This window comes from Bos taurus, chromosome 27, assembly GCF_002263795.3.
Source record: "Bos taurus isolate L1 Dominette 01449 registration number 42190680 breed Hereford chromosome 27, ARS-UCD2.0, whole genome shotgun sequence".
In the NCBI taxonomy this organism is placed as follows: domain Eukaryota; kingdom Metazoa; phylum Chordata; class Mammalia; order Artiodactyla; family Bovidae; genus Bos; species Bos taurus.
The window spans coordinates 33804734-34026710 of record NC_037354.1 but is presented as its reverse complement, the minus strand read 5'-3'; the positions used below and the strand labels follow the sequence as shown (position 1 = coordinate 34026710).

At 45.5% G+C, this 221977-nt stretch overlaps 1 protein-coding gene and 4 non-coding genes across 17 annotated transcripts; 2 read left to right on the top strand and 3 right to left on the bottom strand.

Moving 5' to 3' along the window:
* Positions 1-4971: 4971 nt before the first annotated feature.
* On the top strand, positions 4972-5044 carry TRNAG-CCC (transfer RNA glycine (anticodon CCC)). The gene has a single exon. It is a non-coding gene; the product is annotated as a tRNA-Gly (tRNA).
* A 10888-nt stretch (positions 5045-15932) lies between these two features.
* On the bottom strand, positions 15933-146449 carry TACC1 (transforming acidic coiled-coil containing protein 1). 13 transcript variants are annotated; one of them, XM_059882360.1, is made up of 14 exons: positions 146358-146449; positions 130646-136650; positions 80978-81093; positions 51465-52389; positions 47880-47940; positions 45449-45656; positions 42982-43034; positions 31534-31659; positions 29734-29810; positions 28334-28377; positions 26933-27093; positions 25559-25665; positions 21960-22080; positions 15933-20736 (listed from the first exon to the last, which is right to left on the bottom strand). In XM_059882360.1, exons 2-14 carry the CDS (start codon positions 130696-130698, stop codon positions 20668-20670), a joined length of 2121 nt encoding a protein of 706 aa, XP_059738343.1. In that variant the 5' UTR covers positions 130699-136650; positions 146358-146449; the 3' UTR covers positions 15933-20667. The 13 variants fall into 13 exon arrangements, with proteins under 13 accessions (XP_059738343.1, XP_059738347.1, XP_059738348.1 ...); XM_059882364.1 differs by lacking the exons at positions 130646-136650; positions 146358-146449 and adding exons at positions 49154-49189; positions 82125-82384; XM_059882365.1 differs by lacking the exons at positions 130646-136650; positions 146358-146449 and adding exons at positions 49154-49189; positions 82125-82384 and having other exon boundaries at positions 45536-45656.
* On the bottom strand, positions 54545-54617 carry TRNAG-CCC (transfer RNA glycine (anticodon CCC)). The gene has a single exon. It is a non-coding gene; the product is annotated as a tRNA-Gly (tRNA).
* A 35205-nt stretch (positions 146450-181654) lies between the features above and the next one.
* Positions 181655-181727, bottom strand: TRNAG-UCC (transfer RNA glycine (anticodon UCC)). Its single transcript has one exon. It is a non-coding gene; the product is annotated as a tRNA-Gly (tRNA).
* Positions 181728-185171: 3444 nt separating this feature from the next.
* On the top strand, positions 185172-185244 carry TRNAG-UCC (transfer RNA glycine (anticodon UCC)). The gene has a single exon. It is a non-coding gene; the product is annotated as a tRNA-Gly (tRNA).
* Positions 185245-221977: the final 36733 nt, after the last annotated feature.

Below are 221977 nucleotides of genomic sequence, written 5' to 3'. Positions count from 1 at the left end.
CTTTAGGATGGACTGGTTGGATCTCCTTGCTGTCCAAGGGACTCTCAATAGTCTTCTCCAACACCACAGTTTAAAAGCATCAGTTCTTCAGTGCTCAGCTTTCTTTTTGGTCCAACTCTCACATCCGTACATGACTACTAGAAAAACCATAGCCTTGACTAGATGGACCTTTGTTGGCAAAGTAATGTCTCTGCTTTTTAATATGCTATCTAGGTTGGTCATAACTTTCCTTCCAAGGAGCAAGTGTCTTTTAACTTCATGGCTGCAAACACCATCTGCAGGGGGTTTGGAGCCCCAAAAAATAAAGTCTGTCACTGTTTCCACTGTTTCCCCATCTATTTGCCATGAAGTGATGGGACCAGATGCCATGATCTTAGTTTTCTGAATGTGGAGTTTTAAGCCAACTTTTTCACTCTTCTCTTTCACTTTTATCAAGAGGCTCTTTAGTTCTTCACTTTCTGCCATAAGGGTGGTATCATCTGCATATCTGAGGTTATTGATATTTGTTCTGGCTATCTTGATTCCAGCTGGTGCTTCATCCAGCCCAGCATTTCTCATGATGTACTCTGCATGTAAGTTAAATAAGCAGGATGACAATATACAGCCTTGAGGTACTCCTTTTTCTATTTGGAACCAGTCTGTCGTAGTGATGCTTTCTAAGGCCCACTTGACTTCACATTTCAGGATGTCTGGCTCTAGGTGAGTGATCACACCATTGTGATTATCTGGGTCGAGAAGATCTTTTTCGTACAGTTCTTCTGTGTATTCTTGCCACCTCTTCTTAATGTCTTCTGCTTCTGTTATGTCCATACCATTTCTAGCTTTTATTGTGCCCATCTTTGCATGAAATGGTGCAGTAGTTTGAGTATTCTTTGGCATTGCCTTTCTTTGGGATTGGAATGAAAACTGACCTTTTCCAAGTAATTTCTTCCTAATGAATACTAAGGACACTAAACGTTGAAAGTGTTTTGAAAATATAGATTAGAGTGTATTTGTGGTCATCTTTCAATATAGAGATTTTTTTTTTTTTTTGAAAGTCCTTTGCAGGAATCCCTCTGAAGGAGGGAATTGTTTTTGTTTGGGAAAATACCTTGAAGAGACATTTAGGTTTTAAACGATGGGACAGAGCCTGAAAAGACAAATCAGTGGAGGAATTATCGAATCATTGTGCATAATAAAGAGGCAGGAATGGGGTGCTTTTGTTTGTTATTGTTGTTGGAAATAGTAGAGCCAGAGTTGGAATGGTGGTGTGTGGTCTGTGCAAATGGCTGTAAGCAGGGACTCCAGAGTTCAGTCACTGAGCCCTCTGTTTATGAAACTCACAGTGATGTGTTTAGTAATAAAGCAACTTTAGATGTAAGAGAATTGGTACTTGGCTTCCATCCTCTACCCAACTCCCATGCTCAACCAGGACTGGGCCAAGATTCTTTCTTTTTAATTGTGGTAAAATATATATAACATAGCATTTACTATTTTAACCATTTTTTAAAAAGACTTTTTTGATGGGACTATTTTAAAAATCTTTATTGATTTTCTTACAGTTTTGCTTCTGTTTTGTGTTTTGGTTTTTAGGCCACAAGGCATGTGGGATTTTAGCTCCCCAACCAGGCATTCACACCCCTTCCTTGGAAGACAAAGTCTTAACTACTGGACCACCTGGGAAGTCCTTATTGTAACTATTTTAAAGTGGGAAGTTCACTAGCCTTGAGTACTTCCACGTTGGGCTGGGCTCAGGTTCTTACTTTCTCTGGGGGAAGGTTTGACACAATCTCCGAAGACAGAAGCATACTTTCATCTCCTGTGTTCTCCCTGCCCGTGGCCCTGGTACCATCTAACTAGAAGGTTCCTGAAGTTGCTGCTTCCATCCTGGAGAATGAGGTAACCCCAGGATGGGCGATTGACCCCATCCACAGGTAAGCCAGGGTGATCAGTCGCCACTGAGTGGATGGTACCCGGTCATAGGATGAAATCAGAGGACACAACTTGACCTTGGGAACCATGGCCAATGGGTGGGACAAGCTCACCCCAGTCATTTCATGGATTAATGTATTTAGATGTAAGAGAATGGTACTTGGCTTCATCCTCTGACCAACTCCCATTCTCAACCAGACTTGGGGTAAGGTTCTTTTTTATAATTGTGGTACAAGATATGTAACATAACATTTACTATTTTAAACCATTTTTTAAAAGATTTTTTTGATGGGACCATTTTAAAACTCTTTATTGAATTTGTTACAGCATTGCTTCTGTATTCCTGCATCCTGTATCCAAATCCTGCATTTGAGGGACTGAAAATTTTGGATTCAGTGTATCTCTTATGGAGGAGTTTACTGTGTATATAATAAATGCATGGGTATATCTAGCACGTAAGCTCTCAGTAGATACCAGGCATGTCTAACATTCGTATTTAACATGGTGACCCAAGAATTAAAGAACAGATAAAACCAAGGAGAGGGTCTTGGAGTGCGGGAACGGGAAAACCAGACCCTTACCATCTTTCCCTCCCCCATGTTGTAACTACGAATGGATTTCAGGTCCTCCTGAGCAGTATAACCTGGCTCCCCTCCTACCTCATAGGGAGAAGGTATTTGCCTTACTCTTCCCCCCAGCCAGCATATATGCCTCATCCAATCAGCAAATGACCTGCAAGACCCCTATCCCACTCCTTGTACCCTGGATATAAAAGTGGACTGAGGACCCCTGTTCAACGTCGGTTCTCCCTTGAGCTGGCCTGCTGTTCTAACAGCGTCTCCCACTCTAATAAACTGTATTTCCCTCTCATTCTGTCTCATGTCTGGAAATTCTTTTTCAGCCCACGCACAGACCACGACATTTCATTCCTGTGATGTGAACTTGTTCTACGTCCACAGGATTTCTATGTCCTTATCTTTGTATCACGATTACTACTTTGGTGATGATTTCTTTAAAAATATTTTAAAGAGGACTTCACCGGTGGTCCAGGGTTAAGACTCTGTGCTCCCACCGCAGGGTTTGTGGGCTCAGCCCTGGTTGGGGAATTAAGATCCCACATGCAGTGACGTTGGGACCCCCTCCAAAAAAAGATGCTAAGGTACATATTTGAGTCAATGCAAATATAGAGACATAGAAACAGTCATTAGATGTAAAGATTAAGAATTCACTGGAGGAGGGACTGGTGGTTGCCAAGGAGCAGGGGGAAGGCGGAGGGATGGAGTGGGAAGTTGGGGTTAGCAGATAGAAGCTGTTATATATAGAACAGATAGACAGGCCCTACTGTACAGCACAGGAAGCTATATCCAATATTCTATGATAAGCCACAACCAAAAAGAATATAAAAAAGAATGCATATGTATGAATAACTGAATCACTTTGCTATACAGCAGTAATTAACACAGCGTTGTAAATCAACTGGACTTCAATTAAGACAAAGTAAAGAATTCCCTGGAGGAAGGAAGATGGATCGAAGCTCACCATAAGAAGGGAAACTGCTGTAGAGTTCTTGGTGGTCTGGGGAGGACACTGGATTTTCTATTAGCCAGGGATTGGAGATTGAAGTCCATCCTGCCCATAGCATCGTCCAGCATCAGGAAGAATCCCTAGGTGACAACTAACTCAGGCATCAAGTCGTCCCTCCAGTAGGAGAGAAGGAAGTGCTCTGTGGGGGCTGTGCAAATCCCAGGTGATCTGCCCAAGGGAGCAGGTGGTGTAGCCCAGCATTGCTCTCCACAGGCATGGAGTTCACACGCTGCACCAGCCCATCTGGGTTCCACCCCTGACTCTGCCACAGGCCGGCGTGGATCCTGGGGCAGGATGCCTTTCTCTAGATTCCTCATCTATGAAACAGGGATGATAATAATCCATCAAGTCTGGAAATGCATGGATGTCCTCAAGGGCATCTCCAATCTATAAAAAATATATTGTTATGGACACATGGTCGTACTAACTTTTTTAAAAGATCTTTGTTAATTTGCCCATGCCGGGTCTTCCATCTTCGTTGAGGCACGTGGGGTCTTTAATTGAAGCACATAGGGGTCTACTGTGCTGACGGGGGATCGAATCTGGGCCCTCTGCATTGGGAGAATGGAGTCTCAGCCACTGGACCACCAGGGAAGCCCCTTGTCATACTGACTTCTGTCAGAACAAGACTGTGAAAGAGTAAGCAGGTAAAAACAGATTCGTAAGTGCTCCGATCCACTCCCCAGCTCTGTCATCTCCACCTTTCACCATCCGGTTCCTTCCAACTCTGTAAAGCCTGTTGAAAGCTGATACTAATGAGTCGTGCAATAGACTATTGCCTTGTGGCTACACCTGCTTTGCATCTACTCCTAAGTTTAGTGCGGAATTCTTATTCTCTCTATATGTCTAGGCTGTTTTGAGTTCTCCTTTGAGCCTTTTGTGACATTTGACTGTTTCCCTCATTAATTAATGAGTTGAATAAAGTCTTTGAAATGTGTTCATTTTATATATCCATATGACCGTCATGGTTAGCCAAGAAAAGTATAGGTCATAAAACTAGTTTACATCCATGTTTACTAAATGATTAGCTTCAGTTTTGGAAACTGTAGAAATCACAATTCTCGGATCCGTATATCAGAACAAGAAGGTTTTTGAATCCTTGTTATCTGCATTTTGATTGAGGATCACACAGTGGATTTCAAAAAGCTTTGTTTAGACTGTATATGTAGTTGTACGTGTGTGTGCAGTCACTCAGTCATGTCCAACTTTTTTCGACCCCATGGACTGTAGCCTACCAGGCTCCTCTGTCTTGGTAGGCTACCAGGCAAGAATTTTTCAGGCAAGAATACTGAAGCAGGTTGCCATTTCCTATTCCAGGGGATAATCCCGACACAGGAATTGAACCCAAATCTCTCTGTCTCCTGCACTGACATGCAAATTCTTTACCACTGTGCCACCTGGGAAGTCATGTATGTACTTAATAAATATTAGTAACCTGCACTGGTTTTTCATCTGTTAAAAAATAACAGGGGGACGTCTCTGGTGGTCCAATGGCTAGGACTCTGCACTCCCAATGCAGGGGGCCTGGGTTCGATCCCTGGTCAGGGAACTAGACCCCACATGTCACAACTAAGACCGGGCACATCCAAACCACTATTTTTTTTAATTAAAAAACAAAACAAAAACAAAGCCACCTCTTGGAGGACTTTTATAAAAATCCTTTTCATACTTCACAGGGTTATTGTGAAGATGAAGCGGGTTAGTGCATACATGATCCTTGGTAGCGCTTGGCACATGGGAAGCACCATGAAGTACTGATTGCTGCAATTATCTAGACCACAGCGCTCAGTACCCTATGATACAACTGTTAATGTCCATCTCCCTCTGCAATGTAAGGTCCTTTGGGATAGGAACTGCAGCACAAAGAACAATAAAACAAAAGCCAAGAAAGAACCTGGTAGACAGCCAACAGATTAACTGAATAGTGTAACAGAGGTTGGCAAATTTTTTTCATAAAGGACCAGAGAGTAACCTAGACTTTGCTGGTCACAAGGTCTCTGTCCAATGACTTACCTCTGCTGTGCGGGTGGGGAAGCCACAAGGATGTTACATAAATGAATGGGGGCGGCTGTTACAGTAAAACTTTACGGATGCTGAAATTTGAATTTAATATAATTTTACACAACATGAAATATTATTCATCTTCTGATTTTTTTCTGACCATTTAAACATGTAAAAGCCACTCTTAGCTTGAGGGCTGTATAAAAACAGGCAGTAGGCCGGACTTGGCCATCGGCCATGGTTTGCTGAGCCCCGAATTAGATGCTAGGTCCATCAAAGCCAAGAATTTTGTCTTCTTCATATAGCCTTTCATCCAGTCCTTCTAGTGGAATAGATGTTCAGATAGTTGTGGGATTAGGCAACACGTGGACAAAGGCAAAAGGGAGACATTTTAGGAGAGTAACTTACTGAATCGTTTCAGAAAGATTCAACCTGTAGTTTGACAGGAGGATGCAAGCGTGGCCAGGGCCTGGCCCTCGGGTGGGTGGGAAGGAGTGGTCCCACGCGCATCAGCCGAGTTTCTGTCATCATCACGTTTAACTGAAACCTTCAGTGACACTGATGCTTCTACCAGCCTGCCCGTTGGCTGCCTCGAAACCTTTTCAGAACAAAATGGAATTATAAATAATTCTGAAGAGTCTAGGCTGGTCAGAAAACGAGACCTGAATCACATCGCAGTATCCCTTCTCCAGACAAGCTGGAAAACCTGTTGGACTTATTCTGTCGACACCGGTCAGTTTCATAGACCTGAACTGGGAATTTTCTAGAACTAGGAAACTGGCATCTTAGTGACCAAACACACAGAGGCCCATGAGTGTGATCCACCTACAAGACTGAAGAGGCTCTGGTGGGAGCTCCAGAGGCCGCAGGCCTCACCTCCAGGTGACCATGCCTCTCGCCTCCTCGCTCTCCAACCCCCTCCCAGGTGTCGTCTCCTGGACCAACAGAAGCATTTGCCTCCAGCCTCCCTGAAGACCACAGCCCCTAAGCACTGTCACTGAAGTCATCGCCACAAAGGCATGGCCGTAGTTTTGCTTTGTGTTGTGTTAGTTGCTCAGTCGTGTCCGACTGTGCGATCCCATGGGCTGTAGCCTGCCAGACTCCTCTCTCCATGGGATGCTCTAGGCAAGAATACTGGAGTGGGTTGCTATGTCCTTCTCCAGGGGTCTTCCCAACCCAGGCATCAAACTCCGTCTTCCACATCTCAGGCAGATTCTTTACTGTCTGAGCCATCGTAATTCCATTTCATTTTTTGTGCCTCCAATTTCAGTTAGGGCTCAGGCAAAGGTTATTGTGGAGGGCGAGCTTCCAAACAGGAATCCCATAAAAAGCAATATTTCTTAAGGCAGACCTATGACCAGATCAATTAGAAGAACATCTATGTCCAGAGAAACTCTCTGGAATATGAAAGAAACCAGGACAGAAACTGGAAAAGAGCTCAAGCTTTAAAGACACATTTATTTTTAAGATAATTAAATTTAAAAATGTTTAATTATTAAAAAATAAATTTAAAAAATTAAAAATTGAAGTGTTAATTTGCAATGTTTCAGGTGTACAGCAAAGCGATTCAGTTATATATATGTGCGTGTGTGTGTTTCCATTTAAAGCCATGGTTTTTCCAGTAGTCATGTACGGATGTGAGAGTTGGACTATAAAGAAGGCTGAGTGCCGAAGAATTAATGCTTTCAATTTGTGATGCTGGATAAGACTCTTGAGAGTCCCTCGGACTGCAAGGGGATCAAACCAGTCAATCCTAGAGGAAATCAACCCTGAATGTTCGTTGGAAAGACTGATGCTGAAGTTGAAGCTCCAATACTTTGGCCAACTGATGCGAAGACCCAACTCATTGGAAAAGACCCTGATGCTGGGAAAGATTGAAGGCAAAAGGAGAAAGGGGCGGTGGAGGTGGAGATGGTTAGATCAAATCACTGACTCGACAATGGACAAGTTTGAGCAAACTCCAGGAGATAGTGATGGACAGGGAAGCCTGGCATGCCGCAGTCCTTGGGGTCTCACAACTTAGCAATTGAGCAACAACAACATATTCTTTTTCAGATTCTTTCCTATTATAGGTGATTACAAGATATTGAGTATAGTTCCCTGGGCTATTCAGGGAACTAAATAAGTAGGTCCTTGTTTATCTATTCGCTATACAGTAGTATATATGTGTTAATCCCAAACTCCTAACTTATCCCTCCTCCTTTTCCCCCTTGGTAACCATAAGTTTGTCTGTGAGTCTCTTTCTGCTTTGTAAATAAGTTAATCCATATCATTTTTTGTAGGTTCCGCAGATAAATGATAACATATGGTATTTGCCTTCCTTTGTAAAGACACATTTAAAATGATAGAATGCCTAAACACTTACACGGTTTTAAAAAGAACATAGAGTCACAGACCAAGTCTCAACTCCTGGTATTTTATAGGTGAGGAAGGAGGGCCAGACAGTGACTGTCCAGAGCCCCACGGTCAGGCCAGGCCTTCAGCCAAGCTCTCTTTTTCCACTTGACTCTGGCTCTTAGCATAGAAGATGCAGACAGGGAACAAAGGGGGCCTTTCTTTCATCTAAGATGAATTATCATCACATAATGGTTTAAAAATTTTAAGGTAGGAGTTCCCTGCTGGTCTAGTGGTCGAGTGTCTGCTTGCTAATGAGGGGGACACGGGTTTGATCCCTGCTCTTGGAAGATCCCACGTGCCTCGGGGCGACTAAGCGCATGGGCCTCAACTTCTGGGCCCATGCCCCAGACCCTACGCTCCCAAGAGAAGCCACCGCAATGAGAAGCCCGAGCACCACAACTAGAGAGGAGCCCCCGACTGCCACAACTAGAGAAAGCCCTTGAGCGGCAAGGAAGACCCAGCACAGCCATACATAATAAATAAAAACAAAAAAAATTTTTTTTAATTTAAGGTACTACATCTTACTGGGAAAGAGATTACCCAAGATACCACCACCCAGCGACAACTGCAGTGATGTTTGTGTCTAAGACGGGGCGATGAGCTCCCGGTCCATCCTTATCCCTTTGTGCAGCTCACCACACAAGCACAATCATGTTTGTAAAAAGGTGGGCAGCCTCGGCTTGCCACTTCCCTGTCCATCTGCAATTATTGCAAAATAAATTTAAATATTTAGGGAAGCCTGCAGTTATTGCCTGGAAAATCCCATGGGTGGAGGAGCCTGGTAGGCTGCAGTCCATGGAGTCGCAAAGAGTCAGACACGACTGAGCGACTTCACTTTCCCTTTTCACTTTCATGCATTGGAGAAGGAAATGGCAACCCACTCCAGTGTTCTTGCCTGGAGAATCCCAGGGATGGGGGAGCCTGGTGGGCTGCCATCTATGGGGTCCCACAGGGTCAGACACGACTGAAGCGACTTAGCAGCAGCAGCAGCAGTTATTTCAACAAATATTCCAACCGACCAATTATTTTCCCACACCTCTGGAATTCTCTGATTTCTACCCGCTTGACATTGGGGTGAACCTTCCTGCTTTTTTCTTACATTTATGTCTTCAGTTCAAACGCTCAGATTCAACTTCAAATTTTATCACCCTTTTGCAAATATATGGGCCCCTCGGGACGTAGTCACTGACCTCAGACACGTGGATTAACGGTTTGTGGTTACCAGGGTGAGGGATGGCTTATGTGGTCATAGAAAATCACCCCCATCTTGTGAAGACTTACATCAGATCTCAGTGGCTGCAGCTACAACTGCTCATCATTTGGAACTGAACTGTAAAAAGAGAGTTAAGTACAATCGAGGAGAATTCTTGCTTATAACAGAGGAAGTATGTGCATATTTGCTAAGCTGTGTTCGAGTCTTAGTGACCCCGTGAACTACAGACCACCAGGCCCCTCTGTCCATGGGACTCTCCAAGCAAGAATACTGGAGTGGGTAGCCATTCCCTTCTCCAAGAGATCTTCCCCACCCAGGGACTGAATCCAGGTCTCCTGCATGGCAGGCGGATTCCTTACTGTCTGAGCCACCAAGGAAGCCCCTATAACAAAAGGAGGTTTCAGATGTGGGTTGGGTTCAATTTTTTAAAGCAATGATCGCAAAACAGAAGTGGGGCTTCTGAACCCAAGTAACTCTCCCTCCACTGCCAGAGAGGGGGAGGAGGGGTTTGGGGAAGGAAAAAAGACTTATGCTTTTATTTTTTAACACACTTCATTTTTTAGAGCAGTTTTAGGTTCAGAGGATTTTCTTCTTCATATACTTGCCTGTTAGCTTCCTGTTTCCTTCTTTAGAACCCTCTCAGCTATCTTATTTTTCTTGCCTCATTGCTTTATAGTGATAAATAGAAATGATAAAAATGAACATCTGTACCCTATTCTTATTCCATATTTTACCACTAAGCATAATAATAGCTATAAGTTTTTCATAGATAACTTTTTAAAACATTTAAATATATTAAAAAAAATTTTTTTACAATGCTGTGTTGGTTTCTGCCATGTAATACGCAAATCAGCATTAGAAAGAAATGGTTGTAATGTCCTCTTTCCTAAATGCAGCTTCATGTGCTAAAGTTTTGATTTCTTTAAGTTACTATAAACTGTGGTTGCTGGTTACTAACTCTATAGTTTACTTTTAAAAGATGGATAATGTGAACGGAAGTTATTTTTTCTTCCCATGAAACCCTGAGTCCACAACCCCTTTTGCCCCAATACCCTAAAGTCAGTGGCTTTCAAACTTTTTCTTTGGCCTTATAAGGCCCCCAAGCTAAGACATTAAAAAAAATTGCAAGCCAGTACACACGTGTGCATGTTTAAGTGAAATAAAAGCCTCACGAAACAATGTTTGCCTTCACTCTTTACTCTTACAAAAGCAGTTTTCTGCAGTTTTCTAACCCATATCGTCTTAAGTGGGTTTTGACCTGCCAGTTTAAAAACCACGGTCCGAAAGGCTGACTGTAAGCTGTGAGACTGGGGCCCCCCAGTGACCAGGCTCACACATCTGCATTAGAAACTGATGCAGCAAATAAAATCACGTTTTTTATTATTTTCTTTTTTTCTTCCTTCCTTCCTTCCTCCCTCCATCCCTCCTTCTTTCGTTTCTTTCTTGCCTCACGGTGAAGCTTATGGAATCTTAGTTCCCCAACTATGGGTTGAACCCGGGCCCTTGATGGTGATAGCACGGAGTCCTAACCCGTGGACCACCAAGGAATTCCCCAACGTATTTTTGCCTAAAACTGATGTTACCAAGATCAATTGAAAGGGAGAAAGAAAAATAATGTCAGGGGAAAAAAAAATCAGGATTTCATAAAAGACACATTTCCAGTGCCAGTTTTCCAGTGAAGTAGAAGGCACATCATGGTATGTCACCACAAGGTCTGGACTGGTCTGTCTGGGGATGCAGAGACTTTAGTAAAATACTGCGAGTATGCCTGAATGCACCAAATTCGCTCATTGTGCTGTAAGTTTTGGTATCTAGCACCAAAATGCCTTTTTGAACCTACAGAGTGTCTTGTGGTTGAATATTTGTGATTATGAGCTTGCATATTTTAAGACCTGGACACATTTAGTCAGCTTATTCTCAGAAATGCAGACAAGACAGGCTGGCCTCCTTCACGGGGCGTGCAACTGAGCTGCTGGGTCTGCGGGCACGTTAGTGGGGGAACGTTGGGCAGTGGGTCCAGCAGCTGTAGTTCAGGCGGGAGGACAAGAGCACAGCCGTTCTGGAAAAGGACCAGGGAACGGCGTGGGGCAAAACAGGTCTTGGAAACTTAAAACAAAGATTCTGAGGCCTGAGTCCAGAGAAAAAGAAAACCAGCTAGAAGGAATAAAAGATTCACTTTATCTCTGTTACACTCACGAGTATACCTAGTTGCCACAAGACAAGAAGCTCCACTATAAATTTTAACCTTCTCTCTGTTCTGGTGCTTTATTGCAGAAAATGGTCATGTATTTCTCTCCCCTAAGAGAAGCCTTTCCTGTTCCTGACAGCCACCAAAAGAGCCACTTGAAGTTGAAGAAGTATGAAGATTTCTAGAAATTATCAGTAATCATAAGGCAAACCCAGTCAAGAACCTGCCTGCAATGCCGGAGACTCAGGTTTGACCCCTGGGTGGGGAAGATCCCCTGGAGGAGGGCATGGCAACCCACTCCAGTGTTCTTGCCTGGAGAATCCCAGGGACAGAGGAGCCTGGCGGGCTGCAGTCCATGGGGCGCAAAGAGTCGGACACGACTGAGCGACTAACACTTTCACTTCTGCTCCTTCTACTCCAGGAGCTGGCACTTTTTTCCACCTTCAGTCTTGGGCACAAACTATCTATTTTATTAAAAAGCACAGCTGTCTAATTAAAAGCTTTTCTTGCCTGAGTCTTGGGGAAGCGATACCCATTTCTATGGTATTGCTGTCTGAGGATCTGGAAAGGGCCCAGTAACATGACACTTTCACTCTTGGGGGAGGCCTCAGAGGATAGAACCCAGCTTGTCCATCCTGCGGACAAAGCTGAGCCAGGGAGCTGCAATGGCCAGAGAACACAAGGGCATGGGCTTGGTCGTTCACCTGGGACTTGGGTCCAGGCCTCTTCCCTTCCCAGGTGATGTGGGCTGGCGTTCACGTCTCTGAACTGTAGCCACAGTGAACACGGCAAAAAGTCTGGTGGATCCACCATCTTATGGCAAGTCCACTACTCTCGGGGCATCTCACAACAGGCGTTTTCAGAATGATTTTCAAAGAAAACCTGCGGGACTGTGACCTTCTAGTTAGCACTCGAGGCAGACTTGTAAAATCACAGATCACAGGAAAGGGCCTGCTAGCATCCTTAGTGCAAAGGAGGGGTTAAGGGCCTGGTCAAGGTAGCTGACCAAAACCAGGACTAGAAAGCACATCTCAGCCTTCACGCTAAAGCTCTTTCTGCAAACAAAGAGGGCAGAAAGGAGAACCGGAGCTCTGATTTCCCTCCCGGTGCCTTCCCAAGACAACAATGAATTATGCATCTTTAGGTTTTGTGTTCTTATTAAACTTTGGTGAGATGATTATGCAGTGGCTTCTCTGACATTCACTGAAATACTCTCACTTGAGATGAGAAAACAGCAAGAAAATTCACTTGGTGAAGACAGAGTTGCTCCTGAGTCCTGGTGAGGAACGTTTTCCAAAGTGTGCCCGACACGACACGTAGTGTCCTGAAGAAAAGTGGGATTTGAGATCAAAGAGACCTGGGTTCACACGCCAGCTGTGCTCCTGGCTGATTGATGTGAAGGGCTTTTTAGTTTCTGGGGAAAGAATAGCTTCCATTAGCATACTGTTTATAGTGGAGTTTCATGGAAACTTCAAAACATTTCTGTTTAGGTGACTAGCCTCAGAGATTTTATTTTTCTCTATTTAATTTTTATGAAAGTGAAAGTCGCTCAGTTGTGTCCGACTCTGTGACCCCATGGAGTATACAATCCATGGCATTCTCCAGGCTAGAATACTGGAGTGGGCAGCCTTTCCCTTCCCCGGGGGATCTTCCCAACCCAGGGATTGAACCCAGGTCTCTCTCATTGCAGGAGGATTCTTTACCAACTGAGCCACAAGCGAAGCCCAAGAATACTAGACTGGGTAGCCTTTCCCTTCCCTGGGGGGGTCTTCCTGACCCAGGAATCAAACTGGGGTCTCCTGCACTGAAGGTGGATTCTTTACCAACTTAACCATCAGGGAAGCCAACCTTAATTTTTTTTTTTTTTTTTTAAATAGGACTTACAGTGTGTTGCTTCTTTTATGTGGGCAGAGATTCATTGACATCTACACACACCAGGGCTTCCCTTGTGGCTCAGATGGTAAAGAATCCGCCTGCAATGAGGGAGACCTGGGTTCGATCGCTGAGTTGGGAAGATCCCCTGGAGAAGGGAAAGGCTACCCACTCCACTATTCTTGCCTGGAGAATCCCCATGGACAGAGGAGCCTGGCAGCTACGGTTCATGGGGTCGCAAAGAAGTTTTTGGAGCTTATGTTCTAGTACAGGTTATTGAAGCATGTTGACTAGCATTCCTTTTACTCTTAAATACATTTGCTCGTGAACTATTTATATATGTTTTAGTGCATATAGGTTTCTCCCACCTCCTAATTTCTATTCCCCCCCCCCACTTTTCCCCATTGGTAAGCATACGTTTGTTTTCTATTTCTTTTTTGAAATGTAGCTCATTTTGTTGCGTTTTCGATTCCACCGCTGTGACATTACATGATGTCTATGTCTTTTTTATTTAGTATGATCATATATGGGTCCATTCGTGTTACCAGGGTGGACTTCACTCTTCTTCATGGCTCAGAGTCCATTTTCTCTCTGCATCACTTTTTCCTTATGCTCTCATCATTCCACGGACATTTGCATCACATCTGTGACTTGGTTATTTTAAGTACTGAGTGCTGTGGCGCCCACATCTTTTCAAATTATAGCTTTCTCTGGCAACCCACTCTAGTATTCTTCCTTGGGAAATCCCATGGACAAAGGAGCCTGGTGGGCTACAGTCCATAGGGTCGCAAGAGTTGGACACAACTTAACAACTAAACCAGCACCACTGCATATATATCCAGGCACAGAGTCGCCTGATCATCTGATAGCTTGACTTTTGGTGTCTTAAAGGAGCTCCATAGTGTTCTGCATGCAGCTGTATACCTTCTCATTTTCTTGGACAGTACAGGAGGTCATCCTTTCCCAAGACCTTCTCCAGCACTTATTCGTAGATGTTTAAATGATAACCACTTTGACTGGTGGGAAATGATACCCTGTTACAAGATTCAATCGCTTCTCTTTTAATCTTTTTAATTGATTTTATTTTTAACTGAAAGATAACTGCTTTGCAATATTGCATTGGTTTCTGCCATACAGCAACATAGATCACCCATAGGTATACATATGTCCCCTCCCTCTTGAACCTCCCTCCCACCTCCCACCGCTCCCCACCCCTCCAGGTTGTTAGAGCCCCGGTTTGAGAACCCCTGACTCACACAGCAAATTCCCAGTTAGCCTCAGAGATTTTTACCTGTTTCACTTTAACTCTGCAAATGCAGTATATGGTAAATGAATGAAGGTAGAAAAAAAAAAGTCTTTGGTTTTTGATTAGTCCTTAAATGCCTCGACTTAGAAACTGATACACATATACCACCATCCCAACCTGGGAGCACCTGGAGGCAGAACAAAGGACCAAGAGGCAGCGAATTCTGTTGCCCGTTTTGAGTAACAGCACTGACGCTCTGCAGTCCTGGTCACTGCACTGCTCTCTTTGGGACTCAGGGTCTCCCACAGTAAAGTGATTCCGTTGACTACATCAAGTTTTTCATACTTGACCACCAGCCACAGCAAGAAATTCTGTTTTCTCTTTTTTTTTTTGGCTGTACCACGTGAGTGGCAAGTGGAATTTCCTTGGCCAGGGATTGAACCTGTGCCCCTACAGTGGAAGGATGGAGTCTTAAATCCTGCACCACCAAGGAAGTCCTAAGAAAATAATTTTTCATCATGACCTGGCACACATTTGCTTATATCTGAAACTCCATGAACACTCACCCTTCTTTTGTGTAATGCACTCTACTTCCTACTGTATTCTATTTATTATGTATGTATTAATTTATTAAGTGCCATGCCACCTCGTTTGGTCATTTCTTTTAAAAAAAATGTATTTATTTGCTTGCACCAGGTCTTAGTGGAGGCGTGTGGGACCTTGTTCCCTGACCAGGGGTCGAACCCAGGCCCCCACACCCAAAGTGCAGAGTCCCAGACACTGGGAAGTCCTTCCTTTGGTCATTTTACAGGATTCCCTCTGGGCAGCTGAGGGGGCTCGTGAGTGAGAAATCTTCTTTTTAAGAGCTTCAGAGGCTGCCACATCTAAGAGAGTGACAGTGCTCTGGTTTTCCTTAGGATCCCCACCTAAGTTGTAGACGGAGCCTTAACTGACCTCTTAATTTATCTTTTCCTGTAAAAAACTCATGACATTTCCTGACAGTCCTCCCGCTCCTTGAAGCAGAGAGTTGGTCTGGTTAATACTGAAAATATTTTTTCCTGATATTAACCTAGGAAAAAACAGAAAACATCATCTCTCTTCTGCGGGCTGTGCTGCAGTGTTTACACGGTCGGGCTGACCCTGTGTCCTTCAAGAGCTGGAAAGCTTGGGGCGACTTAGGATTTTACAACTTGACATATGCTGGGGCAGACAGGCGGTCTGTAAGCAAAAGCAAGAAGTACCCAGTCAAATACTTCGTTTGCACAGATGCAAAGGCATGGAGATTTATATGGCAAGGTCCGAATTCCAAAATTCGTTTTTTAATTAACACACCCAACCAAATGCATAAAACCTCACAAAATGAGTGTAGTGGAAATGTCTTCTTTTCTATTTTTAGACTGAAATATGGAGGCTGTAAAAGCGAGGCTGTCATGAATCTTCATGTTTGGGGATAAAGTGACTTATAACCGTGAGGGCAGGGGCGGGTGGCGGCGGTAAGAAGTCTCTACACAAGCCACATCTAACAGTGGTAAACAGTTTTTATTCAGGCAATGAAACATGGAAAAAATATATTAGTAATCATTATAATAATTTCATTTGTGTGAGTATAACTTTTACAAATATTTACCTGACATATAAAAGGGAAATCACTTGTGCATATAAAATTTATGTTGATGATTATTTCACACAACACAATCCTGACAGCAGTAGTCAATGCAGCGTTAGATTCCTCCGGACGAGGCTCCTCACACACTTCATGGCACCCATGGGAACACAGTGGAAGCAGATGTGCAATTAATTAACATTTACTTGTTGGCACATTAGTAAGTACACAGGGGTGTCTACTGGCAAAGACACACTTGCTACAAGCGACACTGAGAAGTCTACAACCTCTGAGAAGAGAGAAACGCTGGGACCCTGTCTCACTGGGCAGGAGGGCCAAGCGTGAGGCTGAGAGTGTGAAACCTGCAGACCACCCCACACTGGCGGGGGTGGGGGTGGGAAAGGTGTGTGTGGGGTGGTTTCAGAGCTCACATTTTTATATGTCCCCTTGAAAATTATCCAGAGAGCATCACTTAACGGCGGGACAGGGAGATACTTGGTGGAGCATGTTTCAGATGCCGCTAAAAGGCAGAGGGGGAGTAAAGCGGCATTTTCCTGATTCTAAAGTGACAAATGGGTACTGGGAAGGTTCAGGCCACACCTCAGCGCCGAGCCTGGCCTTTGCCGCCTCATTCAGAGTGCTGGATGGACGACTGCCATGGCCAGCATCGCTCACCCCATCTCCACGGTACAACTATAACCAGAGGGTATGTACAGATATGTGTGTGTGTGTGTATATATATAGTAGCTGTAACCATATTATAGTTAAAAAGTCATTCCTTAGGAATCTTGTTAGTCCAAATCTAACTGCATGCTAAGAGGCACAGAAATGGGATTGCATTTGGATGAAAAAAAACTATGAAAAGTGCAATCTTTAGTCTCCAGAATGCTAGCTCTGGGCACTAGGGAGGGAGTCTTCCCCGGAAAGTGTCATTCATACGACCTTCCAGAGGAGATCCTTAGAGAGAGGGCTCTATTACGTCTATTCCTTTGCCTTTTCTACATGGGAGACTCCAGGTTTGAGGGACAGACTGCTTTCTTTACGTCACTAGGGTCTGGAGGCCAGTCAAACCTTTTTGTACAGAAGTCTCCTTGAAATACTTCTTCATGAAAAGCTTTGAAGAAGATGACCCTATAGACCTTTGGCTTGACATTCTGGGATTCCCAGACTGTTATTTGTTCTTTAATAAGGAAATAATAATCTGCCATCTTTTCAATTCTTCAGAATATATACATCTTTACTTTAAAATGCTTTGCCTGAATCACTGAATCCTTCCAACGTCTAGTTTCTCTCTCCCCAACAAGAGAATAAAATAAGAAACCACCCAAGTCCAAGAGCAAACTTGCACAGTCAACAAACTACAAAGAACACCAGGCGTGGATGATTCACGAGACAGCAATGAACCGCAGCAGAAGACCAAAAAGGGGAGGAAAAAAAGGGGCGCTTTAGGGATCTTACTCCACTAAAAAAGGACATGCTGGATCATTTCCAGTTAGTGCACTCAGACTCGCCACACTCCTGTTCCTCACAACTCGGTTTTGAGCTTCAGAGTCATCGAGTTCTCTGTTACCTGTCGGTACAATGACTGCTTCCCTCTGGCTGCACCGAGTCAGCCCAGGGATATCTGGGGCACTTCACTCTCCCAGCTTATAACCAGTCAGGATGAATCCAGGACCCAGCTAAAAAGCGTCTAGGTACTTGTGTGAGAGTTGCAGAAAGTGTGGGATGGGAAGAAGGGTAACTGGCCGGTAAGCAGATCTGACTTGAGCCATCCTCCAACACACAGAGTGAACCTCTGCTTGGACTCCATGCCACCTGGGAAGGCCGCTAGGCCCTCGGCGTTCTCACCGTCAGGCACCTCTGCACTTCCTAATCTGGGCTGGGCCTGAGGACGCTAGAAGCCATGAGCAAAGCGGGCTTCTCATTGTTTCCAGGAGCATCTCCAAATAAAGTAAATGTCATGAGGTCTGTCAATGACTTAGCCAACCAAGTGACAGACTGAGGAGTCTGGTTACATTAGATCCTCCAGTTAAAACACTTTTAGGTGAAGACTAGCTACACTTTGGCAAACTCAAAAATTAAAAAACAAAACCAAAACACGGCTCTGGATCAAGAGCCTCAAGCAGACCACTCACGCTCCCAAACCACTGTCCAGGCCTGCGGCCTTTTCTCACTTCCCTGTCATGTTTGTCACGGGATGAATTACTGCCCAATTCACAAGTAATCTGGCCCACTAGTGTTTTGAAGCAAAACTCTAGGCTACATTCTTATTCCCCAGAGTAGGTCTCTTTCCCTTATTTTTTTAAATAAACATACTTCATTCTGCTCAGTATATTCTCTTGATGTGACAGTTGTACACGCTACATTTTCCTTCCTGCAGGAAGACTGTCCATCCACTAAATCAGAAGGAAGACGATTTCCTTGTAATGGCCATGGGAGAGTGGCCAATGGCAAATGTTACTTAATGTGGGCCTTTTCACTTTCCTTGCGCAGTGACTTTACTCGGTAGGGTCTAGTTTCTCAGGGGTCTCTTCCCACCAGCATGCTCAGGAAGGATTGTCATCACCTCTGTTTCAACACACAGCTACTTTTTTCTCTTTCTACGCAAGCGAGAAGCCTAAAACAAGAGGACTGTGGGGTTCTAAGGGACTATGATAATAAGCCTTTCATGTGTCCAACAGAGCGATACGAAACAAGTAAACGTGGGTACGTCACCAAAACACAGCAGCAAACAGGTTTAGCAACGTTTCTTTCTGCAAAACTGTGAAGTGAGTTTCTCTAGTCATGAACGGTTGGAAGAGGGTATGGTCACGTTGCCTGAGATGCCTGCTCCTCCAGGGCCAAAGCTATAGCAGGGCACTCGCTTCAAACCACAGGGACTGCTTCCAGGGCCCGAACGATTGTCACACCACTTCTCCAAACACAGAGCATTTCTGCTGTTCTGGTTTGTTGTTGCTGTTTTTTTTTTTTTTGTACAAAATGTTAAGACAGTAGGCTTTAAAATACAGCCTAAGCACCAATTATGGGAAATGCATATCAGTAAAATGGGACTTCTGGCTTTAAAAGACATTACTGACCTCCCTGGGGCTAAAGATTGCACCATGTGAACAGTACATGGCTAAAGAAAAGGTCACCTTAAGAGAGCGAGGGGGTCTCCATGAGGCACACTTCACTGCTGAAGGTGGGCCATGCAGTAGTTTTACAGGAAAAGTACCACAACTTACGTGCACTGGAGATAACACACGTCACCATGAAGACGCTCCGGGTGTTCAGGTTAAGACAAAAGAGCGCTTTAAGATGCCTGCGTGGATTTGGTTTTGCCTATCGAACGGGAGGGGTTCACACAGGAAATTTCCATTCGGGAGTAAGGTTCTCCGCCACTCTGAATGGAGTCCAGGAACAGCTTGAGGAATCTGGTTTTGTGAGTAGGGGTCTACTCCCTCCACCAGTATTCAAATGGCTGTGGTTTAAAAATACTCAAAATGCACTGATTTGGGGGTGGCTCATGTGATTTTCCTGCCCGTTTGGTTGAAAATTCTAAATTCTACTATCTTTCAGCTTGAAAGGATTTTTTTTTTTTTTGGGAGGGGGTGGCCTTTGGGGAAAAAAATCTGAAGAATAATTCATCACACTTGGAAAAGTCCAACTGCTGCTTTACCTTACAGTTGCTAATGGGGTTCATTAAAGAAGGTCGTCTAAACCTTTTATAAGCAGATTTCCTTTGCATATTTCAAACAGAAAGACAACAGAGAGCAAATGTAGACTCTGTAGCAACAAACTGAAGTAGAGGGGACTGACGGCTCTAGGACTTGGCAAACCCCAGTTGTGAGGGAACGAAGTAGATCCCCTGGGTCTGAGCACTAACCCCAGAGGGGCAGCGGCACCCAAGCTGAGGGCCATCCAGACACGGGTGGGGGGAACAGGACGCTGTGGCCAAGAGTGCCCCCCACGTGACACCTGAGTCTGAGGTTATGAGCCATGCCACACACGGAGTCTACAGGCTTCACCTCTTCAACCCCCCCAAATTCTGCAATTGGGATTCTGAGCCAGGACTCTGTTTTCAAATAGGGTTTTACGATTCATGGAAATATGCCTTTCTGTAGAGAAGTTCTTATTTGACTATGCTTCTGGGGGGCGGGGGAGACAAACCAGCATCATGTATAAATATGCACGTATGTGTGTGAGAGAGTGAATGTGTCTATAAATAGGTACTCAACTGGAAGTAACAACAGGCCAAATCATCTCCTCAAACAAAACCACTAATATTGAAAATCAAATGTAAAAGATGTAATAAATAAACTTAAAAAAATCAGGTGGACAGGATATGGTCCCAAGTAATAGCCACCAAATCATAAACTGAACGCACGTGGGCCAAGTAAAGACGACTTTAAAACGAACCAAAGACAGAGAATCCTGCCCAGAGCCCATCGGAAGGATGGTCGGGCCACTCTTTCCACGTCTGCGTGATGAATCCTCCAGCGTTTTCTTGGGGCGGGCGTGTCGGCAGCAAAGCGGGACAGGCAGCAGTAGGCATGTGCTTTCATCAAGTGTTTTTTTCTCTGCAAAGGGGCAATTATTCCTGGATAAGGCAAGATAATCGTGGTCACGAGAGAAGCAGCCGAATGCAGATCTGCTGAGCTTACAGGGGAAACTCAGTCCGTCTTTCCCAGCTTGGCGATCAGCTCGTCGCAGATTTTCGTCAGTTCTTCGATTTCTTGGTTCTGAAAAACAAACAATGGGATGATGCACTGTATGTCCCAAGATGGAAGGATTATGGTGAAGTCGTCCTTAGACTGCCCATACCTCTCTAGGCACCTGACTTGATGGTTCTTCACTGTTCTGCATCAGAAACCCTTTTAAAGAAAGTTTTTTGTTAGTCGCCTCAGTCGTGTCCAACTTTTTGTGATGCCGTGGACTGTAGCCCGTCAGGCACCGCTGTCCACGGGGACTCTCCAGGCAAGAATACTGGACTGGGTTGCCATTCCCTTCTTCAGGGGATCTTCCTGACCCAGGGATCAAATCCCAGTCTCCTGCATTGCAGGCAATTTCTTTACTGTCTGAGCCATCTGGGAAGCCCTTTAAAGAAAGGAAGGCTCTATACCTTCTCCCCTAGGAAATGGTCATGTGTTCTCCAAGTTCTGCTTAGACTGAATAAGGGGCAAGTGTAATGACTGGCCCTCTAAAGTTTGTTTCTCAGATTTCCTTGTTATCACGAGAATTACTTGGGGGTATTTTTTAGAAATGCCAGATACCTGAGCCTCACTTGCTCCATCAGCATCTCCAGGGACCTGGAGAATGCCAAGGGCCATCGTCTCTGGGTTTATCAGACCCCTCAATAAAATCCCTGCCCTGGTAGAACAGATGCCACAGGCCTGAAAATATGTTTGGAAACACAGTAACAAAAACAGAAGAGGCACAAAGAACGAAGTCTAAGAATCACTGGGCAGCGTGGTTTTTGCTTATGTAGCCATTTCTAGACCGTGGCACCACTGACATCGGGGCAGGAGGGTCTTGATTGTGGGGTGTCCTGTGCACCTTGGGGTGTTTGGCACCATCTCTGGCCTCTACCCACGAGATGCCCACAGCATCTCCCAGTCCAGACAACCACATACACCTCCAGATTTTGCCTAATGGCTCCTGGAGGGCAAAACTGCAATGAAGCGGGACAATAGCTTCATGTGTTACAGAAAAAAAAGTAGAGAGAAAAAAGGCAGCCTCGGAGCCTAAACCTTTGGTCCGCTGAACTTCCATGAATGCAACTTTCCCTCTGCCCCGCCTGTGGCCAGGTCCCACTCATGCTCCCCTCCTTTGTCGCTACTCGAGTCAGTGGACTGAAGCGTCTGAGCAGAGAGACAAGGTTCCTTCATCCAGACCCAAGATGAGGGCGCCACGGCGGAGGAGGAAAACCAAAGGTCTCCTGGGCATGACATCCAACCCCTCGTACCTTCTGCTGAAGGGCCCTCTCCAGGGACTCCACCTTCATCTGTTCCTTGCGGAGCCCCGCGTGGAGAGCTGCGCTCTCAGCCTTGGCTTTTGTTCGAACCTGAGCAATCTCCTCATTGGCTCTGTTATGGAAAGAAGGGATAAAAAACACATGGTTTGTCATCGGTCACGGCGCAAGAGCCAGGATGCTAACAGCTGCCATTTGTGACACAGGACTAAGTCAACTGACTTCACCATAGAGGGAAGATAGGAATCAGTGAGCTACAGGATTCAATTTTAATTTATAAAAATTTAATTACACGTAACCGCTGAGATTTCCCTGGTGCAAACTACTGGCAGAATTCATCTCAAGGCACACGGTGCCCTTCAAAATTCACATGCCACCCAGGAGTGGAATCACAGGCCTACAACAACCTTAGTTTTTTTTTTAAAACCCAGTACAACAGTAAGCAGGATCTTTGTGGATTAACACAGCTGACAAGTCAGGATACTAACTGTTGGCATCTATGAAACACAGGCCTACAGGCAACTTTATTGAAGAGATGCAAAAGGAAAATTTAAAAACCACAGACGTCATCTGATAAAGTTAATTGATGAAAAGACGCTAAAAACTCACTGTAATCAGAGGTGTGCAAATTAAAACGATAAACTTTTAAAATGTATCAGCTTGGCAGAAATTAGCCAGGATGATCTTGGCCTGTGTTGGCCAAGATGCAAGGTGCTGACGGGGAAAGAAAACCCGCATAGCCCTCTCTGTGGATGCGGTGCGGCAGGAACTACCGCGTGCCTCCTGCCCAGGGAGTCCATCCTAGCAATCTCCCCGAGGACCACGCTCCCCAGCACCACGCTGAGGGCACAGGGCGTTCACTGCCACACTGTTTGCAACAGGAAAGGGGTGAAATGCCCGTCCACGAAAGGCATGAAATAGTCTACAAACTAATAATTAGATTGAGCAATATGTTCTAAAGCAAAAAAAAAGGGCCATAATATACGATTACATGAAAATAGAAACCTGTATGATACTGTATTACTTTTTTTAAAAAGCCCAAAGCCATTGGGTAGTATTTGTAAAGGCTCATAGAAAAGATTAGAAAGATGCAAAATAAACCTTTAATACCAATGCCTCTGGGGGTGGGGAGGGAAAAGGGGAACTTACAAGGCTTTACAAACAGGAAGGTGGCAGAATGTACAAGGATGTATTACTCTTTAGTTAAAAAATACAGTTGGGTACATCCTTCATAGATCCTTTATTCCCCAGGATAAATTGCAAATGCATCAGATTTAAGCATAAAAAAAATTAAGCCTTATTTAATAACCTATAACAGAAAAGAATCTGAAAAAGAATATACATATATATAACTGAATCACTTTGCCTGAAACTAACACAACACTGTAAATCAACTACACTTCAACTTTAGTCAAAACGAATTTTAAGCAATAAAAAGAAAACTAAGCCATTAAAAGTACTGGAAGGTAAACATGGGAAAATGTTTTACACTGAGCATGATGAAGATCTTTGTCACTATGACAGAAGATCCTATAGCTATAAAAGAAATGATTGAGAAATTACACTATTATATAAAAGTAAATTTTTGCATATCAAAAAACACTATGGGCAGAGCCAAAAGGTAACAAACTAGAAAAATTATTCACCACTCATATTACAACGGGCTGTCATCTGCAATATACTTATATTTAAAATACATAAGCTGACACTAGAAAACCAGGCAAAGAAGAGTCATTCACGGAAAAGCAAATATATGTATGCTGCTGCTGCTAAGTCGCTTCAGTCGTGTCCGACTCTGCGTGACCCCATAGACGGCAGCCCACCAGGCTCCCCCGTCCCTGGGATTCTCCAGGCAAGAGCACTGCAGTGGGTTGCCATTTCCTTCTCCAATGCACGAAAGTGAAGTCGCTCAGTTGTGTCCAACTCTTCCCAACCCCACGGACTGCAGCCTACCAGGCTCCTCCGCCCATGGGATTTTCCAGGCAAGAGTACTGGAGTGGGTTGCCACTGCCTAAATATATGTATGTGCTGCTGCTGCTAAAATATGTTCAATTTCACTCATAAAATACATATGAATCAAAACTACGTTGAATAAAAACGCTGTGTTGCTTGCCAAAATAAAAGAAAAAACTCAACTAAATTGAAATAACCATCTTCCGCTGGTTAGATGTATCGAAAACCTGAATCCTGATCTGTTGTTGAAGCTGCATGAGAAAAGAGCTGCTTGCACACACTGCAGGGTTGTAAAGTAGTAAAAGTCTAACGAGGGCAACTGGACAATATGATCATAGTTATAAATCCATAAATCCCTTTGCCCAGCAGTTCACATACAGGGATCTCACCTGCCTCCCAGACGATAATCGTCTGAGGTTACTTACTTTACTGCAGCACTGCTGTAGCAGAAGGTGCTGAATAACCTAAGTGTCCAACAGGCACGACTGGTTAAGTAAAGGATACGTTCCGTCAACGGAACACCAGATTAAAACATAAATAAATAAAGAGGCTCTTCGTGGGTTGACACAGAAAGATTTCCAAAACAAACTGCTGAGTGAATAAAGTGAGTACGCTACCGTCTGTATATTAAAAAAAAAAAAAAGGAGAGTCTCAGCACATTAAAAAAAAAAAAAAGGACTGTGACAGAGCCTCAGCCAGCTCGACGGTGGTGCAAACACAGTGCATCAAATCCACACTGTACACCTCAGGCTTGCACGACACCACTCACAGCCCAACACAGCTGGGCTGGGGGAAGAGGAGGGGGAGTATGTCTGGAAGGGTAAAAGGATGGTGATTTCCTGGGGTGAGGGAAGAGGTGGGAACTTCTCGGGGGGAGGACGGGGTGGGAGGGAGAGACTGTATCTTTTTATTCTTTTAAAAAATGTTTTCATTTTCTCTGGAGGGACAGCTGATTAACAATGTTGTGACAGTTTCAGGTGGACAGCAAAAGGGACTCAGCCATACTCCCCAAACGCCCCCCCATCCAGGCTGCCCCGTAACTTTGAGCAGAGTTCCCTGTGCGGTACAATAGGTCCCTGTTGGGTATCCGTTTTAAATAGTCATGTGTACACATCCATCCCAAACTCCCTAACTATCCCTTCCCCTCACCCTTACCCCCAGCGACCGTAAGTTTGTTCTCTAACTCTGTCTCTTTCTGTTCTGCAGGTAAGTTCATCTGTATCATTTCTTTTTAGATTCCACATATAAAGGATGTCATATGATATTCCTCCTTCTCTGTCTGATTTACTTTACTTAGTATTCTCTTTGTTCTTTTTAATGTTTGAACCAGAGGAAGATTTCACCTATTCAAAAAAAAAAAAAAAAGAAATGAGCTGATTTACAAAACAGAACCAGACTCATAGACTTAGAGAATGAACTTCTGGTCACCAGGGAGGAAGGGCGGAGGGGGAGGGACAGACTGGGAGTGTGGGACTGACAGGCACACAGTGCTTTATTTAAAATAAAATGTCTTTCCAGAAAAACAAAACGACCAAAAAGCACACACACACAAAAGCAAAACAGTAATTCTTTTTTTTCTTTCCTCTGTCAGTCTTCCTACAACAATATGAAAAATGAAATTCTTCCGCACAGGCTCTTACTTGTCTAGTTTTTCCTCGGCATGGATCTTCAGGGCCTGATACCGTTGCTCTTCTTGTTTAACTCTGGCTAAGTAATCCTGAGCACATTTTTTCAAGGCTTCTTCATTCTGTTACCAAGTGACAATTTAAAAGGAAGGAAACAGGTCATTTTGTTTCTCTTCTACTAGTAACCTGCCATGTGTCAAGAGCTTTCCTTTTTTAAAACATGAGAAAACCTAATTACATTCAGATGCCTTCAAATAAGATTCCATGGTACTTTGAAAAAGGCACAAATAATTCCCACTGAGGAAACTGTAGATAACATCATGCATTAACTTTCAAATCAGATAGTGAGTTACACTGACACACCTGCTTCTGAAGTGTGCATGCCTGTGTCAAGTCACTTCAGTCGTGTCTGACTGTGTGTGGTCCTGTGGACTGTGGCCTGCCAGGCTCCTCTGTCCACGGCATTCTCCAGGCAAGAATACTGGAGTGGGTGGCCATGCCCTTTCTCCAGAGGATCTTCCCCACCCAGGGATCGAACCTGCGTCTCTTATGTCTCCTGCACAGGCGGGCAGGTTCTTTTCCAGTAGCACCACCTGGCTTTAGGAAGGCCAAAGTTATTCAAAACTGAAGGGTGCAACTTCCCTGGTGGCGCAGGGGATAAGAATCCACCTGCCAGTGCAGGGGACATGGGTTCGATTCCAGGTCGGGGAAGATTCCACATGCCGGGGACCAACTGAGCCCGTGGGCCACAGCCTCTGAGCCCGAGCGCAGCAACTGCTGGAGCCCACACGCCTACAGCCCCATCTCCACAGGAAGAGGCCAGAGCACTGCAGCCAAGAGTGGCTTGCCGCAATTAAGAGAAGGCTCGAGCAAAGCCACAAAGACCCAGCACAGCCAAAAACAAACAGAAAAACTGAAGGGGAATCTGATTCCTGTTTTGGACACACTGGACAGTCATTTTATTTTAATATGAAAAAAAGAACGCTCACTGCTATAAATGTGTCTTTAGTGATGATGAGTGACCAAATTAAGTCAATATGCCCACTTACACCTAAATTTGAAACTTCATACTTCCTTCTTTGATACCTTCGGCTTGAATTTTTCAGTGCTATGGCTTGACTCCCTTTTACTTTTGACAAATTGGTGAATGATCAAAAAGAACATTTCTAGAACTCTCCTAAGGTCTGAGGGCCCCAGGTTCTTAGACGCTGTGCCACACTCTGGTCGTGTCCAGGGCTTGTTGCCCTGACTGAGAGGAAGGATTCAAACATGCCACCTAGGGTCCCTGATTCCCTGTTTCTGGGCCACCCACACTTTGGGCACATGGGTTTGACGACCCATCAGCAAGAAGACGCACCACCAAGGCGGCAGAAGGCAAAGGACAGGTACCTTCTTGAACCCTTCCAGGACGCCCTTCAGGTTCTCATATCTCCTGAACAGGTCAGAGAGGGACCTTTCCACCGAGTTGAGGTCGGCCAGGGCCTGCTCCTTCTCCATGGTCAGCTGCTGGAAGCTCTTCTGAGAGCTCATGCTTGTCCTCTGTTCATCTTCTGTGAGTCATGATCAGAGAACACACATTCACCCAACAGTTCACAGCTGCCCTCCTGAGCTGCGAGGCAATACTCTAGGGGGTTGGAGGGGGGCAACCCAGCAAGGAAGGTGACAAGTTTCCACCCTGACACTCTGGTGCGGGAGACAGGCAACAGGTGACGGGGAAAAGAACAAAGCAGGGCAAGAGGGTGGGGTGCCTTTTATATCAAATGGCCTCTGTCTGAGGAGAGATGCAAGCAGAGACCCAGAGGAGCTGAGGGCAGGAGCCATGCAGCTCCCAGGTGTCAGGTGGCATAAATTATCATCTCAGCACTTCAGTTAATGCAGAGAGACCTGAAGTGACTTGGGGAGTCAGTCCTTACGACAGCGGCTACAAGAGGTTCTAAATTCAATGCAGGAGGATGAAGCGCTGTCCTTTCTAATGGCCCTGATGGGTCTGAGGCAGGGAAAGCAGGACCTGCAGTGGAGTGAGGCCCAGAGACGTCCCACTGGAGGGGGCGGGGAAAGGGGTGGGAGGAAGGATGTGGAGAGGCCGCCCACCCTGGTGCTGGAAGTGTTCATCCTCTACAAGGAACCTAATCTTAATGGATCCTCAGTATTTGCAGATTCTGTATTTGTGAATTTGCCTGCTCACTGTAATTCCCATGTCGCCTCCAAGTCAAGACGTGCGGTGGGTTCCCGGCCATTCAGGGGCATGTGTGGGGCGGCAGAGAACTGGGCTGACCCGCCGAGCATGTTCTCGCCTAAGGCTGGACCAGGAGATGCTCTGCCATGTTGCATACTGCCAACAAGGACCCTATTTAGTCTACTTCGGGCCTTAATTTTGCATTTTTGTGCTTCCTGTTGGGGAATTTTAAATGGGCCCCAAGCCTGGTGCTGTGGAGCCGTCTTGTGTCCTAAAAGCTACAAGGCTGGAGGTGTCTTGGGGGAAAACACACGTGAGATGAGCTTCGTCCGGGTACGAGCTCAGTATTAATGAAACGACAATACATCTTAAATAAGGTTATGTATTGACAAAATTGTTGTGACCACAGGCTCACAGGCACCTGCTTTGCCTTCCTGAGGATCAATGGGTTAGAATTGCCTAATTCAGTGTTTGTGGCAATTTTATAAAAACAAGAACTGCATATAATGAGAATCAACTGTATCTCAGGGATGGACGAACTGAGAGATTTATATTTTAATTTGAAAATCATCTTTGGATCCTGAGGTTCATATTCTAGAGAAAAATTTCCTTACCAATCATTTGGGCAATGGTCTTCTCATACTCAGCCACAATTTTCCTTAAACAAACAGACAAAAAGTCTCATCAGAAGAGAATATCCAGACAAGGGAAGTTGGACAAATGCTGCCCTAAACAACAAAACACAGTAACATGTACTGACAAACTCACATAACCCAGCTACCTGCTTTGGGGTGCCCCCCTGCTTTTTTAGTATTTAATATAAGATTTGTTAATGCTCAGAAAGGCTTTTCTCAAGGTTCTGTTTAACAAGGCTTGCATTTTATTTGGGCTTCCCTGATAGCTCAGTTGGTAAAGAATCCACCAAAACAACTGCCTTCATTTTTCTTTGCACCTTTGTGAATGACGCCAAGGCAGTCCGTGAATTCTGCTTAGAGAAGTGACTCTTTTACAAAATGAGTTAACAATATCCTGGGGGCTCCTCCTAAGAGGCCCGATCTGAGTTCAGGCTTTCCTGGCCCCAAACCACTCTTACAGGCAGTGGGTCCCCTGTGATTCAGTTCCAGGTTTTATTTTATTTTCCTAATTCCAGAAGCATTTTAGTTATTCAAAGTTATTTAAAGATCATCCTGTCCTGTTCATGCGGGAAAAGTGCAATCTTTTCCTGACCCTCCAGTGACAGGTGCCCCTCCCTGACACCCTTGGTGAGAAAAACTCTGGTCCTCACTCTGACTAGGCATCCAAGTTCTCACGAAGGCAGCTGAAAGCTCCCCGAGATCAGGGGCTGTGCCTTCCTCCCCAACAAGCCGGCACAGGGACTGAGCAAGCACTCTAAACACCAAATAATACAAGAGCCACAAACTAAAGTGGACCCATTTAAAATGTTTCATCCAAGTGCCCACTGAACAGTCTGTAAATTATTTATGCCCCCCACTCTTTGATGCCATTTTTAGTTATTTCGCAGCTCCTAAGTGTAGGAGTGAATAGTAAAAGCAAAGAGAGTCCAAGTTAGTCAGTCAGCTTTGTTTCCTGTTAAAATGCTTTTTATGCTCGACCTTGTGGCTATGAAATTTGAAGCTACCATGTATAGTTCGTTTTAGGAAAGGATTATGGATTGTAATGCCTCCATAACTAAAGATGTCAATAAATCTTGTTACTCTGTATTTCGAATGGGTATTTTTGCACAAATTTGTCTTTTCAAAAGACAAGGATTCTGTGGGTTCTGCTTACTTGTCATGTTCTGAACAACACAAAATAAGATACCACATTTGAATACAGTAATTGGTCAGCAATCCTCAGGAAATGACCTTGCCCATCACAAATTAAGGTGCAAACAGCAAAACCCTCAAGTTCTCAAGAGCTGGTTCTATGTAAGCAAGTACTGTCATCCCTTCCTTTGCACTAAATCTAATAATACATAAAGGGACCCACCCCTCCCTCAAACCTCCAGTCTAACCTCATCTCCAAGACTTCTTGTCGGGTTTCTTCGTATTTTTTCTTCCATTCATTTGCTTCGATCTCTTTAGTGATTATCTAGATTATAATGCAGACAGAGCTTAGTTTTACCGGCTCAGTCTCTTTACAGTTTGAATTCAAGACTAGAGCCTGAAAACAACACACAGCCAATGTTCATCCCAAGATATTCAATCTACATTAGGAATAAAAAAACTTCAACCTCTGTGTGTATTGCACACAGACACTAGGGAAATGTTGTCAGCCACATAAGGATGCTGGAATGCAGTCACCAGGGTGAAGGGGAGGAGAACCTCTCCCAGGAAAGCCCCAGGTGGGAATTACCATCTCTGTAAACTCCATGTTGGTCCAGGGTCTGGCTCTTGGCCTAGAACCCTGCTGGGTCAGGACGACAACAGCTGAGCCACTCGTCTGGCAGACTCCTCTTAAAGGTAAGACGCCAGAGCCCCACTTTATTAGTAATTAGGCTGAGACATGAAACCATCACAGGATCAGAGTGGGGGGAGCTGGCCTGGCCAGGTAGTCTCTTTCTGCAGAGATTTCGGATTGAGTCAGAATAGAGCTCAGAAGGTCAGTGCCTCCAGGCAGAGGCACCCAACTCACGGTGGGCAAGATCCTGCTTGTTAGACCAAGATCCATATCCTACATTTGGCAGGCCCATGCTAGCTGGAAAGAAACACTCTAGATTCACGGTCTCAAACACCTCTTCCCCTGCACAGGGCTCAGATGGGAACCTATTGTTCTCCTGTGATTATACTTTCCTGTGCGTCTTTCTAATTGTGTACAATCTTTATTTTGGTGCCATGAAGCAGGATTTCAAGAACCAGAAGCCAGCCTCTCTGCTTCAGGGAGGAAGCAGGCACATCTTTGTTTTTTGGGCCCCTCTGTAGGGCACACAGGATCTTTTCTTAGTTCCCCCTGCAGGGGGAAAGTGTTAACCACTGGACCACCAGGGAAGTCCTAGCACATTTTTGCTTTGATGCATCTGGTCAGTGGTTATCTCATAATTTTAACTCTCAGAAGAAAGAAGACACTTTTCTCATTTACAACACTTTGTGAAGCCTCCTGACCACAGCGTTTTGACAACAGGACTAGCTGACACCACTAATTACCAAAATTATTGCTCTGTTTTAAAGGTTTGAAAGACCTAGGTCAGAGGTACTTAACCATGTTCATCACATTATAAAAATAAAATCACTACACCAAGGGAATTACCTTCTTTTAAAAAAGTGGAAGAAATCCAAGAAACATATAAACCAAACACATCAAACACAGCACAGAGGTGTAAGGGGAGGGTGGAAACGAATTAATGGTACCTAACAAGTGTCTTTCTATTTTCCAGATCACCCAGGAAAGGCCCAGCAGTGATCTATTTCAAACAGAAGACGTTCAATAAACACGACAGAGGAAGTTGAGAGTTAATTAGCAAGCTTATATTCCTACAAGTCTAGAATTTGAGGAACTTTTAGGCATGAGCCTATATCCTCTGTAAAATGAAGGGGTGCTGACTTAGTTACATATGTGGGTGAAGTTGGGAAAATTGTGTACTTAAAACTTCAAGGATAAGCGATAAAGAAGTGTCCTGAAGTTCTCAAGGACACTTCGAAGTGTCAGCTTTGCCCCTTGGACACCAGAAGACCAGGACTCCAGCTCCAGGGAGCCCTTTATATGAGCTCTCCAGCTGGTGAGCAAGAACTCAAGCCAGCAGAGATGGAACCTCCCCACTGGCACACAGGCTTGACAAAGAAATAAGCAACAGCGGACGTGGTGGGCAAGTCTTCACCTCTTCCCTTATCAGGGTGAGCACGGCCGTCTTATCTGATTCGCTGAGGCAGATGCCATCCAGGGGGCTCTCCACCCCGCAGGCCACGGACACGGGGGTCTTCTCCACCGGGGACTCCAGCAGTGCCTGTGGGGGGAGCGAGCGCAAGTAAGACATATGGGCCTCAGCTGCTTAACCCCAAATACCCTTCAGCGACTTCCTCCTGATGAGAACGATCACATCCTTTAAAAACAGGTTGGAAGGGGGGGAAAAAAGCCAGCCCGGGGGTGGGGTGGGGAGGAACCAGAGACACTGATGTATAGAACAGTCTTTTGGACTCTGTGGGAGAGAAGAGGGTGCGATGATTTGGGAGAATGGCATTGAAACATGTATAATATCATATATGAAACGAGTCGCCAGTCCAGGTTCGAAGCACGATACTAGATGCTTGGGGCTGGTGCACTGGGATGACCCAGAGGGATGGTATGGGGAGGGAGGATGGAGGGTTCAGGATGGGGAATACGTGTATACCTGTGGCGGATTCATGGTTGATATATGGCAAAACCAATACAATATTGTAAAGTTAAAAAATAAAATAAAATTAAAAAAAAAAAAGAAGAGAAAAAAAAAAACAAACCAACAAATCTAGCTACAGTACAATCTAAAGAAAAAACCATTCTTAAACAATGACCTTATGGTTGTGAGTGGGGGGACGGGGAAGGACAGGGGAAAGGGATGGTTAGGGAGTTGGGGATGGACAGGTACACACTGCTATATTTACAAATGGATGCCCAACAAGAAGGACATGCTGTACACAGCACAGGGAACTCTGCTCAATGTTATGTTGCAGCCTGGATGGGAGCGGGGTTTGGGGAGAATGTGTGTGTGAGTTGTTCAGTCATATCTGACTCTTTGCAACCCCGTGGAATGTAGCCCGCCAGGCTCCTCTGTCCGTGGGATTCTCCAGGCAAGAATACTGACTGGAGTGGGTTGCCATGCCCTCCTCGAGGGCATCTTCCTGACCCAGGGATCGAACCCGAGTGTCCTTCGTCTCCTGCACTGGCAGGCGGATTTTTTTACTTCTGAGCCACCAGAGGAGCCCCTGGGGGAGAATGGAGGCATGTGCAGGTGTGGCTGAGTCCCTTCAGTGTGCACCTGAAACTATCACAAGATTTTAACTGGCTACGCGCCAAGTGCAGGCGGCTGCGACGGGCGCACCAAGTGCGGCCGAGAGGAGCCACCCCACGTCTGAGGTCAGGGGCAGAAGCTGGGAGGACCCCGTGCCCGAAGGGCAGCAGCCAAGAGGAGTTACCCCATGTCCGAGGTCAGGGGCAGCGGCCGAGAGTACCAGAATGCGACGGCGCAGGAACGGCTGAGAGGAGCTACCCCGCGTCCGAGGTCGGGGGCGACAAGAGGAGTAACCCCACGTCCGAAGTCAGTGGCGCCTACGAGAGGAGTTACCCCACGTTGGAGGTGAGGGGCGGTGACGAGAGGAGTTACCCAGCGTCCGAGGTTAGGGGCGGCGGCCGGGAGGAGATACCCCACGCCCCATGCCCGAGGCCAGGGGCGACGGGCGGGAGGAGCTACCCCACGCCCCTAAGCCCGAGGCCAAGGGCGGCGGTGGGGAGGAGCAACCCCACGACTGAGGCCAGGGGCGGTGGCTGGGAGGACCAACCCCACGTCCAAGGAGCCCTGGCTGCGCGGGTGCAGGAGGGCCTAGAGGAGCTATCCCATGTTGAAGGTCAGGAAGGGCGGCAGTGAGGAGATACCCCTCGTCCAAGGTAAGGAGCAATGGCTGCGCTTTGCTGGAGCAGCCGTGAAGAGATACCCCACGCCCAAGGTAAGAGAAACCCAAGTAAGACAGTAGGTGTTGCAAGAGGGCATCAGAGGGCAAACACACTGAAACCGTACTCACAGAAAACTAGTCAATCTAATCACACGAGGACCACAGCCTTGTCTAACTCAGTGAAACTAAGCCATGCCCGTCGGGCAACCCAAGACGGGCGGGTCATGGTGGAGAGGTCTGACAGAATGTGGTCCACTGGAGAAGGGAATGGCAAACCACTTCAGTATCCTTGCCTTGAGAACCCCATGAACAGTATGAAAAGGCAAAATGATAGGATACTGAAAGAGGAACTCCCCAGGTCAGTAGGTGCCCAATATGCTACTGGAGATCAGTGGAGAAATAACTCCATAAAGAATGAAGGGATGGAACCAAAGCAAAAAGAATACCCAGCTGTGGATGTGACTGGTGATAGAAGCAAGGTCCGATGCTGTAAAGAGCAATATTGCATAGTGTTAGGTAGGTAGAATAGGGAAAAGGAGTCCAAAATGGTGGTGGCTAAAAGACAAGGAAGGTCTGAGGACCAGAGTGAAGACTTCAGGCAGGACAAACAGAACAAACAGCACTCCTGGCTAAGCCCAATTTGCATAGGGCAGGCCCAGGTGGAGGAAAAAACATAAAAGGAGGAGCCAAAGTGCTTTCTCACAGACTCTCTCTCCCGCGTGCATGCGCACGCTCTCTCTCTCTCTTTCTCCCTCCCCATGCACTCCTCCATTCCCTTCTCTTCGAGTCTTGGATTCTCCTGCTATCTTCTAAATAAAATGGAGCTGTAACACTGATTTGCCTAAGAGCTGTAGCACGGTTTGTCCAAGACCTGAGAGCTGTGACGTGCCGAGGGCTTTAATGTCTGTTGCTCCAAATCTTTGTTGTGACGAGACAAAGAACCAAGGAACATACACCTACGTGACAATAGGAACCTGGAATGTCAGGTCCATGAATCAAGGCAAATTGGAAGTGGTCAAACAAGAGATGGCAAGAGTGAATGTCGACATTCTAGGAATTAGCAAACTGAAATGGACTGGAATGGGTGAATTTAACTCAGATGACCATTGTATCTACTACTGCGGGCAGGAATCCCTCAGAAGAAATGGAGTGGCCATCATGGTCAACAAGAGAGTCCAAAAGGCAATACTTGGATGCAATCTCAAAAACGACAGAATGATCTCTGTTCATTTCCAAGGCAAACCATTCAATATCACAGTAATCCAAGTCTATGCCCCAACCAGTAACGCTGAAGAAGCTGAAGTTGAACGGTTCTATGAAAACCTACAAGACCTTTTAGAACTAACACCCAAAAAAGATGTCCTTTTCATTATAGGGGACTGGAATGCAAAAGTAGGAAGTCAAGAAACACCTGGAATAACAGGCAAATTTGGCCTTGGAATATGGAATGAAGCACGGCAAAGACTAATAGAGTTTTGCCAAGAAAATGCACTGGTCATAACAAACACCCTCTTCCAACAACACAAGAGAAGACTCTATACATGGACATCACCAGATGGTCAACACCAAAATCAGACTGATTATATTCTTTGCAGCCAAAGATGGAGAAGCTCTATACAGTCAGCAAAAACAAGACCAGGAGCTTACTGTGGCTCAGACCATGAACTCCTTATTGCCAAATTCAGACTTAAATTGAAGAAAGTAGGAAAAACCACTAGACCATTCAGGTATGACCTAAATCGAATCCCTTATGATTATACAGTGGAAGTGAGAAATAGATTTAAGGGCCTAGATCTGATAGACAGAGTGCCTGATGAACTATGGAATGAGGTTCGTGACATTGTACAGGAGACAGGGATCAAGACCATTCCCATAGAAAAGAAATGCAAAAAAGCAAAATGGCTGTCTGGGGAGGCCTTACAAATAGCTGTGAAAAGAAGAGAAGCGAAAAGCAAAGGAGAAAAGGAAAGATATAAACATCTGAATGCAGAGTTCCAAAGAATAGCAAGAAGAGATAAGAAAGCCTTCTTCAGCGATCAATGCAAAGAAATAGAGGAAAACAACAGAATGGGAAAGACTAGGGATCTCTTCAAGAAAATCAGAGATACCAAAGGAAAATTTCATGCAAAGATGAGCTCGATAAAGGACAGAAATGGTATGGACCTAACAGAAGCAGAAGATATTAAGAAGAGATGGCAAGAATACACAGAAGAACTGTACAAAAAAGATCTTCACGACCCAGATAATCACGATGGTGTGATCACTGACCTAGAGCCAGACATCCTGGAATGTGAAGTCAAGTGGGCCTTAGAAAGCATCACTACGAACAAAGCTAGTGGAGGTGATAGAATTCCAGTTGAGCTATTTCAAATCCTGAAAGATGATGCTGTGAAAGTGCTGCACTCAATATGCCAGCAAATTTGGAAAACTCAGCAGTGACCACAGGACTGGAAAAGGTCAGTTTTCATTCCAATCCCAAAGAAAGGCAATGCCAAAGAATGCTCAAACTACCGCACAATTGCACTCATCTCACACGCTAGTAAAGTAATGCTCAAAATTCTCCAAGCCAGGGTTCAGCAATATGTGAACCGTGAACTTCCTGATGTTCAAGCTGGTTTTAGAAAAGGCAGAGGAACCAGAGATCAAGTTGCCAACATCCGCTGGATCATGGAAAAAGCAAGAGAGTTCCAGCAAAACATCTATTTCTGCTTTACTGACTATGCCAAAACCTTTGACTGTGTGGATCACAAGAAACTGTGGAAAATTCTGAAAGAGATGGGAATACCAGACCACCTGACCTGCCTCTTGAGAAATTTGTATGCAGGTCAGGAAGCAACAGTTAGAACTGGACATGGAACAACAGACTGGTTCCAAATAGGAAAAGGAGTTCGTCAAGGCTGTATATTGTCACCCTGTTTATTTAACTTATATGCAGAGTACATCATGAGAAATGCTGGACTGGAAGAAACACAAGCTGGAACCAAGATTGCCGGGAGAAATATCAATAACCTCAGATACACAGATGACACCACCCTTAAGGCAGAAAGTGAAGAGGAACTAAAAAGCCTCTTGATGAAAGTGAAAGTGGAGAGTGAAAAAGTTGGCTTAAAGCTCAATATTCAGTAAACGAAGATCATGGCATCCGGTCCCACCACTTCATGGGAAATAGATGGGGAAACAGTGTCAGACTTTATTTTTCTGGGCTCCAAAATCACTGCAGATGGTGACTGCAGCCATGAAATTAAAAGACGCTTACTCCTTGGAAGGAAAGTTATGACCAACCTAGATAGCATATTCAAAAGCAGAGACATTACTTTGCCAACAAAGGTTCGTCTAGTTAAGGCTATAGTTTTTCCTATGGTCATGTATGGATGTGAGAGTTGGACTGTGAAGAAGGCTGAGTGCCGAAGAATTGATGCTTTTGAACTGTGGTGTTGGAGAAGACTCTTTCGGGTCCCTTGCACTGCAAGGAGATCCAACCAGTCCATTCTGAAGGAGATCAGCCCTGGGATTTCTTTGGAAGGAATGATACTAAAGCTGAAACTCCAGTACTTTGGCCACCTCATTCGAAGAGTTGACTCACTGGAAAAGACTCTGATGCTGGGAGGAATGGGGGCAGGAGGAGAAGGGGACGACAGAGGATGAGATGGCTGGATGGCATCACTGACTCGATGGACGTGAGTCTCAGTAAACTCCGGGAGGTGGTGATGGACACGGAGGCCTGGCGTGCTGTGATTCATGGGGTCGCAAAGAGTCAGACACGACTGAGCGACTGATTTCTGATCTGATCTGATGCCCCAATACAAAAATAAAAAGTAAAAATTTTTTTTAAAAAAGGAAAAAACATTCTAATGAGTATCAGGCAGGTCTTAGATTCTCTTTTAACAGGTGACTTAGAGAAGTTTTCTTCTCATTCAAAAAGGAGAAAGTGTAATTATCTCAGAGGTCAGTCACCAGACAGTCACGTGCAGAAGAAAGAAAAACACCCGCTGTTACTATCCTGCGAACCTGGGGATCTCTGGGGATGACATGGTCCATGGAAATAAATTTCAAAATGAGCGTCGACCTTTTTACATACTGCCTCCTGTGTACTATGCTTTAGCCACTTTGGATGGAAATGTTTCTAAAATGACTTTCAGGCCTAAGCAGGCAGAAATGGCGAAGATAAGTGAACGCTGACCCTCCCGGGTCGTCGGGAAGGGCAGAGGCCCCGAGCACTGGCATGCAGATCCAGCGGTGCCGTCAGGGGCACAGCGTGAGGGTCTGGGCTGCAGTTCCTCATTTCAGGCCTTCCTGCCGGAGGTTTTAGCTCCTTTTGCGAACATGTCACCTTCTGAGGTGCCAGCCTGACTTTTTACCATAAACATGCGTTCCTGGGAGCCACGTGCTGTTAGGATTTTGTTTTTCACAGGAATGTGGAATCTGTACCACTTTTCTTCCTAAAAAGCATTATTGAGGGTTATTTCCTCCCACCTATGTTAACTTTTTGTATAAACGGAGAAAAATCTGATCCAGTAACACCCAAAATGCCAGCCAAAGTGACCTGGGAATCTTTTTTTCTTTTTAAAAAAATTATTACATTTAGGGTTAGGATTCTGGAATAATCTTAATAATCTAAAATGTCAGGAAAAAAAAAATGTCAGCATGACTGACCAATTAGTTACTGATTATAATCGATCCAGTTCTCTGGTGTCTTGTTTGAATCAAATTTGAATAGGAAATCCAAGGTCAACTTAGACAAGGGGTTTGTAAACTTTTCAAGGTCATTATGGACTCATTCTCACTTTAGAAAACACTCAGACACACTCACACCGTTTCTGCATACAGCTTCACAGCCATCAGCCGAGGGCCTAACACAGAAACCCTGGGCTGAGGCCACAGATATGGGAAGCACAAAAGCCACAGGCTGGTAGTGCCCATTCCAGCAGCATTTGGGGGAGGGTGGCCCACCACCTGACAGAAGCCCAAGGTCCCCCAGAAAAACTCTTATCTTGGGAGAGACCTGTCACCAGAGCCAGAAGGCATTTGCGGTCTGCAATCTCTAACAAAACGGTCCCCGGTCACCCCAGCTCCTGTATGAGTTCTCCGCAGCCTCCCACCACCCTGAGTTAGGCTGGACCCAGTGACAGTCATATAAGAACAGAAGATGGTAAACGTCACAGGGTGTCACTGGTTTACAAACAGGCTTCAGGCTGTGAGAAGGTCTATGGAGAAGCCACGTGGGGAGGTTCTGCCATGTGAGAGGGCCTGGAAGTGGATCCACCCCAATCGAGCCCAGATGTGACGGCAGCCGGTGACAGACCCTAAGTCAGAGGCACCCAGCCAAGCCGCCCCAGGATTCCTGACCCCAAAATGAGGAAATCGAGAGCGTGTCACTTGATCACTAGCACACTGCACATCTGAGTCAGCCCCTTACCTCTTGTGCCACGCACTCCTTATCAAGAAACCTTCCCTCGGGGCCTTCCCTGGTAGGTCCAGTGGTTAAGAATCTACCTGGCAATGCTGGGGACTCAGGTTTGATCCCTGGTCAGGGAACTAAGATCCCACATGCCACAGATCAACTAAGCCTTCAAGCTGCAACTACTGAGCCCTCGAGTCACAGCTAGAGTCCAAGCACCAAAATGAAAGATCCCACGTGACACAACTAAGACCCAACGCAGCAAAAAACAAAACAAAACAGAAACTAAACGAAGAAACCTCCCCGCAGCAGTCTTGCTTCCCCTGTGTAACTCGCCTACTGGGTACTGCCTACACTTTTGGTTTCTTGTTACACTGCTGACTTTAAATTAGTACATTTTACATCAGTCTTTTGTCTTTCATTATTCAACTCAGAATCCCTGAGTCAAGTCAACTCTGGGAAACTGGCCCCCTGTGCCTTCCATGACCCTCATGTTAGCAAGAATTTGGGAAATAAGCCAAGTTTTCTTGGTAGGGAAAATATTTGTCTCTTCTGGAGTTCTGCATCCCAGTCATCTGAGAGGGGATAAATGAATTCGGCCTGCCTGCTTGTTTAACGACTTTGCTCTAACAGGTGAGCTATCTGGAAGGGGCAGCGTTCTGTGCTGGAAGATCAGACAGACCTTAGACAGGAGTGAACACACCCAGAGGCGTGGGCTCTCCCTGGCCACCCCCGCTGCCTGGCCACACGCCACAAGCCTAGTGGCTCAAAATGCAATGGCTCTTATGAGGAATTTATAGCTGTGGCCTATTTTAGCTGCCTTTCCCGGTCCTCTAGGATTTATTTAGCTTTTTTACATTCCTCAGGCCTTCATAATGTTTCTCAAACAATACAGAAAGCCTACAGAATCTACCATCATCAGAAATTGGCCCAGCCATCTCCTCCAGGGCTGGGCAACCTAGTATGTGTTTAATAAAGATGTTAAACCAATCAGATCATTTATCACTTACATCCTTCCGAAAGGGTCCTGCTTCACATCTCCTAGTCCTTATCCCCATCCCACAAAGCATCTACCCTTGAGGATCCATGAAGACCTGTCTACAGACAGTGGGGCCCAGGGATGTCTTGGCTGCAAGTTGACAGTGAGCACAGATGCTACAAAGTAACTCTCTGTACTTGTCCTAGCGACTGGAGAATCTGGGTTCCTCATCTGTAAGGCTCATCCCATTTGTCCTTGAACCTGTCAGAGCAGGGCCCGCCCTCCCCCCGCCCCTTCTAACAGAGACACACTGTGAACTCAACGTTTGAGAAGTTCAAGGTTTCTCTGAAAAAAATAATAAACTCAATCCTAAGTGAGAGATGCTGCAGACCAGCTGCTGAGAAGTGAGACGACTGTCCTCTGGCCTTAGTAATTTCACCCTGACCGTTCCCCAGAGCTGGACAGAGGATGCAACAGGAATGCCCTTGGGAGCAACACCCAGAGGCTCACAAAGGCAAAGGCCAGACTGAACAGATTTCCCTCTCTTCTTTTTAATTAACTGATCTCTTTTTGCTGCCCTGGGTCTTTGTTGCTGTGAGCAGGCTTTCTCAAGCTGCAGAGAGTGGGGACCACCCTTCGTTGCAGAGGATGGGCTTCTCACTGCGGTGACTTCTCTTGTTGCGGAGCATGGGCTCTAGGCGTGGGGGCTCAGTAGCATGGCACACGGGCTTAGTTGCTCCCGGGGGGATTCTTTTTTTTTTTTTTGTATTTGTGCTGCGGAAGCGAGCACCTGGGTGGACCACTGGACTGCCAGGGAAGCCAGGGAAGCCCTGAACAGGTTTCTTACGTGGCGTTTTGAACATCGCAAGTTCTTTATGCAGTGTTTATTAAACATCCTAAGGAAGCAGATTAATTTCAGCCAGTTCAGCTGGGATTACTATTCAAAAATCATGACCCAGGACGTGCTCTTTGCAGGGGGCGCTGCAGAGAAACCCCCTCAAATCCCAGAGGAGTGCTTCTGTCGAGAAACAACTGTCCTTTGTGACGACCCTGACCCCAGCGTGCGTGTCCTCCTCCTGCCTGGTGTCCACAGGCCCCTCCCCCGCCCCACGTCACACACTCTGCACCCTCCAGGGAAACACGTGGGTCACAGCCCAACAGTGAGCCATGAAAACAGTTCCTGGAGCAAACAATGTGCATTAAAAAATTGTAATGGAATAAAAAAAAAATCAGAATGAACCACTGGTAGAAACATGGAAACTGTCTTGTGCAATTTGTTTTGTAAAAATACAAATGGATGTGGAGACAGTTTCCTATGTATCTATTAGTTAAGATACAAAACATGGGAATTCCCGGCCGTCCAGCGGTGAGGACTCGATGCTGTCATTGCCGGGGACCCAGGTTCAATCACTGGTCAGGGAACTAAAATCCTGCAAGCCTACTGGAGTGGCCAAAAAAAGATGTAAACATGCAGTTTTACTGTGGATCAAGGTAAAGAATGTTTCCATGACAATATCACCTACTCCTTCAGCTTCAACCATCTTAAGGCCCCTCAGATCTATTAAAGCCAAGCCACACTTTTCCTGAGCTCGTGCTGAGTGCTTCTTACGGCCTACAGGAAATGTGAACCAAGAACTGGTCACACAGACGTCTCAAGGCCACACGTCTAACACTGAACTTGTACGATTCAGCTCTCCCTGTACTCCTGGTATACTGGCTCCTATGTTCAGCAGTGTTCACTGTGGTCCAGGCTGGGATACAACAGTGAGCACAGTCATGGCCCCACCTCATGGAGGAAGCCAAGGAGGAAGCCAAAGAGAGCCAAGGGGCAGGTCCACAGAACTGAACGAAACCCCGTCTGCTTGGGCACGTATGTGATGTGGGAAGGAGGCAGGGTTCGTGCAGAAAACCAAGTCAGCAGCAGTTGAGTCTGAGCTGAGCCTAGAGACAAGGAAAGCCAATGAAACAGTTTAAGCAAAAGGGAACAACTCCAGCTTACGGAAAAGGAGGACAGAAAAACCCTTGGAAGAGGGAAGTTTGTTAGGAAACTGCCACCATATTTTAAAAGGCTGGTGGTGGCCACAGGTTTGACAAAAGTGGGTGGATTTACACTTAATCAAAGTTAATTGCACCAATAACGGATACATGGACACACTGATAGCCACAAGGCCACTTCTGACGCACTTGAGATAAAAATGCATGAACTGAATTTCCTCAGGAGGAAAACACTGCTGCTGCTGCTAAGTCACTTCAGTCGTGTCCGACTCTGTGCGACCCCACAGACGGCAGCCCACCAGGCCCCACCGTCCCTGGGATTCTCCAGGCAAGAACACTGGAGTGGGTTGCCATTTCCTCCTCCAATCAGGAGGAAACACCAGACAAGCCCAAATCGCAAGAAAGTTGACAAAACAACTGACCAGCACTCTTCAAAAGAGTCAAGGTCAGGGAGGACAGAGACAGAGTGGGAGCTATGAAAGGAGATTAAAGGAGACTGAGAACACGGGAACAAATGCCTTGTGGGGTCCTGCCCTGGATTCTGCACCAGAAAAAGGACATTATCGGGGCAGCTGATAAGACCTGAATACGGTTTACAGAAGGGATAGCAATACTGCACCAGTGTTAATGAATTCTGATAACTGTCCTGTGGTCACAGAAAAGGTTAATGTTTGAGGAGCATGGATGGGTATAGGAGGTATAGGAGTTCTCTGTACTATTTTCGTAAGCCTAAAAGTTAAAAAAAACTGGTTTTAGCTCAGTTAGCTCAAATCCAGCCTTCCTGACACCTGCCATACAGTGGGTCAGCCCTGGGGACGCACCCTGTGCAATATTCACCACAGGGGAACCATTTCCACCTTGTACCTGTGGCCAGGAAAATAACAGAAGCCATGTGTAAGTTAAAAATTCTCAGAAGCCGCATTTAGAGAGTAAAAGGAAATAGGTGAAATTAATTTTAATAATATAGTTTCATTAACACAACAGATCCAAAATGTCAACATGTCAGCAATATAAAAAGCTATCGGCATTTCATTTTCCTTTCTTTTTGGTACTTCGGCTTCAAATGCTGGCTGTACTTTACACCTGGGGGACATCTGGGGACATTCAGCTACCGTCTGAGTGCTGGTGGTCTCGCTCAAGACACCTCAGACAGGCGCTAAGCTCCCCAGCTGAAGGAACTGAGCTTTATTTCTATTTCGTGCCCATCACCAAACACCGACGAGAATTTAACTACTGAGTTTACATGGGCTTCAAAACAAAGACTGAAAGCTCCCATGCCCACCCTGCACCCCCATGAGCCTGGGAACTCACGGGCACAGTGGATCCATCCTTCTCCATCTTCTGACATGGATCCTTCTCGGAGCCTAAAACACAGAGGGTCATTTTTATAGTCATCCCGAGAGGTGGGTGCCCTTCCTTCCCACTGAGAGACTCCAGGAAACCCCAGTGTAGGCCTGGAAGGACATCTGTGGACCCCTGAACCCCAGTATCTCAAGACCCTTAAAGGCACACTGCATTCTGTTGACCCCTGTGCTGTGTTCAAAGTCCAGAACGCCCAGAGGGAAAGAGGCACTCGGGGCCAGTCGGCCACGGGCAGAATCGTGTCCTCAAGTGGAGAGAACGGCAAGACTGCCCCCTTGTGTCCATTAAGAGTTTTGCAAATGAGCTATACTAACCACAGGATCATTTGGCAAAAAGGAAACCGTAACACTGAAAAGTATTTATTACCAAATTGAGGAGAGAATCTAAATTCCAGCCCTGAAGGGTACCCTCAATGGAATTAATGTAGCAGATCAAATTTTAAAAAAAGCTCTAAATTTTGATGCCTGGAAACGCAATATCCTCTCCACACCCTTCAAGCTGGTTTCCTCATTCTCACTCTACCACGGGAGTCAACATTTACAAAAAACCAACACTATGCTTTTTCTAATTAAAGGTATACGCATCTGCCGAAGAATTTTAAATATGGAAAAACACACAGAACGCTAAAGCTACAATCCTCCACCTACAATCACAAATTATTATTTTAGGGCACTGTCAAGAGTGAATTATTCAGAACACAAATGGGACCATTGGTATTCCACTTAAAAACTCGATACTCAAAAGCCCTAATTCCTCAAGACAACCCTGCCTCGAGTTCCCACTTGCCCAGGACTCATGGAAAACTGCTGGGCATTTTAGCCGTGCAGCAGGTTCCTTCCCATCCCTGTGAGAGATTCCCTGGGGCACCTCTGCCTATGTATCCATCAGGACCCAGCCCAAAGGTGACCCCTGGGAACAGCTCAAGCACTGTACACTCACACCCTCCCACCCCATGCCACCGGGCCTCTGCTCACTACTCAGTCATCAACAGGGTTAACAGGAGTAGCTGTTCTATTAGCAGAACCCCAGCTCTGTAAGCTTCTGCCAAAGCAATCTCCTCCTAGTGAGGAAGGGCGTAATTCAACAGATACGGACAAGGCCCCTACACCAGGGAAAACTTGAAGATGAATCATTCACAGTTCTTAACCTCAAAGAGTTATCGAAGATGACCTTCTGTAACTACTACAGGGAACAGGAACAGAAGAAGAAATGCAGTGGGAACCAACTGACTTTTCTGAGACAGACCTGCAAGGAAGGGCAGAATTTCTACAGGGTGAGGGTGCAGAAGAGTATTTCATACCTAAGAAATAAGCGTAGGCATGAGTCCTCGGGGTGAGCCTGAGTAACAGGTAAAGGGGCACAAGGGGAAAAGGCAAAAAGGGTCTTTGTGGAAAATGTCAAAGCAGAAAGAGGCCTGGGAAGAAATCTGGAACAGTCCTTGGAGTGCTTATTTTACAGACGGGAAACTGAGACCTGGATAGGGGTGGGGGTGGGGGTGGCTGGGGAGATAACTCTTGCAAAGTACAGATTTCCACCTGCTTCTCTGATTTGATAGATGATGATCTTTTAAAATCTGAGTATAAAAGCCCCACATTAAATTACGTTGCTGAAGACACTAAGTTTCCAATAATGGTTAATGAAGTCAGGAACATGGTGCCAAGCACTTTACAAATCAAGGTTAAGGCCACAGATACAATCTGGGACCTGGCAAAGGGCCTCGAATCTAGAATATTCTAAAGTGGAAAACAGCAAGAAGCTTCAGCACAGGGAACTACCTGTGCTGCCTGATATAAAACAGATAAACAATAAGGACCTACTATATGGCACAGGGAACTATATTCAATGTCTTGTAATAACCTATATTGGAAAAGAATCTGAAAAATAAATATACACACACATATATATTACATATATATATAATTGAGTCACTTTGTTGTATATCTGGAGGCAACACAGCATTGTAAATCAACTGCAATTTTTTAAAAGAACACTATCTAGTGAGGAGACATGAGTTACTATGCATAAAGCCCTCTAACCTGTGCCTACATGTGGAAGTAACTATATCTGTTAGTTACTACTATGTCTATACATGAAACAAGGAACTCAAAAATCACAACATGGTTGCAAATCACTACACTGGAAGCTGTGGCCAGACTGAAATAATTTAAAGAAATCAAGCAGTCTCACACACGGGCGTCTCCGCACACTCTGTCACACTTATCCACATGTTGCCTGGCATTCCACGGATGCCCCTTGGTGTCTCCTCTCCAGGCAAAGAAGCAAAGCACAGACCAGCAGTCTAACCTATCCTTCAGGGGGCCCGGTTCTCCAATCGCTCTAAGCTGCCTCCTTGCCCTAGGCTTCCAGGCATTTTTATGCTTATGTATGTAAGAAAGATGAAGATTTGCTTCCGTACCTGCTTCTGAGGATGAAAACGCATGATTTATGGCAGACACGGGAACATTGGAACATTCAAAGTACTCCAGGTCGTCCTCTGGCTCACCTTTCCCCTCGGCCCCAGTGGGTTTCTGAACCGATGATGTGGACGCCAGCTTCTCCTCATCAGTAGCATGACCGTCCCTGTTAGAAATGTCTGAGATCTGGGAGATCACTGCTCCTTCATCCTGGGAAAGGCAACAGAGGCGATGCTACATTTAGGAGGGAAACTAACGTGTCAGGAACGGCGAAGCAGCCACCATTCTACAAGATGCTCTCCACGGACCTGGTACCAACCAAGGAAGAAGCTGCAGCCTCTGAACCATGGAAGGTGTATTTTCTAGGGCTTACCCTCTGTGATTCAACTTCAGGGTTTGAAAAATTAGGTTTTTCTAGCCTAAATTATAAGAAGTTTAAGTGGCCCAAGGCAGTGGTTTTCATATTTTTTGCTCCAATAGTTACTAAATTTCTTGGGAAATTTTATGTAATCCATTGTATTTCCAGGTGTTATCTAAAACCTTTAAGTATGAGTTTAAACAGTCCCAAAGGATATAATATCTGCTATATATTATTTGCTTATTTATCTTTCCTTCCAGTTTTAGTCAGATATAACTGACATACAGTACTATATAACTTGAAGATGTACAGCATAATGACCTTACACACATCATGAAATTATTACAGTAAATTCAGAGAACATCTATCCTCTCATACAAATACAAAATAAAGGAAAAAATTTTTGTTCTATTTTAAATATTGATTTGCTTATTAATTCAATTTAGTTACTCTAGTGATCCGATACTTTATCATCTATTTAAAATTGAACATAAATATGCTCTTAATGGTCAGAAATTTACATCATTCCTTTTCCTCTCTAAATTTGTATTTCCTCTCTACTTCCATTAAGAAATTATCCCAAAGAAATGTATTTGCATGCCTGAAAGTCTTTTAAAGTTCTGCTATTATATTTATTTAAAAAAATTTTTTTCTACAAGCCTAAGTCTTTAAGTGTCAACATTTTTTTTCTTCTGGAGAGTTATTTCATTTACAAATGCACAATTTATTCTAAAAATATTAGTGTTTGGTAAATACAGTCAAACACAAAAGTAAATTTTTAAAAAATGGAAATTATAACATTTTGTTGCACCAATTTTAAAAGTAATTTTACAAAGTAATATGTGTTATTTTTCTGAAGTAAGTCCACGGTAAATTTTTCATGTGGATAATTTTCAAATTATCCTACTATATAGCACAGGGAACTCTGCTCATTGTTATGTGGCAGCATGGATGGGAGGGGAGTTTGGGGAAGAATGGATACATGTAATATGGATGGCTGAGTTCCTTTGCTGTCTACCTGAAACTATCACAACACTGTCAACTGGCTTAATCTAATATAAAATAAAAAGTTTAAAAACAAAGGCAAACAAACAAAAGGTAAATTTTTCATGGTTCTTTTTGCCTGCTCTTTAGCAGCATTTGAAAGTGGATAGTTCATACATTTGTAATAGATGAAAAATCAAATTGCAAATCTCTTTTTCTTTAATCTTAAACTATGTACCAAGTTTTTGGTCCTGTGTAAGTTGAACTTAAAATGCATTCTATTAATCAATGAATATATTTCTGTAATGGTTATACTGAAATAAAATTTTAAAAAGGAAAAAAAAGCACCTCACTGCAATCAAATGGGTCTGGGTTTGGGGGGGTTTTATTTGTGTTTCCCAATTAATTCATATAGTCAAGGATAAATATTTACTGCTAGAATGAAACAAAGGTCAGCATCAATTTTATTCCTGTTTTCCATTTTTATAATCAATTAGAAGCCGGAAGCCTTACTAAAATAAATAAGTGAAACAGAAGAAAGTTTGATAACAGAACCATCTCAATTCTTTGAACCCCTTTCCAAGTTATGTACCAAAAAATTCTATCATCAATAATTTTCTTTTTGATGGAGATATAAGTGACATATATCACTGTGTCAAAAGTTATTTTTAATCATCTATCAGCTGACAATTCAGGTTCTCCCATTTGGTGGAAAGCAATGAACTGGAAAACCATCTGACTTTTAAAAATATATTATCCAGTCATTGCAGTCAATCACCTTAAAATTTACACCAACATTTCAAGTCCCTCTTTGGTGCTCAGAGGTTCCATATCCAACTGTACAGCAATAAGACAGAGAATGGGTGAGAAGGAACGTTTCCCCCAAAAAAGTGGGAACAAAGTAACTGTGAAGGAACAGGGTTCCTTTGTCTTATAGGACCCTTTCTCAGATCCACTTAGGAAGTCAAGGGACTGGGAACTGGCTTCCTTAAAGCGGAGTACTCAGATCCCACTGGAAAAATCTTCGTTAGCCACCACCCTCATGGGGAACACTGGTCTAAGAGATAAGCTGATGAAAGGGACAGACTTACCTGAGAACACCCATCCAAAGCAAGAGACTGGGCTTCATATTTCTTCACCTTACAGCCACTCCTGGGGAAAAACAAACAGAACGCCAGGCTGGTTTGGCATCACACAGACAAGCTCCCAAGCCGTGAGATGGAGCAGATAGCGGTGTGTGCAGAAACCAGCCAAAGCGCACAGCCCCACACGAGTCACACCACCACACATCAGAGACGGGAACACCTTCCCGCCTCTGAATCCTCTCCCGAGAGACAGGGCAAGCGAAAACTGTAATTCAGTGATCCCCTCGCTTGTTTCTGCAGGATGCTAAACACCGACTCTCGGGCCCCTATGGTTTTTAACTGCAACAGCATTCCCAAGAGCAGCCCCAGCACCTGGAGACGGCGGGTCACGTGATCCGCGCTCACCTGGCTTTGACAGTCACCAGAAAAATTACCACGCCGGACCACATTCTTTAAAAATTCTTTATTGTGCTAAAAGCCACAGAAGTCCGGACCTGTGTGCTCACAGAGGGCCGTGGGTAACAGAAAATATGAAGATAAAAATATCTGAGCAATCTGTTACCACTCCTATTCAGTAGTAAAATAGAAAATGAACATCATGGCCAGAACTGGGGACACTCACACCGCCTGCTATGTTTAAACTTGCATGTGATTTGTGATCTGAAGACTAGTCCAGATTTCGTTCTGTCTTAATGAACCTAAAACTTCCAATACCACCACTCTGACCCCGCCCCCCATCACCAAATTGCAAGTTCTTCTTGTCTCGTGGGACAAAAACAAAGACCAGCATACATGGTACCAGAATATGGACCCTCCACCTCGTCAGTGCCTGATTTTCTTTCCTAATGCCTGAGTGTCACCATGCTACCAAACTCAAGCTGAGCTGACTCAGGAAAATGTATCCCCTGTGCTCCAAGGCGGCAGCCTTATCCTATCAAAAAAGTCAACTGTTCCTGACACTAAACAGCACAGCAGCTCCTCAAACCACCGCGGGGATGACCAGGCGGCCAAGCCAGCACACAGCATCACAGCGCCACACGGGGCGTGCCAAGCCAGGGACGCAAGCTCTCGCACCTAAGGTGGGAGGGCCTGTCTCCAAGCCTTTGAGTACAGATGGCAAGGCTAAGCTGACTCATGAAGTGGCAAATGAAATGCGAAAAGTCATCAGAAGATTCAACTCAGAAAGGGAAGCCAACATGCTGTGGAGGAGATGGTCCAGGAAGGGTGGGGGAGGAACTGCCAAGGATCCCGGGGGAGCCAGAAACAGCAGGAGTACTTACAACAGAAAACAGAGAAATTTCACTTGTTCAGTAGTCCTGATGCACCAACAAAATTAGAGACGGGAAAGAGACAGACAGATGAAGAAAAAAATCATGTAAAGCCTGGAATATTTATCTCTAGTCTGGCAGACGTAAAGGCTGCAAAGTTCTATGAGATGAGACAGAAATTATAAATGTCAGATTCGTCAATATGACCACTAGTGAGTGAATGACTCTCAGGAGGAAGAGAGTGGTGGAAACACTCAGAAATGCCACACAGTCAAATTTAAGGATGAAAAGTAAACTATCAAATAGTTGTAAATGTTAAAAAAATAACATTACTGCTGAGCATGTTTACTCTTAAATGTCTAGTCATCCAGATTAAAGACAATCAATGCATGAATAAAAATATAATTGAAAATATATCTCCTTAAACCTGTCAGTGTCTATCACTAAGAAACTCAAAGTGACTTTACCTAATTTATCTTATTTGCCTGACAAAATCCCAATCATAGGATGATCTGTTTTATTTTTTATTTCATTTTTATTATACAACAGTGACTTTATTTCCCTGTGCTATACATTAGGTCTTTGCTGTTTGTTTTATATATAGGAGTATGTATCTGTTAATCCCAAACTTCTAATTTATCCCTGTCCCCCTACCTTTCCTCTGTGGAAGATTGTTTTCTATGTCTGTCGGTCTACACCTGTTTTGTAAATAAATTCATTTGTATCATTTTTTCAGATTTCACATACTAAGTGATATCATATGATGTTTGTCTTCTTCTATCTGCAAAGTCAGTAAGATTTTGATAGACTTGGCCAAGATTTAAATATTATTTGAAATAAAAAAAAATTTTTAAGTTAGAAAAAAAAAAGATTAGTAAATAAACTTTAGCACACATTAAACTGTCTTTATACTGGATGTCTCTATATTACAGGAGAAGAACCTGAGATGTCAGCCGTATCATCTTTTAAGAAGTCACACAAGGACCCTGTTATCAGAACTTCAAACTCTGCTAGGTGCTACCTACTTCTACCTCTTTACTTCCACTCTTTTCTACAATAATGGAATTTGCTAAATAAAACCCCAGAGTTACACAACAGGTCGAGCATCTTTCTCCTGTGGAAAGAAGGAGACAAGAGTCTTGGTTGCGTAAGAGTTTTTTTTTTTTTTTAATACATAAGGTATTTTAGACCAAGAAGTTCATTCATCAAAAACAGATTGGGAGGAAAACGCTAGCAAGTGAGGGAAGTATGGCTGGGAGAGGGTAGGTACTTCTTGCTACCGAAAATAAGATGTAGGATAAACCTTCCTCCCTTTGGATTTAGTTTTATGCCACATGAATGCACGGGCTACACACCTTCAATAAGCAACTGAAAGAGAGGCTCCCAATGAGCCCTTATCAACCCTGAGAGGTAGGGTCACTGATATTTAGAGGACCCCATATTAGAAAGCACCTAGGCAAAGACCTGGCCATCGCATCCCCCAGGCCACAGGTAACCAGATACAGGTAACTAACCTGAGCCACAGAAGAGCACCCTGAGGACACCTGATTAGTAATATTTTTTGGCAACTGTGTAACTGCCCGTCTGGCTCAGCAACCACTTAACAATGAAAGAACAGAGCAAGAATGACAGATGACCTTTCATTCCCTTCAGACCTGGTGGGGATATTCTGAGGCTGCTGAAGATGTGAGTCAGATTCAGGCAACTGGTTAAAAGATTCTTGATTCTTTTTGGAAACTCACTTCCTTACTGATAAGAGCCAGAAGTCTGACCAGGAGACATAAGAATTCACAGTAACTCTGAGTGGTAGGTTTGTTTTCAATAGGAATCACAGCTTTCTGTTCAAGTGAAAAGACTTCTATACGCCCCTTCCCCCACGTTACTGACACTACACGGGCAACCTGCAGGCCTGGGAGCTTTGTTTCATCCAGAGAATCTGCAGAGGGTGGCTGGCACTGATCCTTGAGTTCTGTCTATGACACCCCGCAGCTCAGACAGGATTTCTGAAAACCATCAGATCTCTACCTGCCTAGCTCATGATATTCTTTTTTTTTTTTCTTTTTAAAAGCAGGAAAAAACATATCCAAGGTTAGGGGGGAAAGAACTCAGCAGAATAAGCTGAGGATTCGGAAGCAAGGCAGACATCTAAAAAGGAGACCTCTGGCATCTCTGATTCCACAGCAGAGTCAGGCACAACAGTGAAGGCTGCGTCAGAGGCTACAAGCTGTGTGTCTGCCCCGGGGGGCCTCCCCGCAAACCAAAAGCAGTGGCCAGACTCTCAGAGAGGACACAGAACACAACGCCCACGCCCGGCCCCACTCACGTTATTAAACGTGACTTGGCCTTCTTGGGTGATTCTAAGATTTCATTAACTTGATTACCGGCGGGAGAATCAAAGTCACCGCTGGCGAAAGTCATACTGGGTTTAAAGGGATCCGAGGACTCGTCAAAGAGGTCCGGGTCAAAGCGGTAGGAGCCCTGGGCGGAGAGCGGGGGCGAGTGCTGCCGCGCCAGGGGGCCGCCGCGGGGCCGCAGGGTGGGGCTCGCCCCGGGGCCCGGCTCCGGTGGCGCCTTGGCGCCATGAACCTGCGGCATGACTCTGCTGCCCGGTTTCCGGCCAGGCTTCCTCGGGAGGGCTCTCCTGGACTCCACGGTCTCCGTGTCTTCGGCGAAATCGAATTCGCATTGCAGTGGGGGGCTCCTCGCATCCTCCGGCTGCTCGGCCCCCGAGTCGTGGGCATCTCCGCCTGGTGTTTCCATCATCTCAGGGGCACATTTCTGGCTCCCGGCCTTCCCATCCTCCCCGACAGGACGCATATCCTCCAGGGCAGGGGTCGCTTCCGAGAGCTCGCTGCCCAGCGCCTTCTTCCGCAGGGGCACGGGCCGTGGCTTCCGCAAGCGGCTCCGGCCGGCCCCGGGCTCTGGACGAGGGCTGCCCGCCCCGGGGTCGGCTTCCAAGGCAGCGCCCGCGGTCATGGCCTCGTTGTCTTGCACGCCCACGGCCGGGCCGAGGAGCGCGGCTGTGCCGGGCGCCACGGGGACGTCCCCGCAGTTCCTGGATTCTATGGAAAACGGCCTCACGACGGAGATCTTGCTCGCGTCATGTTCGGGCTCTTCTCTGAAATCCTTGACTGGGCGAGACCCGCCAGCGGGCGGCGCTGCCTCCTGCCCTGAGGGTCGAGAAGCAGCCGCAGATGAACAGCTTCCAACCACTTCAGCCACCAGCTCTTCCTCCTCTTCTTGTGAGTCTGAAACAAAACACAAAAGCTGTGGGTCAACAAATGACCTTTCCGGCATTAGTGAATCTTCTCTACTAGCTGAAGCCACACAGACAGATGGCAGGCTCTCCCCATTTTGCTTTTACAAGCATCCCTAAGGTTCTGTATGGATGGTGGTGAGGCCTGAAAGGGGACACTGGTGCTACGCTCTAAAGGATGCCTGTGTATTACCCAAGTCATGATGATAATAATTTACTAGGACTTCCTTGGCGTTTGGTGGCTAAGACTATACACTTCCACAGCAGGGCACATGGTTCAGTCCCTGGAACTAAAGATACCCCATGCTATGCACTTCGGCCAAAAAAAAAAAAAAAAGTTATACAAATAACAATTATACCAAACAGAGCTATTTAAGAAAAGGTGAAGTAGATCATGGGCCCTCTGCAAAGCATATTAAAATGATGCTGAAATTCCACAGGTTTAAACAACTGGCTTGGAAGAAGCTTTGGACCCTGACAGCTCACAAACAGGGATCTCATCTGGCACAGACATGGTTCCCAGGCACTGCCTGAGAGGTTCAGGGTCTGGATTTTATGCAGCAAATGGATTTTAATCTCTGGAAGTTAAAAATAAGAATTCCTTCTTCCCCAGGATAGAATTTAAATAACTGGACTGTTTTAAAATTAAATGAAACACTCATCATGGTCTGCTCAGAATAACTTCTCTGTACATGTAAAAACCAAAAGAAGCAAATAAAAAAGCTAATTAGAAAAAGCAGAGATAGCAAAGTGGTTTCAGGAACAAACACTCCTTATTTTACTAAGACACAAATCATAAAACCAGTAAGTTTTACTTCTTTAGAAGCTTTGTCTCTCAGCTGGCCAGGAATTCTCTCAAATCATTTGTGAAAATGAAAGATCCTTTTTAATTGGGGTCACACCATCCTAAAGGAGATCAGCCCTGGGATTTCTTTGGAAGGAATGATGCTGAAGCTGAAACTCCAATACTTTGGCCACATCATGTGAAGAGTTGACTCACTGGAAAAGACCCTGATGCTGGGAGGGATTGGGGGCAGGAGGAGAAGGGGACAACAGAGGTTGAGATGGCTGGATGGCATCACCAACTAGATGGACATGAGTTTGGGTAAACTCCGGGAGTTGGTGATGGACAGGGAGACCTGGCATGCTGCGATTCATGGGGTCACAAAGAATAGGACACGGCTGAGCAACTGAACTGAACTGAACTGAAGGAGAAACACTGCTACCAACAAGTTGTGTAAATGAGGGTATTTCTTAAAAGCACAAATTAAGATAGTGCTTTCCTGACTTAGGTATCTGAAGTGACAATAGAATAGCAGCAAAAACTGAGTAAACTGGTTATTATCATAGTATCTCATGATTTAACAAAAACTCAGAAATGACCATCTAGTCATACTTCCTAATCATAATCCAGGATCAAAGAGCTGAGTATCACTGGGAGAGGTTTTGAAAGCACTCACACATCTTTTTACATGATTCCTTTATGGTTGCAACTGGGCAGTACATTTACAAACTTTTCTGCACAGATACTTCAGATATTCTACTAATGTTCAATATGTCTTGTTCTTAAAGATATATTTAACTGTTATTAATGCTGGTCAAGGCTATGGTTTTTCCTGTGGTCATGTATGGATGTGAGAGTTGGACTGTGAAGAAGGCTGAGCACCAAAGAATTGATGCTTTTGAACTGTGGCGTTGGAGAAGACTCTTGAGAGTCCCCTGGACTGCAAGGAGATTCAACCAGTCCATCCTAAAGGAGATCAGTCCTGGGTGTTCATTGGAAGGACTGATGCTAAAGCTGAAACTCCAGTACTTTGGCCACCTCATGTGAAGAGTTGACTCATTGGAAAAGACTCTGATGCTGGGAGGGATTGGGGGCAGGAGGAGAAGGGGACGACAGAGGATGAGATGGCTGGATGGCATCACTGACTCGATGGATGTGAGTCTGAGTGAACTCCAGGAGTTGGTGATGGACAGGGAGGCCTGGCATGCTGCAGTTCATGGGGTCGCAAAGAGTCAGACATGACTGAGCGACTGAACTGAACTGAACTGAACGCTGGAATTTTTAAAAAAAAATTTACTTTTATTGGCTAAATCGGGTCTTAGTTGTGACATGCAAACTCTTAGTTGCAGCAAGTGGGATCTAGTTCCTTGACCAGGGATTGAACCTGGGACCCCTGCACTGGGAGTGCAGAGTCTTCGCCACTGGACCACCAGGGAAGTCCCCAGTGCTGGAATTTTTAATAAAGCTCTCAATGCGTGGTATCTAGGATTGAACATACTTCAAAAGGATTTTCTTTTAAAAGACAAAGCCAATGTGGCAAAATCTTGGTTAACTGTTGAATCCAGGGCTGGGTAAATTGGAGTTTTCATTGTACTGTTTCCTCTATCGTATATGCTTGAAATCTTGCAAAATAAAAAATTTTAAAACTCAACTGCCTTACACACAGAATTTTAACAAAAATATTTTAAAGTGTACTGACAATTTAACTTGCGAGCATATAGATTCTCTATTCTTTTTCTACATATTTGAGCTGTGATGAGGGTGTTATTGTTTCTCTGTGCTGATGGGAGGTAGGTAGACAAGTAACAGTGAAAACATGCCATCAAAAACCCGGGGCTGCAAAAATCTACATGTGACAGTCTTGGTTAGAAGCCAGGCTGGGTTTGGGCATGCCTGCTCATACCCTAGCATCAGTCTGTTGAAAAAAATAAAATCTTTATTATCTCAAAGTACAGAAAGTGACTACTTATTTTACATGAGCCACAGAGAGTGTTTAAGCAGATTTACTTATAAATCAGATTTATGTTCTCAACAGCTCTAGCTGAAATGCAGGGAAGGGTTGGAAGGAGGTCAGAAAAGGAACAAACAGAACCACTAGTGTGTTATTCTGGGGCTTTGATTAGGGCGGTGCTAATGGAAGGGAAGAGACATGCAGAGCAACTGAGAAAATGAGGTGAGACGGAGAAGGTTGTAAGGCGCTGGATGTAGAGCTGAAGGAGGAGGAGGCATCAAAGACGGCATGTACGTTTTCAGCTCGTGAAACGGGATGCTGCTACTACTCAGTGAGACTCGGGGGTACCAGCCAAGGAGCTTGGGGCTGTTGGACAGGGGCTCGAGGTCGGCCCCTGGACACTGAGAGCTGTCTGGGACCCTGAAGCAGAGAAGCTGAGTAGGAAGTGAGTAAGTGAGCATAGAGAGATCTAAGCTGCAACGAATACAGGACATAACTCAAGTGATGATGTTCATGTCATTACCTTCAAAGTCACACTGGATGCTACACAACTGAAAGGTATCTCCCTTCTACACACTTTCATCTTTGAGCCTTAGCATATTTTATTCTAAATTTTTAGATAGAAGCTGATTATCTTTTTCTCTCAAAAGAAGATAAACCCAAAAAAGATTAAATAAAAACTTGAAGTGTATCTTTTGTAAATTAAAAGTAATGCTATTAATAATGATATCTGTATCTTTATTAATAACAATACGATGTCAGCTACATAGGAACACGTCCACACATCTTTAAGATGCTTACTGAAACATCTGTGACATGCTATCTGGAATTTGTTTTAAAAATAACTGAAGTAATAGAACAGAAGAAAAAGAGGATGAGGGGACGATGCGACCAAGTCTGAGAAAATCTGGACAATGATTTAACCCGGCAGGTAGGAACACAGAAGCTCCACTTTTCCATACAACATTGGGACCTGAGGACAATCAAAGAAAAACTCTTTTCTTACGTAACTTCTCTCCCAATCTCTCCTTGCCATTGAGACATTCTAAACATTTACGGTTGGTCTCTCTCACGGGAGCCCTGTCCTCTGTGTTCTTCCCCCACAGGCTGGAGATCAGTTGAGGGGAAGGGTGAGGCTGAGACAGGAGAGGACAGTGTCTCTAGCCCAGCGGCCCTGTCCCTTCTGGCAACATTTGGTCTTCATTTCCTGATTTCTTCACCATCAATCCCACACCTCCCAAAGATGGAGGGAAGACCTCTGGAGTCACCTTCTGAGTCTCTCCTAGCTTTGTACTTCTGCCCTAGTCTCCCCTATTAGCAAAGGCAGGGGCCTTCCCACTTCCCACCCCCCTACACTTGCCTCCACTCCTCCAGACCCCACCCTTCCCCATGTCTACCAGCCATGACGGATGAGGGATGAGGATGGATAAGCCTCTGCAACCTGGGGACACCTGGAGGGCTGCTGCATCCTAGAGCATGCCACCTGACAAGGGGGAGGGGAAGGCAGACAACACCCCTCACCTGAATTCAGCCCCCCAGTCTGAGCAGAAGACCGCCACCCCAGCATTTCTTGTCCAACTCTAGGCAGGTGCCAAGTGGGCAAACCTGCCCATCCAAAGTGCACTCCCTGCAGGCCCCAGCCTGGTCCAGCATCGTCAGTCACCAGGACAGAGCACCGCGGGGCAGGAGGGGGGGGGGGGGGGGCAGCTCACTGATTTAAGCCAGTGTGGGGAGTCTGTGAAAATGTAAAAGCAAAATCCAAGCTTCTCACCTAACTTGAAGTGATACATCTGAGTACGGTTTTATTTGCCTTTACGTTCTCCGTCAGCAAGCGTCCCAGTGCCAGCTGACCCTGCCTACCTGAGGCTGCCCTAAAACAGGACCTAAAGGGCAAGCACCGCACCACTAGTAACTGGAAGAAGTAAAACAGCCAAGGTGTCCTCAGGCTCCGGGTAGGTCTCCCACTGGTTAGCATGAGTTCTAACCTCGGTCTTCGGTCCTGGCTTTCATCTCAGAGCCCGTTATGTAACTAACTTCTATTCATCCTTCCATTTTTACACAAATCCTTCTCTCCTTCAGAACCTTCCTCCCAGGGGCGCTGAAAAGCTCTCTCCCTGGAATGAGTCTCATGCGTTTGGATGACTCTGACAAGCACGGCACTGCCTGGCGGCATGGTGAACAGACAGAGATGAGATCAGTGGATGATTTCAAAGCAAACACTGAGGAAATCCAAAAATAGACCGACATTTCCACTTCTGCCACGTCTGTTCTGTTAATCAAACTCTTCCTTTCAACAAGCACCCTCCCCAAGATCTAAAATGTGTGATGCATCCATGGGTGCTCTAACACAGATGCCTTTTATGCTTATTCAGGATGTAGGCTAGTCTCTTGTAAAAAGGGATCTTCCCTCCCACCCCCACCCCACCCCCACCCCCCCGCCTTTATAATACTTTTAAAAGAAAAGGCACAGAATGCCAAGATTCAAAAGGCTGAGGTAACAGCTTGACTTTCTGCTTTGCACTCTGGTACGATGAAAATATGGGCTTCCCTTGTGGCTCAGTGGTAAAGATCTGCCTGCAATGCAGCAGACACAGGTTCGATCCCTGGGTTGGGAAGATCCCCTAGAAGAGGGGCATGGCAACCCATCCAGTATTTTTGCCTGGAAAATCCCAGCTTTGCAGGCTGCAATCCATAGGACTGCAAAGAGTCGGACACGACTGAAGCGACTAAGCAGCAGTTGCAGCATGTTGAAAATATACTGGGTTCAAATACAAGTGTATGAAAAACCTTGAAAACCTCAAAAGAGGGGGAAATGCCATGCACAGAAAATATTTTTGAAACTCAGAAATGTATTCAGCTAGCATATACTGAGAACCTGCTCAGCTGGCTGCTTCCACATGGATAACCTCATTTAATAGGAAGTGAACCGCAACCACTCAGAAAACATTGTATGTTAACACTGCAGATTTGGCATTTTTCTCAAATATGCTTGACTCTTCCACCTCAGATTTTAACTTTCAGGTGAAACGCTGTCAGCAAGCTCCTTTTAGATTTGCCCATCACTACTACTGCTTCACGACTGAGCGACTGAACTGAACTGAACTTCTGCTTCAGCTAAAAGAGGTCTCGTTTATGGCTTTTTCTTTTGTGTGTGTGGACCATTTTTAAAGTATTGAATTTATTATAGGACTGCTTCTGTTTTAGTATTTTTGGTCCTGAGGCATGTCAGATCTTAGTTCCCTGACCAGGAATGGAACCTGCACCCCCAGCATTGGAAGGTGACATCTTAATCACTGGACTACCAGGGAAGTCCTCTCTTTTATGGGTTTTTAAGTATTGGACATGTGGGACTCCCCTGGTGGTCTACTGGTTAAGACTCTGCACTTCCACTGCAGGGGGCCCGGGTTCCATCCCTGGTTAGGGAACTTAAGATTCGGCATGCTTTGCAGCAGGGCCAAAAATCAAAACAAATACTGGACATGTAAAGTGATAAGTCCACCAAAATTTGAACAGGCCTCCTGTGTCAACACACACTCCGGCCTCCTTCTAACCTCAAAATTTAACCAGCATCTCACATCCAAGTCTAGGATGCAAGGTCTGACTCTGAGGCTAAAACAAAATCTCTGAACCAATACATGAAAATGAATGTCTGTGCAATAATTTAGGAAGAAAGAGTCTCAGATAAATGTTGAGGGTCCATGAAGCCCCAGAAACTCAGTGAAAAATTACATCAGAGCCTTCTCCAGGGAAGAAAATCCACAGCCTTCTCCAAAGCCTAGCCTCAGAAGCATGGAGCAGAAGCTTGTATTTCAGCAGCATGTTTAGAGCACCTCGAAGGGCTCCTCTCTTTACTTGAGAGTTACAACTTCAACTGCCTCCCCACCCCCCATCCACCCTGCCATCACCACACCAAGGTTTAAAGGACCTTTAGCTACTGGGGAAAATATCCTAACATCAAAGAACAAAGCTCACCACCTCCCAGAACATTCCAAGGGAATGCTGCGAGTGCTGTTTTAAGCAGTTTTAAGTGTGGAATGAACGTCTGAGAGGGAACACTCACCAAAACACAGATTTCAATAGTCTGTTTAAATAGGACTGAGTCACTGGCTCTGCATATGTTGACATTAAGATGGGAATGACGGGTGGGTGGCCAGGCCCGAAGGGGCACCGAACGTGTGGTGAGAGCTGGTGGGGGTAGTCCCGGCAGGGCACTGGTGTGCAAGGAAGGGGCGCTGGGACAGACCACCCCATGGGAAGTCAGGCCTCCGAGGAACAGACCTGGGTGAATACTTTTCTTCTCTGGAGAGTGGTTTGGAATTGGAGGGCAGAGTAAGGGCGGGAGGCAGCCAAAACCTGGCCTAAGTCCGCAGAGCCCTTCCCCACGCTCTGCTTAAAGGAGCCCCTCATCTCCACTATCTGCCAGTACCCAAGGAGCCTGCCCTCGGAGAAGGCAATGGCAGCCCACTCCAGTGTTCTTGCCTGGAAAATCCCATGGACGGAGGAGCCTGGTAGGCTGCAGTCCATGGGGTCGCTGGGAGTTGGACACGACTGAGCGACTTCACTTTCACTATTCACTTTCATGCATTGGAGAAGGAAATGGCAACCCACTCCAGTGTTCTTGCCTGGAGAATCCCAGGGATGGGGGAGCCTGGTGGCCTGCCGTCTCTGGGGTCACACAGAGTCAGACACGACTGAATAGACTTAGCAGCAGCAGCAGCAGCAAGGAGCCTGCCCTCAGGGGCCGCCACGCTGCCAGCCTGCAGGGACCCGGGGCCTGCACTGGCCCCGCAGCAGCCCCGTGTCTGAGGCCCCAGGAAGACAAGCGTGCACACCAGACGAGCAGGGGACGCTGGGGTCATGGCTGGACATCAGGAGATAGACTGCCTCCAGCAGGACTGGTCAGAGCAAGGCAACACGGTGGAGAAGAGGAGGGGCGAGTCAGGCACGGACTAGTGGGTTTGCTCCGGGACAGGGGAGTTTACAAATAAGACTCATGTAATCACAAGGGAAGTTAAGGGGAACACACAGAGATGGTGTGGGAATGGAGGAAACAAGTCAATATACTAACACAGCCCCAAAAGACATCAATTCTACCAAATGCAATATGTGACTTAGTTTGGATCCAATGTTAAAGACATTCTAAGGAGAACTGGGGAAGCCTGATTGAACATGGCCTGGGTTAGATGATATTAATTACGTTAACTTTACTGATATGATAACAGTCTTATGGTTAACAGGAAAAACATCTTTATGTTTAGAGATACACACTTAAATATTTAGAGAAAATGTCTCATCTTATAAATCCTTCAAAAAAAAGAAGCAAGCATGCTAAAATGTTGACTGTTGTAATGGGGTGATAAGTACATGGAGATGCATTATACTCTTCTATTATTACATGCCTACACTTTTCATAAGATTAAAAAAATAATATCTAGAAAAAACTTTCGAAGGATGTGTTTTTAAATAGTTCATCCCTTAAATTGGGACAATGGCTTATTTTTTTTTCTCTCTTATTTATCTGTTATTTTCTACTTTGTGTCTACAATTAATAGGACTTAAGATAATTTTCCACAGCTACATACAATAATACATATTTCCGGAGAGTTCAAGACAAGTTCCCTCCCTTTCCAAGCACCGTCTGCCTCCCACCCCCAGCACAACGCTGAGGAACAGAAGCCCGGATCCCTATGATCTCACCCCCGCCGGTGCCTGGATGCGGTGCCTGGATGCGCTTGACGGCTTTCTAAACCTGGTTTCAGAAAACGACCTCCAGACACAGCCTGTCACAGAAGGACGAGAAGCAATTTAAACACAGTGCTGGTGCACGATGCAATCAGACAAAACATTTCTCCAAGAACTGAAGCGGGAAGGATAATCACAGTCTGGCTATATCAGCAAGTGTAAAATTGGCAAGCAAACGGCAGGCGGTTTCAGGCAGAAACGGAACAGCACAGGCTGCGGGACGGAGCCGGAGGTGAGCCAGCTGTGCGACGGCGGAGGACGCGGGAGTGCCCGACGGCCGGACAGATGGAAGGCAGGCCCGAGGCACAAACAGATGCACCCAGCGCAGCTGTCTGCAAAGGCTCTCAGCGCGAGAGAGGGCGCCTGCCCTGCTTCCTCTCTCCTGTTCCTCCCTCCACACTCAGCAGCACCCGGCGCTTCTCCCCGCCCCTCGCCCACCCTCCATCCTAAAATACACACTCATTTGTTCAACTAATGACAGCAACACTGAAGTCACACTACATGGCAGGTAATTTTGCTTTTTTTTTTTTAACATTCATTCATTTACTTATTATTTATTTGGCTCTGCTGGGTCTCAGTTGAGGCATGTGACCTCTTAGATGTGGGATCTAGTTCCCTGACCCGGGATTGAACCTAGGCCCCCTGAATTGGGAGCAGAGTCTTAACCACTGGACAACCAGGGAAGTCCCACGTCAGGCAATTTTTGAGGGTCTCCAAATTCCTTTGTCGTTCTAATCACTGCTGTGATGAACATTTTTCTATACGTATCTTCATACTGGAAGACGTAGTATAAGAATGGCCTTTGTCCAACGTTCCTGGCACAGAGCTCCTAAAACCCTCGGAACTTTCCTGGATGACTGGAGTGTCATGCGACTGATAACAAGCCCCTTTTGATCACACCTGAGTTTAATGAGGTGTCTCAGGATGGAGGCCCCAGAAGGTGTCCAGATGGGGCCCGTCACCGGAAAGACCAAACTTGTGATGAGAAGGTGGGAACTTTCGAGAGGTGACGACTGATCAGGTTATAAGAAGCCTTAGACAGTGAGAGTCACAGGGCCCCCAGGCTGGTGAACCCACAGAGGTGCTGGCGAGGTGCCTGCCCCCCACCTGGCCCCTGCATCTCTGCCACTCACCTGTTTACAATCGCACCCTTTACAGTAAACCAGTAAGGGTATCTTCCTGAATTTTTTTTTTTTGAGTCCCTGTAGAGAATTCTAGGAGCTGAGAGGGGGTTGTGGGAGCCCCCTCCGAGCTGCAGCCAAGCAGAAGGAAGTGTGGGCAGCCTGGGGACCTGGGATGCACCTGACAACTCAGGTGAGGGCAGCCTTGGGGGACTGAGCGCTGAAATCTCCGGCGTCGATGCCAACTCGGCATTAGTGCCAGACCAGGACTGGACTGAAGGACACCCAGTCAGTGGGGCCACCCCTCAGGGAATTGGTGTTTGAAAAGACACCACATATTTGCTGTCAAAAAGAAAACCCCTCTCAACTACAAGTGCTACTTACATTTATTCACATATTTACATATACTAATAACCAACAGGTTGACCACGGGCAGTAGAGAAATATAGTCTTATCTAGTAGCAAGATGAAGGTTCTGTCTCCATGTGATGGAAAAAGCAGCTTGATTCACAATTACCCAAGGCTGAGGAACTTCACAAGGGAAACCAGGCAGACGCTGTAAAACGTCCAGCAGTGATAACCACCCCTGCATCCCACAGGAAAAAGAACAGAGGAAAAGTCTCCCCACGGCCCCGTTTACCTTTATCGCTACTAGCTGTCTGATTCCAGGTCAATGATTAAAACAAAACAACATATTGTGGTGCAACATTAAAAAATGTGTTTGAAGTAGTTAATGACATGGAAAGATGCTGGCTATATCTTATTAAAGAAACCGGTTTCTAGACAACACTGGGACCGGAACCTTGGCTTCACTTTCAGAATGACTTATCCACAGACTGTTTATTGTGTAACTATTTTCAGGCAACAAACCTTAGATAAGCACTAAATTATCCCCCAGTGTTTCAGATATATAAACAAATGACTAATATTAAGCCAATCCTCCCATTTCGAGGCCCAGAATCCTTCTTAAGCACAAAAATCTCTTCTTTCTCAAACCTAATCCCCTTCTACCCTTTCTCCTCTGTCTTCATCTCAACACAGAACTCTTGTTCCAAGTCCCGCCCCGCCTTCTCTTCCCAAGACAGAAGGGTGGGATGTATTATTGTCAAGGGCTGTTTTTGAAGGATCTCCCTCCTGACAAAAGTCTTCATAGTTAACACTACTATTTTAACTGTGCTGCGAGTTCCAGCGCTTTATTTCACATTCACAACAACCCTAAAGAGGTGCTCCTTAACCCCATCTTACAGGTGAGGGGACCACAGCTCAGAAAGGTTAGAACCAAGAGCGAGGGAGCAGGAGAGAGAAGAGGCGTGGAGCTGGGTCAAGGGTACAGGCGGGTCACGGCTCAACCATGCTACGCAGCCTCCGAATTAATTCTACAGCTGTCTTCAATCACTCAATTTCTCTTCACTCCTGAGATGACTCTTAGAAAACCCTAATAGGGCCACAAGCCCAAGAAGAGAGGTTTTGAGGTGGAGGCTCAACACTACAATAGGACACCGTCAAGTATATCGCTCTACAGGGCTACATCTATGAAGTGGGTGGGCACCTGAGTCAGGATGGAAGCAGGGGGCTGTCCGTGTCTAGGAACAAACCATCCATGTCATGCTTCTAAGTGTTCACAAGTCAGGGACGGAACCACGTGACCAAGCGGGGCTAGACATTCAAACAGGTAGGACTGGGGGCTTCCTTGGTAATCCAGTGGTTAGGACTCTGGTGCTTTCACTGCCCTGGGCCTGGGTTCAATCCCCGGTCGGGGAACTAAGATGCCACGTGGAACAGCCACAACGAAAACAAAAAGGTGGGACTATTCCTCCCTCACTGCAGGGGAGGTGATCCCACAGCTTCACACAACCCTCCGGGTTGCAACGTGTCTCATAACTGGCAAAGCTCAATCTGACAGCTGCGAGAACAGGACCCCTGGTTACCAAGGCCCTGGGGCCTGGATTTCTGAACTCTAGCCTGCAGGGTGGGTCTCTGTGATTCGGGATCAAAGGGTATATACACAGAAATAATACAAACTTGGAGGGTCTGGCGATGACAGAGAAGTTTGACAATTGTATTACTGACTGTGAGCCAAGCTGATTTGAGTCACAGCACTAAGAAATCCTACATAAAGATCCAAACCAGATGTTCAGTGTCAGCACTCCCTAATTAACTCAAACCCTTAGCTGCATCAGGACCTGAAGCCTTAAAATCAAATCATAAAATAATGTCTAAGATAATCATCTACCCAACCAACCACAGGCCCTGTGAACCTATGATGCTGCACCTGGCATGAAGTAACCACAGAATAAGTACGTGGGGCTTATAATCCCGTCAAGGAGACAAGAGCCACGCTCCAAGCCCCTTCAGAGGACAGTCAGGGATTGAGCTTAAGGAAGTTCCTACGACCTTCTCACGTGCTGGCCACCTCCCCTGTTCCTGCAGAGAAGATATCACCACTGCTCCACCTCTGGACTTGCCTTCCCTTTCTAAGTGGGTTATTTCCCCTATGAATCTGCCTCCATATTTAGCAAGAGAACTTTCCAGACTACAGTAATTCTTCATTTTTGAAAACCAACTAAGTTGTATTTTATTTTTTTTATTTTTATATTATTGGCTGTGCAATTTATAGAATTTTTAGTTCAATCCCGAGTATATAGGATTCTTAGTTCAATCCCGACTGGGGATTGAACCCGAACCCTCCACAGTGAAAGCACAGTCTTTACTGGACCTCCAGGAAGTAGCTAGGTTGTATTATAAAAGAACTTTTATTGCTGACAGAGCAGTAAGCTGGGAGAAGGTGAGGTGAATGAATGCAGTGCCTCTAAGATACAGGTTACAGGAAAAAGGAGGACATCTGGGGCTGAACCAAGCTGAACACTTGTCCTCAGGGAGGACAAGAAACAGCAGTTCTCGGGGCTGGGCAGGAGCTGAGTTCCTAATGCGGCACTGATGCCCTCCAACCCTGAAAGTGTACAAGCTATGTTCTGCTACCCCTCAAGAAGCAGGTAGACTGGCCCCCAACCACTGTAATTCCCCTCCACCCCAACCTTAGCTTATATTCCTTTGGTAACAAGGTCGACAATCTTACCCATGAAATGCAACTCACAAAGGGGGAATGTAGTAGAAATGTTAAGTTGCATAAACTGTGGACAGTGGTGCCCTGGAACTAAAAATTTACACAAATACACTACCTCACAGTCATATGGTCTTCAAGGCACTTCCATACGTACTGCTTAACCTGATCCTCAAACCAACCCTGTGAAACAGGCATGGCAGGGCTGATTAATTCTGTTTGAAAATAAGAAAATGACACTATGAATAACTGTATGTTAACAAATTTAGTAAGTTAGATATAAAAGACAAAAACTTAAAAAGACACAAATGACTGAAACTGGCTCAAGAGGAAATAGAAAAATCTGAATAGATCTAAGACAAATAAAGAAGAGTGAATTAGTAAATTAAAAACTCCCCATCATACACACAAAAAGATGTGAACCAGATTGGTGAATTTTACCAATCATTTAAAGAATAATTAACATCAATTGTTCACAAACATCCAAAGACTATAGGAAGAGTAAACACTTTCCAATTCATTCCATCATGCCAATATCACCCTGATGCCAAAACCATGCCAGTATCACTGAAAACACAAAACCAAAAAAACTACAGACTAATATTTCTTATTGAAAAGCAACACAAAAATCCTCAAAATACCAGCAAACCAAGTCCACCAACACATGAAAAGGCAAGATTTACTCCAGGAATGCAAGGGTGGTTTAACATCTGAAAATCATTTAGTGTAACATATCATAGCAATAGAATGGAAGACAAAACCCATATAATCATCTCAATATACATGGAAAAAGAATCTAACAAAATCCAATGTCCTTTCATAATTTAAAAAAAAAATTCAACAAATAAGGAATAAAAGGGAACTTCCTCTGACTTCCCTGGTGACCCAGTGATTGAGACTATGTGCTTCCGCTGCAAGGGGCATGGCTCGAGCCCTGGCTGGGGAAATTTCACATACTGCACAGTGTGGCAAAAAAAAAAAAAGGACTTCTTCAACTTGATAAAGGACATCTATGAAAATTCCACAGCTAATATCATATTTAACAGTAAAAGCTGAATGCTTTTACCCTAAGATCAAGAACAAGATAAGAGTAAGAATGTCAGCTCTCACCACTTCTAAAACTGTACTTGAAGTTCTAGCCAGGTTGATTAGGAAAGAGAAAGAAAAAAAAATGCATCCAGATTGGAAAGGAAAAGTAAAACCATCTGTATTTGCAGATGACACAACTTTGTATACAGAAAGTTCTGAGGAATCCACCAAAAATTATTATAACTAATAAACGAATTCATCAAGGTTTCAGGAAGGATCAATATGCAAATATCAACTGTATCTCTATACACCTGCAATGAAAAATCCAAAAACATAATTATGAAAACAATTCCATTTACAGCAACATCAAAAAAAAAATAAAATACTTTGAAATAAATTTAACAAAGGAAGTGTAAGATGTGTTCTATAAAAATTACAAAATACTAATTGAAGAAATCAGAGAAGATCTAAATAAATGGAAAGGCATTCCATGTGCATTTAATATTCTTAGGGTGACAATCTGCCCCAAATTTGACTATAGTTTGAACACAATCTCTATCAAAATTCCAGCAAATTTCTTTGCAAAATTAACAAGCTGATCTTAAGATTCATGTGGAAATGTAATAGACCTGGAATAGTTATAACAACCTTGAAAAAATATAACAAAGTTGGAAGACTGACACTTACTGATTTCAAAACTTACTATAAATCTACCATAATCGAAACACTGTGTTTAAGGAGACATACAGATCAATAAAACGGAATCAAAAGTTCAACTCTTACATCTCTTGTCAACTGATTTTTGTCAAGGGTGCAAAATTAAATAAAAAAGGGGGGAAAAAAGTCTTTTCAACATAGTGCTAGAGCACTGGATGTCCATATGCAAAATAATGAAGCTATATACCACTTCTTCACGATGTGAATAAAAACTAGCTCAAGACTGATCAAAGACCTAAATGTAAGTGTTCAAACTATTAAGTTTTAGGACGAAACACTCTAGTAAATCTACCGTGGTAAGGCAAAGCCTTTTTAAATGTGACACCAAAAGCAGGGGGAAAGATGACAAAAACGAAGTACATAAACTGAACTCCATCAACAGTAAAAACTTTTACACTTCAAATGCTATCACTGAAAAGAGTGAAAAGACAACCCACAGAATGGGGCAAAATATTTACAATCAGATACCTTATAGGGGACTTGTATTGAGACTACATAAAGTACTCTTTCCAACTCTCTAAGTAACCTAATTAAAAAATAGGCAAGGAATCTGGATAAACATTTTGCTAAAGAACATACACAAATAGCCAAAAAGTATGTGGAAAGCTGCCCAACATTATTAGTCATTAGGGAAACAAAAATCAAAAGCACCATGAGACAACATTTCACGTTTATAAAGGTGGATACAGTCAAATAGATAACAAGTGCTGACTAGGACGTGGAGAAGGCAATGGCACCCCACTCCAGTACTCTTGCCTGGAAAATCCCATGGATGGAGGAGCCTGGTAGGCTGCAGTCCACGGGGTCGCTAAGAGTCGGACACGACTGAGCGACTTCACTTTCACTTTTCACTTTCATGCATTGGAGAAGGAAATGGCAATCCACTCCGGTGTTATTGCCTGGGGAATCCCAGGGACGGGGGAGCCTGGTGGGCTACCGTCTATGGGGTCGCACAGAGTCCGACACGACTGACGCGACTTAGCAGCAGCAGCAGCAGCAGCAGGACGTGGAGAAACTGAAAACCCCCATGTACTCTTGGTAGGGATGTAAAAGGGTGCAGATAGTTTGGAAAACAGTTTGACAGCTCCTCAAAATTAGAAATATTTACCTTATGACCTAGCAATTGCACTACTAGGTATACAGCAAGAGAAATGAAAACCTTACACCCACATAAAAACTTGAACATGAATGTTCACAGCAAGATTATTCACAATAGCCAATAAGTGAAAACAACTCAAATGTCCATCAACTGATGAATGGGTAAATAAAATATGGTTTATCCAGAGAATCAAGTTTTAATCAAGAATTAAAAAAAAGAATGAACTACCAATATATATGCTATAACATGGATGAACTTTGAAAAACATTACGGTAAGTGAACAGAACCAATCAGAAAAGAGTACTACATATTGTATAATTTCAATTACATGAAATGTCCAGAATAAATAAATATATTGAGACATAAAACAGTAGATTATCAGGTGCCTAGGACTGGGGGTGGCAGAAAAATGGGGACATGACTGCTAATGGGTACAGTAATTCTTTGCGATAGGTGATAAAACATTCTTAAAATTAGGTTGATGTGCTAGTTGCACAATTCTGTTCATACACTATAAACCCTTTACATGGTGAACTGCATGCAGGTGAATTATATCTCAATAAAACTGCTTACAAAAGAGACAGAACAAAGAGACTCAGAGGGTAACAGGGTAGAAAGCATGTCCTGCAATTCCTACAACATGTTCTATTACACCACAGACTTACACTTCAGAAAATGCTTTAAATAGTCTGTTATGCGTGTCCCATACTTGAGAGAGCTGGTAGGGCTCAGCATCACATCAATTTGGGATTTCAAATTTTTCTTAAGGAAGCCTACCATGTGCTAGATAAATTCTATTTACAGAAAGAGGTGAAAAAAATGACATCACTCTTTTTTCCTGTAACAGATGTAGCCAAGTATAGGAAGCATCTTAGAGACACGACAATTGACACGCTCAAAAGGCTTTTGGTTTTGTTTTGGGGGTGGGGGTAGGGCTGTTTTTTTAAAAAAATTCTTTCATTTATTTCTTGCTAACATTTGCCTTCTCAGACCTCCCTCACACATTCCCTTGCTAAAACTACCTACTGGCTGCTAAACCGTCTAGGGACGCCAAGGAGGCCAAGGGGCCGGGGGAACAGAAGGCAGCCAGCTCCCTCCAGACTGAGGTCGGCAGGGATCTTACCACCGATTCCCTGTGTCCCCAAGCAGAAACTGAGCACCCAAGACAGAGCTGAGCACAGGATCACTGCTGAGCAGACGTCTGATACATACAGGACCCCCTGCCACCTGATAACCTTTCATATAGAAAAATGTATACAGAGTAAGCGGGCTACAGCCGCTCAGCGCTCCTACCCACAGGAGGAACACCTGTTCTACACTTGACCCTTTCCCTGTGAAGACCCCCTCCTTTCAGGGTCTTCACCCCACCCCTGCTCTCCCAAGTCTGAACCAAGGCGGGGCTTCAGAAGGGAGACAAGGGGGTCTGATCTGAGAAGGCTGTTAATAAGGTACACATTTGCATTTAGGCAAGTGTCCAAAATGTGACCTTTTTCTCCGTTTAATGTCTCTGAGATCCCAGGCCCTCGAATTCCCCCAAAGTTGAAATATACTTCATATATGCATGCTCTTAGCCACTCAGTCCAGGACATCAGCCTTAAAATGGAGTAGAAATGGACACACTATATTGTCCACAGACAGGATAACAGGACAAGAAGGCCTCTGCCAGGACTGCCGGGTAGACCCCAATGGTGCGGGCTCCAGGACTCACGTTCCTGACAACCACGGGGCCCCAGGTCACCCAGAGCCTGGGCGCGGCAAGAGGGGTCCAAGTGGATGAGTCAGGGCAGGAAAAAGCACAACAGCCTCTGAGGTACACTGCAATGTTAAGACGTCACTACTTAACAACAGAAAAACACCACCAACACACACAGACACCCATGCCCGAACCCAGACAACAAACTGTCTAAATCTCCTCCTCCCCGCAAAACCAAACAAAAATATCACCCAGGAGCTGGGGGGAGTGGGGGTGGAGATAATTAATTTATTTGCTTTTTGTAATAGTCAGGGCCAGGTGCTGGAAGCTTCTAACTCCTGAGAGAGGCTCACTCTAACATGCAAGACTCCACAGATAAAGAATAATCTGGAAAGCCATTTGATAAACTGGAAAAGCTTTGTGCTAAGGATGAAGCTTTTACTGTTGCAGCTAAGTCTTTTTAGTTGTGTCCGATTCTGTGTGACCCCATAGACGGCAGCCCACCAGGCTCTTCTGTCCCTGGGATTCTCCAGGCAAGAATACTGGAGTGGGCTGCCATTTCCTTCTCTAAGTACCTCAAATTTCCAAATGAGTGCTCAGTGCTGTTTTATTTAGAAAGAGACCCAAACCCTCCCCCTGAAGGCCAAGGTTACTGTAAGATAAGAGGGTGGGGCCCATAACCAGAAGGAGTCCTCCTTCCCAGCCCTGAACCCAAGCCTCCCTGGAAGCTGAGCCAATGAGGGGTGTGCCTTCTCTTTGCACTCAGGAGGTGCCCTGGGTTTTTGGAACCACCTGGATTTGTTTAAGGCTGCATTTCCAGTAGAGCCGAGACCCCTCCAAATGGACAGAAACCCCAGAAGGCCCCCCAGAGTCATCTGCTCCCCGTCCCCAGCAGGCAGCAGCAGGAGCAGAGGAGAAAGGGCGCATGTTAACAGACGGCTCCTCCTCGCAGAGACCTGAACCTCACTGCAGCTAAACCACCACAACGCGCACCTCCAGAACTCATTACGAGAGCGTTCACAACACCAACTGCCTCTCTCGCAAAGTAGCAACCGCCCACACTGAGCTGGGAAGCTGACGCAGGATAGACAGAGAGGGAGAATGTTCAACCGGAGAGGAGCCTCCAGATGCCTCTGCGGCAGGACGGGAACCCTGGCCGAAGCCACGTCGCTGCTCCTGTCCCTCTGCTCCTGTGCCTAAGAAGGGCAGCAGGGGGCTTCCCTGGCGGTCCAGTGTGTGAGACTTTGCCTTCCGTCGTGGGGGGGTGCTGGTTTAATCCCTGGTCAGAGAGCTAAGATCCCACATGCCCAACGGCCAGAAAACCAAAACATGAAACAGAAGCGATATTGTAAAAATTCCATAAAGACTCTTAAAATAGCCCACATCAAAAAAATTAAAAAAAAAAAAGAGGGACAGGAGGACCAGAGAGGCAGAGCAAAGCAAGAACTTGATGGCAGGCAGCCTCCAAGGCAACCCCCGGGAATCCCACCTCCTGGGATTCACACCCTTGGGCTTGGGTAACCAAAAGGATATTGTAGAAATAACAGAGTATGGCTTCTGAGGCTGTCATGAGAGACACCGCAGCTGCCTTACTGGAAGAATGCTCAGGCAACCCCACAGACAGAGCCCCACAGCACAGTAAGGAACTGAGATCTTCCACCCGCTGCCAGCACCAACGTGCCAGGTGTGGCTGAGGAGGGATCCTCCGGCCCTGGTCAACCTTCAGATGACTAGGGTTCCAGCCAACGCCGGGACTGCATTCTCACCAGGAATCCCAAGCCAGACCACCCAGCTGGGCTGCTCCCAAGTTGCAGACCTCTGAAAACAATGTGAGATAATAAACATCCAGTGGCTTGAGCTACTACCCAGTTTCAGAGTTATCTGCTATGCAGCTATCAGTTCAGTTCAGTCGCTCAGTCATGTCCGACTCTTTGTGACCCCATGAACTGCAGCACGCCAGGCCTCCCTGTCCATCACCGACTCCCGGAGTCCACCCAAACTCATGTCCATTGAGTCGGTGATGCCATCCATCCATGTCCTCCTCTGTGATCCCCTTTTCCACCTGCCCTCAATCTTTCCCAGCATCAGGGTCTTTTCAAATGAGTCAGCTCTTCGCATCAGGTAGCTAGAATATTGGAGTTTCAGCTTCAACGTCAGTCCTTTCAATGAACACCCAGGACTGATCTCCTTTAGGATGGACTGGTTGGATCTCCTTGCAGTCCAAGGGACTCTCAAGAGTCTTCTCCAACACCACAGTTTAAAAGCATCAATGCTTCGGTGCTCAGCTTTCTTTATAGTCCAACTCTCACATCCATATATGACCACTGGAAAAACCATAGCCTTGACTAGACAGCCCTTTGTTGGCAAAGTAATGTCTCTGCTTCTTAATATGCTGTCTAGGTTGGTCATAACTTTCCTTCCAAGGAGTAAGCTATGCAGCAATACCAGCCTCTTAAGAAGCTCCTCCTTCTACCCCAAAATGGGTGCAAAGTCCCAGGAGGCTGCACACGCCCCCGCGCACCTGCCTGTCCTCACCCACACACGACTCACGGGTGGAGAGGGAAGCAAAGTGAAAGCAAATGCTCCCGGTGCCTTTTTATTTCTCATGGATGAGCAGACGCTGAGCACAAAGGAAGCAAATGTTTTTAATCCAACAGCACTGCTTACCCAGTGATGCTTTTACTTTTTCCCTTCTGACTCGATGTTTAAATTGTACTGTAAGCTTCTGATGTTCAAAATTCCTAAAATACATTTTATCCTTCATACATCATATATGCTAAGTTAACGTGTGAAAAATGAAATCTCTTGCTAATTTTTTTTCAAATTACATCATTTTACAAGATACTAAAGAACATGCTTTCCCCCATCACATACTCTCTCCTGGCAACATTTTAAGAACTTTTCATTTCCTCTGATAAGTCATTTCCTAAGGCAGTGAAGAGAGAGAGATACATACATTCCCTGCAGAGAGAACCTGGGTGTGTGATCTTCAAAGCTGAATTTACAGGACTTCCCTGGTGGTCGAGTGGCTGAGACTCCACCCTCCCAACGCAGAGCTGGATCTTGGTCAGGGAACTGGATCCCATAGGCCGCAACTAAAGATCCCGCAGTCAAATAAACAAATCTTCCTTTTAAAAGTTGAATTTATGACCGCACTGTACTACTAGCAGTATAGGCTTCGTTTCCCCATTTTTAGACTGGAAATCACGTGTGGTCTATTTCGGAGCATCATTGTTATGAAACCAAGTAAGATGCTGAAAAAAACTGTATTCAATACATACAATAAATGCAGCTGGAACAGAAAGTTGGTGATCTGTTAGGTCGGAATTCTGCAGTAGGAAAGCTGGAGATCAATAATTTGCTGTCGTATTTCCAGCAATGACATAGGGAACAGGGACTGGCCAGGACAGTATCCAAATCAGCCAAACAGAACTGCCAGATCACATTTTTCCACTTGTGAATTAATGAGATAATCCATTTGGTTACTGTCCTCTTGCCAAGTCTGGCCATCATTAGTCTAGGCCCTGGGGATCTATCTGATTATGTTCGTGCAAGCCCATGAAATTAGGTTCATGTACGTGTGAAGGTGAGGGTGAGACCTTGAACTTACAAGCTGCAATCCCTTCCCAGGCCCAAAGTTAAACCATTACTAGACACTTCAGCGACCCCTAGTTATCAAATCCCTACAGAGACAGCTGTTTTGGGTGGATAAACCATGGTCTTCCTGTCACTCACCGGAGTTCAGAAGACTGTGACAAAATGGTATATTCTGCTAGGGCTTCCTATGAACAGTAAGTAGTATTACTGCTGCTGCTGCTGCTAAGTTGCTTCAGTCGTGTCCGACTCTGTGCAACCCCATAGACAGCAGCCCACCAGGACCCCCAGTCCCTGGGATTCTCCAGGCAAGAACACTGGAGTGGGTTGCCATTTCCTTCTCCAATGCATGAAAGTGAAAAGTGAAGGTGAAGTCGTTCAGTCATGTCCGACTCTGTGCGACCCCATGGACTGCAGCCCACCAGGCTCCTGAGTCCATGGGATTTTCCAGTCAAGAGTACTGGAGTGGGGTGTCATTGCCTTCTCCACTTGAAAAAGAAACTATGACTGCTCTTTAAATGTGGTGAAGGCTTCAGACCACATCCATTCTGTAGGTGGAGCACTGCTGTGTGAAGTCGCTCAGTCATGTCCAACTCTGTGCGACCCCATGGACTGTATGTAGCCCACCAGACTCCTCTGTCCTTGGGATTTCCCAGGCAAGAATACTGGAGTGGGTTGCCAGGGGATCTTCCTGACCCAGGGACAGAACCCAAGTCTCTTGTGTTTCCTGCATTAGCAAGCAGGTTCTTTACCACTGTGCCACCTGGGAATTAAGTGGTAGCAATGCAATTTAGCAGGGCTGCCCTCTCAGTACACCAGAGAAAACACCTCCACCGTCGGAAGCTCTCAAAGGAAGCTATACTGCTTTATTTGGGGCTCAAGTGAGCTCTAAATTGGGAAATGCAGGTCTGAGGTGAGTATAATCATCACGATATTTAAGAAGGTCTTGAATTTGCTATTCACCTTAAAAGAATAATAACTACTTTGACAGTTACTAAAATATTCATTTCCAGCATGCAGACTTTGCCCCTGCCCCCAAGTTTTTTATTTAGTACTCTCTGAATCTCTGCTGGAAAAATGATATTCTTCCCCAAAGTATCTCCTTGGGTGGAGCACCACACAGAGGAAGAGGTGCTCCTTACACGGCTCCTTTATTGTTGCTGTTGTTTAGTCACTCAGTCGTGTCCAACTCTTTGTGACCCCATGGACTGAAGCCCACCAGGTCCCTCTGTCCATGGGATTCTCCAGGCAAGAATACAGGAGTGGGTTGCCATTTCCTTCTCCAGGGGGATCTTCTCAACCCAGGGACTGAACCTGTGTCTCTGTGTTTCCTAAACTGACAAGCAGATTCTTTACTGCTGAGCCACCAGGGATGCCCACATGGCTCCTTTACATTATTATAAAATAAAGCAACAAAGTCACATGGCCTCATCCCATTTACTACTAGTGGGAATTTCCAAGCTGAGAACTACATTCAACAGGGTGAGGGGGTGGGGGATGGAACTGTATCATGCTGCAGAGCTTTTTAAGCGCATTTCATAGTAATATGAAGTGTAATATACAAACTTAAACTGTGAAAGAGCCAATAAAATAAGAGCATTAACCTGGAATGTTGTTGAAGAAGCCACTGGGGTGAACTGTCAGGTAACACGAAGGGTCCTTACCGGTCGCATTGTGTGTGTGTATTAGTCACTCAGTCGGGTCTAACTCTTTGCGACCCCATGGACTGTAGCTCGACACGCTCCTCTGTTCACAAATTTGTCCAGGCAAGAATACTGGAGTGGGTAGCCATTCCCTTCTCCAGGGGATCTTCCTGACCCAGCAACTGAACCCAGGTCTCTTGTATTGTAGGCAGATTCTTTACCATCTGAACCACCAGGGAGGCTCATTAGTCCCATTACCTCTAGGATATTCTAATAAAGCAATCCCTGCAGCAGGAGCCTGGAAAGGTGTCAAACTAAGTCCCTAGGAGAACCACACTCACAGATTCGACTAGAACACTTCAATGTTTGCATATTTGCTTATACAAGTAGCCCAAAGCCTTAGGATCAAACATCTAAGGCTCAGATTTTAATAAGACTTCCCTTCTAAGTCTTACATAGGTACAATCTAAACCAACCAACCATACAACCTATACCAAAAATACACCATAGCAACAGTCAAATTACAAATTCTCAAACACCCAAAGTTACATTAGAAACAAAAGTGAAAAGTCTCTGTGTTTGTACTTATATTAAATGATTGCCAAATTCTCCCCATTCTTCCCTGATTTCCTTTTTGCTCATATCTTTTAGAGAATCGAAAATTAAGTATGAGCCAGACAGAAACGTCATTTTGCGAGGGAGACCAACAGCCAGCCCAAACAGTCTCTCCTTGATGCCGCCCCTGGCCATTCAGACCCACAGGAGCGGCACCAGTGCCCACGGCTCACTTGCTAATTAATCCGCTACAGCCTTGTAGCTTTTTTTAAAACTAAAGTTCAATTATAAAGGTCAAATTATAAAGTACTTAAACTTTATCATTTTACCAAAATCATTGCAAGTGTGGATCAAGGTCGGCAAACTTCCTGTAAAGAGCCAGATAGTAAATATTTCAGGCATTTGCCTCTGTTCTGAGTTTTCAATCTGCTATCTTACTGCAAAAGCAGCCAGACTACACCTAAATGCACGGCTGCATTCCAAAATGAAACTTTACTTATGGGCCCTGCAATTTGAACTTCATGTACTTTTCACACAAAGTATTGTTTTCCGCCATTTAAAAATGTAGCAACAGTTCTCAGCTCTCCAGCAGAACAGTAACAGGTAACGGCAGGCCTATGAGCTATTGTTGGCTGATGCCTGATTTACAATGACCCCAACTATGTCAACAAACAAGTCAGCGGTCCCCACAGGCCTCCGGCAGTAATACCTATGGGCTGACCCTGTTTATCTCTCTCCTGTTCTGGAGAACTACCTTATGTGTTTGGTGTATCTAGTCCTCTAATCAACACATCAAACAGGGTAAATGTTCCAAGGGCATAGAGAGCTCCAGTGTGAATTAAAATTCCCTCTCTCAAAGAAAGGTAACAATTTGTAAACAAAGGCGTGTGTGTTTGTGTGTGCCGGCTGGGGGAGGCTTCAATTAACAGAGGACAGCAGAGGCCAGCCACTGCAGCTTTCACTTTTATAATCTAAACACGGGACAAAACCGCAGTCCATCAGCACTGGAAACAAACAAACAAAAAAAACGATGAACTTGACTGTACCTCTCGAACGTCCTTTCCTAGGTGATGTCTCCTTACTGATACATCTCCCAGCAAAGAGAAAGAACAGTAACATCAGCAACTTAAACACCCTTTGCAGAGCTTATAGATCATCCTGCCAGAAGACAGAGTCTTACATGATCTACACGGGCTGCTCCCCTGCGTCAAAGACTAACCATATTCTTAGGGGCTTCCCACGTGGTGCAGTGGTAAAGAATCTGCCGGTCAAGGCAGGAGATGCCGGTTTGATCCCCGGATGGGGAAGATCCCCTGAAGGAAGAAATGGTAACCTGCTCCTGTATTATTCTTGCCTGGAGAATCCCAAGGACAGAGGAGCCTGGTGGGCTGCAGTCCACAGGATCGAAAGAATCAGACACAACTGAGCAAAAGTGAGAATGCACACCACCTTACCAGGAGTCAAACAATCAACAGTTTTTAGAAAGAGAACCTTCCAGGCTGAGAAGTTAGACTTCAACATTTAAACTCCAGGAATTTTTGCCCACTGATATCTTCCCTGGTCAGACCTGTGCTCTGGCTGTATTTTTACACTCACTGTGTATGCATAACAAGGCCATCCACAGAACTCTGGACAAGGACTAGTGGGGAGAAGAAGCCCCAGAGGGCAGGATACTGCCAGGTTGATGAGGAATCATCCTGTTATTTAAAGACACTAAATGGCAAGACTTCTTCATATGCAGTGCTTTTTTTCCCCAGTTTGTACCGCCTGCCACTTTCATGGTCCACAATCTTGAGCTACTCCACTGAGCTTTCTTGATCCACGTTCAGCTGCATCTGACTCTTTGTGACCCCATGGATTGTAGCCCACCAGGCTCCTCTGTCCATGGGATTTTCCAGGCAACAATACTCAAGTGGGTTGCCATTTCCTCCTCCAAGGGATCTTCCCAACCCAGAGACGGAACCCACATCTCCCACGTCTCCTGCATTACAGGCGGATTCTTTACCGCTGAGCCATCGGGAAAGCCCTTTCTTGGTCCTTGACTCTAAAAAGAAATTCTAGAGAGACCGAGAAAAGAGACTATGAGCCGTAAGTGACCAAAACTTGTAAAAATGAGTCAGTGGCACAGGAAGGACCAAACAATTGGGTCTGTGTGGTTCTGGGGGCCTGGGCCACACTGGCCTCCAATTAATTAGCAAAGAATCTGTCAGGATGAATCAGACCACCAGCTGACAGGATGGTGAGGAAGCAGGCGGCCCAGGCTGAGCAATTCAAAGAGGCTTTCAAACTATCTTGTGAGCTTTTTTTAAATTTGAGGGGAAGGCCACAGAATAGCTCTCTCAGGCTTTCAAATCTCCCTTCAGATCTGCCAATCTTGAGAGAAGAAAGGGGAAGCTATGAAGCGGCATCTTCTGTCATGGAGACCGATACCCAACCAAGTGGCACACAGAAGTCCTCTAACACGCAAACCTGCCTGTTCCCATGCGGTCTCTGCCTGAACTCATGGTAAAAAAGTGGCCCAGGGCCAGCTGAGGGGATTTTCAGCAGGGCAGCCCAGAATGGAGCTCACCATTTATTGATTTAATAAAAAAAATTTTTTTTGCCACACCACGTGGCATGCGGGATCTTAGTTCCCTGACCAGGGGTCAAACCCGCGTCCCCTGCATTGGAAGCATGGAGTCTTAACCACTGGACTGCCAGGGAAATCCCTGGAGCTCACCATTGAAAGCAAAACCAAATCACAAAAAGCTGGTAACATTTCCCCAGTAAGTCCAGCTCCATCACGAAATCCAGCACAGACTTCCTGTGACCTCCCCAGGTGACCTTTGAGGAAATTGCTAAGCAAGGAAATATAATAACCGTTGGGAGAATAAATTCATGACCCGATCAAAAATTAGGTAACAGGGTAACTGAAAGCTGGCTCTACTTTGTCACTGCAGGTGACAGTGACACTCACTGGAATAGAGAAAACACAGGAAAAGGACATCCATCCTGGAGTCCCTTCTCCAGACAGCAGCCAGCTATCCTTTGAAAAAGGAAGCGAGAGCACTGTCCCTCTGTTCAAAGCCCTGCTGTGGGTTGGACTATATTCCCCCCAAAAGATAAGCTCAAGTCCTAACTGCCCACACCTGGGAATGTGGTCTTATCTGGACATAATAGTTGAGCCCTGAACAATGTGGGGGTTAGGGGTGTCTACCCCCAACCACTCAGCACAGTTGAAAACACTCCATACCCACGTTTCTCTATCCTTGGATTCAATCCACCGTGGACCATGTAGTACTCTAGGACAGTGGTCCCCAACTTTTTTGGCATCAGGGACCCATTTCATGGAAGACAATTCTTCCACGGACCGGGGTAGGGGATGGAGAATGGTTTCAGGGTGACCCAATTGCATTACATTTACCGTACACTTTATTTCTATTATTATTACATTAGATCCACCTCAGATAATCAGGTAGTAGATCCTGGAGGCTGGGGACCCCTGCTCTAGAACATACTTAGTGAAAAAAAATCTGTGTCAACTGGACCCACACAGTTCAAATCCATGTCACTCAAGGCTCAATTGTAGTTATCTCTGCTGCTGCTAAGTCGCTTCAGTCGTGTCCGACTCTGTGCAACCCCATAGACGGCAGCCCACCAGGCTTCCCTGTCCCTGGGATTCTCCAGGCAAGAACACTGGAGTGGGTTGCCATTTCCTTCTCCAATGCATGAAAGTGAAAAGTGAAAGTAAAGTCGCTCAGTCGTGTCCGACTCTAGCGACCCCATGGACTGCAGCCTACCAGGCTCCTCCATCCATGGGATTTTCCAGGCAAGAGTACTGGAGTGGGGTGCCGTTGCCTTCTCCGAGTTATCTCTGCAGATGTAATCAAGGTAAGAAGAGGTCGACTTAGATTGGAGTGGTCCCTAAACCCACTGACTGGCGTCCTCCTCAGAAAGCCACATGAAGAGACAGAGATATGCAGGGAGAAGCTGACCAGGTAAGATGGGAGCTCTGCTGCCACGGACCAAGGAACACCAAGAATTGCTGGCAACCACCAGAAACCGGAAGAAACAGGGAAGAATTTGTCCCTAGAACCTTTGGAAGGGGTCTGGCCCTGCCAACAGCTTGATTTCAGACTTCTAGCCTTCAGAACAGAGAGGGAACCAATTTCCATTGTTTTAAGCTGCCCAGTTGGTGGCATTTTTAAAAGGCAGCCCTTCGGATCTCACTCAGAAGGAAAAATGAACGCCTTGTGACAACAGGACCCAGACAGCCCCTACCTGGCTGACTCCAGCTCCCTGCCTGGCCGCTGCTGCAGCCACCCAGGCCTCTTCCCTGACTTCCAACATGCTGCCCCCTGGGCACTTCCCTCCCCACCCCTCTGCCTCAGGCTGGTGCTGTCTCAGACCTTCCCAGGAGCCATGCTCTCTGTTAGAAGAGTTCTCCTCAGGAAACTGCACAGATGTCCCCTCAATCCTCTTTCAGGACTCTGCTGAAGTCCCCTAATCAGTCAGGTTCCCCACCCCCATCAGCCTTCAGCACCTCCTACCAACCCTCCCCCTACTCTGTTCCCCCTTCCCCTGCTTCATTTTTCTCTGTTGTTGTACTTAGGCCAAAGCTGACAGGTGTGCGTGTGCATGCTAAGTCACTTCAATCGTGTCTGACTCTTTGTGACCCCAGGACTATAGCGCGCCAGGCTCTTCTGTCCATGGGATTCTCCAGGCAAGAATACTGGAGTGGGCTGCCAGGCTCTCCTCCAGGGGATCTTTCCAACCCAGGGATAGAACTTGTGTCTCCTGCATTGCAGAAAGGTTCTTTACCGCTGAGCCACCAGGGAAGCCAAGCTGACAGGTAGGTACATTCTGCTTAACCTCTGAAAGGCCCGTCTCCCTCCATGACACTGGCCTGCAGAGATGGCGACTGTTTTCACTGCTGAATCACAGCCACTCTGAATAGCTAACTGCCTGCGATCAGGCCAGGTGAGATTTTACTCAGAATTGGCTGTTGGACAAAAACGGTTTCCGCTAATCGAGAGGAACAGCAGCAGCCTCTGCAGATGAAATGCGGGCTCAAGGTTGGGCTCTGAGGGCAGCAGGGTGTCTCCATGCCAGGCTTTCTTGGGTGGACTGGAGCTCACCACCATCCCTGGTGGAAGCGGGGGCGGTGAAGAACTTTGACACTGCCTCTTAAGATTCCTCCTTGTCTAAAAAAATTCAACTCCTACCTATAATCTTTGTCTCCAGCCACACCCTGGAGAAAATGCGCAGGCCTGAGAAACGCGTGAAGCCAAATCTAAACACACCTCCATCCCAACATCACCATACATTTTGTTTTTCAGGGCCCAGCAGGAATGTTCTGATAATGATAATTTCATACTGCAAAATGTACAACCTACTTAGGGAAGAAAGATTCTGGCTTCCACACTTGGAAAAATACAAACAAACCATTTCAAATATGCCAGGAGCTTTCAAACAGCTCCTGCTGAGTAAGGAGACAACCCCCCACCTTTTAAAATGGCCCTGCATTAACACTTTTCCTTCTCTTATTTACATTTTCAAAACTTTAAACGACAGCAGCAAAAAAAGGCAGAACAAGGGAAGTCTTTCCTTACCTTGGGTCTTGGCCCCCGAGCCTGCCAGTCCGAGGTGCGACTCACAGGATTCCTTGAGAGGGGATCGGATGGGCGTTTCAGTTTCAGGGGTCTCAAAATTACCTTCAGAATCCGAGCTGCCAAGGGGGAAAAATGAGGAATTACCACTTTCAACGGTATTTCCGACACCCCTTTACAGGCTACATCTCCACAAGGTCCAGTATTTTTTGCTAACTTTGCACCCCGCGCAGGGGTCGTCAGTGTGGACTGGCCCGGGATTGGGGGGAGGCGGGGTGCAGTGCTGTAGCAGCGACCTCCTCCGGCTTCCGTCTCCCTGAAACCTCCTCCATCCTCCGGGGCCTTTCTCCAGCAACGTTTATTTCTGAGGTCATCCATCCCTCTGACAGCCCCCCAAAAGCCCCTTCAACAGACTCCTTTTCTCACAAAAGCCCTTTGCCAAAGGCTTAAAAATTCAGATCGCCCCTCTCAGCCTAAAATCAAGAAGCCAGCTTTCGCCACGATGCCCTTTTTCTGGAGTTAGGCCTCTCTCTACCTGTTTGCAAGGCACCCGGCCAGAGGCCGAGGACGCTGTCACCTGCCTCCCGCAATCACACGGGTTGACAGCTCAGGAGAGACAACCATTTCTCCCCCAGCGGCCAGGGGGGCTGGCATCACGCGACCTTCTTCACCAAGGCTGCATTTTCGGGGAAACAGGGGAGTCCCAGGAGGGCCTGGGAGCGACTTCTTCCCCGTACGGAGGGCCCCAAGTGCCAGCGGTTGTAATCCACGACAGGGCGTGCGTGTGTGTGTGTGTGTGTGCGTGTGTTTGTGCAGGGGCGGGCGCTGGGGTCTCGAAGCTTAGAGAAAGGGACCGAGGCACACGGGGATGCGCAGAGACTGCAGATTTTGGGTTAGGTTCAGAAAGCTCACACTGTAACGAGGGAAGGAAAACACCCGGCGGGAGGGCACAACGTCCTGAACTTCCGACTGCACAGCGGGGGCCTGGTTACGGGCAGGGACGGCAGCACTGCCATGAACACGGTTAACGCGGGTGGCGACCACACACACACACACACACACATACACACGCGCGCGCGCGCACACAAAATGAGCCGCGGATGGATGGATGGCAGCACGTCCGAATCTCGGCAGCAACGCGTGTACTTGCCTGAAACTCAAGGATTTGGTCTCGGCTTGCGAGTCCTCGTCCTCGGGGTCGCCCTCGGGCCCTCCGGCCTCGTCCTCTCCGGCGCCCCCGCCGCGCACCGCGGACCACGTCCATCTCGCCCACTGCACGGGCGACAGGATCTGCCAGGGGCTGAACGCCATGCGCGCGGCTCCTGCGGCCCCGGCTCCTGGGAGGAGGGGAGCGGGGACGGGAGAGCGCTTTTTTCTCCCTTTCAAGATGGAGGGACCCGGTGACAGGCGCCCGGACGCGCTTCCAGCGGAGGCGCGGATGTGGTTTCACGGGCGCCGTCGGGGGCGCGGGCGCAGCGCTTCCTCTCAGCCGGCCGGCCGCGCGCCGCTCCCTCCTCGTCCTCCTTCCCGAACGTGCGGCCGCGGCGCCGAAGCCCCTCCTGGGGCCTCCTCGGGGCGGGGTGAGGGGAGCCCGGGTCTGCAGCTCGGCCTCGGCTGCCCGGCGGCTAGGCGTCTGCGTTCCGAGGGGCCCGGTTGCCGGCTCCCGCCTCCCGGCCAGCCGGCCGCGCCTCAGCTGCCGCGGAGCCGCGCCCCGGGAGCCGCCCCCCTCGGGCCGTACCACCCGCGCGCGCGGCGAGGGGCGCCGGCGGAGGCGGGGCCTCGGAAGCGCGCGGCACAGCGGCCGGGCCCCCCCCGCCTTCGCGCCGCGGTGGTCGCGCCCGCGCTGCGGGGGAAGGGGCTTGGCGGCTGCGACTCCGGAGGCGGCGACGGGCCGAGAACCCGGGCGCTGTCAACGGTTCTGCCGGCTTCCCGTTTTTCCGAGTCGGCGCACGCTGGGTGTCCCTCCTTCCCTGTTTTTCATCTTGCTACTGCGACTTAATGGCGTTGGTGATACAGGCTCACAGAGAAGTTCAGCCTCTTATTGTTAAAAAAACCCCAAAAAACAACTTTTGAGGCCGCTGTTAACGGTGTTTTCCCTTCTCTGATAGAACGGCGTGGAAAATGTCAGCCTTTTCGCCCTCATCTGACCTCACCACGTCAGATCCCTCAGCGGTGGTACAAGAGTAGCCAAGGGCTGGAATTTTTCGATGCTTTTTTCGCTCCCCAGTCCGCACAGGTGGACGCGCCGTGGCCAGGTCTTGGGTATAGGGTGCTAAATGACACTGAAATTATAGCCTTATCCGTCTCCCATTCTCTCTTTTTTTTTTTTTTTTTGAGGCTTTCTTTTCATAACTTCTGATTCGGTTTCTGACTCTGCTGCTTCGAAAGTCGGTCAACAGGCCTGGTGATTTCAGCCTTCAAAGTAAAAAAAAAAAAACTGTATGTTTGAAGGGAGAGGGAAGTAAGTAGTAGAGTTGTCCTCGGATTTTCTTGATTTTCATTCCAGGAATTCAGTTTAGGGACGGCGCCTCTCAGAGTCACCAATGCACCAAGCAAGACTGCCTCAACTTCATGATCTCCGTGCCTGGATAAAGGCATTTCTTATCCTACTCTTAATTTTCAGAGTTGCAGGTTCCCAAAGAAAGAGCAGCTCCAGAATTAAGAGCAAAGGCTGACACTGCCAGACAGCAGTCTTCCCCTGAAAGGGGTTGGCATAACATACTGTTGATGAATCATGACTGCCTTACACATTTTGATAACAAGAACAAAAGCAAAAACGATGCAAGATAAGGCCTGGCGGGTGGGTCTTAACCATAACAGAAGGGCAGGGGTTTGCCTGAAGTCTAGACAAGAGGGCTGGGGTGTCTGGATACTTTACAATTCATCCAGCTCCCAGAGATAAACACAACAGTTTCGATCATTCTGGAGACTACAAAGAAATAAGCAGGAGTTGTTTTTTTAGGTCTACATGAAATATGCCACAACAGTCTCCCACTGTTTGTATTTTTAGGTTTATGGCTCACCACACAACCCTTCAGATTATAAGGTTCCCCAGGTTCCTGGATCTGACACAAGCGTTTTGTTGCTTGGAAATGATATTGTCCACATATATCAGTGGGCTTCCCTGATGGCTCAGTGGGTAAAGAATCTGCCTGCAATGCAGGAGACATAGGAGACATGGGTTCGATCCCTGGGTCAGGAAGATCCCCTGGCAGGGGAAATGGCAACCCACTCCAGTATTCTTGCCTGTAAAATCCCATGGACAGAGGAGCCTAGGGGGCTACAGTCCAGAGAGTCACAGAGAGTCGGACAGGACTGAGCAACTAAGCGTGCGCACACATATACATCAGTAATTGTCATATACTAGGTCCTGTTCATTCTTACTCCTGAATGTTCTCGAATCCTTTCAGTTCAGTTCAGTCGCTGAGTCGTGTTTGACTCTGCGACCCCATGAACCGCAGCACGCCAGGCCTCCTTGTCCATCACCAACTCCCAGAGTCCACCCAAACCCATGTCCATTGAGTTGGTGATGCCATCCAGCTATCTCATCCTCTGTCATCCCCTTCTCCTCCTGCCCTCAATCTTTCCCATCATCAGGGTCTTTTCAAATGAGTCAGCTTTTCTCATCAGGGGGCCAAAGTATTGGAGTCTCAGCTTCAACATCAGTCCGTCCAATGAACACCCAAGACTGATCTCCTTTAGGATGGACATTCCTCTGCAATTCCATTATGATTCCTGCAGTCCCCATTTTTCGTAGATCCTCTGTAAATGTCTCCCAACCGCTTCTACCTCTGAGGGTTTTTCCAGCCCAGGTCAGCCTTGCCTGGCTGATCTGTGACTCCTACTCTAGCCTTGCTATTCCTGCTCTCCTCTGCTCCAGCCCTTTATAGTCGTAGCCATAGTCCCTACAGAATTTGTTCTGAACCTTTACTATGTCCAAGAATCATTTGTGGCTCTTCTTTAAAAATCCAAATCCAGGGGAGATCCTCGGTGGTCCCCCAGCTAAGACTTCAAGCTCTAGGTGCAGGGCAGCTGAGGTTCGATCCCTGGTCGTGGAACTAGATCGCACATGCCGCAACTGAGACCCAGTGCAGACAAATAAACATTAAAAAAAAAAAGCACTTGGACTGAAAAAAAATTTTTTTAATCCAAATCCAAACTGCCCCAGCAGGTTCTAGAAATCTGTATTTTGACCGAGTGTCCTGGGGAATTTATTCCACAGGATAAATTTGGGAATGATGACTAGCTTGAGTTGACTAAATGTTGCTTCTGGAACAATTTCCCTTTAGCCTACAGTGTTTTACACACTCTTCCCCCTACCCCCACCCTGACCTCAAGCCCTCAGACCTTGAAGGTCCAAAGATACCAGCGCAGGTGTCTCCTCTGGGAATTCTCCCTGCTTTCTACCATCTCTATACCCTAAACATTGATAGAGACTCTCAGTGTGGCTCAGTGGTAAAGCATCTGCCTGCTATTGTAGGAGACATGGGTTCAATCCCTGGGTTGGGAAGATCCCCCAGAGGAGGGCATGGTAATCCACTCCAGTATTCTTGCCTAGAGAATCCCATTGACAGAGAAGCCTGGTGGGCTACAGTCCATGGGGTCGCAAAAGAGTCGGGCACTACTGAGCGACTAAACAACTATTAATAGTTATCACCAGGGCAAGAGGCATACATCAGGATGTCCCAGGACATAAGGTCATCCTACACACTACACATAACATGTTTGTTTACATGTCTTTCCCACGTCTGAACCATAAGCTTCTAAACAGTAGGGGCCACATCGTAGTTATGATTTATTTTCGTTTGCCCAGAGATCAGTACCGGACCACACTGTCAGTAGGGTGTTGAATTAATGTGCAGAAAAGGAATATTCCAGTTTACAAAGAGACCTTCTAAGTTTGGCTACGGTGCCAGAAATTCCTAAAGCCTGACTCTTCCTGGCAAAATCAAGATTTTGAACCAGCCTACAACAGAAACCAGACAAGTGATGGCCCCAGCAAGACAAAAGCTTATACAGAAATTTCTTGAAATTGGAGAAACAAAAGCTCAGGTTTCTGAAAGTCTTTGCAAACTCCTGGACTTAATGGGAACAGCAATAAAGTAAGTATTCAATAGCTTGAATTAATTTTTTTGTCTAAAAGAACAAATAATGAGGCTGATACATCAGTTTTCCTATAACTCTGGAAAGAACGGGCAGTGTTTGACCAAGAAGGTAAATCAAATCACTTTGCTGCTACACCCTTAGCTTCAAGGACTAGATGTCTGCAAATGGAATGTCTTTGTCTTGGAAATGACCGGAAGCACAGGAAGGGCCCATCTGTTCTCTTCCTTCCTCTGCTTCTTGCCCTTCACAGAAACTTTGGGTCAATACTCCATGAAAATCTAAAATGAAACTCCTTGAAACATCCATAGTGGTGGCCGGGGCAGACACACACACCTTGCCACTAATGAATGCCCCAAGGTGGTGGTGGTTTAGTCCTTCAGTCAGGTCGCCCACCAGGCTCCTCAGTCCATGGGATTTTCCAGGCAAGAATACTGGAGTGGGTTGCCGTGCCCTCCTCCGGGGGATCGTCCCGATCCAGGTCTCCCGCATTGCAGGTGATTCTTTACTGACTAAATCACCAGGGAAGCCCATTAAGGACTAGATCTCAACTCATACTGAACTTGATCGTGCAGTAGGGCAAGCAAACACAACTCCCTTCCTAGATAATGTGTCGGACATGACTTAGCAAAGTAAACAATAACAACAAGTCTTTCACTCGAGAAGTATCGGAGCTGCGAGCAATCCACGCACAATGGGAACCCTTTTACAACAGAAGGAAGGAAAAACAGCTACTGTGGACAAAACCTTTTCCGACAGCCAGTGAAACGAGAAGGCCGTGTGTATGAGATGATGTCCTAGGAGAGGACGAGGGTGGCCCAGGGTGGCAACAGGGAAATCACAGAGTTGAGGTCACCACCAAGAGAAGAGAAAACGCAGGCCGGTGGGCAGGCAAACCCATCAACTTATCTGTATTTCCTAACAATTTACAAATTCGGTGAGCAAAAGAAACACCTAACTTCAAGATGAAATGCCAAACTGAGGATTCCCAGGTGGCGCTAGAGGTAAAGAACCTGCCTGCCAATGCAGGAGATGGGGGAGACACGGCTCGATCCCTGGGTCGGGAAGATCCCCTGGAGGAGGACGCGGCAACCCACTCCAGTATTCTTGCCTGGAGAATCCCATGGACAGAGGAGCCTGGCGGGCTGCAGTCCATGGGGTCACACAGGGTTGGATGCGACTGAGCACACGCATGCCAGATTGGTGAATGTCATCAAACCGGAGGAGTGGCTCTAAAGGGCTGAGAAAAGGCACTGGCCCATATGACTTGAAACAGCTGATGGCAACCAAGTATAGATGACTCAGTAGATCCTTGACAGACCATCTCCCCTCCCCATCCTGCTTTTGAGAGCCACCTTGTTCACGGAACACACGACACAGTGGGGTGTTCCCTGTGCGTGCTCACTCCACCAGCCCCACCACTGGATGGTCTCGTCTCACCCCGCGCACTGAGCTAAACCCCCTCAACCCTTCTCTTTTGTCTTCTCGAATACAGAAGAGCAGAAGGTCTCTAAGATGCAATGACAACCGTACCTTACATAATCAAGTTTCCTCTGATCCCTACAACATTCTCCGGGAGTGGGGCAGGTTTTCTCATCCTCAATTTGCTGATGAGGTGACTGAAGCGGAAAAGGCAGTCACCGGCCTAAAACTGTGACACGGGGCTGACTCGGGAGCCTGGTCTCCTACCTTTCAGTACTCCTCTTGAAGAACGCAGAAAGCACTCGCAGCCACGTGGCGGCTTGAGATTCCATCAGTGGGACGCTCTACACAGCTTCTTGCCGCTGCTGCAGTCTTGGCTTCCTGCTTACCTGGCCAGGGCTACAAAGTCCCAACTAGGAGTACCTCACTCCACCCACGAAGAAATGCCATTGCCAACAATGGCATCTGAGGTATTCAGGTTAAGTTCAACATTACAGTCTTAAACCTTGCAAGATCCAATGTTCTCCTTTACCTGCAGGCGACAGAATCTCAAACTTCCCTCCAACATGTCCAAACCAGGCGACTTCTATTAACACTATGCGTTTATACCAAAAATTACATCCTAAAGAGAACCCTCTTTCTCATTTTTTTTAAAACAGAAAACCTGGATTTATGTCCACAGCTAAGATGCTTGAAGAGCTCCAGAAAGATGAAAAGAGATCCAGATTGCATCCATTAAAGACTTGGCCAAGCATCCCACCTAGGGAACTTGCTCAAAGACCCTTGTCCAGGCTCTGCTCCGGTGAACGACTCTCGTCAGATCCACTTTGTCGTTTATTTTGTTCTCTATCACTAGAGCAAAGTTTGACTTCCCCAGAAAGTATGTCATTCCGCCTAGATCACAATCAGACCTACTGGAGAACACGACAGAGTTACACCATGCCAGCTTTCAGAGAAGTGGGAAAAGGAACAGACATATGTTATGATGTTTACACACAACTGGTGTCGTGAAGGGGCTTCCCAGATGGCGCTAGTGGTAAAGAACCTGCCTGCCAATGCAGGAGACACAAGAGTCATGGGATCAGTCCTTAGGTCAGGAAGATCCCCTGGAGGAGGCCATGGCAACCCACTCCAGTACTCTTGCCTGGAGAATTCCATGGACAGAGGAGCCTGGTGGGCTACAGCCCATGGGGTCGCAAAGAGTCAGACACGACTGAAGCGACTTAGCATGCAGTGTCATGGGAGAACCCATTCTTGAGGTTTTCTGCTCATCCCCAGCAGATGTCATGACTATGTTTACTGACTTTATAAGAAAGTTCACTTTCCCTGGAATATACTAGAAAGTACTAGAAAAACAGCAGTTGAGTACAAAAGATATAAACAGACTTGGGTCAATCAGTGCGTTCTGTGAGGAAATAACCCAAGCATTGTCACTGATCCTTCACCAACTACCACAAATCTACAGTTGGAAACAAGCACAGAAGACCCACTGAGAGCAGTGAACTATCTTTAAATTCAGAAATACCTATCCTAATAGATAAAAGGTGTTTCCTGCTAAACAACATCACTGCAATTGCAGAGCCTGTTCAACAGGTATATCAGAATTACTGATTTAACACATTTTGTTTTCTTCTGTGGAACTTACATTTTTTTTAGAAGATGAAACATTAGAAAAGGTCAGAGAGCTCCAAGACAGAGAGCTTCACGCACAGAACCTTAGACAAGAAACCCATCTGAAATCCTAAGTTGTTTATGAGTTTAAGTTTCTAATAAACCACATTGCTCCAAATCTGAGAGATCTACTTTACTTCATGAACCTGTGAGGGGAGACTGGAATTGAGACTGGCTGGAGTGAAGGAGGCTGAAGGAATTTGGGAAACCTGGTTGCTGCTGCTAAGTCGCTTCAGTCGTGTCCGACTCTGTGCGACCCCATAGACAGCAGCCCACCAGGCTCCCCCGTCCCTGGGATTCTCCAGGCAAGAGTACTGGAGTGGGTTGCCATTTCCTTCTCCAATGCATGAAAGTGAAAAGTGAAAGTGAAATCGCTCAGTTGTGCCTGACTCTTAGCGACCCCATGGATTGCAGCCTACCAGGCTCCTCTGCCCATGGGATTTTCCAGGCAAGAGTACTGGAGTGGGGTGCCATTGCCTTCTCTGAGGAAACCTGGGGAACCTAGGAAATCAAAATAGAATACCATTCCTTCTTCTGTTTTGATTCCCTCTCTTCTACCTTACCTCCAAAACAGAATAAACCTCCCCCAATAAACCTCTCCATCTATTAGACTAGAAGCTCATTGATCAGATGGCCTAGATTTTCCAAGATCATCCTGATGTCAAATATTCCATCCACCATCCTCATAAATACATGTCCCCATTTTCATTTATGAAACATTGTCACTAAGAAGTTAGAAGGTACAGGGACTTCCCTGGCGGTCCAGTGGCTAAGACTCTGGTCTCCCGATGCAGGAGGGCCTGGGTTCGATTCCCGGTCAGGAAACTAGACCCTGCACGCTGCAACTAAGATCGAAGTTCCCACGCGCCACTACAAGACTAAGACTTGGTGCAGCCAAATAAATAAATGCTGAAAAAAGAAGAAGAAAAGAATTAGAGAGTACAGGCTGGGAGGCACTTAGAAAGGGCAGCAGAGAGTCATTGTAGAAAGGATGGGAGAAGGGTATGTACTCAGAAGAAAGAATAAAACCACATCAAGGTTTCCAGAGTAATTGGGAAACCCACTCCACCGAAAGGCTCACTCTGGACATGTGTGGGGATTTCATCACAGGACTTCATGTGCTTGTGGCTGAAAATCTCATGTTTCTCAAAGACAAAGATAGGAAGCTAGGAAGCAAATTCTGTGACATGGTATGCAGCCTCCTGTTACTTCTGGCTTTTATCCTTTTACAGTAAAAGTTTCACTGCCATAAGTTGGCTCTGAAAATACATGTGTGTGGAAATTCGAGGAAACTGTGTCCTTTTATATCTCTGTTACAGTACAAAGCAGGGAGAAGGGAAGTCTGTCCTTTCTGTGGGTGTTAAAATTTGTGACAGTGCCAAATATTAACACATTGCTCATCTTTCTCACTAATAAACACAAGCTAAGTGACTAGCTGAAAGTCAAGAAGGGGATTAGTTCTGCAAGACATCTAGAAACATTTACGCAGAAACAGGCATATCCTGGTTCTGTGAAACAGAACAAAAAGCCCAGAAAGGTAAGATATCTTACCTTGTCTTACAGGTAAGATACAAGAATTTGTTATATGATAGAGGGGAAGTTACAATACAGTGGGGAAGGGAAGATGACTTAATACGTGGTTGAAGGACTAATTGGTTGGCAATGGGAAAAGGATCACATTCAACCCTTACCTCACAGCATATACCAGGATAAATTCCAGATGGATTAGATGGCTAAATAGTACAAATCAAACCACGGGGAGAAAACCATCAAGAAGCAACAGAATCTTCCAGAGCTCTGTCAGAAGGCTGACTGTCCAAACTTCGGAGTAATTAACAAAACACACAAAATAATGATTGGAGATTTGGCTCCATAAGAAAAGGAAAACTCCTAATGTCTGCCTTCAAATTAAAAGGCAAATCAAGAGACATCCCTGGTGGTTGAGTGGTTAAGAATCGGCCTTACAATGCTGAGGACCCAGGTTCAGTCCCTAACTGGGGAACTGAGATCTCACAGCCATGGGGCAACTAAGCCCACACACCACTAGAGAATCCACACAGGAAAAGACCCAACGCAGCCGAATAAATAAATACACATTGAAAGGCAAATCGACAGGCTGAGGAAAATAGTGGCAAACCAGGGCTGGCACTGTCATTATCTAAGGAACTCAGTAAGAGCTCCCCTGTCTCCTCCTCTGAGCACTCACTTCTTTCTAGCAATCCTGTCTGAATGTTTTTCTACTCTGAAGAGATCACAGCACAATAAACAAAAATCCACCAAGTTTGCAGGCTCACGGACACCCCCATATTTACTCTCAAAGGAAGGCGCCCCCTTAGAGGCCTTTCCCAGCATTGGTCCTTAACCTCTCGACCACCAGGGATGTCTCTTGATGAGTTGGTGAGTTCTTTACCAAAATTTTCTGGTAAACCACAATAGTATTCCCTTAAACTGCCAAGGGAAACTAACATTCATGAGAAACTGGGCTAAATTCTGGTACATTACTGGTGCTGCCCTCTCTACTCTGAATCCCACTCGTGGCCTCTAGATGGGATCCTGGAAAAACTGGCAGAAGCCACCCAAGGGTGGCAGTTCTCACCAGAGTCAGCTCTTCCAGATGTGCCTAGAATATCTTTTAAAAAATCTGTTTCTTTATTTGTGGCTGTGCTGGGTCTTCGTTGCTGCACGTGGGCTTTCTCTAGTCGAAGCCAGAGGGGGCTCCTCTCTAGGTGCGGTGCACGAGCTTCTCATGGCACTGGCTCTTGCTGAAGAGCCCCGGCTCTAGGGCGCATGGGCTCAGTAGTCGGGCACAGGCTTGGGTGCCCCATGGAATCTCCCCAGATCACGGAGAGAACTCGTGTCCCCTGCACTGCAGGTGGATTCTTAACCACTGGGCCACCAGGGAAGTCCAAAAATAAAATGCCTTCTGTGCCCTCTTTGGAGATCCCTCTTGAATCCAAGCGGTTGTTCAGTACTGTCAGAAATATTTACTGTTTGTCCCGGTGACAGCTACGAAGTATCTCTGTGGTCAGAAACTGGCCACATTGCAGAGCCTGATAGAAAAACTTTTAGGCCTGCTTCCCTAAAATAAAACTATGTGCTCAGAGGGAAAGAAAAACCTTCTAAAGCCCCTGTAAAAGGATTTATAGGTGGATCGACCTATCATTTAAGTCGCAGCCCAAATCCTCAGGAATTAAAAGCAACTGTCCTTCTCTCACATATCTTTGAAAAACCAGAAATTCTGTTCCAGCAACTCTTATTTAGGTCATCTCTTTAAAATACCAACTTCAAGGAGCCGATTCTTATCAGAAGGAAAACAGAAGGGATAAAAGGTATTTTGAAACTTAGGCAACTGAAAACTCCTAAAGGTCTTCTCCATAAATATTAATAAAAAGCTTTAGCCATCTGAACAGGTCACCTTAGGTTACTGCAGCTGTTAGAAATATAATTTGGATCCAATCTCTTTTATACTACCTGATTCGTGGCTAAATCTTTCAACAACAGCTATAAGGTCTCTGTTGGCCTCTGTCTGTGTGTGTGTATGTCTGTGTCTATGTACATGTGTTGTATGGTACTATCCACCTTCAGATGGTATTGCTGAAATTAACTTGTAGAAGAGCTCTATTTAATTGGCTTGAAGAGAATAAAGCACTTGTATATATGAAGGATACCTACAACTTTCAGACATATGATAGAAACTAACTTAAATATTTTTCAGGTTTACTTGATCTGAGAAAATCTTTGGTAAATAAAGTCTAGTTTAAATTTGTTGGAAAGGTATGTCTTCAGAATTATCAGCATTAAAATAATGCCAAAGCACATTATCCTAGTTGGGTTCATTGGTTAAAAAAAGTTCATGTTATCTCTGTTATGAAATTTGTCAGCAAGAAAAATAGCTTGGGATGATGGCTGATTTTGTCAAAACATCTTATGAAAGTTTTGTGTTTAGTCTAAACATACTTATTGAGAACAGGAGAAATAAATAAGACACTGCAGAATAAAATTTTTATGTGAACTTTTGAAATAATTTCCCCAAATCTTTTTGGTAACCTGAAACCTTAAAGTTTTGCCAAGTTAAATTAAATGGTGGATAGTTATCAAATATCTAAATCATTTCCAAATAAGACAAAATAATCCCCATTTGGGGACTTCCTCTACAAAGGAACTAAAGATATTTGGGTTTATTAGTAAACATGTTTTGTGCCACACTGAAAAATTTACTATGAGAACACATTTCTACAAATTATAGAAAGCATTTATACACAGAAACATACACAGAGTATTTACAAATTCACCAGGCCACAAAATGCTAATATGAAAGGTTCCCAATTGTTTATCACTTTATTTTCACTAAAAATTAAGGTTTTTAGCAGCCATGAAGTTAAAAGATGCTTGCTCCTTGGAAAGAAAGCTATGACAAACCTAGACAGCATATTAAAAAGTTGGGACATTACTTTGCCGACAAAGGTCCATATAGCCAAAGTTATGGTTTTTCCAGTAGTTATATACAGGTGAGAACTGGACCACAAAGAAGGCTAAGAGATGAAAAATTTTTGAACTGTGGTGCTGGAGAAGACTCTGCGAGTCCCTTGGACTGCAAGGAGATCAAACCAGTCAATCCTAATGGAAATCAACCCTGAATATTCACTGGAAGGACTTATGCTGAAGCTGAAGTTCCAATACTTTGGCCACCTAATGTGAAGAGTTGACTCATTAGAAAAGACCCTGATACTGGGAAAGACTGAGGGCAGAAGGAAAGGCGGGTGACAGAGGATGAGACGGTTGGATGGCATCACTGACTCAATGGACATGAGTTTGAACAAACTCTGGGAGATGGTGAAGGACAGGGAAGCCTGGCATGAGGCAGTTCATGGGGTCGCAAAGAGCTGGACACAACTTATCGACTGAACAACAAAGAAAATCATTGCCTGACAGGCTCAGGAACCCCAGGATATTGAAAAGAGAGGAATTCACTCAAACTACAGGTATTATAGATAAATGCTCACTCCTTCAGTGGAGTCCTTCTTTGACTTACTTGATTTTGATTGGTTTGTATAATGGGGACCTTGGCTCCAAAATGCACTCCAAACAGGAAATTTTCCTGTTTGTAATCATCATAGTAGTCTCCCTGTCATGCTGTATTGTCTCAAAAGGATTAAATGTATGTTCATAGCCACTAACCACCAAGCAAATGATCTCCCTAAGACTGGAAGGCCAGAAAAGGAATGAAGAAAATGACCAACCGAAAAACTGTGAGCCTGAAGTTACAACCTGTAAATACCACATGGAGAATCAACAGAAACTGAGAACTTGAGAACAGTAGCTGAGAGTGGCACTAACACCTTAAATTTTTACACATTTCCCAGTGACAAATGGGCTTCCCTGGTGGCTCAGACAGTAAAGAATCTGCCTGCAATGCAGGACACCTGGGCTTGATCTCCCTGGTCCGGAAAGACCTCCTGGAGAAGGGAATGGCCACCAACTCCAGCATCTTGCCTGGAGAATTCATGGACAGAGGAGTCTGGTGGGCTACAGTCTATGGGGTCACAAACAGTCAGACAGGACTGAGTGACTTTCAGGGTCTGATCAAAAGGGGGAACTGTTCAAAAAAAGACAACAGGCCCAAATGGAGTCACTTGTGCTAAGTCTACCATGCCAAATGGAGACTTAATACCTAACCTGATTGCAGTTTCAGCCTCTCGCAGGAATATGATCTTAACCAGACAGTCTGGAATTCCCTGGTCAGCACTAGGGATGTAAATGCCTCATAGCCCCCTACAGTTAGCCCCCCACAGGGAAGTGATCTTGCCTGAAAATGACCCACTCTTTGCTAGTTCCTATCTCCTTCCCTTCTGTCCATAAAAGCCTTTCATTTTATGCAGCTCCAGGGAACTCTTTCCTATTTGCTCCATAGGATGCTGCTTGATTCTTGGCTCATAGAATAAAGCCAATTTGATCTTTCAATTGACTTGCTTGAATTGTTTTCTAACACTCCCGTTAGGATGGTTTCTTCCAGGAAACCGTGTTGCTGAGGCAGATGGCACTATTGGGAGCCTTTCTTCCCATCTGGGAAAAAAAGTGGGAAACGTGGTGGGGCTCTGCGGAGGAAGGTGGAAATGGAGCAGGCTGCCAAAGCCCCGTTTTGTGAAGCAGGAAGCTTAGGAATTTGGGAGGCGGGGGTGGGGGGTGCTCTTTTGAAGAAAATTACCAAAGGACTTTACAAACAGAATGCCAGAGCCCCTCTGGAGACCAAGGAGGGGCCGCATATCTGAGGAGTCTTGAAGTTCAAGCTTCATTAGCCTCATGGTAAATTCAAACTGGTAAGTGGAAATATTGATACATTGAGGGAAAGGAAGGTTGGATACTGGACAAGGATATTATCTTGTTCGGGGGGGGATTTCCTTGAAAATAATGTTTTTTATAAATCCAGAAATACTATATAATAAATATGAGAATCTTATCCCAATTCAAAGACTAAACTAATAACTGGCTTCCTGGTGGCTCAGTGGTAAAGAATCCGCCTGCAGTGTAGGAGCCACAGGAGATGCGGATTCAATCCCTGGGTCAGGAAGATTCCCCTCGAGAAGGAAATGGCGACCCACTCCTGTATTCTTGCCTGGAGAGTTCCATGGACAGAGGAGCCTGGCAGGTTAAGTCCATGGGGTCTCAAAGAGTCGGATATGACTGAGTGACTCAACAACAACAACAAAATAACTGGCCGATACTCTATAAATGAATTAATCATTGTTAGCCTTTGTTTGTAACATTAACTGGTGTTAGTGATGATTTTCAGCATGTGCGTGCTCAGTCGCTCAGTCACGTTGGACTCTTTGCGACCCCATGGACTGTAACCTGCCAGGCTCCTCTATCCATAGAGTTCTCCAGGCAAGAGATTCTCCTCCATCTGTGGGATCCTCCAGGCAGGAATACTGGAGTGGGTTGCCATTTACTCCTCCAGGGGATCTTCCTGACCTAGGGATAGTACCGGTGTCTCCAGCATCTCCTGCGTTGATTGGCAGGCGTAGTCTTTTACCACTGAGCTGCCTGGGAAGCCTGACGATTTTCAGCACTCACCCAACAAAGGATTTCCTTAGTATTTTCTTCTTCTTCTTCTTTTTTTTAATTTTAACTTTTTGACTAAGCCATGTGGCATATGGGATCTTAACTCCCTGATTAGGGATCAAACTCTCACCCCCTGCATTGGAAGCACAGAGACTCAACCATTGTACCGTCAGGGCAGTCCCTAGAAACTATTTTCATATGGACTCATAATTAGTAAAAAAAATATATATATATATATATTTTACATATATATATCATGCTCCATGGCTTACAGGATCTTAGTTCCCTGACCAGGGACTGAACCGGGGCCCTCAGCAGTGAAAGTGCAGAGTCATAACCACTGGACTTCCAGGGAACTCCCAGGATATCTTGTTAAAATTATCTTACAAAACTAGTGTAAGCAAGGTTACCCTTACTGCTCCTTTTGGCACCTCACCACATATGATACAGTAAGATCATATGTATTTTCTATTTCCTTTGGTCGAGGCACAGCTGGCTGCTGAGTAGAATGTATTTGTTCTCAGTTGTTTCCTGAACTAACAAGTCACTGACTCCCAGCCTAGGCATGCACACCAGATCTCGAAGAACCACAGGAAGTCTTAGCTGGAAAGGCCCTTTGCCAAAGATCACTGGACCCAGTATCCTGGTTTTCAGACAGGCAGGTGAGTCCTTGGTGTTAAGGAGTATGTCTGAGGAGTACCGGGCACCAAAGTCTGCATGGCTGGGACTCAGACCTCTTGGGGGGGGACATCTGAATTCTAAGCTTTCTCCCCAACCCTGAAGGATATTATAGGGAAGCAAAATTCACTACCCTAAAATGTCTCTTTGGCGTGTGGATTACTTTAAGGTGAAAACAATCCAGGCCCCAAAACTCAGGAAGAAATTCTGACCTTCCCCCAGCTGATTAAAACCATTCAGATAGGGAGTTCCCTGGAGGCCCAGTAGTAAAGAATCTGCCGGCCAATGAAGAGGACACAGGTTTGATCCCTGGTCGAGAAAGATGCCACAGGCCGGGAGCAACTAAGCCCGTTCACCACAACTACTGAGCCAGCACTCTGAAGATCCAGAGCCATAACTACTGAGCCTGCGCTCCCCAGAGCCCATGCTTCACAACAAGAGAAGCCTGTGCATCGCAACTAGAGAGCGGCCCCCGCTTGCTGCGACTAGACAAAGCTGCAAGCAGCAGGGAAGACCCAGTGCAGCCAAAAATAAACAAATAAAATTATTTTAAAAAAAAATCAAATAGAGGTCCTCTTCCCAGGATAGAGCTGTCACCAGGGTCATCTGCAGAGTGGGCTCAGTGTGGAAGGGACAGGCCATAAGACCAGGGTCCTCTCTGGGTCCCAGTGTCTCCACAGGCCCAGCGCACAGTTGCTTACCAAACATTTGCTTTTCCACCTTGATGTGAATTTCCTTCCTGATGTGAATTTCCTTCCATCCCTCTAAAGTCCCAAAACATTACCTCCAACATCCTCTCTCATCTTCAGCTGAAGGTGGTATATAAGGTGAGGGTTTCTGCCACTTTGGTGAGTGACTCAGTTTTCCTGGGTCTCTTCCATGGACATATATTATTGAACTTTTGTTTGATTTTCTCCCGTTCATCAGTCTTGCTGGTGGTTTAGTCGCCCGGTCGTGTCTGACTCTTTGAGACCCCATGGACTGTAGCCCGCCAGACTCCTCTGTCCATGGGATTTTCCAGGCAGGAATACTGAAGTGGATTGCCATTTCCTTCTCCAGGGGATCTTCCCCACCCAGGGATTAAACCTGGGCCTCCTGTATTGCAGGCAGATTCTTTACCAACAGAGGTACCAGGGAAGCCCTTATGTCCATTTAATTCCTAGACTAGCTAGAAGAACCCTGAAGGGCAGAGGAAAATATCCTCCTCCCCAACAATGTACACAGATGACCTGAGCAACAGAGATACAACATCTCCCTAAATTCACCTTGTTTGAGAAGGCAACATGAACTGTTTAATAAAGAAAAGGAAGGGACTTCCCTAGTGGGCCAGTGGCTAAGAACCTTCCTTCCAATGCAGGGGATGCGGGTTGGATCCCTGGCCGCGGAACTAAGATCCTACATGTTGTGGAGCAACTACTGAGCCCGTGCCACAGCGAGAGAGCCCACTCACCGCAACTAAGACCTGATGCAGCCGGAGAAATAATTTTTTTTTTTTTTAAGTACACTAAAAAAAAAAGGAAGAAGGAACTTCTCCGGTTGTCCAGTGGCTGGGACTCCACACTCTCAGTGCGTGGGGCCTGGGTTTGATCCCTGATCAGGAAACTAGATCACACACGACACATCTAAGATGGAAGATCTTGTGTGCCACAACTAAGATGAGGCATGGCCAAATAAATATTGAAAAAAAAACCCCAAAAACCCAAATACTGTCAAGGCTGGGCAGAATCTCTGGAGGTGGTCTCAGGACATGAGTCCACCTCCTCCCTGCAACTGCCAGCTTTTCTGATCAAAGCACCTTTCCTTTCTATTGACACTTGCCTCCTGAATTATTGGCTTGTGAGTGGCGTGCAGCCGAACCTGAGTTCTGTAAGAATTCCTTCATTCAGTTATGCCACACACTTTACAAATGCCCAGGCAGACCCAATTCTTGCCCTCACGGAATCTGCACAGTGGTGCATTCGGTAAGCAAAGAAAGTAACTTATTAGTTGTCATGGGTGATGTATAAGGAAGTGCAGGACCTCCCAGAGAGGCCCAGGAGGCTGAGGAGGGGGGACGAGTGGGGATGAATCAGGGAGCCGGGGAGGCTGCTCTGAGGACCAGCTGAGGGAGGAGCCTGAGGGCTGTGTGGCCAGCAGACCCGGCTCGGCAGCAAGCGGGACTTAAGCCAAGTGATTGGGGGGAAGATCCTCGAACATCAAGGAGCACAGTCTTTGAAACGGTGGATTCCGGATGGCACAGAAAAATACAAGGAAGAAAGGAAAACTCACCCAGAGTTCTGTTTCTGGCTGAACAGCCAACTGTTAAAATGATGGTGAGCAACACCCCTGTTTTTATCTTTTTCTTAAAGCAACTTTTATACTTGGAATGAAATTATTTCTATTTTCCCACTTACTGTCTTTCCCAACCAGAAGTGTGTTCTGTGAACACAAAGCATCTTGTCTACCTTGTTTTATTTGCTCTGTAATATGTGGCGACTGGATGAACAGACAGAAACCTCCCAAATCACACTTGTTTCCTACAGGCAAGCATGTACTATGAGCATGGATGGACAGATAAGCAGACAAGACAGATGAGCAGTTAAACAGACAACAGACAGACAGATGGGTACTTTTAAACAAATGAAATTTAAATATACATATTGAGGGGATATATTTATATGTATGGGCTTCCCCTGTGGCTCAGCAGTAAAGAAACCTCCTGCAATGCAGGAGACACAGGAGACTCAGGTTCGATTCCTGGGTCGGGAAGATCCCCTGGAACAGGGCATGGCAACCCACTTCAGTATTCTTGTCTAGGAAATCCCATAGACAGAGGAGCCTAGCAGGCTACAGTCCATGGGGTCACAAAGAGTTGGACACGACTGAAGTGACTAAGCACACACTTGTATACTTACAGCTGATTCACATTGTTGTACAATAGAAACTAACACGACACTGCAAAGCAATTATCCTCCAATTAAGAAATGTGTTTGTGTTTAGTCACTCAGTCGTGTCCGACTCTGTGACCCCATGGACTGTAGCCCACCAGACTCCCCTGTCCATGGGATTCTCCAGGCAAGAATACTGGAGTGGGCTGCCATGCCCTCCTCCGGGGGATGTTTCTGATGCAGAGACTGAACCTGCACCTCTTACATCTCCTAAGATAAACCATAATGGAAAAAAATATTTTTTAAATGTATTAAAAAATAAATGTACTATTCTGTTAGAGGTAAGGGCTTATTCCCAGCATCTTCTGTTTTCATCACAAGCTCTGCTCCCAAAGGGAGGAAGTGGAATTCAGGCAGTGGGGCCAAGACCCTTCCTGACCCAGCAAAGCCCACGCTCTCATCTCCTCTCATCCGCATAACAAGCCTTGGTGTGTCTATGTGATTTACAAAACTTGCTCCCTGTGGAGGGATGTTTAGGCGGTTCACTGTTCCTCCTTACAAAGGAAACTGGGATGAATAACACATCTTCTCCCGTGTACAGGATTTCTTCCTAGAGTTAAAACTCCAGATCGAATTTTGTACCTGGAGACACAGAGCCCGATTGCCCACCAGCAAGGCTGTACTGATTCACAGTTTTAAACAGCAGAGTAGGGAACAGCCCTTTCCCTAAATCCTCACCCAGGCCACGTCAGTCCATCTTCTAAAACCCTGGCAACTGGGGAGGAAGGCGATGCTTTATCTGAACACATTTGATTATCCGTGAAGTCTGAACATCTTGTCCTGTATTTACTGAAATGCTGGCAGACTTTCTTCCTTTTCTTCATTTGTTTTTTTTTGGTAAGTGGAGTGTTTCAATCCTTTGCCTGAAGTTAGTAAAATGAAGGGGGGAGGGGTCCCTGACCAGGCAGCATCATCACCTGGGAATTAGAAATGCAAATTCCCATGCCCCACGCTGGACTTGTCGAATCAGAAACTCTGGTCCTGGGTCATCCAGTGGACGACCATTCTGGATGGACACTGAAATGCCTTCAATCGTTGGGATTTCAGTCACACTAGACTCTCATTCTTTGTACAGGAAACATGTCCCTAACTTCTAAACTGGACACACAAACCTTTTTGATCAACAGCATACTCAATATTTCCTCCTTAAATCAGTATTTAAGGACCTTTAGTCCAGTAGATTCTGTAGATAATTAATTAAGACCCTGGTGGCTCAGCGGTAACGACCCATCCCTGGGTCGGGAAGATCCCCTAGAGAAGGAAATGGCAACCCACTCCAGTATTCTTGCCTGGAGAATTCCATGGACAGGGAGTCTGATGGGCTACAGCCCATGGGGTCGCAAAAAGCTCGACTCGACTTAGCAACTAAATCACCACCACCATATAGCACAGGGAACTCTTTTCAATACTCTATACAGGGTTGAAATCTAAAACAGAGTGGATATATGTATATCCAAGTCTGATTCACTTGGCTGTACATTTGAAACTAACATAACACTGTAAATCAACCACACTCCAATAAAAACTTTTTAAAAAAGAGAGAGACTGTGAATTAACACCACAAAACTCACCTAACTCATAACAGCCAAGTCAACACTGAGAAGGGACTCCCTGTTCTCATCTGCCCAGCATGGGTCCCCTTTTTTGAGCCACAATCTGTATTGTCTCTGACCCTCCACTCTCAGGACCTGTGGTCTGGCTCTAGTACAGGGCTGGGAAAGTGACTCAGGCCTGACTCAATACCACCTCCTCCCACTCTCCCCAGTCCTCCCACCCCGACAGCTCAGCTCCCCCAAGGGCCCGGGACCCGAGCCCGTCGAAGGTTTATGTGTCCTCGCCAACCTCTCTCAACTCTTCCATCACTACCCCTCCTACTTCCTACAGCAAATCCAGGCCCTTCTGCAGGATTCCCAAGGGAGAGAGGGTGTGCTGACCACTGCCCAGAGGGGCCGCTTGCATCCCCGGGGGACAGGGGATGTTGTTGAGCTCATTTCAGCCGTATTTCGGGACCGGACATGCAGAAACGTGACTCTGTGCTGGGATCAGCCACCAGGATGGGCATTTCCATTAGTCACCAGCCTCCTGGGTCCATAATCCCTCTATTTGAGACGCTCCATAAGCCTTCAGCAGCGACAGCTGGCAGACACATTTCCCAGCCTGGTGGGTGCTGAGGTGGATACGTGGAGACCGCGTGGCAACATTCCTCAGCCTCACTCTAGGGCTCCCGGTACGTCTGTCGGGGAAAGCTCAGTCTCGGACGTTCCCAGAACTGCCCCCCTCGCCAACACCATGAAGGGCCAAATGCACAGAACTTCCCCAACTCAGAGACATCACCTGCCCTGTGCTGGGACCTTTACTTTTTCCCTTTGGATGCTGATTGCTGTTGTTGTTGTTGTTCTCAAATAAGATATTCAGGATGGTTTTATCTCTGCGTCCACACTTTGATGAAACTGACTTGCTCAAGAACGTCTGTGGAGCAGACCCAGGGCCCCGCTGGTACTCTCGGAACTCCAGACACATAAAGCAGACACGTAACAGACCACACAGCGCGAGGAACTGATGTGTTGCACACACTCGAGTGATGCAAGTGCAGGAGAGCTCCAGGCTGACCAAAAAAGGAAGTGACATGATTCAGCTTCCATAGACGGCTTTTGGCCGCATGAGGGACGATGTGTGCGGATAGGCAGTGAGGAGGGGCCCCGGGCCGGGGAGACGCGGGCCCCGGGAGAGAGTTTCAGGCTGGTGAACAAGGACGTGTCAGAAACCCCCCTCCGCGCTTTGTAAAGAAAGGAGATCTCAGGATTTGATGGGTCAGTGGGGTGTTCACGCTCCGCACCAGACTCACCACGGACCGTCAGCCCAGCGGGGAAGCCGCACCTCCTGACATCTGTGTGTGAAAGGGTCACTGCTTCGTGACAAAGGACTCGCCAGCAAGTCGGGGCCGGCACCACTGGGACTCCACACACACACACACACACACACACACACACAATCACAAACACACCCCCCACACACATATCTGTACACACCCACACACAAGCACACACCTACACACAATCACAAACACCCCCCACACACAGACACACACCTTCACAACACACACCGCACATATACATACACGCCCACTCACCCTCACAACATCCCACATAAACTCACACACACCACACATAAATACACAGTCAAACGCACACCCCACACACATATACATACATACCCCTCACATATAATCATACACACACACCACACATACACATACATTCACCTCCTACACAGTCACACACACATCCCCATATACATATCCCCCATTTACAATCTCACACGCACACACACACAGACGCACACACACACCTTCACAACACACACATACACCTCACATATATATATTCACCCACACAGTCACACACACACACCACACATATATGTACACACCCACACACCCTCACAACATCCCACATAAACTCACACATACCACACATACACACTCACACAGTCACACACACCCCACACATTTATATACACACACTTCCCACACATAGTCACACACACACACACACACTACACATACACTCACCTCCTACACACTACAGTCACACACACATCCCACATATACGCACACACCTACACACAAACACACACCGCCACACAGACATGCACACACACCTTCACAACACACACACACACCTCACATATATATATATTCACCCACACATATTCACACACGCACACCCCACTCAAGCATTTCAGTCTCAAACACAAAACCGTCCCCAGTCGCACTGACCATCCAAACAGGGGTATGGAATCAACCAAACAAAACAGACAATCGTCATGGATGAAAAACAACTTTTCCTTAAAAGAAAAAGGCCTTGAACTGGGCAAAGATTGCTGAATGGGAAACACAAGACGAATTTGAAAGTGTAAGGCAAAAAAAAGTGAGAAAAAGGCACGTTGGAAGAGCCAGTCAAGTCCTAGAACTGTCTGGGCTTTGGTCTCTGAAGAGTAGTCCTTGAAGCTGGAATGACCCGGGCTGTCATTGTTGAATGCTGAAGGGGACACCGTGACCTGTAAGGTGGGCGGGTCTCCCCCTTTCTGAGGATGAAACCGTACTCCACAGTAGCCACCAGGGGGCGTCAGAAAACTCTGTTACACATTCAATCAGCAAATTTTTTTGAAGGGCATTTCTTTCTGCTTTGTTTTTCTATCCATCAAAAGGTCACAGTGAGCCCCGTCTGAGTCCAACCCTGGATGTTTATACTGCAGTTCAACCAGTGGACAATGGGAAAGAGGGGGAAGACTTCCACAAAAAATATGCTCTGAACCACGCAGTTTGGAGGAGTGATGAGAAATAACACACTCCGGAGAGGTGGATCCCAGCCAGCAGGAGGAAATGGAAATATCAAAACCCTCAGGTTCATCCTCCCCTGCTCCCTAGTCTGTTTCCTTTTCCCCTACATATACATGTAAGCTAGCATCCTTAAGACTCTCTGGTTTTTATCCCACCAGGCCAAGGAGCCGGCTAAAGACGGCCTGGTCACCTCTGGCCAACCAAGGCCAGAAGCTAAGCACATGGTGGCTGGTGCCCCCTGGTGGGAGAACTAGCGAACAGCACCCTTTACCGGGCTAGAGGCCGGTGGACAACAGGTGAAGTCCATTGAGGACCTCTGTCTCCTCCGCCCCGCCAGCCACTCCTGAAATGCGGACGCATCTCTCAGTTCTAATCCTGTCCTCAATAGAACCTGCCAAGCCCCAGGTATCACCTGTAAAGGTGGCCCATGTTATTCACAACTTGTTTCCCCAAATATCCATCAGCGGACATTTCACAGGAATCATGGCTTCACCCGTGGTGGAACCAGAGAATCACGGATCAAAAGAGGCAAAGGAGGCAACTGGGGAAGAGACAGAGACAAGACACCACTGGACTCAGAAATGCCAGGAAGGTGATATCCAGCGGGAAAAACATCAGTCCTCTTCCCACCATTATGTCCGGCCCAAGCCTTCCGAGTTTTGTTTCCTCAACCCCCTACTTAAGAACAGTTTTGAGGTTGCCATGGAAACATAACATTTTGCAGTTGTTAGGCAAGAAGACTCACAGATGAAAATAATTCAGCAAAGAAACCCCAGAGAGGCGTTCTAGCCGCCCTGTGTAAATGCAAAACAGTGTTTGGGTATTTGTCTACAGAATGGGCTGTATTTTTCAAACATTTACTTTTCTCAAATATTTACTTTCCTGAAATTGTGTTATCAGTAGGGAGAGACCCATAAAGACTTATTTTCTAGCATATAAACAGAAGCCTGAGCTGGTTAATAATTTGCTCCACGGTAGACCCACTCCGGAAACGACCAGCAATCGTTTCCTTTCAGCCAGGTTCACTTGAATTCTGCCAGCTCTGCAGCCTTAGTTTCTGAACTTTTCCAAGCCTCAGTTTACTCATCCGTAAAATGGAGGTAACAGGTCTACTTCACAGGGTCCCTGAAAGGATGAAACGAGCTAATGCCTAGGCCTCAGGATCTCTGACTCTCGTAACTTTTCTGTACTGTTTGTTGTTGTTGTTCGGTCGCTCAGTTGTGTCTGACTCTTTTGCAACCCCATGGACTGTAGCCTGCCAGGCTCCTCTGCCCATGGGATTTCTCGGGCAAGAATACTGGGGTGTGTTGCCAGCCAGCCACTCCTCCTCCAGGGGATCTTCCTGACCCAGGAATCAAACTCACATCCCCTGCACTGGCAGGCAGATTCTTCACTACTGAGTCACCAGGGGAGCCTCTTCTGTACCGTGTGGATGTGTATTTTTGTTTGAAAAAAGTCTATAAAAGTTTTATGTTATCACGGGATCTCTGACTCAATGAGTTTTCAGAGGTATTGCTCTAAAGTGAAGCGTCTTTGTCAGGTTCCTGAGAGGTCTCATCCTCACCAGTGACTTCTCAAGCTATCAGGCTTTCATGGGGACATGCAGTACAAGACAGATGTATGGGTTATATTAGAAAGAGAACTATCTTGCCTTCAGAAAATAGATACGATTCTAACCCCTAAATATAAGTAAGCCAAATATTTCTTTTTTAAAGCCAAATATAATTTATTTTGCCTAAAATTGCTATTAATAACATTCACAGCAGACAGACCATCAGATTGGCTAAAGGTGAAACTGTACCAGGCACAGCAAAAAAAAAGTAAAATAAAGATACCCAAAGTATCCTTAACAGTAAGAATCCAGAGAAGGAAGAAATGTCAAAGTGAAGGATTCTCGCATTTTCCAAGGTTCCCAAGTCTCCAGAGGTAGAAGACGTGGATGATCAGGAGGAGGGGAGGAGAGTGGGTTATCATTTGTCATTCTTGATATAAATCTGCTAGGATTTATATCATGTTACTGCAGAAACTAAAGTCTAGACCGTACATGAAAAATGTGAGCCTGCCAAGCATGCGGGTGACCTGAGAGCATTTGAGGGTACTACTGCTTCTGCACAGGATGCTAAGCTGTTTGAAATGAAACCTTCAGACGTACTGCAGAGTGACCCAGGGCGGTGTAAGACCTACAAGAAAAGTTATTAATGTCCTTTCGCCCCAAACTCCTTTCACAAGTTACCTCCCTTTGTCCTAATTTCTGGCAAATGTCCTGCCCCTAACACTATTGATGAATATTCAGATTTTATACATTTAGAAATGCTTTCCTCGGCCCTTGTAAATTTCCACGTAAATAGTAAATAACAGTCACGGTGCATGAACATAAGAAAGTGGTCAACTCAAATTTGTTGAATGAGTGAGAATAGAGAAAAAGCCATCAAGGGTTAAACAGAAGGAAAGAATTTTTTAAATGGTGTTATGGCACAGGGAATTCCCTGGTGGTCCAGTGGCTAGGACTGGGTGCTCTCACTGCTATGGGCCTGGGTTCAAGTCCTGGTTGGGGAACTAAGATCCCACAAGCAGCACCACATAGCCGAAAAAAAAAAGGTATTACAAATCGGTAGGGAGAAAAAGGATTATTTAAAAATACTAGTACTGGAGTAACTGGTTATCTATTTTGAAAAAATATATATTAGAGCCTTATCTTACACTAGTAATTCTAGAAATTTCAGATGGAGTAATTGGTTTCTTATAAAGAGAAGGACTTCATGAAACAACTAGAAGAAAAGAGGTATCTCATTTGACAGGGAAGAGCTTACTATAAGCACAAAACAGAGGGGGGAAAACCCAAAAGCAAAGCGTGATAGGTTGTTTTATATTAAAAAGTAATGTGACTACTAAATGTAATATGCTCTGGAACAGAAAAAAAATCAGGTTAAAAACTAAGGAAATCTAAATAAAATATGGACTTAAGTTAATAACAGTATATCAGTTTTGGTTTCAATAACTATAACAAAAGCACCATAGTAATATCAGACGTTAATAATAAGGAAAACTGCTTCTGGAATCTATGGGGACTCTTGGCACTTCTGCTGAAATTTTCTGAAAATCCAAAATTGTTCTAAAATAAAAAGCTAATGAACAAAATACCTCCCCTTCAAAACAAAACAAAAACGGAGGACAATGGTTAACAGGTTTGTTTAAGACAACGGCCAGGGATGTAGGTCTCTGGATTCAGGCTGAGATTCAGCCTTGAATCTCAATTCTGTCACTCCAGCTGTGACACCCCAGACAAGTTAATTAACCTCTCTGTATCTGTTTCCTTGGGCTTCCCAGGTGGCACTAATGGTAAAGAACCCTCCTACCAATGCAAGAGACATAAGAGACGAGAGTTTGGTCCCTGGCACTGGGTTATTTGGGGCTTCCTTGATATCTCAGTAAAGAATCCGCCTGCAATGCGGGAGACCTGAGTTTGATCCCTGGGTTGGGAAGATCCTCTGAAGAAAGGAAAGGCTCCCCACTCCAGTATTCTGGCCTGGAGAATTCCATGGACTGTATAGGCCATGGGGTCGTAAAGAGTCGGACACGACTGAGCGACACTTTCACCAGGTTATTTTAAGAGGTTTGACAGAAAACAACACAATTCTGTAAATCAATTATCCTTCAATTAAACAGTAATTTTAAAAAATCATGTTAGTGAATGCACATGCGAGACTAACATTTTCCAAGAACATAATAAGTGCTCAGCAAATGTTAGCTGGCTTCATAGTATAAAGAATTCTCACCAAAAAATGTAGAAAAATTAGTGTGTGCATGCATACTAAGTCACTCCAGTCATGTCCGACTCTGTATGACGCTATGGACTGTAGCCCTCCAGGCTCCACTGTCTGTGGGATTCTCCAGGCGAGCATACTGGAGTGGGTTGCCGTGCCCTCCTCCAGGGGATCTTCCCAACCCAGGGATTAAACCCAGGTCTCCTCCTGCATTGCATGCAGATTCTTTACCATCTGAGCCACCAGGGAAGCCCTGAAAAATCAGTACCTTGGTACAAAACTGGCAAAGAGAAATTAAGATATTAAGAAACTACAAATGGCTGATAAGGAACTACTGGTGGTCCAGTGGTTAAGAGTTTTCCTTCCAATGCAAGGGATGAGGGTTCAACTCCTGGCCAGGGAACTAAGATGCCACGTGTCTCTGGGCAACTGAGCCCGCGCTCCACAACTACTGAGTCCATGAGTTCTGGAGTTTGTGCTCCAGAACAAAAGAAGCCCACACGCCTCAACTGCACAGAAGGCCCTAAGCCTTTAAACTAGAGAAAGCCTGTGTGCTGCAGTGAAGACTCAGGGCAGCCAAAAAAAAGGCTAATAAACATACAGGGGGGAGTTCATCCTCACTGATAAGGAATTTAAAAAGTCAAACCAAGATTATAATTTTTTCCTCTTACCAAACTGGCAAAGATTGAAAATGAGAGTGCCTAGCACAGGAAAGGATACTATTACACTGCTAAAGTGGCAGTGGAAGAAAAGCTATGAGCAACCTGGACAGCATATTAAAAAGCAGAGACATTACTTTGCCGACAAAGGTCCATCTAGTCAAAGCTATGGTTTTTCCGGTAGTCATGTATGGATGCGAGAGTTGGGCTATATAAGAAAGCTGAGCGCCGAAGAATTGATGCATTTGAACTGTGGTGTTGGAGAAGACGCTTGAGAGTCCCTTGGACTGCAAGGAGATGTAACTAGTCCATCCTAAAGGAAATCAGTCCTGAATATTCAGTGGAAGGACTGATGCTGAAGCTGAAACTCCACTCTTTGGCCACCTGATGCAAAGAACTGACTCATTGAAAAAGACCCTGATGCTGGGAAAGATGGAAGGCGGGAGAAGAAGGGGACAACAGAGGATGAGATGGTTGTATGGCATCACCAACTCAGTTGACATGAGTTTGAGTAAACTCCAGGAGTTGTTGATAGACAGGGAGGTGTGGTGTGCTGCAGCCCATGGGGTCACAAAGAGTCAGACACGACTGAGCGACTGAATTGAGCTAAAAGAGGCAGTGTGGGCGTGGGGGGTATAATTTGGGATGACTTTGGGGGGAATACTTTGACAATATACATTAATACATAACAAAATATAGCCTTTAGAATATTTGCATTTTTCACTCTATAATTAAACTTCTAGGAATGTGTTCTAAATTATTGATCAGAGATGCACGAATAATTATAAGAATATTTATTAACTGTGTTAACTTAGATGAGCAAAAATGGCAAGCCTCACGCATAACTGGCAGGAATGTAAAATGGTAAAGTCCTTTGGAAAACAGTTTGCTGGTTCCTCCAAAAGTTAAACATAGAGTTATTATGTGTGTGCGTGCTCAACCGTGTCCGACTCTTTGCAACCCATGGACTGTAGCCCACCAGACCCCTCTGTCCACGGGACTCTCCAGGCAAGGGTACTGGAGTGGGTTGCCATTTCCTACTCCAGGGGATCTTTCTGACCCAGGTATCAAACCCGTGTCTCTTGTGTCTCCTGCGTTCACCAGCAGATTCTTCACCACTGCACCAGCTAGGAAGCCCCAGAGTTATCAGGTGACCCAGCAATGCTGCTGCTGCTGCTGCTGCTGCTAAGTCGCTTCAGTCGTGTCCGACTCCGTGTGACCCCATAGACGGCAGCCCACCAGGCTCCCCCGTCCCTGGGATTCTCCAGGCAAGAACACTGGAGTGGGTTGCCATTTCCTTCTCCAATGCATGAAAGTGAAAAGTGAAAGTGAAGTCGCCCAGTCGAGTCCGACTCTTAGCGACCCCATGGACTGCAGCCTACCAGGCTCCTCGGTCCATGGGATTTTCCAGGCAAGAGCACTGGAGTGGGGTGGGATTGCCTACTCTTCAGCAAATACCCACAAAGAACTGAAATCAGGTACTCAGTCAGATACTTGCAGATCAGTGTGCGTATCGGCACCATTTACAACTGGCTAAAGGTGGAGGCAACCCAAGTGTCCATCAAGAGATGAATAGATAAACAGAATGTGGTCTCTACATACATAGGATATTATTAAGCCAGTCAAAGGAATGAAACTCCTTAACATGCTACAACATGAGTGAACCTTCAGGACATGATTCTAAGTTAACTAAGCAAGCCATAAAAGGACAAATATTCTATGATTCCACTTATATGAAGAACGTAAATAGAGACATTAAGTAGAATAGAGGTCACCGGCGGCTGGGGGACGGAAGTAAGGGGAGCGATTATTTACTGGATGCAGAGCTTCTCTTTGGGATGATGAAAAAGTGTAAACAGATACTTGTGACGGTGACACAACATGGTCAGTGGACTTAATTGAACACAAAAATGATTAAAATTGTGAATTTTACCTTACATATACTTTACAATAAAAAACTGCAAAAAAAAAAAAAGCATACTATAGGACTCAGAGCGAGTTTCAGAACATGGACCTCCATGGCACGTTCCAAGGCCATTCGGCATGCTACCGATTCATCTCCTGACCTGGAGTTAACAAATTCACACAGCCTGCAGCCCACTCTGGCTACCAGCCAACAAAGATATTAAATAACCCGCTTCGATAGCCCAGGACACCAGCAGCTGTGCCCACCCGCCCCCCCACCTCTTGATTTTTGACACGAAATATGCACCAGCCGGGAGAAGTTGTGGGGTGGAGGTAAGGGTGGGGAAGCGCTGACGCTAAAAGAAGCAATTGAGCAAAACGCTAACCTCCTTGGAGTCTCAATCCTTGAGAGAGTATCTCTCTTACCTTTTAATGATTTGCAAAAAGGGATTTTTCTTCCCTTAGTAACTCTTGTTTAGTATATCAGCTGCCCTCACCATCTAGAAGTTGTGCTATCTGAACTCAACATACACACACAAATAATTCCCATGTCCTGCAATGCAAACCATTTCCTGGGGGGGTTGACTTCACCAGAGAGAGAGAGGCAGCAAACATCCTCTAAAAATTATATATTTCCACCACGTCACCAGTCCCTCCTTCAAGCTAAGTACTTCTTTTAACATTTCTTCATAGAGCAGGTTTTTCTGGGTCTTTTCCACAAACTGACTCTAAGTCTGTCTCTTAACTGTGCACTAAAACAGTTTTGATGGATGTTTGAAAAATTTCTACAGCAACTGCAGACCTAAATGTTTTCAATGACAGTAAAAATTGTTCGGTGAACAACACTATGGATTTGAAAGCCGTGGGTTTCAAGTACATTGCCTCCTAAGATTACTTGTTGTGAATCCTGTGTGCTTGTGTCTAAAACTTCAAAGCCAGCACCTCTTCATGTCAGGACTTGTGTTCATCAAAAGGCTCTATCTTTTGTTGTTGCTATTTCTGTAGCTCATGAGACCTTTATAGAACCTGCATGTAATTCACATGATCAGAAAACCCCAAGGCAAAAACACTCCAGTTCTCAGAAACTCCTGGCTTTGCCAATAATCTAATCCATTAGAATATATTCCAAATGCAAACCAAGATTGCCCTAGAAATTTAACTGAAAGCGTTGACAAGAGCATTATGGTTCATTCCTCATGGACAAACTCAACAAGCCCTAGATGAGTTAGTTACACACCACAGTCCTTATGGAAAAATAGGTTCTGCTTTATGTCATTGTCCAAACCGCTCCACAAATTATTTACTGCTCTTAGAAAACCCATCTTGGCCCCATTGCCAAAAATAGTTCAACTCAGGAGTCATGTTTTCAAACATTTCACCAAACTACCATATCCCCAAACACAGGGCCATTCTCAGGACAGTGCTTCTTTCTGGAAAACGGAAATTAATTGAGGAAAAAGTTAATTCGAAAGAGCCAGTCTTGGTTCTCCAAGAGGCCTCACTGAATTAGTACGCAAGTCAATCTTCCCTTTAGAAGAGAGTTGTGTGTGGGTGCTAAGTCATTTCAGTTGTGTCCAACTCTTTGTAACCCTATAGACTGTAGCCCTCCAGGTTCCTCTGTCCATGGGATTCTGTAGGCAAGAATACTGGAGTGGGTTGCCATGCCCTCCTCCAGGGGACTTTTTGACCCAAGAGTCAAACCCACATCTCCTGCATTGGCAGGCAGTTTTTTTTGGGTTTTTTTTGTTGTTTTTTTTTTTACCACTAGAGCCACCTGGAAGGGCCCCAGAACAGACTCAGTTCAGTTCAGTTCAGTTCAGTCGCTCAGTCGTGTCCGACTCTTTGCGACCCCATGAACTGCAGCACGCCAAGCCTCCCTGTCCATCACCAATTCCTGGAGTTCACTCAAACTCATGTCCATCAATTCGGTGATGCCATCCAGCCATCTCATCCTCTGTCGTCCCCTTCTCCTCCTGCCCCCAATCCCTCCCAGCCTCCGAGTCTTTTCCAATGAGTCAACTCTTCGCATGAGGTGCCCAAAGTATTGGAGTTTCAGCTTTAGCATCAGTCCTTCCAAAGAACACCCAGGACTGATTTCAGCCTTACTCAAAATATACATCCCACAGAAGCGAGCATAGCACCTGGTTTATAGGTACATATACATGGGAATGTATTAATAACTCAGGTAAGCAAGCATGCTTTAGGTACCAACCCTGCACTAATAACATACACTAGTTCATAAGGTAGGTATGATTATTATTGCCATTTTAAAGATGCGGACATCTGCCCAACTGAAGAGTTAAGTGATTACTTTCCAAAGCTTCCTGAACTAAGCTACTCCTGGAATTCCAGCCCAGGTCTGCCTGATCCACAGCTTCTGCTCTTAATCACTTTCTGTGCAGCCTCCCTGAATAACTGAAATGACATTTCCCTGTACCTTTTACCAAAGCCAACTCACTTGCTTCCTCCGGTTTGGGGAAGGTAGACCTTCCTGCAAGACTAGAAGCTATAATTTTCCATAATAATCAGTTTTATCTTAAAATCAGAACTTTCTCTTCATACATGTCCATACTTGTTTACATTTCTTTTTAAAAGTAATTTTATTTTATTTATTGGCTGCACCTCATGGTGTGCGGGACCTTAGTTCATCGACCAGGGATTGAACCCTTGCCCTCTACACTGGCAATGGGGAGTTTTAACCACTGGACCACCAGGGAAGTCCCCCACATGTGTTGATATTTCATAGTAGAACTCTGTTAAGACAGATTTATCTGGTTAAATTTCATACTTGATTAAATTTTTCTAAAATATAAACTGTGAGCATTCTGAAACATACTTTTCTCCCTCAAAAGACAAATGCATTCACGCATCACTTGTGAGATTTTCGTGTATTTTTATGTTTTTTAAAAAGGAACAATAGATTTTGAAAATGCAACGGCCCGAGTAGGGGAACTTCCTTGAGGTCAGTGTTATCCATGGCCACCATGTGTCCGGCAGGAAATCTGTAGCCGGTGACATTAACAATGACCGTGGAGACACTTGTGGCTGTACATCCGAATGAGGCAGGATAAAAAGCATGCTTTTTGCTCTTCATGTATATCACAGGCATTGAAGCTCATGTTTCTCATCTTTCACCTGGTCTGTGCCAAGTGGTTTGTAGGGCTGACTCATTAAGCCTGCACACTCTGATGAGGCCAAAACTCTCAACACAGCCCACATGTGTTTATGTCCTTCTCAATGCCCTCACTCCAGCAGGGTCCGGCATTCCTGGGTGGTATTCCTAGGCTTAGACCAAGGATGGCTTTAATGATTATTTTTAGGCAAGCTTTGGTAAATATATAAGGCATGTGCAGAATCTCCTTGGAGAAAGAGACCCTCTATTGCAAAAGCACAGGATAATCTGACAATCGAGAATCAATTCCTCACCCGGACAGCTGAATCCAGCACAAAAAGCCCTGAGTTCATCTCTTCAGCATCCTATCAGAGAACGATTCAAATATTTACTTTTGAGTTACACCAGCCACATGCTCACCAAGATTAAATAGTCAACCGTCATCCTTGGCTAAAACAACTTACTGCTCAGAGATAAAACCTATTAGCATGCTTTTCATATAAATATATGATCTTTATGTCATCCTCAGAGCAGCCTGTGAAGTGGACGTTGTCATCATTCCCAGTTTACATACAAGGAAGCAGACTCAGAGAGGTTAAGGATCAGATAAAAGAGCTCCAGATACTAAGGAGCAAAGCCTAGAATTCAACCCCGGGCAATTTGCCTCTAAAACTCTGAATATCATCACAGTTATTACACTGCCCCTTGTTTGCTTGTTTATTTAATATTTATTTATTTGGCTGTACTGGGTCTTAGTTGCGGCACAGGGATCTCCAGAGTGGGGGTTCAGTAGATGCAGTGCAGGGGCTTAGCTGCCCCATACCCGCCATACCCCCAGCAACCTGCTCCTGCCTCGTGAAAGCTTAGTTCCCAAACCAGGGATCGAACCCTCATCCCCTGCACTGGAAGGCAAAGTCTTAACCACTGGACCACCAGAGGCATCCCTTACGTTTGCTTTTTATAAGGTTAAATCAACTTTGCAATTCTTTTTCTCATTAGGTATAAGCATTGCTGATTCAGATTTCTCCCTCATTTGGGAGGAATTAAAGGAAAAAGTGGGGTGTGTTCTGCCTGCTGAGATAATAGTTTGTTTCCTAAAATCAATCCCAACACTCCCGTGGGAAACGGCTGCAGCAGGACCTCTGGAGTCAGAATCTGGGTCCCCCACCTTGTAGCTCTGTGACCTTGAACAAGTCATTTCTCTTTGTATTGATATTTCAGCTTCCTCACCAATAAAATGAGGGCCATAACAAAAATGAATTCAGTGTTCTTGGGGACTAACTAACACGCAGAGTATTTAGAACAGGGTTTGGCACATTTTTAATCTACTCAATAATTCTCAGCTATTCTTACGATTAATAAGATGCCTGGACTAAGTTTAGATTCGAGAACATATGTAAACCATCAGGAGGAACAACTAACATGTCTATCATCTGGATATTCTGGAAATTACTTTGTCTTGAAAAGAGAATCCAAAGAGGCCCCTCCCACGGCCCAGACTGTCTGTATGTGATGGCTAAGTGTATCTTTCTCAAACTAAACAGCTTTGGCACTGGCTGAATTAAAATAGAGTATGGATTCTTTGACATTACCTCCAGGACACACACACACACACACTTTAAACATTTTTAATTAAACGCTTAAAGATGGTTTGGGTTCTCAGATAAATAGTTATCATCAACACATCCTCTCTGCGATAAGACAGCAAGGCCACCTTTCAAACCGCAGCAACTTGCTCTAAATCACGTTCCTAAAAATGGCCCTTCGAAACTTGCATTTCAGTACTTGGTGTTCCCAGTTGTTGCTGTCCCAGAACAAAAGCCTAATTGCCTGCCGCTACAATACAGTCCTTTCTCTGAGATCATCACGAAGCCCTCGGAACAAACAAGAGGGAGTTCTTGCGAACAACGAGCACGGCATCAAGTTCCTGGACCCTGAAGGCCAACACGAGCCGAGTTATCTTTGCGACTCGAGTCCCTTTCTAATCTCTACTCCTGTAGCAACTGGCTCCGTCTCGGGGGTGTTTCTGAGCCCTTGAGGACACGTGTGTGTTCCTGCTTGGACGAGTCTGGAAAACTTCGGGGTCCTCTAATCCCCGCCTCCCCCCGCCCCGGGCACAGCAAGGGCGGGCGCGGGTCCGCAGCCCGCCTGGGGGCGATACTGCCCCCGTGGGGTCGTAGTCGTGCGTCCCCCGGGCCCCGCAAGGTGAGGCTTGGGGCGGGATGTCCCACCAGGCCCACCCCTGCGCCCCGCAGGCGCGCGCGGGAGTCCCCACTTTCCCAGCCCGGGTGGGACGGGCGCCGTGCGTTCCCATCCCGGGCCGGCACTCAAAGCCCCGAACAGCGGCCCCGGGGATCTGGGGGGCGGGAGTTGGGGGTGCTGGGACTCACGCGGTCTCTCGGGGTCTCGGGGACCTCTCCGCGGTCGGCTCCCGGCCCCTCGGGCTCTGAGAGTGGGCGCCTCCCATGGCTCAGAGCGCGGGGCCCCGGCTGCGCCAGCCGGTGGTTGCTCCGCGGCGCGCCGGCCCGGCCCGGACCCCGCCGGGAGGAGGAGGCGGGCGCCGGAGGAAGGGTGGGGCCGCGGGGTGGGCGGGGGTGCCGGGGACAGGGTCCTGGCCGCCGGGAGCGCCGGCAAAAGGGCGTTGCTGGAGACGATGCGACTTCTCCGCCAATCGCAGGGCTCGGCCCGCCCGGCGGCCCGGGGACCCCCGCCCGGAGATCCTTCCCGGGCGAGGCTGAACGCGTGGGTCACGCAGCCAGGGAACCCCCCCGGGCGGCGGAGGGCGACAGGTGGACTGGGGCGGGGGGTGCCCGGTGGCAGTCGCCCTCCCAGTTCGCCCCGGCCGCGGGCCGGCCCCCGGGGAGCCCCCGCGCGCGGCTGCCAGCGGCGCAGCTGGGAGGGGGCCCCGCGGGGCGGCCGTGCGGAGAAGCCCCGGGAGGGGGCGGTGTGCGCCGGCACCCCAGACCCGGGCCGCCTTCCCCGCCAGGCGGCCTCCCCCAGCCGCTTGTCCGGCACAGAGGGCTGCGCAGAGTCGTGTAGAAAACGGAGGGGACCTGTTCGTGCCCCCCCAAACTCGAGACAAGTTCCTGCGCCCTCCCCGAGTCTTGCTTTCTTTTAATTTGTAAAATAAGAGGGCTATGATCATTCTTGACCTCTTAATGTCCCTTCCGGTTCTGACAACCAATGAATGAATTCTCTTCCGAACTCTTGTGTTGGAAATAAGATCCTGTCCCTCCCATCAGCCCTGTGATGTACCTACTCACAGTCCTTACAGGGCTTCCCTGGTGGTTCAGATGGTTAAAGAATCTGCGTGCAATGCAGGAGATCCAGGATTGAACTGGGTTGGGAAGACTCCCTGGAGGAGGGAATGGCAACCCACTCCAGTATTCTTGCCTGGAGAACTCCATGGACAGAGGAGCCTGGTCGGTTACAGTCCTTAGGGTCACAAAAAGTCGGATTCGACTGAGAGACTAACACACCATACTCCTTATAACTTCCTTTCAAAATATTTCAGGCTCTTCATCCGTTCCCACCTCCCAGTTCGCTCTCCTCCATCCCAGGGTTTCTTTTAGTTTAAAATATGGAATGCCCTCTTTTCCTAACACCTGTTTATCCTTCCAGACCCAACCCAGATTGCCTTCTACACCACTATCCTGCATTCTGATCTTACAGCTTTTTATTATTGCCTGTTTCCTTCACTAGAAGGTAAACTCCACGACGGGGAGTTTATTTCGTTTTCATTGTCCTCCCAATTCTGCCGGGCACATACCTAGTAGATACCCATCATTGCTGATAAATGCATCCATCCTACATATGTTATCACCCTGCTCCCATACCACTTGTTAATTCCTCCAGCATAGCACCTACCGATCTTATTTTGCAACTATCTCTTCATTTATTTGTCTTTCAGTTCTTTAAGGGCAAGAATACTTTCTTATCTCTGTACCCAAGCTTACTGCCTGGCACAACGCCTGTATCCTGGCTTATGTACAATAAATATTTGCCAAATGAATGAATGAAACTGTGGTTAAGCACACAGACTGGTACTGAATGTTAACTTCCTCCTTGAGTGAAAACTACAGGCAGGAAAGATGTATGCAGCTACATTTTCATGTTTCCACAAAGGATGGGAAACTCCTACTATATTTACAATGACTCTTTTTTTTTATGTCAAATGTTGACTTCCTGTTTATGCATTATCTTTACCCTCCTATAGCCAGAGAGTCCCCAGCGTTCAGGATGCTGCTGGGTTATAGATAGACATAAACAAGCAGAATATTTGGGGCTGGGAAAAGAAACATTAATTAGTACACCAGCAAAGTGAGACAGGGGAATGAGGTTTTGTGGGGAGGATTTCATAGAGCTGAAAAAAGTTGACTCTTGGCAGATGATTTTTTTTAGAAGTTCGAATTCTCCCCACATTCTGTCTGGAATACTAAGGCAATGTGATTGAAGTGTCATTGAGAAGGCAAACAACCCTGTCAGAGCTGTGGCCCCTTACCGAGGAACTGTTCAGCTCCCCCAGGGAGAAAGGTGGGTCATTCCAAGGGGGAAATGGGAGGGGAAGCCACGGCAGAAGGAAAAGGGGGATGGGAAAGTTTTATCCCCCTCCCTGCACCTCCAGTAGACAAGAGGGGCTGTTAGGAGGAGCTTTCTTACTGTTTCTGCAGAAAAGCAGAGGATAGTACTCTTGCCTGGAAAATCCCAGGGACAGAGGAGCCTGGTAGGCTACAGTCTATGGGGTCGCTAGGAGTCGGACACGACTGAGCGACTTCACTTTCACTTTTCAGTTTCATGCATTGGAGAAGGAAATGGCAGCCCTCTCCAGTGTTCTTGCCTGGAGAATCCCAAGGACGGGGAAGCCTGGTGGGCTGCTGTCTATGGGGTCGCACAGAGTTGGACACGACTGAAGCGACTTAGCAGCAGCAGCAGCAGCAGCAGCACTAAAATGGTTGAAAGGAAAAGAAATGAAGCCTATATCCTACTGAGGTGCAGAGAAACAGAGAGAATGAAGGGGAAAAGGAGTCTGCACAGAATGTGAAAGGTAGTCCCGCAGGGGCGCAAAGGGCATCTCTACTGAGACGCTTGTGTTTACTGCTCTTGCTGCCCTGGCTGATACAGAGACAGGGGTCATCAGTGAAGTCAGTGAAGGGAATTTTTTTTTTAACTTTTTATTCTTTATTGGAATATAGCCAATTAACAATGTTGTGAGAGTTTCAGGTGCACAGCAAAGGAGCTCAGCCATATGTATCCATGTATCCATTCCCCGCCCCCCCCCAACCTCCCCTCCCATCCAGGCTGCCTCATCACACTGAGCAGAGTTCCCTGTGCTATACAGTAGGTCCTTGTTGGGTATCCATTTTAAATATAGTCATGTGTACATGTCAATTCCAAACTCCATAACTACCCCTCCCCGCCCCCTCATTCTCCCAGGCAACCATAAGTTTATTCTCTAAGTCTGTGAGTCTGTTAGGGAAAGCAATTACTGTTTGGAGGGAAATAAATGGAATGAGGGCTTTTCAGAGAAAAGGCCTGATGTCCCCAGGAGGGGTAGTATCTGATACCCAGTGTTAGGGTTTCCCTTTGTGCTTTGTAATTCTGTTAGTAAGGTATTTTTTAAACATTGAAAAAAGAGTGAAAAAAGAAAATTTAACAAACCGAAATTCAAGATTTCCCCCGAGATGGCAAAAGACATCCTTCAGTGTCAAATCCTACCCCCAGAAGGTTACTTTTGCTCAGAAGAGGGATGGGCGCTAATGCTCAATGGGTACCGGAGTACTCTGTGCTCGGTGGTTGACAAAAGTAACCACAGTTAGTTCTCAGAGTGCTGGGGAAGGATCACAGTAGGTAATATCTGTTGAACACTTTATGTGCCAGATACTGTTCTCAGTGCATTAATTTATTAACTCATTCAGTACATCACGGCATTTTGGGAAGGTACTTTCAGTATCCTCAATTTACAAAGAGTAAAGTGAAGCACAGAAAGATTAAACACACCTAAGTTCACTCAGTAAGAAATAGCAGGACTATCTACCTTCCAATGCAAGGGACATAAGTATGATCCCTGGTCTGGGACGATCTCACATCCCACGAAGCAACTAAGCCTGTGAGCCACGACTGCTGAGTCCGCGTGCTGCAAAGACTGAAGCCCACACACCCCAGAGCCTTTGCTCTGCGACAAGAGAAGCCATCACAAATGAGAAGGCCTCGCACCACAACTAGAGAAAGCCGCCTCACAGCAATGAAAATCCAGCACAGCAATAAGTAAATGAATAAATAATAGCAGAGCCCAGGTTCTAACCCAGGTAGGCTAGGTCCAGAGCTATCACACAGAGCTTAGCTTCTATGCTGTATTTCCTTAATTTTTACACTGTGTGCCCCACTTTAAGCTGAAGAAACTGACAAGTAGAGAGGTAAGTGGTATTTAAACCCAGTTCTGTCTTGATTACAAAGCTTATGTTTCACATGTATTTCCCCCCCGCCCCTTCAAAGTAGACAAGTTGGGAAGCTACATGCTTATCTTAGAGCTGTACCATCCTTCCTGTTTTGGAAATTAAATGCCAATTTATAGCCACAGGATAAAACTGGATTTACTGCTTAAGAGTCACACACTGTTCTTGAAACCAGGTAACGCTCCAACACTGTTCTCAATTTTCAAAATAGTTTGACTACTCTAGATCCTTTGTCTTACTGTATACATTTTAAACTAAATTTTATTTAAATAATTTTATTTATTAATAAAATTATTTAAATAAAATAAATTTTAAAATAAAATTATAAATTTCTTTTTTAAAAACCTGTTTGGATTTCTACAGGGATTATATTGATTCTAATGACTAATTCAAATGGAGATTCCCAGTTTAACAGTTTTGAGACTTCCGATCCGTAGACATGATACAGCTCTCTATTCATGTAGATTTTCTTGAATTTCCCATAGCTTTTTAGTTTTCAGCCAACAGATCTTACATATCTCTTGCTAACTTTATTCCTAAGTGTATTTATACTACTGTAAATGGAATTGTTTTATAATTTTACTTTCTAAATGTTGCTGCTGCTGCTGCTAAGTCGCTTCAGTCATGTCCGACTCTGTGCGACCCCATAGATGGCAACCCACCAGGCTCCCCCGTCCCTGGGATTCTCCAGGCAAGAACACTGGAGTGGGTTGCCATTTCCTTCTCCAATGCATGAAAGTGAAAAGTGAAAGTGAAGTCGCTCAGTCATGTCTGACTCTTAGCGACCCCATGGACTGCAGCCTATCAGGCTCCTCCGTCCATGGGATTTTCCAGGCAAGAGTACTGGAGTGGGGTGCCATTGCCTTCTCCATTCTAAATGTTCAGATCAGATCAGATCAGTCGCTCAGTCATGTCCGACTCTTTGCGGGCCTCCCTGTCCATCACCAACTCCCGGAGTTCACTCAGACTCACGTCCATCGAGTCAGTGATGCCATCCAGCCATCTCATCCTCTGTCGTCCCCTTCTCCTCCTGCCCCCAATCCCTCCCAGCATCAGAGTCCTTTCCAATGAGTCAACTCTTCGCATGAGGTGGCCAAAGTACTGGAGTTTCAGCTTTAGCATCATTCCTTCCAAAGAAATCCCAGGGCTGATCTCCTTCAGAATGGACTGGTTGGATCTCCTTGCAGTGCAAGGGACTCTCAAGAGTCTTCTCCAACACCACAGTTCAAAAGCATCAATTCTTCGGCACTCAGCCTTCTTCACAGTCCAACTCTCACATCCATACATGACCACAGGAAAAACCATAGCCTTGACTAGACGAACCTTTGTTGGCAAAGCAATGTCTCTGCTTTTGAATATGCTATCTAGGTTGGTCATAACTTTCCTTCCAAGGAGTAAGCGTCTTTTAATCTCATGGCTGCAGTCACCATCTGCAGTGATTTTGGAGCCCCAAAAAATAAAGTCTGACACTGTTTCCACTGTTTCCCCATCTAGAAGTGATGGGACCGGATGCCATGATCTTCGTTTTCTGAATGTTGAGCTTTAAGCCAACTTTTTCACTCTCCTCTTTCACTTTCATCAAGAGGCCTTTTAGTTCCTCTTCACTTTCTGCCATAAGGGTGGTGTCATCTGCATATCTGAGGTTATTGATATTTCTCCCAGCAATCTTGATTCCAGCTTGTGTTTCTTCCAGTCCAGCATTTCTCATGATGTGCTCTGCATATAAGTTAAATAAACAGGGTGACAATATACAGCCTTGACGAACTCCTTTTCCTATTTGAAACCAGTCTGTTGTTCCATGTCCAGTCCTAACTGTTGCTTCCTGACCTGCATACAAATTTCTCAAGAGGCAGATCAGGTGTTCTGGTATTCCCATCTCTTTCAGAATTGTCCACAGTTTCTTGTGATCCACACAGTCAAAGGCTTTGGCATAGTCAGTAAAGCAGAAATAGATGTTTTGCTGGAACTCTCTTGCTTTTTCGATGATCCGGCAGATGCTGGCAATTTGATCTCTGGATTCCTCTGCCTTTTCTAAAACCAGCTTGAACATCAGGAAGTTCACTGTTCACATATTGCTGAAGCCTGGCTTGGAGAATTTTGAGCATTTCTTTACTAGTGTGTGAGATGAGTGCAATTGTGCGGTAGTTTGAGCATTCTTTGGCATTGCCTTTCTTTGGGATTGGAATGAAAACTGACCTTTTCCAGTCCTGTGGCCACTGCTGAGTTTTCCAAATTTGCTGGCATATTGACTGCAGCACTTTCACAGCATCATCTTTTAGGATTTGGAATAGCTCAACTGGAATTCCATCACCTCCACTAGCTTTGTTCATAGTGATGCTTTCTAAGGCCCACTTGACTTCACATTGTTGCTAGTAAATAGAAATATAGTCGACATTTGTGTATTGTATCCTGCAGCCCTGCTAAACTCACTTATTACTTCTAATAGCTTTTTTGTGGGTTCCTTGGGTTTTTCTATACAATATCATTTGCAAATAAAGATAGTTTTACTTCTTACTTTATAATCTGTATGCTTTTTTCCCCTTGCTTTGCTGCATTGACTAGGCACTTCTATACATTGTTAAATAAAACTAGTAATCCTTGCCTTGTTCCTTTTCTTAGGTAGAAAGCATAAAATCCTTCACATTGTAGTATATTAGCTGTCAGATTTTGCAGATGCAGTTGAGAAGATTTTTTTTTAATTTATAATTTACTAAAACATTTCTATAATAAAAGGATGTTGTATTTTGACAAATGCTATTTCTACATTTATTAAAATGATCATATTGTTTTCCCCCATATTCTATTAATTTGTTGAATTACATAGATTTTTTTGGCTGTTAGATCAGTCTTGTATAGCCACTTGATCATGGTGTATAGTTTTCTTATATGCTGCTAATATTTGGATGGCTCATATTTTGTTGAGGAATTTTGTATCTATATTCATGAGGGATATTGGTTCTGTAGATTCTTTCTTAAGATGTCTTCATCTGGCTTTGGAATCAAGATAATACTGGGATCATAAAATGAGTTGGAAAGTGTTTCCTCCCCCTTTATTTTTTAAGAGTTTTAAGGAATGGTATTAACATTATTTCTTCTTTAAATGTTTGATAGGATTCACCAGTGAAACCATCTAAGCCTGGAGTTTTCTTTGTCAGAAGGCTTTTCAACTCCAAATTTTGTAATTGATAGAGGGTGTTCAAACATCCTGTGTCTTCTTGGGTCAGCTTCATAATTTACATCTTCCCCAGAAAGTGTCCATTTCACCTAAGTGGTCATTTGTTTGTTAAGCAATAACCTTTCTTATCTTCCTTTTCTTAATACTGGTTGATTGGTTGCATCAGGCCCTAGTTGCTACATGAGGGATTTTCCTCGCAGCATGAGGGCTCTTCAGGTGCGGGCTCTCTAGTTGTGGCACACAGGCTCCAGAGCGCATGGACTCTGTAATCGTGATGTGTAGGCTTAGTTGCCATGTGGGATTTTAGTTCCACAACCTGGGATTGAATCCACATCCCCTTAGGTTTTTCTATAGGCTGTCTGTATTGATAAGCAGATTCTTAACCACTGGACTGCTGGGGAAGTCCTTAGGGTCACATTTAAAGGCATAGAGTTGTTCATACTGCTGACAATGGATTGTTGTTTGGACCTGTTTTAATGTCTGAGGGATCTGTAGCAACATCTTCTTTCATTACTGATATTGGCACTTTCTTTTCTTCTTGTTTGTCAGCCAGGCTTGAAATTTACCAATCCTATTAACTTTTTCAAATGACTGGCCTTTGGTTTTACTGGTTTTCTTTTTTCTGTTCTCTATTTCATTGATTTCTGTCTTATCTTTATAATTTCCTTCCTTCTGATTGCTTTGGGTTTAATTTGCTTTGCTCTTTTTCTAGTTTTAAAGGTGGAAACTTCAATCAGTGATTTGAGACCCTTCTTTTTTCCTCTTAAAGGCATTCAAAGCTATAAATTATTTCTCTTTAAGTGCTGTTAGCTACATCCCACAAATTTTGAAATGTGTTTTTGTAATCCTTCAGTACAAAATATTTTCTGTCTCTTGTGATTTCGTCTTCACACCAGTCAATATTAAAAGGGTGTTGTTTCATTTCCAAATACTTGGGATTTTCCTCATTCTCTTATTGTTCTTAGTTTATAATTTAATTTTGCTGTGGTCAGAAGACAAATCTTCAAAATTTACGGAGACTTGTTTATGGTCCAGAATATAATCTATCCTGAAAAACCCATTGTGTCCACTTGTATCTATACTTTGCGGTTGTTGGGTGAAGTGTTTCTCTAAATACCAGTTAGGTCCTGGTGGCTGATACGGTTGTTAAGATTTTCTTTCTTTGCTCACTTTTGTTTGTTTATTCAATTTCTAAGAGACATTAAAATCTCCAGTTATGATGGTCTATTTCTACCTTTAATTATGTCCATTTTTGCTGCATGTATGGTGAAGCTGTTATTGAGCATAGACAAATCTGTGATCTTTATGGCGTCTTGAGTAACTAACACTCATCATTCTGTTATCTTTAGTAATAAATTATTTTTGGAAATCTCTTTTGTTTGATACTAATATAGCCTCTCTAGCCTTCTGTGCTTAATACTGATATATCTTTTACTATCCATCTGAAAGAGGAGAGTGAAAAAGTTGGCTTAAAGCTCAACATTCAGAAAACTAAGATCATGGCATCCGGTCCCATCACTTCATGGCAAGTAGATGGAGAAACAGTAGAAACAGTGGCAGACTTTATTTTCTTGGGCTCCAAAATCACTGCAGATGGTGACTGCAGCCAGGAAATAAAAAGATGCTTACTCCTTGGAAGAAAAGTTATGACCAACCGAGACAGCATATTAAAAATCAGAGACATGACTTTGCCAACAAAGATCTGTCTAGTCAAGGCTATGGTTTTTCCAGTAGTCATGTATGGATATGAGAGTTGGACTATAAAGAAAGCTGAGCGCCAAAGAATTGATGCTTTTGAATTGTGGTGTTGGAGAAGACTCTTGAGAGTCCCTTGGAATGCAAGGAGATCCAACCACTTCATCCTAAAGGAGATCAGTCCTGAATATTCATTGGAAGGACTGTTGTTGAAGCTGAAACTCCAATACTTTGGCCACCTGAAGTGAAGAGCTGACTCACTGGAAAAGACCCTGATGCTGGGAAAGATTGAAGGCAGAAGGAAAAGAGGACGGCAGAGGATGAGATGGTTGGATGGCATCACCGACTTAATGGACATGAGTTTGAGTAAACTCCAGGAGTTGGTGATGGACAGGGAGGCCTGGCGTGCTGCAGTCCATGGGGTTGCAAAGAGTTGGACACGACTGAGTGACTGAACTAACTAGTTTTCATCTATTTCTATCTTTGCATTTAAACTATTTTTTTAAGCTGGACTTTATTTTTCAGAGTAGTTTTAGGTGCAGAGTTAAAAGGAGCAGAAAGCACAGAGAGTTTATATATAGCCCCTGCCTTCAAACTCACACAGCCTCCCCACTACCAACCCTGTCCCTCCAGAGTGATACATATGTCACAACCAAGGAACCTGCACTGACATGTCACTGTCACCCAAAGTTGATAGTTGACATCAGGGTTCACTCTTGGTATGTATCCTACAAGTTTTGGCAAATATATAATGACATGTCTCCACCATTGCTGTGTCATACGGAAGAGGTTCACTGCCCTAAACATCCTCTGTTCTCTGCCTGTTCATCCTTCCCCTTCCCTCTCCCCTGGCAACCAGTGATACTATGTTTTATTGTCTCCATAGTTTTGCCTGTTGCAGAACGTCATATAGTTAGAATCACACAATATGTAGCCTTTGAAGACTGACTTCTTTCACTTAAGATGTGCATTAAAGATTTCTCCGTGTCTTTCTTGTGGCTTGATAGCTCTTCATGAAAAGTGAAACTGAAAGTGTTAGTCACTCAGTCGTGTCCGACTCTGCGATCACACGGACTGTAGCCCACCAGGCTCCTCTGTCCATGGAATTCTCCAGGCAAGAATACTGGAGTGGGTAACCATTCTTTTCTCCAAGGGATCTTCCTAACCCAGGGATCGAACCCAGGTCTCCTGCATCACAGGCGGATCCTTTACCATCTGAGCCACCAGGGAAGCCCAATAGTTCTTCATATGTTAGATATCTAATTTTGGACTGTATCATGGACATCATCAATACTAAGTTGTGGCGATTTTGGGCTCCATTACTTTTCACTGGTGAGAGTTGTTTTTCTTTCATTTCAGCAGATCATTTTCTCACTAGGCTTGAACTTCATCCCCTGCTTCTTGGGTGGCAGCTCCAGTCTGAGTGCAGACCTTCTGTGTAGCGGAGCTGCTCTGAGTGTTTTCTGCACACATGTATTTCAAGGGTCAGTCCGTGATTTGGTTTGGGGATCTCCTCTTTGACTCTTTCCTTTCTGGGTTCCCCCACTTTTTCAGCATTCATCATTTCCTGACTTCACTTCTTTCACCCCTTATAAGAGCAGGCAGGACTTGAGAGTTTCTCATGTATGCCTCTTTATCACACAAGCCACTGTGCGGACTACACTTAGCCCTGTGCTAAAAGCGTTGGTGGCAGGGACTTCCCTGGTGGTCCAGCGGGTAAGTCTCCAGGCTTCCAGCGCAGGGGGTGTGGGTTCAATCCCTGGTCAGGAAACTAAGATCCTACATGCCTTGAGGTGCAGGTGCGGCCAAAGAAAAAAAAAGCCGTGGCACAGAGACCACTTGTCTGACTCCTCATCTCCTCTTCTCCAAGCAACATGTAGCGCCACAGTCTAACTATTTCTGTTTCTTCAATGCCTTTAGGTAATTGCATTATGTATCTTATCCAAGTTCTAGAGCTTCTTTTCTTTTTTATGTATTAATTAATTTATTTTTGGCTGCTTCAGGTCTTAGTTGCAGCACTCAGGATCTTTCCTTGTGGCATGTGGCATCTTCATCGTGGTGGTGGGCTTTCTCTCTAGCTGCAGCTCACTGACTCAGTTGCCCCAAGGCACCGAGGATCTTAGTCCCCGACCAGGTGTTGAACCCACGTCTCCTATATAGAAGGCAGATTCTTAACCACTGGACCACCAGGGAAGTCCTTAGAGTTACTTCCGTCAGAATGGTCCTAATGCCCAGTAGAGCCTATAATATCCAGGAGTAAAGCCCATATCTCATTCTTATGAAATGATAATTCTCAGCTTTATCACACATCTTACTCATCATAGTTTTCCCGAGTGATTCTGGCCTGCTTTCAAAAATCAAAGTCACTTCCACAAGATATAGATTTGTTTATTTGTTTGGAATACTAAAAATAATTTGCTATGGGCCCTGCAGATTTTTTTTTTCCTGCAGATGTTTTAAGAGATAAGAACCAAAGTAGTTCATTGCATAACTGTAATAAGTTTATAATCTCTCAAGGTGACAGAGACTAATATTCTCTAATACCTGTTTCCCCCTCTCTCTTAAAACAAGTGAAAACAATGCTGGTTTTTAGATATTCTGAACAAAAGCTATGTTTCCCAGTCTCTGTTGCACTTAGATGTGACCAAGTATCTAAATTTTGGTCAATGGAATGGCAACAGAAGTGTCAAGTTCAACCTCTGAGAAGTATCATTCATGGTCAGTGGGGAGGGTACTATGGCCTGAATGTTCGTATCCCCCTAAAATTCATATTGAAATCCAAACATGCAAAGGTGATGGTATTAGAAGAGAGAGCAGTTGGGAGACACTAAAATCATCGTGGTGGAGCCCTCATGGATGGGGTCGGTGCCCTTATTATAGAGCTCCAGAGAGATTCTTTGCCCCAATCCACCTCGTGAGGACACAGCTAGAAAGCATTGCTATGAACTGGGAAGAGGCCCTCATTGGAAAGGAGCCATGCTGGTACCACGATCTCAGACATGCAGCCTCCAAAATTATGAGAAATATAGTTTTGTTGTTTATAAATGACCCAGTCTGTGGTATTTTGTAATAGCAGTCCAGATGGACTAAGACAGTAGGTGATCCCCCCCCTTACCTTTTTTTTTTTTTGGCTCTTTCTTTTCCCTGCTGGCTGGAATGCTGTTGAAATAGCCGAGTTCACGCAGCCATACATAATCTTGAGGTGAAGGACTCTCATCCATAACACCATGGAACCTCTAAGCCTGCCCTGAATTGCCTACCGACAGATTTCTTTTATGTAAGTGAAAAATAAACTTACATGCAGTTTAGACACTGTTAGTTTGGATTTCTCTAAGACTCAGCCAAGGCAAATACTAATCAATATTCTGGTCCTTAAAGTGGGGAGAAGGAGAGTCCCATTGTCTTGAAGTTAAAGCTCCTGTAGCTGTAAGAATTATCATACTAGGCAGCCTACCAGTAATCACCCCATTTTGTTCTATATATAAAGAGTGCTATGTAAGCTAGTCTTAACCTTCATATTTCCAGGCCTGAAGTTCACCTCTGGCTGAACCTCTCCATAAAACTTCTTCCCAGGCATCACTGCTAAGCAAATCTACTTGTTATTTGTCCTTTAGTCCCTAAGTCATGTCCAGCACTTTTGCGACCCCATGGACTATAGTCCGCCAGGCTCCTCTGTCTGTGGGATTTCCCAGGCAAGACTACTGGAATGGGTTGCTACTTCCTTCTCCAGGGGATCTTCCCGACCCAGGGGTTGAACCTGCGTCTCCTGCATTGCAGGCAGATTCTTTACCACGTGAGCCACCTGGGAAGCCCAAGCAAATCTATGCCCTATTCCAGATAAACTTCTTCCAATGGAATGCTAAAGCATATTAAAAAGCAGAGAAACTACTTTGCCAACAAAGGTCCATCTAGTCAAAGCTATGGTTTTTTCAGTAGTCATGTATGGATGTGAGAGTTAGACTATAAGGAAAGCTGAGCGCCGAAGAATTGATGTTTTTGAACTGTGGTGTTGGAGAAGACGCTTGAGAGTCCCTTTGGACTGCAAGGAGATCAAACCAGTCCATCCCAAAGGAAATCAGTCCTGAATATTCATTGGAAGGACTGATGCTGAAACTGAAATTCCAATACTTTGGCCACCTGATGCGAAGAGCTGACTCATTTGAAAAAGCCCCTGATGCTGGGAAAGATTGAGGGCAGGAGGAGAAGAGGACAACAGAGGATGGATGGCACCACTGACTCAATGGACATGAGTTTGAGCAAGCTCCAGGAGTTGGTGATGGACAGGGAAGCCTGGCGTGCTGCAGTCCATGGAGTCACAGAGTCAGACACGACTGAGCTACTGAATTGAACTGAACTGAATGGAATGCTTCCATTCCCTTCTCCCTCAGTGCTATCCTGACTGATTGATTCACTCATCTGACAAGTATATATAAACGCCTACCTTGATGCCTGTCTTAATCTCAGTTCATCTTTGCAAACATACTGGATGAGGTGAGAATCACCTGAAGCCTGCTACCAGCCTCAAGATGACCGACCCTCTTGCAAGAAAGACAAATATCATAAGATATTGCTAGTATGTGGAATCTAAAAAAGTGGTACAAGTGAACTTATTAGAGTCACAGATGCAGAAAACAAACTCATGGTTACCAAGGGGGAAGGAGGTAGGGTGAGGGATAAATTGGGAGATTGGGATTGACACATACACACAAATACACACTGCTTCTGCTGCGGCTGCTAAGTCGCTTCAGTCGTGTCCGACTCTGTGCGACCCCAGAGACGGCAGCCCACCAGGTTTCCCCATCCCTGGGATTCTCCAGCCAAGAACACTGGAGTGGGTTGCCATTTCCTTCTCCAAGGCATGAAAGTGAAAAGTGAAAAGTGAAAGTGAAGTCGCTCAGTCGTGTCCGACTCCTAGCGACCCCATGGACTGCAGCCTACCAGGCTCCTCCATCCATGGGATTCTCCAGGCAAGAGTACTGGAGTTACCATTGCCTTCTCCCATATACACACTACTATATGTGAAATAGATAACTAATAAGGACCCACTGAACAGCACAGGGAACTCAATGCTGTAAAGACCTATGTGGGAAAAGAATCTCAAAATAAGTGGATATATGTATATATACCATTCATTTGTATATATATGATATATATATATGTGATATATGTATATATACCACTCACATATATATTTATATATATATACACAACAGTGTAACTGATTCACTTTGTTGTATAGCAGAAATTAATACAATGTAAATCAACTATATTCATTAAAAAATAAATTTTTTTAAATAAAAAAATTTTTAAAGATTACCTTCTTGCAAATCTACATCCTAATTCCATCTTGCATCATTGTTTTGGCCTAAACAAAACAAAAATGAAAAACTAAGAGGCTGATTCCTGGAACAGAGCTGGAAAGGCTTTTAGAGGCCATCTAGTTCCACCTTCTTTTTTTTAATATAAGTCAGCCAAGGTCCTGGTGCGCCAGTAACTTGCCCAAGGTCAAGAGACAGAGCCAAGGTTGGAACCCGGAGGCAGATTTGCCGATCCCTGCACAGTCCTCTGTTCCTCCCTCAATCCTTATCTCCTTCATTCACACCTAATCCAAATACAAAGATTACACGGCTGTTATTTTGATTAGAAAATAAAACATTTTACTTTAAGAGCCTTCTCATATATCCTCAGTGTCAAAGGGAGAAGTTACCTTTGTTGATTTGTCTTTGAACTGATTCCCAATTGACTCTGAAGAATGAACATGCCTGCAGCCCAGACCAGGGCCTTTTTTCCTCTGGCTTGGAACCCTTGGGACTGAAGAAAATTAAGTCAGGTGGAAGTCACATGCTGACTTACAAGGTAACTTTTCAGTGCAAGCTTCCAGCCAAATGCCCTTCGCCCAAGGCGACTTCTCAGCAATTCCTCCGTAATTCCAACAGCCACTTGGTGTGACTGTTCTCCAACACGCTGTGCTAGCAAAAAAAAAGGTGGGGGGGAGGGGAAGAAAGTGTTCCCCTATTTCAAGGTGAGGCAAGTGTCATCCATCATAAGCGGGAAGTTTCCAGAAGAGAGCTCATTCTTCAGACCTGTGACCTTGGTCTCCTACACAAGCAGCTGTTCACGATTTCAATCTGGATTCTCAGGGAGAGGAATGAACGCTCTTAAAAACCTTCTTCTTCTTTTTTTAAAATTTCATTTACTTGCCATTTCTAGTCCTACATAATGCTTCAGGGACACTGCAAGCTTTGTGGGCTTTTTTTGATTTACTTTTTAAGCAGAGTATTTTTTTGTGCTCTGGTATCGTGTTCAGAGACAGAAACTGCCTCTAATTCAAACATCCTGGATACAGTAACCACGAGTATCTTCTTGGAATATTAACTCTTAGTACTTTTCTGGGTCTCTTGCAATTTTGGGGTAGTGACCTGGAACAGCCACTGGGTATTTAAACATGGATTCCCACTCCATTGGGCTTCCCTGGTGGCTCAGTGGTAAAGAATCCGCCTGCCAAGTAGGAGACACAGGTTTGATCCTTGGGTCGGGAAGATCCCCTGGAGAAAGGAATGGCAACCCACTCCAGTATTCTTGCCTGGGAAATCCCATGGACAGAGGAGCCTGGTGGGCTACAGTCCATGGGGTCGAAAAAGAGTCAGACACGACTGAATGACTACGCCACCACCTCCTGCCTCCCACCCCACTGTCTGGTCCTGGGAGTAGAAGGTCAGAAGAGTTCATCCACCAACACTTTATTTCCACCCCCTGACCCAGCAGGTTTTTACGTTAGTTATTCCACCAAAAAACGACAAAGCAGACACAAAAATGAGAAGGCCGGCAAAAGTCCTGAGGGTCTGGGTTCAAGGAAGCACTTTCACATGTGAGCCTTTGGAGTAAAATCAGTATGTATGGTTCACTGTATAAAAATAGCAGAATGAATATAAGAAAAAAAAATCTACTATTCTCTGGCTGGGCAAAACAAACAGGATCTATGGAATCTGAAAATACTTCAAAGCAGAAACAAACATTAAAAGGAAATCTTTAAAGAGAAACAAAGTAAATATTAAAAGTCCTTTTGGCTCAGAAGCTAAGACTGTCCTAAGAGGTTTGTACAGACCTCGCTTGTTTATCCTAGGACATTTGTGAGCCAGGCAGAGCTGCCAAGTTGCAAGAATAAAACAAAGGCTTTTAACCTTTCAAATAAGTTAAATAAAAGAAAAAGTAACACAGGTAGAACAAAGCATCAGAGCCACACTTTCTTCGGGAAGTTTTCCACTTTCCTGCAGGTTGAAAGACCAGAGTTGCACTGCAGTGATTCCACATCTGCAGGTAAAAATCCAGGGGCACCCATAGGAGTTAGGATGGAAGAAAATAAAAGTATCCTGCCTTGCCAGGTGTGGCATAGGCACAGATCGGAAGGGAGTGCTGTTGTTCTGCAATTTTTGATGTTCAAGGCACGGAACATTTCCAAACAGGATTTGGCCTGTGTAGTCTTAGCTTTGAATTTTTCAACTTTTTCTTGCTGGTACTCACAGCCTTTTATCTACCCTCCACGTTGCTATTGATACTGTAATCTACCCCCCCACCCCCACCCCCACCTTTTTTTGAGCATCTGGAGTCTAGGAAGGTGTGGGCAACAGAGTGGGAGTCATAGTTTCCATTCTCCATGAATATGCTTGGTCCCTGATCTTATCTCTAGGACAGAGCAGGGCATAAGCTAGCGAGTGTAAGAAGAGATACAGGGGCTTGAGCAAGGTGGAATGAATATGAGAAATGTAATCCTTGAGTCTTCAGGATCAAAGCAGCTCATCATGGGGCAAGAGCTGAAAGAGGCCAATGGGACCACCTCTGCTCAAGATTCCTGACCAATGGTCAGCCAACTTCTCCTTGGAAACTTCAAAGGTCTTTCTGGCAGACACAGAGTTGCAGCACTCAGACTCATGTCAAAAATGGATTTAGCAATCCAGCTTCAAGGAATGTGGGCTTCCCTGGTGGCACAGTTGTAAAGAATCTGCCTGCTAATGCAGAAGATGCAAGAGATGTGGGTTCCATTCCTGGATTGGGAAAGATCCCCTGGAGGAGGAAATGGCAACCCGTTCCAGTATTCTTGCTTGGAAAATTCCACAGACAGAGGAGCCTGATGGGCGACAGTTCACAACTGAGCAACTGAGCACACAGCATATCAAAAAATAGAGTTAGCTGCTAACATCCAGCTGTTATTGCTTTCAGAGTCTGCCTAGGATTTTTTTTTCTTTATATACAATCTGGCTAAACAAAACATTTATTATTTTAACTTAAACAAAAGCCTTTTATATTGGAATATAGCTGATTAACAATGTTGTAATAGTTTCAGGTGCACAGCAGTGACTCAGCCATACACATGCATGTCTCCATTCTCCCCCAGACTCCCCTCCCATCCAGGCTGCCACACTGCACAGAGCAGAGTTCCCTGTGCTCTACAGTAGGTCCTTGTTGGTTACCCATTTTACATACAGCAGCGTGTACATTCTGCTGCTGCTGCTGCTAAGTCGCTTCAGTCATGTCCGACTCTGTGCGACCCCATAGATGGCAGCCCACCAGGCTCCCCCGTCCCTAGGATTCTCCAGGCAAGAACACTGGGGTGGGTTGCCATTTCCTTCTCCAATGCGTGAAAGTGAAAAGTGAAAGTGAAGTCGCTCAGTCATGTCCGACTCTTAGCAACCCTGGCCAGGCTCCTCCGTCCATGGGATTTTCCAGGCAAGAGTACGGGAGTGGGTTGCACATCCCCAACTCCCTAACCATCCCATCCCCCATCACGCACCCCTGGTAACCACACATTTGTTCTCTAAGTCTGTAAGTCCGTTTCTGCTTTGTAGATAAGTTCATTTATATCATTTATTTTTAGAGTCCATATTTAAGGGATACCACACGATATTTCTCTTTCTCGGTCTGACTTACTTCACTCAGTCTGACACTCTTAGATCCATCCATGTTGCTGCAAATGCCTGGGCTTCTGAGCTATCAGCCTTCTCTGGCAGCCCCCAGTCAACGGCTGAGCCAGGTGGCGGTACAAACTCCTGGCCATCCCAGCCCAATGTGGGAAGTCTCTCTCTGCCAATCTTTGCTTTAGAGCTTCACGTTAGCTCAGCAGAGACTTAGTCCGACCTGTACCATCACTGTCTGAAGGCTGTCCTATTCAATCTTGGGAACAGAAAGTGGACATTAGGCAAAAACTAACGAAATCTAAATGACGTATGGACTTTAGTTAATAATAATGATATATCCATATTGGTTCACGGCAGTCCACTGGTTAAGACTTCATCTTCCAATGGAGGGGGTACAGGTTCGATCCCTGGTTGGGGAACTAAGATCCCACGTGTCTCATGGCCCAAAAACCAAAACATAAAAACAGAAGAAATATTACAACAAATTCAATAAAGACGTTTAAAAAATGGCTGGCATAAAAAAATATTTTAAAAAATTGTTACATATGCACCACGTGCGTGCATGCTAGGTCACTTTGCTGCTGCTGCTGCTGCTGCTGCTGCTAAGTCGCTTCAATCATGTCCGACTCTGTTCGACCCCAAAGACGGCAGCCCACCAGGTTTCCCCCATCCTTGGGATTCTCCAGGCAAGAACACTGGAGTGGGTTGCCATTTCCTTCTCCAATGCATGAAAGTGAAAAGTGAAAAGTGAAAGTGAAATGGCTCAGTCGTGTCCGACTCCTAGCGACCCCATGGACTGCAGCCTACCAGGCTCCTCCATCCATGGGATTTTCCAGGCAAGAGTACTGGGGTGGGGTGCCATTGCCTTCTCCGTAAGTCACTTTAGTTGTGTCCAACTCTGTAACCCTATGGACAGTAGCCCTCCAGGCTCCTCTGTCCATGGGATTTTCCAGGCAAGAATACTGGAATGGGTTGCCACGCCCTCCTCCAGAGGATTTTCCTGACCCAGGGATCAAACCTGCGTCTCATCCATCTCCTGCATTGGCAGGAGTGTTCTTTACCACTAGGGCCACCTGAGAAGCCCATGTACGCCTCACACAATTGTTAGATGATAACAACAGGGGATTTTGGAGGTGGGTTATACTGGAACAGTCTGCACTCCCTTCAACAATTTTTCTGTAAACCTGAAACTGTTGTAAAAGACAAAAGTTTTTTTTTTTTAATCACTCCTTTATATTGTTTAAATTAACTTTCCTATATTTAGTTAACATCTGCCTGTCACTCATTTTACTCAATGCCATTCAGCCTTAAAGAGCAGCTCCAGATCTGAACTCTACCAATAGACGCACTCTGGACAGCGGGACTATTGTCTTCTCTAATGTATCCTTCTGTCAATATGACCTATTTGAGGGGATGGTTTGCTTAATCAGCAGTGAAGTGATGCCCTTCCAGTTGTCCTCTATCCAGAGATCATCACACTAGTGTGTGATGAGATAAAGAACTTGTAGCAGAATGCGTATCAACTACATCGTCAATGCATTGTTTAGCCGGGCTGACTTGTTTCCATAGCAAGGCTTTCTCAGTGAAGGAAGCTGTGTGTTGCCTCCCCTCTGCCTCAGCCTGCTCACCTCGTGTTGACCAGGTCACTGATCCGCCACAACCTTCAGCACTGCTTCCTCCTTCCACGTAGTAACATACACTTGACATCCAGTGCATTCCTGCTGCCCACCAACTTCTAGTAAGTGGGACTAACTGGGGTAAGGAATCCTACAAAGAGTACGCAAAGACTGCTCAGAGGAGTGCACCGCTGAGGTGTGACGGTGCGGAAGTGGCAAAGCCCTCACACCGAGTCCTGAGACTTCCAGTCTTCTCCTGGATCCATCACTGACCGGCTGTGAGTAAGGACATTCCCCTGTCCAGACCTCACTTCCCTCATGTGTAAAACAAGGTGGTGGATTCAGGTGATTTTGAGGGTATTCAGATTTTCGTTTTGTTTTTGTCTACTGGCCATGCCACGTGCCATGTGGGATCTTAGTTCCCCCGCCAGAGATTGAATCCATGCCCCTTGCATTGAAAGCACGGAGTCTTAACCACTGGACTGCCAAAGAAGTCCATGGTTTTTTTTTTTTTTTGGTTTTGTTTTTTGGGGGAGGATTCTGGTTTTTGTACTCCAGGATTCAACTCTTTTCTTCAATCTTATAGAAGTGTAGCTGATCTACAGTGTTGTGTTAATTTCTACTGTAGAGCAAAGGGATTCAGTGATACATATATATATATATATATATACACACATTCTTTTTTATATTCTTTTCCATTATGGTTTATCACAGGGTATTGAATATAGTTCCCCGTGCTGTACAGGAGGACCTTGTTGCTCATCCATTCTATATACAATAGTTTGCTTCTGTTAATCCCCAACCCCCAGTTCTAGGATTCGACTCTGGACTCAAACGACCTCCGCATCCACAGAGTCCCTTGGCTGGGCTCTTCCGCAATCTTGGTGTCCCCATCACACCTGCCAGCGTTTTGCCTCCTGTGGTGTTTCATCTGGTGACATCTGCCGGCTTCAGCGCGGGGACGTTGCTGTGATGGCCAGCTGCCAGGCACAAGGATAAGAGAACCAGAGGGTCTGGGGCTGCAAGGCCTTCTCAGCAACATGTACCCCCGATGACTGAATGATGCTTCTGTTCTCAGCAACATGTACCCCCGAGGACTGAATGATGCTTCTGCGAAGCACGTCAACACATGCGTGGAGTTTTCCAGTTCCGCATATAGAGAGCTTGGAGGTCACCACTCTGTCCTAACAACAAGTAAAAAGATAAACAGACTGAAAAGCCAGTCACTCGTCTGGGATTCATAAGAGGAGGGGAGGACAGAGTGCAAACCGCTGCAGCCAGGACTGAAGAGATGTACAAGGGAAGGCAGGAAGTCGCCACTTAGCCGAGCAGGAAGACACAATCAGAACCACCACGGAAATCACGCTGGGATGAACGGTCACTGACGAATTGCGGGGGGCTCTGGGCTCTGGAGATCGGCCCACGCGGACCTGCAGACAATGGACGGCCATCCCTCTCAGCTGCCTGCGTGCTCACGGGTCCAGGAGTCTGTCATCACTCCATTCATCTGGGGATCGACTGGCACTGAGGCAACCCTGGCCCATGAAAACTGTGGTTCTGTGTTTATTGAATGACCTGCCGACTGCAGGGGGCTTGTGGACGTGTACGAGCCATGGAAAGCTGGCACTGGGGAATCATCCTGCGGACACACCCTCTGGTTCCACAGTGCTCAGGGGGGTGTTTGGGTTCTCGTTGTCGCTGTATTCCCTAAGACGTATGCAGTCGCTTTGATTCAAATGGAGTCTATTTGAAAAGAATGGATCATTCACTGGATCACCGGAGAAGGCAATGGCAACCCACTCTAGTCCTCTTGCCTGGAAAATCCCATGGGCGGAGGAGCCTGGTAGTCTGCAATCCATGGGGTCGGGAAGAGTTGAACATGACTGAGCGACTTCCCTTTCCCTTTTCACTTTCATGCATTGGAGAAGGCCATGGCAACCCACTCCAGTGTTCTTGTCTGGAGAATCCCAGGGACGGGGGAGCCTGGTGGGCTGCCGTCTATGGGGTCGCACAGAGTCAGACACGACTGAAGCGACTTAGCAGCAGCAGCAGCAGTATGGACAACTCGGAAGGGTTAAAACTCCAAGGGGACCCAGCATTGTGAGATTTACCTCCAGGAGCTCAACCAGATTGCCACGGAGAAAAATCCCCTTGGGCTTCCAGCAAAGGTAAGGGGCAGGAAACCATTTGAAACACACCAGAGAATTCCGTTCTTCTTTTTCAAGTTTTAATTTACATTGGAGTATCGTTCATTAACAATGTTGTGTTAGTTTCACGTGTATAGCAAAGTGATTCAGTTATACATACACATATATCTATTCTTTTTCAAATTTTTTTCCATTTAGGTTATTACAAAATGTGGAGCAGAGTTTCCTGTGCTATCCAGTAGGTCCTTGTTGGTTATCTATTTTAAATATAGTAGTGTGCATATGTCAATGTTTCAGTGATAGCGAAGTCATGTATGGATGTGAGAGTTGGATTATAAAGAAAGCTGAGCACCAAAGAATTGATGCTTTCGAACTGTGGGGTTGGAGAAGACTCTTGAGAGTCCCATGGACTGCAAGGAGATCCAACCAGTCCATCCTAAAGGAAATCAGTTCTGAATATTCAGTGGATGCTGAAGCTGAAAGTCCAATACTTTGGCCACCACCTGATGAGAAGAACTGACTCTTTGAAAAGACCCTGATGCTGGGAAAGATTGAAGGCAGGAGGAGAAGGGGACGACAGAGGATGAGATGGTTGGATGGTATCACCGACTCGATGGACATGAGCTTGAGTAAACTCCAGGAATTGGTGATGGACAGGGAGGCCTGGCGCGCTGCGGTCCATGGGGTCGCAAAGAGTCAGACACGACTGAGCAACTGAATTGAATTGATATGTCAATCCCATACTTCTCCCCTGCCCCCATTTCCCCCTTGCCTTTGAATTCTGTGAGTCTTCAGCAAAAACTAGTTAACCAGAGTCTACCCTGCTATGATCAGAGCCTAACTGACCTGGGAAGGGAAATACTCAACTCCAGTCCACCTGAACCATCCTCTCCTAGACAGGACGGAGTGAACACGGCCCTGACGTTGCCTTGATTTCTGCCCAATGATGCTGAGGTTGGACTTCTGGCCTCCAGAACCTTGAGATATTAAATGCCTGTTTTTGTTTTGTATTGTAATTTTATTTATTTATTTTACTTTTGGCTGTGCTGGGTCTTCATCGCTGCACAGGCTTTTTCTCTCGTTGTAGTGAGTTGGGGGGCTGCTCTCTGGTTGCAGTGCATGGGCCTCTACTGCAGTGGATTCTCTTGTTGTGTGCGGACCACGGGCTGTAGAGCACAGGCTCAGTAGTTGCGGGGTGCAAGTTTAGTTGCTCTGCAGCATATGGGATCTTCCTGGGCCAGGGATCGAACCTGTGTCTTCCGCTTTGGCAGGCGGATTCTTATCCGCTGAACCACAAGGGAAGCCCACGCCTGTTGTTTTAAGCCTCCAACTTCATGGTCATTTCTCACGGCAGCCTCAGGAAACAAACCCACCCCTTTGCTAAATTTCATCTTCCTTTCGTATAGACTTTTCTTTCTCTAGTACACAAAGCCTCTTTTATCTGCGAGGACGTGGCAGGGTAACACTCTCCAACTGGAGCGCTTAATAAAGGGACTGTTTACAAAGGCCTTGAGCAGTCAGGAGACAGGACACAGTGCTGTTCTTCAGATGGGTACAGTCAAAGAGACACCACCGCCCTGGGCCTGTGGGGGTCGGAGGGACAGAGCTGTGGGGAGAGGGCCACTGACAGGGGTGTCAGGGGACATGGCCAGCCCAGGCGACACAGGAAAGGGAGCGAGGGGAAGAAACACCTTCGCGTCCCTCTCTCTTCCCTCTGCCCTCCCACCTGAGGCCTCGGTCGGCTGAACCTAAACTAGGAGCCAGACGCAAAGGAGCCATTCAGGTCAGCCTCCTGCATGCAGAGGAGAGTGGAGAAGTGGGTGGAGGGGACTTGGGGGCCCATGGAAACATCCAGCACCTGAGAAACTGTAGCCCTCTTCCAGACCCCCCGTCCAGCAGGCTGGTTTTGTGGGTCCAAGCTCTTCTCCATAGGAAATGGTCTCCTCATCTGTAAAATGAGTTTTTTTGTGTGTGGTTTTTTTTTAGCCATGCTGCAGGGCTTGCGGGATCTTCGTTCCCCAACCAGAGATGAATCCACGCCCCCTGCCTCGGAAGCTCGGAGTCCTAACCGCTAGACCACCACGGAAGTCCCCACAATGAAGGGTTTGGACCCGGAAGCCTCTGAGAGCCCTTTCGGGGATCTGAGGCTCACGGTTCCGGAAGCAGACTGATCGCCCTCCCAGGCTGAGGCAGATCTGAATGTGCCTGAAGTCCCACAGCTGTTTCTTTCCTCACTTCTCTTCTCCGGGATGCCCCTCAGATCTGGGCGGGCATCGCAGTGCACGCAGCCCAGAGCATCTCCCGGGAAAGGAGCTGGCTCTGCTCCCCCGGGGAGCCTGGAAAAGGAAGCCCGAGGTTGGAAGAACAAGAAGGGGCTCTGGACAACCAACGGGGAGAGGCCAGCCCCTCAGCCGTCGGGGAGTCAGCGCTCGGGGGCAAGCCCGCCTGTCCTGAAGAAAACTCGAGGGGCCCCAGCCTTCCGGCTGGCTGGCCCAGCACAGAGGAGGCTGCCAGCCCCACGCAGCTGGTAATCATTAGCCAGAAAGCCAAACTGCGGAAAGTTCCAAAGGTCCTGACCAAGGAGCAGACACCAAACCTTCCCCTGCTGCCTTGGGGAATTCTGTTCTGTACTCTGGCTTCTTTTTCAACCACTCCTGTCTGCTTCTGTTTCATGGAACCTCCTTTTGAAGACAGAGAGTGAAGCCAGGAGACCCTCCAGGGCTGAAAGTGCAGAAAGTGTTACCTCCCCCAACCCCCATTCCCGTATCTTGGGTGGGAGATACAACAGATTCCACTTTTGCCCCTAGCCCTGCACGCGTGTTAAGTCGCTTCAGTCATGTCCGACTCTCTGCAACCCTATGGACTGTAGCCCACCAGGCTCCTCTGTCCATGGGATTCTCCAGGCAAGAATACTGGAGTGGGCTGCCATTTCCTACTCCAGGGGATCTTCCCAAACCAGGGATCAAACCCGAGCCTCTTGCACTGCAGGCGAATTCTTTACTGTCTGAGCCACCAGGGAAGCCCTAAGTAAAGGAGATGAGGGAGTGAAAGTCGTTCAGTCGTGTCCGGCTCTTTGTGACCCCATGGACTGTACAGTCCATGAATTTCCCCAGGCCAGAAAACTGGAGTGGGTAGCCCTTTCCTCCTCCAGGAGATCTTCCCAACCCAGGGATCGAACCCAGGTCTCCCGCATTGCAGGTGGATTCTTTACCAGCTGAGCCACAAGGGAAGCCCAAGAATACTGGAGTGGGTAGCCTATCCCTTCTCCAGCAGATCTTCCCAACCGAGGAACTGAACCAGGGTCTCCTGCATTGCAGGTGGATTTTTTACCAACTGAGTTATCAGGAAAGCCCAAGTAAAGGAGATTACCCTAAACAAAAAAAAAAAACCTGCATCCAGAAGTTGCCCCACCCCTGGTAGTCTGACACCGTCTGCTGGCTGGGATTGCAGCTGCACTGGGCCTCTCCTGTCAGCCACCTTTGCATCCTCTGACCTCTGCTCTCCATCTGCCTAAGAGGGCTGTGAGTAACTGCTTCCTCCATCCTTTTCCAAATACAGCCCTCCTCAGGCAGACAGAAAGGGCTAAAATCCAGGAGTATTCCATTTGCCATAAATGAATGTGAATCACAGTCGCTCAGTCATGTTCGACTCTTGCGACCCCATGGAATGTGGCCCGCCAGGCTCCTCTGTCCATGGGGATTCTCCAGGCAAGAATACTGGAGTGGGTTGCCATTCCCTTCTCCAGGGGATCTTTCCAACCCAGGGATCAAACCCAGGTCACCCGCATTGCAGGCAGATTCTGAGCCACCAGGGAAGCAGAGTTAACCCCTCACAACCTACACCCAGACATCCCAAGTTAGAACTCCCACCCAGCGCTTAGCAGCTGTGTACTGTGCACATTATTTCCTTCTCCAAGCCTCATTATCCTCATTTGTAAACTGGGGATAACTGTAGTACTGTTGACCCCTGAACACCATTGGGGGAGTTCAGGACCACCACCCTCCACAGAGTCAGCCCTCCATATCCAAGATTCCGAATCTGTGGATTCAACCAGCCCCAGGTAGGGTAGTAACTGTGTGTATTTACTGAAAAAAACCCTCATATGTTTCCCTGATAGCTCAGTTGGTAAAGAATCCACCTGCAATGCAGGAGACCCCGGTTTGATTCCGGGGTTGGGAAGATCCCCTGGAGAACAGAAAGGCTACCCATTCCAGTATTCTGGCCTGGAGAATTTCATAGACTACAGTCCATGGAAATGCAAAGAGTCAGACACAATTGAGCGACTTTCATTTTCTTATAGGGACTTACGCAGCTCAAACCTGTGTTGCTTAAGGATCAACTGTACTCCCCTGATAGGGAGAGGTAGGGATTAAACAAGAGATGCTGTGTATGAAGCACTTAGTACAAAGCATGACTCATAGTAAGTGCTCAATAAATGGCAGTCCCCCAGTTTATTTCCTGCCTACTTTTACTTCCAGTAAGGGTAGGCAAACGTGTGCACGCTACTCTCAAAATCATTGCAAACTTAGTCTAGACTTAGGCGGCGCTCACAGATTTGTCCTCTGAGAAAGCCACAAAATTCTTTTGTAAGTCACGATCCCTTCCTGGGTTTGTTTGTTTTTTTATTTTATCAGCTATATTTAGCTCTTAAATTTTATATCTCAGCTTGAAATCTTAAAGTCATCCTCCCAAAAGTACAAGTGGTTCAGCCAATGGCATTTACAAGCAAGCTGTTTTTTTGGTTCTTTTTTTGTTTTTTTTTCCTCCAGAAATAACAATAGGTCAGAGGTGAGACTGATTTCCATAACTCTAAAGATAAATAAGGTAAACTTCATTTAATCAAAGAATCCAATTTGGCAAGTCCAATTCTGAAGACTAGTTATTCCAGTTTTATTAAACTTCCAAGAGAACATTTAAAGCTTTTTTTCACAGGTTGTAAGCTGTCTCTCAGGGACCCTGGGTCTGGGTAAACACTCCATCCCCACTCCCAGCTCACAGTTGAAATTGTTGGTGTTGACTTTTTCAATCTCAAATACTAGCTACTTTCTTTCCAGCCTGCCACCCAACCACTTTACCTAAGCCTAATCCAAACTCTTTTACACATAATAACATATATATTTTTTAAAGATTTTCTTGATGTGGACCATCTTTAAAGTCTTTATTGAATCTGTTACAATATTGCTTCTGTTCATGTTTTGGTTTTTTGGCCAAGAGGTGTGAGAGATCTTAGCTGCCTGACCAGGGATCAAACCCACATTGGAAGGCGAAGTCTTAACCACTGATCCACCAGGGAAGTCTCCATAGTAACATATTGATTGAGTCCTTACTATGTGCCAGACACAGTTTTAAATGCTTTATGTGGACTAAGTCATTCTCTCATAACGTTGTTACAATATAAGTACTATTATTATCATCTCTCTACACGAAATATTATTTTGGAAATTTGCATAAGAGGATCTAGCTGATCTGGGGCAGAGCAAGGATTTGAGGCCAGGGAGTCTGGTTACAGAGCTGGCTCTTGCCCACCGAACCGTATCCCCTCTCCTAAGAGACGTGATGTTTCCCAGGGACACAGTTTGCACAAGAATCCCGACTCTCCATGTTCACAGCACCACCCTTCCTCCGTAGAATGTTCTGTCCTCGTCCCATTTCTCCCAGCCTATTCTCAGGGGGCAGCCCTTACCAAAAACGCGAAAGAAACACCCTACTAACAACAGTGTCCTTCTAACCTCTGTCAAAGGGGGCTGCAAAAATATGCAAGGCAGGGTGGCTCAGACTTGGGGGAGGGGCTCCAAGTCCAACCTCAGCATTAACTGGCTGGGCACCCTTAGTCAAGTCACACCACATCTTCACCCACACATGCTCACCAGCAGAGCAGGGGAACAGGCAGAAACCGCCTTCCAGGGCTTTTGTGGGGACTGCATGAGCATATCTGTGCTCAGCACAGTGCTGGGCTCAATAAGGAAGCTGTCATCATTAAGGGAGATCAATAACAGCTAGTATGAGTATTGATCGTACAGTCCATCACTGTGAGTAGAATCGAGAAGGGCACATTCCAAGCAGACTCAGAGAGAGCCCAGGTTGTCATATACGCTCTCTGGGGCCCTGTCGCTTGTCTGTCCCTGAACCTGAGGACCAGCTACCTGAGACGGAAGGGGTCAGCCCCGAGCCTGCCTGGCACATGGCACCTGTGGGTTCCCCAGGGCAGAAGATGGTCATTAAGTAGAAGGTGATGCAGAGGCAAGTGAGAGCCCAGACAGGGCCAAGCTGGAAACCCCTCCGTAAATCAACCCCATCCTGTAAGCAGTCATTTTCTCCCGAGACACAACATTACCTGTCCCAGGTTAGCAGTTCTGAACATTGATTTCAAAACTTGCTTTCCACTCAGCCCCTTAACACACAGTCAAGTGAAGATGGAGCTGCTTTGTCGGGAGAGGGAAGAGGAGGCTCCTGGAGCATCCACTTGTTGAACTCCACCCCAGAGGGACCCCGTGTTCCTTCGAAAGGGCACCGAGGTCTTTAGACCACAGCTTGAGAAACATACTCCAAGAGAAACAAATGTATAGTTATCCCTTGGCTCCCCCTGCCCCCAGGACTGGTTCCAAGATGCTTGACGGTACCAAAACCCACCCATGCTCAAGTCCTTTTCATAAAAGGGCATGCGTGCTCAGTCACTTCAGTTGTGTCTGACTCTTTGCAACGCTATGGATTGTAGCCTACCAGGCTCCTCTGTCCATGGGATTCTCCAGATAAGAATACTGGAGTGGGTTGTCATGCTCTCCCCCAGGGGATCTTCCCTACCTAGGGATCGAACCCGTGTCTCTTATATCTCCTGCACTGGCAGGGAGGTTCTTTACCACTACTGTCACCTAGGAAGCCCATAAAATGGCACAGTACTTGCATATACCTACATACATCCTCCCTTATCCTTCAAATCATCTCTAAAACCTAATACAAGAATGTAAATACAATCTAAATGTAAGCACAATCTAAATGCAAATAGAATCTAAATGCTATGCAAATAATCACATGCAAATTCAAGTTTTACTTTGGGGAACTTTCTGGAATTTTTTTGGAGATGGCCTTCCAAGGTTGGTTGAACGCAGAACCTGTACACGATATGAACTTTGCTCTTAGTGAACTTAGAGTCTAGTGAGCTGGTGGCTACAGGTTTGCGCTGGCTGGTAAGTGAACTCCAGTGTTCCTCGTTTAAGGTACAAATCCTAGCAAGGCACCGTTGCTACCTTCTACAGAGCCCTGAGGCTTTTCAGTTGCAAAAGTTTCCTCCGTGTTTATGTTGCACAGGGTAGATAGGGGCTGGGAGGAGCATACCTGTATCGTTGATCTGCTTCAGTAAAATAATTTCTAAGATTAACTTCTCTCTCACAACACCTCTGTCAGGTGGGGTTATTATTGTCTCATTTTGCAGATGAGGAAGCTGAGGCTGAAGACATTTAACTTGTCTGAAGTCACCCAGCTAGACAATGCAGGACCCCAGAGTCAAACTCCATCCTGGTTTCAGAGGATGGCAGCCTGGACTCAGTACAGATTCCTCCTCTGCACTTACTAGTTGTGTCTCCAGCCTCAGGGGATGATAATGATACCTGCCACCTTCAGAATGGTGCCTGGCACACAGCCAGCGCTCAACAAGAGTTAGTACCTGTCTCGGGATCACCAAATAATAGGTTATGGTTCATTTGTCCAATACACTCTCATTTATTTGGCTGGTTAGAATACTGGAGTGGGTAGCCTATCCCTTCTCCAGCAGATCTTCCTGATCCAGGAATCGAAACAGGGTTTCCTGCATTGCAGGCAGATTCTTTACCAACTGACCTATCAGGCAAGCCCAGAAAACAGTGCAAGGCAGTGTGTGGATAAGGAGCCAAATGCGTCCTGCAGAGAAGTAAAGGCCATAGGAGTTCAGAGAAAGGGCATTTGAAATGCTTCACTTATTATTGCTTCATAAAATTTTGAGCACTCCTTGTGCAGAAGCCCTGCTGAGCTCACTGTGTCAGTCCAATGTCAGCATGTGCTGCCAAGGCCAGCCTCTTAGCCACCAGCTGGGGCATGTCCTTAACAAGCCACATGCCGCCTTCCGGGTAGACCAGTTAGCTCTACCACAGACAGCCATCTATGTTCTAGGGATACCTGGGTTCTGCCCATTAACACATGGCACTGGGGCTGTGTGCCACACCCCCATGCTGAGAAACAGCTCAAGGTGTGTGTCCCCAAGACAGCAGGTGGCGGGTGGTGGGGATGGGTGGGTGGGACGGGGGCATCAGGGGCCAGGAGGACACACGACCCAGGTCCTGGGAAACAGCTGGACCCCAGTTCATCAAGTCAAAAATGCCTTTTCCTTGTGCATCCACGTGGTCCTTTCTCTCTGAATCTATTCAGACCCGAAGGTCTTTATGAATCTTCCCTGATATTCCAGGACTCCCCTCCCCATGCCCCCTCTCTCCAAGAAAAGAAAGCAAAAGAGAAAAGAAATCAGAGAATCCCCAGAATTCTGCCCTAGCACTTACCACACCAGGCAAACAACGGCGTGCTTCAGAGACTCCAGAATTAAAGTTAAATTTGGAAAGAAAGAGGGAAAAGAAAAGCTGACCTCCCCCGGAGTCCACTCACGCACCGCTTACCCCTATCAGCCAGAAAACGCCCCCAGCTCGAGGCTTAAAGGTCAAGCCCTCGCTTTGCTCAATAAATGCCAAGTGAGCCCAGGGCGCCCAGCCCCCCGTTTCTACCTCGTGGCCAGTGGTCCCCGGTCGCCTCGCTCCCTCGGGCATCACCTGCTACGGCCGATCCAGCATCTCTGCTCGGGAAGCCGAGCGCCTCTGATGTGGGAGAGGTTCCGCGGAAGGAAGGGGAGGGCAGGCTGAGATCACTGACGTGGGGAGGGGTGGGTCTCCCGAAGCAAGCACTTGGTTCCAGGGGAAAGGATGTTTTGTAAGTTTTGGCTTGAATGTCCAGGGGCAGAACAGGAAGTGTGCACTAGGGCTGGGAGCCCAGGGTGCATCTCCGCAGCCTCCCTTTAGAGGGAGCTTCCTGGGGTCTCTCACTGCGGCCCGGTCTGGAATGCAAAGCTCCGTCTGAATCCTGGAGCTTTCTCCGCCTTACGCTTTCCTCCAGCACTTTTTTTGTGTGTGTGCTTTTTTTTTTTCCTCCTTAATGGACCGTCAGCTTCGTTCCTGACATGGTGGAAAATTTTCCCTAGGCCTAAACTTGGCTCAGGAACACTCTCCCCTTGTGAGAGAATTTCTCCTGTTACACAGTTCAGATTGAAAAAAAAAAGAGAGAGAGAGAGAGAGCTATTTGTTTTGCCAACTTTTGTACTGGGGACATTTTTGATGAATTTCCTCCCCTCTCTGAACCTCTGGATTCCAAGAAATATACACACCCACATCCCTCCTGACTTTTTTTTCCCTACCTCTCTAATGGAAAAATAACAAAAATAATAAAATTGGTGAAAGATGGCAGAGAAAATGTTCTTAGTTTGTGGGCTCCTGGGGTCCTTCCTGGGTCCACCTTCTCTCACCCCCAAACACACTTTTGCCCACTGGCCACGTGTGTTGTGTGTCAAAGGGGAGGGGTAGTGATTGGCTTCCAAGCCCTCTCCTAGTTCTAGGTCTTTCTATGATGGAAGCCTAGGAATTGGCTATCTTTCCTAAATGGAGACCAGTCTACTTCCTCAGCCCCTGCAAGGGATGAGGCTGGAAGATTCCTAGTTGTGATTCTTGGAGGTGCTGGGTGGGGGTGCGTGGGGCGAAAAGGCATCCTAAGATTTAGCTGTCAACAGTTACCTGGAGGGTGTCACGTCTGTGAACTGTCAAATGCCACTATAAATTGGGATACTTCCTGCCAGTGCTGGAGATGGAAGAGACTCGAGTTTCGATCCCTGGATGGGAAAGATCCCCTGGAGGAGGCATGGCAACCCACTCCAGTGTTCTTGCCTGGAGAATCCCCATGGGCAGAGGAGCCTGACGGGGTATAGTTCATGGTATCGCAAAGAGTCAGACACGACTGGAGTGACTTAGCATGCACACACGCACGAACCTTTATAAGCAACGTGGATGAACCTTGAATACATCGTGCTAAAGTGAAAGAAGCCAAACATAAAAGACAACATACTATGTGATTCCATTTATCCTGCAAGGTCAAGAATGGGCAAATCCCTAGAGACAGGAAGTAGATTAATGGTTGCCAAGGACTGGGGTGGTGATGGAACTGGGGGCTGGGAGGAGATAGTACAGGGTACAGAAGTACAGGGTTTTGGGGAGGGGGATGATAAAAATGTTCTCAAGCTGATTGTGGCAACTATCACACAACTGTGTAAATATACTAAAAATCACTGAATTGTACGCTCTAAATAGGTGACTTTGCGGCATGTAAAGTATATCTAAATAAAGCTATTGCAAAGATAATACACATACCTGAAAAGATAACTATTTCTGTGTATTTTGTAACCTAACCCCAACTTCTTAAGTGCCATAGTTTGTGTATAGTTTATTGTTTCCTTGACTAACTCATCTGAAGGTTTATTTTGAGAAATTCAAGACACTGTCTAAGAAAAGAAAAGAGGACATGGGAAACTCAAGGAAAGAGCCATTCCTTTTATTATTATTATTAGTTATTTTGGGCTGCATCAGGTCTCAGTTGTGGCACACGGGATCTTCACTGCGGCGCGGGGGCATCTCTCTAGTTGTATGTGGTGCGTGGGCTCAGTAGCCCACGGCATGTTGGATCTTAGCTCCCTGACCTGGGATTGAACTGTGTCCTCTGCATTGGAAGATGGATTCTTAACCACTGGACCACCATGGAGGTCCCAAGAATCATTTTCTTAGAGGAACACATTATTCTGCGTATTGCGATTCTTTAATAATCTTCCTTCTTTGGGGACACAAATATTCCCAACATCTCTCTATCCTGCCCTCTACCAAACTGCATGTTAAGAAGGACTTTGAAAGTAAAACTACCTAAGATTTAGGAGCCTGACAGCTCTCACTGTATGTGCATGTAATTAATGAACAAAATTTTGGGTGTTTTAAGCTAATGAAATACATTCATTCTCATTTTTCATCTCTCAAAAGTGACCAAACTCCTACTATAGTCCAGGTAGCCCGAAATGTACAGGAGTTACAAGTCTGACAAAGGTAACAAGCAAAGAAGGCAGTGTCGTGGGCAGTTCCAGGTGCCCTAATAGAAGATACAGGTAAGATAAGGGCCCGGCGAAAGCAGAGAGTGTATGTCGTGGGGAATGGCTGGCGCGGCAAGTGTGGTTTTAACCAGGCCTATAGAGTTGGTTCTGTAATCCGTGGAAAGTCTGAAGCATGGGAGAGTGCTGAGTGAGAATGGTGAAAGTGGTCCAGAAATTTCTGGCAATTGGGTAAAAGAAGTTGCATTCCTATTATCATTCTTTTGTTTTGAAGGATAGATTACATAGAGGTAATTTATTAGCAGCTTCCTGGTCCCTGAAATATGGCTTGCAAGGTTACAGAGGGAAAGAAAATTCCGCTGCCCTTTACAGAGGCCACCTCCACACCAATCAACCTCGCTCTCCGTGTCCATCGGATGTCGTTCTCAGGTTTGTCCACTAGATGGCGGCATTGTTATTCCAGAAAGAAAACTCTTTCCAAACTTGGTTTCGGTATTGCTGCTACTGCTAAGTCGCTTCAGTCATGTCCGACTCTGTGCGACCCCACAGACGGCAGCCTACCAGGCTCCGCCGTCCCTGGGATTCTCCAGGCAAGAACACTGGAGTGGGTTGCCATTTCCTTCTCCAATGCATGAAAGTGAAAGTGAAGTCGCTCAGTACTTGTCCGACTCTTCGTGACCCGGTGGACTACAGCCTACCAGGCTCCTCCGTCCATGGTAAGGAAATGAGTCCTGAATATTCAGTAGGACTGATGCTGAAGCTGAAACTCCAATACTTTGGCCACATGATGTGAAGAACTGACTCATTGGGAAAGACCCTAATGCTGGGAAAGATTGAAGGTGGGAGGAGAAGGGGATGACAGAGGATGAGATGGTTGGATGGCATCACCGATTCTATGGACATGAGTTTGAGTAAACTCTGGGAATTGGTGATGGACAGGGAAGCCAGGCGTGCTGCAGTCCATGGGGTTGCAAAGAGTCAGACACGAAGAAGCGACTGAACTGACTGATTGCTGGGGCAGCTGAGAATCAGCAACGTCTGCCCTTTATCCCTTTTTGTATCAGGCAGCAGACCAGCAGAGGAGCCCAGAATGTGCCGTGAAAAGAGCACGCGCTTTGGAGCTGGACAAAGTTGTGTCCTCACCCAGATCCGCCCTCTCTGAGTAGAGTTTGACTCTGGGAACCTCAGTTGCCTCCTCCAAAAAGCAAGGATTTCAGAGGTCCACACTCCCGTGTCCACATTCCAGACTCCGCACTCGGCAAACCAGAAGCGTTTCATAATTCACTTGGCAGCAAGACCTGACCTAAAGCGACCTGAGGTTACGTGTTTTTCTATGTAGTGCGAATATTCTTACACTTCCCGGCAGAAAGGGTTTATGTTGTTTGATGGCAAGGTGCTCCCCGGGTCCACTGGGGGCTTACTATTATAAAATGTATATTGTGCAGCGCTACCTTTCCATAATGTGAAATGAATCAGAATTCTGAAGCACACCTGGCTTTTGGGTAAGAGACTGTGGATTTGCAGTATGGACCGCAAGGGTGTCATGAGGATAAAAGTTGACGGCTTGTCTGAAGCATCTAACACAAAACCCATGGGGCTCGCTCTCTCCAACCCCAGCTAAACAGATCTGGGGCCTGGCCCATGAGAGAAAGGGGCGGTAGGGGAACAAAGCAAAGAATCTCAACGGATGCATTCACATCGTTCGTTCATATGACGAAGATACAGTAAGCACGTACTGACATGCTAGGTACCTTGTGATGACTAGGCTCCTGGTCTTCTGCTGAGCCTGTGCTTATTCTTGATACTCGCTCCGAAGATTTCCACTGATTAAGCATCCCCGCCCCACACCCCTCCCCGCCCCCGCCTCCCCCCGGAGGAGGAGGCATTTCTTGACCTTGGAGCAAATAGCCTGAAGGCCTGGGAATCTCACCAGTTTCGGATTGAAGCACCAGTCTACAAGTGACAGTCCCTGGCCCCGCCCACTCCGCGTCCCATGTCCCGCCCCCCCCCCCCCGCCCCGCCTCCCGGCTCTGCCCCCGGTGCTCCGTGGTATCAAGTACAGGAAATTTTTCAAATGTGTCAGGTTCTGCCTTCCTTCTTTGGCTTTGCGCGCTCTGTTCCCTTTTCCTAAAACCGCCTTCAACACTTTTCCCTTCTCTCCTGTTTAACTCGGAGAAGGAACTGGCAACCCACTCCAGTATTCTTGCCTAGAGAATTACATGGACAGAGGAACCTGATGAACTACAGTCCATGGGGTTGCAAATATCTGGACATGACTGAGCAACTGATTGCGTGTAACTCTCAGTAGCCCCTCACTGCAGCCCAGGGCTCAGTGTCTGCTGCCAGTCTTGCGCCATCCCCGGGGACCCTGGGCACGCTGCCACCACGGTTCCCAACCGAACGCACTGCATTGGAATCTTCGATGCCAGTGTGTCCCCCATCCCCACCCTCCCCATCACACACAGACGCGGGCAGCGCCTTGAGGACACGCTGTGTTCTTTTTTGTGTCCTGAGTACCGCTGAGCTTGCCACTCATATAAATGTTCCATTGAATGGTCGATTGAATGAATGGCAGTGGGAATGATGCTGCTATATTTATGAAAGAACTCTGAGCTCTCGGGATTTATGATAAGGTTCTACAGAGCTGAAAATGGCCTGAATGTGCTGTCACTGCAAGAAATCTGAGACCTATTTTGAAGTCAGGTCCTGGCCCTGCGCAGCCCCTTGCTTCACCCCAGGAAGAGAGACTACTTGTGGGAAGCACGCTGGGCTGGAAGTCCCAGCTTCTGGGCTCAGGGCTGACATCCACCACCAGCCACCTGTGTGATCCTATCAAAACACAGCAGCCTCCCATGTCCTCTGCCTGCTTTTTGTCTATGGAAAAACTTTAGCTGAAGAATAAGTTTAATCAAAATGCTTAAATACAGAAACAAAGGAAATAGAGGAAACCAAATAATGCAGTCATTACGCATAGTCAAGGACCTTTAGTTCCTTCCCAAGGGCTATAGATCTTATTCTGAGCCATATCCTGTGAGCTGTCTCATAGATACTGAAACCCCACCAGGTGGAAAAGTTAACTACGTGGTGACCAGACTATAGGCATGACATAAGCTGCTCCATCTTGCACAATTCCAAGAACTGGCCTCAAAGAAATGGAAACAAACCAACCCTGGAACTGAAGATTAACTGTACTTAAAACAATCAAAAGATGATGCTGGTCAGACCACTGATGACCAATTTCAAGATTACTGTCAGAGCTGACTGCTGTTGCTGCGTGGAGCCCCCTCCCTTTCTCTATAAAACCTCTTGCCCCGCCCAGGGGGTGGAGTCAGCCTTTGGACAGTCATCCGCCCTCCCCCGGCCCCCACCTCAGTTGCTGGCATCCAAAATAAGGCCAACGGTCCACCAACATGGCCTCTTTATTGGATTTTGAGCCAGATCTCACTTTCAGTAACAGTACCATCCACCATCAAGTGGCAGCTTAGCCCCACTTTCTTTATCAGGACAACTAACAGAGCAGCTGTGCCCTAAGGTTCCTCCTCCCTCGTCCTGGGGGTCTGTGGCTTTGTTTTGAGTGCATAGCGCTGTGGGCTCATAGAAGAGCACACGGTGACACCTAATCTAGTCTTCTAGTTCTAACTGTAGTACGTCTGCGTGAATGTGCACCCCCTTTGGTGTAAAGTCTGGCACACACACATCTCCACGTTTACAGACTGACTCCTCTTCTGTCTTCAAAAAGTCTCCTCTTCAAATTTAAATACTTTGAGGTCCTACCTTGTCACCTTAAAATCATAGAATTTCAAAGTTGGGAAGGAGTTCAGTGGCTAATAGTTCAGATGTGCTGTGCTTAGCCACTCAGTCGTGTCTGACTCTTTGCGGGACAATGGATTGTAGCCCACCAGGCTCCTCTGTCCATGGGGATTTTCCAGGCAAGAATACTGGAGTGGGTTGCCATGCCCTCCTCCAGGGGATCTTCCCAACCCAGGGATCAAACCCAGGTCTCCCACATTTGCAGGTGAACTCTTTACTGTCTGAGTCACCAGGGAAGCCCATGAATACTGGAGTGGATAGCCTATCCCTTCTCCAGGGGATCTTCCTGCCCCAGGAATCAAACTGGGGTCTCCTGCATTACAGGCGGATTCTTTACCAGCTGAGCTACCAGAGAAGCCCAATTGTTCAGTTATCCTGTCAAAATCTGGCAGGGATGGTCAGGCTCCAATTGGTACCTGGGTCACAAACCCCAGTGAGACTTGCAAGGCTGTTGATAGGAACAGAAATTACAATACTAAAATGTCCTCTAGCCTCTTGATTTCTCCTGTAGCATAAGCACTTCTACCTAAGCAGGACTTTTCTTCCAAACACAGTAAGTCTTCTACACGTGAACCAGTTCCATCCTACAGGTATATTGGTAAGTGACATTTGTTCATGAGTTCAATGAAGTTAGCCTAGGCACCCAACTAACACAATTGGCTGTATAGCACTGTTTAACAATAGGTTTATAATACTTTTAGCACAAATAATATGTAAAGACAAACACGAAAAACAAGCATTTTAAATCTAACATTCAGTTCAGTTCAGTTTAGTTGCTCAGTCGTGTCCGACTCTTTGCAACCCCATGAATCGCAGCACGCCAGGCCTCTCTGTCCATCACCAACTCCCGGAGTTCACTCAGACTCACATCCATCAAGTCGGTGATGCCATCCAGCCATCTCATCCTCTGTTGTCTCCTTCTCCTCCTGCCCTCAATCCCTCCCAGCATCAGAGTCTTTTCCAATGAGTCAACTCTTCGCATGAGGTGGCCAAAGTACTGGAGTTTCAGCTTTAGCATCAGTCCTTCCAATGAACACCCAGGGCTGATCTGAATGGACGGTTGGATCTCCTTGCAGTCCAGCGGACTCTCAAGAGTCTTCTCCAACACCACAGTTCAAAAGCATCAATTCTTCAGCACTCAGCTTTCTTCACAGTCCAGCTCTCACGTTACAGTACCTTAAAAAGTACAGCATACTTTTAAAACTTAGTACAATACAGCAAAAAAAAGTTAATAAAAGTACAGTACAACAGCTGGCATCTGGGGGCTGGCATTGAGTGAACAGGCAAGAAGAGTTACTGACTGACTGGAGAAGGGAGGGGAGGTAGGAGATGGTGGAGCTGAAGGACTGTCAACAACAGGAGCCAAAGGACGAGCTGCAGTGTCACTCAGGCCTGACATTGATGGAACACGCATTCAGATCTTTGAAAGTTTGAAACTTGAGGGTTCGTGTGTAGGGGACTCACTGTACAAGGTCTTTTCCACGTTCTCATTCTGCTTTGTAGGTTCCCTCCACTATACACCGGTTGCTCAAACCAAAGCCCTAGAAATAGTCCCTCTTTCCCTACCCCAACACTCAATCCATCAGTTATTCTGTATTTGAATTCCTTCAAATGACCAGCTCATCACCTCCATTCCTGACACCCAAGTCAAAGGCACTCTCGTTTGCTGGGACTAATGCAGCAGCTTGACAGTCAGGTCTCCACCTCTCCTCTGGTTCCCCAGATGTCATTGTCTGCACAGCAGCCAGAACCATCTTCTCCAGCCTAACACCCTCCCCTGGTTTCTCAGGATAGGGAGATCTAAACCCCTCACCACGTCACAAGGCCCGGCCCACGCTTCCAACCTCAACTACCGAGGCTGGGCCGCACCAATACACCAAACGCTTTGCTGTTTCAGGACCTTTGACTGTGTTACTGCCTCCTTGCCCACAGGCTCACGTCTAACATTCCAGAGGCCCAGGAAGAGACTACAAATGGAGGCCCCCACACACCACGGAAACTCTAACATAAGGTATGCTCTGTCCTCTTACCGTGACAAATGCCTTTCTAATGGCAAAATGGAAAAATATACATAAACTTATGGTTTTTATGACTGTGTGTTAGTAAAATACAAAACAAAATTGAATCTAATTATTACTGTGCATATTTGAGGAGTCTGTGGGTTGGCGGGTGGCATTAGAATGAGCGACAGAGACATACATTATTCATAACTTATATGTTTACTTCACAGAAATTCATTGTTTTGCTTTAAAGTGGAATCACTAATAAAATCATCTTTGAATAATTTGTATTCTATTGAGTTGAATGATCTAAAAGACTTTAAATGCTATTGTCCTCAGAGGTACAAAATCTGAATATATTGTCATTAAAAATGTAACTGAAAGTTAAGTGTACACAATGAAAAGTTAAAATGTTCTCATGCTTTCAAGAAGTTATTTTCCTCAAACATTCAAAATTATTTAAGATGACATAAATACATATTATAGTTGGCAGGTATAACCATTTTAACTTAGAATTATTTAAATAAAGCTGAAGAACTTTGGAGGAGTATTTACCAAAGTTGTATTAATTTTTTAAAAATGTTCGTCATTTATTTTGCTGAGTCTTTTTGCTGTGAGGGCTTTTCTCCAGTTGTGATGAGTTGGGGCTACTCTTTGTTAAAGTGCACAAGCTTCTCATGTTGTGGAACATGGGCTCAAGAGCACAGGCTCAGTAGCTGTGGTGCATGGGCTTACTTGCTCCGAGGTATATAGGATCTTCCTGGACCAGGGATCGAAACTGTGCCTCCTGCGTTGGCCGGTGGATTCTTTAGCACTGAGCCACCAAGGAGGCCTTAAATATTCTTAATTTTTTAAATTCTTCTTTGATGAGTCTTGCATGTCCATGTCGTTGTCCAGGAAAATAATTGGTATGCATCAGGCATCTAACCTTTAGACCAACCTACATACAACTTTAAGAGAAAATGAATTATTAACATTGCACCATGGGCATCTCCAGAACACAAAGAAAAACCAAAAAAAAAAAAATGGATGTTAGGAATTCTGGGAAACAATTCTTTAGGCAGTATTCTTTGCACTGATGCCATCTGAGAAGAGTGTAACCAATTAGCTCATTAGTTCATTGTTCTTTCCTCTCCTAAGTGGCCCCCGCCTCTCATGACAGCAGAGTGGAAAAGCATTTCCCTGGCGTCCAAACAGTAAAGTCGTGAGGATGCTCAGAGTCCTCTTCACGCAGGGCCCAGAGACTGCCACGTGCCTTGGTCCAAGGGTAGTTCTGTTCATTAGGGCACTTTCTTCTCTGTCCCTTTCTTGACCACCTGGATTAACTGAAGCAGGGCCCACCTCCCAACCCCAGTCTTCCTCTATGCCATCATCCTAAATGCATTTCCCCGAGGCCATGGACACCAGCTGGTAGAACAATTTTACCTTATTTATTGATAGTTTATTATTCGTCTCCCCCAACCGTGGACTTAGTCATGTCTACTTTGCATTTTCAGCTTTTACAAGAGAGCGTGGTACGTGACAGGCCTTCAGTAACTACTGTTAATAACTGAGCATCTCTGACCTTAGATGGTAAAGAATCTGCCTGCAATGCGGGAGACCCAAGTTCGATCTCTGGGTGGGAAAGACCCCCTGGAGAAGGGAATGCTGCCCACTCCTTTATTCTTGCCTGGAGATTTTCATGGATGGGGGACCTGGCTGCTTATAAACCTATGGGGTCACAGAGAGCACCTAACACTTTCACTTTTGCTTTTTATGGGCTTCCCAGGTGGTGCCAGTGGTAAAGAACCCGCCTGCCAATGCAGGAGACATGAGACTCAGATTCAGTCCTGGGCCGGGAAGATCCCCTGGAGGAGGACATGGCAACCCACTCCAGTGTTCCTGCCTGGAGAATCCCATGGATGGAGGAACCTGGCAGGCTACAGTCCATGGGGTCACGAAGAGTTGGACACAACTGAAGCGACTTAGCAGGCACGCACGACCTTATAATCCTAGAGTTACCATACAGTGTATGCTTATTTATGTGCTATGTTCTTGCCTCCACAGTACCGGCTCATCCAAGCTTCTGTGAGATGCCTGGAACCGACTAGGTACAAAGGGCATGACTGGGGCTAAGAGAGGTTAGGAGGTTTGTCAGTCTGAGCAAGTGATAGAGCCTGAAACCAGTCTCCTAACCATAAAATTAGGGTTTGGGGGGCTTCCCTGGTGACTCAGTGATAAAGAATACGCCTGTCAATGCAGGAGACATGAGTTCGATCCCTGGTCCAGGAAGATCGCACAAGCACCAGTCCATCACAACTATTGAGCCTGTGCTCTGCTACTGAAGCCTCTATATTCTGGAGTCCATGCTCTACAATAAGAGAAGCCACCGCAATGAGAAGCCCGCAGACCTTCCTTCAACCAAAAGTAGTCCCCACTCGCTGCAGCTGGGGAAAAGCCCATGCAGCAACAGAGTACGGTCAAAAGTGAATAAATAATAAATTTTAAAAATTGGGGTTCTTTACCGGATGCCATTGGGCTTCCCCGGAGGCTCAGCGGGAAAGAATCGGCCTGCAATGCAGGAGCCACGGGAGACACGGGCTCTGTCCCTGGGTCGGGAAGATCCCCTGGAGGAGGAATGGCTACCCAGTCCCGTCTTCTTGCCTGGAGAGTCCCCATGGACACAGGAGCCCGGGGGGCTATAGTCTGTGGGGTTGCAGAGTCAGACATGGCTGAAGCGACTTAGCATGCATGCACACACCCGATGCCATTAAAGTGAGTAAGGGGCTTCCTGAGGTTTTACCCCATTGCCTGGAAACCGTCCTCACAGTGGGCAGCTCCATGCATTTCTTCCCCTAGAGGGCAGTGGCGGTCCACACATGGACCTCTGACCCATTTGGTCCGTGGACGGTGGCGATGGGTGCCCATATCTTCACCTAGACTTCATTATTATTATTTTAAAATATTTCTTCATTTGACTGTGCTTAAATGAAACTAAGACTGGTCTTAGTTGCAGCACACGGGGCTATTCGAGCTTCATTGTGGCATACGGGATCTTTACTTGCAGCAAGCAGGATCTAGTTCCCTGACCAGGGATGGAACCTGCCCAGTGGTCACAACCCAATCCCTGCTACACACACACACACACACACACACACACACACACACACACTCACAGAGTTGTGACAATTTAAAATACACACACACAGGAGTTGTGACGATTGAAAACGTCTACAGGACATCAATAAATGACTCCAGGAAGGGTGGGGGCGGAATCACCCTCTCACCTGAGTCCGCCACACTGTTTGTAAAAACCAAGAACCCAAACTGCCCTGGAGTCCAGCTGCAAACAGAGACCGCTGAGAAATTCACACACGTTCTCAGCACAGGATCTGGTGATTTCCATGTAAGTGTTTCTTCCAGCCACATTTAGTTTTTTTTATCATCTCCAAATGGCAATCTTTTTCAAATTAAGTGGTGTTTATCCTTCTGGCTATGAACTCTAAAAGGAGTGCAGGGGATTTTTTTTTTTTCCTCTGCCTGCACAGTTCTCAGTCCCCGGGACTCATTTCTCTCTCTTTTATTGTTGTTTTTCTTCACTCAGCCTCCCACCACCAGACAGGCTTAATGACTGCAATCATCACATCGCAGGGCAGAGTGGTAGGCAGCCACCCCCGCAACAGGGAGTCAGACGGTTCCTCTGAGCCCGGGTTTCTTTTGTTTTCTCAGGCAGACTGCAGTTTTGTCTCTTGGCTTTCCCTGAATGAAGAGAATCTTAAAACATCGTGGGGCTGCAAACAGCTTGGGGAAGGAGCGGTAAACAGGAAGTCAACAGCAGAGGAGAAATAAAAGTGATCGTTCAATTAGGCTGTTAGAACGACTTGCCTCCTGCCCCCCCAGCTCCGCTCCCCCAGCCCCAGGCACCTTTGGGGAAAGCTGAACTGTATTAATCAGGCCAGGCATCCAGGCCTCGGAGCAGAGCTGCAGGGAGGCCTGCTGGGAGCCAGCCAGGGCCGAGAGCGCCAAAGATCTTCCCGGAGAGGCAGAACAATGTGGCCCACATGCCTGCCACGCAGATCATCACAGCCAGGCTGCAGGACTTGCAGGGCGGTTTTTCATCCTTCCCTGGAGGGGGATAAAAGGCCACACTGTGAGCAGAGGGTACAGTCCTTCTGGTGTTCCTGCCCCACCTCTGGCTGCTAGAATTTCCCATCCAGCAGGAGACAGCCCACGATGCTCTCCAGGCCGGCGGGCCCTGGGATCCCCACGGTGCCCCGGAGTCCACAACTTGGGACCCTGGCTGCCCCTCCCAGTCACCACCCAGCACCAGTGCCCTGACCCCATGGTGCTGCTCCAGAATCATGGCCACGCTGGTTTAGACCCTGATTCATCCAGCCTGGGAGCCTTTCCTGAAAACAGCATCACAGAACTAGGGGGATGGTATAATGACTTCTTTGCTGTCAGTTGGATGCCTCCCGAAAGTGATAGAGAAAAAGAGAGACGAAGAGATACATGGTTCCTCGTGAAATGAGACCCCAGGTTATGCAGACAGAGATTTTTCTAAAAAGGGATATCAGTTCAGTACCGTCACTAAGTTGTGTCCAACCCCTTGGGCTGCAGCATGCTAGGCTTCCCTGTCCTTCACTGTCTCCAGGAGTTTGCTTATGTCCATTGAGTCGGTGATGCCATCCAACCATCTCATCCTCTGTCGTCCCCTTCCCCTCCTGCCTTCAATCTTTCCCAGCATCAGGGTCTTTTCCAATGAATTGGTTCTTCACATCAGGTGACCAAAGTATTGGAGCTTCAGCTTCATCATCAGGCCTTCCAGAGAATATTCAGGACTGATTTCCTTTAGGATGGACTGGTTTGATCTCCTTGCAGTCCAAGGGACTCTAAAGAGTCTTCTCTAGCACCACAATTCAAAAGCATCAGTTCTTTGGTGCTCAGCCTTCTCTATGGTCCAACTGTCACATCCGTACATGCCTATGGCAAAACCCACAGCTTTGACTCTGCGGACCTTTGTTGGCAAAGTGATGGGGCAGTATTAAACTACTTTGAGATCAGAAGGCCAAGAACCATATTCTAAGGCCAGTTTCTAAGGCTACCTGGAAGACGCATGGTACCCAACGTTTAGAGAGCGCTGTGATGAAAAAGTAACTCCCTCTCCAGTCAAAATTCCTTTGATTCATTCATTTTCCCACAGATCATTATACAAATCCAAACATGGAAGTAGCTCAGGCTGTGCCACCATACAAAGGTGCGACTGTGGATGGGGGGGACAATTTTCAAGGAGGCCCCGAGAAGACTCATATCAGGCAGGATGTCGAACAACGGGAGGATGGCAGAGTCTGACCCCAGGGTTCCTGAACTGGCGTCTTAAGCAAGTTGTTGTCCAAGAGTCAACACCCTACTGACTATATGGAACTGTTAGGGATCCTGGCCTGGGAAGGTGATTGGTCTCCAGCTTCTGGTTAAGCAAAGCTTCTCATCTTTCTGGAAATACTGCTGCTGCCTGGGCCCCGGGCTACAGGACCACTTACAGGAAGCAGTCACGACCGCTGCCCTCCTGCCAAGGGAGGACCCCAAGGCAGAGGTCTCAGAACCTTCTGCCCACACTCAGACATATCAATTATATTAGCCCTTGTGTGATTCCCCACCTTTCCTATAAGAGTCCCAGTGGGAGCTGGGCAATCATGAATACCTAACTTTTCAATAACTTGGAGGTTGATAGGGTAAACATGGATGCAGACGCTGCAGGGGTGGGGAGGGCCTCTTTAGCATAACTCCCATTTCTCAGATGAGTAAAGTGCAAAGACTGGACCTCACCAGTCATCACGGGGAGTTAGTGAATCCATAAGAGCCTCTGCCGTGTGCTGGGGCCACGTTCAGTCCTGTGGGTATGAGAGAAGCCAAACCATGGTCGGGGCTTCTGTGAGGTTGCATCCTAGTTCGACCCACAGAACTAACAAACTGAAAACCTGAGATGGCATAAGGCCACCTGATCGTTCTGGCCGTCAGTCAGCTCCAGCCGGAACATTTGTGTAGTAGAGCTTTGGCACTTTGTTAAATAATACCTCACATTGTCATTTAATCTGTACTAAAGTACCCATTAAGTTATAAACTCCCCCAGGGTGGAAAGCACAGCTTACTCTTCATAGGGGTTCATCACACACACACACACACACACACACACACACACACACACGGTGCTCATTATGCTGTTCCTGAATGCTCCAGTAAGTGTAATTGTGTGAAACAGAAAATAATTGCAACAAGAGTAATCTGGGTAAGTAAGAGAGCAATCTGGGTGGCCCGGGCAGTTGGAGGAGGGAGGTTTCACTGGACATGCAAGAGGCAATTGACATACTGTGGTTCCCTTTTTTTCCTTTTGAAAGTAGTGATTAAAGATAACATTAGGAAATACATACATATTAGGACACATGTACATATTCATTATAGAAAATTTGTCAAATAAAATGAAGAAAATGCAAATCACAGATAATTTGACTCATAAATTTGATTCATAAACATGCAGAATACATAATTACAAACTGTAATAAGTGCTATGAAGGAAGAAATAAATAAGAAAGTGAGTAATGGAGGACTTCATCTAGAACACAGGAGGCCCCTCCAGGGATGTGATATTTAAGCTGAGACCTGGGCGTGAGCAAGGTTTAGACAGGTGAAGAAAGGGAGGAACAAGATTACAGGATACATTTTTTTTAAAAGGTAAATTATGACTCTGTACAACTATTCAATCAATGTGTATCAAAGATTTTATTTAACTCATAAAGTAATGAGAGAACCAGTAAGATATTACAACTGGCCCAAAGGAGACTTCAAAGAACCACACTTATCAATCGGGAATGTTGAAATGAAATACAAATATTCAGATGCCAAATTGGGTACAAGAAAATTAGCTGTCTCTCCCTTGGATAGCATCAGCAACTCAATGGACATGAACTTGAGCAAACTCTGGGAGATAGTGGAGGACAGGAAAACCTGTCATGCTGTGGTCTATGGGGTCAGAAAGAGTCGGACATGACTTAGCCACTGAACAACAACAACCCCTGGACAGAATTCACTGGTATATGGAAAATAATCATTTGCATTATTCTCAGTTATCTACTGGTCTCATCACTTCATGGGAAATAAATGGGGAAACAGTGGAAACAGTGTCAGACTTTATTTTGGGGGGCTCCAAAATCACTGCAGATGGTGACTGCAGCCATGAAATTAAAAGACGCTTACTCCTTGGAAGGAAAGTTATGACCAACCCAGATAGCATATTCAAAAGCAGAGACATTACTTTGGCAACAAAGGTCCGTCTAGTCAAGGCTATGGTTTTTCCTGTGGTCACATATGGATGCGAGAGTTTGACTGTGAAGAAAGCTGAGTGACGAAGAATTGATGCTTTTGAACTGTGATGTTGGAAAAGACTCTTGAGTGTCCCTTGGACTGCAAGGAGATCAACCAGTCCATTCTAAAGGAGATCAGTCCTGGGTGTTCTTTGGAAGGAATGATGCTAAAGCTGAAACTCCAGTACTTTGGCCACCTCATGTGAAGAGTTGACTCATTGGAAAAGACCCGGATGCTGGGAGGGATTGGGGGCAGGAGGAGAAGGGGACGCCAGAGGATGAGATGGCTGGATGGCATCATTGACTCGACGGACATGAGTTTGAGTGAACTCCAGGAGTTGGTGATGGACAGGGAGTCCTGGAGTGCTGCGATTCATGGGGCCACAAAGAGTCGGACACGACTGAGTGACTGAACTGAACTGAACTGAACAGTTATCTACAATTTATAGGTTTGTAAACTAGCTCCGAAAAAAGGAAAGATATAGATAACCAGGATGAGCAAACTAGTTAAGACATCCGTAATTGCCCCCACCCCATGCACACCATTTCAAAGTGTTTCCCAGTTTTCCTGACATGTGCAAATGCCCTGGGGAAGGAAAGAATTTAACGGAACTGAAAGAAGGATGTTACTGGAATGTAATGAGCAGCAGAGTGGGTTGAGACAGAGGTCATGGTGTACGATCCAGATTGTAGCCTGTGTTTTTCACTTAACAACATAGGATAAACATTTCTCCGTTATCTCTGAACATTCTTTTGAAGCATGGTTTTTAATGGCTACACTGTGTTCCCCAGCAATGGACTCACTGCAACATATTCACTAACCCCCACACCTCCTTTGTCCATTTAACTGGTTATCATTTAATATTCTTGTTCATGAATCTTTGTTTTCACACATCTTCAATAATTTCCTTAGGATACATTTCTGGACATAGAATCTCCAGATCAAAGATGATTTTAAAGGTGTTAATTCATGAAAATTGCTTTCCAATGAGATGTTTTAGGAAAATACTGAGCCCTGGAGAGGTGGAGGCTCTGAAATTAGCTAGAAGACCAGTGTAAGGAGGAGGGGTGAGGTGGAAAGGGTCTGACCTAGACAGAGAGTGGAGGTGGAGGGGAGGTCTGACGTGGGAGGCACTGAGAGCCTGGGTGTGTAGAGACCAAGGAGGGCAGGAGCAGATGACTCCAAGGCTTTGGGGTTGTTTTTGCCGTAGACACAGGTTGGAGATGGGCATTTTAGAGGAGAAGCAAATTTGAAGGAAGAAGACACATTTATTTTTGGACACACAGGGTGTGGCACAGACTTCCCAGGGGTCTCAGTGGTAAAGAATCCACCTGCAATGCAAGAGCTGCAGGAGACGCTTGTTCAATCCATGGGTCAGGAAGAGCCCCTGGAGGAGGGCATGACAACCTACTCTAGTACTCTTGGCTGGAGAATCCTGAAGACAGAGGAGCCTGGTGGGCTACAGTCCATGCGGTTGCAAAGAGTCAGACACAACTGAGCATGACTGTAGCCCACCAGGCTCCTCAGTCCGTGAGGTTCTCCAGGCAAGAATACTGGAGTGGGTTGCCATTTCCAGGGGGTCTCCAGGTCATCTTCCTGACCCAGGGACTGAACCAGCGTTTCCTGTGGCTCCTGTGTTGCAAGTGGATACTTTACCACTGCGCCACCTGGGCTACAGTCTGTCCATGGGGTTGCAAAAAGAGTCAGACATGACTTAGCGACTAAACAGAACAACAAGAGGGTGAGGTAACCGTGGAGCGTGGAGGATGGTGGGGCAAAGTCTGGGCTGGAGAGGTAAGTTTGGGAGCCCTACAGAGACCATCTGGATACAACCGGCAAACAGGGGATGGGGAGGAGACCCTGCAAAATCCACACACGGGGGTGTGGGGTGGAGGGGGTGGTGGTGGAGACACAGGACGCAGCAAATGAGCAGGTGGGCCAGAGAGAGAGGGAGGAAGGTGAGGAGGCCTGCCTGGGAGGCAGACCATTCACTACGTCCAGTATCGCTGGTGAGGTCAGAAAGGACAAGGACCACGGGGGAGGAAACACACTGTGTTTGGCCAGCAGACAGTCACAGTGACCTTGAAGACACGTTTCCATAGAATCGCGGGGGCGGGAGTCAGCGGTTAAGGGAAGAGGAGACGGAGCCGCGAGTGTGGCCACAGAAGTGGAGGGTTTTGGCAGCAAAAGGAACAGGAAAGTCTGGAAATTAGCTCGAAAGGAGTTGCGTCCAGCATGATTTGGGGAGCCTGTGTCTTGTCTGTATTCCAACCCAGCGTCTTCCGGCCACCGCTCCACACCCCTGGCCGCAATTTCCTCCGCTTATTTTTCCATCCCCAGTATTTCTTCAACCACAGAGAACAGATGTGGCTTCATATGATAAGCACATAACACAGAGCTGGGGCACATAGTAAGTGGTCAGTAAGTGTTGGCAATTCTTCATTTTTGTTATTAATCATGGGCCCTTAGGAGAAAGATAGGCAAATGAAAGGGAAGAAAAGAGCGCCAGGGAGGGGTGTGAGCGCGGCTGCGGTTAAGGAGGGGGCAACATCTGTACCAGGGCATCTTTAGAAACATAATAGACCTTTTTTCTTTTTTCGAAGATTTCCTGTTGACTTAATCCTAGATACACTGTATCTATATAAGATGTCCTAAGGAGCCTGCATTTCGTCCCTTTGCATGTAGCTTTGAGATCCTTCTCAAGGATCTCTTTCTGCATCGCATTCATGGCCTTGGGGCCAGGATGCATCTTAGGTCTGGTCCTTCCCCTGGGAACCTTGGAAGAGAACAAAGGACAATTCCTCCTCAAGGGATGAGATTTGGGAAGAGAACCTGCAGAGCGAAAATAACAACCGAATGCCCGATGTGTGCGAAACTTGCAAACACAAGCCAGGGAGAGAGGAGCCCAGAAGCCCAAACCTTCGGGCTGGACAGAGGGAAATTGCAGCTTGTCATCGACAGGGAGGACCTGAGGAGGACCAAAGGCCCGGAGGGTCCTGTTTGCCTGGAGATGAAGGAACCATGTGGGCTGAGGAGCAGGGGGCCAGGCCCTGCTTTTCCCATAGCAAGAGGGCAGGGTCGGTCCACATTGCAGCAGGGCTGTGCAGAGAAGATGCACTTCGTTTATTTTGTCTAGAACTCTGCCGGTCTTCCCTGAGCCCTCTTCACCCGCTGATTAGAAGGGGAAAGGAACTAAAGGTCCAACTTCATTTAAAGCTTCAGTAGCTTAAACGGTCCCTTTGGGTAGAGTCTGGTGTCTCATGGATAAAAATGGGCCTCCTCGTCCTTCTCACCCTAAGGTAGCCTCTGGGATGCAGAGGAAGAGATGTGTGTGGTTCACCCAAGGGAGAGCCTGAGATAACACCCTAAGCATCCCCCGGAGGTCCAGTGAGCTTTCCTGTCTTTTCCTTGTTGCTCCTTGGCCTTCTCAGGTGAAGCAAGGGCTGCTTCATATGCAACCTGGCCACTCTCAGCTTGACCGGAGCTCTGAGCACTTCCAAATTTGACCCATATTGATTCCCAAGTTGACCTGGCTCTCCTGTGTCTGCATGCCTCTCAGAGGACTATCTGTGGCTGCTGTGAAGTCCCAGTGCCTGGATTTCACCCTGCAGCCTGGCTACAGAGTCCCCCTTCCCAGTGATAATTCGAGACTCTCTCCCAGCAATCTCTTTTCAGTAGCCCGGCCATTACAAAAGCTGACTGTCTCGTTGCTTGGTTTTATAACTGGGCTAAATGTCAGCCCAGGGAAAAAAAATCGGCTCTGAAGGCTACCCTTAATCATGAGAAATGAGGCCCTGAATTCCTCTGCATTGGCTGGGGCTTCAGACCAAAGTGTTTGAACTGACCAGTCATCCTGGCATCCAGTGGAGATGGCTTCCCCACCCCCCCTACTCAATCCTGTAAACCTGCAAGGTCTTTTATTTCAAGCCCTCTCAACTCTGCTCTCAATGAGGACGGAAAGTGTTGCATGTGGAAATTGCCTAGGCGACTGGGGGAAACATGCCAAAAGAGAAACTTTCCAGTTCTTAGCTTTCAAAGTGTGCACTGTGCCATAAGTCATGAGGTAATACGGATGCTCTGAATGGGGGCGCCACCGCCAATGAAAGCAGTGGCTTGACAGTCAGCAAATACAGTTCTAGTCACTAAGCAGAAGCAAAAGAATTGCCAAGAAAGAGCAAAAGAACAGGCACCTTAGGCATCGAAGCAGCATAAGATGGAGGAAGTCTGCCCTTAACTTCACTTTGTTAGGAGGAGAAAATGGTCTTGAAAGTGCTCCCGGAGCAGCAGTCTTCATGTCAACAGATGCCCCCCACCCCCCACCGCCATGGAAATCGATAAAACTCAGATTTTTTTTTTTTACAGATTTGTACTGAAAACTATTGCCAGCCAAGGAACTTCAAATCTCAGAAGTCTCCGACCGGGCAGTAAGCTTATAAACAATCATTTAGCAAGATCTGAGGTCAAAATGACAGATGAAGATGGCTGTCTTTTCTGTATGTACGTCAAGAGATGAGGTCAGACAGGACCCAGTGCGTGGAGATGTGATTGTCTGGTGAAGTTTTTAGCAGTTTTTAACCTGTAGAGGCCAGCCTCAGGAACAAGCAAACTGGATCTTCTAGACTGGTTGTTCCTCCTAAGTACCTAATGTCCTTGCCTTGACCCCCTCTTCCCCTCTCTGCCCCCAAGATCACAGTTCCTGGAGGGTAATGATTTAATGGATTTGTTAGTCTTTTCCTTCAATCACTCTACCTTTTCTCCATATTTTCATTTCATTCATTTATTTTAATTTGTTGGTTGTGCTGGGTCTTCCTTGCTGCTCATGGGCTTTCTCCACCTGTGGAGAGCAGGGGTTCTTTGTAGCTGCGGTGCGCGGGCTTCTCATTGCGGTGCCTTCTCTCATTGTAGAGCACCGGCTCTGGATTGTGGGCTCAGTAGTTGAGGCTCTCAGGGATTAGTCATCCCACAGCACGTGGAATCTTCCCGGACCAGAGATGGGACCCACGTCCTGCCCTGGCAGGCGAACTCCCAACCTCTAGACCGCCAGGGAATTTCCCCATGTTTGCATTTTATGAAGGTCTTTTGGAGATAACAATACTTCTAGGAGAACTCCCTGGTGGTCTACCGGTTAGGACTTCGAGCTTCCAGAGCTTCCAGTGCAGGGGGCACAGATTCGATCCCTGGTCCAGGAACTAAGATTCTATCTGCCGTGCAATGCAGCCGCCTCCCGCCAAAACGAAAGCAAAACAAATAATACAACTAAAAGAGCTGTCTGAATTGTGGGAATTTTAGGCAGTAACCTGGTGGGCTTAGGGTGAGTGGGGTGAAGAGAGAGGGGAAGCATTTTAAGAGTTGGTGAAAGTGAAAGTCACTCAGTTGTGTCCAGCTCTTTGCGACCCCATGGACTAACCAGTGCATGGAATTCTCCAGGCCAGAATACTGAAGTGGGTAGCCTATCCATTCTCCAGGGGATCTTCACAACCCAGGGGTCAAACCCAGGTCTCCCACATTGCGGGTAGATTCTTTACCAGAGGAGCCACCAGGGAAGCCCAAGAACACTGGAGTGGGTAGCCGATCCCTTCTCCAGCAGATCTTTCCGACCTAGGGATCGAACCAGAGTCTCCTGCATTGCAGGCAGATTCTTTACCAATTGAGCTATCAGGGAAGCCCGTAAGAGTTGGTACATTTCTCAAATCACCACTTCTCAGACAGTCATCGCCTGCCCAGGACCATTCTGGGTGGAGGCTGGCTATCGCTTCCTTTGACCGAGCCTCTCTCATCTCTGAGTCCACATCCCGGCAGGTGTGGTCAGGAGTAGCTGTGAAAGTCTTGCTCTCTTGCATAGCACAGAGCTTGAAACTAGCCTATGTTGATGGCCAAGAGCAATTAGTACAGAAAAACAGGCCCCATGTATAATTCCTTGCCTGCGTGTGGCTCTTTCGCAGGCCAAACCCCTCAGCTTCTCCGAGCACCCCTGTGTTTGGCTTCTCTTTCTGGCCCTGCCCTGCTAGGATTCAGCAAAATCACAGCCCCATGACTGCCCAGCCACCCTTTCGTGCTTCCTCCTACTCCTTGCTGGACTGTGGGGTCATTCCTGCACTAGGGCAGGTCACAGGCTTGTTATTAATAATCAGATGGAAAGCAAAGACAGGATACACATTTTCCTAGAAAAACACCAGCATGGTATGATGTCAGTACCGTTTTCAACTTTCCGCGGTGATTATGGCTGCTACCCTTTCCTGCTTCTTGAGGATGACGGTTCGACCTGCTTTTCAGGACAATTAAAATGAACTGTTTTAGGCAGAGCCAGTGTTGAGGGGGATGTGGACCTTCCGGCCACCAGGCACTGATTTTTTCATTGACTTCTCAAGGGGGTATTCATGCAAAACTGTAATTGGGAACACATAGAATTTCCCGGCTTTAGTTTTATTTGTGAAAGTTGCTCAATTGTGTCCGACTCTTTGTGACCCGACGGACTATACAGTCCATGGAATTCTCCAGGCCAGAATACTAGAGTGGGTAGCCTTTCTTTTCTGCAGGGGATCTTCCCAACCCAGGGATCGAACCCAGGTCTCCCGGATTACAGGCAGATTCTTTACCAGCTGAGCCACAAGAGAAGCCCAGGTAGTTTTATTTGTAGGCAGGTTATATTTGCATGATACTTCTTTAAAAAAGTTGGGTTTTTTTTTTTTGGCTGCTCCAGGTCTTTGTCTAAGCACAAGGTAGTATATAGTATGTGAGTTCTTTTCGTTGTGGCACGCAGGATCTTTAGTTGTGGCACGCAAATGCTTAGTTGAGTCATGTGGGATCTAACTTCCTGACCAGGGATCAAACCTAGGCCCCCTGCACTGGGGGCGTGGAGTCTTAGCCACTGGACCACTGAGGAAATTCCTGCATGATGCTTCATTGTTGGCAAGCAGTTTCACCTTGGTGATCTCATTTGGGCCAAACCAGAATCATCATTTGAGCTACATAAGGTGAGGATCACTCTTTCCCTTGGATGAGTGAGATAGCTGAAGCTCAGAGAGCGCCCACAGACAGTAGTGAAGAAGTAGGACAAATCCTAGGTTTCCAGATTCCTAGATCCTATTTCTATTGTACCAGCATCCTTTCCTCTGGAAATTATTCTGCCCCCAATTGGTTTGGTTTGACTGTAGTAGAACCCACCATGTCCCTATCTAAAGAGATGCCCCTAAAGCCTGACCCTATGATTGGCTCAGGGATGAGCACATGACCTAGGCTGGCCAGTCACAGTCTTCTCTGGGTCTTGTGTTAAAGCAATTGGAAAAGAAGTTCTCTCTTGCTCTGGATCCCTGCTGAGACAGCAAGAGAATGAATAGGAATAAAGGAAGGCAAGCAGAGGGAACCAGAGCTGAGAGGTGGAGAGAGCCCTGGAATTATTTAAACCATTCATCCAGCTGTGCCTGAAACTCTTCAGTGAGCCAATAAATTCCTTTTTTGCTTAAGCCAATTGGAGTTGCGTTTATGACACTTGCAAATGAAAGGAGTTATTGACTAATAAAACTGCCATTTCTGTCTTTCCCAGAATTAGGAAATTACCTCTTTAAAATTGTTTATTTGTAGTATGCTTTATTCCTTCCCACACACAAAAAGAATTCCGAAGCAGCTTATAAAAATAAATAGGAAAAAATAGGCAATAAGCCAGAAAAAAAAATCAAAGGGAAAGTTTAAGACATAAAATATATGTCATATGTCATATACATATGTACAGCACAATCTTTATGTTAAGTTGACAAAATTATTTTTTAAATTATAATACCAAGTATTGTTGAGGGTGCTGGGAAATGGACACTGGTGATGGAAAAATTAGAAATTAATGTGAACTTTCTGGAGAGAAATTTGACAGCACTTATTCACATTCAAATAACAATAACCAGTGCTTGTTCATAACCAATAATTGGAATGCACAGAAAGGAAATAATTAAGTAAGAAAGAATGCATGCAAATATTTAGCTATAAGAATGATTGTTACAATCACCCCAAATTGGAAAACAGCTTGAATATCCAATGACAAATTATGGATCAAAAATAATATGTCCACTTATTGGAATATCATGTATTTATTAAAATAACAATGTAGACTTTTATTTACTGACCTGGAATAATATTCATATATTGTAGTAGATCCCTGGTTTGGGAAGATCCTCTGAAGAAAGGATAGCTTTGGACTAGCACATCTAAATTCCCCCTAAGCCATAGCAGTGTTCAAATAAATTGTTCACTCTTAACCCTATGTTTTAAAAATCAGAAACAAAAGACTATTTATTGGCTGTGGTCATTAAAAAGGGAGAAATATAGAAGTGGCAAAAATTGCCCTTCTAGTCTCACAGTTCGAGTATTCTTGCTTAAGTCAAATTCAGCTTTCCAGAGATGCCTGGTTAATTATCCCCTCTTTGACCATGTGTTATCTAAACACTCTACATTTTTCAGACATTTGACTAGTATTGAGAGATTATTTATTGCCAATGAGTTGGGTCTTGGGCATCATCTATTCCAAACCAAAGGTTACCAAAATGTGTATAGGCTCAAAACAACAACAACAACAAAAAAAACCCACCGAATGGCAAGAAGAACATTTTAGAATTTGTATTTATAGCTAAGCCCCTTTAATTTTCTATTTCTGATATGTTTTATCATATATCAGTAACTGGATAGGGCATAACAAGTAAGTATACCAAGATTGTGAAAATGTTTTTGATGATGGAAGTATGCTCTGGTTAACTGTTACTGCAGCAAATAACAATGGCAACTTAGTGGTTTTAATTTTGTTCACAAACTTCTGGATCAGAAATCTGTGAATAAATTGCTCATCTGAGCAGTTCATCCACCCCCCCGTCCTGCCTCAGCCCAGACAGCACCTCAACTTGATCTAGAAGATCCACTTCCAAGATGGCTTGCCCACTTGGTTGGCAAGTTGGGAGCTCAACAGAGCTGTTGTCTGTAGGGGGAGGGGCAGGTCCCCATTCTCTGCCATGTGGCTTCCCCACTGGGGTTCTTGGGCTTCCTCAGGAAATGGAGGCTGGATTCTAAGAGGGAATATTCCAAGAGACAGGAAGTAAAAGTCAGTCTTCTAAGTCCTGGAGCAAGAATATACTGTCCTGTCACTGCTGTCATATTTTATTAGTCAAAGGAGTCCAAGAGTCTACCCAAGATTCAAGGGGAGGAGACACAGACTTTATCTCTCAGTGAGCGGTCTGGCAAAACATTTGTGGCCATCTTTAATCCATTACATGGCATGGAATCACTAAAGTCTGAAAATCACTAATTTACATAAATAGAATATGTAGCAGAGGCTCCACCCCCAGACTGGGGCTCAGCTCTCTTACGTAAGAAATTCTTGGCCATCAGAAGCTGATCTGTTCCTTATTGTACACCTCCCGAAAACTGTTTCATCAGATTTTTCTCTTAATGGCTTATTTATTCCAGAGGCATAGACTGAAGAATATATGCATGATAATGTAGGGGAAAACAGAACTAACTCATATGGGTACTACTGCTTTATCTTGCTTAGGGAAAAAAAAAAAGATTGACTTAACAATAGAAATAAAACATTCATCTGCTCAGGTGTTGGTGACCTGTAAAAAAATTTTCTTTTACAACAGTATACTTTAAACCAGGGAACTTTGGTGGTCGCCCATGGTTAACATTCAGTGCTTCTAGAGTAGGGAGGCAGGTTAGAGCCTTGGTTGGGGAACTAAGACCTCACATGCCACACAGTGTGGCCAAAAAAGTTTTTTTTAAATACTGAGTATGAACCTAATATAGTCAGGATGACGTTATGACTTGAAAGGCTATAATTATGACAGTGTTCTACCAGAAATTCCCCAGTGCACAGGCTAACACCTGCTTTTCCTTTCTCGTTAATCAAGTAAAACAATCGCCAACAGAACTTTAAGATTTCTCCCATATAACAAAATATACTCTTGAGGAAGATAAAGTGGCTTACTAAACAGAATAAACCCATTTTGTAAGAAAATGTGTATGAGAGAGTCAAGAGTAAAATTTTTCATTATTTATGGTCCTAAATTCTGGCACTAAGAAGAGCGGATCCTGAGAAGAAGCTGTTGTTTTCCTGAGCAGGCTGATGGGTGAGTGTGCACACTAGAAAAAGTAAGGTAATAAAAAGGTGGTTTTTTTTTTTTTTTTTATGAGAAAAGGAAGAGATGTTGGAAGGCAGCAGAAGCAGAGAGGGTGACTTGTTTAAAGGTGTGGGTGGAGGATAGTTTTCCTAGGTGGGTTGCAGGGAATGTCTTCCAGGTTGCCCTAAAACCTTCAATAAAATCTGTGTTATTTGGCAGTTCTTTTTCGAAATTTACTTTTATTGAGGTAGCATTGATTTACAGTATTATATAAGCTTCATGTGTACAGCATGATATTTTGATTCCGGTATACTGGATGTGAGAGTTGGACTGTGAAGAAGGCTGAGCGCTGAAGAATTGATACTTTTGATCTGTGGTGTTGGAGAAGACTCTTGAGAGTCCCTTGGACTGCAAGGAGATACAACCAGTCCATTCTGAAGGAGATCAGCCCTGTGATTTCTTTGGAAGGAATGATGCTAAAGCTGAAACTCCAGTACTTTGGCCACCTCATGTGAAGAGTTGACTCATTGGAAAAGACTCTGATGCTGGAAGGGATTGGGGGCAGGAGGAGAAGGGGAAGACAGAGGATGAGATGGCTGGATGGCATCACTGACTCGATGGATATGAGTCTAAGGGAACTCCGGGAGTTGATGATGGACAGGGAGGCCTGGCGTGCTGAGATTCATGGGGTCGCAAACAGTCAGACACGACTGAGCGACTGATCTGATCTGATCGATTTGATACACTATAGTGTGCTCACCACCATAATTAAGTTTCTATCACCATACATTTGATCTCCTTCATCCATTTCACCTTCTCTCTCACCCTTTCCCCTCTATTCTGTCCCCTGTATTTATGTGTTGTTTTCCTCCGGTTTGGTTTGTTAATTAGATTTTTTCCTACTACATATATGAATGTGTTGATATAGTATTTGTCTTTGTCTGACTCATTTCACTTTGCATAATACCCTCAATATTGTCACAAATGGAACATTTCATCTTTTTACTGACTGAGTAATATTCCTGTGTGGGGGGGTGTGGGGGGTGTATGGGGATGTGTGTGTGTGTGTGTGTGTGTGGTGTGTGGGTGAATGGGGGTGACAGGGGGTGTGTGATGTGTGGCTGTAGGTGTGTGTGGGGTATGTTGGGGTGTGTGTGTGTGTGGTGTGGGGGTATATGGAGGTAACGCGGGGTGTGTGTGTGGGGGTGTGGGGGTGTATGTGAGTGTGTGGTGTGGGGGTGTATGTGGGGGGTGTGGTGTGTGTGTGTGTTAGGGGGTGTGTGTGTGGGGTGTGTGGTGTGTGTGAGTGTGTGTGTGTGTGAATGTGAGTGTAGGAGTGTGTGTGGGGGTGTGTGTGTGGTGTGGGGGTGTATGGGGATGTGTGGTGTGTGTGGTGTGTGTGTGAGTGTGTGTGTATGTGTGGGAGGGGCTGTGTGTGTGGGAATGTGTGTGTGGGGTGTGTGTGTGTGTATGTGTGTGTGTGAGTGTGTGTGTGTGTGGGGTGTGAGTGGTATGTGTGGGTGTGTGTGAGTGTGTGTGAGTGTGTGTGTGTGGGGTGTATGTGTGGGTGTGTGTGGGTGTGTTTAGGGGTGTGTGTGGTGTATGTGGGTGTGTGTGAGTGTGTGTGTGTGTTTGGCGGGGGTTTGTGTGGTGTGTGTGTGTGAGTGTGTGTGGATGTGTGTGTGGGGGGTGTGTGTGTGTGTGCCTCACGTCTTCTTTATCCATTCATTCACTGTTGGGCGCTTAGGTTGTTTCCATGTCTGAGCTATTGTAAATAATCCTGCAATAAACATAAAGTACACCGATCTTTTCAAATTAGTGTTTTAATATTATTTGGATAAATACCCAGAAGTGGGATAGTTGGCTCATATGGTTGTTCTATTCTTAATTTTTTGAGGATCACCATACTGTATTCCATAGTGAGTGTACCAATTTACATTCCCACCAACAGTGTATGAGGGCTCCTTTTTTCCACAGCCTTGTCAACTCCTGTTTTTTCTATTTTTGCCTTTTTGATAATAACCAGTCTAACAGGTATAAAGTGATAGCTCCTGTGATTTTGATTTGCATTTGCCCCATAGTTAATTATGTTGAACATTTTTTCATGTATCAGTTGGCCATCTGCATATCTTCTTTGGAAGACTGTCTATTCACCTTCTTTGCCCATTTTAGTACAGAGACTAAAACAGTGATTGAAAGGCTCCTGGAAAAAAAGTCCAGGATCAGATGGCTCTACAGGTGGATTTTACCAAAATTCTTTTACTTTCTTCTTTTACTCCAAGAATATCTAATATCTATCCATCTAAACTTTTCTTAAAAAAAAAGAGGAGGGAATGCTTCTTAACTCACATTAGGAGGCCAACCTCACCCTAATGCCAAAACCAGATGAAGACAACACAAAAAAGAAAATTACAGGCCAGTATCTCTGATGAACATAGCTATAGAAATTAGCAAACTGAATACAACAATACATTAAAAGGATCATACATCATGGTTAAGTAGGATTTATTCCGGGGATATAAGGATGGTTCAACATCTACAAATCAATAAACATGATATATACCACATGAACAAAAGTAAGGATAAAAAGCATAAAATCATCTCAATATATGCACAAAAAGCATTTCACAAGATTCAACACTCATTTATCATAAAAACTCTCAATAAAATAGATATAGAATAAATGTACTTCAAGATAATAAAGGTCATATGTGACAAACCCATAGCTAATATCATACTCAATGGTGAAAAGTCAAGAGCTAGCCCTCTAAGATCAGGAACAAGGATGCCCACTCCTGCCACTCTTATTCAACACAGTATCAGAAGTCCTTAACTGAACAATTAGGCAAGAAGAAAGGAACAAGAGCCATCCAAATGGAGAGGAAGAAGTAAAAATGTCACTATTTGCAGATGATATGATTTTATATGTCGAGAATCCCAAAGACTCCATCAAAAATCCTATTAGAAATAATAAATGTAGAAAAGTTTCTGGTTAAGGAATCTATATACCAAAAAATCTGTTGTGTTTCTATATGCTAACAATGAGCTAGCAGGAAGAGGAATTAAGGAAACAGTTCCATTTACAGTTGCAACAAAAAGATTGAAGCACCTAGGAATAAACTTAACCAAGAAGGTGAAAGACTTGTGCAGTGAAAACGACATAATACTGTTGAAAGAAATTGAGGAAGACACGAATAAATAGAAAGACATTCTGTGTTTATGGATTGGAAGAATGAACATTGTTAAAATGTCTATATTACCTATAGAAATTCTTATGGGTGTTGGATTGTTTTCTTTGAGGGAAAATTTGGGGCAACATTGAGATGAACTGAAGGCAGATCCAACCCAAGAACAAGACTAACCTAAGGAATTTCAAGTCACTTGTGAGTAACATCAGAGTAGGAAAATTCCAAGATACACATGCACCAAATTATGACATTTAATATCTCTGCATGGTGGATTACAAATGATACGTATTTCATTCCCTCTTCATTTTTGTATTTAAAGTTTTTTCTATGAGCTGTACTGTGTAAAGGAAGTTATTTTGAAACACACATGTGCTTTGCAATCATACAGGCTTAAGTTAGAACCCACCTCCACTACTTGAATTTGTGATTCTAGACAAGTTACTTGAACTTTTAAAGCCCTCATTTAAAGTCTCCTCATTTGTACAAAAAGGACAGTAATCATACCTCAGAGGTAATTGTGAGGATTGAATAAAATAATCTGTGTAAAGTTCTTCAAACAGTACCTTTGGACTGAGAAGCATACCATAAATCTTTACAAGTTATTATTGTTGGTAAGTAAAGTTTGCGGATGGGTCTCAGAGCCTGAAAATGATCAGTCTTTTCTACTCTCTGCCAGGAAGTTAAGTGGCCTTGTGTCTTCATCCTCTAAAAAAACTGGCGGAGGAAATTCAACAGAGTTTTATCCCTACCATCATAAGTCATGCAACATAACATCATTACGAAGAAAAGCCTCTTTTAGCACCTACTGTGTTCAAGTAATATAAGTTCTCAGACATTAGACGGGGTCCCTGTGGCCTCCAACTTGTAGCCAGGTCAGTTCTGGCCACTAACGCTTAAGTGTCTCAATGCCTAATTAAAAACACGTCCAGGGTTGGCTATACTTAGGATGAACCCACATGGTCTTGATTCCCAATGAAGAATACACATTGCATTTCAGGACTTCCACACTAGCCAAGGCGTTCTGATGTGGGGTTTGAGCTCCCTGGTGCTGTCATGTGACAGGCTTTTTGATGTGGTGGCTGTTCCAGTAAGTTAACCTCTGGCATCTCAGAACTGGCACAGCCCGCCTGGCTACAGACGAATTCTGAGCGCAGATGCGGGCTGAATCTGCATGCCTGCGGGTGGACGGACCGCAAACGACCACGGGGCTAATTAGTGGGGGGCTGTTTCAGGGCAGGTCCCACTCCTCAGGGTTTCCGAGTCACTGCTGTGCAGCTTGGCTCTCTGAGACGGTGCGCCTCAAAATATTTTTGGTTTCTGACCTCCTCGGTGGGAGGAAAAAAGAAACCCCTCTGGACCCTGCATGTCCCTGCTTGAGGTGACAGAGACAAGCTTACTGGGCTTCAAGAAACTTGTCATTGTTCTGGATGAGATCTGCCCTGCGATGCCTGCTGTTTATTTAATACAATAAGCAAATAAATAAGTCGTGCTTGAAACAAAAGCACAGGCCTTGCTAGACATTCTGTGCACACACCATCTGGGTCTCCTTACCTTCCAGGCATGTAGGAGACGGGACCGCCCAGCCTTCTGGGGCTGGTGGGGTCACACTACCAGTTTAGACCAATGGGGGGTGAGCTGGAGTGACCCCCGTCACTCCTCAGCATTGAAGAGCAGGTGAGACATTCAGCCTCTCTCTTCCCTGGAGACCAAAGGAGTAATGTGTTCTAGATGTTACAGTTACAGAGGGTTCAGCCTCCATCAGCCTGGATGCTTGAGTGACTGTGGAATGGAATTTTCCCCGCACACATACCCAACATCCTTGACTTGGCAATGGACATGAGGCACACGCAAGAAATAAATCTTTTTTGTGTTCAGCAATGGGATCTTGAGGTTCATTTGTTATCACAGAGCAACCTAATTTATTCTAACTAATACAATTCTCCCATAAACATTAGTGGCCTTTTTCTGGTAGCTCAGATGGGAAAGAATCTGCCTGCAATGCAGGAGACCCGGGTTTGATCCCTGGTTTGGGAAAAAATTCCCTGGAGAAGGGGATGGCAACCCAGTCCAGTATTCTTGCCTGGAGAATCCCATGGACAGGGGAGAGGACAGGGGAGACTGGCAGGTTACAGTAAATGGGGCTGCAAAAGAGTCGAACATGACTGAGGGACTAACACATCCACTTTCATAAGCATGTGTGACACAGAAAGTGGTCTGCCAGTCACCTGTAGGCCTGTCACTGGGAGTTGGCCCAGGCAGTCTGTAGTGAAAGACTAGAGGAACATTTGCAGGGAGGAGCAGCAATTCAGATGGTCAAGTTCAAGGTGACTGCAGTCTACTCTGGGAGGCTAGGAGGAAGGCAGAGCTTCAGAGGACACTCTGGCTCTGGAGCTGCTCATCCAGACCCCAGACTCCAGACCAAGGTCAACCAGACTCCAAAGACCAAAGACATTCCAGTAGACTGCTTCTCTGACCTCCCTGGTTCAGAAGCTGTGTCAGTCAGCAGTATGTCTTTAGAAAGTGAAAGAAGATTCGTAGGTCGCTTTATTTTTTAAAAAATATTTTTATTTACTTGGCTGCATCGAGTCTTAATTGCACACGCAGGATCTTCAATAACAGCGCACAGACTCTCTAGTTGCCATGCCAGGCTTAGTTGCTATTCGGCCTGCGGGATCTTAGTTCCCCAGCCAGGGATCAAACCTGTCTCCTGCCCTGCAAGGCGTATTCTTAACCCCCAGACCACCAGGGAAGTCCCCCTTGGTCACTTTAAATGCACAAGATGTTCAACCATAATGAGAGTTTATTTACTGGACCGTATTGATTTTCTTTGCATAGACCTCCAAGGGCTGACCATCCACAAGGGAGTTAAGACATACTCACACAGCCTGCATCTGAGGCTCTAAGAAATACTCCCTGTGAATGATTAGCAACCCAGTAAAAGGGTTGCTGCTCTGTTCATTTTTAAACCTGAAAATATCCAGCGACCCTCTCAAAATCCAGGAACGTTCCAGTCTCCTGATGGAGAGGCACCTGGAAGAGAATGAGGAGAAACTGTCCTCTTGTCGTTGCCGACAACATGGTTTGTAGCATCTGAGAGTCAATGTTACCATCCGTCTTCTGTCTGGACTGCCTGGAATGAGGTGGTCCTCAGCCCACAGCAGCAGAAGGCTGCATGTAACCATATTCATCATGGTGCCAAACTGCCTCCTTATTCAAGAAGAAAAGATAATGGCTCACCCTCTCGTGATTCCCTGGACTGGAATTGCTGTATAAAATTGTCTTTGCAGAAATAGACTTCTCCGAATTCATCGGGAATGCAGAGCTAGATGTCTGGCCGCTTTGAGACGAAAGGATTCACTGGGAGCAAATCGGTTTTTGCTCCTTTGCTACTTAGCAGAGCTTTAATGCTAGAGCCTCTCAGAGTTTTTAATTTTTACAAGGTAGCTATTTTCAGAATCAAAAAGGTGCAGTTTCCTTTACCGAAAACCTCGTGATGCAAGAGAAATGGGATTTTCTTATAAATCCCTCAGCTCACTCTGCTCCCTCTGTCTAAATCCACGCTGCTGGAAGAGCAAAGACTACAGCTTCGTTGCCAGGAATACGGGAAAGACAGTAATCACACCGGATGTTAATGTGATGAGTCCACTTAAACAGAGATAAATTTCAAATGCATATATATTTTCATTTTGAATGTAGTATACTTACAAAGAAATGCTTATGCTTTTAGAGTAGAAGGCAGATTTCTTTTTTAGAAAGTAGTCATTTACCTGGCTCCGTCGGGTCCTAGTTGTGGCTCGTGGGATCTTCGCTGTGATGCTCCCAGTAGTTTCAGGGCATGGGCTCAGTTGCCCCGAGGCATGTGGGATCTTCCTGGACCAGGGATCGAACTCGCATCCCCTGCATTGCGAGGCAGTTTCTTAACCACTGGACCACCAAGGAAATCCCTAGAAGGCAGATTTCTGACCCACTCCTGAAACATTAATTAAAGGATTTGGAGAAAGCAAAGAGTATCAGTTGAAAACCAGTGGCAAGAACCTACTTAGCGGTTCCTTATCTTTTGATCCACGTTAACAGCATGAAACATGTACTTTAATTATAATATCCAAATCTCACCTTGATATTCCATGAAATGAAAGAGTCCCACACAAATGTACCATGTGTGTGTGCGTGCTAAGTCACTTCAGTCGTGTCTGACTCTTTATGACCCTATGGACTGTAGCCTGCCTGGCTCCTCCATCCTTGGGATTCTCCAGGCATGAATACTGGAGTGAGTTGCCATGCCCTTCTCCAGGGTATCTTCCCGATTCAGGGATCAAAACTGTTTCTCTCACCATCCCCTGCGTTGGCAGGTGGGTTCTTTACCACTAGTGCCATCTACTTTTTATTTTTCAGGTGTTCTAAAAGCACTTTATTCCCAAAGGTTGCTGATACGAGGATTCTTGGGAACCAGAAATGGCAGGAAGATCCACGTGCTCGGATCCCCAAGGCCTGGGCCAAACTGAAGCCAGATCTATCCACTAATGATGCCACAGGCCACAAGGAAGAAGGTCAAGGATGTGTGTTGGCTTGTGGAGCTGTAAGTTGCACCTCGAGGGTGGAAAGCATTCCTCTGACTTCAGGTTGGTCCTATGGCTGAGGTGTAGCACAATGGCCACACCAAGTGGATATTGAGAGCAAAAGCTAGGAGGCATGTGCCCTCTTCACCAGCAACAATTAGAATTTTCATCACCTAAATTGAGCCTCTCAGTAAATGAATATCGCCTCCAGAAGATTGAAGCTGCAGAGATAAACAATGGAAGGAAGGGAAGTGGGCATGCAAGGGGTATCTTTCTGAAATGCCAGGTGAAGATGATGTTGACTCAGAATTGTTGCTTCATGCTGGTCCAAGGCCATTGTCAAACTAAGTTCTGTAAAGGAACACAGAAAGACTAAAGAAACAGACTCCTAACTCGCTCACATAATGAGCAGCTCGTCCTTGCTGCCTCCAGTACCAGCCCTGATTGAAGGGCGCTGTGAACTCTGTTCCCACCTCGCCAGCCTGGGGAGCTGAGATTGACGTGCAGCCTGGGAAACATGAACCCTGGGCTTCGGGAGCAGCTTGAGGTCAAGTCAGAATTTGTTTCTGTCCTGCCTTTCAAAGCTTTGTTTTCCTATGAACCATCCATACTAACCACTCTGCATTGCTGGGCCCTGGAGAACCGGGGGTGGGCAACTTCCAGGAGATTCATTCAGGATGGACATTCATTAGCTCTGAAGACAGCTGGGGCTTTTCCTAAAAGGGCTGAGGACAGCTGGAAATTCCCAGATTAATCATTGACCAGACCAGGCTACTGCCACCCCACCAAATCCCACCCCACCCTGAGGGTTGCTCTAACCAAAATAAATCATAAATGTGTACAGCTCAACAATGATTCTATTCAGAGTCACTGCCACCCACTTCTAAAGCCCAGGCCAACGTAAAGTAACCCAAGACTTTACTTCTCTTCAAGGGGCTGCTCCACGTCCTCAGAGGCAATTAAATCACGGAACCTGTGTAAATAAGACTTTTCTGGAATGCTATTTTGAGACACGCTGAAAGCCTTTCCAGTGAACTGAGTCTTCATTCTGACCATCACAGATAAATGAAGGACGGGTTCTTTAACATACTAATGATAACAACAACTAATTGATACTTTTCCTTTGCAAAGCATTTAGTTCCTGCCAGATAACTTCACATGAACCATCTCTTTTACTTTCAGAATCATATAGCAAGGCAGGACGTGCGTTATTATTGACATTAAGCAAATAAACTGAGACTTCTTGGCAGTTAACAGGCTTACTTGGGTAACAGAACTGATGGCCGTTGGACATAAGGTTAAGACAGACTCCAAGTCCAGGACTTTTTCCAATCCATTCCACTGTGTCTACAGAAAATCTTACCCTCTCTTAAAAGCTTTGAATTTTATAAATTGTTTAAGTGCTTATTGTTTTATTTGACGGGAATGAAGTACAGCTAGCACTGTTGAGTCATGATTAAGCTGAGTCATTGTACATCAAGTGCTTGATATGAACGTCCTCGTATATGAGGTGGTCGTTAATATCCCCATTGTGATACACGAAGGAACACAGAGAGGTTTCTGCAACTTTCCCAAACCACATAGCTAGTAAGTAGCAGGGATTTGAAAACTGCGCGTCTAGAGCCTCCCACCTGCATCCTTCTGCTGAGATAGGCAGGTGTATAACTTCTCGTGCTGTTTTTTGAAGAGCCATAGGTCCAGTTGCTGGAGACAGAGCCATCCACATCGCCAACATGTTTGGCATCGTTTGGGTCCATGGGGATTATTTCGTCTGTGAGGCCAATCTAGAACCAATAGAAATAACCGATCAACAATAGAAATAAACCAAACACTCTGCTATGAGATGGGGTTCCTTCTTTCTTTCTTTTCAGGCTGTACTACGTGGCACGTGGGATGGTGGTTTCCCAGTCAGGGATTGAACCTGTGACCCCTGCAGTGGAAGTGCAGAGTCTTAACCACTGGACCACCAGGGAAGTCCCTCAGGGCTTTCTTCACAATGGCACCACTATTGCTCCTATTTCCAATACTAAAAACTACAAAGTTCCTTCTCCCTTGTGTCCCTTATCCAGTCAATTATCAGCAATTCCTGTTTCATGGTTGTGTGTGTATCTAGAACTTGCTTCTCCCTCTTCCCTCCTTCTCTTCACATACACTGTCCAGTCAAGTAACTAGACAGCGGCCCCTCCAGCTTCAGACACTTCCCACAATATAGTCTATCTTGTCCCCACGCATCCTAAAAGCGTAGGATCTTCATCCCATCTCATCCCATGCTGTGTTCCTACACATGGCGCCCCACTGTCTATCACAAGCCCTCTGGTTTGCATCTTCATGGTCTAGAGCCTCCATTTTCCGGTCATTTTTTAAATTATCTATTTATTTTTGCCTTTTGACTTCCCCGCATGGCATGTGGGATTCTAGTTTCCTGATCAGGGATTGAACTCACAGCCGCTGCATTGGAAGCTTGGAGTTTTAACCACTGGACCCCCAGGGGAGTCCTAGACAGCCATTTTCCTATCAATTCTCTGTTTCTTCCTTCTCCTCTTGCCAAGTGGGGCTCCTCACAGTCCCCAGCCCGCATGCACACACCCATCTTCCCATCTTGTGACTTCAGTGTTCTTCTCCTCATCTTGTTATCGCTCTTCTCTCCTGTTTATAGCCCAGTCTAGACATCCCACCTGTCTCTGGCGTCTCCTTGGGCTATTCCTCCTTCTTGGATTCCTACTGTCCCCACAGAAGGTGCCACGAAGTTCAGTGTTTAATTTTGTTTTCTCGTTGTCTCACTGTTTACCTCCTCCACTAGACTGGGAGTTTCTCAGGTCAAGGACTCTGCCTTACTTTTTTTCATGATCCTTACTGGACATAATATAGTTCTGGACTCAGAGACAGTGCTCGTTTGGTGGACGGATCTCGCTTGGTGGAGGGACCTGGTGGCAAATGAGCATGAGTTGATTTAGTGGCTCTGATGAGCAATCCAGTGGCCTTGCTTGACATGGGTTAATCCTCCAACACTAGATGCCAGCATCAAATTCATGAGAAGGTCAGGAAATTACAAGCTGGTCAATTCGTTTTCTGCAGGAGAGTTGTTGTTTGCCCAATTCGAGCAGTTGAGGAACCCATTTTTTCTGATTCCTTTCCCAGTGGGCTCTTCCCTAAAGAGATACAATGACTGGGTGGGGGGTGGGGGGCGGGTCAAGTGAGTTGTCCAAGTGAAAGACCACAGCAAGTAGACTCTGATTTATAATCTCCAAAGTAATACATTAGAGAATGGAAAGTAGCTCAAGGCCAATGTTTTAGAATAAATCATGAGACAGTTTTTACCAGCAGAGAAGTCACTGGACTCTGTGCAGCCTTGTTCAGCATCAGAATGTTTAATGGCCATTCATCCAAGTTCAAGTTGCCTCAGGCAGATTTCAGAGGGACCAGTACTTTGGAAATCTAATAGCAGAAAGAATCGAGTTAGTATATATGGCCACATTTGGAAACTATGTCATACTTTCCAAACTGTGCTCTTAAGCTCCATCTTAAGAGTTGAGTTCTTCTGAGTTGGAAAGAGTACCAAAGGTTATCTGGTTGGAAGAGGGATGACATGTCTGGAATACTACTAACACACTTTTCATTTCTGTGTTTCATGGGTTGATCTATCCCTTCACTTTCCCATTTTCTCAGAGACATAAGCCTACCTTCAGACTTCAACAGCATGAATGCAAAAAAAAAAAAAGCTAATATGCTGGTTATCCCGACCCCAAATGGGTATTTTGTAGGCATAACAGAGGTAAAAACTAGGTTTTATTGAGAGAGAAATACGATTTTCTAAATTTATTTAGCTCCCATTTCGCATAACTTGCTAAAGAGCCAAGCTTGTAGGTAGGACTCAGATCCTGGAACTGCTTCCATGCAGATGAGAACTGGTTTTGCAGTGACAACTAGGGCTTCCCATGTGGCACTAGTGTTAAAGAACCTGCTTGCCAAAGCAGGAGACCCAAAGACCCAGGTTCCATTCCTGGGTTGGGAAGATCCCCTCGAGGAGGAAATGGCAGACCACTCCAGTATTCTTCCCTGGAAAGTTCCATGGACAGAAGAACCTGGCAGGCTACACTCCATGGGACTGCAAAGACAACTAGACTAGGAGGTTTGAATTGTAGAGGCAGGAAGCATGCTCATTTCTGGTCCCAAGGGATCAAGAGAAGAAAGAAGACAGAGGCTGGAGAGACATTCATCTTGATTTTCTGTCTCTGGGCTAGTCTGAACTTAGATGTTCAGTCGCTAAGTTGTGCCCAACTCTTTGTGACCCCATGGACTGCAGCATGCTTCCTTGGCCTTCACTATCTCTTGGAGTCTGCCCAAACACATGTCCATGGAGTTGGTGAGGCCATCCAACCATCTCATCAACACAAAGCCTCTTCCTCATTTCAGACTGCATGAAACACAGGCTCCCCACACCCATGTGGGAGTGGCCACATCAGAGTAAACTCAGCAGTACTCTGTGGTCAGACAGTGGAAGGGCTAGCATTTAGCTTTCCCGAGCTACCCTCACTTCCCTCACTTCCTGTGTGGTGTGGAAAGAACTTGGAATCTCCTGGGTGACCCTGGAGTGGGGAGGCACAGAGGCTGGGTGGAACCTGGCTAGAGCACATACCAGAGAGGAATGACCATGGTGGGGGCAAGATGGCGCTGTGGGCTAGGGGTTGCAGAATGAACGGCCTGGGCCCTGACCTCACGATTAGAGCCAGGGGCTCAGCACCAAGGGAGACCCAGGGGCCCACACTCCAGGGGCGGCCCAGGGGCTCAAGGCACCAACGGAGACCCCCAGGCCAAACCAGGGATAAAGAAGGCAGGGCTCCAGTTCAGTCAAGACAGAAAACGAACCACCCAACCCAGCAACAAACACTGGCCTGAAGCCAAGGAATGGGGCAAGCGGAACTTCAGTGGTCAACAGTCCAGGGAGCGTCCCAGACCAGCCACCCTGTAGCAGACACAATGAGGATCCAGCAAACCCTGTGTGGACTCCAGCCTGCTCCCCTCCACCCCCGGGGAACACAGTAAGTCCCGCTCACACACTCAGGCAGAGACTGAATTATCTGCAGAAAACTGCTCCCAACTGTGGAATTGGGCTAAGATTACAGGGCTGGCGTAAACCCGGTATCCCACCTCACAGTGGGACAGGGGCTCATTGAAAAGCTCCCAGCATTTCGTCAAATCTTCCATACTCGACTCAGAGGACAGTGGGCACTTTGGTGACTTTGCTCCCCGACATGAGCTTCTCCGTCACGTGTAGGAAAAGGCTCACGGGAACCTTGGGACCAGGTGAAGTGTTTATTACGGTCTCCATTATACATGGTGCAGAATCCAAGGTCTGGGGATAAAATGTCTCATCCACAGTCAAGAGGCATAGGGTACAAACCTACAAGAGGGAAACTTCCCTGGTGGTCCAGTGGCTAAGACCCTGCGCTTCCAATGCAGGGGGCCTGGGTTCGATTCCTAGTCAGGGAACTTATTCCCACATGCTGCAACTAAAGATCCCACAGGCTGCAATGAAGACTGAGATCCTGCGTGCTACAACCAAGATGCGGTGCAGCCAAATAAATAAATAAATATTGAAACACACACACACACAGGAGTTAGGCCTTTTGACCCCAGTTCCCTGCTCCTCTCGAAGGGCTGTGAGCCCCTTCTAGGAACGAGATGGGGGCACCCATGCACTTGGGCCGGGGGAGCCCTGCTGAAAGATACATATGCTCAGAAACAGGCTTCGGTTTCCCGTTCTGGTCCTGGTCATACCTTCAGCCTTCATTCAGGGGAATCTTCTGGCTGGAGAAGTCCCTTTGGCATATTTGCACCTGGCGGGCGCTTGGGGCTGGTCAAAGTCTACCCTCCGCCCATGATGCCAAGTGTTCCGGTCGGCACCCAGCTCACAGGATAGTGACAGAACAAAGCGTTTCCGTATCTCTCATTTCTCCCAAGTATCTCCTAAAATTGAAACCTCTGCATTGGCTGCAGTTTTCCTCCATCTGCAAAAACACATTAGGAAGAGAAAGAGGTTGGCAGCTGACTTCAGGCTTTTCCCCCCGGAGAGTTACTTACCTGACTTTAACCAGATGCTGTGTATCAGCCCGTCTCTCCCCTCCGCGCTTAGTGGGCAAAAGACAGAAGAAATACAAGGAATGCTTGCTACGCTCTGCACTCTCTCCCCCTCTCTTTCTCTTTCTCTCTTTCCCTTTTCTTTTTTTTTTTCCCCAGGACCGGATATACAAGTTCCAGAAGAGGAATATACATCCCCAGAGTCTGAAATCAAATCTGGAATTCATATCCTCTGTAAATGTACTTTATTAAAAGCAGGAATCAAGAAAGGTTTTGGAATTATTATATTGGAGAGCTTGATTGTGTAGAGAGGACTTGGAATTAGGGATAATTTTAGACATGTTTTGCAGGCAGCCTGCTCTTTGGATGAATGGAAACACTGGGTACTTTGGCATCAATCTTATCCCAGAGGTCTTAAAACCAGCCTTTAGACTCTGTTACCAACACGAGAAGGAAAACAGGAGGCTGCAGTAAGGCACGTTCGTCTATGATTACGCAATCGCGTGAACTGACAGTGTTGTAGGGACACAGAGTAGGTAATATTTTCAGACATCAGGCTGTCAGTTGGGAGGTAATGTTTGTAAAATCCGCTTGCTGACACTTCATGGTGTTAGTCCAGCCCCACACCACGGACATGGGTGGAAGGCATGAGTGTTTGTGTGTGTGTGTCTCTGTGTGTGGGCATGTATATGAAGAAGCTGAAAGGATTAGTTGAGGCCCAGAATCGGAGCTGGTGGAGACTGTGAGGTGCGAAAGTGGGGCAACTCCCGGGAAATCCATCTCCGCCCCCACCCTCTGCCTCCCACCCTCGCCCCTAGACATGCTGGTGGCCTGTATTCCTGGCTCTTCCCTGGATGGGGAACCAGGAACTTGTCCATTGTTCCCAGAAGGCCCAGACCATTTTCTATGTTAACTGTCTCTGAATTATTTTTCTCCCTCGATTTGGAATCACAACCTTCTGAATATCATTGCAAGCTCACGGTATTTCTCTGATGAAAACCGCCATTTCACAGGGGTCAGCCAACTCCACGGCGGGAGCACAGTGACTATGGGATTCGCATTCCGGTAATAAAAGATGAGCCAAGCCCTCCAACCCGTCAGAGAAAGGTGGGAGCCCCTGGAGACCCAGGAGGAGACTTTAGATTCTCAGAGGCCCCAGAAGTACAGAGAGGGAGTCAGTGTTTCTGAGCTCTTTTGAAGGAGAGCTATTGCTCTGTTAGGTGGAAGGCTTCTCACATGGCTCAGATGGTAAAGAATCTGCCTGCAATGCAGGAGACCTGGGTTCGACCCCTGGGTCAGGAAGATCTCCTGGAGAAGGGAATGGATACCCACTCCAGTATTCTTGCCTGGAGAATTCCATGGACAGAGGAACCTGGCAGGCTACAGTCCATAGGGGTCCCAAAGAGTTGGACACGACTCAGCGACTAACACTTTCACTTTCAGAGGAAAAAATTGGAATGCTGAATGGATGCTTGGGGCGACGGGGGGCGGGGTGCAGGGGGTGCTGCTAGCTGGCTGTCTGCTACTATCTCACTCCTTGACCCACACTGCCTGCTCTTTATTCACATCCGGGATGTCCCCTGTTCCTTTATGTAGAAAGTCCCCTCTCTTGGAACAGGCAGGAAAGTACAGCGAACATTTGGATGGCTAAGGTCCTTAACTTTTCACTTTGGCTGCCCTTTCCAAGACTGTTGAATTATTGTCTTAATTACAGAAGCCCTAAAGAGGAATTTGAAATCACCCCTGCAGCTCTCAGGAGAAATAGCAGTAGACTCCTCTTCCTTGGCTCTTGGACTGATTGGGGTTTCACCCGCCTCTCTCTCTCCTTCCGCGGGGTCCTGGCCTCCGGAGTCAGACAGCGTGGGCCTGGAGCCTCTGCTCTCAGCATCTCTGCAGGAAGGGTGGCCGCTTAGATTCCACGCTTCCTGCCGGCCTCTGACACCCGCTCCAGGGAGGTGGTTTGTAATGTTTGTCCCGTAAACTCTTAGGTAACTGTTCTGTTCCACCCGGGGAGGTCATGTGGCTCAGAGAGAAAAGCTGTGTTTTTCTTGTGGATATCTAAGGACACTGAGCTGCGGCCAGGCAGCCACGCCGCCAGAACCCCCAGTCTGAACAGAGAGCCCTGTTCGGGGAGCCAAGGGGAAATGACGCTCCCGGACAAGGGTCAAGTGCAAATCACCACGCCGCAGAAGCCCTGGCCCTGGGACATGCATCTGTCTTCCAAGACTTCCCCGCAGTAACGCCCCCTTTTCAAAGGGCGCAACGGATGAAGTGATACCTGGTTCTGAAATTCTCAAGCCCCTCGGCCAGAGGGTCCTGGGGCTTTTGCTTTCCTGGTGTTCACTTATGGCTGCGTTTCCCATCACTACTTCAGCCCTGGTTCTGAGTCTCCGCTCCCTTGAGTTCAGGGCCCCCGGTTGGTCTCTAAAAGCCAAAGGTGTGTGTGTGCTCAGTCGCTTCAGGCGTGTCTGACTCTTTGCGACCCCATAGGCTGTAGCCCGCCAGGCTCCCCTGCCCATGGGCTTCTCCAGGCAAGAATGCTGGAGTGGGTTGCCATTTCCTTTTCCAAGGGATCTTCCCTATTGACCTGGCATCTCTTATGTCTCCTGCATTGGCAGGCAGGTTCTTTACCGGTGGCATTACATGGGAAGCCCTTGCTTTACCCCACATGCACTGAGACAGCGGGTTCTGAGCATCTGGGAAGAAGGGACTGCAGCCCAGGACTCCCTGGGCCCAGGCTGGGCTCTACCCAGAGGCTGCTGGAAGCCTCACCACAGGCAAAAACAGGGCCAACCACTCTTCACTAGGATGTTTTATCTTCTTCCTTTTTTAAAAAATTTGAGGTATAATTGATACACCGTAAAATGCACATATATATTTATCAAAATATGCCCTCATTTACCCTCCACTCAGGTCAAACTCATAGACCTCCCCTAAGACCCCAGGAACTCCTTTGATGTTCATCCTGCTATTAAACGCTTGGAGTCATCACAGCAAAGCTTCTTGCCCCACAGCTAAATAAAGCAGCTGCGGCAGATTCCAATGTCTCCTTCTGAAAACTCGAAGTTCAGAGAGGTCAAGCGATCAGTTCCTGGCCACACTGCCAGTGAGAGATATGTGGTGGCCGGAACCCAGCTCTGGGCCCTTTCTCCTATTTCTGGACTTCCAGAAGAGCGCAGAGCTGTCTTCTGAGACAGCTGAGAAGACTGACCACAGGGCTTCCATGGTGGTCCAGTGGTTAAGAGTCCACCTTGCAATGTAGGGGACACTGGTTCGATCCCTGGTTCAGGAAGATCCCACGTGCCACCGGGCAACTAAGCACTGCAACGAAGACCCAGCTGAGCCCCCAAAATAAATAAATAAATCTTTAAAAAAAAAAAAAAAAGACTGAGCACAGACTAGGATGCAGATCACACAGAGACCAGAGGAGCAGAGGCCTGACGTCCTCGTGTCCAAGTGACACAGTGTCCAGGCTTCAGGATCCAGGCTGTCTCTCAGCTGGGGGCCACCCCTGACCGGCAAACGTGTGATATGTGTTCTCTCTTGACGCCCATTCCTTCTCTACCTTGAATGTAGATAACCCGTCCTCAGACTTTAGGATGCCCAAGAATCCTGGGTAGAGTGAGCTGTACATGCTGATTCTCAGGCCTGGGGCAGGACCCAAGAGTCTGCATTTTCAAGAGGCTTGTTCTCCTCCTCCCGCCACGCCACCTGTCCTCCCCGACACCCATCCAGGGGGTCTTTGACCAACGCTGTGTAAGGGGACCACTCTCAGTCTCCTCCACCCTGGAAGTGGCGTTAGTCACAGTTTCCAAGATTCCACCCCATCATACCCGCCTTCGCCCTTCCTGGAGGACTTCCCCTTTCCTTAACTTCTTCCTTCTTTTATCTTTGCTTTCTGCCTCTTCCCTGGATTGCGGGGTTGCTCTTGATCATGATTCTAATATTCAACTTGTTCATCTAACCTCTAGTCCTCTCTTGAATTGTCCCTTAATCTCTAGAAAGCCTTATGGCTATGGTGATTTGAGACAGTCCACACACACCAGATACACAAACAGTCCTACTGAAAATCCTTCCACGGTGTAAAGTCCAGACTCCTTCAAGAAGCACTGAAGACTCTTCAGTTTCTACTGCTTGCCTTCCAGTTTCATCATACCTCCTTCTTCTCTGAAACCTATCCTTCCTTCTCACGACGATTTCCAGCTGCTGTCATAACCTCGTGCTCAGGCAGTCTGCTCCATTTGCCTGGAAAAGCCCTCCTCTGGGACCCCTCCAGTTTTCAGGACCAAGGCTGAAGGAAGATTCCATCCTTTGGCAAAATTCCCAGCCTCTCCCAACACCCCCAGGAACGGATTGCTCCTTCTTTGGGGGCTATGTCTTCTCCCCCTGACGAATCCAGGCGCCCTGGATCCTCAGCACCTTGATGGGTCTGGGCCCTCACCATGGGGACTGAGGGTGGAGTCTCAATCCAACACTTCCATGGTGGTCCAGCGTTAAAATAACATACAAGTCAAAGTGTTTATAGTAAGTCCCCTACATATGACCTTTCAAGCTATGAACTTTCAAGATGCAAACGTTCATGGCATCGACACCAAGCGTGAGTGACACAGAAGCTTTAGCTTGCCCTTCATCTTTTACTGCTGGTGGCGATCCTTCAGCTCTACCATCCCCCACCTCCTCTCCTTCCTCCAGTCAGTGACTCTTCTTCCCTGTTTGCTTGATGCCAGTCCCTGGATGCCAGCTATTGTACTGTACAGCCCTCAAGGTGCTGTACAGTAAGATTTAAAATGTTTGTATTTTGTGTGTTTGCTTTTTATGTATTATGTGTGTGAAACATTACAAACCTATTACAGTACAGTACTATATAGCCGATTGTGTTAGGTACGTAGGTTAACTTCATTGGACTTACAAACAGACTGGACTTCAGGAACAGGCTTTCAGAACAGAATTCATTTGTACGACAGAGACTTACTGGATTGTGTTTCCTATGTGCTGGGCTCTGTTTTAAGTGTTTTTTTCGTATTCAGCTTATTTGTATAAAATGTGTTTTTCTCTGATGTTGGTAATTAGAGTGATCTGATGTCTGTGTAGTGTAATGTTTTAGGTTTCAGAGGATGCAACATAACTTTTAACTGTAGCATCTGTAAGAATCAATAAAGGCCATTGTCTCCCATTGATCTGAGGGTTCCACTTCTATACTGAGCTTCTCTGACGCATTCATCCTAGTGGGATTTTTTTTTTAACTTGTTTTCTTGTAGGCTTAAAAAAAATGCTAGTTGAATAATTTGAAGGGCAATTTTATTTATCACATCAACTCCATCTGCAGTATTTCTAAAAATTTGAATAAAAGTCAATGGGGGAAAAATGATTCAAAATATATAAATGATTCGACATATGGAGGTTTATTTTAAAAGCAACCTCTCCTGACTATGTCGGTTCCTGTAAGACATTTGGGATGCCACGAGGAAGAGGACAATGTCTCTAGACAAGCTTCATCCTCCCCTCGATTTATGATGCAGGAGGTGGATTTAGAGCTGAGGTGGCTCTGTGCAGAAAGGAGAAACCAGCAGCGGAACCCTCTAGATGCCTAGTGATCACTGGAATGTGTTGCCATTTCCCAGGGGGCAGTCAGTTTCAAGCCACCAAAATGCGCTTCTCGATTCATTAATCTCTTAGTTAGGGTGGGAGTGGAGACAGGGAAATCTACTCCAGATAAGCATGAAGTACAATATGACTTTGCCTTCTTGTAAAGAGCCATCATTCACGTAAATTGCATCCTTCAGCCTTTCAAGGGATTAAATGCTACACGACAGACAGCATCTGGTTCAAACAACAGCAAATCAAAGAGGGTAACAATACACCTCGTGGTGAATAACAGGCAGGCTCCTATATCCATAAGAGGCCAACAGCAGAGGGGGAAAAAGAGGCCTGTGAGAGGCACCGTAAGAAGGGTACACCTGTAGATGTGTCGGGGAAGATAGTGATGTTGGCTGGCATAATAACGCCATTCTTCTAACGTGACCCAAAGTGGCAGGCAGCCGCCCTCCTTCAGGAGCTGGAACACAGCTCTCGGTGACCCAGGGACCAGAAGAGAGAATAGGGTACAGAGACTCTCCTTTCTGAAAGCCACCAGCCCGGGACTTTAATTAACGCACAGACTCACGTTGGCTCCTTAGAGGGTCTCACTGGAAAGCAGAGGGAGAGGCCATTTGTCTGGAATTCGATAAAAAGGACTTGGAGTTTGACTTCTTTGTTTTGTCTCCCTTTTCTCACCCTCCCCCACCTCAATTCTCCTCCTCCCCTTCGTCTCCAATGCGGGCTCTCATTACTCTCATGACCTTTGCCCTCTGACCCTTCCAAGGAAGGATCAGATGCATGCCATTCACACCTCGGTGTAAAGTTAATCCTCTGGCATTTCCCAGGTATTCTGTTTTAGCCATAACCCCCTATGAAAAGCTCTCCTCTGTTAAAGGAATTTCAGGTGGAGATGAGTGTGTTTGGGGTGGGGTGGGGTCGGGTGCACTGATAAGAATCAAATTCTGGAAAGTTTGAGTGGCAGCGGCCTTGAGCATCACAGGCCATCCTTCTTTGGGACTCCCCCGCTAAGCCCCTCCATTGGGAGTATTAATATATTGAACGGTAGAATGCTCAGAACTATTCTGTGTGCTTTATTTATGTATTCATCTCTTTTAAAGTTAGTTTTAATTTCTATCAAAGCTGTATGCCCACCTTTTTTCTTTGGTGGTGCTCAAAGGTGGCTGACATTTAGACTTCTCTGGGAAAATGTTTTAAAATCCTGAAGTCTAGATTTCCCTCCAGACCAGCTAAGTAAAGCCTACTGGAGATATGGCCCAGATCTTGAGGGTTCTGAAGAGCCCCAGGTGATGCAGCCAGTGGCTGAGCCATCCACATGGATTTGAGGGAGATAAACTTACAAGGTATATTTAAAACCAGACCAACACACCTGCACGCTCCGTCGCTTCAGTCGTGTCCGACTCTTTGCGACCCTGTGGACCACAGCCAGCCAGGTTCCTCTGTCCATAGCATTCTCCCGGCAAGAATACTGGAGCGGGTTGCTATGCCCAAACAGCAATATCCCCAAGACTTCCCACTCCCCATTCTCCATCCCCCAGAAACAACAATTTCAATGATCTGAGCTGATTCATATAGTAGTTACCCTCATGCTTCTAAATTACATGATTATATCGCTGGTCCTTGACTTTTCGGCTTTAATCATCTATCGACTTCCCATCATGGAAACTATGAGTTAGTCCTCCTCCAACACCACCACCTACCCCTCAAAAACTTCCCGAACACCACATCATCCCAATACTGTTATCATTTGGTTGCATTGATATTTGTATTGTGACTCTCTTCTCTGTTCCCTGAGTTTTCTCCGTATTCATCATTAATACAACCCCCAATTCTTCCCAAAGTGTTCTCAGTTGAAATCTCTTGAGGAAGTCTCTCCCACTGCCCGGGGACCTCCCATCTGGACCAGCCCCTCGTCGGGCGCTGCTGGGTGACCTCCACCATCAGCCCAATGATACCATCTTTTCTTGTGCTGAATCCTTTGTCTTTTTTTTTTTTCTACCTTCTTTTTTGGGGGTTTGATCCTCTAGGAGCTTCTGGGGAAAGAGTACATGAGAGTAAAGATTTTGAGACCTTGACTGTCTAAAAATTCACTCTTCTCTCCTGGAGTTTGGCTGAAGATAGAATTTTAGCTGGAGGGGTTTCCCTGGTGGCTCAGGGGTAAAGAATCCACCTGTCAATGCTGGAGACATGGGTTCCATTCCTGGTCCAGGAGGATCCCGCATGCCATGGAGTAGCTAAGCCGTGCAGCCCAACTGCTGAAGCCCAAGAGCCTGTGCTCCGCACCAAGAGGAGTCACTGCAACGAGACACCTTCTCACCGCAACGAAGAGTAGCCCCCACAGTTAGAGAAAGCCCACTGACGCAATGCAGCCAAATAGATAAATACACTATTTTAAAAAATTTCCTCCTTCTCCTCACTCTGTTCTCCCTTTTCGAACTTTCTCTTGTTCAAATATTGAACTTCAAGGATTTGCCCTCTAAATTTCTTCTGTTTCTCTCTACTCTTTTTCTAAAAAATTTTACTCAAGCACAGTTGGTTTACAAAGCTGTGTTTAATTTCTACTGTACATCAAAGTGATCCAGATGTACGTATATATTCTTTTTCATATTCTTTTCCATTATGGTTTATCACGGGATATTGACTACACAGTAGGACTCTGTTGTTTATCTATCCTATAAACACTAGTTTGCATCTGCTAATCCCAAACTCCCCCATCTTTCCCTCTCCTATCCTGTTCTCTGACTTTTTGTCTTTTTGTTCTACTTTCTAGGTGACCTCTTCATTGCCCTCTTCCAATTCTTCTATTAAATTTTGTATATTTTATTAAGTTTTAAGGTCTCCTGTTTTCAGAATATCTCTTGTGTAGAGCATCCTGGTATTTCAAGTGAAGTGAAGTCGCTCAGTCGTGTCCGACTCTTTGCAAGCCCGTAGACTGTAGCCCACCAGGCTCCTCCGTCCATGGGATTCTCCAGGCAAGAATACTGGAGTGGGTTGCCATTTCCTTCTCCAGGGGATCTTCCCGACCCAGGGATCAAACCCAGGTCTCCCACATTGCAGGCAGATGCTTTAACCTCTGAGCCACCATGCAATAGCTTATCCCATCAAGGACTTCGGAAATTACACAGTGAGGAAGCACCATGCAGCTCTGCAGCCCAGATGTAAACTCATCTCTGGGACTCACCCCGTTACATACCTGGGTAAAGTGACTAGGGGACCGTCTCCAAGAGACAGAAGAGAAACTTTTCGAGCACAATATGTGAACAAAATAGTACACAAACCCAGACAGATACTGCCTCCTTCTAACTATACTTCCATTACATTTGGCCTTGAGGGTCAGAGAAGAAAGAGTAAATCCTTTTTTGATGGCTTTAGAATAATAAAGAAATGCCTGTTCTAATTTATAATCCACTTGCTAAAGATGAAAACCACTAGTGAACTGTATGTGAATAATAATCCCCTTCCTCTCTATGCAACTTTTAATTTTATCAAGAATGTTCGCAACCATTGTCCTGTTTGGTCCTCATAAAGACTGAGAAGACAAACAGGATAATTTTCCCATTTAGCAAAGGAGGAAAGCTTGTTTCCTTTTCTTCCACACATGCTACCTTACTAAGACACCTTGTAATCAAATTTGCCATGTACATCAATATAGTGAAAAGGGGAAAACATTGGAGTGGGAATCAAGAGACCTGGATTTTAGTCTGGACTCTGCCACTAATTAGTTAAGTTGAACTTGGGCAATTTAGTTCCATTCCATGAGCAGGTTTTCAGTGCCTCCTATATACCAGGGATTGTGCTTGAAGTACCAAGCTGGATAAGACATTGTTACTGTCTTTAAATTGTTTACAGTTTGGCTGAGAAGACAGATACAAACCAGTTCTCTATCATCATTTGTGAAAGTCATACATGAACAGATGCCTTGAAAGACCATCAGAGGGCATAATTAATTCCATCTGGAGAGGAAAGGCAGGGAAGTTTTCAAAGGAAAGGAGAAAAAAATCATCTTTTTTTAAAATTTAATGATGACAGTAATATAGCGTTTCAAGAAAGTTCAAACAAAATATGATTCATAGAAAGTGAAAAATCACCATAACTCCCTTCCCATCAAGAGACGAGTGCTACTAATTTGATGTTTATTAGCAGGTGACATTTGATCCAGGTTTTAAAAAACCAGTGGAGGTTTGCCTGACGTGAAAGGTGGGAGCGCCTGGAAAGAGAGTTCACGGTTAATGAGACCTGAAGAAAAGGGGCAATCCAGTTGGTTAAGACTCTGCGCCCTCACTGCTGAGGGCCTGGGTTCAATCACTGGTCAGGGAACTAAGAGATGAAGGAGGACACGGCAGGTTTGGGGCACAAATGAGGGTAAATTGTGGGGAAATGGCAGGGAATAAGGTGGGAGAGCAAAGCATCTATCTCAGTAAGTGGGGTCTTCTCTACCATACTGAGGATTTTGGATTGTTCTGCTGCAGCTGGGGGACCACGGAGGTAGTTTAAGTTGGGAGGCAGATGGAGTGAAGTCTGTGTTCAATATTCCAGTCAGTGGCACTGTGGCCAGTGCAGGAAGGATGCAGTGAGGCCAGACCAGTCAGAGAGACCAGTTAGGAAATCCAGGTGCAAATGGCGAGCTTGAACCAAGGTGGCAGAGTGACGATAGAAAGGGAAGGGTGGGTTTGATAGACTTTAGGGGGTGGTGTTAAGCAGAAACAAATGAACTGGAAATAAAGGAAAAGAGGAGGCTAGAATGGCTTTTTGATTTCTGGTTGAATAATTAACTGAGCAACTATTGATACTAGTAATGAAGAGAAAAAACTACAGGGGGAAGAGGCATGGCTGAGGTAGGGGATTAAGAGGTCCAAACTATCATATATAAAATAAGCTACAAGGAGGAATTCCCTGGTGATCAAGTTGGTTAGGACTCTATGCCCTCACTGCTGAGGACCTGGGTTCAGTCACTGGTCAGGGAACTAAGATCCCACAAGCTACTTAGTGCAGTCAAAATAAAAAAGATACAAGGATTTGTTGGACAGCACAGGGAATATAGCCCATGTTTTGTAATAACTATAATTGGAGTGTAACCTTTAAAAATTATGAATCACTATATTGTATACCTGTAACTTATGCTGTGTTGTATTCTTGTAACATTATACAGCAACTATCCCTCAGTTAAAAAAAAATACAGGACAAGAAAGAGGAAAAAATATATATATTAATGCATATATCTGGAATCTGAAAAAATTTGTACAGACGATCTTATTTACAAAGCAGAAATAGAGATGCAGACGTAGAGAACAGATGTATGGATACCAAGGAGGAAAGAAGGGTGGGTGGGATGAATTGGGCAGTGGGGGTTGACACATATATACTACTGATGCTACATATAAAACAGATAACGCAATAGAACCTACTGCACAGCACAGGGAACTCTGCTCCACGCTCTGTGCTGACCTAAATGGAAAGTAGACCCAGAAAAGAGGGGATATATGGATATGTACGGCTGATTCACTTTGCTGTACACTAGAAACTAACACAGCTTTGTAAAACAACAATGCTCCAATTAAAAAAAGAAATACAGAATCAAGGAGCAGGTTTGGGGAGACAGTGATGTCTGGAAGATGCCTTGGGGAAGCTATCCGGAAAGAACTGAATGAGGCTGGCAATATTCAGATTCCATTTGTCAGCCTGGGGTGACTCCCAGGACAAGCACTAGACAAGGGAGGCTGAACTGGACCAGAAGATACGATAAACTGGTAGAGCAGAAAGGAGTGAGTGGGCACTGTCAGTACCAGAGGAATAGTCTCAACTGTCTGATCCAAGCTGGGAGTGTGAAACCACAGTAGGAAATAAGTCCAGGAATCAGGAAGTTAGAGGATGAAACAGAGCATTGGAGGCTGAGTGGACATCGTACAGGCTGTGGGCCGCCAGGGAGACGAATAGGACAGGTCTTTTTATTTAAAATTTTTTTTAAGTATTTATTTATTCAGCTGTGTCGGGTCTTAGTTGCGGCAGGGGGAATCTTAGTTGTGGTATGTGGGATCTAGTCTTCTGACCAGGGATCGAAGTTGAGACCCCCGCATTGGCAGCATGGGGGTCTTAGCCACTGGACCACTGGGGAAGTCCCAGGACAGGTTCTTTTAAAATTATTGCTTCTGGAGCTTCTCTGGTGACTCAGTAGTAAAGACTCTGTCAATGCAGGAGACATGGGTTCTATCCTTGATCCAAGAAGACCCCACGTGCCGTGGAACAACTAAACCCCTGTGCCACAACTACTGAGCCTGAGCTCTAGAGCCTGGTAGCAGCAATTAATGCGCCCACATGCCCTAGAGACTGTGCTCCATAATAAGAGAAGTCACTGCAATGACGTGATGAGAAGCCTAGCACCACACCAGGGAGCAGCCCCATATAGCAACATGGACACAGCATGGCCAAAAATAAATATAAAAAGAATCAACAGAAATAAAAATAGCGTATTAAAAAATAGATAAAATTACTGGTTCTGACTTGGGAGCTGAGAGCCCATCTCCTGGCCAACAGTGTCCTTCCGGGATCAGAAACGCACTGTTCATCCCCGACAGCCCACTCAGCTTTGCCCGGTGAAAACTCTAAGCCAATTGGAGACAGGAGGGTCCTTTGAGACATCCTCTCTGGTTCTCTCCCTTCCCCTGCACCAAGGGCTCAAGCTGGCTTCAATTCCAGTTTGCAAGATGAAACGAGTCGGGAAGCCAGAGAAAAGGTGAAAGGATATGATTTTCGGTTCATTGGAAAAAACCTAAGAAATGGAACTGGGGTTCATATTAGGGTCTTACCCCACATATCCCATTATCACAGGGTGGGTCCCCTGGAGGTGGTGTCTTCAAGCTTCAAGGACAACCATTTCTCACTTCCAAAGCCGAGTGGATTGCTTCTAAATTGCTTTAAATCTTCACTGAAGGCTGCTTCTTCTTTTTTTTTTTCCCCAGAGAAATGGTCATATTTTCTATACGCTTGGTTGGGATGGGCCAGGATTGGGGCAGGTATAAAAAAGTCCTTAAAATAATCTTGCTGCAGGTGTCCAGCGAAGTCTCATCCTTCTCAACCGGACTGTATTAATACTGCAAGTTCCACAAGAGGGTCCAGCAGATAGGCTTTCATGGGACCAGGTCCAGGAAGAATGAAATGTCAACACTCTGATCTCTAGGTCCCAGGGTATAAAGAAGTTTTACTCATTAGACCAAAGGACTTTGACCAGAGTAACAGTGGCACTATGGGTAAAGAATCCGCCTGCCAGCGCAGGAAATTCAAGACATGCGGGCTCAGTCCCTGGGTTGGGAAGATCCTCTGGAGAAGGAAATGGCAACCTGCTCCAGTATTCTTGCCTGGGAAATCCCATGGACAGAGGAGCCAGGGGAGGCTACAGTCCCTGGAGTCACAAAAGAGTCAGACATGACTAGTGACTAAAAAACAACAATGTATAGACTAGAGAGGATTATTGAGGCTTTGACTCTTTAAAATGCCCCCGTGGACCCAAAATGCAGAATTCCTTCCCATCTACCCCCCTCCTCTGAAATATTTAATCAGTTTGGAAGATATCCAGAGAAATCTAAGCACCTGTAGGAAAACAAACCTGTCTGCAGCGCCATCTGCTTTTTGTGGTCTGACACCCTGGTTTTAGTGGGACGTCAGCACCGCCACCCTCACCCCCAGCATCCAGAGCCCTACCAGCACCTCCTGCTGAGCTGGCTTGGACTCAGGCTGTATTGACAGCTATGTTGGCTAAACCAAGGAGAGACACCACCTTCCCAGGTGTCTGGGAGCCCACCTCCACGTAGGTCTGTGGTTGGGACCCCCAACATTCTTCTTCCTGTCATCCCACCCCCCTCAACACAATTCATACCCCAAGTGGAGACAGATAAGAAAAAAGAGAGAGAGGGAGGCGGGAAAAGAGGGAAGAAATGTGTTCATTACTTTAGAGGAAAGGGAAAGGAGTAAAGAGAGTTCCCTCCTGAAGGCTCCTGTTTCTTTGGGTGGATTAAAAGGAGTGACAGGGCTTCCCTGGTGGTCCAGTGGCTAAGACTGTGCTCCCATTGCAGGGGTCCAGGTTCAATTCCTGGTCAGGGAATTAGATCCCGCATGCCACAACTAAAACCTCGTGTAATCAAATTAATTAATTAATTTATTTTTTTAAAAGAAAGACTGACATGATGAAATGCATTAAAGTCTCCAGGAAAGCAAAAGTGGAAATGACAATGAGACTATCTAGTTGTGGGAGAGGAGTGCAAGGAGCAAGGCAGTGAATCTAGGGGACCAAGGATAACCCAAAAGAACAGGATGTGAATAAAGATGAGATAATATGATGCGGCTGAAAAGCACATTCGGTGGGAGTGGAAAACTAGGTGGGAGGCAGGTGTGGTGGGCTGAACAAAGTCCTGCTCCGAAAAAATATATCCACGACCCAACCCCTAGAACCTGTGACTGCTACCTTTTATGGCTAAAAAAAAACAAAAAAAAAAACAAAAACAAAACTATGCCAGTATAATTCAGTTAAGGATCTTGAGATGGAGAGATTAGTCAGTTTATCCAGGTGAACCCTCACACAATTAGACTGGTCCTTACAAAGGAATGTCTGACTCACAGAAGAGAAGAAGGCAGAGACAAGTGATGTGGCCATAAGCCGAGGACCGCCTGCAGACACCAGAAGCTGAAAGAGGCAAGGATTCTCCCCTAGAACTCCCTGAGGGAGGGAGGTGAGGCCCTGCCAATACCCCAATTTCAGCTCAGTAATAGTGATTTTTTATTTCTGGCCTCTGGAACTGTGAGAAAATAACATTCTTCCCCCTAGCCACCAAGTTTGTGTTGATTTGCTACAGTAACTTCAGGAAGTTTATACAGGTGAGATACAGCAGGTTATTGAGATGAGATCACCGAGTCGTACATTACAAGAGGAGAGTGGTTTGGGGTGAGAATAAAATCTGACTTGTAGACACATGATTGCTAAAGAAGAGTGATGTGAAATTGAAATATCTACATAAGCATTCACCCCATGCTAGGCATCTGAAGTGCATTATCTCATTTAATTCTTACAACTACCTCTTAAGGTAGGTTTCTTTCTCTTTTTAAAAAATATATATTTATTTTATTTGCCTGTGCTGGGTCTTAGTTGCGGCATTCAGGATCTTTCTTCTTTCAGTTGAGGCAATGCGGGCTTTTGGTCATGGCATGTGGGATCTAGTCCCCTGACCAGAGATCAAACTCCCCTGCCTTGGGAGTGTGAAGTCTTAGCCACTGGGCCACCAGGCAAGAAATCCCTTAAGATAGGTTTCTTATCCCATGTTTTTTTGAAGGTGAGGAGACTGAAGTACAAAGTGATTAGGAAGTATATTGATTATGGAAATGGAACTTTAAGGTCCTATATATCCATCTTCAAAGTTGGGGTTCTATTCACAGTACCCAATGAAGCTGAGGCTCCAATGAACACTGTGTTCCCAGGACAGACATCGAGGGGATGACAGAAGTTAGAGATGAGACCAAGACTAAAGTGTCTTTAATAAATATTCTACCCCTACCCTGATTCTGAGATGTAAGTGTAGTTTGTAAGGGTGGGAAGGGAGTGTTGGGCCCTTTACTTGAGAGGGTTTCACAGACAGTGGTATCATACAGGGCAAAGCCAGACCTATTAGGACAAGAAAGCAGAGGGTACCTTCTAGAAAAGGTTGAGGAGAAAGGGAACTTCCTTGACTGTGAAACTGTTAATTGCAGAGGGCTTCAGAAAGGGAATCTTAGAGATTCCCTCATCCAGTCAGTGGCCATAGGATAGCATAGAAATCCTTGCATACAAACACTGAGAAAATTCTTCTAAAATAAAACTCTTAAGATGCATGGCAACAGCAACAATAAAACAACCAAATTTAAAAACGGGCAAAGGACTTCAATAGACATTTCTCCAAAGAAAATACACAGATGGCCAATAAGCACATGAAAAGATGCTCAACTAGTCATTAGAGAAATGGAAACCAAAACCACAATGAGATACGACCTCACACCCATTAGGATAGTAGCTGCTATAAACACAAAACAGAAAAATAGAAAATAGCAAGTGTTAGTGGGGATGTGGAGAAATTGGAACCCCTGTGCACTCTTGGTGGGAACGTAAAATGGTGCAGCTGCTATGGAAAATGATATGGCAGTTCCTCAAAAAATTAAAAATAGAACTACCATATGATCAGCAATTCCACTTCTGGGTACACGTCCAAAAGAAGTGAGAGATATTTGCACACCCACATCCCTAGCAGCATTCGCAAGAGCCAAAAGGTGGAGGCAACCCAAGTCCATCCAAGGATGAACGGATGAACAAAATGCGCTCTACACATAAGACAGAATATTACTCAGTCTTAAAAAGGAAGGAAATTCTAAAACGTGCTACAATATAGATGAACTTTGAAGACATTGTGCTTAGTCGCTCAGTTGTGTCTGACTCTTTGCAATCCCGTGGACTATAGCCTGCCAGGCTCCTCTGTCCTTGGAGATTCTCCAGACAAGAATACTGGAGTGGATTGCCATGCTCTCCTCCAGGGGATCGTCCCCACCCAGGGATGGAACCAAGGTCTCCCACATTGCACGCTGATTCTTTACCATCTGAGTCACCAGGGAAGCCCTTGAAGACAAGTGAAATAAACCAGTCACAAAAGGACAAATTGTATGATTCCACTTATGGGAGGCAAATTCATAGAGACAGGAGGTAGAATGGTGGGTACCAGAGGTTGGGGAAGGGGGAGATGAGGAGCTGTACTGTCTCATGGATACAAAATGTCAGTTTTGTAAGATGAAAGGAGTTCTGTGGACGGATGGAGGTGATAGTTGCACAACAATGGGAACTAGAGTGGTAAATTTTATGCTGTGTGTATTTTATCCTGATTTTTAGAAATAAAAATAAATAAATAAAACGTGGACAAGCTTAATAGACAGAACAGGAAATTTTCAGATTTCCTGAAAGCTGGGAGAGCAGACTCTGGAACTTCTACTGCAGTGGTCCTAGGGTGATGATCCCCCATGGAAATGGCTGCGGACTTGGACTCTAACACCCATGCAGGGTCAGGAGATGAGGCCTCCAGTCTGGTTGAAAGGAGGGGTTGGAATTGAGTCCCCTACATGAAACCCAGATACTCCAGAAAAGCCAAAAATCAACCCAGAAAGACATCAAGGAAACTCATCTCTGCTCTGACTCCAAATGCGAAAGGACAGTCCCCCAAGAAAAATCACAGCCTCAGTCATGCGCCTGGCACAAGTCCAAATAACCACTACCTGCATCGGAGGAAAACCCAAGCCAAGAAATTAACATAAAATTGGTATTTTGCAAGTGATACCCCTAGGATACCTGGCAGAAGCAAATATAAAACCACTCTGAAATTAAACTCCAACACTCCAGGCCACAGAGAATTCCCACAGGAGAAATAAAGCTCTGCTTACAATAAAAAATTATAAAAACAGAAGGAAATAATCTACCATGTGTAAGAGTCAGCAGTCTAAAATAAACAGCAGGATTAAACTCTTCAAAATTTTAGATGTTAGATAAACTACCAGATAGAGACAACAAAATTAGTGTTTTTAAATGATTTTACAAATCAAAGAAGGCTACTCCTAAGAATATTATAAGACATTATTTCTAAAAAATAGAAAGATCTGAAATGATCAAGAGGGAACTGAAATGAAAAATACGGTTACTGAAACTAAACTGCAAGGGATGCTTACATAGCAGAATAGACACACAGAACAGAGAATTAGAGAAATGGAGAGAGATCTGAGGAAATATTTCAGAATGCTCCATAGACAGACACAGAAGTTAAATACATTAAAGAAAAAAAACAGGTAAAAAACAGGATGGATGAAAAGAGCCAACATATGTCTCCTAGCAATACCAGAAAAAGGTAATAGAAAGAAGAAAAGTATTCAAGATTAATATCTAGATTCAAAAGTTGGCACTGCCAATTACTGTCTTAGCTTGGGCAAATAATTTAACCTCTCTGTGACCCAATTTCCCTGATTGTAAAATGATTATAAGATTCTATTATGAGAAATAAAATAGTTCATGTAAAGCAGAGCGCATGAGAAACATACATGTGGCTATCATTATTTTTTAATTTTTTGTTAATATTGTTATTAATGAGAATGATTCCAGATTGGTAAAAGATTCAAACTACTGTTTAAAGAGTCATATGCTACTGTGAAAGAACTAGGCTACTCACAGAGAACCTGGAGAAACTATAATGGAAAAGAATATAAAAGAAAATGTATACCCATGTATAACTGAGTCACTCGGAGATACAGCAGAAATTAACATTGTAAATCAACCATACTTCAATAAAAAAATCAATCTTAGACTTCAATTAAAAAATATTATAACATTGTAAATCAACCATACTTCAATAAAAAAATCAATCTTAGACTTCAATTAAAAAATATTTAAAAGAATCACATGGAAGATAAAAATAAATCCATACCTAGACACATTATATTAAGCTGCAGAACAGGGGTTTCTCTGGTGGTCCAGTGGTTAAGAATCCAACTTCCACTGCAGGAGACGAAGTTTCCATCCTTGGTGGGGGAGCTAACATCCCCATGCCTCAGGGCAACTCAGCCTGAGGGCCAAAACAAAGACTCAGCTCAGACAAAAATAGAGATAAGTAAACAAACTGTAGAACATCAAAGACAAAGAGAAAAATCTTAAAGCAACCGAAAAGGAAAGATGTATTCCCTACAAAGGACTACGGACTTACAAGATTTAAGTCTTATTCCTACAAGACTTACAGATAGGATCCTCCTCAATAGCCACAAAAGAGAAAGGAAAATGTCTTCATCTCACTCAAAGGAAACAGAAGTCAACCTAATATTCAACATCAAACTAAACTGCCATTTCCCACTGAGGATGAAATAAAGGTATTTTTCAAAGTAAAACTGGGATTTTTTTTTTAAACCACTCTCAAACTCTAAGGACCACTAAAGGACGTCCTTCAAAAAGGAAACTGAGGGAGTTCCCTGGTAGTCCAGTGGTTAGGACTCTGCATTTTTCACTGCCATGGCCCTGGTTCAGTCTCTGGTCAGGGAACTGCGCTCACACAAGCCACACGGGGCAGCCAAAGAAAAAGGAAAGAGAGAGAAGGAAATCGATGATGTGGAAAGAAGCAGTTGTGAGCAAAGAGGAGGATCTGTTGGGGTGGGGTTGGGAGAATATGAGGGCAAAGGGTCTGCAGGAGAGGAAAGAGGGTCGAAGGATCTGATGCTGTGACGATCATCACACATCACAGAGGAGGCTGCGAGGAGGCACAAGGAATCGTGAGCAGAGAGGAGGATGAAGCAGACAAATTGCATGGCACTGATTAGAATCTTGGTGAGGGGAGAGGCTTCCCTGGTGATCTGGTGGTTAAGACTTTGACTTCCAGTGCAGGGGGTATGGGTTTCAATCCCTGGTAAGGAAGCTAAGATCCCACATGCCTCGAAGCCAACAAACCGAAACATAAAAACAGAAGCAATATTGCACAAAATTCAATAAAGACTTTAAAAATGGTCTACGTTAAAAAAAAAAAAAAAAATCCTTAAAAAAAAAAAGAATCTTAGCAAGGGGACATAGGTCCACTCCCAGGAGACCTGAAGGAAGCAAGTGGCTTTCTGGGCCTCGGTTTTCTCATCTGCAGTGCGGGTTGAGACTAATGATCTGCAATGTCCCTCCTGGCTCTGACATTTCACACTGTTGGTAGACTGGAGGATGTGGGAGGCTCTTGAGAATAGTTGGACTAAGTGTGCGGAGGTTTTGAAGCTGAGCTCAAACTCACTTCTGAAAGCAAGGCGACAACTGATATTGGATTAAAAGTCCCAATGAAGAGGAAAAGGAGGTGCATTGAGACGACCAGAGCAGAGAATGGGCCCCGTGCATGGCCCAGACGACAACAGGGCAAGACCTAAAAAGCCACATCCTGGCTTCCAGATTGCCTTCCAAAAGCTCCGTTTGACAGAAATCCAAACACGCCTTGTCTCAGGCACTTTCCCCTTTAATTTTCAAATTGATGTATATTTTGAGGGAAACTTAATCCATGTGGCTCTGAATCATGTACAACAAACTCCTCTAACAGACTCTGGATGCTGAGAGCTCTTCCTGAGCTTGGAACAGCTCAGTACAAGATGCTCTTTTCAAACTGATTCTGTTTCCAGTTTTTCTGTACCCATCTACTCGAGGTCCAAGATTTTGGTCAGATGCTAGGAACCTGCTGGATCAGGACTCTGCACTTTCCTTCCTTGTCTTCCTTGGAGGTCAAAGGGAACGCATCCAGGCCGTGGGTGGCAGGCGGGAGTGGGGGAGAAGGGGGCGTAGGCCTTGGCTCTGCCCAAGAAACAGTGATGCTCTTATGAATGGGGCCTGAACTGGCTTCTCCAGCACAGTGGCTGCATTTGAGGCAGGCCTGGCAAAGAGGACTCCAGTTTCCAAGCCGCGTTTCCTTAGGTTTCCAGTAAGGGCTCCACCCAACCTTGTTACACAGGGCAAACCCCACAAGCTGGTGGTTGGCACTCCTGCTAACCGGAGCCTGGTCCCACAAGCCCCAGGAGAGCAGGGTATCCAACCAGGATGGGAGGCCCTGGTATTTTCTTTTAATGGTTCTCAAAATCCGCTGGCTCAGAGCGCGTGGTCCCAGCTGACCCTGACGCTCAGTGGTCCGTGGTGTACCTCACTTCCAGGAATCCTACCCAACCCCAGGGTGGAGAGCCTCGTCACGTCTTTACCCACAGTCTGGTTTGGTTCCAAGATGTAGAATCAAACCACTGGAAAGAATCTTGTCTGTGATTTTGGGCCCCATAATTTCCACATTTCCTTTACAACTGGTAATGATATGGGTGTCCCCTTTAAAGCACTTCTCTTATACTTTTTGTTCTTACTCATTTAATTTTTTTGACTTTTTGTTTTATATTAAATGTATAGCTGATTAACAATGCTGTGATGGTTGCCAGGTGCACATCAAGGGACCCAGCCATGCATATACATATAGCCATTCTTCCCCAAACTCCCCTCCCCATCTAGGCTGCTATAGAAACTGAGTAGAGTTCCCTCGGAGAAGGCATGGCACCCCCACTCCAGTACTCTTGCCTGGAAATCCCATGGACGGAGGAGCCTGGTGGGCTGCAGTCCACGGGGTCGCTAAAAGTCGGACACGACTGAGCACTTCACTTTCACTTTACACTTTCATGCTTTGGAGAAGGAAATGGCAACCCACTCCAGTGCTCTTGCCTGGAGAATCCCAGGGACGGCAGAGCCTGGTGGGCTGCCGTCTATGCAGTCGGACAGAGTCGGACACGACTGAAGCGACTTAGCAGCAGCAGCAGCAGAGTTCCCTGTGCTGTACAGTACATCCTTGCTGGTTACCCTTTTTTAAAAAAAAAATTTTTTTTTTTTAATTTTCTACTGGGGTATACGCCGATTGGCCAAAACAATGTTGTGATAGTTTCAGAATGAACAGCGAAGGGACTTCAGGCATGCCACACATATACATGTGTCCATTCTCCCCCCACAAACTCCTCCCTCCAACCAGGCCCGCCACATAATATTGAAGCAGAGTTCCATGTACTGCACAGGATGCGTTCATGTTGGTTATCCAATTTAAATATAGCCGAATACATGTATAAATCCCAAACCATGCTCATCTTCATTTTTTAACGGAATTTTGAGCTGGGCTGAAAAGAACAATCCAACGGAAGAGTCAAATATTTGCTACTTAAAAAGCATCATGGGAGCCCGAAAACTAGTCTCAGGGATGGGTTTTCTACAGTTTTTTTTTTCCTATTTGGGGTTTGGAGTTACTGCTTGAGTGGTCATGGTCTTAAGGGTGACTTTCCCTTCTGTAATATCCCCTGTAACATTGTTTATTCCATGATGAACTGTTTATTAGCCATCCCATCTGCGTCAAGATTGTTGGAGGAGAAAAAGAGGGGAAATTTGGAACATGCTTGTAAAACGCATATACTCTTAGAAATAAAAGCACACTGATCCAAAACAGCTTGATGTAAATGAGTTAATTAGAACAGGAAGCCCAAGCGAGACAATGTGGTTTAGCAGAAAGAATGCTGGGGCTGGAGGCCAAAAAAATCAAGAGATGAATTCCGGCCCTGCTCTCTTTTCTCTGCCTTAATTCTCCTCTGTAAATGCGCAATAACCATCCCTGTCTTATTACAAAGGTGTGATCAAGATCTCCGTGTGTGTGTGTGTGTGTGTGTGTCCATGAACATACTCTGTGATGACTCTGCGAATGTCAGCACATCAGCAGGGTGGGAAAATGGGAAAGGGTAGAGGAAGGAGCAGGGGGCTGCAGGATTGCGGGGGGCTGGGGCAGCGCGGGGTCCTAAGGAACTCCCTGCGGTCTAGCCTCTGAGGGCGCCAGGCAGCTTACCCCTGGACCAGCCTGCTCCAGGGTGATGCTTGGGAACTGAAAAAGGAGAGGGTTCCACTCCAGCTCACCCCAGAGCCTGTCTTCTCTCAGCCGGTCAGCCCTGGTTCCCTCCCTGGCCGTGAGTGTGGGTCTGCCCTCCGCCCTGGCCTGTGGTGGAAGGCTTGAAGAGCAGGCTGGACCATTGGAAGTTCCCTGGCGGTGTTTTAATGAAGACTGTGGTACCTCGGGTTTAACTTTTACTGACTCTGGGGAAACCCGCTCACTTCTGCTTGAGGCACCTTTACTCCGGCTTCATAAAAATTTGTTTATAAGGTCAGGCTCAAATAAAGTTACAACAGTGCAGCACAGTGGAGGGCACGGATTACGAAGGACTTCCAGCCCATTACACTAGCAGATCACCCTGTAGCCCCTGGGTCTGGAGGCTGGTGGATGGTTCCCAGGAGTTCTTTTTTCTGTCATTTTGGCAGGGTTTTCCCACCCACCCCCCCAAAGCAGGCCCCTGGAGCCGCCAGGCCAGGGAAACCGGGAGAAACGTTGGAGCTGAACATGTGAGCCCTAGCCATCGGGGCATGGGACTTGTCCTCACCTCCAGGCTTGGAAATGCAGCCTGACTTTTGGGTGGGAGCCGAATGGATTCACCGGTGGTGGCGGCACTGCGGTGGAGAAGACCCTGGGACCAGCGTACCAGTGCCGAACCACACATGCTTCCTTTAATTAACGGGAGCACGAACCAACAGACACACAGGCATCTGGGAGTGAGGGCAGCTAAACGGGAAGCCTCTTGACTGCCTAGGGGAGCACACTGCCTGCCAAGATTGTTCCCTGTTCCTGTTTCCTCACAAAAAAGCCCCTGTGCTTCTTGAGCGGCCGCCCAGGTGCTGGCAGGCCCCCAGCCAGCCACACTGCCCAGGCTTGTCCGCCCGCCTCTCTGGCGAGGATGCTTTCCTTGAGTAGCTGGTTGGAAGCGTTCAGAAGAGCCAGTGGATGTTCCCAGGGTTGTCCCAGCCTTAAATGGTCCTCTTCGGCCACCCTCGTGTTCTCCTGTGGCGTTTCAGGACCTTGGTTATTTCTGTCAATCCCCTGCACTTCCTTCTCCCTCCAGACCTCCTGCAATCACCATCCCCCCCGTCCCCATCCCTGTAGGTTCTGACATAGTCTCCAAGCCCAGGGAGCCCGTTCAGGCAATGGGGGTGACACTGCCCGTGGCTTTCCTTGCAGACAAGGTCAGGGCCTTTCATTTCCAGAGTAGTCTTTTCTATGCCCTGTGAGTCTCTTCTGATTACTGGGCATTGCAAGCATGGCCAAGAGATAGCGAGTCATTTATCAGACCTAAGTATCCAGTGTCTGGCATATGGCAGGCTCTGTGCCGGGTGCGGGGGATTCCAGGCAGCTGCCGAGGTGGGACCCCACCCCAGGAAAGGAGCCAGAGGCAGGGACAGAAGCCTCAGGACACTGTGAGGGGCTCTGATAGGTACGTCCAAGGGGCCACAGGCACCCAGGGAAGGACCATCCTGGCTGCGCACAGATCATCTGTAACAGACTCAGACTCGTTACAAATTAGATTCCTAGACCTCACCCTTGAACTTCCAAATCATAATCTCAGGGAGATTATCATAAGGCAGAAGATATATTTTATGACTTTCTCAGTTGATTCTTTTTTAAAAAAAAAATTTACTGAAGTATAGTTTATTTAAAATGTTGTATGAGTTTCAGGCGTACAGCAAAGTGAATCTGTTATACACATACACATATCCACCTTTTTTTTAGATTCTTTTCCCTATAGGTCATTATAGAGTATAGAGTAGCATTTCCCCATGCTGTACAGTAGGTATTCTTTCTAGTTATCTATTTTATATTTAGTAGTGTGTATTCATCAATCCCAATCTCCCAGTTTATCCTTCCCTACCATCCCATGGTAACCATACATTTGTTCTCTATACGATGACTCTACTTCTGTTTTGTAAATAAGTTCGTTTGTATCCTTTTTTTTTAGATTCTACGTGTAAGGGATACGATGTGCTATTTCTCCTTCTCATCTGACTTATGTCACTCGGACAATCTCTAGGTCCATGCACACTGCTGCAGATGGCACTGTTTTGCTCTTTTTTATGCCCGAGCAATATTTCATCACGTGCATGTACCGCTTCTTCTTTATCCATTCTTCTTTTGATGGACACTTGGGTTGCATCCATGTCTTGGCTGTAGTAAATAGTGCTGCAATAAACATGGGGGCGCATGTATCTTTTTGAATTATGGCTTTCTCTCATTATATGCCCGAGAGAGGGATTGCTGAGTCATACAGTAGTTCTATTTTTAGCTTTTTAAGGATCTGCTGCTGCTGCTAAGTTGCTTCAGTCATGTCCAACTCTGTGGGACTCCAGAGACGGCAGCCCACCAGGCTCCCCGTCCCTGGGATTCTGCAGGAAAGAACACTGGAGTGGGTTGCCATTTCCTTCTCCAAGGCATGAAAGTGAAAAGTGAAAGTTGACTCTTATTTACTCTTAACTTTAAGAACCACTGACTAGTTTGACGGCCACTGTCCCAGAGATAGGATGTGTGCACTGAAGGGATGACATTTGAGGATTTTTTTCTTTTTTTTTACATTTACATTCTTTTATTTACATTTTGATTTTCCTTGAATGAAATTATCAGGAGATACTTAATCATTATGTCCTGTATATATACAGGCATGGATCCACCTTTGCGAGTGGGGCAATACCTTGTAAGACTTGAGTGACCTTTTTTAATCTTATTTTATTATTTTTAAAAATTGTGGTAAGACGTAAACAACATAGACTGTATCGTCTTAGCCAGCTTTACAAATGTACTACCTTCAGTGGCATTACATTCATTCAGGTTGTGCAAACCATCACCGCCATTCCTCCACAGAGCTCTAGTCATTTTGTAAAACAGACACTCTGTACCCGCTAGACAGCATAGCTCCACATTCCTCCTCTCTCTAACCCTCTCTCTCTAACATTGTGTCCCTATGAATTTGCCTCATGTAGGTGAATATTCGGTCCTGAATATTCATTAGAAGGACTGATGTTGAAGCTGCAACTCTCCAATACTTTGGCCACCTGATGCAAAGAACCAGCTCATTGGAGAAGATCCTGACACTTGGAAAGATTGAAGGCAAAAAGAGAAGAGTGTGGCAGAGGATGAGATGGTTGGATGCATCACTGAATCAATAGGCATGAATTTGAGCAAACTCCAAGACATAGTGAAGGACAGAGGAGCCTGGTGGGCTACAGTCCATGGGGTCACACAGACTCAGACACAACTGAGCAGTTGAACAACAACTATCCCCTCCCCTTGAATCCTAAATCTGGGTGACCCCATGACTTGTTTTTGATCAACAGAATGTTTGACAAGTGATGCTGCATGACCTTCAAGATGAAGTAAAATAGAAACTTTCTCACTTTTTCTAGAGTTTCTTGGATTTCTCACACAAGTGGAAGCCAGTTGCCCTATAAGAAGTCCTACTATCTTGAGACCAGGATTCTGTAAACAAGTCCAATCTACCCACATAGAAAGACTCGGTGGAGAAAGAGAGAAGGATGGTCATCCCCCAGCAATTCTAGCTGTCCCCTGAAGGGCCAAATTGAGAGTGAAGAGACATTTCACGTGATCAGCCCAGTTAAGTCTTCATTTGACTCCATCCTTAGCTGCCATCTGATTATAACTTCTTGAGAGATGCCAAATGAGAACACTCACTGAGCCCCATTGTCCTGCAGAACTGAGAAATAATAATAAATTGTTAGTTTTAGCCACTAGTTTTTTGAGGCCAGCAATAGATACCAGAACAACAGCAGAGACTCAAGAGCCAATTGGGTTGTCTCAGCTTCTTGAAGGCTTTGTGATCTTGAGTAAGTTACCTAATACTTTATGCCTAGTTTCCTCATTTGCAAAAGGGTATCATAATAGCATTTCACTTAGAAGTTTGCTGTAGGGATTAATTTAATTTATTATGTGAAAAGCAATACTATTAACTATATGTCAAGACAGGTTTCATTAATCTAGTCAAGTCTGTGTTTTTCTTAACTGCTTCATGGATATGGGAAGAAATTGAGAATCACATTTGCTTACTTCTGAGTCACTTGGGAACAAAAACAAGTCCTAGATTTTGAAAGAGCAAAACTTAAAAACTAATGTTAGAAAGAAATTCTTATCTTAGGATTCAGTCCTGGGAGATCCCTAATCTGCAAATTGTAGATAATAATGATACTTATCATATGAGGTTTACTGTGAGGACTGAACAAATTAGTGAAGGTTTAAGGTTTAACAAAAAGTTAAAGCTTTCCTGGTGGCTTAGTCTGTAAAGAATCCGTCTGCAATGCAGGAGACCTGGGTTTGATCCCTGGGTCAGGAAGATCCCCAGAGAAGGGAATGGCATGGCAACCCAAACTCTAATATTCCGCTGAGAATCCATGGACAGAGGATGCCCTGCCGACTACAGCTGGGGTCACACCGAGTCCAGACACACTAAGTGACTTAATACGACCACCACCACCTTAAACAGTGCCGTTGATATTCGCTAAGTTCCTCTGATTTATCTATGTAATATAATTGAATATCTTAAATTCTCATACAATTTTCCTCACATTGCTTTCAGGTTTTCCAGCATTTATGGGAGAAAAATTGGGGTCTAAATGCCCTAGTTTTTATTGGACTTGCAAAGCGGCTCTCTTTACTGTTTTTAAGTTCCTTGACCTTCCCTACAGCTTTTTTAGTGATGCTCGAACGGAACGGTGGAGTTTCCAGATATAGATTGGAGAGCTTCTTTATCTAACCTCCTAATAAAATAGCGTCAGACTTGTGGGCTCCACTTTTAAATACTATGGCAGATGGCGCTGAACCCCAGCCAACTGGGCGGGAACCTTGAGTTTCCTCTGGTTGAGTGCGTGGTGGGGTTCCTACAGCATGGCATTCATTCTCATCTCAACCCCTTTTCCTTTCTATCCCTTCCAAATTCTACAAAAAACCAAACCCCAACACACAACACACACAAACTCCACTCACTAGTTCTGTATGTTTTCCTTTAGCCTAAGGATTTTTTTAGGATGACGTGAATCACAAATAATTAATAAAAATCATTGGTCCTGCCTGAACTTGTACTTATGTTAGCTCTCTGTCGTGTGGAAATTTTCACTTCAGCGCCAGTATCAATACAATCCCCTTGTGATCCCCGACTGCCAGGAGAAAGAAAAGTGTCGAAAAGAGATCTGAACGGATTCTACCGATTTAGAAGAGTACAAAGAAAGGACGACTCTGGTGCCACTGTGAAAGAAGCTCTTATTAGTGCTGGATAGGAAAATGTTATAATATCTGTAAAATCTGGAGCTTGTTTTTTCTGACTGTAAAAACGTAACTGAATGAGTGGATTTTTGAACACTCGTTAAATAAATAAACATAAACTAAGCTTGAAGAGGAGATGCTTTTTCACTGTTGTTTTGATTTACTGTGTTTACTATGAACGTAATACTTTTGTTATGCAGAAATGGTTGTAGATTTCAAGAAAGCATTAATGAATAAAGTACATACAAATGGCAGACTCATCAGTACAGTGTGGCAAGGGAAAAATTCCTGCCACCTGTGCTGAGCACTTAACCTTTTAGACCCCACACCCAACCTCCTGGGAATGAAGAGCTTATCTAATAGAACCACAATTCTTTCTGGGAGTCTGAATTGATTTTTTAGGTTGACATGGAAAGTGAGTAAGCTTTGTTTGCATTCCTCTTGTGGAATCAAAGATGGCAGATTTGAACTATACCTAGAGAATGATGGATATGACTTTTCTCTCATTTGGTCTTTAATTTTTTAAATTTTGTTTTTGGAACAAGGTTTCTGGTGTAGGCCTAACTTTTTCCAATCTACATCTGTTTACTTCAGGACTTTTTTACTTAAATTACTCCTGAAGCTCAATGTTCACATCTTGAAAATGAGCATGTATGAATGAGCTTGTGTTTTGAAGCTTTATGAAATCGAAGGAAAATAAATGCCTCACGATCTTTGCTCGAAACTACAACAGAGTAGGTGCTCAGGAAATACACGAGCTATTAACTTTGCTGTCTCTTCCAGTCAGGTAGGGACTCGGAATTACATTGATGTGTCGCCTTGTTTTTTTTCAATGTCTAAGGCAAAACCTTTGTTATCCAAAATTTTAATTTTGACAAAGGAGAGTTTTTTATCAAAGTAACGATGAACATTGAAGCCAAATATCATGGAAGAGGTTGGGCAATACTTACTTAAAGCAATAGTCACAAGCGTCCCCAAGCCTCAATCCAACAGAGGCAAATCAGCCAATGTTCATGTCAAAATTTCCCTGTTGATTTCTTCATATCTCTGGTTAATTATTATTTTCATCGGCTCAATTTGTCTCAAACTTCTGTGCCACATCCGGCTGAACACCTTCTGTTAAAGTCAAATATGTAAATCACTGCCTGTTTGACTTCTTGCTCTTATTCTTCAATTTTTGTCAGTTATTATTAATTAAATTTATAATTTTTATTATTTATGGTTATGTTATATTTCTTTAGAACTTCTATTTCTTGTTTGAATAACCCTGAAATATTTCTCATTTCCCAGAATGAAAGATAAGGGTAATTAATAACTCCTACTGCACATTTTACATTTTGTCAGCACACTTTTACCACAGTCAAGGTTTTAACATTACATTTTATTTCAATAATCATAGCTAAAAATTCTAGCTTTGCTATTTGACCTAAAATTTGAGAAGCAATAATCAACACATACATAGTGTACAATATTATATTTATATTATTGTGGACTTCATAAGTAATTGTGTATCTGCCTGGTCTATTACTAGATTACATTATCGTCTCTAGGTCCAAGTGCCCCAAACCAATAAGAGGACAATTGTTCTAGCATCAGGTAAACTGGTTTTCTTTTTTATATCCATAAGGGCCAATTTGTGTTTAATAATCGTCTGAGGATTAGTCAATATCTTTAATATGCTACAATAGAAACATCTGAGAAGACAAAAAAATATATGTTATATGTGCATGTATTGGTGTGTTTAGTTGCTCAGAGGTCGTGTCTGATTTCTTTGCAACCCATGGACTGTAAAGCTCCACCAGGCCTTCCTCTCCAAAGATTTCTCATGGGAAGAATACTGAGTAGTTGCCAGTCCTCCCCAGAGGAATCTTCCTGACTGGGCTTTTGAACTCATCTGCCCACATTCTGCAGGCAAGATTCTTTTTTTTTTTTTTTTTAATGTTCTTTATTTTAAGGAGGATAATTACTTTACAATGCTTGGTAAGTCTTGCCCATACAATGCATGAGTCCAGCGCAGGTGCGCATGTGGCCATTCTGACCCCGTCCGCCTCGCCTCCCTTACCTTACCTCCTTGGTTGTCCAGAGCACTGGCTTTGGCTTCAATCATTGAACTTGCCGACTGGTCATCTATTTACATATGGTTAATATTACATGTTCAATGCGTTCTCTCAAATCACCCACCTTGTCTTCCCCACATAGTTCCAAAAGTCTGTGTCTTCTTTGCGCCTTGCGTATAGGACGTCATTACTGTCTTTCTAAATTCCATGTAATATTCAATTATATTATCTGTATGTGTTTCTCTTTTCTGATTATTTCAACTCTGTAATAATATCGGCTCAGTTTCACCGACCTCAATTAGAAACTGATCAAAATTGCAACTCTTTAAAAATTAGCTGAGTAATAACCATTGGTGATATGTACCACACTTTCTTACCTTCATCTGCCGGAGGACATTCAGGTTGGCTCTCCTGCCTAGCTGTTATAACATCGCAGTGAACATGGGGTACAAATGTGTCTTTTCAATATCTGAGTTTCCATCACTGTTGCCCCAAGCAGTGAGATTGCTGGGTTATGATAGCAATCTATTGCCAGGGTTTTAAAGGATCTCCACAGGTGTTTCTCCATAGTGGCTATAACCAGGTTTGCATTCCCACCGAACAACGAATAAGAGATCTCCCTTTTCTCCACATCACCCTCCTCTATGCATTTAGTATCCTTAGGGACGTATTTTTGATGGCGCATGTCTGACGGCAGACAGTCCTGAAGCCACCTGGGAGACCATATTGTGTGTATAGATATGACACATTCACTTTGCTGTATATCTGAACTAACGACAATGTGTGTAAAATATTATATTAGGTATACTTAACTAAAGAGCTAAAAATAATAAAAATAAAAAAGATCTGTAAGAAAAAAATTAGAATTCAGTTGAGAAGCTTCTTTGCCTAAATGTTACTATATCTAATGAAAATTTAATTTACTGTCTTTGGACCATAATTCCAGATGTTTCATGTGAAATCCTTCAAGGCTTCTCCATGGCTCGTTCTTATTTTTAAATCCTAGAGGTACTCGTTTCTACAAGTAATGAGGTCTCACGCCTCTTCTCCTCCTTCTACTTTAAGCTGGTTCATCTCTGGAGGTCAGCTGTTTGTACTATACTTATTCAGAACTGATATCTAGAGACCTAAGAATACGAGTGAGGTGAGTCAAAAGAGAAAGATAAATACCATATTCTAATGTATAATATATGGAAAATAGAAAATGTAATAGAATTTACAAATTTGTACATGGGCAGACAACTGGAGAAACGACATAGAGAATAGACAAATGGGACCATGGGGAGCAGTGGAGGACGGAGAGGGGTGATTGATTATGCGAAAGAGTAAAACATGGAAATTTACATTACCGTATTGTAAATATAGTATGGCCAATGGGAATTGCGTAGGCTGCAGGAAACTCAACAGCTGGTTCTGTCAACTTAGAGGGATGGGAGGGTGAGATAAAGGGGTTTCAAGAAGGGAGGGATATATGTATACCTATGGCTGATTCATGTTTGAGTTGACAGAAAACAGAAAAATTTTGTAAAGCAATTATTCTATAAAAGGTAAATAAATTAAAAAAACACTCCCTCCAAATAAATCAATTCTGGAGAAATGCCTGAAAAAAAAAAAAAGAATTGTTATACTTCTTTTGGTGGGTCCCCTAATACTTCAGTTCCTAAACTTACCAGAGTGGTATCGTCAGCTATAATTCTAAGAGTATGAGAGCGTTATATTTTCTAGCCCTTGTTATATATGCAAGATATATTTGAATCCCCCTCCATCCCAACCACATACATATGTGAGTATTTTAGCTGGCTTGGAATTTAAAGATTGTTAAATAATTCTTCTCTAAATGGCTCCATTGTTTTTAATTTAAAGCTCCCTTGTTTTCCGTAGCTCCAGTGTTCCCTGGTGAAAAATCACATGCTTATCCATTTTCTTCTTTGAAGTTATTTATTATTGTCCTCTGAAAGAATTAGGATTTTTTTCTTTTTTAACTGAGCTTGTTTCCATTCTGAAGGATATCTGTCGTGAGCCTCTATAATTTAAATACATTGGACCTAGTAAGAAAGTTCAAAACTGCAGACCTTTGACTATAATTTCATCTGGGAAATGTCCTCTTTATTTTCTTTGATAATTTTTATCCTTCATTCTCTGTTTAAATTCATTTTTCCTTCTGCAATATTATCTATTCTTTTTCTTCCATACTACCACTACTAATTCTAATATGCCTTGTTTTGCACTTCATGTTTTAAGAAAGAAATATATATCCATGGTTTAGGTTCCTACTGTTCATTGGACTTCCCTGATAGCTCAGTGGTAAGAATCTGCCTGCAAATGTAGAGACACTGTTCAGTTTCCTGGCTCAGGAAGATCCACTGAAGAAGGATAGCCCCTCCAGTATCTGGCTCTTGTCGGCTCAGCCTGTAAAGAATCTGCCTGGCAATGGCAGGAGACCTGGATTCACCCTGGGTTGGGAGTGATCACCTGGAGAAGGAAAGGTTACACACTACAGTGTTCTAGCCTGAAGAATTCCCATGGACTGTATAGTCCATGTGGTTTTGCAAAGAGTGTGAACATGACCCAAGCAACTGGCCCTAACTCTGTTGTTATGTCGTTTATTTTCACATCAGCTCTCATAACAAAGTAACTAAGAAGTGGAGTGAAAGTGGGGTTAGAATGTGTCCTTTGAGATCATGCTAGAAATAAGTGGAAAAAATATTGCGGACATGGATAAGCGACTTTACAAATTTCCAGAAGAGGTTCAGTACTCTGAAAGTCCAATATTTCTCACCTCGAATCCTCAGCTTTTTTCTAACCATTTTCTGCCATTTATCACAGAAACTCTCCCACCTTCTGTTTTTTTTTTTTTGGGGGGCGGGAGTTAAAGGCGAATGCCAGATGACCTGATGTTTAAATAAACTTCAAATAATTCTTATTTCTAGCCTACAACACTTGCTCTCCCTTTACAGGGTCTTTCAGTAGACTAAAGTCTGTCCTGATTACAGTGCAGAGATAAGCATTTCCTCCTCTACAGCTCTGAAGATAACATAATTCCTTGGCAGTTTTCTCCAATATTTATTAAATGTATTCCATGGTTATGTCTATAATGTTTTTCTAAAGGATTACAGTTGGTGCAATTGTGTCCCAATTTACTCCTTACTAGAACTAGACATAAGGTTAGTTTTAACGTTACTCGGATTGTTAAGGAATAGATACATGATCTAAACAGTAAGTTTTAATGACGTTAATTTCTTTACTTTTATTCACAAAGCATAATAATATAAACTCACTTTTCATTTATTTTTCTTCAGGTTTTTGAAATAATTAAAATAGTGTACCAAGTATGGTAACTTGCTGGAGCACATGGAAGAGATGCAGAATCCAAGTAAGAGAACGCAAAAGTAAGACGGTAAAGGCACGAGGAGGCAGCAGAGGCACTCAGACTGAAGCCACACTCACAAACAACAGCCAATCTGAATCAGTGGACCACAGCTTGTGGGTCTAACAGCGAAACGGATAGCCATCCCTGTGGGACCACCCAGGACAGGCGGTCATGGTGGAAATGGTCTGACGAAGGGTCCAGGAGAAGGGAATGGCAACCACTTAGGATCTCTGGCCTTGAGAACCCCATGAACAGTATTGAAAAGGCAAAAGAATGAGACACTGAAGATGGACCCACAGGTTGGTAGGTGCACAATATGCTACTGGATATAGATTGGATAATAACTCAGAAGGAATGAAGGGAGAGCCAAAGCATATAAGAAAACACCCAGGTTGGATGGGGACTGAGATAGAAGCAAGGTTCAATGCTGTAGAAGAAGCAATTATTGCATAGGAACCTGGAATGTTAGTCATGAACAAAGGCAATTGGAAGTCATTCAATAGGAGATGACAAAGAGTGAAACTGAACATTTAGGAATCAGAGAACTAAGATGACTAGAAGGGTGAATTTAAATCAGCGATGACCATTATATCTACTACTGTGGGCAGAAGTAAGATGGGGAATACAGTGGAAACAAGTGTTCGAGCCTTATTTTTGGGGCTCCAACCAATACTGCATATGGTAATTGCGCAGGAATTAAAAGACACTTACTCCTGGAAGAAAGTTAATGACCAACCATAGATAGCATTAAAAAGCAGAGACACTACTTTGCCAACAAAGGTCCATCTAGTCAAGCATGTTTCCAGTGGTCATGTATGGGATGTGAGAGTTGGACGTGTGAAAGAAAGCTGAGGGCCAAAGAATGATGCTTTGAACTGTGGTGTTGAGAAGACTCTTTGGAGTCCCTTGGACTGCGAAGGAATCCAACAAGTCATTCTAAAGGAGATCAGAACCTGGGTATCATGGAAGGACTGATGCTGAAAGCTGAAACTTCCAATTACTTTTGCCACTGTACGAATAGCTGACCATGGAAAAGACCCTGAATGCTGGGAAAGTGACTGAGGGCAGGAGAAAGGGATTACAGAAGGATGAGATGGCTGATGGCATACCAGCTTGATGGACAGGATTTTTGAGTAAACTCCAGAGTTGTTAATGGACAGGAAGGACTGGGTGTGCTGCAATTCATGAGTCAAAGAGTTGGACACAACTGAGCGGTATATTATAAATTATGACTGACTGTGGGCAAACCTAGAAGAAATGGAGTAGCCCATCCATAGTCAACAAAAGAGTTGAATCCAGTACTTCGGAGCAGTCGAAAAACGCAGAATGATCTCTGTTCATTTCAGGCCAACCATTCATGTCACGTTAATCTAGTCCATCCCCTGACCATAATGCGAAGAACGAAGTTGAACAGTTCTATGAAGACCTAGAAGATCTAGCTAAACCAAAAAAAGATGTCCTTTCAATAGGAACAAAAGAAGCAAAGTAGGACGTCAAGAAACGGCCTGGATAACAGGCAAATGCCTTGGAGTACATGAATGAAAGCAGGCAAGGCAATAGGGTTCTGCCAAAGAAGTCCTGGTCATAAGCAAATACCGGCTCTTCCAACAAACACAGAGAAGGCTCTAACACATGGATATCACCAGATGGTAAACACCAAAATCAGATTGATTATATTCTTTGCAGCCAAAGATGAAGAATGCTCTATCATCAGCAAAAACAAGACTGGAAGCTGACTGTGGCCGTCATGAAACCCTTATTGCCAATTTCAGACTGAAATTGAATAAAGTGGAGAAACCACTTTAAAATTCATATTAGACCATTCAGTATGACCTACGGTCAAGTCCTTACTGAATAAAGTGGAGAAAACACTTTATTCAACTAGAACATTCAGTTATGACCTACGTCAATCCCTTATGACTGTAACTGTGGAAATGAAGAAATAAGTTTAAGGGATAGAATCTGATAGACAAGTGCCTGATGAACATAGGATTAGAGGTTCATGACAATTTGTAAGGAGACAGGAAATCTAAGACCATCCCCAAGAAAAAAATGCAAAAAGTCAAATGATGTCTGAGGAGGGCCTTACAAATATCTGCTGAAAGAGGGAAATGGAAAAGCAAAGGGGAAAAGGAAAAGATATATGCCATTTTGAACGCAGAGTTTCCAAAAAGAATGCAGGAAGAGATAAAACCTTCCTCAGTGATCAATGCAAACAATAGAGAAAATAATAGAACGGGAAAGCAGAGATTTCAAGAAAAATTAAGAGATGACAAGGAACATTTTAAATGCAACGATGGGCTTCAATAAAGGACGAATGGTGGGTCTAACGAAAAGCAGACAGTTAAGAGAGTCAAAGAAATACACAGAAGAACTGTACGAAAAAGATCTTCATGACCAAGATAATATAAGGTTGCGGATCCCTCTAGAGCGACAATCCTGAAAATGTGAAAGTCAAGTGGGCTTTGGAAAGTAATCACTACCAACAAATTAGTAGAGTAAATGGAATTCCCAATTGAGCTATTAAAATCCTAAAACATGAATCTGTGAAAGTGGCTGCACTCATATGCCAACAATTTGGCAAACTCAGCAGTGGCCACAGACTGGAAAAAGGTCATTTTCATGCCAATCCAAAGAAGGGAATCGCCAAAGAAAGCCAAAAACTACTGCATAAATTGCACTCATCTCAACAATTGCTAGTAAAGTGATGCTTAAAATTCTCCACAGGCTTCAGCAATACGTGAAATGAACTTCAAATGTTCAAGCGGTTTTAAGAAAAGAGAGGAACAAGATCAAATTGCTAACATCCTCTGATCATCAAAAAAGCAAAACAGTTTTCAGAAAAACTCCATTCTCTGCTTATTCGACTGCCAGCTGTTGATGTGTGGATCACACAAATACTGTGCGAAAATTCCTGAAGAGATGGGCATAACCAAACTACCTACCGTGCTTCAGGATCTGTATCAGGTTCAGGAAGCAACAGTTAGAATCTGACAATGGAACAACAACACGGTTTCAAAACAGGAAAAGAATAACGCTCAATGGTGTATATGGTCACCCTGCTTTTAACTTCTATCGAGAGTACAGTCATGAGAACCTGGCTGGCAAGAAGCAAAAGCTGTATCAAGACTGCCGGGAGAAATATCAATCACCTCAGATATGCAGATGACACCGACCCTTACTGGAGGAAGCAAAGAAGAACTAAAGAAGCTCTTGATGAACGGTGAAAGGTGAGAGGGAAAAGTGCTAAACACTCACATGCAGAAACTAAGATCATGCATTCCTGACTCCCATCCCCTACGTGTCATGGGGAAACAGTGGAAACGTTGTCAAGACTTTAATTTTTAGGGGCTCCAAATCACTGCAGATGGTGATTGCAGCCATGAAAATTAAAAACGCTTACCCCTTGGAAGGTCCAGTTATAA

Excerpts from the sequence above, each read along its gene's own strand:
- TACC1 (XM_059882364.1), bottom strand. The coding sequence starts at position 82,285 with ATGGCGTTCAGCCCCTGGCAGATCCTGTCGCCCGTGCAGTGGGCGAGA. Across the intron at positions 29,811-31,533 it reads TCACCCTGATAAGGGAAGAG|ATAATCACTAAAGAGATCGA; the intron begins GTGAAGACTTGC and ends ATTATAATCTAG. Across the intron at positions 22,081-25,558 it reads GCCGAGGAAAAACTAGACAA|AGCCAATGAGGAGATTGCTC; the intron begins GTAAGAGCCTGT and ends TTTCCATAACAG.